This window comes from Schistocerca nitens, chromosome 2 (assembly GCF_023898315.1).
Source record: "Schistocerca nitens isolate TAMUIC-IGC-003100 chromosome 2, iqSchNite1.1, whole genome shotgun sequence".
Taxonomy (NCBI): Eukaryota; Metazoa; Arthropoda; class Insecta; order Orthoptera; family Acrididae; genus Schistocerca; species Schistocerca nitens.
In genome coordinates, this window is record NC_064615.1 from 1022235532 (window position 1) to 1022523889 (window position 288358).

The 288358-nt window shown below is 43.9% G+C and overlaps 2 pseudogenes; one reads left to right on the forward strand and one right to left on the reverse strand.

Moving 5' to 3' along the window:
- Positions 1-79665: 79665 nt before the first annotated feature.
- Positions 79666-79783, forward strand: LOC126238054 (5S ribosomal RNA; annotated as a pseudogene).
- A 164850-nt stretch (positions 79784-244633) lies between these two features.
- Positions 244634-244751, reverse strand: LOC126237906 (5S ribosomal RNA; annotated as a pseudogene).
- Positions 244752-288358: the final 43607 nt, after the last annotated feature.

Consider the following 288358-nt stretch of genomic DNA (forward strand, 5'->3'; position numbering starts at 1 on the left):
ATACATTTCCCTTGTCTGCATTGTTGTCTTTACTGTAATATTTTTTCTGCTTGAGCGTTGTAATGTTTAGATATAATTTATTGCTTTTGCTTCTGCTGTTTGCCAGGCATAGTGTTATTGAATTTGACTTTGTATTATTCTGTTAAGCCAGTTTTACTAATGATTTCTTTTTATTGTTTGCTGCTCATTGCCTTATATTAGTTGTAATATTGCTGCTTGCTTTGACAATTTCCATTTTTTTCATTGCTATTTGTATTAATTGTTTTGTGCTGCTGCATTGCCTCGTCCCTTAGTTTAGCATCTGAGCTCAGTAGATTTAAGTTAGCTTAAGAGGGGGTAGACTATATAAGAGAAATGCACTGAGAGGCTATCCAAAAGAAGTACAGAAAGCAGGTATAGGTAGGATTTTCTTGGAAATAAATAATGAGGTAAGAAATATGTGAAATAAATACAGAAAGCATGCTTGGATAGGATTTTTTTGGTGGAAGCAAAGGTTGAAATAAGACGAAAGATCTACAGAATGAAGTTTTGCGTTGGACTGCAGTACCAAATGATACACTGAAAACGAACCCTGTCCTTTCCATTGTGTTATCCCACTATGTGTTTGTGTACCCTTGTGTATTTGTTTTCTTCCTGTCTTTGTGTAGTTTCATAGAATTTTTTCTTCTTCTAATACTCAGCTACATGAACTATGATGAGGAATACTGTTATCCTCAAATATAATTTGCATTGATAATATGTTATTTGCTTTGTAAAGATGTTTAGATATTTATTCTGTTTTGTTTTAATGCTCATGTGTGAAGTTGATGTTTCAATAATTATTCTGATCTTTTATGTATGTACTCATGTCATAATTCCTGTAACACTGACGTATATGTCTATTTCTATTCTTTTGTAAAGCCCCTATTACCACAAATGTTATCTGTATTGTTATGTTCTTTACTGATGTGTTTTGTACCTTTGTTATTGTGTTCTTATGTTATAAAATTGTAATTGACACCAGTTCATCAAATTAAGCAACTTGTAAGTTACATTTCACTGCACACATTTCTGTTGGCCATAGTATATGGACAATATGTGATAAGTAGGGACTGATAGTGTTTGCACGTGTGTTAATAATTCAGCAAGGGACTGGATAACAGCATTGCTGGTTCTGATGACTATTCCAAAAACTTTGTGAGTGCACAAGTGGTGGTTATGGACTTGCTACATTATCCGCAAGACTCTTCGATGGTGATTGTGCACCTGCACAGTCGCAGCAGATGGCTGCTGGCCATCTCTACAAGGACTACATTGGGTCTGCATCTTTGATGACCCACCAGTACCATTATCTCTACAAGGACTACAGTGGGTCTGCGTCTTTGCTGACTCACCAGGACCATTATTTCTGCAAGGACTGCAGTGGGTCTGCGCCTCTGGTGGCCCACCGATACCGTAATCTCTACCAGGACTGCAGTGGGTCTGTTCTGTGATGACCTACCTACCACTAGTCTTCAAAACTTCGACTGACTCCGCTGTGGGTTTACTCTGTTGTGGCCCATTACTTGTCTGCATTTCAAGAGTCAGCAATGTCTTTCCGTTCGAAGGACACGACTTCTTCAAGACTGCATGGAAATCCACTACGTCTGTGTGCATTGTCTTTTACTGCTCAGACTTTGAGAAAAACACGGCAATTTTAGTGTGATCAACGATCAGGACTGTCTTTATGGACTGTGAGAAAATTTTTGCTTTTGACCAACATTGTATCAATAAGTGTGTGCATTTGATTTCTTTGTTATTGTAATTATGAAAAAATTTTTCAAATCTGTATTGGGCACTGCCCAACCCAATTTGTAAAATTTTTTGTGGGGAGCATGGGGGCTATGTAAGTAGGCTGTTTAGGTTTTTTTATTGATAACGCCACCTCAGTATGAAAATCACCGCCTGTGCCGTGTGCAGTCTGTGGCTGCTTTGCATTGTTGTAATACTCAACCATTGTAGTGTTAGGCAGCTGGCTGTGAACAGCGCGTAGCGCTGGGCAGTTGGAGGTGAGCCGCCAGCAGTGGTGGATGTGGGGAGAGAGATGGCGGAGTTTTGTAATTTGTCATGATATCAAGGTAAATACATTGTTTGTTCTCTATTAATATCTTTCATTTGCTAACTATCCCTATCAGTAGTTAGTGCCTTCCATAGTTTGAATCTTTTATTTAGCTGGCAGTAGTGGCGCTCGCTGTATTGCAGTAGCTTGAGCAGCGAAGATTTTTGGTGAGGTAAGTGATTTGTGAGACGTATAGTTTAATGTTAGTCAGGGCCATTCTCTTGTAGAGAATTTTGAAAGTCAGATTGCGTTGCGCTAACAAAATATTGTGTGTTGAAAGTCAGATTGCGTTGCGCTAAAAAATATTGTGTGTCAGGTTAAGCACAGTCATCGTGTATAATTGTTCATAAGGGGACGTTACAATATAACCTTCTGGATGAAAACCAATCTGGTTTTCGGAAAAATCGCAGCACGACAACTGCTCTTATAAAAGCGTATGGTGAACTAAAACAAGTTATGGCGAAGCAAGAGGCGACTATTATGTGCTTTTTGGAGTTTATCTACTTGCTAAACACAAAAGTCAAGCTTTTCTTCTAGTGCTATACAGTCATTCCACTCATACCTTACATGTTTAATGATCGGAACAAAGAGACCACAATGAAAGAATGTAATGTCAGGGGTCCCATAAGGATCAGTACTAGACACATTGTTTTTCTTATTTTATGTTAATGATTGTGTTTGGACTCTGCTACTCACTCCAACTGCCATCTAGTGGCAGCTTCAAACTGGGCAGGTCAGACTGTCCAGTATAGTCTGCTCACTGTCGGAAGAATTTGCAACCTATGTGCGGAAGTGGACCTACCAGGTCCTTTGTGCGCGCAGGTAGGATTAGCCGTTGTAACGGCCGAGCAGGTAGCTGCGAGACCCCGTAGCGGACGGGCGTGTATGTCTTCCAGCTAAGCCAGGAGCCGCAGTTGGCGCGCTGCCTGTGCAATTTGTAACGTTTAATGTAATAAACAATTATACCAGACAACTTGTTCTGTCTAGTTATTGCGAGTGGAAACAAGGGGAGGACAGTAAGTCCTCTCGTACTATACATTCACACTTGAATGTGCCACCACGGGAAGAAGAGCCCGCGCGCACATTTTTTGGTCCTCCGGGCCGGATACAGTGACCACGCGGAATTTACGTTCGCGCGGATTTATTTTCCGGTATTTGTGAACTTCTAAAAAACCACGTGTGAGCTGCGCACGTGATCGATTTCGTTGTCGCCTGCTATCGAGTGTCCCAAGGCCTGTTCGGGACTTCGACAATAACAGCCTTAACAACGACGATCGGGGACATATTTGTGAACATTTAATGTGTCTCTAATTCAAACGCGGGAGGCACAGAAACGCGTCGGTGCAGCATCGTCGGTGACGTCACCTCCTGCTCCCGCCGAAACTTCGCGCCGTCGGAGACTGCAACGCCTGCCACGCTAGCTGCCAGTGTCCGTGACGCCGCTGCTGTTCCAGTCCGTACTGCCGCTGAAGCCTGGTAAGTGCAACTGTTGGCTTCCTGCTATCATCTTCCTGGTCCTAAAATGGAGCCCTCAGAGAAAACAAAAATAGTCAAGCAGAGAGGTGTAGCAAAGGCCGCTCTCGCGCGCTTAGCGAACTTTGTGCAGTCTGCAGACAGTGCCAGCATCGAAATGTTGGAATCAAAATTAAATCGTTTGACTCGGATTCGGACTGATTTTGAGTCGTCTCAAACACGGCTGGAAATTGAAGACGAATCAGCAGATCACAGTAAGGACAGGGCAGAATTCGAGGATTTGTGGGACTTTGTTGAATCCACTCTCAAGGGTTCAATGAAGAGGTACACCCAGCTTCCGCAGCCTTTGGGCTCGAATCCATCAGGCAGTGTCAGTTCTTTGAAACTACCCGCTATTAACTTGCCAATTTTTGAAGGTGACTACCTTAAGTGGTCATCATACAGGGATACGTTTTTGAGCCTCATTATGAATAACAATTCAATTGATGACGTTCAAAAACTTCACTACCTTAATTCGTCCTTGCGAGGTGAAGCTAAAGACCTTTTGAAACATATACCTGTCACAGCAGGAAATCTAGCGATAGCCTGGGGACTTATTACGCAGAGGTATAATAACCCAAAAATAATTGCAGCCAGACATGCTAAGGCTTTGTTGGCCTTGCCTACAGTCGGCCATGGCGCAGCGAGCGATTATAGGCAAATAATTAATCACGTATGCAGCCATTTGAAGGCCTTAGAAGCTCTCAAACCTGATGTTCCACTTCATGAAGTTATTCTTTCGGAAGAGATTCTGTCCAGTATGCGACCCACAGATCGTCATGAGTGGGAGGTAAAGATGTCTGGGTCGACATTCACCCCATTAAATCAACTAATAGATTTTTTGCAAACAAAATGTCAGGCCCTTGAGTTGATCAGGTTCAGGGATAACACCTCAATGGATTTGCAAGGAAATGTTAATAATTTAAATCAAACGAGACATGTGAGGAGGGCTCATCTCGCTAATGCTGATGCTGAGGAATCATGTAATTTTTGTAGTGAACCTCATACTATCACTAAATGCAAAGGGTTTCAAGCACTAAATGTCGATGAGCGGCGGGCATATGTCACAAAAAATAAGCTTTGTTTTTTGTGCATCCGCTCTGGTCATTTCTCGACTAAATGCAGGATTTCTCCTTGTAAGACCTGTAAAGGAAGGCACAACATACTGCTCCACAAGCCTGCTGAACCAAGGAATGGGCAGAATAGTGAACCAGGAGGCCATTCCCTGGCCCATCAAACTACGAACGGGAAGGCAAACACCCATTGTAATGTTTTGTTGGCAACAGCTGTTGTCAACATTAAAGACAGCATGGGTAGACAGCAGGTTTGCAGAGTTCTGCTAGATAGTGCAAGTCAGCTATCCTTTATATCTAAGGGCATGGCAGAGAAATTAAAACTGAAACGAAGTAAACATTCGTTTCCTGTGAAGAGTATAAACAATGCCTTTGCAGCCTCAGTGTCTTACACTTGTGATGTTGAACTGTCGTCTAGGGTCAACGACTTTCATATCAGATCCACTTGTGCTATCGTAGATCATGTCACCAGTGACCTACCAGCGAGCAAGATAGACACAAGGTCCTGGAGTGTCCCCTGTAATCTTCCGCTCGCTGATCCAGAATTCAACAAACCTGCCGCAGTAAATTTAATTCTTGGTGCTGAGGTTTTCTTTGACGTTGTTTGTAAGGAAAGGCTAGTGAAACCAGGTCATCCCTCACTGGTCGAAACAAAATTTGGCTGGATTTTGTCTGGTAGGATGCCTTCAGTTTCATGCAACATGCCTCGTTCTACAGTGACCTCGTGCTTTGTTAGAGGTGACAATTTAGATGCCAAACTGCAAAGATTTTGGGAGTTAGAGGAACTGTCTACGAAAACGATTAGTAAGCAGGATAAAATATGTGAGGCTCACTTTCAGCGCCACACCGCACGAGATGAAGAAGGGAGATTTGTGGTTCGACTACCGGTGAAACCTGACTGTAAATCATTAGGCGAATCACGACAACAAGCATCTCGGAGATTGGCGCATCCTGAGAGGAGGTTTAAAAGGCAACCGAATCTGCAGAAGGAATACGCTGCATTCATGCATCAATATGGTAATGAGATCGCTTTGCTGATGGACAGTTCCCCTATTCCACATAATAGCAAATTAAGGGATTTGCACCCGTTTGTTGATGCCGAAGGTATTTTACGAGTGGGAGGGAGATTAATGAATGCTAGTGTACCATATGATGAGCGCCATCCTATTATCTTACCGCCTATGCATCATTTGACAAAACTCTCATAATACGTGAACATGAAAATCTGTTGCATGCTGGGTCACAAATTTTGTTGGATATGTTGCGTAGGAGGTTCTGGATCCCCAATGGGCGTAACACAGTCAAGGGAGTTATCAGAAAATGTATAAAATGCTTTAGGCTTAAGTCCAAGACAGCAGTTCAACTCATGGATCAGCTACCTGCAGCTAGAGTAAACCAGTCTCATGCATTCCAGCACTGTGGAGTAGATTATCCAGGCCCTATTGCTGTAAGGCATGGTGGAAGACGAAGTAAGGTTACCACCAAGGCTTATATTGCTTTATTCATTTGCATGGCAACCAAGGCCATCCACTTAGAATTAGTTAGTGACTTGGTAACAAGTTCATTTTTGGCTGCCCTCAGGAGATTCATTGCAAGAAGAGGGAAACCTTCTCACATGTACAGTGACAATGGTACCACATTTGTAGGTGCAGACAATGAGCTTAAACGTTTTCTCTCCAACGATGTTACTGTTGAAGGTGTGGTGAATTATTCGACCTCAGAGGGAATCAGTTGGAGGTTCACTCCACCTCGTGCCCCTCACTTTGGTGGACTCTGGGAGGCAGGAATCAAGTGCATGAAGGCGCATCTCAAACGCGTCGTCGGCAATGCAGTGTTGACATTTGAAGAACTGACTACTGTGTTGATTCAGATAGAAGCATGCTTGAATTCAAGGCCATTGTGTCCTCTCTCTGATGAGCTAGATTCTCCTGCTGCTCTCACTCCTGGTCATTTCCTAATCGGACAGCCCCTTTGTGCTCATCCTGAACCCTCTGTCCTTGAGGTTCCCGCCAACAGGTTGCACAGATGGCAACTTGTGCAGCAGTTGCATCAGTCCTTTTGGAAGAGGTGGTCCACAGAATACATACATGATCTGCAGCAACGGAAAAAATGGACATCGGAAGGTGCATGGCAATCGCAGATCGGCGATCATGTGTTGGTCAAGGAGGATAATTTGCCTCCTTTGGTGTGGAGGCTGGGTGTCATTGACCAGCTGTTTCCTGGTCCTGATAAGTGTGTGCGTGTGGTAATGGTAAAACCTGCTAATGGGCATATTAAGAGGCCTATAGCAAAATTGTGTCCCCTACCTAAACAGTGAATAAGTTAAGTGTTCCCTCAGATCTGTGTAGTGATATATGATACAGAGCCACTGCCAAATTGTCATTTACTGGAACAACCTCATAATTCATAAAATCAGCTTGGGAGGCTGTGGATGTTTCTTGTGGACTAACTGCTGTTAGTATTGATTTCATGTTTTTATGCAGTATAATATTAATATTCTATTGTTTTGTGTCCTGCATGTTAGTACCCATCGTGTTCCACATGCAGCATGACAGTGGTGTTTAGGTGATGTGGACATCCTAAATGTTAGTGTATTCATGTTTTATGTTCATTGATCTTGTACCTAGTTATATATTTTATTGTTTACTTGTTTTGGTTTTGTTGTTTCTTAAAATTTTGGTATTTGTAAAATGAGAAAACTCATTTTAGAGTGGGAGTATGTTTGGACTCTGCTACTCACTCCAACTGCCATCTAGTGGCAGCTTCAAACTGGGCAGGTCAGACTGTCCAGTATAGTCTGCTCCCTGTCGGAAGAATTTGCAACCTATGTGCGGAAGTGGACCTCCCAGGTCCTTTGTGCGCGCAGGTAGGATTAGCCGTTGTAACGGCCGAGCAGGTAGCTGCGAGACCCCGTAGCGGACGGGCGTGTATGTCTTCCAGCTAAGCCAGGAGCCGCAGTTGGCGCGCTGCCTGTGCAATTTCTAACGTTTAATGTAATAAACAATTATACCAGACAACTTGTTCTGTCTAGTTATTGTGAGTGGAAACAAGGGGAGGACAGTAAGTCCTCTCGTACTATACATTCACACTTGAATGTGCCACCACGGGAAGAAGAGCCCGCGTGCACAGATTGTCATACCCTGTGTTCGCTGTATCGTCTTCTCAAACATTGTACTTCTACTTATTTATCTTCAACCCTTACACTACTATCTGAACAACACAGCAGAAATACCAGTCCTTAATAAAGTAATATCCTCTGTGTACCACTACACGTCACTACAATGTTCTCTAAATCATTTTCTGTATCGGGAACCAGACTCTGGAACAATAGTCCTCATAATTTTGAAGAAACTAAAGTCTTTCAAACTTCAATAGGCAGCTATGGCCCATCTTTTGTCACAATAGCTATTTCTTCTTGCAGCTCACTCTCATCAACCCTCCCTCCCCTATCACTTTTCCCTCCTCTTGTCTTCAGAGTTATCCACTGAAACTCTTTTCTTTCCTAGTAGCCGTTATCACTTTAATTTCAGTCCTCTCCTCCTTCATTATCCCTTCTACTTCTAATACCAAAGAAGGCTTTTATAATGCTAATCTAATCAATATCATTCTTATATCTCTATTATTTTATTATTATTATTAGCGTTACTATTATTATTACAAGTTATTGCTTTGGTTAATAATGCAAGTTATTATTATTTGAGTTTGTTATGTAATAACTAATTTATTTCATTCTTAATTCCTCCATTATTTTGGCATCATTATTAGTGTTACTTTTATTACTGTCAGTTACAGTTTATATAAATAAGACAAGTTATTATTATTGTGATTGTTATGTAATATATTGCTATACGTGCTGTACCTGGTCAGATGTAACAGAGGGGTTTCAGGCCCTAATCTGGTCAGGCTAAATAAGCAACCGCCGTTTTTACGAAAGCGTTGTTAAGGATTTAATCGCATCTAAATATTTGTGACAAGCAAAAATATAAACGTATTGATCTTATCTTCCTCCCTTGTTTTACACTTTGAAACCACGACATATTCGGAAAAACGGTCAAATATTTTGACAAGAAAGTGTATACACTCCTGGAAATTGAAATAAGAACACCGTGAATTCATTGTCCCAGGAAGGGGAAACTTTATTGACACATTCCTGGGGTCAGATACATCACATGATCACACTGACAGAACCACAGGCACATAGACACAGGCAACAGAGCATGCACAATGTCGGCACTAGTACAGTGTATATCCACCTTTCGCAGCAATGCAGGCTGCTATTCTCCCATGGAGACGATCGTAGAGATGCTGGATGTAGTCCTGTGGAACGGCTTGCCATGCTATTTCCACCTGGCGCCTCAGTTGGACCAGCGTTCGTGCTGGACGTGCAGACCGCGTGAGACGACGCTTCATCCAGTCCCAAACATGCTCAATGGGGGACAGATCCAGAGACCTTGCTGGCCAGGGTAGTTGACTTACACCTTCTAGAGCACGTTGGGTGGCACTGGATACATGCGGACGTGCATTGTCCTATTGGAACAGCAAGTTCCCTTGCCGGTCTAGGAATGGTAGAACGATGGGTTCGATGACGGTTTGGATGTACCGTGCACTATTCAGTGTCCCCTCGACGATCACCAGTGGTGTACGGCCAGTGTAGGAGATCGCTCCCCACACCATGATGCCGGGTGTTGGCCCTGTGTGCCTCGGTCGTATGCAGTCCTGATTGTGGCGCTCACCTGCACGGCGCCAAACACGCATACGACCATCATTGGCACCAAGGCAGAAGCGACTCTCATCGCTGAAGACGACACGTCTCCATTCGTCCCTCCATTCACGCCTGTCGCGACACCACTGGAGGCGGGCTGCACGATGTTGGGGCGTGAGCGGAAGACGGCCTAACGGTGTGCGGGACCGTAGCCCAGCTTCATGGAGACGGTTGCGAATGGTCCTCGCCGATACCCCAGGAGCAACAGTGTCCCTAATTTGCTGGGAAGTGGCGGTGCGGTCCCCTACGGCACTGCGTACGATCCTGCGGTCTTGGCGTGCATCCGTGCGTCGCTGCGGTCCGGTCCCAGGTCGACGGGCACGTGCACCTTCCGCCGACCACTGGCGACAACATCGATGTACTGTGGAGACCTCACGCCCCACGTGTTGAGCAATTCGGCGGTACGTCCACCCGGCCTCCCGCATGCCCACTATACGCCCTCGCTCAAAGTCCGTCAACTGCACATACGGTTCACGTCCACGCTGTCGCGGCATGCTACCAGTGTTAAAGACTGCGATGGAGCTCCGTATGCCACGGCAAACTGGCTGACACTGACGGCGGCGGTGCACAAATGCTGCGCAGCTAGCGCCATTCGACGGTCAACACCGCGGTTCCTGGTGTGTCCGCTGTGCCGTGCGTGTGATCATTGCTTGTACAGCCCTCTCGCAGTGTCCGGAGCAAGTATGGTGGGTCTGACACACCGGTGTCAATGTGTTCTTTTTTCCATTTCCAGGAGTGTAGATGCCATTGCTGGTTGTATCACTCGTAGCAATTTTATCTTCCGTTTCTTAGTCAGACTGAAATCACAAAATCGAAGAAACCCATTCCAAAGACAACACACTCTTCAATTTAAATATTGCAAAATATACTTCTATTACGTTGTAAGATAGGCCTTATTTACAGGTAAGAGAACATTTTACTTTATTTCAAGTTCTGCTATTTCTCATAGGTGAATGTATCAGCGTAGCATTACGGACAGAGTAAGGAGAGAGCAGTAGGTTCCCACAAGGCAGAGGCGGTTGGCCATCTGGCGCTTTCAGAGCCGGTGGGATGAGGCGACACCCCCGGGATAACAAGGCCGTCCAGCAGTGTTAGTGACGTCACACTAAGCGGCCCATAGCCGACGCAGCAGTCCACGGACACCTCCGTACAGACGCGCCTGATGCTAACGATTTTCTGTCCGTCATACAGAAAGAAGCGAACTATAATTCGAACCAAAGACCAAATTATATATATTCTTGTAAACAGCATAAAGGTTCATAACGAAATACCGATTACATATACGGACAGGAATAGGTTCTAGAACTCCACTGAAAAGTGTTTATCTTCAGTACCAGAATGAACATCAAATTGTCAGGTTTTCTAAATAGAAAAGCACTTTGTTAGTAACAGACAGCAATAATGACACTTGCAGTTGGTGATTTTTACGTGGAAAAGCTGTAGAGAGATTGAAAATGGTAAGTAAAGAGAGCCTCAGCCTTTTGCTCACATTCTTACATGTAATGCACTTGGTTGTTTTTCATTTCCTTACCTTTCATAACATTTTTAATATTGTTTCAAGAAGTGTATCTTCAATAGCAGAGTGAACTTCAAATTGTCAGGCTTTTCTTAAAGGAAAGAGCAGTCCCTTAGTATCACAGTGCAAGACAGAATCTTGTGTTCAGTGATGTCTATGTTAAAAGGAGAATATTTGATATCTATCTTTTGTTTCCATTCTTTATTACTGGGGATATACTTGTAAAAATTCTTGAAAAGAGCTGTCACCATGAACATATGAGTAAATTCACAACAGTCGTGTGTTTTATGAGATAAAGCGAACTCTTGTTACCTTATTGTAAACGAAAGTTGTGAGGGTTTTGCTATGTATGACAGTGTTTAAGATAATTTACTTTCAGTGTAATAGCTTGAAAATGTTAAGTCCTGCTGTCAGTTGGCATTTGTCACCACCTGTATGCGAGTTTTAAAGCTAAATAGTGTTCTGACAATTATAAAATAGTGGCAAAGTTCCTCAATCGATTAAACTTATTCCTGCCCGTATATGTAATCGGTGTTTCGTTATGAACCTTTATGCTGTTTACAAGAATATATATAATTTGGTCTTTGGTTCGAATTATAGTTCGCTCCTTTCTGTATGACGGACAGAAGATCGTTAGCATGAGGCGCGTCTGTACGGAGGTGTCCGTGGACTGCTGCGACGGCTATGGGCCGCTTAGTGTGACGTCACTAACACTGCTGGACGGCCTTGTTATCCCGGGGGTGTCGGATGAGGTGACGATGCAAAAATCGCTCGTAACGTCAGCAAAGGAATACGTAGGGAAAGGACATTTATTCTGGCGCGAATCAAGTAATTTTTATCAATAAAAATGTGCCAACAAAAGCTGCCTTTTGCGACTTAGACGTTAGGAAGAGTGTACAGGTCATAAACACTATCTTTCAGTAATTTTACAATGCCAGGAAACGTTCATATTAATAAATAAATGAATTACTTTGACATAACGGAAGATGTGCGCTCTTATACGAACTATACCAATTGTACTCGTCAGTCGGATGCCTTTCGATCTGATCATGCGCTAGACCAGGGCTTCACAACATACGTGCTCGCGGAGCAAGCTGTGAGCAGCAAGGAGCGAGCACGGAGCAGCGCGAGCACGCTACCCCCACTACCGGACCAGAGCGGAGGGTGGGGAGAGTCACGTGGGGCACACAACAGCTGCCGCCAGTCAATGTAAATCCGCGGCCACCTGCAGGGATATCACTCACGAATTATTACTGCGACAAATGAGACAAATAAAGGAGAATGTACACGTGCCACATAATTTTATTAGCTTAGTGTATACCTCTGCATTCGTATTAATTTGTGAACTGTTACACAATAAAAGGTATCACTGAAGTGTGGGATTCTCGGTTATCTTGTACTTTTTGCCCTTTACAATTGCGTCTACGTTCGGAGTAATTGTTATTGTGCATTGTAGGCGCAGCGTGCAGTTTAAATTCCGATCAGGCAATGCGTTTCTCAGGTGCGTCTTGTTACATTTCATTGCAGAGAACAGTTGTTCACAAACATACGTGAAACCGAACATTGATATTATTGTAGCCGCCAGTTTGTGCAAACGAGGAAATCTATCCTGAGGGAAGTGTCTGTAGAATTCCAAATTTTTTTCTTGTTCTGAAATTTATCTCTGTATTCTCTGTCACACTTCAGGTCAATAATTTCTAGTTGCAGCTCAGGACGAATCTCTTCAATATTCGCTGAATATGGAGAGGAGAACAGATCAAAATCACTGTCTAGTGCTGTCGGATCTTGAAAGCGTTGATCAAATTCTTCCTTAAGGGCAACTAAACTGTTTTAATAACGTTCGCAGTCTTTGTGAACATCTTGCATGGATGGTAATTTAGGAAAATGAGCTAGATTTCCTGTTTCCAGCTGACTCACCCAAAGTGTCAATTTCATTTTAAAAGCTTGTATTCGATCTATGAAATGAGTAATTAGCAGATCTTTACCTTGTAGTAAAATGTTCAAAGCATTCAGATGGCTAGTTAAATCTGCTAAGAACGGGAGATCACATTCAAATGTGCGCGCGCATTTCCCCTCCCTCCCCTCCCTCCCTACTCCGCGACCTTGCACCTGCTCGCGAGCATGTGCCTGAGCAGACGCGAGTACTCGCGCTCAAAACTGGCCAGTTGTTAAGCCCTGCGCTAGACCATGCGCTTGTACCGTTAATAGTTAGCTTATAATCAGAGTGCACAAGTCCATTCTACGGCGTTGCTTAAATAAATGCACCATAATGGGAATCCGTGTAGAAACGATTTGCACAAAAAGCTTCTCCCCACTTCGTTACGTAGAACATACTAGTACTACACTGTCAAAATTCGATGGCGCTGCTACTGTTATGCAAGGAGACGTAAAACTACGAGAGCATCTCCACATAACAGGTAGGAAGAATTCTATGCGGGGGACTCACTAATTCAGTTCAAGAACGGACTGCCTTAATTATCACAAAACTCGGGTGGGAAAGCGTGGCCAGTTGTCCTGTGGGCCCCTTATGCCACCATGACTCACAGGCCAAACTGAGACATTTATGGAAGTTTAGTACGAATAAGGGGTTCTTGCAACATGAATAAGAAAGATCCTTAATGTGATACAAAGATGGAAAAAATATTACTATGCACCAAGATGTTAACCTGCTTCCTTCACCGCAATAATTGCACGTCTCTAACCATAGCAATCGATTAGAACTCTGAGGTCTCATAAAGGCTTTTCCGCCAATAGGTCATTAACTGACAGCATAATTATTACAAATGTCACCGAAAGTGAACTGATTGTGATAAATCTTCAGTGCGCCACTGCCTTGAATCGCCATACCGCCATGGCACACCAGGTGTAATACAGAAACAACGAAATACGATGAATCCAATATGACATCTCAAAAGTAGTGAACGAGGGACATCACGTGACCGATTTCAGCCAAACTTCAGCTGCACACTGTCGTTCGCCCTCAGTTTAGTCACCCGTTCCAACTTCAAGTGTCCATCTAGAAGTTTCACACGGGACTCAGACGCCAGTCATCGTGCTCAGCGCGATACTCTGCTGCGATCATTCCTCCTATAATCCGTTCATCATAAGAATAAACCATATGTAAACATTGCACTTTGTATTCTTCCGCGTTTGCTGGAATCGCATTCGATTTCCGTTTCACGTGGGACTGCAGCCAAGCTGTCTCGATTACTGTCAAGTACGATAATAAGGGTACGTTTTGTGCTGTGCATTACGCGTACAACGACTGGGCGGTGCCGGCCGAAGTGGCCGCGCGGTTCTGGCGCTGCAGTCTGGAACCGCGAGACCGCCACGGTCGCAGGTTCGAATCCTGCCTCGGGCATGGATGTGTATGATGTCCTTAGGTTAGTTAGGTTTAACTAGTTCTAAGTTCTAGGGGACTAATGACCTCAGCAGTTGAGTCCCATAGTGCTCAGAGCCATTTGAACCAATCGACTGGGCGGTAATATGGGACAACAGCTTTACCGGCGCATTTAACTTTGACAGCACTGACCGGTCAGCTGGTACAGCTAGCCTACAGTGACGTGGCCAGCTGCAGTTCACACGTAAAAAGAGACGAGCACAGGAGCAATACAGCTTTGAATCTCTTTAAAGCAGAATGAAATAATGCACTGCAAATCTCCCACAATACGCTCCTTAGACACGTTATCGTTTTTAGCTAACGCGCTATTGAAATTAAAAACAAGAATGATGAAAATTCCTGATTTAACCACAGAGTAATTTTTTTTGCGTAAGCTGTGTGTAACGTAAGAGAGTGGCCCTACAACAGTGCAGTAGTCAAAACTACTGCTGTGTTGTACTGCTAATTATTTCGTTAATCTATTACGAATGATGAAGCTTCGAGGGAGCCATTTTCATCAGATATTTAAGCATGTATGATGTATATGTCTCAATTTTGCTGTCATAGCGATACAGTACCAAGTACATAGTAGCATAGTGGATGGTCTATGGGAGGAAGAAGATGTCCATACATTCGTTTGACAAGCTGTAACTTCCACCATATTGTGTCATACGTAACTGCTAGTATTTGAAGAAAAAAAATTTTTTTGTAACTTACGCAATCAGACTTAGAAATGGTGTAATAAAAATTAAATATAATTCAGTTTCATGATAAACACAATTGAACTATGTGGCGAAATAAATAAATAACATTTTACATTTTAAATTCCACGTCATTGTTGATTTAATCAGAGTTCTCACCTTAGACGTAGAATTAGTCCTTCTGCCACAATATTAATTCATTAGTCGCCATCGATGTTCTTCTCTTTGTTGACCGTGTGTACCATCATGAGTCGGCATCGGTTCACTTCACGAAGACGGTGGAAACCAAGGAATATAATGCTACGTCGCTATAAATAATTTTCGTAACACTTCGATACTTTTCACTACTTTTTATTCACAACACAATAAGACTTGCTGTGCTCGTCGCACAAACCATAATTACTAACTATATGGCTGCCTTTCCGCACAGTCCAAAAATCACGTCCATCCTCCACAAGTCAACAATCGAAAGTGTCCCTTAGCTCCTTGGAGTATCAAACAAAAGAGAATCCAATGTGAACTTTACAAAGATTATAATATACATGCCTCTCAATTTATCTTTGGCGCAGCCTTTAAGATATTGTATGTCTCTGCATAGGAATGTGTCATTATAACTAGTGGCTTTTACCCTCAGAAAATATCATTTTACCTCTCAGGGGGTAATTACCACCAGGTTGGGGACCACTGCCTTATGGGATCTATTTGTTGTCCTTCTCTCTGTCCGTCCGTTTTCTCTCTGGAACGGGGAGGCGTATTAAGTTCAAAATTACGTCAGATACTACGATCAACGGTCCCTTGGCAATAAAAAGGTTAAGCTTCTATGCCATTGCAGTCGAAAGATACTGCCATTTATGTTATATATTTTGACAATCGCAAACTCCCTCGTCAAAACCTGTAGGGTACTCGCCGTTGATCTAGAATCATGAACTTTGGAACAATAAGAGATTTCACAGTACAAGTGAAGGAAAAATTCGGAAACTGTTAAATTGTGATTATATCACATAATTAATCCCCTTTTGCCATTCGAACTGCATTAATCGTCCGTCAAAAGCATAGTAGGAAATTATTATGCGACCTAAAAATGTAAGTGATGTCATGTTTTAGCAAGTAAATAATAAATATTTTATTAAATGTTTTCTCTCTACATATGTAAACTGAAGTCCCTCGCCCGTTTCTTTTTGTATGTTTGGGCTAGTCTCAGGAACTACTGTAAATATTTTAATAGGATCTTCGAGTTCCTGGCACCGATATCTTGCCAATATCGATATCTATAACAGGCAAAAATCGTCGAGATTCTCGATTCCAGGGACAGATGAACTATCTATGTACATAATTAAGTTTGTATATATTTTCGTCAATAAGACATACAAAACTTTAATACACTACTGGCCATTAAAATTGCTACACCACGAAGATGACGTGCTACAGACGCGAAATTTAACCGACAGGAAGAAGGTGCTGTGATATGCAAATGATTAGCTTTTCAGAGCATTCACACAAGGTTGGCGCCGGTGGCGACACCTACAACGTGCTGACATGAGGAAAGTTTCCCACCGATTTCTCATACACAAACAGCAGTTGACCGGTGTTGCCCGGTGAACCGTTGCTGTGATGCCTCGTGTAAGGAGGAGAAATGCGTACCATCACGTTTCCGACTTTGATAAAGGTCGTATTATAGTCCATCGCGATTGCGGTTTATTGTATCGCGACATTGCTGCTCGCGTTGGTCGAGATCCAATGACTGTTAGCAGAATATGTAATCGGTGGGTTCAGGAGGGTAAAACGGAACGCCGTGCTGGATCCCAACGGCCTCGTATCACTAGCAGTCGAGATGACAGGTACCTTATCCGCATGGCTGTAACGGATCGTGCAGCCACGTCTCGATCCCTGAGTAAACTGATGGGGACGTTTGCAAGACACCAAACATCTGCACGAACAGTTCGAAGACGTTTGCAGCAGCATGGACTATCAGCTCGGAGACCATGGCTGCGGTTACCCTTGACGCTGCACCACAGACAAGAGCGCCTGCGATGGTGTACTCAACGACGAACCTGGATGCACGAATGGCAAAACGTCATTTTTCCGGATGAATCCAGGTTCTGTTTACAGCATCATGATGTTCGCATCATCACGGTGAACGCACATTGTGCATGGGGGCTTAATTAAATAAAATGGAAATAATTTTTAAGTTTTTGGTAGCTGTCTGTCCGGTTACGAAGTCTCGTAACCGGTTGGCCCTGACTAGCATTAGTACGCAATCTGACTGCATAGAATAACAACAAAGAATGAAAGAAAACTTCCGTTAACACAATTAATTAATTAAGTCCCCAGCAACTATAAAACCTACGAAACAACAAAACACAAGTGTAACTGTTCTGTGTGTGGAAGTGTGATTCAACGTACACATCTGGCACGGTTCTTCCTCAAAAAGACAAGATATTTTAAATACCATTTACACTGAATTAATTAAATAAAACTGAAATACTATACTTGCACATAGAAACCAGAATTACACTCTAATACATGAACACAAGCCAGATGCTTTGTTGACTGAACCTGTGACCAAGAGGCATTATTGTTTAAGACATTTGAAATAAAAATAAAAAAAAATATTACCTTCATATGTATTGACGAAACATACACTCTGATCATTACAACATCCGCAATCGAACAGCATCGGCTGTCTAGCCCATCAGAACAACTGCATACAACATGCTCACAACTAGTCACGGCTACATCGAAACTCCTACTGCCCACTTCTCAATAAGCACTCTCCACCACGACTTCTCGACAAGAACTCTCCACTACCACATCTCAACAAGCACTGCCAGTAGAGGCGGCTGAATAATACTCTTTGGCGCAATCTCTGGCGCTGTGACTCAGTGTAGCCACCTTTCAATTGGAAGCGTGTATTCGTAATCGCCATACTGGCGTATTACCCGGCGTCATGGTATGGGGTGCCATTGGTTACACGTCTCGGTCATTTCTTGTTCGCATTGACGGCAATTTGAACAGTGGACGTTACATTTCAGATGTGTTACGACCCATGGCTCTACCCTTCATTCGATCCCTGCGAAACTCTACATTCAGCAGGATAATGCACGACCGCATATTGCAGGTCCTGTACCGGCCTTTCTGGATACAGAAAATGTTCGACTGCTGCCCTGGCCAGCACATTCTCCAGATCTCTCACCAATGATGGCGGAGCAACTGGCTCGTCACAATACGCCAGTCACTACTCTTGATGAACTGTGGTATCTTGTTGAAACTGCATGGGCGGCTGTACGTGTACACGCCATACATGCTCTGTTTGACTCAATGCCCAGGCGTACCCAGGCCGTTATTACGGCCAGAGGTGGTTGTTTTGGGTACTGATTTCTCAGGATCTATGCACCGAAATTGCGTGAAAATGTAATCACATGTCGTCCGCAGCTCGCGGTCTCGCGGTAGCGTTCTCGCTTCCCGAGCACGGGGTCCCGGGTTCGATTCCCGGTGAGGTCAGGGATTTTCTCTGCCTCGTGATGACTGGGTGTTGTGTGTCGTCCTTAGGTTAGTTAGGTTTAAGTAGTTCTAAGTTCTAGGGGACTGATGACCATAGCTGTTAAGTCCCATAGTGCTCAGAGCCATTTTTTGTAATCACGTCAGTTCTAGTATAATACATTTGTCCAGTGAATACCCGTTTATCATCTGCATTTCTTCTTGGTGTAGCAATTTTAGTGGCTAGTAGTGTATATTGCTGAAAGCTTGGTATTGTCTTATGTATGGGACCCTTCAATGTCGTGGCATATCAGTATATGTAAATAATTCAGGAACTATAACTGTGTGATGATGGCTATTAACCGAAACCATTGGTGTCAATCTAGCAATACAGTACCCGTGTCTATCGTAAGTCCGTAATCGTTACGAAGTGACTGTTGGGCCTGCCTTCCCAAACCAGGCAGCAGAGGTGTAATACAGGGCCGTGCCGAGCCGGTGGCGAGATAGGCTTCCGCCAAGGGCGCAGACACAGGTAGGGGCGCAAAAACAGACCAGAAAAAGAAGTATGATTTATGATTAAACAAGGAGATGAACGTGCATTCCTCTTCCTACCCTTGTCTATGAGGAGACGTCTTTACCTCGACCCGCAACTGTAAACGCGCCCTCTTGTCACAGTACCGTTCCTACAGTGTCATTTCGACCAAGTAGCATAATAAAGAACGGACTTCTACACAACAGACGTATCTACCGCTAACATAGTTTATGTGGCAACACTGCGCTTGGTTCACGCAGCTGCCGCCTACACAGGTCGCTCAACAATGGAGTTAATGCTGGGGATGGCGGTTTTCGGTTATACCGTTATTTTTTCATCTCCATTTTAATCTGACTGTTAAACAGATCAAAATAATCGGTTTCTGGGATCACCGATTTTCAATTTTTTATTGCCATGTCCCCAGCAATTAACGTAGACATCGAAGAAGGTTTTAAAAAATGTAAAACTGGCTTAGGCTTCTGCGTTATATGTTTCAAGATATGTAGAATCAAAATATCTAATCTGCATCTACAGGGTGTTTCAAAAATGACCGGTATATTTGAAACGGCAATAAAAACTAAACGAGCAGCGATAGAAATACACCGTTTGTTGCAATATGCTTGGGACAACAGTACATTTTCAGGCGGACAAACTTTCGAAATTACAGTAGTTACAATTTTCAACAACAGATGGCGCTGCAAGTGATGTGAAAGATATAGAAGACAACGCAGTCTGTGGGTGCGCCATTCTGTACGTCGTCTTTCTGCTGTAAGCGTGTGCTGTTCACAACGTGCAAGTGTGCTGTAGACAACATGGTTTATTCCTTAGAACAGAGGATTTTTCTGGTGTTGGAATTCCACCGCCTAGAACACAGTGTTGTTGCAACAAGACGAAGTTTTCAACGGAGGTTTAATGTAACCAAAGGACTGAAAAGCGATACAATAAAGGATCTGTTTGAAAAATTTCAACGGACTGGGAACGTGACGGATGAACGTGCTGGAAAGGTAGGGCGACCGCGTACGGCAACCACAGAGGGCAACGCGCAGCTAGTGCAGCAGGTGATCCAACAGCGGCCTCGGGATTCCGTTCGCCGTGTTGCAGCTGCGGTCCAAATGACGCCAACGTCCACGTATCGTCTCATGCGCCAGAGGTTACACCTCTATCCATACAAAATTCAAACGCGGCAACCCCTCAGCGCCGCTACCATTGCTGCACGAGAGACATTCGCTAACGATATAGTGCACAGGATTGATGACGGCGATATGCATGTGGGCAGCATTTGGTTTACTGACGAAGCTTATTTTTACCTGGACGGCTTCGTCAATAAACAGAACTGGCGCATATGGGGAACCGAAAAGCCCCATGTTGCAGTCCCATCGTCCCTGCATCCTCAAAAAGTACTGGTCTGGGCCGCCATGTCTTCCAAAGGAATCATTGGCCCATTTTTCAGATCCGAAACGATTATTGCATCACGCTATCTGGACATTCTTCGTGAATTTGTGGCGGTACAAACTGCCTTAGACGACACTGCTAACACCTCGTGGTTTATGCAAGATGGTACCCGGCCACATCGCACGGCCGACGTCTTTAATTTCCTGAATGAATATTTCGATGATTGTGTGATTGCTTTGGGCTATCCGAAACATACAGGAGGCGGCGTGGATTGGCCTTCCTATTCGCCAGACATGAACCCCTGTGACTTCTTTCTGTGGGGACACTTGAAAGACCAGGTGTACCGCCAGAATCCAGAAACAATTGAACAGCTGAAGCAGTACATCTCATCTGCATGTGAAGCCATTCCGCCAGACACGTTGTCAAAGGTTTCGGGTAATTTCATTCAGAGACTACGCCATATTATTGCTACGCATGGTGGATATGTGGAAAATATCGTACTATAGAGTTTCCCAGACCGCAGCGCCATCTGTTGTTGAAAATTGTAACTACTGTAATTTCGAAAGTTTGTCTGCCTGAAAATGTACTGTTGTCCCAAGCATATTGCAACAAACGGTGTATTTCTATCGCTGCTCGTTTAGTTTTTATTGCCGTTTCAAATATACCGGTCATTTTTGAAACACCCTGTAAATCTCCATGGATACTCTGCAAATCACATTTAAGTGCCTGGCAGAGGATTCATCGAACCACCTTCACAATTCTCTATTAATGTAATCTCGTATAGCGCGCAGAAAGAACGGACACACATCTTTCCGTGCGAGCTCTGATTTCCTTTATTTTATCGTGGTGATCGTTTTTCCCTATGTAGGTCGGTGTCAACAAAATATTTTCGCATTCGGAGGATAAAGTTGGTGATTGGAATTTCGTGAGAAGATTCCCTCTCAACGAAAAACGCCTTTCTTTTAATGATGTCCAGCCCAAATCCTATTTTATTTCTGTGACACTCTCTCCCATATTTCGCGATAAAACAAAACGTGCTGCCCTTCTTTGAATTTCTTGGATGTGCTCCGTCAGTCCTATCTGGTAAGGATCCCACACCGCGCAGCAACATTCTAAAAGAGGATGGACAAGCGTAGTGTAGACAGCCTCCTTAGTAGATCTGTTACATTTTCTAAGTGTCCTTCCAATAAAACGCAGTCTTTGCTTAGCCTTCCCCACAACATTTTCTATGTGTTCCTTCCAATTTAAATTGTACGTAATTGTAATACCTAGGAATTTAGTTGAATTTACGGCTTTTAGATTAGACTGATTTATCGTGTAACCGAAGTTTAACGAATTCCTTTTAGCACTCATGTGGATGACCTCACGCTTTCGCAGCATTCAGATATCTTTTCTAAATCGTTTTGCAATTTATTTTGATATCTGATGACTGTATTAGTCGATAAACGACAGCGTCATCTTAAGACGGCTTCTCAGATTGTCTGCCAAATCGTTTATATAGGTAACGAACAGCAAAGGGCATATGACACAACCTTAGGGAACACCAGAAATCACTTCTGTTTTACTCGATGACTTTCCGTCAGTTACTGCAAACTGTGACCTTTCTGACAGGAAATCACAAATCCAGTCACATAACTGAGACGATATTCCATAAGCACGCAATTTCACTACAAGCCGCTTGTGTGGTACAGTGTAAAAAGCCTTCCGGAAATCCAGGAATACGGAATCGATCTGAAATCCCTTGTCAATAGCACTCAGCACTTCATGTGAATAAAGAGCTAGTTGTGTTTCACAGGAACGATGTTTTCTAAACCCATGATGACTGTCTGTCAATAGATCGCTTTCTTCGAGGTAATTCATAATGTTTGAACACAATATATGTTCCAAAATCATGCTGCATATCAACGTTAACGATATGGGCCAGTACTTTAGCGGATTACTCCTACTACATTTCTTGAATATTGGTGTGACCTGTGCAACTTTCCAGTCTTTGGGTACGGATCTTTCGTCGAGCGAACGGTTGTATGTGATTGTTAAGTATGGAGCTAATGTAACAGCATACTCCGAAAAGAACCTAATTTGTATACAGTCTGGACCAAAAGACTTGTTTTTATTACGTGATTTGAGTTGCTTCACTACTCCGAGGATATTTACTTCTACGTTACTCATGTTGGCAGATGTTCTCGATTCGATTTCTGGAATATTTACTTCGTCTTCTTTTGTGAAGGCATTTCGAAAGGCTGAGTTTAGTACCTCTGCTTTGGCAGCACTGTTGTCGATAGTAACTCCATTGCTATCGCGCAGAGCAGAGAAGGCATTGATTGTTTCTTGCCGCTAGCATACTTCACATACGACCAGAATCTCTTTGGATTTTCTGCCAGGTTTCGAGACAGTTTCGTTGTTGAAACTGATATAAGCATCTCGCATAGAAGTCCGCGCTTAATTTCGATCTTCTGTAAAAGATCGCAAATCTTGGGGATTTTGCGTCTGTTTAAATTTGGCATGTTTGTTTCGTTGTTTCTGCAACAGTGTTCTGACCCGTTTTGTCTACCAAGGAGGATTAGCTCCGTCGTTAATTTATTTGGTATAAGTCTCTTAATTGCTGCCGATACTATTTCTTTGAATTCAAGCCACATGTGGTCTACACTTATATTATTGATTTGGAATGAGTGGAGATTGTCTCTCAGAAAGGCGTCAAGTGAATTTTTATCTGCTTTTTTGAATAGGTATATTTTTCGCTTATTTTTGAAGGATTTGGGGTTTACAATATTCAATATCGCTACGACAACCCTGTGTTCACTAATCCCTGTATCGGTTTTGATGCTCGTTATTAACTAGGATTATTTGTTGCTAGCCGGCTGCTGTGGCCGAGCGGTTCTAGGCGCTTCAGTCAGGGAACGTGCGACCGCTACGGTCGCAGGTTCGAATCCTGCCTCGGGCATGGATGTGTGTGATGTCCTTAGGTTAGTTAGGTTTAAGTAGTTCTAAGTTCTAGGGGACTGATGACCTCAGATGTTAAGTCCCATAGTTCTCAGAGCCATTTGAACCATTTTTTGTTGTTGCTAAGAGGTCAAGTGTGTTTTCACATAGACAAATAAAAGAAAAGTTAGTTTGTCCTCCGTTCGCCTCTTTTCTCGGCAAATAATGAGAGACTGGATACTACAATAAATTGACAAGTATTCTCTTACAGATTATAAGTTTTTAGATCTCCGTTGGAAAATCATGTTGCAATCGAGGATTATGCCACTGTTTGGTGATTACGAATACTCAGTGATCAGGGGTGAAAACTGAGGCTGGCGAACGCTATATTTCTTGTTCAGTTGCCCCTTTCCAAGGACTACAAGCAGATAAAGGAATATACTAGTAATGGAGATACAGACAGTAGATCAATTACTTTCTATTTTGATTACTTACAGTAAATGAATTGGTAAGTTTTTAATTTATTACTATCGTAACTTCCTTTCTCCTTTATTTTTTTCATATAAATGACAGACAAATAATAAGCTTTTGTATGCAAATAGTTGTGTTCTGTCTCTTTCATCACTACGAACGAAAAACCCATTTTTTCCTCAAATGTATGTCTACCTTTTAGAGGGAATTTTATACAAATGATTTTTTACTGACAAAACCAAAAATTCTCTGTCAGGCATTCAGCTGAACAATTTAGATTTTAGGTAAAATATAACATTTACCAGAAATAATTAGACGGCAATAATTAAAATTTCAAGAGTGAATTAATCCATTGAGCAATACTTATAGTCCAATCTGTTCATAAATACTCATTCTATAATGTATTGGCCTGCAAGTTGGCTCCTTTCATCAGAAACAACATCATACAAAGATGATACCAATCTATCAGAAGTCGCACAACTACCTGCGCATTCGTTTTTAAAAGGAATTTCTAATTAGAAGTTAAAAATTTAAGCACCGGTATTACGGCAATTGATATATCAGTTTATACGTAGTTCTTGGTAAACAATAAAAATACCTGTTATTACCGAGACCAAACAAATACCAAAAAATTTCGGTTATTGGGAACTAAAATACTGGTATTGGTTTTAACCGGTCGGTTTTTCTCATCCATAGTTTCTGCTGGTACTTCAAGATATCGTAGGATTTCGAAGGTTGGCGAGCGAGTGCAGAAGCAAATCTGATATTTGACCAAAGGCTTCAGATTTTTAAGGATTTCTACCAGTTGAGGACTGCAGCGAGACTCAGCTAAAGTGCTTCAAATTATTTGATGCAGCAATTAGCAGACTGGAAAACAGATCCCGCTGTTTCATCTGATTTTAAAATAAAGTATTAGTGATGTGCTGCTTGATATAACAATAATGAACATCTAGGGCGTAACTTTACAAAGTCATATGAAGCGGAAGACGCGCTGTGGCGCTCCTTTTGCTTATTTTAGCCAGTTGCTGGGTGATAAAAAAGTCAGTATAAATTTGAAAACTTAATAAACCACGGAATAATGTAGATACAGAGGTAAAAATTGTCACACATGCTTGGAATGACATGTGGCTTTATTACAACAAAAACTAAACAAAGTTCACAAAATGTTCGACAGATGGCGCTGGACAGCAAAACAACAGTGACTGCGCATGACAATCGTGTATAAAAGGAGCTGTAATGAGAGAATCACATCATCTTCGGCGGTACACCGAAAGGTTGCCGCCCTTCGATAGTGCGATTTCAGCGCTCATCGAAGTGCTAGTTGTTACAGGTGCCAGCCAGCCAGCCAGCCAGCCAGCCCAGCCGCGGTCCAGCAGCAGCAGCAGCAGCAGCAGCAGCAGTTCTCGGTCCCGGTCAGTCAGCCAGCCAGCCAGCCAGCCAGCCAGCCCTCCTGTGGCAGCAGCAGCAGCAGCAGCAGCAGCAGCAGTAGCGGTCCAGCCAGCGGCAGCGGTCCAGCCAGCAGCAGCAGCAGCAGCAGCAGCCGCCGCCGCCGCCGCCCCGGCCCCGTCCGTGGCAGCAGCGTTCCTGCCGTCGCCGTCGCCGTCGCCGTCGCCGTCGCCGTCGCCGTCGCCGTCGCCGTCGCCGTCGCCGTTTCCCAGTTTGTGTCCTGTCCTTTTTCGTGCTGTACGTTTTCTTCCTGTCGTCATGTCCGCCCCCACCACCACCGTCACTACTACCACCACCGTCATTGTCTATACATCCCCCTCCGCCGCCTCCACCACTATAACTTGGTGTGGCCAGTCACACCCCCCTCCTTCCATCCCACCTCTCCTCACCCTCCCTTCGCCCTCGCTCTTTGTCGCCCCCTCTCCCGCTTCTTCCTCTCGTTCTGATCCTTTCCCCCCACTCCCCCAGCCTGTCACTGCAGCTCCGGCTAGGGTGGTGGCCCGTCGGGCCACTACCCACGCCCAGCTCTCCCCATCGCCTTCGCCATCGCCGCCACCGCCGTCATCATCGTCGCCGTCACCATCACCGTCACCCTCGCCTGCACCGTCACCGTCACCATCTCCGGCGCCGACTGCTGCGTCCACACCGGGACCTGTCCCTTCCCACCACCTCCCCATCGCTCCCGTCCCTCATATCACCACCCGCCCTTCTGCCGCCATCAAACGCCCTAGTGGCACCCCCACTTCCTCCGCCCCCAAAAAGGCCCCACCCTGACCTCCATCCCCACCCCAGGGTGCCATGGATGTCTCCCCACCAGACCCCGCTCCCCCCTCCTCCTCCTCCTCCTCCTCCTCCTCCCCACCCGGTTTATACAAATATCTCCTGTCCCGTCCCGATCCTTCCTTTCTCGAGGCCCGGAATCTCTCCCTCCTCCTCCGCCAACATTTCCCTGGTGCCCCCATCTCTCTCCTTACCCCCAGCCCAACCCTCCATACTGACATCCTCTCCCGCCTCCCCATCACCCGTTTTGGTCCTCACGCCTCCCTTACCCCTGCTCCTTCTCCATCTCCTACCCGCCAACCCCAACCCCCGCGTCGCCCGCCGACCCTCACCGCCGTGATCACTCGGCTCAGCCCGTCGATCACGGATGAGGAGGTGTTGGCGGAGCTCAAGGCCCATCCCACGCTGGAGGTGCGGGCGGTCCGCCGCATTTTCAACGCGGCCGGCCCCACCCGACTTATGCGGGTTTTCTCTGAGGACGCCCCCTCCATTGACCGTCTCCTGAACGAGGGTGCCCTCCTCTTCAATCAGCAGTACAAGGTCGACCCCTCCCGTTCCCCTCCTCAATCCCTGCGCTGCCAGAGATGTCTGCGCTATAATGTGCATCCAACAGCTGAATGCCGCGAGGCCCCCACCTGCCCACATTGTCGGCAAGCGCACTTCCTCCGGCAGTGCCCTAACCTCCAATCCCCTCCCTCCTGCAATACCTGCAACCTCCCCCATCCCACCTACTCCCAAAAATGTAAAGCCCGACCCCCTCCCACCACTCCTGAACTCACCGTCCCTGTCCGTCTCCTGGACGCCCCCACCCCTCCTGGCAATTCCCTTCGTCCCCCCCCACTGCTGAGGACATCATCAGGTTCCTCACCATCGTCCTCCAGAATGTTCATCCCTTTCAGCGCCCCCACACCCTACAACAGATCTCCCTCGCCGCCCGTTCCGTATTCCACCTTAAAATGTTCGCCACCTATTCCAATAACCAGGCCCATTTCACCTTCTCCCGCCTTGACACCCTCGTCTAAATCCTTGTCATGGCGCGACAGCATCGTATCCTTTTCAACAACATCCGCTCCCTTCCCGCCAACAAGAACCTCTTTCTCCACACCCTTGCCTCCCACCGCGTGGACGCCTTCCTCCTTAATGAAACCTTCCTCCAACCCCACCACACCGTCCACACTTCGCCCTACCTCCTCCACCGCTCCGACAATCCCCTCCTAATTGCGCGTGGCGGAGTTGCCATTGGGCACCATCGCCAGATCCCCGTTCGGCTCCAACCTCTCCTTCCCGACCCCACCGAACACCTGATCCTTAGTCTCTTCTTCCCTGGCCTTACCGTTACCTGCGCCACCATCTATGTCCGCCCTAACGCCCCTATTCCCTTCGACTTCCTCTCCCACATTGACCGTACCTTCTCCTCCTACGTGATCGCCGCCGACCTCAACATCCATAGCCGTTCCGCCGCCCAGTTACGGCGGTGGCATCGGTTCCTCTCCTCCCTTCAAGGCGACCTCATTCCCATCCCCCAGCACACCCGTCCTGAATCCAACTCCACTCCTGATGTTATCCTCTCCTCCCCCAACCTCCTTGGCCGCATAACGGTGGATGTCCTGGAGCCTATTGGTAGCGACCATCTCCCTGTCCTCCTCACCGTTTCAGACGGTCGTCGCCCTCGCCCCGACCCTCGTACTGACCCTCCCCCTAAGTATGTCCACGACTATTCCCGCGCCGACTGGAATGCCTACCGGGATACCCTTTCCACCCAGGTCGATAGCCACCCTCTCACCTACCACCACCCGGATGATGTCACCCAAGCCGCCTCCTTTCTCCAGCAGACCTTGTCTGAGGCCGTGGAGGCCCACGTCCCTACTGTCGCCATCCACCCCCACCGTCCTACCTTACCCCCACAGGCCGTTCTCCTCCTCCGAGTATCCCGTCGTCTCTACCGTGCCTTCCTCCGCGTGCGTGACCCGGACACACTACGACGCCACCGGCAACTCCAGCGACACATTCGTAATTTGCTCGCGGCTAAGAAACGCCGGGACTGGCGGCAGACATGCACCCATTTAAATGCTACCCTACCAATCAACTCGTCCAAGTTCTGGTTGGCCTTCCGTCGCCTTACCGGAACTAAACCCTCCCCCTATTATCCTCTTCTCCATGATGATCACTCTTTTCCTGACTCCCTTAGTAAGGCCAATCACTTTGCCTCCTACCTCTCCGATGTCTTTTCCATCCCCGATGATCCCCAGTTCGATTACTCCCTCTTCCCGGATATCCGCGATCGAACTGACACCTCTTCCCCTCCCCTCGCTCCTGGTTTCCACTACTTGGACAACATTGCACGCACGGAACTCAATGCCCCTATCACTACACAGGATCTCATTGCTACACTCCGCACAAAACGCAACACCGCTCCTGGTCACGATCGTGTCACCTACCGTCACCTTCGTGAAGCTCCTGTCTCTTTCCTCTCCACCCTGGCCAGGCTCTACAATGTAGTCCTGTCCACCGGTTACTACCCCGACCTGTGGAAAACCTCCCGTATCCTCATGTTCCTTAAACCCGGCAAACCACCATCCGCCGTCTCCTCCTACCGCCCCATCAGCCTTACCTCGGTCTTCAGCAAGGTCCTGGAATCTATCCTCACCCACCGCATCCACCAGCATCTCCGCCAGCACCGCCTTCTTCCCGTTACCCAGTGTGGCTTTCGGCCGTCCTTCTCTTCCAACGACCTTCTCCTCCACCTCACTCATCTCCTTTCCAAACAGCTTAATTCCCGTCGCTCCGCAATCTTCCTCTCCCTGGACCTCGAACGTGCCTATGACCGCGTATGGCATTCCGGTCTCCTCTTCAAGCTCCAAACCTTCGCCCTTCCCATTAACTACGTCCGTCTGATCGGCTCCTTTCTCTCCCGCCGTCCTTCCTATGTCACCATCCATAACGCAGATTCCAACACCTTTTTCCCCTCTGCCGGTGTGCCCCAAGGCTCCGTCCTCTCCCCCCTTCTGTACCTTTTGTACACGGCGGACATGCCGCCGCCGCCAGCCCCCGTCCACCTTCTCCAGTTTGCCGATGACACCGCCTTCCTTGCCCTTGCCCCCACCCTGCAGCTCTCCCAACACCTTCTCCAATCCCATCTTGACCGGTTCACCTCTTGGTGCAACCAGTGGTTGCTCAAGGTCAATCCCTCCAAAACCCAGGCGATCATTGTAGGCAAAACCACCCCTTCCTTCCACCTCCTTGATTTCTACATCACCATCTATGGCCGTCCTATCGCCCTCACTCCCACCCTTAAGTACCTTGGCGTCACCCTCGACCATCGCCTCTCCTGGACTCCCCACCTCCGGACAATCCAAGCCAAGGCACGCTCCCGACTCAGTCTCCTCAAGCTCCTCTCCGGCCGTACGTGGGGTCTGGACCCCTCCACCATCCTCCACACCTATAAATCCCTCATCCGCCCTATCCTTTGTTATGCCCATCCGGCTTGGATCTCCGCCCCCCCCTCCCTTTTATAAATCCCTCCAAATCCTTGAACGCCATGCTCTCCGCCTCGCCTATCGCATCCGTCTCCCCTCCCCCATGCGGATGCTGTATGATCTCATCCCCTTCCCCCACCTCCTCCTTTTCCTTGAAAGGATGCGGATCCTGTACACCTCCCGTAAACTCGACCCTCCTCACCTGCTCGTCTCCCCGATCCTCTCCCACCCCCGCCCGCTGCCGCGCCTGTATTCCCACGTCCCGCCTGGTCTCCATCTGTCCACCCTCCTTACCCTCTCCCAAGGTGGCTTCCGCCAGCTCCCCCTCCCTGATGATGCCCTCCTCCCCTCCATCTACCCCTCCTACCAACTTTGATCCTCCCGCCCTCCTCCTGTGCTTGCTCCTCTGGGCACCCTCCCTCCCTTCTCTCCCTTTTTCCCTCCCTCCTCCTTTTCTCTCCCCTCCTCCCCGGGCCTCCCCTCCCCTGTCCCTCTCCTCCTGCCCCCGTCTCCTCCGCCATTGGCATCCTTTTTCTCCCCTCTCCCCCACCTCACCCCTGTTCCCCTCTTGGCAGGTCCCCGGACTCGCACACGCTAAGTGGACATTCGCGCGCCGGAGATCCCCGCCGTCAGTGTTTCGTGTGTGCCGTCATGTTTAGTGTTCCGTGTTCACCGTCGCACTCCCTCGTTCACCAGTGCCATCGTCATCTTCAGTGTTTGTGCGTCGTCTCATCTGTTAGCAGTGTGGATTATCGACGAGTGTGAACGGCTCCGTGTTTGTCTCTCTGTGTCTCCTGTTTTATTGCCCACCTTTTGTAACTTTTATGTTTTCTCCTGTTTCTACTGCTTGTATATTCTATGGCTGAAGAGCAGCGTAGTGTGCTGCTGACAGCCTGCCTGTTGTACAGGCTTTAAAATAACAATAAAGTAAAAAAAAAAAAAAAGAGAATCACATTCGAGGGTTGGATTCCCTCACTTCCTCATCGAGGACTCGCACTGCCTGGGCTACTCTCAGGGTGTATCTTCGACGTGGAAGAGCCCCAACCGTGCCTGTCGCGTTGTTGCCCGTTTGCACGCCGTCGCTGCTGCCCGCCGCCGTCTGTTCGCCGCCGCCCGGTGCTTGCCGCCGCCGCAGCCGCCGCCTGGTCGCCGTCTCTCGGTGCTCGCCGCTTCTTCTGCCGCCGCCGCCGCCTGGTCGCAGCTTCTTCTGCAGCCGCCGCCGCCACCACCGCCGCTGTCGCCGTCTCTTGGTGCTCGCCGCTTCTTCTGCCGCCGCCTCTCGGTGCTCGCCGCTTCTGCCGCCGCCGCTGCCGCCTTCTCTCGGTGTTCGCTGCCGCCTGAAATCATGGACGCCCCAACTACCACCGTCATCTACACCTCCCCTTCACTGCCCCCACTGTAACGTCATGGAGTGCTTCCTCTGGGATTCACCCGTCTCATGCACCTCCCCTACTCACAGTCTCCTCCCCATCTATCTCCTCTCCATCGCTGTATCCCCACCTGTACGTCACTCCTGCTCCTACCCCTGCTCCTGCCCCTGATGCTGCTCCCGCTCCTGCCTCTGCCCCTGCTCCCACCCCCCCTCCCGCTCCTGTCGCCCGCCGAGACGACTTTCCCCCTCTCCCCCTTGCGACTACCACTGCTTCCCCTGGCAGAGTCTCCGCCTGCCGCGCCACAGTCGCCGCCACAGAGCGCCCTACCCTCTCATCCGGTGCTACTGCCTCACAGGAGGGCCCTGCCTCCCACCACCTCCCCATCCATCCAGTCCCTCATCCCTCCTCCCAGGCAACACCCGCCAAAAAATCTTCCAAACGGCCCAGTGGCGACCTCTCCTCTACTCCCTCATCCAAAAAGCCACTGCCCACCCCGCCTCCCACTGACCCCGCTATGGATACCACCCCACCTCCCTCCTCTCCAGCCCCCTCCCTGTATACCTTTGTCCTAGCCAACCCTGATCCGAAATTCCTGGATGCCCGCACCCTCGCCCTTGAAATCCGGAAGTACATCCCCAGTGCACCCATCACCCAACTTATCCCTCGCAGAGACTGTTCTCAGCAAGTCTCCCTCAAAGTCCTTCCGTACTGATCTCCTCCGGCGCCTTCCCCGCATCACCTTTGGGCCCCACGCATCCCTCACCCCATTCCTTACATCCTCCTCTACTCGTCAGCCCCAACCGCCTCATCATCCGCCGACCCTCACTGCCGTCATCACAAAACTCAGCCTTGTGGTCACGGAGGCTGAGGTGTTGGCGGAACTGAATGCCCACCCCTCCCTGGAAGTCCGCTCTGCCCGCCGTATTTACAACTCCTCTGGCCCTACTTTCCTCATGCGTATATTTACAGAGTCCGCCTCCTCCATCGACCACCTCCTCACGCAGGGAGCCCTGATTTTCAACTGCCGCCACCCTGTTGACCCGTCCCGTTCCCCTCCTCAATCCTACCGCTGCCAGCGTTGTCTTCTGTACAATGACCACCTCACCCAAAGCTGCAAGAACCCACCCACCTGCCCCCATTGTAAAGCCTCCCACTTCCTCAAACAGTGTCCCAACCTCGCCTCCCCCCCATCCTGCAACACCTGCAATGAACCTCACCCCACCTATTCCTCCAAATGCAAAGCCAAGCCCCCTCCCACCAACCCTGAACTCACTGTCCCCGTTCGCCCCATTGACCCACCCATCCACCCTAAGAATTCCCTCCGCCCTCCCCCTACAGCAGAAGACATCATCCGGTTCCTCACCGTCGTCCTGCAGAACATCCACCCCTTCCAGCGCCCCCACACACTCCAGCAGATTTCCCTTGCCACCCGCTCAGTTTTCCACTTAAACACCTACGCCACATACTCCCACAACCAGGCCCACTTTACCTTCACCCGCCTAGACACCCTCGTTTAAGCCCCTCTCTCCCCTTCCCGCACCCTTCCCACCCCCAACCTCATGGCGCGTCAACAGTATCGTCTCCTCTACCTCAACATTCGCTCCCTCCCTGCAAACAAATACCTCTTCATGCATACCCTCTCCCAGCATAAGGTTGACTCCTTCATCCTTAATGAAACCTTCCTCCAACCTCACCATGTAGTCCGCATCTCCCCTTATCTCCTTCACCGCACTAACAATCCCCTTCCCCTAGCTCGAGGTGGGGTCGCTATAGGCCACCTCAGGCATCTCCCTGTCCGGCCACAACCCCTCCTCAATGACCCGACCGAACACCTTCTCCTCAGCCTATTTTTTCCCTCCCTCACCGTCACCTCTGCCAGTATCTATATCCGCCCCGCAGCTCCTCTCCCCTTTGACATCATTTCCCATGTTGACCGTACCTTCTCCACCTATGTGATCGCCGCTGACCTCAACATCCACAGCCGTGACCCTGCCACCCTTCGGCGGTGGCATCAGTTCCTTGCCACCCTCCATGGTGACCTTGTTCCTCTCCCACAGCACACCCATCCTGAAAGTAACTCCACCCCTGATGTTATCCTCGCTTCCCCCAACCTCCTTGGTCGCATTGCCGTTGATGTCCTCGATCCCGTCGGTAGTGACCATCTCCCTGTCCTTCTCACCATCTCCTCTACCCGTCCCGCCACTGCAGCCACCCGCCCAGCTGCCCCTCCAAAGTCTGTCCATGACTACCACCGTGCTAATTGGGATGCCTACCGGGAATCCATTGCCTTACAGGTCGAAAGCCACCCCCTCACTTTCCACCACCCTGATGACATCACCCATGCCTCTTCCTTCCTTCAGATGACCATCACTGATGCTGTGGAGGCTCATGTCCTTACAAAACTCGTCCACCCTCACCGCCCTATGCTTCCTCCACAGGCCGTCCTTGTTCTGCGTGAATCCCACAGGCTCTACCGCTCCTTCCTCCGCACTCGTGACCGGGATACTCTCACCCGCCACCGGCAATTGCAGCGACATATCCGACCTCCTTACAGCAAAGAAACGCCGGGACTGGCGTCAGACATGCACACGCCTCAACTCCACCCTCCCTGTCAACTCCTCCATGTACTGGTCAGCCTTCCACCGTCTTACTGGTAGCCTTCCTACCCCACGTTACCCCATCCTCCATGACGATCGACCCTTTCCTGACAACCTCAGTAAGGCTAACCATTTTGCTTCCCACCTATCCGAGGTCTTCTCCATTCCTGACGATCCCCATTTTGATTACTCCCTCTTCCCCACCATCCTTGACCGCACTGACACCTCTGTCCCCTCGCTCGCTGCTAGCTTCCAGTACTTGGATTGGTTAACCCCCTCAGACATCAACACTCCCATCACCACGCAAGACATCACACTCGTCCTCTACTCCAAACGCAACACCGCCCCTGGTCATGATGGTGTCACCTACCGTCACCTCAAGGAATCCCCTCCATCCTTCCTGTCTGTCCTTGCTACCCTGTACAATGTCCTCCTCTCCACTGGATTTTACCCTGACTTGTGGAAGACTTCCCGTGTCCTGCTGTTCCCTAAGCCTAACAAACCCCCCTCCGCTACCTCTTCCTATCGTCCCATCTGCCTCACTTCCGTGTTCAGTAAGGTCTTTGAGGCCATCCTCTCTCGCCGTATTCACCGCCACCTTAACCAGCACCGCCTCCTTCCTATTACCCAATGTGGCTTCCGGCCTTCCTTCTCTGCCGACGACCAGCTCCTTAACCTTACCAATCTTCTTTCCCTCCAACTTAACTCCCGTCGCTTTGCTATCTTTGTTTCCCTTGATCTCCAGAACACCTATGACCGCGTCTGGCATCCCGGGCTCCTCTTCAAACTCCAGACCTATGCTCTCCCAATCAACTTCGTCCGTCTCGTTGCTTCCTTCCTCTCCCATCGTCCCTCCTATGTGACTATCCACAATTCCAACTCCCGTACTTTCTACCCCTCTGCCGGCGTGCCCCAAGGTTCTGTCCTTTCCCCTCTCCTCTATCTCCTGTACACTGCTGATATGCCCAAACTTCCCCCTCCTGTTCATCTTCTCCAGTTCGCTGATGACACTGCCTTCCTAGCCCTTTATCCTACCCTTCAACAGTCCCAACGTACTCTCCAAACCCACCTTGACCAATTCACCGCTTGGTGCAACCAGTGGTTCCTCCGTGTTAATCCCTCCAACACCCAGGCGATCATCATAGGCCGCACTACCCGCTCCTTCCGCCTCCATGATTTCTACCTCACCATTTATGGCCGTCCTATCCACCTCACTCCTACCCTCAAATACCTTGGCCTCACACTCGACCGCCACCTCACCTGGACTCCCCATCTCCTTACCATCCAAAACAAAGCTCACCACCGCCTCCGCCTCCGCCTCCTGAAACTCCTGTCCGGCCGGACGTGGGGTCTGCATCCTTCCACCATCCTTCACACCTACAAATCCATGATCCGCCCCATCCTTTGTTATGCCAGCATCGCTTGGATTTCCGCTCCTCCCCGGTTCTATAAAGCCCTCCAAATCCTCGAACGCCATGCACTCCGCCTCGCCTTCTGCATCCGCCTTCCGTCCCCCACGCGCATCCTCTACGACCTCATCCCCTTCTCCTTTTCCTTGAACACATCCGCACACTATATATTGTCCGCCGCCTTGATCCCCCTCACCCCCTGGTGTCTCCCTTCCTCTCCACTCCCAACCAGTTGCCGCGCCTTTACCGTTGTGTCCCTCCCTCTCTCCATCTCCGCACCCTCCATCTCCTTTCCCAACACAACTCCCACCACCTACCCCTCCCGGATGATGAGCTTCGCCCTGCCATCTACCCTTCCTACCAACTCTAACCCCCTCTTCCTGCCTCCTCCTCAGGGCTCCCTCTCCTCCCCCTCCCTCCTCCTGAGCGGCTTTCCCCTCCTACTCCCCCTCCATCTCTTGTGCCTCCTTTCAGTGTCTCTGCGCTCCCTCCTGCCCTGTCTTCCCTTTTCCTCTCCCGCCCCACGTGTCTCCTGCCTCTTCGTGAACCCACGGTTGCCCCTCCTCTCTTCATCCCGCCGCTTTCTCAGCTGCCCCATGCTCTCCCCTCCTTTTCCATCCTGTCTGACCTTTCCCTCGGCATGTCCCACCTGGTAGTTTTACTTTTCGTCGTGTGTGCTCGAAGTGGGTTTTAAGTGTGTTGTTTCGGAGTGTTTTTAATACTGTGGCCAACTTTTAACCTGTGCATTCACATTCAGTGTCTTCTCTGTGTTTCAAGAATCGCCAACTGTGTTTTTTAACTTTCTGGTGACTTTTTTTTTTAACTGTCCCCCATGAACGTCTACATGTCCATGTCTTTTTACCTCCATTTTCTCCCCTTACTCTGTTTTATGTTCCCCTTTTTTATCTCCTTGTGTATGTATCATTTTATTCTTGTTTTAGTTGTCGTGTCTCTCGGCTGAAGAGCGGCGGATTGTGCCGCTGACAGCCCTCCCCTGCCCATATGGGGCAGGGGAATGAAATCACAATAAAGGAAAACAAAAAGAGAGAGAATCAGATGCGCCAGCAGTCGCAGCATGTTGACGTTACGTGAAAAGGCGCTTTTAGTGAAGCTGTATTATCAGAATGGGGAATGTGCTAGTTGAGCGTTACGTTCCTATCGCCATAGGAAGGGGATTCGAACGGGTAAAGGTCCGTTGACAAATGCAGCTGTGGCGAGAATGATTTCGAAGTTCTAAGCCACGGGTTGTTTGGACGATAGACCCCGTAGTGGCCGACCGAGCACAAGGCGTAATGCTGCTGAGACAGTTCAGGAAGAAATGGAGACTGTAGCGGGTTCGTCTATGCAGGGGGAAGTCAGCGCTCGTGCAGTCGCACGTCGCACACGCATTCCATACACTACTGTTTGGTTGGCACTGAGGCGTACCCTCCTATGCTATCCATACAAAATCCATCGGCATCATGAACTGTTACCTGGCGATTTAGTGAAGCGGAGGCCATTTGCGGTGTGGGCGTTTCAAAAGATGGCGGAAGATGACGATTGGTTGAGTAACGTGTTGTGGACCGACGAAGCTCATTTCACGCTCCGAGGGTCTGTCAACGCCCACAACTGCAGAATCCTAGAACTGTCGTGGAAACTCCATTTCACGACGAGAAAGTCACGGTATGGGTTGGATTTTCCACATCTACCGTTATCGGGGCTTTTTTCTTCGGGAAAATGCGTGATTCTGGTTTTGTAACTGCTACCGTGACGGGTGAGAGGAACGCCGATATGTTGCAGAATCGCATCATCCTCAGCCTGGCTGATCAACACCTGCTGGAACGTACGATGTTTATGCAGGATGGCGCTCCACACCATATTGCTAGACGCGTGGAAAGATCTCTTGCGCGCGTCGTTTGGTGATGATCGTGTGCTCAGCCGCCACTTTCATCATGCTTGGCCTCCAGGTCCCCAGACCTCAGTCCGTGCGATTATTGGCTTTGGGATTACCTGAAGTCACAAGCGTACCATGATCGACCGACATCTCTAGGGATGCTGAAAGACAACATCCGACGCCAATGCCTCACCATAACCCCGGACATGCTTTACAGTGTTGTTCACAACATCGACTACAACTATTATTGAGGAATGATGGTGGACATATTGAGCATTTCCAGTAAAGAACATCATCTTTGCTTTGTCTTACTTTGTTATGCTAATTATTGCTATTCTGATCAGATGAAGCGCCATTTGTCGGACATTTTTTGAACTTTTGTATTGTTTTGGTTCTAATAACACCCCATGTCATTCCAAGCATGTGTGTCAATTTGTACCTCTCTATCTACATTATTCTGTGATTTATTCAGTTTTGAAATTTATACTGACTTTTTGATCAGCCCGTATTTTAATCTGTTGTTTGCAACTACATATGTTAAACAAAAGGTGTAAAGTGTTTAAGGGAGCGTCAAAGTGACTTCGATAACACTGTCATTTGTCAAAGAAATGTAACCGTAATCGAAAGAAATTAGGTTGAAGTTCATTATTGTGCCGACATTGTTTTTCATGCAATCAATACATAACGATGATTCATGGTTAATTTATCTCTCTCTCTCCTTGACACTTCGACGTGATACATGTAATTTTCAGTCTGGAACTGCGCGACCGCTACGGTCGCAGGTTCGAATCCTGCCTTGGGCATGGATGTGTGTGATGTCCTTAGGTTAGTTAGGTTTAGGTAGTTCTAAGTTCTAGGGGATTGATGACCTCAGATGTTAATTCTCATAGTGCTCAGAGCCATTTGAACCATTTGATACATGTAATTGTTCTGTAAGTGTGAGCTGCGTTATTTCGATATCACCATAACAGGGATCTCGTTTTTCGTTCAAATAGTCTGATCACCGCTAGCTATCTTTCAAATTGAAGTCGTCTGTAACCAATAGTTTTGGCCTTATTAATTACACAAGCTGGCTGTTTCTGTGGAAATGTGAACCGCCACTCGTAATTTTCGACCCATCACAATTTCAGTATCAGCAAATAAGAACCTGTTTTATTTATTATTAGCTTTCGCAGTCCATTGTTTATATAAGCTACAATCCAAAATTTCTTTACGCATTTCGATGCGATCTTGACGCAACCACACAGAACAGATGCTGTTCAGTAACCTTCTTTTGGTCCGACCTCAAACAATAGCAGAAGATAATGCTTTCAGGAAGTCGATTATGGGTATATGTTCCATAAATAGGGTTGGCAAATCTAGCTGGGACCTCTCGGGACATTCCGAAGTACGTAGAAATGGATCAAAACATTTGTTTCTTGTGAATGAAACAGCTTCAAATCTCACAAAACGCTGCCTGATTCTTACGTCATTTCTTGGCAAAAGACCACTCTTTTGTGTAACCATCCGAAAAGTGACACTTTCTCTTTCCATCCTTAATCGTTTTCGTAAGCTTTAAGATAAAATTATTAGACCATAAACAGTCGACAATAACACTTTAGTCATCGAAGTACATGTCACTATACGCTTCACGCCGCTTCTGCCCTCCGTAAACACTTCAGATATTAGTGACCAGCACTCTTTGTGCGTATTACGTTTAGAAAGACTCGTCGTATCAGATCGCTTTTCAGATGGGAACTGCTCGATTCTTCTGCGTGGTGCTGCTTAAATAGCTCCAGCCCCGTACTAATGGAGAAGTCTGATATTTTTTCGAATGATTGCGCCATCTGTGAGAAGTCGTTGTCAACACAGACTTGTTGACATAAAAAAAAAACTGGGGCTGCATTTACATGTTGCGCTAACGGATGAAATACTCCAGCACTTGAGCCAGTCTCGTAACAGTATTTTGCAAAATCGAGACAAAATGGGGTCCTTTCGGGATGTCGGGATAAGAAGGTCCATAGAGGTGACTGTCCCAATATATCGTGACGAATGGCAACCCAACCTATAGAGGAAGCTTTACTTAAAAGACAGAATTGTATTTTCACATCGACTACCTAAAGAGGTAAAGATCCTATTAAATAACAGTGTTAGTTTTTAACAATTAAACGTTATAAATTACTTGATATCAGTTTTCCCTATTTTCGTATTTCACTCATGTCAGCTACGTGTTAGGTAGGGGCAATATACGAGAACAGCGTGTAAAGTCGGTTGTAGGGAAGAAAATTCATCGACTGCGTTCTGTTGGGGGAAGTGGCTCTTCTATAAAGCAAGCCGCCTATGAAATACTACCGTGACCCACTCTAGAGCATTGCTCGAGTTGTTGGGATCGCACCAGGTCGAATTAAAGACGACATCGAAGCAATTCAGAGGCGTGTTGCTAGATTTGTTACCGGTGATTCGATCAATACGAGAGTATTGCGTCGTCTGTGAACTGAAATGGGAATCCTTGGGGGGGGAAGGCGTTCTTTTCACGAAACATTACTGAGCAAATTTAGAGAACCATTCTACTCTTGACAACGTACATTTCGCGTAAAGACAGAGAAGGCGAGATAAGACAAATGAGGGCTCGTTAGGCGGAGTATAGATAGTGGTTTTTTTCCCTTCTCTATTAGCGTGTGGAACAGGACTGGAAATGTAATACGAGGTGCATTCAAGTTCTAAGGCCTCCGATTTTTTTTTGTAATTAACTACTCACCCGAAATCGATGAAACTGGCGTTACTTCTTGACGTAATCGCCCTGCAGACGTACACGTTTTTCACAACGCTGACGCCATGATTCCATGGCAGCGGCGAAGGCTTCTTTAGGAGTCTGTTTTGACCACTGGAAAATCGCTGAGGCAATAGCAGCACTGATGGTGAATGTGCGGCCACGGAGAGTGTCTTTCATTGTTGGAAAAAGCCAAAAGTCACTAGGAGCCAGGTCAGGTGAGTAGGGAGCATGAGGAATCACTTCAAAGTTGTTATCACGAAGAAACTGTTGCGTAACGTTAGCTCGATGTGCGGGTGCGTTGTCTTGGTCAAACAGCACACGCGCAGCCCTTCCCGGACGTTTTTGTTGCAGTGCAGGAAGGAATTTGTTCTTCAAAACATTTTCGTAGGATGCATCTGTTACCGTAGTGCCATTTGGAACACAATGGGTAAGGATTACGCCCTCGCTGTCCCAGAACATGGACACCAACATTTTTTCAGCACTGGCGGTTACCCGAAATTTTTTTGGTGGCGGTGAATCTGTGTGCTTCCATTGAGCTGACTGACGCTTTGTTTCTGGATTGAAAAAGGGCATCCACGTCTCATCCATTGTCACAACCGACGAAAAGAAAGTCTGATTCATGCTGTCGTTGTGCGTCAACATTGCTTGGCAACATACCACACGGGCAGCCATGTGGTCGTCCGTCAGCATTCGTGGCACCCACCTGGATGACACTTTTCGCATTTTCAGGTCGTCATGCAGGACTGTGTGTCAGAACCTACAGAAATGCCAACTCTGGAGGCGATCTGTTCAACAGTCATTTGGCGATCCCCCAAAACAATTCTCTCCACTTTCTCGATCATGTTGTCAGACCGGCTTGTGCGAGCCCGAGGTTGTTTCGGTTTGTTGTCACACGAGTTTCTGCCTTCATTAAACTGTCGCACCCACGAACGCACTTTCGACACATCCATAACTCCATCACCACATGTCTCCTTCAACTGTCGATGAATTTCAATTGGTTTCACAGCACGCAAATTCAGAAAACGAATGATTGCACGCTGTTCAAGTAAGGAAAACGTCGCCATTTTAAGTATTTAAAACAGTTCTCATTCTCGCCGCTGGTGGTAAAATTCCATCTGCCGTTCGGTGCTGCCATCTCTGGGACGTATTGACAATGAATGCGGCCTCATTTTAATACAATGCGCATGTTCCTATCTGTTTCCAGTCCGGAGAAAAAAAAATCGGAGGCCTTAGAACTTGAATGCACCTCGTAGTACAAGGTACCCTCGGTCATGCTCCATACGATGGCTTCTGGTGTTTGGCAGTAGATATAGATGTAACTGTAAACTCAAAGCCCAACCTGGTTATACCCGCCGTTGCTGCCAGACGTGACAGCTTAGTGTAATAAATTTCGCACGCTATATAACTCCATGTCACCTACAAATTTCATGGGTGATAAATTTCATGGGTGATAAATATCATGGGATATCTTGTACTACCGCTTCGGACCTCGTTTTGCCCGGCGTAATGCAGCAAGTCTCTGTGGCGTGGACTGAACAAGTCGTTGGAAGTCCCCTGCAGAAATCTGGTTGGCCAAATCATTCTCTCGACTTCTCCATAATGTTCTTCAAACTAATCACGAACAATCGTTCCCCAGTGACACGGCGCATTGTCCTCCATAAAAAATCCATCGTTGTCTTCGATGAATTCCATGATTGGCTGCAAATGGTCTCCAAGTATAATATAAACATTTCTAGTGGAAAATGGAAATGAGAGTTTGCCGTCATCGGCCGGGGGGCCCTTTGCGGGACAGGTCCGGCCGCCTTGGTGCAGGTCTTATTACAGTCGACGCCACATTGGGCGACCTGCGCGCTGGATGGGGATGAAATGGTGATGAAGACAGCGCAACACCCAGTCCCTGAGCGGAGAAAACCCCCCGACCCTGCCGGGAATCGAACCCAGGCCCGTAAGACGGCAATCCGTCACGCTGACCACTCAGCTATCGGGACGGACAAACATTTCCACTGAATGATCAGTTCAGTTGGACCAGAGGAATCAGTCCATTGCATGCAAACACAGCCCACAATATTGTGGAGCCACCACCAGCTTGCACAGTGACAACTTGGGTCCATGGCTTCGTGGGGTCTGCCACACTCGAACCATACTACCAGCTCTTAACAACTGAAAGCCGGACCCAAACCGATACGGTCACAAGTGCAGGAGAGGAGCTGCAGGCGATGTAGAGCTTTTAGCAAGGGCGAACGTGTTGGTCGTCTGCTGCTACAGCCTATTAACGCCGGACTTCCCAGCATTGTCCTAACTCATACGTCCCACATTGCTTTCTATGGTCACTTCACTCAGTATTGCTTGTCTGTTAGCAAGGACAACTCTCTGTAAACGCCGCTGCTCTCGGTTGTTATCGGCCACTGCATTGTTCGCTGTGAGAGACAATGCCTGAAATTTCATATTCTCGGCACACTTTTGACAGTGTGGATCTCGGAATGTTGAATTCCCTAACGATTTCTGAGTTGGAATGTGCCATGAGTCTAGCTTCAACTACCGTTCCGCGTTCAATGTCTGTTAGTTCCCTTCATGTGACCATAATCACGTGGGGAACCTTTTCACATGAATCACCTCACTACAAATGACAGCTCTGCCAACTAATTGACCTCTTATACTTCGGGTACGCGATACTACCGCAATTTGTGTATGTGCGTATCGCTATCCCATGATTTTTGTCAAAAAATGGTTCAAATAGCTCTAAGCACCATGGGACTTAACATCTGAGGTCATCAGTCCCGTAGACGTAGAACTACTTAAACCTAACTACTCTAGGGACATCACACACATCCATGCCCGAGGCAGGATTCGAACCTGCGACCATAGCAGCAGCGCGGTTCCGGACTGAAGCGCCTAGAATCGCTCTGCCACAGCGGCCGGCGATTTTTGTCACCTCAATGTATGTTTCCTACTAAAGTGCGCGTCATTTACGACGGCGGCCGAGTTTAGGTTCGTTCTGCGCATCTGACGTCACAAAACACAGTCAGCCAATGAACAGAGAACGACGTTACCGAAGCTTGACTGCAGTGCAGAGCACAGACGAGTGTCTTCAGTTTTAGAAACGTTCAGTCATAAATAAAGTAATTGAACAAAAGCAAAGTCTTGATAGCAGACTTTCTACAAAAGAAAGTTTGGAAAAAGCATTCTTTATACCAATTGCTTCATATTCTATTAATTAATTAAACCAAACAAGCAATAAGCCTCCTAATTCAGGCGATAGCAAGGAAATTCATTCTCACTAACCGCTTTTTCGCAATAAAGAAAAGCGGTAATTGTTTATTTCCTATTGTACTTCGAAGAAACGTGAGTAATTCATAGTCATACCAACAGTGTTTGTCGGTATTTTGCGTGATTCTGTAAACTCCTCCATGAATTGAATTAAGTGGCGAGCTGCGGTAGTGAAATGGGTAAGGTGTTTGAATTATAAGTAAAGGGTTCTGAGTTCAAACCTTGTTTGGTGCTTCACATTTTCTTTATTTAAAAACAATATCGAAGTGTCTTACTTCATGAATTTTATTCGTTTGAATGTAATTTTTTGAAATTTCTAGTGGCAACCAAAATCGACCATACGGAAAATATACGCTGTGGACTTTTATCTCTGCAAACTCTTCAAAATTTCGTGCAATGGTTTACTACATTTAATGCTGCACAATAACTGCGTTGAACATCGAAACAAAATTAAGTCATTTATGGGGGGGAAGGTATCAGTCAAGAAGATGTGTAAAAATCAAATTTTTGGGCCAAATAGTTTTTGTGAAATCGAATGATAAGTGTGTCAAAGCAGTCGGAACACAGGCGAGCAGTGCAGTGATGACAAAATCGCGCAAAGCGCGGAATGCGGGCAGCACGTCTCTGTAGCAGCGAAAGGGTTAACGCGGCCGTGGCGGCTTTACTTCATAAACTGCGCGCTCCCCCCTAAACGTAAGTTTGCGAACTATAGTAAACTATACTATACTGCACTATGGCGCTGCTTCTCTTGGCGCATGCAACTGGCAACGCAGCAATCTCCCGCGTCTGGGCGGGCATGCGCGAGCCGCCAAGATAAAATGGCTCTGAGCACTCTGGGACTTAACATCTGTGATCATTAGTCCCCTAGACTTAGAACTACTTAAACCTAAGGACATCACACACATCCATGTCTGAGGCAGGATTCGAACCTGCGACCGTAGTAGTCGCGCGGTTCCGGATTGAAGCGCCTAGAGCCGCTCGGCCACCGCGGCCGGCTAAGATAAAAGAATTGAACTATAGACAGTATAGGTACAGTGAGGAAAACATGGTTAATTACTATCCTTCCTGGTGTGAAATTATTGTTAACCGCGTAAAATTCCCGCTTGTCACGTACTCAGTAACTCCAAGAATACATTCAGCAGTCTGGCATCATAACTTGTTATAACCCGCTACAGAACAAGTGGATGTAGCGGCCTGTTAGACCCTGTTTCTGATATTCAAAGGAAGCAACATTTATGCGTACCGCCGTCTTTCCTGTTTAAGAGCGGCGCCGGGAGGGGAATGAGTCCTTTTGCTCGTGTCTGTCATGTTTTTATTTTCCCCGCTTTTCATTCCATTTAAAGCAGATGCCGTTTGCTCTCTTTGTCGGCCAGGGTTATTTAATTCTAGTTGCTGCAGGCGGCAATTCACGGGCCCTTTTAAGCCATTTAAAGATTACCCGAAGCTATTAAGGGAAATCTGTGACCAAACCGCTTGGCCTCGCGGGTGCAGTTTGTGTAAACAATATCTTCCCATTGACTCTCCACCCTCCCGTCCCCCTACTCCTTTCTGTATTTTAGAAGGCTCAGTAAATTAATCTTGCCACAAATTTGTACGTACAGACGTTTCTTCATGTCTGCTATTCATTAACGAATATTTCTAACAGCATTTATCACAAGATGCATCTGACGTATAAATGAACGACGGAAAGTAAATTGAAAACTGATGGAGCCGTGACTTTTGATGGGCAGGATTTCTTTTCGACTTTGTGAATAGTTGCATCATTTAGGGGCCATTGCATTGCTCTAAAAATTAGAAGAAAATTAAGCCGTGCCAAACGAGGCTACACAAATGTGTTCTTATTGTTTAAAACCTTATTTTTATCAAGTGTAAGTGAAAAATTAAATTTCTTTGTGCAGCTGATTTATGATCTAACTACGTGACGTAAATCTGTTTATGACATATCTCAATAATTTGTTTCGAAAAAAGTGAGCTGTGAGATCAGTTGCAGCTCCATTTATCTTACGCATAAGTAGAACGAAGACCGAGCTCATGCGGTACATCTTCAACCTTGTGTCATAAAAAGAAAGATATAAACATGATAATTTCAGACTTTCAAGAGGTATAAATTTTAAGCGTCTGTGGTCAATAATATCGAATCAAACATAACTCAGGCAATAACATCTGACTGGAAGAAGTGATGTATGTTTTCGAGACTTTCTGTGCAATATAAAAATGCACATTAAGAGCAAAGACAAAATTAATAAATCGCTATAAGACCTGAGCTATTGTATGGCAGTAGGTCGGCGCATTAAAAAACACTCGTGAAACGAAACTCCAAACAACAGAAAGGCGCATGTAGCGATGGGTGTGATGAGTCATACTGAAACGCGAAGCGCGCAATGAATTCATAAGAGGTAGTTCTAAAGTCGTCTCCATAAACGAGAAGCTCTTAGCATCCAGGCTGAGGTGGTAGGGTCATATAATACGAAGACCTGAAAACCACGTCGTGAAAAAGTGTCTTTCTGTGGCTACAAGGAGGAGAGGGAGAGGCTATCCACAGAGAAACGAAGAAGCTGAGCTTTAGCGAATATGATGCCTACTAAGGGGATAGATGGCGCCACTCGGTTAGGAAAGCCGACCCCGAATAACGGGAAAAGACGAGGACAACGCGTCACGTTTACAGCCGGATGAGGAATTAATAGCGGGACTTAAATTTCACTTCTGAACCAAGTAAAAAAAAGAGTGTCGTAACTTGTAACACCATATTTCCTCCACGCTTGGCTGCAGCTACTACTTGGCAAATATTGTCGAGCGTGCGAATTGATACGCCGGTACAGAATGTCCTTAATTAAAGTTCCAGTTTGAAAATGCTGTAGAGAGAGAATCACTGCTCAGAATGACGTCAGATTTAAAAAGAATATTATTGACGCAGGGGGAAACGCCATGAAACAAAAGAATTTAAAGAAAATTTTACCAGTAGATGGCATTATGTGCGTCTTTAATTAGGAGCTGCTACAAATGACAGGTGAATCGCAGTACTAGGGCTGTGGTTTGAGTTGCACGTTACACCATACGTGTGAATTGATAGGTGTCAGGTATAATTTTGGTATCTGAATCTATAGTGAGCGAGCAGCGGCGTTGTAAAGCTGTATCGCAGAAGTTACGTTATTATCTTTGGTGTGCATGGAGGCACAGGGGGCAGATAATGTTAATCTGTGTTGGAGTGAGGGAACAATTGTAATATTATGTATCAAATGTACAGTCTCAATATATCAATGTGTTTAATGAACATGATTATATCAATATAGTAACGGAAGCTGAATTGTGAAGGAGGAAGTTTAATGGAACTAAGTGTATACCAGAAGTGGAATGTCAGGGGTAAATATTATACTGATCTTTCTTTTTTTAAATTATTGCTGCGCCATCGGACTAACTTTGTTATTGTACTGAGAGTTGCTAGATTTGGAAGATAGGAAAGTGTATTGTTTGGATGTTAAGATGTCCATTAATTTTAAAATCACCCATGAGCGCTTTCTCACGTTATACAGAAAACTTAGTGTTGTCTTTTATACCGATATTGAATTTTTCACCTACCTTTCTCTTACAATTTTTAATTGATCATGGTTTTCTCAAAAGTAGAAAAGGAACGAAGTGTGTTCGGAAAATACTTCGATTTGCAACTAACAGAATTAATTTCCCCTCTGAGTGTCTGTGTTTGTAGATACAGTTATTTGCAACTTTAGCATAGCGGCGCACAAAAGACAGAGCATTACTGCAACGCATTATCCAGATTTGCGCAGAACAGTGGTAAGGACTAAATGTTTTAATTTTTTTATTCAATCAAGGCCAACTTATGTCATTCAGAGACAGCTAGATTTTCTGTGTTCTGTATCACTTTTAGTTCTGGGATCTGTCATCAGTTTTGCAAAATTAATTATCGTAGGTTTTATGTCCTACCCCCACGAACGATGGACCTTGCCGTTGGTGGAGAGGCTTGCGTGCCTCAGCGATACAGATGGCCGTACCGTAGGTGCAACCACAACGGAGGGGTATCTGTTGAGTGGCCAGACAAACCTGTGGTTCCTGAAGAGGCGCAGCAGCCTTTTCAGTAGTTGCAGGGGCAACAGTCTGGATGATTGACTGATCTGGCCTTGCAACATTAACTAAAACGGCCTTGCTGTGCTGGTACTGCGAACGGCTGAAAGCAAGGGGAAACTACAGCCGTAATTTTTCCCGAGGACATGCAGCTTTACTGTATGGATAAATGATGATGGCGTCCTCTTGAGTAAAATATTCCGGAGATAAAATAGTCCCCCATTCTGATCTCCGGGCGGGGACTACTCAGGAGGACGTCGTTATCAGGAGAAAGAAAACTGGCGTTCTACGGATCGGAGCGTGGAATGTTGGATCCCTTAATCGGGCAGGTAGGTTAGAAAATTTAAAAAGGGAAATGGATAGGTTGAAGTTAGATACAGCGGGAATTAGTGAAGTTCGGTGGCAGGAGGAACAAGACTTTTAGTCAGGTGAATACAGGGTTATAAATACAAAATCAAGTAGGGGTAATGCAGGAGTAGGTTTAATAATGAATAAAAAAATAGGAGTGCGGGTAAGCTACTACAAACAGGATAGTGAACGTATTATAGTGGCCAAGATAGACACGAAGCCCACGCCTACTACAGTTGTAAAAGTTTGTATGCCAACTAGCTGTGCAGATGACGAAGAAATTTATGAAATGTATGATGAGATAAAAGAAATTATTCAGGTATTGAAGGGAGACGAAAATTTAATAGTCATGGGTGACTGGAATTCGGTAGTAGGAAAAGGGAGAGAAGGAAACGTAGTAGGTGAATATGGATTGGGGCTAAGAAATGAAAGAGGAAGCCGCCTGGTAGAATTTTGCACAGAGCACAACTTAATCATAGCTAACACTTGGTTCAAGAATCATAAAAGAAGGTTGTATACATGGAAGAAGCCTGACAGGTTTCAGATAGATTATATAATGGTAAGACAGAGATTTAGTAACTAGGTTTTAAATTGTAAGACATTTCCAGGGGCAGATGTGGACTCTGACCACAATCTATTGGTTATGAACTGTAGATTAAAACTGAAGAAACTGCATAAAGGTGGGAATTTAAGGAGATGGGACATGGATAAACTGACTAAACCAGAGGTTGTAGAGAGTTTCAGGGAGAGCATAAGGGAACAATTGACAGTAATGGGGGAAAGAAATACAGTAGAAGAAGAATGGGTAGCTCTGAGGGATGAAGTAGTGAAGGCAGCAGAGGATCAAGTAGGTAAAAAGTCGAGGGCAAGTAGAAGTCCTTGGGTAACAGAAGAAATGTTGAATTTAATTGATGAAAGGAGAAAATATAGAAACGCAGTAAATGAAGCAGGCAAAAAGGAATACAAACGTCTCAAAAATGAGATCGAAAGGAAGTGCAAAATGGTTAAGCAGCGATGGCTAGAGGACAAATGCTAGGATGTAGACGCTTATCGCACTAGGGGTAAGATAGATACTGCCTACAGGAAAATTAAAGAGACCTTTGGAGAAAAGAGAGCCACTTGTATGAATATCAAGAGCTCAGATGGAAACCCAGTTCTAAGCAAAGAAGGGAAAGCAGAAAGGCGGAAGGAGTATATAGAGGTTCTATACAAGGGCGATGTACTTGAGGACAATATTATGGAAATGGAAGAGGATGTAGATGAAGATGAAATGGGAGATAAGATACTGCATGAAGAGTTTGACAGAGCACTGAAAGACCTGAGTCGAAACAAGGCCCCGGGAGTAGACAACATTCCATTAGAACTACTGATAGCCTTGGGAGAGCCGGTCATGACAAAACTCTACCATCTGGTGAGCAAGATGTATGAGACAGCTGAAATTCCCTCAGACTTCAAGAAGAATATAATAATTCCAATCCCAAAGAAAGCAGGTGTCGACAGATGTGAAAATTACCGAACTATCAGTTTAATATGTCACAGCTGCAAAATACTAACGCGAATTCTTTACAAACGAATGGAAAAAAATGGTAGAAGCCGACCTTGGCGAAGATCAGTTTGGATTCCGCAGAAATGTTGGAACACGTGAGGCAATACGGACCCTACGACCTATCCTAGAAAATAGATTAAGGAAAGGCAAACTTACATATCTAGCATTTGTAGACTTAGAGAAAGCTTCTGACAATGTTGACTGGAATACTCTTTCAAATTCTAAAGGTGGCAGGGGTAAAATACAGGGAGCGAAAGGCTATTTACAATTTGTACAGAAACTAGATGGCAGTTATAAGACTCGAGGGGCATGAAAGGGAAGCAGTGGTTGGGAAGGGAGTGAGACAGGGTTGTAGCCAATCCCCGATGTTATTCAATCTGTATATTGAGTAAGCAGTAAAGGAAACAAAAGAAAAATTCGGAGTAGGTATTAAAATTCATGGAGAAGAAGCAAAAACTTTGAGGTTCGCCGATGACATTGTAATTCTGTCAGAGACAGCAAAGGACTTGGAAGAGCTGTTGAACGGAATGGACAGTGTCTTGAAAGGAGCATGTAAGATGAACATCAACAAAAGCAAAACGAGGATAATGGAATGTAGTCGAATTAGATCGGGTGACGCTGAGGGAATTAGATTAGGAAATGAGACACTTAAAGCAGTAAAGGAGGTTTGCTACTTGGGGAGCAAAATAACTGATGATGGTCGAAGTAGAGAGGATATAAAATGTAGACTGGCAATGGCAAGGAAAGCGTTTCTGAAGATGAGAAATTCGTTAACGTCGAGTATAGATTTAAATGTCAGGAAGTCGTTTCTGAAAGTATTTGTATGGAGTGTAGCCATGTATGGAAGTGAAACATGGACGATAAATAGTTTGGACAAGAAGAGAATAGAAGCTTTCGAAATGTGGTGCTACAGAAGAATGTTGAAGATTAGATGGGTAGATCACATAACTAATGAGGAGGTATTGAGTAGAATTGGGGAGAAGAGGAGCTTGTGGCACAACTTGACTAGAAGAAGGGACCGGTTGGTAGAACATGTTCTGAGGCATCAAGGGATCACAAGTTTAGCGTTGGAGGGTAGCGTGGAGGGTAAAAATCGTAAAGGTAGACTAAGAGATGAATACACTAAGCAGATTCAGAAGGATGTAGGTTGCAGTAAGTACTGGGAGATGAAGAAGCTTGCACAGGATAGAGTAGCATGGAGAGCTGCATCAAACCAGTCTCAGGACTGAAGACAACAAGAACAACAGGTTTTATGTCAAAGTTCATTATTCAGAACTTTCACCATGACTGCTCAAGGTCGGCAGTGAACAGTTGTGGCACTGTTAGTTAGGTAAGTCCATCCACCATGGCAAGGTCGTACCACATCGGACGGAAAAATTCGGCATTTAATTGGGCCCAAAAATAGACAAAATGACATGTGTTTTTAATTGTCCAAAAACTGCACAACATGCAAAATGAAATCTGTTTCTAACTGTGGAGAGACTGGGGTTTAACATGTTCAATACGCTGTCCACCATTTTCTGCCACAAGTTGAAACAGAGAAACAGCACGTTACACAACAGGTCGGAGTGTCTCGGGGGACACGTTCAGAATGCGTTGCGCAATGCGTGCCTTCAGTTCAACTGGGTTCGTAACTGAAGCACTGAACTCAGCATCTTTCAGATAACGACTACAGCCAGAAGTCACACGGGTTAAGATCAAGTGATTTGGACGGCCATGCTGTGTGGAAATGATGCTGGTAAGTCTAATATTCCCTGAAATGCCTCTTCAGTAGCCGCTATGCAATGTGCGGACAAGCGCCATATTGCAAAAATGGTCGTACCCACACATCCACGCTGTTGAGTGGCTGGAATGACGTTGGTGCGCAAAAGACTCTCATAGCGTTTACTAGAGACAGTATATGCACCAGGGCTCGCGGAACACATCCCCTCGAAAAATACGGTCCTATGATAAACGATGCTGCGGTCAACCTGGACCACACAGTGATACCTTGATGTGAGTGTGAATTTTCTGTTAGCCATATTCTGACATTCTGACACATGGCTGGAGATGGAAATGGGCTTCGTCTGTCCACAGTACGTTGCATGGCTGTTCATTGTCCACATCCATGGGAGCAAGAAATCCAGAGCGAGCGTTTATCTTGCTGGCATGTCAGCAGGAAGCAACTCTTGGAAGTGGGTGATTTTGTATGGATAGCAGTGGAGGATGTTTCGTAGGGGAAACGTTCGAGCAGTTCCGTCACTGTATGTTTGCACACCACCGCTCGACCCCTCCTGTAAAACTGTGGCCACATCTTCGACAAACGTCAGATCATCTGCTTTCCTACATCTGCCACATTGCTCTTTAAAAGAACCTTTATTTTCGAATTCTTGCATGATTTTCTCCAGACCATTTACAGACGTCGGAACAGTGCTGAAATGCCTGGGCTAGCAGGACAGAGCAGATTAGATTGTGGAAAGGGGGCCAAAATAAGTTGCTGTCAGTTGCACTCAACATACAAACGTTATTCATCAACACACAATATTACAACAAGGATGAAAAACACTCAAAACTTTAAACGACCTCCTTTGATTAACTTTAGATCAGTTGAAGGCCACACTCAAAATCCAAGGGACCCTCCCCATCGCACCCCCCTCAGATTTAGTTATAAGTTGGCACAGTGGATAGGCCTTGAAAAACTGAACACAGATCAATCTAGAAAACAGGAAGAAGTTGTGTGGAACTATGAAAAAAAAATAGTAAAATGTACAAACTGAGTAGTCCATGCGATGATAGGCAACATCAAGGACAATAGGTCAAGGAGCGCCGTGGTCCCGTGGTTAGCCAGAGCAGCTACGGAACGAGAGGTCCTAGGTTCAAGTCTTCCCTCGAGTGAAAAGTTTAATTTTTTATATAATCAACTTCGCTCTCCAAAATTCAAGGACATGTTCAGATTTGCTTGGACATATGCACGATTTGACGGTCTACGCACGGAAAAATTTGAAAACGTTAAAAAGATATGTTTTGACAGAGCTCAGGGAAAACTGGGCGACTGTGAAACTATTGCATTCATTTGGTGCAGTTTATGTGACAAACTCTTATGTTTTCATCAATCCACAAGAAAACCTAAATCGGGCAAGGTAGAAGAATCTTTTTACCCATTCGCTAAGTTAGGTGGGTCGACAACATATTCCTGTCATGTGACGCACATGCCGTCACCAGTGTCCAATAGAATATAACAGACGTGTATTCCTGTGGAGGAATCGGTTGACCTATGACCTTGCGATCAAATGTTTTCGGTTCCCATTGGAGAGGCGCCTCCTTTCGTCTACTAATCGCACGGTTTTGTGGTGCGGTCGCAAAACACAGACACTAAACTTCTCACAGTGAACAGAGACGTCAATGAACGATCGGACAGATCATAACTTTGCGAAAATAAAGAAAGTAAAATTTTCAGTTGAGGGAAGACTTAAACCAAGGACCTCTAGTTCCGCAGCAACTGACGCTAACCACAGGACCACGGCGCTCCTGAGTTCACATTCTCTTTGATGTTGCCTATCTTGCGCATGGACTACTTAGTTTGTATCTTTTACTAACTTTTTTCATAGTTTCACACAACTTCTTCCTGCTTTCTCGATTGATCTGTGTTCAGTTTTTCAAGGCCTACCCACTGTGCCAACTTATAACTAAATCTGAGGGGGGTGCGATGGGGAGGTTCCCTTGTAAGCAAGAAACTGAAATACCGGTTTCTTCTGGAGGTTTCACTGAAGAATATTTTCTAAATCTTCAATCTAAACAGGCTGAAGGCCTTAGCAGTTTAATTTTAAAGGAACTTGGCTCGATGCCGCATATTAAGCAATAAGAAGAGTTTCAATAAAAAGGTAGAAGGCCTTATGTTAAAACATTTCATTCAAAATCCGGCTGAAGGCCCCACACAAAAGCATAACAATCTTATGCCTTAAGGGCAAGACAAGAACATTAATTTAAGAGATGGTAAAACTCGGCTGAAGGCCACACGTCAACAAATAATTTAACGGCTTAAGCTCTAGAAAGAAGAGTTTCAATTTTAAAAGGCAGAAGGCGTTATCTTAAAACATCTCGTGTAAAATTCGGCTGAAGGCCCCATATAAAAGAATAACAATCTCATGCCTTAAGAGCAAGATAAGAACATTAATTTAAGAGATATTGATACTCGGCTGAAGGCCACACATCAACCAAATAACTCAAACCCAAACAGGGAAATTACTGTAACACACAAGGAATGGCGTCAGAAGTTTCCAAGGGTCGGCCTGGGATTGTAACACTGAAGCCTGTTTAGGTGAGACAGGCAGCCTGTCCATCGACTTCTTAATCTGAAGGCAACCCAACCGACAGACAGCCGACCGACCAATCAACAAAATCAGTTCCGCTCCACGCAACCAGCAAAACGACCACATGATTTCAGTACAACGACACACAGAATATTGGCGCCCACAACGACCAACAACACCTCAGCTGTCGAACTACAAGTCGCGCAGGACAGCAACAACACGACGAGGAAAATACACTGCCGAAAATTACGTCAACGACCAGGGCAAGTAACCGGAACGTCAATGGCCACAAGGCCGCTGGTCAACTTCAATAACAGGGAATAAATTAAGTTAAACTCCACAGGAATATGGCTGGAATATTAGCCGACTTGAATACACTGACGTTGTTGCTCCTGGAAATGTCCCAAAAGTGACAACCAGGATCAAACGAAGAATTGTAAATAGTTGAGGCTCGATAGTAGGTTAAGTTAGGACTCAACTTTCATGTCCAAGCTCTGTGGGCGACGAACTTCGTAGCACTCGCAAGCAGCACCTCACACTCCAACCGCGCGTGCACACCGCCAGCGACCCCGGCCAGAGCTCGGGCGACGGAGAGTTCCTTGCTGCTCCACGCCAACCGACCGACTGGTCACACAGCGCCCAGCCGGAAACTACAGGGTGATCCAAAAAGAATACCACAACTTTAGGAATTTAAAACTCTGCAACGACAAAAGGCAGAGCTAAGCACTATCTGTCGGCGAATTAAGGGAGCTATAAAGTTTCATTTAGTTGTACATTTGTTCGCTTGAGGCGCTGTTGACTAGGCGTCAGCGTCAGTTGATGCTAAGATGGCTTTTTGTGTTATTGAGTACGGCAGAAGTGAATCGACGACAGTTGTTCAGCGTGCATTTCGAACGAAGTATGGTGTTAAACCTCCTGATAGGTGGTGTATTAAACGTTGGTATAAACAGTTTACAGAGAATGGGTGTTTGTGCAAAGGGAAAAGTTCTGGACGGCCGAGAACGAGTGATGAAAATGTAGCACGCATCCAGCAAGCATTTGTTCGCAGCCCAGGAAAATCGACTCGCAGAGCTAGCAGAGAGCTGCAAATTCCACAGTCAACTGTATGGAGAGTCCTACGAAAAAGGTTAGTTATGAAACCTTATCGTCTGAAATTGGTTCAAGCACTGTCTGCAGCTGATAAGATTAAAAGAATCGATTTCTGTGATTTTATCCTTGCTCAAATGGAAACAGATGAATCTTTCGTTTCAAAGATTGTGTTTAGTGATGAAGCAACTTTCCACACTAACGGGAAAGTCAACCGTCACAATGTCTGTATATGGGGCACTGAGAATCCGCGGGAAACAACTCAGTATGAACGTGACTCGCCTAAGGTGAACGTTTTCTGTGCCAATTTCAGCCAATAAAGTTTTTGGTCCCTTTTTCTTCGAAGGTGCTACTGTAAATGGACTACAGTATCTGGAGATGTTAGAGAACTGGCTGTTCCCTCAGCTCGAACGTCAACTACCCGAGGCGATGGATCGGCCGCCAGGCAGCCCGTGACAGAGCACTTCATCACTGGCCTCCAGGAAGCCCTGATCTTACCCCCTGCGATTTTTTCTTATGGGGTATGTTAAGGATATGGTGTTTCGGCCACCTCTCCCAGCCACCATTGATGATTTGAAACGAGAAATAACAGCAGCTATCCAAACTGTTACGCCTGATATGCTACAGAGAGTGTGGGACGAGTTGGAGTATCGGGTTGATATTGCTCGTGTGTCTGGAGGGGGCCATATTGAACATCTCTGAACTTGTTTTTGAGTGAAAAAAAACCTTTTTAAATACTCTTTGTAATGATGTATAACAGAAGGTTATATTATGTTTCTTTCATTAAATACACATTTTTAAAGTTGTGGTATTCTTTTTGAATCACCCTGTATATCCGCCACACCACAGATAGTGCAGCAGTACTAGTATCGATACACACTGCTGCTGCCACTCACCGAGAGGACAGCGACATTATCGCGATAACCGCAGGAGAAATAAAACCACAGGACTGCAACCAAGGTTTAACCCAAGACAAGCATGACTCGAGCCAGCCACGGCCCAAGTGCCTTTTTTCACACCCTTGTGTGTCCGGAACTTCTGCGGGGCTGCTTGCGCACAGTCACCTTTCATATAACAGAGCTTAACCAGCAATGCGCGATCCTTCGTGGAAACAATCATGTTGGGCGTCTCGGATGCAAACTGAGGAACAGCTGTGTGCCGCACGTCTGTTGCTGAGCATATTCTGACGCTTACAGCCCCATCTATTCGTCAAATTTTCGTTAATTGTTTTTTTTGTTTCATGACGTATCCCGCTGTGTCAATAATATTCTGGTCAAATTTGACGCCATTCTGAGCAGAAGCTCCTTTTCTACATTATTTCGAAACTGGAACTTCAGTTATGGACACCCTGTGCATTTACTTGTACTTATCTACTGCCTATTGTCAACACAAACCAGGAAGGCTATTACATGGCTGCTTGTTCCAACATGCTTGAGCAGCCGCCTTTTTGTTGGGCTATGAACCGAAACAATATGATCCTGTGCTAAACGGCGCGGTGATCGACGTTTCGAACCCAATAGAGGAGCTATTCTGCGTGACATGGATTTGACAAATCTTTGGTAGTTTTCGAGAGGTGCATGGTACAAATAAAAAAATATAAAAAAGCTTTTATCGATGCTTTACAAACTTGCAGGTCTATTTTGACGACGATGGGACAGGTAGTCGGCAGTGATCTGATAGTAGGAAGCGTCCTTGCATTTTCTTCAAGTTTTTCAGAGAATCCACCGAAAATTTAAATCAAGGTGGCTGGATCAAGAGGAAACCTCCATCGTCCAGAACAGAAGACCCAGCTGTTAAAAGCAGTGCAACACCCTGCAGTTTATCCTTAGTGTACAGCACTGAGTCCTGATTGGCTAAGACGTTACTTAATAATGTAAAAGGCCAATGGCTACACTGCTCATTCATTTCTCACGTTTTGCACGGACTGTACAAACACTACACTACACACACACACACACACACACACACACACACACACACTCACTACTTCATAATGTAACAATACAAACACTATGATCTGATCACCAGGACCATAGGGAAGATATTTGGTTTCCATTTTGTGTACCGCAACTTCCCTTTGGTAGCCAGAAAATCGACTCAGCATCCCTCTATAATGAGCGAGACGTTGAGCGACAGAGAATGCGAAAAATACAGGGTCCAGTCATTAATGTGACCAACGCCTATGTTCGACGTCACAGATGGCAGGTGGCAGCACTAACAGCAGAGGGTATATAAAACGTGTCAGGAGGAAGCGGAGAACAGTGCAGTCGTTGTCGTAGTGTGGAAACTGAGCGATTTATCTGACATTCAGAAGGGTATGATCTTTGTCTTTCGGGCCAAGGGTGGAAGCATTCCCGAAAGGGCAACATTTTAAACTGTCTCGTGCCGACGTGGTTAAAGTAACCTGTGTACAGCTCTCCGTAACTGGTGCTGAGGCGACTGTGGTTCACCATGGGGCATAAATAACAGGTGTGAATGACACTTGCGGCCCCTCCGCGGGTGTGCCCTAGGGCTCTGTCTTGTCCCCTCTCCTCTACCTCCTGTACACACACGGCAGATATGTCCCAACCCCCCCCCCCCCCCCCCTCTACCAGTACACCTACCTCAGTGTGCCGATGATACTGCCTTCCTTGCCCTCGCTCCTACCCTTCAACGGTCGTAACGCCTTCTCCAGAATCGCCTTGACCTTTTTGCCACATGATGCAACCAGTTGCTCCTGAAAATCAATCCTTCCAAGACCCAGGCAATCGTCGTAGATCGTACCACTTGCTCCTTCCGGCTCCTTGATTTCTTCCTTACCATCAGCGCCCATCCTGTCCGCCTCCCCCCACCCTCACCTACCTTGGCCTCACAATTGACCGTCACCTCACCTGGATCCCTCATCTCCTCTCTATCCAATCCAAAGCCCACAACTGTCTCAGACTCCTCAAACTCCTCTCTGGCCAGACATGGGGGTTGAACCCCTCTACCATCCTCCACACCTACAAATCCTTAATCCATCCCATCCTCTGTTATGCCAGTCCCACCTGGATATCGCCCCCCGCCCCTCGAGCGCCATGCACTCCGTCTTGCCTTCCGTACACGCCTCCCGTCCCCCACGCAGATTCTCTATGACCTGATTCCTTTCCCCCATCTGCTCCTTTTCCTCAAACATATCCGTGTCCTCTACACCTCCCGCTGCCTTGATCCCCCTCATCCTGGTTGCTTCTCTCCTCTCCAACCCCTGCCCTCTGCTGCTCCTTCACCATTGTGTCCCCTCTACCCTTCACCTCTACACTCTTCATCTCAAGTGGCTTCAGCCGACTCCCCCTCCTGGATGATGCCCTCTCTTCCTCCATTGATCCCTCCTATCAACTCTGATCCTCACCTCCCCCTCCCATCCTCTGTCCTTTCCCCGGGCTCCCTCTTCCCCGTCTTCCATCCTGTTCTTTCACCACCTACCCTCTCTCTGCCTCCCTTCTCTCCCCCGAGTCATTTTTGCTCTCCCCTCCCCTGCCTTTCCCACTCCTTCTTACATCCACCCAGCCCCCTCCTTTTCTATGTCCCTCCCTCCATCAGCTCCCCCTGTTTTTCTTTTCTCTCCTCCCCTCCACTTTTTGCCCCTCTTAGTTCTGGGTGCCCACCCCCCCCCCCCCCAATCTGCCACCGTGTCACCTGTATAGTGCTGCTATACGTTAGTGTTCAGTGTTGTGCGTTCCCTGTCAGTGTTGTGAGCACCCACCATACTGTCGCTAGTTATGTTTTTTATCTCGTGCGAACAGAAACCAGACTGTCGCCGTGTTTTTTAATTGTGCCTGTCTCCTTCTTGTGTATCTTCATCTGCATCGTCACCGCAGTGTTTTTATATTTTAAATTCCACAACTTTCCGCCATTTTACGGTTTTTTACAATGTCATGGTTTTATCGCCTGTTTTTCTTGTTTGTTTGTATTCTCATTATGTCTTTTAACTTTTCTGTAGGCTGTAGAGCAGCATATTCGCTGCTGCCAGCCCCCCCCCCCCCTCGGGGGAGGGGGGGGGGGGAATTGAAATCCAATAAAGGAAAAAAAAGACACTTGCAGAGATGTGTACAGGCGAACAGACGTGCAACTGTTGAGTGACACCGTTCAGATGAACCAACGGTCTTCCAACTGTGTCTCCTCAACGATGTCCAGCGAACACTGCTGCTCTGTGTCTCTGCAGCAGGCGCTAGTTTCTTGCACTCGTGCTGACTACTGTTCATCGGCGACGAAGGCTGAAATTTGCACGCCCTTACCGCAACTGGACGCTCAATATGTGTCTCAAAGTGGCCTTTTCAGATGAATCACGTTTCATGCTCCATCAGATAGAAGGTCTTTGGCGTGTACGGTGTGAAACGTCTGAAATCAAACACCCTGCAACCAGGAGGGAGCGTTATAGTTTGGGGAACGTCTCCATGGCCTTCCCTGCATGATCTCGTCATTCTGGTTGGGCACAATGGATCAACACAAGTATGCATCCATCCTTGGGGACCATGTGCGCCCCTATATGCAACCTGTTTCTTCTTCAGCACGATGCCATCTACCAGCAGGACAGAACACTTTGTCAGACAGCTTGCAGTGTACATGTGTGTCTCGAAGAGCACCAGGATGAGTTTACCATAGTCTCCTGGCCACGAAACTCCCAGGATTGAAGCCCAATCTAGAATCTGGGGGACCACCTCGATGTCGTTGTTCATGGCATCTATCCTGAACCGAGAAACCTAGCGCAGGTGTCCGCAGCTCTGAAGTCGGCATGGCTCGACATTCTTGTAAATACCTCCCAGAACCACTTTGACCCTTCTTCTGCACGTCAGCACTGAAAAAGGTAATCACTATTCAAGCTCGTAACAGCAGAACAGACACGGAAAGTATTTCATGCACCTTGAGATTGGGAACCAAACTTGCATATCCTGCCCTTAGTGTGGATGACATAAGTTAGGTTGCCGATCTTAGAGCGCATTAGACATCTTTCTGGGCCATTTTTATCTTGTCTGTTCTATTCCATAGCTCTGGGAGTTGGGTTTTCCAGAAAAGAAATAAAGAAAAATATGTAGTGTGAAAGTTTTATGCAAAATGAAAATGGTTTCGTTATTATGATTGTCATTATACTTATTTACTTGTTTTACATTTATTTCCAATCCTCTGCTCTGTGTTATCCAAGTGCCTGTACAGACTTTTTAACTGCCTTTTTAAATATGTTCGTTTCAGTAATCTCTTTCACCACCGCCTCGCACAATAAGCAGGTTTGCGGAGCTTATGCACAGGGTGCGCAGAAACAGTCTGAAAATCTTGTAGGTATGTTGTGCTGAGAAATAACTGTCAACAAAAATTATATTCATTGCACCGTTTCCGAGTTGACGTTATCCCATCAGGCCGTTGCGCGCACTTACTGAAGCGGCCAGTCAGATACAATTAGTGTCTGTTATTCTGATAGGGCACGAGACTGCTCAACCTTTGCCGCGTGTTCGATCGTTAATTCCGTCCCATGTCCAATTTTTGTATCGCTCTCTTGTTCGGTTTTATGAAACCAAACGAAGAACACGTGTGGCGACACCGTCTCTGGCGGGCCACTTGAACTTTCGTGTGCAACAGCTAGCTTCACTGCTAACCAAGTTCGAATTGTTTTTATGAACTATTTCTCAGCACAGCCTAGGCTTTTTAGATGCTTTCTGACGACTGTGTATACACTGATAAGCCAAACCATTACGACCACTGCCCACCGCGACTTCGAATGCCGGCTGTTAGCTTTGCGGGCACGAGACACGGTAACAAAAGTAAAGCGCGGCCGACACGGACGGGGGATCGCCCTAGCGAAGATATGGGCTACAAATGAAGAAATCCGTTGAGATAATCGACTTTGACAAGGGGCAGATTATTATTACGAAGAGCCTGTGGAGCCGCGCGGGATTAGCCGAGCAGTCTAAGGCGCTGCAGTCATGGACTGTGCGGCTGGTCCTGGCAGAGGTTCGAGTCCTCCCTCGGGCATGGGTGTGTGTGTTTGTCCTTAGGATAATTTAGGTTAAGTAGTGTGTAAGCATAGGGACTGATGACCTTAGCAGTTAAGTCCCATAAGATTTCACACACATTTGAACACTTTTTTTTTTTTTTTTTTGAGCCTGCGGACGAGTATCTCGAAAACGCTGAAACTGGTGGAATCTTCACGTGGTACTGCCGTGAGCATCTATGGAAATAGGTGGGACAGTAAAACTACCACTAGGTTGGCGTCCATGACTCTTCACAGTACGTGGGCTTCAGAGGCTGGTCTTCTCTGTAAAGTATGATAGATCGTGATCTGTTGCATCTCTGCTGAAAGACGACAATGCAGGTGCACGGACAAGTGTTTCTGAGCAAACCGTTCACCGTACATTGTTGAACATGAGCTCTGCAGCAGACCACCCCTACATGTTCAAATGTTGACCCAACAACATCGTCAATTACGATTGCAGTTGGCACGGTACCATTGGGATTCAACCGTTGATCCGTGGAAACGTATCGGCTATTCGGTTGAATCACATTTTTGCTGCACTAGGTCGGTGGTCGTCTCCACAAACGCCATCATGGAGGTGAATGGCAGCTCGAAATGTGCAGCGCACCATGGATGCAGGCTAGTGAGAGCAGTATTATGTGAGACATTCTTCTGTGCTTGCATTGGACATGTGCTGTTAATTGAAGACAAGCTGACAGCTGTGAACCACCTGCATCCCTTCACACTTGGTGTCTTCCCGGACGGCAATGTTTTTCAGCAGTACAATTGTTGGTGTCTCTGAGTCAGAGCTGTGCTACAGTGTTTGAGGAGCACTATGGTGAATGAGCCGTGGCTGGCTCGCGTCATGCCTTGTTTTTTATCGTTGGTGGCAGTCTAGTGGTGTCTTATTTCTTCTTTGGTTATCGCCATAACGTTGCTGTCTTCTCTCCGTGAGTGGCAGCAGCAGCGTGCATCGATACTAGTACTGCTGTACTATCTTTGGTGTGGCGGATATACACTCCTGGAAATGGAAAAAAGAACACATTGACACCGGTGTGTCAGACCCACCATACTTGCTCCGGACACTGCGAGAGGGCTGTACAAGCAATGATCACACGCACGGCACAGCGGACACACCAGGACCCGCGGTGTTGGCCGTCGAATGGCGCTAGCTGCGCAGCATTTGTGCACCGCCGCCGTCAGTGTCAGCCAATTTGCCGTGGCATACGGAGCTCCAACGCAGTCTTTAACACTGGTAGCATGCCGCGACAGCGTGGACGTGAACCGTATGTGCAGTTGACAGACTTTGAGCGAGGGCGTATAGTGGGCATGCGGGAGGCCGGGTGGACGTACCGCCGAATTGCTCAACACGTGGGGCGTGAGGTCTCCACAGTACATCGATGTTGTCGCCAGTGGTCGGCGGAAGGTGCACGTGCCCGTCGACCTGGGGCCGGACCGCAGCGACGCACGGATGCACGCCAAGACCGTAGGATCCTACGCAGTGCCGTAGGGGACCGCACCGCCACTTCCCAGCAAATTAGGGACACTGTTGCTCCTGGGGTATCGGCGAGGACCATTCGCAACCGTCTCCATGAAGCTGGGCTACGGTCCCGCACACCGTTAGGCCGTCTTCCGCTCACGCCCCAACATCGTGCAGCCCGCCTCCAGTGGTGTCGCGACAGGCGTGAATGGAGGGACGAATGGAGACGTGTCGTCTTCAGCGATGAGAGTCGCTTCTGCCTTGGTGCCAATGATGGTCGTATGCGTGTTTGGCGCCGTGCAGGTGAGCGCCACAATCAGGACTGCATACGACCGAGGCACACAGGGCCAACACCCGGCATCATGGTGTGGGGAGCGATCTCCTACACTGGCCGTACACCACTGGTGATCGTCGAGGGGACACTGAATAGTGCACGGTACATCCAAACCGTCATCGAACCCATCGTTCTACCATTCCTAGACCGGCAAGGGAACTTGCTGTTCCAACAGGACAATGCACGTCCGCATGTATCCCGTGCCACCCAACGTGCTCTAGAAGGTGTAAGTCAACTACCCTGGCCAGCAAGATCTCCGGATCTGTCCCCCATTGAGCATGTTTGGGACTGGATGAAGCGTCGTCTCACGCGGTCTGCACGTCCAGCACGAACGCTGGTCCAACTGAGGCGCCAGGTGGAAATGGCATGGCAAGCCGTTCCACAGGACTACATCCAGCATCTCTACGATCGTCTCCATGGGAGAATAGCAGCCTGCATTGCTGCGAAAGGTGGATATACACTGTACTAGTGCCGACATTGTGCATGCTCTGTTGCCTGTGTCTATGTGCCTGTGGTTCTGTCAGTGTGATCATGTGATGTATCTGACCCCAGGAATGTGTCAATAAAGTTTCCCCTTCCTGGGACAATGAATTCACGGTGTTCTTATTTCAATTTCCAGGAGTGTATTTTCTGGGTGTGCTGTGTGTGGCAGTCGGTCGGTTGGGGCAGAGCAGCGAGGAAGTCTCCATGGCGCGTGGTCAGGCCGGAGCCACTGGTGGGATGCACGCACAGTTCGAGTTGTGAGGCGCTTCTTGCGACGGTTACAAAGTTCGTCACCCACCGATCCTGGACACTAAAGTTGAGTGCTCACTTAACCTACTATCAAGCCTCAACTGCTATCACATCTCTTCGTTTGATCCTGGTTGTCACTTTCTGGGAGATTCCCGCGAGCAACAACGTGTGTGTATTGAAGTCGACTGGAATTACAGCTGTCTTCCTGTGCGGTGTTTAACTTAATTTAATTCATTTCTTCATTAATGAAGTGTACCAGTGGTATCCTCTTCCCTGTGGCCGCTGACGTTCCAGTGACCTGCCCTCGTCGTTGATGTAGTTTTCGGCAGTGTATTTTCCTCGCTGTGTTGATGCTGTCCAGCACAGCGTGTAGTTCGACAAATGAGTTGTTGTTGGTAGTTTTGGGCGTTTATTCTGACTTGGCTGGATTGGGTACCAGTATCCAGAACGTTGTGCTATTGACATCCTGTTGCCGTTTTGCTGGTCGGGTGGAGCAGAACTGATCTTGTTGGTTGGTTCGTCGGCAGGCTTCCGGTTGGGTTGCCTTCCAATTAAGAGGTTGTCAGTCTCGCCTAAACGTGCGTTAATGTTACCTTCACAGGCCGATCTCGGAACCTTCTGAGCGCCGCTCCTTGTGTTTTACATAGTGATTTCCCTTTTAGTCTTAAGTACTCTTTGTGGCCTTCAGTCGAGTTTTAGCTTATTAAAAATGCAAGGCTTTTCTTCTTAGGCGTTAAGCCGTAAAAAAGATGTTTCTTGTTTGGTATGTGGCCTTCAGCCGAGTTGCAGCCTTTTCAAATCAAAAGTTGAAAAATTTTGTCTAGGCCAAGAGCCATACGAAATATTTTCTAATTTGTATGTGGCCTTTCAGCCGAGTTTTCTAGCTTAAATTAAAAATTGGAAATTTCTTTGTCTGGGCTTTAAGCCGTGAGATTGTTTGGGTTTCGTATGTGGCCTCCAGCCGAGTTTTATTTGAAGCATTTTAGAATAACGCCTTTAGCCTATTTTAGTTGAAATTTAGAAGCTCTTTCCTTAAGGCCTTAAGACGTAAAATTGTCTTCTGCATGGTGTGTGGCCTTCAGCCGAGTTTTAATTTGTCTTAAATTAAAAATTCGAAATCCTTGTCTTGCTCTGAAGTCACAAGATTGTTATTCTTTAGTATGAGGCCTTCAGCCGAGTTTTACACGAAATATTTTAAGATAAGGCCTTCAGCCTTTTCAAATTGAAAGCTCTTCTTCCTAGGCCTTAAGACGTTAAATTGTTTTGTTGGTATGCGGCCTCCAGCCGAGTTTTCAGCCTATTTAGATTAAACATGGAAAATCTTTTTCTTGGCCTTAAGCTGTAACACTGTTTTTGATTAATGTGAGGCCTTCAGCCGAGTTCTATGAGAAAAATTTAAGCTTAGGCTTTCAGCCTATTTTTTTCTAAAGAAGTGAAACCTCCAGAAGAACTCCTGTACCTCAATTCCTTGCATAGGCCTTGGATTTTCGATGTGGCCTTCAGCTGATCTAAATTAAATCAAATGAGGTCTTTCGTTAAAACCTTGAGTTTTTGATTCTTGCTTGTGTGATTGTGTGTTTTAAGAAATAAAGTTTATGTGTTGAGTGCAACTGACAGTAGCTTATTTTGGTCCCTTTCCACAAAAATAACCTCATCCGTTCTGTCCTGCTAGCCCAGGGATTTCATTGAACTCACGTTGATGTCTCCGCAGCCAAATTCGTCAAATGTGTGTCCCATGAATCCCATCTCGGTCACCATCGGGCGCCATCACCGCGTAGTCAAATCAGCGATCCCTTATTTACGCTAATTACGTGTTTGAGTGGACATGTCATGCCACTTACTTCCACAAACGTACTAAGAAACTATCAGATCCCTGATGCGCAGAATCAGTTATGTATTTCGTTCCAAACATGGACAAACAAGTTGTTGTATTGTACAGGGTGATTCAAAAAGAATACCACAACTTTAGGAATTTAAAACTCTGCAACGACAAAAGGCGGAGCTAAGCACTAGCTGTCGGCGAATTAAGGGAGCTATAAAGTTTCATTTAGTTGTACATTTGTTCGCTTGAGGCGCTGTTGACTAGGCGTCAGCGTCAGTTGATGCTAAGATGGCGACCGCTCAACAGAAAGCTTTTTGTGTTATTGAGTACGGCAGAAGTGAATCGACGACAGTTGTTCAGCGTGCATTTCGAACGAAGTATGGTGTTAAACCTCCTGATAGGTGGTGTATTAAACGTTGGTATAAACAGTTTACAGAGAATGGGTGTTTGTGCAAAGGGAAAAGTTCTGGACGGCCGAGAACGAGTGATGAAAATGTAGCACGCATCCAACAAGCATTTGTTCGCAGCCCAGGAAAATCGACTCGCAGAGCTAGCAGAGAGCTGCAAATTCCACAATCAACTGTATGGAGAGTCCTACGAAAAAGGTTAGTTATGAAACCTGAACGTCAACTACCCGAGGCGATGGATCGGCCGCCAGGCAGCCTGTGACAGAGCATTTCATCACTGGCCTCCAAGAAGCCCTGATCTTACCCCCTGCAATTTTTTCTTATGGGGGTATGTTAAGGATATGGTGTTTCGGCCACCTCTCCCAGCCACCATTGATGATTTGAAACGAGAAATAACAGCAGCTATCCAAACTGTTACGCCTGATATGCTACAGAGAGTGTGGAACGAGTTGGAGTATCGGGTTGATATTGCTCGTGTGTCTGGAGGGGGCCATATTGAACATCTCTGAACTTGTTTTTGAGTGAAAAAAAACCTTTTTAAATACTCTTTGTAATGATGTATAACAGAAGGTTATATTATGTTTCTTTCATTAAATACACATTTTTAAAGTTGTGGTATTCTTTTTGAATCACCCTGTATATTAACCGAGGGCCTAGAAACGACGGAGAGGCTCCGTCCCCGCCGCAGCCGCAGTGGTCCACAACCCCACGACGACTACCGCAGTCCACTTTACCCCTCCGCCGCCCCACACCGAACCTAGGGTTATTGTGCGGTTCGGCTCCCGGTGGACCCCCCAGGGAACGTCTCACGCCAGACGAGTGTAACCCCTATGTTTGCGTGGTAGAGTAATGGTGGTGTACACGTGCGTGGAGAACTTGTTTGCGCAGGAATCGCCGACATGGTGTAACTGAGGCGGGATAAGGGGAACCAGCCCGCATTCGCCGAGGCGGATGGAAAACCGCCTAAAAACCATCCACAGACTGGCCGGTTCACCGGACCTCGACACAGATCCGCCGGGCGGATTCGTGCCAGAGACCAGGCGCTCCTTCCCGGTTATTACGCAGGTGGTCATAATGTTTTGGCACATCAGTGTATCCAGGTGTGTGTGTGTGTGTGTGTGTGTGTGTGTGTGTGTGTGTGTGTGTACTCACCATAAGTCATAACTTTAAAAACACTGTATCAGTTCATAAAGGGCTTCATGTTTATTTTTGTTTTTATTTTACGGCTGTCGGCGTCCCTGGCTGGCGGTGGCGATGTAGCAGGAAGGTAGGCAGGTGGTATTGGCGTCGCCGTAGCTGCAGGGATCAGACAGCCGGGCAGGCCTGGCTCGCATTGTGTGTGGACAGAGGGGCCACAATGGCGGGCGCCGGTATTGGCCGCGTCTGCTTGTGACGTGGCACCAGCGGTTAAAGAGAACCTAGCCGCTGGCCGCGCACGCCTGTCAGCCGCACAGACACAGAAGCGATCAGGCCGCGCCGTCACGCACTGTGAGGCTAAGCGGCCGGAAATACGGATGCCTGCGGAGAGCGTTTATCGCTACGCAGGCTGACAGGCAGTTTTATTTGACAGTGCGAATATGAATTTTTATTTGTTCTTCTGTTACAGACGATTAAGGCAGGACTATTAAAATCTCGTGAAATGAGATGAATTCCCTCCAAAAGCCAAGCAAGCTACAATAAAATTACATGCCGAGCCACCCGCTGTCCCCGCCTACTTACTGTTTACGACCGTCCAAGCGAATTGACGAACATACGAGTGTTGTCGAATAAGTAATGGAACATATCCTTGGTCAGTTTTGGTTGGAAAGCTCTGGAATTTATTTTGGGACGTAGTGGAATATTCGCGCTTCAGTCTCTATAGTTTCAGCACGTTTCGATAGGTGGCCGCGCTACTCGTGACTTCAAAACGGCGTCCGTAAAAGGCAGTTTCTCGCCCCGCTAGCACTGTGGAAAATTTGAGGCGGGGAGCGGAAAAGTAGCCCGGCCATATGCTCACTTCGGAACGGCGCATATGAGCAGTGGTAGCATTGCCCATACGATAAATTTTGCCTTACTGTATCCTAAATTTTATTGCCTTTGGGTAGTGTTCCGTTTTTCGCCATTTAAGCGCTCCAGAATTCTTCGTTAGTACATTATACTTTTCTGTTATATATATCTGTATAGTTTTGTTTTTCTTCTGCCAAGAAAAATGCATACTTCAGTAACTGATGAGCCATTGGCCGCTGGAATTGCTTCATATGCCTCCGCGATGTTTTCAGACCGCAGGAAGGGACAGAGGGTATTGAATAAGGAAACAAGGAATATTATAAACTCATGTGATTAAGAAGCAAGGTAGGAAAGTAAAACAAGGTTATCTTCTCGCTGCCTAGTATGCTGGCGTATCTGTACAATCTGTTACAAAAATTTAGAAAGGGATAATCTCCACAGGTGTGATCCCTTTGTGCTCCTGGTAAAAAGCGTCCAAGATCTGAAGTATAGAAGTTTCACTGTGATTACTCTGATATGGATGTAATAATGTAATACGACACACTGTACTACATGCATGTGAACATCACATTTCCACTGCAAGCCAGAAACAGTCGAAAAGCAGTCGCAAATAACAATGTTTTAATTGGTTCGCCGTGATGCGAAAAAGCATTTCAATTGTTGCTAGCACAGTATCAAATGGTTCAAATGGCTCTGAGCACTATGGGACTCAACTGCTGTGGTCATAAGTCCCCTAGAACTTAGAACTACTTAAACCTAACTAACCTAAGGACAGCACACAACACCCAGCCATCACGAGGCAGAGAAAATCCCTGACCCCGCCGGGAATCGAACCCGGGAACCCGGGCGTGGGAAGCGAGAACGCTACCGCACGACCACGAGATGCGGGCACAGTATCAGCATTAATAAACTAATTATACAACAGGCTACACAAATTAAGAAAATGGTCGGTATTATTACGAAAGTAGGAATATCCTAAAAGAGTGTCATGATTAGAAATATTTAATACTGCTGACAAAGGCAGATCTACTTTCATGAGAATGTTTTTCGAACTCCAGCTCACAAGGCACACATGGCTAGCTTGTGCATTCCTGTCGCGCTCATTAACGTCCGCTGCTAACAATACACTGACATTGTGTTGAACGACAGATCAATTGTTAATTTTTCTCAATAACAACTATTTTATTCGCGATCACACATTGTCAATTTGGCAAGCCGTAGGTGAGTAACCAGTATCTGGCATGTGCCTATCATTCCGCCTGAAGGAACTCTCGTCATTTTAATACTGCTCAGATCAAGAGAACGACTAAAATACTTTGGTAGGTTTCCATTCCGATCGCTTAGTGTTAAAAATACGGTGGGTTACGGGGATTCCACCAAAATTCCAACAGAATTGGCAATCTATTCTTGTGTGATTTGTTAACCTTCTCTCATTCGAAGAAGCATCACGGTTTGTGAGTAACGGCCACATTTCTCTTGGTGACTGGTTTCATTGTACTTCCTTTGTCACCGTGTAATTTGCCAAACTCATCTCACAGCAGCTTTGCGACAGAATTCTGAAACACGGAGTGCCTCATTAAACAAGTAACTGGAAATCACAGAGCTCAATAGCTTACCAAAAATCTCATAGTGTCGGTTTGCAGTGACATAAAAGAAAAAAATTCACGTTTATTTTCATACTAGGAAGCTCTTGTTTCGCTAGCTGTCGATAACTCTTAAAAATTACAGTCACTGGTGTGAAATAAATAAAAAGGGAAGTATAAGTACTGATATATCGCCATAGATAACAAAGTTCCGTATGTTTAAGAATTGACAAAACACTCTCCTCCTTGCGTGCTATCATTCGCCAAACTTTCGTTTCGATGTCTCGAGCGGTTTAGAAGATATGAGAGAAGTTGCGAGTATTTCATTCTATTCTCGCGGCCGAGAGATCGGAAGTGAGCGCGCTACATAGGATCCATTTTCTCGAGATCGGAGGCAGGTAGAGACCTCCTCCCAAGTCCAAACAAAAATTTAACATGTTAGCTAAATTTCATTTGCAGCAATATATGGTGTAGTACGCACCAAACGCAATATCACAGCGACCCCTAATTTTCGTTGCAAAATTTTTGAGTTTTGCGTAGTGTCTTACTAAAATGTGTACATCACAATAAGAATGGTCATTAGCGAGATGATGGGCACTTCGCCACGAAGCTGACATATAACGCTACAAGTAAGGCAAAAATCAAATACACTCCTGGAAATTGAAATAAGAACACCGTGAATTCATTGTCCCAGGAAGGGGAAACTTTATTGACACATTCCTGGGGTCAGATACATCACATGATCACACTGACACGTCCACGCTGTCGCGGCATGCTACCAGTGTTAAAGACTGCGATGGAGCTCCGTATGCCACGGCAAACTGGCTGACACTGACGGCGGCGGTGCACAAATGCTGCGCAGCTAGCGCCATTCGACGGCCAACACCGCGGTTCCTGGTGTGTCCGCTGTGCCGTGCGTGTGATCATTGCTTGTACAGCCCTCTCGCAGTGTCCGGAGCAAGTATGGTGGGTCTGACACACCGGTGTCAATGTGTTCTTTTTTCCATTTCCAGGAGTGTATTTTCAGTGAATAGTTTCTGTAAAATCGTTTGAGAAAGATAACAGGTTGCGCGCGCTTCGGTTCTGTCAGCGCAGAGCGTCGCCAGTTGGCGCGTGCGAAGTATGGTGTACGCGTCGCAATATGCGCTGCACCCGCGCGACTCGTGCTGCACGTGCGTGTCGCGCTGTAGTCTCGTGTCACGCCACACGTGCTATATAACGGAGGTGCGTTCCAAACACAGGTCTGTTATTCAATATCTTTTGGCAGACAACCAGAGCATCGCAGATATTCATAGGCGCATGCGGAATATCTACGGAGACATGGCAGTGAACAAAAGCGCGGTGAGTTGTTGTGCGAGGTATCTGTCATCATCGAAACAACGAAGCGTAAACCTGTCCGATCTCCCGCGTACGGGCCGGCCGCACACACTCTTAGGAAACTGAAGAAACGAATTGCCACAAAACTGTAAACGAACTTCTCCTTATCCATGACAACGCAAGACCTCATGCAAGATTGCACATCCAAGAGGAAAAAATTTGGAAATTTTTGGTAAGTTAATATGGGACCAAACTATACACTACTTAATCTAACTTAAACTAACTTACGCTAAGAACATTGCACACTCCCATGTACCAGGGAGGACTCGAACCTCCGACGAGGGAAATCGCGCGAACCGTGGCACGACGCCTAAGACCGCGCAGCTATCCCACGCGGCACCCAAGTGGAGCTCACAAAACTTCCTATTACTGTCTCGCACCTTCCGACTTGCGCCTTTTTGGCCCAGTGAAGGATGCACTTCGCGGCAGTAGTGGGTGGATGATGGGGAAGTTATTGTTGCAGCAAGACGTTGGGCCAACATCGACCAGCACGGTGGTGCTGTTCGGGTGTACAGAACCTTCCAGTAAGGTGGCGTAAGGCCATCTCATTGAACGGAGATTACGCTGAAAAACAGTGTTTTGAAGCGCAAAGAGTGTTGAATAATACGCGCTACTGGAATCCTGAATAAAACAAAACCTGCAAGATCCCCTCGCTTCTAAACTGATACTGTTATTATTCAGCTTAGCCGCGAGTCCGTAGACGGTGGTATATGTGACGTACAGTATAACTGGTCAGCATTTCCACCCGGAATTTGCGAATGTAAGTCGCACCTTCCTTGATCCGCCTTGGTGGGTCGTGTCGTCGGCTTTCCTCCTACCTGTGCGCGGTGCAGCTCTCGTAAATGTCGTCCCGTGCAGATTCTTCATTGGCGCATTGGATGTCTCTGTCAGTGGAAGTTAATTATCTGAAATTGCTGTAGATCAACTTTGGGATATCTATTTACTCGAAATTAACATTCAGAATGCCGTAATATCACTTTTATTCCTATTAGATCAATAATGAAACACTCATGTCACCAACTACTCGTAACCGAGAGCATGGCTACCATCGAACAAGACAGGAAGAGCTCTTAACACCGACTGCTGACTTTGGCGCGCAGTCCGTATCTCTTACTAGTTTCGTCACAGTTCGTGGATTTCCGATCAAGTTCGTACTTACTAAGATATGCATTTGTTAATGAACGGATGTGAATTTTAACGAGGCAAAATTATGATAAATAGTTTTAAACATCCAGAGGCTCCTCCTAGTATTCATGTTGTCATAAATGACTTTAATTATTAAATATAAATAAACAAAATCGGTGACTTTGGCGCCAAGGTGGCGGTACTTCCCGTCATGTATATTTCCCAGGCTGACGCTTGTTGCTATGGTCCAGCGCCGAGCCCAGCCCACTACGCGCGACATATGGTCGCTTCGTCACCTAGCCATCCAGCGTGGGGAATGCTCTCCGACTCATGGCCGGCTACGGCCTACAGCACTTACTAACTATCGTGAATACATCAATAAGAGACAATAATTTATTAAAACTGGTAAAAATATCTTCCTCACGTAAGAGGCACCTCACAACCTGCTTTCAGAAAAAGTGTTCCATTACTTATCGAACTCCTCTCGCACTAAAATATATCGCACGATTCAATTGCCGTAAACTAACATGGAAACTGCATCTGCTAACCATCCAAAAGAAAGCCCAGAATACACTAAAAGTAGTGGAAGTCCTAACTGGTCGAACACGAGGATTGCATCCTTCCACCAACACCCACCCCTACAAAGTCTTGATTTAAACTACAGTATCTTGACCACAACAACAACAACAACAACAACATCTTCTCCTACTCAAATGTCGCCTTGATATCCGTCCAACCAAAGTTCTCTCAATCTGTCCAAATTCTTGAGCGCCATATAGTTCGTCTTGCTTTCCGAATCCGCTCACTTTCCTCTACAAGAACCCTTTACCAGCCCACCATCTTACACACGTCGCTTCGAAAACCTCCGTTTGTTCTGCACTTGCCATAAACTCCACTCCAACAACCCCACTGTTTACCCCCTCCCCCCTCGCTCACCAATTGCAAATCCTGGTGTACTGTCGCTCGTATCCCAGTATCCCACCTACTTTACATTACACATTGTCCAAAGCCTCTCCCGACTCAATTTTAATAGACTTCCCCTCCATAATAACGAAATCCGCTCTGACATTAATCCCTTCTATGAGATTTAACCCGCTCCTTCCAATCTCTTTCGGTTTCAGGGTTCACCTCAGTCCCCATTCCTCCTTTTTCTCTTCTTGACCTTCACCTGACCTTCACCCTAGCTATATGTAAACCGAATGACGTATTTTACTACCAGTCTTCCTCCCACATTGTACCCATCCCACCAACCCTGACCATCTGAATAGTGTATCTGCATAAAAATTTAACTACACAGAAGGATCAATTCTCCTCCCCTCCTCATTATTCCTACTAAACACAGGTCCCTCTCGTCAATAGGTACTGAATTGTAATGCAGTGCAGTATTTATTTTAACCTACTCACAACTCATTATCACTTTTTTAAATGTCATGCGACGTTTTCCTATGTTTTACCTTAAATATCATTAATGGAAAGCGTCTCTTAAAGAATTTTAAAAATATTTGTGTGTAGTTCATCCTTCTAAAATTTTTGTTCCACCATTGCGTCTGTTAACACTCTTTTGGCTGAACATGGACTACGTCGCGCTGTCAGCCCACTCTCGGAATGAAATTACAACAAAGGAAAAACGGAAGATTGTTTAGTTGTGCTCACATTAACGTTCGAAGTGCGAAATAGATACGTCCTTTCGTACAGACTATTCACGTAATAACGGGAACACCTGAGAGAGTATAATTGGGCGCTGCTAGTAAAACGACACTGGACCATCACAAACCTGATTTCTACATCTACATCCATACTCCGCAAGCCACCTGACGGTGTGTGGCGGAGGGTACCTTGAGTACCTCTATCGGTTCCTTCTATTCCAGTCTCGTATTGTTCGTGGAAAGAAGGATTGTCGGTATGCCTCTGTGTGGGCTCTAATCTCTCTGATTTTATCCTAATGGTCTATTCGCGAGATATAAGTAGGAGGGAGCAATATACTGCTTGACTCCTCGGTGAAGGTATGTTCTCGAAACTTCAACAAAATCCCGTACCGAGCTACTGAGCGTCTCTCCTGCAGAGTCTTCCACTGGAGTTTATCTATCATCTCCGTAACGCTTTCGCGATTACTAAATGATCCTGTAACGAAGCGCGCTGCTCTCCGTTGGATCTTCTCCATCTCTTCTATCAACCCTATCTGGTATGGATCCCACACTGGTGAGCAGTATTCGACCAGTGGGCGAACAAGTGTACTGAAACCTTCTTCCTTTGTTTTCGGATTGCATTTCCTTAGGATTCTTCCAATGAATCTCAGCCTGGCATCTGCTTTGGCGACGATCAACTTTATATGATCATTCCATTTGAAATCACTCCTAAAGCGTACTCCCAGATAATTTATGGAATTAACTGCTTCCAGTTGCTGACCTGCTATATTGTAGCTAAATGATAAGGGATCTTTCTTTCTATGTATTCGCAGCACATTACACTTGTCTACATTGAGATTCAATTGCCATTCCCTGCACCATGCGTCAATTCGCTGCAGATCCTCCTGCATGTCAGTACAATTTTCCATTGTTACAACCTCTCGATATACCACAGCATCATTCGCAAAAAGCTTCAGTGAACTTCCGATGTTATTCACAAGGTCATTTATGTATATTGTGAATAGCAACGTTCCTACGACACTCCCGTGTGGCACAATTGAGATCACTCTTATTTCGGAAGACATCTCGCCATTGAGAATGACATGCTGCGTTCTGTTATCTAGGAACTCTTCAATCCAATCACACAATTGGTCTGATAGTCCATATGCTCTTACTTTGTTCATTAAACGACTGTGGGGAACTGTATCGAACGCCTTGCGGAAGTCAAGAAACACGGCATCTACCTGGGAACCCGTGTCAATGGGCCTCTGAGTCTCGTGGACGAATAGCTTGAGCTGGGTTTCACGCGATCGTCTTTTTCGAAACCCATGCTGATTCCTACAGAGTAGATTTCTAGTCTCCAAAAAAGTCATTATACTTGAACATAATGCGTGAAGCTGTGATCCCCTGTGAAGCGCTATACGTGAGGTGTGCTCTTTGTGAACGACGTTGTTTGGACAGACACGGATTCTAGTCCATACTACAAAGTATTGATGCTCAATAACTAAACAGGCTCTGTGAATTAGAATGTATATGAATAACTTTAATCGAGATTCAGGCTAAACACAAATCTCTGTAAAGGGGCACTTGGTATCGAGATTGTGCTTGGGAGTACTGTACCATAAGTCGTGTTGAGCACGAGGACTCTACGGATGATATTACATCGTTGGCGCCAGTGTAACGTCTGATCGTAGTCATATAGCAGAAATAGCTATGGAAACAGCGTAACTTGCTCCACATGTCGTCAGCATGAAACAAGATGTGTCGCATAAATTGAGAATAACATTTTTTGTTTACTTTTTGCGCTAAGAACGAAACAATATTAGACTTATTTCCCATGTTTTTGGCTAAATTTTACAAAGGGCCGTACATGATCTACCATTGTTTTCGATGTAGCACCGTTTCCGGACGGCCTTTCCTTCACATTCTGCTTTTGATGCACATTGACGTTTCGTCCAAGGTCTGTGGGTTGCGTCTTCGAGCACTAATCAGAATTTTCTGGGTCCCAGTCTTTCCATCCACCGCTTGACCGAGCGTGGTGGCGCAGTGGTTAGCACACTGGACTCGCATTCAGGAGGACGACGCTTCAATCCCGCGTCCGGCCATCTTGATTTAGGTTTTCCGTGATTTTCCTAGATCGCTCCAGGCAAATGCCGGGATGGTTCCTTTGAAAGGGCACGGCCGACATCCTTCCCCTTCCTTCCCTAATCCAATGAGACTGATGACCTCGCAGTTTGGTCTCTTCTCCCAGGCAACCTAACCCAGCCACCCACCGCTTACACTTCGACTAAAAATAATCAGCACTTGGGTCGAAAACTTCGGATATAAGAAGTCACGTATGTTCTTCCAGTACACTTCGCCAAAGAGAGCGGAGGAGTGAACTTACTTTCTGGGCACTCTTTCGTCTCAGGAAAGCACCGCTAAACAGCGGAAGAATCAACGATAACCAGCGTTATGAGTGTGCAGGAAACAACTGAAACCACTTTATAAAGACACACAGAGCGTATTTACAGGACATATGGCCTGTAACCGAATAAGTGCCATTATGATCTCTCTATTGGCAAAAGATTTCATGTTAGTCCCTCATTCAGATATGTCCGAGGGGCTGCGAAAAAGGTGGTAATCGTGAGAAAAAGATGGAATAATCAACGAAAGCATAACATTCTGCGAATAGGAGCGTAGACTGTCAGAAGTCAATTTAGATGCAGTGGGGGTCAGTGAAGTAAAACAGAAAGAAAATAAGGATTTATGATCAAACGCATATAGGGTAATATCAAAGCATGACGAAACAGTTTAACGGGAGTAGGATTCTTTATGAATGAATGAATGAAGGTAGGGCAGAGTGTGAGCTACTGTCAACAGATCAGTGATCAGAAACGACGGCATACCGACACCAGCGATAAAAGTTCAGGTAAACATGCTGACATCACAAGCAGAAGACGAAGATGTAGTAAAATATGTGACGGTATTGTTCGGGTAATTTAGTATGTAAAGGAGGACTGGGACGCGGGATGGAACAGTAGACGGACTTATGGGAGAATATTGGTTGGTTCAAATGGCTCTGAGCACTATGGGACTTAACATCTGAGGTCATCAGTCCCCTAGAACTTAGAACTACTTAAACCTAACTAACCTAAGGACATCAGACACATCCATGTCCGAGGCATGATTCGAACCTGCGACCGTAGCAGTCGCGCGGTTCCGGACTGAAGCGCCTAGAACCGCTCGGCCACCGCGGCCGGCAGGATATTGGTTGCTTAGTAGGTATGAGAGAAGAGAAAGGCTAATTGACGTATGCAATTCATTTAAGCTGTTAATAGCCAATCACTGCTGAAAACTCACAAGAGGAGAAGGTTTGTTTGGATAATTCGTGGAAACACAGTAATATTCCAGACGGATTAGACCATCTTGGTCTGATAGGGATTTCGTAATCAGTTATTGGATTGTACGTCGGTTCTCTAAATTTTCTCGAAAAGAACATCACCTTGCTTTCAGATATTCGCATTTGACCTTCCGAAGCATCTCTGTAAGACCTACATGCTTTTCGTACCTACCGGTAACAAATCTTCTTTCAATCAGACGTGGTACGGATCCCAAACACTCGAGCAGTACTCAAAAATAGGTCGCACCAGCGTCCTATATGCGGCCTTATTCATAGGTGAACCACCCTTTGCTAAAATTCTTCCAGTAAAGCCTTCTCTACCACTGTGCTCAAATGCTTGTTCCATTTCATGTCGCTTTGTAACGTTAAACCCAGATATTTAAACGATTTGACTGTGTCAAGCAGGACACTAGTAATACAGTATCCGAACACGGTTTGTTCTTCCCACTCATCCGCATTAGCTTACATTTTTCCAGATTTAGAGCTAGCTGCCATTCATCACACCAACTAGAAATTTTCTCGAAGTCGTCTTGTATCTTCCTACAGTCACTCAACTTCGACAACTTACCGTGCATAACAGCATCATCAGCAAACAACCTCAGATTGCTGCCCACCCTGTCCGCCAAATCATTTCTGCATGCAGAGAACAACAGCGATCGGGCCCTGTCACACTTCCCTAGGGCAATCTTGACGATACACTTGTCTCTGTTGAACACTCGTCACCGGGGACAACATACTGGTTTCTATTACACTACTGGCCATTAAAATTCCTACACCAAGCAGAAATCCAGATGATAAACGGGTATTCATTGGACAAATATATAATACTAGAACTGACATGTGATTACATTTTCACGCAATTTGGGTGCCTAGATCCTGAGAAATCAGTACCCAGAACAACCACCTCTGGCCCTAATAACGGCCTTGATACGCCTGGCCATTGAGTCAAACAGAGCTTCTATGGCGTGTACAGGTACAGCTGCCCATGCAGCTTCAACACGATACCACAGTTCATCAAGAGTAGTGACTGGCGTATTGTGACGAGCCAGTTGCTCGGCCAGCATTGACCTGAAGTTTTCACTTGGTGAGAGATCTGGAGAATGTGCTGGCCAGGGCAGCAGTCGAACATTTTCTGTATCCAGAAAGGCCGGTACAGGACCTGCAACATGCGGTCGTGCATTATCCTGCTGAAATGTAGGGTTTCGTAGGGATCGAATGAAAGGTAGAGCCACGGGTCTAAACACATCTGAAATGTAACGTCCACTGTTCAAAGTGTCGTCAATGCGAACAAGAGGTGACCGAGACGTGTAACCAATGACACCCCATACCATCACGCCGGGTGATATGCCAGTACGGCGATGACGAATACACGCTTCCAATGTGCGTTCACCGCGATGTTGTCAAACACGGATGCGACCATCATGATGCTGTAAACAGAACCTGAATTCATCCGAAAAAATGACGTTTTGCCATTCGTGCACACAGGTTCGTAGTCGAGTACACCATCGCAGGCGCTTCTGTCTGTGATGCAACGTCAAGGGTAACCGTAGCCATGGTCTCCGAACTGATAGTCCATGCTGCTGCAAACGTCGTCGAACTGTTCGTGCAGTTGGTTGTTGTCTTGCAAACGTCCACATCTGTTGACTCAGGGATCGAGACGTGGCTGCACGATCCGTTACAGCCATTCGGATAAGATGCCTGCAATCTCGACTACTGGTGATACGAGGCCGTTTGGCTCCAGCAAGGCGTTCCGTATTACCCTCCTGAACCAACCGATTCCATATTCTGCTAACAGTCATTGGATCTCGACCAACGCGGGCAGCAATGTCGCTATACGATAAACCGCAATCGCGATAGGCTACAATCCGACCTTTATCAAAGTCGGAAACGTTATGCTACGCATTTCTCCTCCTTACACGAGGCATCACAATAACGTTTCTCCAGGCAACGACGGGTAACTGGTGTTTGTGTATGACAAATGGGTTGGAAATTTTCCTCATGTCAGCACGTTGTAGGTGTCGCCACCGGCGCCAACCTTGTGTGAATGCTCTGAAAAGATAATCATTTGCATATCATAGCATCTTCTTCCTGTCGGTTAAATTCCGCGTCTGTAGCACGTCATCTTCGTGGTGTAGCAATTTTAATGGCCAGTAGTGTACTTTCATATGTTTTCTACCACCGTAAATAATTCACGTTTACTCTACTGGAACAGCGGTGCGTAAGCGCGCTGCACGAGCAATGGACATGATCCCTGACTCTGTGTTTAATGTAATCTGTGCGGTTTCTTGCCAGTCATTTGTGCACCGCTGGGCCATTCGTATTAGAGGCATGAAAGCGAGCAGTTGCGTTTCAGAGAAGATCTTATATTTATGAATTTGTGAGAACTACCTGGAATACTTTATTATGAAGATGAAAACTTATTTATAAAGCTGTTTCTTGACTGAATTGATGGAGAAGATTTCTGGATGAATATTTCAAGGTAACCCATGTACGTGCAAAAATGAAATGCTTGATTGTCAGAACTTGAAGGACATCTTTGTGCCTTAACAATTGAAGACATAAAGTCTGTAAATAAGTCCGCGATCATATTATGGCAAATTATTTGTAAAGGTCCGTCTTGATCGCACCAATTTTTACAGTTCACAGTTACCGGTTTCGGATACTGCCATCTTCAGATCGTAAAATATTCTGATGTAGGTATCAACATCAAAAAATATATATATGTAGGCACATAGGACTAGTTACGTACCTAATAATATTCATGATTTGTATTAATTTGATCTCTTTGTTTTTAATTATGTCAGAAACATCGCAATTTTCAATGTCAATAAAATTCACCGACAATTTAGCGCCAAGTACGAATTGTATGAAGACTGGAATTCTCGATATACAGTGATTTGTGGCGCTATACAAGTTCGTTTATGTGGATAGAAGCGTACGTGGCCTGAAGATGGCAAAATGAAATGTGGAAACTGGTTGCTTTCAGAATAGAATAAAATAAAATATCTTAAAGTATACGGTGAATTTTATTGACACTGAAAATTACTTACTAGCCGATGTCCCCTGGCCATGGTGGACCAACAGAGAACTAGGCAATTGGTAATTTTTGTAATGAGAGAATTTTGCCTAATTGTTAGTCTTCCTAGGTTGACTAGTCTTTTTTGACAATAATTCGAGTTTAATTTTTCGGAAACAATTTCCTTTAAAGTGAAACCCTCCTCTATCATTCTTAACAAAGTTTTGAATGTTTTGTCGTGAGTGCATTGCACCTTACTCCACACGCGGACACAGATTGTTACTCACAAGCGAAGACAAATTTAGAGAAGATTATTTGTCTTTAGATGCTGCATTTGGTGATTTCACTTTGCTTTCGAGAACGTCGGTACACCAGACACTAAACTATATACTGAACATAAGTCACTTTCATTTCAGGGCAGATCTCACTTTCCGTCCTTGAAAATAAACAGTACGTAGTCAGAATAATCAGGTGTTGTACTAAGTAAGAAGATTAATTTAGAGTGGGCAGAGAAGGTTATCAGTATTGAGTTTCACTTAAATAGTTTCACTGAATGTACAATTAGTTTTATTTGCGATTTAATTAGATTCATTTTCATTATTTCAAATTCGGCATTTCACTAACATTAAAGTTTTGTTTCACGAACTGTTCAGTTGTGCAACACAGGACCAACCAACATTCAGTTTTGCTCAGCAATTCATGCTGCCAACTGCCTTGCCGCAGTGGTAACACCGGTTCCCGCCCGATCACCGAAGTTAAGCGCTGTCGGGCTGGGCTAGAACTTGGATGGATGACCATCCGGTCTGCCGAGAGCTGCTGGCAGGCGGGGTGCACTCAGCCCTTGTAAGTCAAACTGAGGAGCTACTTGATTAAGAAGTAGCGGCTCCGGTCTCGTAAACTGGCGTACGCCCGGTGGGCGGTGTGCTGACCACGTGCCCCTCCATATTCGCATCCAGTGTCACCTGTGGGGTGAGGATGACACGGCGGTCGGTCGGTCCCGCTGGGCGTTCCAAGGCCTGTTCGGACGAAGTTTAGTTTAGTTGAATAAGATATTAAAGCATACTTTACACGAGTAGAAAGTTATTGGAGAAAGAATATTCAATATTTCACCCATAGATAAATTACTTAGAAAGCTTACAAAAGAAACAAGTACTGTGTCTTGCAGTGTAAACATTGTCTTTGGAACAACCTTACTGCCCGGTCTCTAAACTAAGGGTGTCCCAGGTACATTAATGTTTACATTTTTGTCATGGCACATATTAATTAGATGATTTGAAGAAGGATAAGTATTCCAGTTGTGGAAACACCATTGAATTAGTTTTTATGATGCGAAGATCGTCTGAATTTGACCGAAATCTGTAGTCAAAAATGAAATACTAACATACGATACAGTTCCTGACATTTGTGGAAGCTGTTCAACAACGCCTACACAAAACACTGTCGAAATATGTTTCATGTGCAATAGTTAATTTCCCCGCACTGTGTACAGCTTATCTGCTAGGGGAAGCGGTAGATAGATGATCTTTACGAGCCAGTACCGGTATGGCGCATGCTCTGTACGGGGGCGCTTCGAGCACAGACTGTTGATTTTCCGTAAAATAAACTCTTTCAGAATTACACCACGCGTTTTCCGCGGAAAAGCTGAATACCCCACGAACGATGAGCCCAGGACCTTTTTTTTTTCCTTTTTTCTGAGCACCAGAAAAAGCAGTTTCGTTCGTCATGTTTGTTCTAGCTGATTCACAATAAACTGCAGAAGCCCTCTGGGATGAATTCCCATCTATATTGTTCATAAAATATTCAACAACAGCAGAGTTTGTTTTAGCCTGGAATAATGAAATGCTAGCAAGTTATAAAATGCTTCCTAACCCGGCGGCGGTTCGTTGAGGATTAGCGAGTAGCTTTCGGTCGCAGAATACGGTAAATGTAAATTAAGGGCTATATTATGCTGCGGTGCGCGTTGCTCGATCCGTTGAAAAAGAGGTATCGAAGTGGAGAAGGGAAGTCAAGGAGTGGGAGAAAGATAAATGCAGCGTGTTTCAGAAACATTACTCCGACTTCAAAGGATTATTTTTTCTGAATGAAAGAAGGTAGAAGTGGGGATAAATTTTAAATTACGCATCGAAACTAAAATTTCACCGTGGTGCCATTTTTATAAAGTATGTACAACTGAGGAGACGACTTTCACTGTAGCGGTGGTGTACTTGTATGTAGTCCCAGAGCGTGAGTGGAGTTTTTTTTTTTTTTTTTTTTTTTTTTTAACCAAGAGATGGAATAGTGATACTCCAAGCTGCGCAAGCGGATTTACGGGCTTGGCAGTATTTCTTCCTTTCTGCAGAGTTGTTTTAGCAGTCCGTCGCATGATTAATTCCTCCCAATTAGGACATACAGCGATTATCCAATCTCCTTGCGTAGAAGTGGAGCACTCTTCCCAGATTTATCGCAGAGTGAAAGAGATGTAAGGAGAGCAGTGTCACGCACGGTACACAATATTCCGGTGGCGTCAGCGTTATGACGCGGGAAATGTGGACAAGAAGACTGTCGTGGCCTTTCAAATATCTCAGAGGGAGCTCCTGGTACATCATCCTTACAGCTCCGACATCACTCCACGTGACTCGCATAACTTCGGCCCCTTAAAACAATCCCTGAAAGATCAAACGTTAAACAGTGAGGAACGAGTGCTGGACACCGTAGAAAACTGGATCCGTTAGTAACCCAAGAGTTTCTATACTGAATACCTCATACGCAATGGGATCGGTGTATGAATATCGATGGCAGTTACGTATACTGAGGTGCCAAAAGTAGCGGATAGCACTATGCCCATATACAAATGGCGGAAGTGTTGCGTACACAAGGTATAAAAGGCCAGTGCATTGGTGGAGCTGTCATTTAATCTCAGGTAAATTATGCGAAAAGGTTTCCGACGTGATTATAGCCACACGCCGGGAAATAACAGACTTTGAATACGGAATCGTAGTTGGAGCTAGACACATGGGACATTCCACTCCAGAAATCGTTAGGGAATTCAATATTCCGAGATGCACCGTGTCAAGCGTGCGTCTATAATACCAAAATTTAAGCATTACCTCTCACCATGGACCCCGCAGTGGCCAACGGCCTTCACTTAACGACCGAGAGCAGCAGCGTTTGCGTTGAGGTGTCAGTGCTAACAGACAAGCAACGCTGCGTGAAATAACCGCAGAATTCTGTGTGGGACGTACGACGAACGTATCCGTTAAGACAATGGGCCGAGACCGATGCGAAAGCCTTTGCTAACAGCACGACGTCACCTGCAGTGCCTGTCCTGTGCTCGTAACCATATCATCTGGACCCTAGAAGACTGGAAAATTTGATCTGGTCAGATGAGTCCCGATTTCAGTTGGTAAGAGCGTATGATAGGGTTCGAGTGCGGTGCAGGCCCCTCAAAGCCGGGGACCCAAGCTGTCAACACGCTATCGTGTAAGCTGATGATGGCCCCATAATGGCATGGACTGTCTTTACAAGGAATGGGTCAAATGGTTCAAACGGCTCTGAGCACTATGGGACTTAACTTGTGAGGTCATCAGTCCCCTAGAACTACTTAAACCTAACTAACCTAAGGACATCACACACATTGATGCCCGAGGCAGGATTCGAACCTGCGATCGTAGCGGTCGCGCGGTTCCGGACTGTAGCGCCTAGAATCACTTAGCCACCCAAGCCGGCTTACAAGGAATGGACTCGGTCCAATTGAAACCATGATTGATGGGAAATGGTTATATTGGACTACTTGGAGACCAATTGCAGCCATTCATGGACTTCTTGTTCCCAACCAAAGATGGAATTTTTATGGATGTCACCGGGTTGTTCGCGATTGGTTTGAAGGACATTCTGGACAATTTGGGTGAATGATTTGGCCACCCTGTTCTCCCAACATGAATCCCACGATCCTTTCGAACATTTATGGAACATTATTCAGCACCGGCAACACTTTCACATCTACATGTTTGAATGTTTTACAGTGTATAGATACATCCTTTAAGAACAATATTTTCATTTCTCTACATAGTTTCCATCCTTCTCAATTGCCTTACGCCATCTTGGAACCAGCGCCTGTATACCCACACGGTAAAATTCTGGACCAACCTGTTGGATCCACTGTTTGGCAGCGGGCACAAGGGACTCATCATCTTCAAACCTTGTTCCACGAAGAGAGTCTTTCAGTTTCCCAAACAGATGATGGTCACATGGAGCCAGGTCAGGACTGTAAGGCGGGTGTTTCAGTGTTGTCCATCCGAGTTTTGTGATCGCTTCCATGGTTTTTTGACTGACATGAGGCCGTGCATTGTCGTGCAACAGCAAAACATCCTGCTTTTGCCGACGTGGTCGAACACGACTCAGTCGAGCTTGAAGTTTCTTCAGTGTCGTCACATGTATCAGAATTTATGGTGGTTCCTCTTGGCATGATGTCCACAAGCAAGAGTCTTTCGGAATCGAAAAACATCGTAGCCATAACTTTTCCAGCAGAAGGTGTGGTTTAACTTTTTTTTTTCTCTTGGGTGAATTTGCATGATGCCACTCCATTGATTGCCTCTTCGTCTCTGGTGAAAAATGATGAAGCCATGTTTCATCACCTGTCAAAATTCATCCAAGAAATTCACCTCCACCATTCTCATACTGTTCCAAAAGTTCGCTGCATACCGTTTTTCTTGTTTCTTTGTGAGCCACTGTCAACATCCTGGGAACCCACCTGGCACAAACCTTTTTTAACACCAACACTTTCAGTATTCTGTAAACACTTCCTTCCCCTATCCCAACGTAGCGTGACAATTCGTTCACTGTGATGCGTCTGTCAGCAGTCACCAATTCGTTAACTCTCTGCACATTGTCTGGAGTTGTGCAGTACAAGGCCTGCCGCTGTGAGGACAATCCTCAATATTGCCGTACCCACTTTCATCATGTAACCTGCTTGCCCACCATCTAACTGTACTTCGATCGACAGCAGCATCTCCATACACCTTTTTCAACCTCTTGTGGATTTCTCCCACTGTCTTGCTTTCACAGCATAGGAATTCTATGACAGCACATTGCTTCTGACAAACGTCAAGTGTAGCAGCCATCTTGAAGACATGCTGTGACGGAGCCACTTACTGGAACAGGTTGAACTAAGTTTGAAAACAAGTGGGAAGGATGTATCTTTCACACATGCAGAATGAAAACTGTACTTTTACAAAAATAAAGTAAACTGTTGGAGATGGCATGCAGAACTCTTCACCCATCACAAGAAACCATTGCTCAACTTTACAGTTCATGTTGTGTATCGATACAAGTAGAAATGTGTGAACTAGCTGTGCCAAATCTAGGCACAGAACAACGATTTTGCTTGAGTATTTTCATATACAGTGCTATATGTAAGACCTTATAAATAAACAAAAAAAGTGTAATAAATGTTTGTAATTGTTTCTATAAGTCCTCTGTATGCCAGTGTAAGCAGGTATTCGATACCATGACCAAGTGGACGAAGCATCCCGCTCCAAAGGGACTCACAGTAGCTGACTTGTCCTGCAATGGAACTGGAAGCTGAGAGAAAAAGAAGAATGATTTTAATTGAGTCAGCTGTGGGTTCTTGGTGAAACATTGTAAATTGACGAAACAGACACTGTTTTTTGCCTTGTTTCACAAATTATACAGGGTGATTCAAAAAGAATACCACAACTTTAAAAATGTGTATTTAATGAAAGAAACATAATATAACCTTCTGTTATACATCATTACAAAGAGTATTTAAAAAGGTTTTTTTTCACTCAAACACAAGTTCAGAGATGTTCAATATGGCCCCCTCCAGACACTCGAGCAATATCAACCCAATACTCCAACTCGTTCCACACTCTCTGTAGCATATCAGGCGTAACAGTTTGCATAGCTGCTGTTATTTCTCATTTCAAATCATCAATGGTGGCTGGGAGAGGTGGCCGAAACACCATATCCTTAACATACCCCCATAAGAAAAAATCGCAGGGGGTAAGATCAGGGCTTCTTGGAGGCTAGTGATGAAGTGCTCTGTCACGGGCTGCCTGGCGGCCGATCCATCGCCTCGGGTAGTTGACGTTCAGGTAGTTACGGACAGATAAGTGCCAATGTGGTGGCGCTCCATCCTGCTGAAATATGAATTGTTGTGCTTCTTGTTCGAGCTGAGGGAACAGCCAATTCTCTAACATCTCCAGATACTGTAGTCCAGTTACAGTAGCACCTTCGAAGAAAAAGGGACCAAAAACTTTATTGGCTGAAATGGCACAGAAAACGTTCACCTTAGGCGAGTCACGTTCATACTGAGTTGTTTCCCGCGGATTCTCAGTGGCCCATATACAGACATTGTGACGGTTGACTTTCCCGTTAGTGTGGAAAGTTGCTTCATCACTAAACACAATCTTTGAAACGAAAGATTCATCTGTTTCCATTTGAGCAAGGATAAAATCACAGAAATCGATTCTTTTAATCTTATCAGCTGCAGACAGTGCTTGAACCAATTTCAGACGATAAGGTTTCATAACTAACCTTTTTCGTAGGACTCTCCATACAGTTGATTGTGGAATTTGCAGCTCTCTGCTAGCTCTGCGAGTCGATTTTCCTGGGCTGCGAACAAATGCTTGCTGGATGCGTGCTACATTTTCATCACTCGTTCTCGGCCGTCCAGAACTTTTCCCTTTGCACAAACACCCATTCTCTGTAAACTGTTTATACCAACGTTTAATACACCACCTATCAGGAGGTTTAACACCATACTTCGTTCGAAATGCACGCTGAACAACTGTCGTCGATTCACTTCTGCCGTACTCAATAACACAAAAAGCTTTCTGTTGAGCGGTCGCCATCTTAGCATCAACTGACGCTGACGCCTAGTCAACAGCGCCTCAAGCGAACAAATGTACAACTAAATGAAACTTTATAGCTCCCTTAATTCGCCGACAGATAGTGCTTAGCTCTGCCTTTTGTCGTTGCAGGGTTTTAAATTCCTAAAGTTGTGGTATTCTTTTTGAATCACCCTGTATTATTAATGTTACTGCACAACCTAGGTTTCAGTTATAGGCCCGTTTTCAAGTACATTATTTATTCCCAAAGATGATAATGCGCAGATAAACATGATGACAAGACAAAGATAATCATCTCAACTTCTTAAGGTATCAGTCTATAGCTTATTATAAGATTATGTCAATGACCATTTTTTAACAAATTACATATTTAATTACACAATTCATCAATTACCCTAACAGGACTAAAGTTATGCATCAGCTAAGAACTCATTGTCTACAGATGGACTGGGGCCCCCAAATTTTGCTTCTATCTGGGGGTACTGATCTCATCCAAAAGAGGTGAATAATTGAATTGCGTTTGCTCGTTTAATAATAGGTGTGGGGATGTACACGTCTGTCATTTAATTAGCATTCCATGGTTGAGTTTAGCCTCCTTTTCCTCTGTGTAAAACTTGTGTGTCTACTATGTATTTCTGGTTATTCTTCAGGCAATATTCTGCAAAGGGTGAATCAGGCTTCTTAATCTCCATCTTCTGTTATGCTCTTTAAGTTTGGTGCAGATTGTCTGCCCTGTCTATCCAATGCAGTAAGACACACTCAAGGCATGTGTTTTTATAGACCCCACTTTTTATTGATGGCTATTTGTTTGTCTTTTGCATTCAACAAGCAACTACCTACTGCCTGAGGGACATAGAAAAACACAGAGAAACCCTTTACCTTCAAAATGTTACTTATACTATTTGATGTTTTCCCTATAAGAGGTAATCTGCACCATTTCTTATCCAATTTGTTTTTTTCAGTAGGGACAGTAGGGGCCTGGCTTGCTTCTTCATCTTCTTACCTAAAATTTTATTAATGATGTTGGGGTTAAATTCATCATTTGTGGCTATTGTTTTTATTGTGTTAAGTTTTCGGTCAGAGTCTTCTTGGGACATAGGGATGGAAAGGAGACGGTGGATCATGACCATCTCTTTTAGATGACATCACAACACCAGGATAGAAGCAAAACTTTGGGTCCCAGTCCATCAGTAGACAAAAAGTCTCTGAACAGTTACACGAGTGTCGAGGGTCGTCGGAACTCATCTAGCAGTGTCCATCCATCGGCTGGAGTCTGAAGATGACTCTTTCATAGAGTCGAAACCGCTTACTCACTCCAATAAAAAATATTTTAACAAGATTGCGATCAAGACTGTTTTAAATTTTAATTTTAACAAATTTCAAGGTCACTGACTATGTTTTCAAAAATTTCAAAAAAATGAAATGTATGATTAACCATCAGTGAGTTAAACAGAACATACGGTGTCAACGTGCATGAAACATACATCTTTTCTTTCTGGCATATAAAAGTAAAAGAAATATTCAAATCTTGCTGAAATTAGGGGATGCATGAAGAAAGGTTTGCCTTTGGAAAGACACACCATAGCTGAGATGGTACAATATGCACACATCAAGGTACAACCAAATTTTCTATGTACTTGATTACTGTCATTAAATACCTGTATTATCATGCATCATGATCTTTTGATATAGCAGATTCTGTGGGTTTGATTTGTTGTAATTACAAGCCTTAAATGTCGTGGTGCGATAGGCGGTTGGTCTTTCTGCCTTCAAACAATGTGTGCACAGTTTCCAGTACATCTCCTGGAACACATGAAATCATCAGAATAAAAATAAAATGGTAGTATTACAATGAATTCAGCATTTATAGATAAAACAATTATTGCTCAATAGATCAAATGTTAGTTAGACAGAACAACAGATATCTCTTAATGCCTCAGAGCCAGAAACAGAAGTCAGTAGCCAGAAGAGGAAGTCCTTGGTTTCTAAAGCATTGTTTGTTTTACAAAAAAAAATGAATGTAAAACCGAGGTTGCTCATTATGCCTTATGCAGACTGTCTGTGAGTTTTAAATGACATCAATTAGTCTTTGATATAACAAACATGTTATGGCATAAAAGTTCTTACAGGATGATAGTTTCTTGCTAAAAGTAATATAAATATACATCTTTTATTAGATGTGGTTCAATATGTGAGTTAAGCACCCTATATGCTTAATGGAGCATCCAGTACAGGTTCTCAATAAGGAATTTCAAAGACTACCAGTTTCATCGTGTCTAATATTTTTGAAAGCTTCGAATCCCAGAAAGTGTTCTCCAAAGGAGATATTACATATGATTAACACACATAGGCAAAACAACACCTAGGATGGATGAATAAAAGGCTCAAACAGTAGAAAATACTAGAATATTACTAGACCCATGTTAGCTGGTGCACGTAGTGTGAGAGAAGGAATTGACATTCAGTGTGACTGAACATATTATCTCTGAAACACACATACTGTGATGATCCGAACAATAACATAGATTGACTATGTCTACTCGCAGCATCAGCTGCCACAGGGAATACAGCTCTCGTGAATGAAATCATATGAATCATTTTAGGGCTTTGAGAAGTTCATCGAGTAATTACGAAAACAATTCACCATCGACTCCACAAACCTGTGCGCAGAACATTCCCATACAGGCATTTTAGAATATGAGGTTTAGATGATTTATGGCAGGCTGATCTCGTAGATATGAAACAATATTCATGAGTGAACACAGGCTTCAAATATATTTTAGTGATGAATGATACATATTCAGCTGGACCCTGTCTGTGAAAATAAAGAAACTGCATGGGTGCTTGAATAACTGCTGCAAATGGTGATGAGTTGGTGTTATGACAACCCTAAAACTGACCATGGAGGTGAATGTTACAATAGTCATTTCAAGTTGGTAATGGAACGATACGGAATAAACCACTATTCGACATTCTCCCATATGAAAGCAAGTGCTGTGAAACATTTGAACAGGATAATACAAAGTTGTACGTGGATGAGATTTTATCTTTTAGGATCATCCAAATGGCTAGACATTTTACTAAAAATTATTGGGAAGTATAATCGCACCAATCGAACTATTAAAACGAGGCGAACTGATGTTCACAACAGTGAGCCTCAATATACGGCATACACTTGTATTAAGAAGGTGGAGCAATGCAAGCAGAAGTTCAGTGTAGGTGATGTGGTACATACTTAAAAAAACTGCTTTTGAGAAGTTTCTATGCAGAGGTATTTACAGGTTCTAATGTGCAACACGTAAACCTGAGAACATGTATCCTAAAGGAGAGCAATGGTAAGAAGCTAATGGAAGTTTCTACACAAAGGAGTTACTAAAAATCTTTCAACCAGACTGTTTCTTATAGACCATGTTCTGAGATGTCGAGGAAATAGGGGTTTAGTTAAGTGGCTCAGCTTCCCATCAAAGCACAACAGTTGGGTGAATGTTCACAATTTGGTATTTAACAAGACATGCAAACCTCAAATTGTGCAGTAGCTTGAGATGAGTACTAGGAAGTGCATGAGAGGCGTTGGTGGCATTGTCCATAAGTTACCAGTTGAATTACACATTTCTGGATACAATTATTGTGCACATGGATCAAAGCTGAAAAAACGTCTGGTTCATGGTGATATTGGGATTAATACATTAGATGAGACCTGCAAGGAGCACAATTTAGCAAACACTGCAAATCAAGGTTTGATAGGATTTCGAATTTCAGTTCAGATTTTAACTGATAAAGCCAAGTAAATATCCAGAATGAGATTTTCACTCTGCAGCGGAGTGTGCGCTGATATGAAACTTCCTGGCAGATTAAAACTGTGTGCCCGACCGAGACTCGAACTCGGGACCTTTGCCTTTCGTGGGCAAGTGCTCTACCATCTGAGCTACCGAAGCACGACTCACGCACGGTACTCACAGCTTTACTTCTGCCAGTATCTCGTCTCTACCTTCCAAACTTTACAGAAGCTCTCCTGCGAACCTTGCAGAACTAGCACTCCTGAAAGAAAGGATATTGCAGAGACATGGCTTAGCCACAGCCTGGGGGATGTTTCCAGAATGAGATTTTCACTCTGCAGCGGAGTGTGCTCTGATATGAAACTTCCTGGCAGATTCAGGAGTGCTAGTTCTGCAAGGTTCGCTGGAGAGCTTCTGTAAAGTTTGGAAGGTAGGAGACGAGATACTGGCAGAAGTAAAGCTGTGAGTACCGGGCGTGAGTCGTGCTTCGGTAGCTCAGATGGTAGAGCACTTGCCCACGAAAGGCAAAGGTCCCGAGTTCGAGTCTCGGCCGGGCACACAGTTTTAATCTGCCAGGAAGTTCCAAGTAAATATGTTAAAGAAAGGGCATAGGTGTAGGTTAACGTACTGCTGCATTTGAAGTTTATAAAGCAATGAGTGCCAAACTTAAATTGCTTGCCAGGATGAGTTTCCAACAAATTATGAATGCAGCTCATCTTTCATTAAAGCAGCAGAGGAAAAAGCTTGTAGGACATTTAAAAAAATTGCATCCATTCAGCAGTGACAGTGCCTAAAAGTGCCTTGAAGGAAAAGGCATAAGAAGACATTAAAATGCCTCGGGCTCTGCCAATACCTAAAACAAATGGGGTGTCAGCAATTGGCTCATTAACAGGAGGGGCAGTTGCCATAGATCGCACAATGAAGAATGCACAAAGCGCAGAAGAGCAAGTACAGGAGGCTAAAGGGGATAGTAGGATTTGGTATATTGCTATATTTAAAACTACTGAGGAAAGGGCTTGGGTTATCCATTAAAAATGCTCATTGTAATCCTACTAGATAATTACAAACACAGATCTAGTTAAATTCGGTAGAAAGCTGAAAAATTCTGAGCTACTTTGGAGTGGTTATGAAGAGTATGTTGCTAAAGACGATGTGCAAATCCGGAGATTGTGGGATTGTAAATTAAGATTGAAAGTGTTGTTAATAAAAATTCTCTATTTAAACTAGACTAAACCACATGTGACTGCTTTAGTCTTTAATAAAACTTGCATCTGACTGCGTATTTAACTGAACTGTACTTTATCTGACTGCATGAAAATATTGTTGGAAAATTAATACTCAAAATACACATCTGAATGCATGAAAGTTTAGTGGTAAAAATGAATGGAAGTCACCAACCTGCATCTGACTGCGTCTGTGGACTTAGCTCGTGCACTCCTTCCCGTTTAGCCGATAATAAAACATATATTCAACTCAGCCGTAGTGCAATGGCATGAAATTGTCATTCTAGATAACTTTAGTCATTTTGGCCCTGTTTGTTACTTAATAAAAATTCTGTCCTGATCTGAATAATTTGCCAACTGTGCAGTGGCATATAGATTATTTTACTCTGATAAATGAAATTATTAGCTTTACTCATGGGAACTTTACTTTAATGTACCTTATGGTTAAATGCAAGCGCAGGATGCGGAGAACGACATAAGGTGTGAGATGAAACTCTAATTTTATCTAAAAATATTTATTGTTCAAACTTTTAAGGCACATGTGAAAAACTAAAAGAAACTTCTATAGCATGGATTTACGAGAAAGTTTCACAAAACACTTATTACATCAACAATGGGATTTCTATCTAGCTTTAAGACGTTATTTAACCAAAGAAAACCGATTTTATTAATTATTCTTTCTAATTTCCCCAGGTATGTGCCGAGTTTCGCTAAATATATACACTCCTGGAAATTGAAATAAGAACACCGTGAATTCATTGTCCCAGGAAGGGGAAACTTTATTGACACATTCCTGGGGTCAGATACATCACATGATCACACTGACAGAACCACAGGCACATAGACACAGGCAACAGAGCATGCACAATGTCGGCACTAGTACAGTGTATATCCACCTTTCGCAGCAATGCAGGCTGCTATTCTCCCATGGAGACGATCGTAGAGATGCTGGATGTAGTCCTGTGGAACGGCTTGCCATGCCATTTCCACCTGGCGCCTCAGTTGGACCAGCGTTCGTGCTGGACGTGCAGACCGCGTGAGACGACGCTTCATCCAGTCCCAAACATGCTCAATGGGGGACAGATCCGGAGATCTTGCTGGCCAGGGTAGTTGACTTACACCTTCTAGAGCACGTTGGGTGGCACGGGATACATGCGGACGTGCATTGTCCTGTTGGAACAGCAAGTTCCCTTGCCGGTCTAGGAATGGTAGAACGATGGGTTCGATGACGGTTTGGATGTACCGTGCACTATTCAGTGTCCCCTCGACGATCACCAGTGGTGTACGGCCGGTGTAGGAGATCGCTCCACACACCATGATGCCGGGTGTTGGCCCTGTGTGCCTCGGTCGTATGCAGTCCTGATTGTGGCGCTCACCTGCACGGCGCCAAACACGCATACGACCATCATTGGCACCAAGGCAGAAGCGACTCTCATCGCTGAAGACGACACGTCTCCATTCGTCCCTCCATTCACGCCTGTCGCGACACCACTGGAGGTGGGCTGCACGATGTTGGGGCGTGAGCGGAAGACGGCCTAACGGTGTGCGGGACCGTAGCCCAGCTTCATGGAGACGGTTGCGAATGGTCCTCGCCGATACCCCAGGAGCAACAGTGTCCCTAATTTGCTGGGAAGTGGCGGTGCGGTCCCCTACGGCACTGCGTAGGATCCTACGGTCTTGGCGTGCATCCGTGCGTCGCTGCGGTCCGGTCCCAGGTCGACGGGCACGTGCACCTTCCGCCGACCACTGGCGACAACATCGATGTACTGTGGAGACCTCACGCCCCACGTGTTGAGCAATTCGGCGGTACGTCCACCCGGCCTCCCGCATGCCCACTATACGCCCTCGCTCAAAGTCCGTCAGCTGCACATACGGTTCACGTCCACGCTGTCGCGGCATGCTACCAGTATTAAAGACTGCGATGGAGCTCCGTATGCCACGGCAAACTGCCTGAACTGACGGCGGCGGTGCACAAATGCTGCGCAGCTAGCGCCATTCGACGGCCAACACCGCGGTTCCTGGTGTGTCCGCTGTGCCGTGCGTGTGATCATTGCTTGTACAGCCCTCTCGCAGTGTCCGGAGCAAGTATGGTGGGTCTGACACACCGGTGTCAATGTGTTCTTTTTTCCATTTCCAGGAGTGTAGCTTATTATGTGCGTAGCGCCAATTCTTACTTTGATGCTGTCACGACCCGGCTGCCTCCTGCAGGCATCTAGCTCCGATTCGAAACACGTCTGTTGTCTCTGCGCGTCTCCTCACCACTATTCTAACTTTTACCGCGTGCACCTAGCTCTGTTAGCTGTCAAAGATCTTACTACTCGAAGATGTACTACTCGCCCAACCTTGCGGTTGGGAACTATCGACATTTTTCACTGGCTCTATCCTGATCGAATCTCAGCACATACCTTTCAAGATGTTGCAGGAAGATATGGGAATCACTAAGTTATGTTTTAAAAAAGACCAGAATATCATCTGCAGCGTCGATTCATTTAGCAACTTAAGACCATCGCAAGAATTGCGCCATTAATTTACCAGCAAGCTCTACAATTTTTGATGCTTTGCAAGACTTCGAGTCACATCTCTGTGGACTCTCTGCCTTTCTGGTGATTGCATAAAAACGAGGTGGGTGTACATCACTGTGTCATTGAGACTTAGATGTGATGTCATATGCTCTAACTTTAAAAGAGCGATGATCAGTAGTAGAGTGAACTACTTTCCCTCAATATATGTAAGCATGGGGGGGTGGGGGCTGGAGAATTGCATTAATCGCTTTGCAAACATACAATAATATACCTAATGTCACGAGGCGAACTATAAACTGCACCTAAGAAGTGGAATGTTGTTGAATTATCCCATTACTCATCCGATATTGATTATTTGAATGTTTATATAAAACGAATTTTACAAGGCTTTGAGTTACGTTGGAACATTAACATGTTTAAAACAGAGCTACAACAATGGAAGAGACAGTAGACCTAGTCACAAACATTTAATAGAATCACTATTGGATTTCTCGAGCAGCTAAGCACCTGTACCTAGCAGGAGCTCTACAACTGTTATGGATCATCAGGTATTGCCGTGTAGCTGCATTTGACTACTCTGTGGTTGCTGGCGCTTTTGGAGAGAAGATTTAACAAGCTGTCATTGACAACTCTAATGCAGGCTATCGACATCCTGTCATTATCCTCGGTGCCTGTTAAGTCCTTTGGAATGGGAGCTCCCTGATATCGTCAACGACGGGAGGGGGTATCCCGCCATTTGGTGCAAGGCAGTTCTACAGGGTGGTCCATCTGAAGTTTCGGATGAGATTATCTCGAAAACTATACATCAGGTAAAAATAGTGGGTAAGACAAGTTCGTAAGCGCAAACGCTAAAAGTAGGATACAGTATATTTTGTACAAAAATAGCTTAATTTCGCATAACGAAAGAATTGGTGCACATTTTGTATCGATTTGATGCGTCCTTCTCGGATCATTCTAAATAAATTGGAGTTCTTCAACAATTTTAATTTTTCTCGGTTTCAGCGCCATCTATCAATGGTTTAAGAAAATGCTTCAGACAAAACTTGATTACTTTTTTATGGAGAATCCGAATCTGCAATAAAAAAATGGGGGTTTCCATTTAATATTTAAAAGTTGCCCCCCGCCCCACCCAAGGGAGGGGGGACTGAGGGTCAAGTGTAATATCATTTAATGTTCCCCTTTGAGCTTATGAACTTGTCTTACCCACTATTTTTACCCGATGTACAGTTTTCGAGATAATCTCATCCGAAACTTCAGATGGACCACCCTCTATACTGTGAGCTCACACTCCTTGCAGAAAAGTCAGTGATGCTGAGGAAAAGAACGGTGTCAGAATTTGGGGGAAAAATGCGTGATGCAGCAGGATGGACCATTACTCTGGAAAGCAGGAAAGACGTTCTTTAAGGCACTCAGGCGTGTACTCCGATGTGTACTTACAACTGTTTGACCCCATTAATGAAGGGTCCAGTTTATCCATCCTCCGAAAGATATTGCTGCTGAAAAAGAATATATTAATGTTCAGGACAATAACTGAGGGATAAATATTGCTTTGCTTGGTCATGATTAACTGAACCATGTATATCTTACAAGTACATGCAAAGCATCAAGTATCAGTGAGCATCATAACTTCAATGGTATCTCATCCCTGTCAGTATCTGTTGTTGTTGTTGTCCTCAGTCCTGAGACTGGTTTGATGCAGCTCTCCATGCTATTCTATCCTGTGCAAGCTTCTTCATCTCCCAGTACCTACTGCAGCCTACATCCTTCTGAATCTGCTTAGTGTATTCATTTCTTGGTTTCCCTCTACGATTTTTACCCTCCACGCTGCCCTCCAATACTAAATTGGTGATTCCTTGATGTCTCAGAACATCTCCTACCAACCGATCCCTTCTTCTAGTCAAGTTGTGCCACAAACTCCTCTTCTCCCTAGTTCTATTCAATACCTCCTCATTAGTTATGTGATCTACCCATCTAATCTTCAGCATTCTTCTGTAGCACCACATTTCGAATGCTTTTATTCTCTTCTTGTCCAAACTATTTATCGTCCATGTTTCATTTTCATACATGGCTACACTCTATACAAATACTTTCAGAAACGACTTCCTGACATTTAAATCTACGTATACTCGATGTTAACAAATTTTTCTTTTTCAGAAACGCTTTCCTTGACATTGCCAGTCTTCATTTTATATCCTCTCTACTTCGACCATCATCAGTTATTTTTCTCCCTAAATAGCAAAACTCGTTTACTACTTTAAGTGTCTCATTTCTTAATCTAAGTCCGTCAACATTACCTGACTTAATTCGACTACATTCCATTATCCCCGTTTTGCTTTTGTTGGTGTTCGTCTTATACCCTCCTTTCAAGACACTGTCCATTCCGTTCAACTGCTCTTCCAAGTCCTTTACTGTCTCTGACAGAATTACAATGTCATCGGCGAACCTCAAAGTTTTTATTTTCTTCTCCATGGATTTTAATACCTACTCCAAACTTTTCTTTTGTTTCCTTTACTGCTTGCTCAGTATACAGACTGAGTAGCATTGGGGAGAGGCTGCAACCCTGTCTCACTCCCTTCCCAACCACTGCTTCCCTTTCATGTCCCTCGACTCTTATAACTGCCATCTGTTTTCTGTACAAATTGTAAATAGCCCTTTGCTCCCTGTATTTTACCCCTGCCACCTTCAGAATTTGAAAGAGAGTATATCAGTCAACATTGTCAAATGCTTTCTCTAAGTCTACAAATGCTAGAAACGTAGGTTTGCCTTTCCTTAATCTTTCTTCTAAGATAAGTTGTAGGGTCAGTATTACCTCACGTGTTCCAACATTTCTACGGAATCCAAACTGATCTTCCGCGAGGTCGGCTTCTACCAGTTTTTCCATTCGTCTGTAAAGAATTCGCGTTAGTATTTTGCATCCGTGACTTATTAAACTGATAGTTGGGTAATTTTCACATCTGTCAACACCTACTTTCTTTGGGATCTAGGATGTATAAAAATTCGAGGGACAGAACCCTTATTATTTAGTTCACCGTTGTAGCCTGGATGTAGATAAAAGGAACCCAGAAGAATGTATCAAAGTGTGCACTGTGCGGAAAGAAGTAAAACATAAAGTAGTGGGACTCCTCTACGTCTACTTCGGAGACGGTTAGCACCCGAAACACACAAATTTGTCATCTGGATCGAAAGAAAATCCCTCCTACTTTCCGCTAAAGCTACTATCTCGTCTTTGTGTTACATTGGTGATCATGTTGTGCGAGATTCTAATATTCTTGTATGGGTTTTGTTTGATGATGAAAGCATCATCACTCGGAACACGCTACATGTATAATAATTTGATTGGCAATATTGAACACTGTGGTCGAAGCTGACAGATGTCTTTCGGCGATTTCAATGTCGAGGCATCTTCAATTTTTCTGCGTTTTTTTTTTTTGAAAAGACATATATTTCTAATAGACAGACGTGATGCACGATGCACGCTTCATAGAGGTGAACCTCACTTAATGCGTGGATGGTACAAATATTCATGTACCCTTTTAGCTTTTATTTTGAATTCTGTAGTTATCACAGAAGTTGAAATGTGGCTGATTTTATTCCTGGAGAATTTGGTGGTGGCGGTTGCGGCTGATCCGCCCCCTCATCCACCGCCTTCTCCCCTTCTGCCGTCGCCTCATCAGAGCCAGAAAGGCTTTCCTTGTCGCGCTCTCTCTGCTAACCAGGCCAAAGAGATTCCGCCTTCTCCGCCTACTTTTCTCGATTTATCTCTTGATGCATCAACTTGAGACAGATCTTCCATGAACTGCACTTGGAGTCATACATAGACAGGAGTGATTCAAAAAAATATTCCATATTTTGAGGGGTGTTTGTATGCACCAAAACAATACAAAATGTCCAGTAAACATCGTCTATTAAGTGCATAGCTTATGAACTATGAGCACTTATTCATGTGCACTACTGCGAAACACATCTCCTCCAATGCAGTCTCTTTGCTATTACGAACGACCTACAGAAAAAGAGCGAACAAATGAGGACACATTTTTCTGTTGTTGTCCTTGGGTACAGCATGCAGCAAACATCTGTTAGTCTTCTTACTATAAACCTTATTCACACTTTTCGGTAAGAGGAGTGCATACTTTAGTTCTAATGGAACCAATTTGTGTTTGGATAACTCTGCGACATTTTGTCTTTGCACTTACCAGCATTATGGAAGTCTGTTATTCTACACGGGAAATGGCAGATTTAATCTTCTGGCAGATTTAATCTTCTGGCAGATTTAATCTTCTGGCAGATTTAATCTTCTGTATGGCAAAGGGAAGCAACTGTCGAGCACGCGCCCCATATGCTGAAAAATGTCCTGAACGCAGGGTACCATCTGCTCAGTTATTCAGCCATCTTTTCCACTGACACCGTAGCTCCAACAACGGCTACTCGAAGGAGACCTCGCATCATTCTCACTTCTGTTATGGGGAAACGAGTACTGCAACAAGTGGACGAAGATCCTAGAAATAGTGTACGTAGAATTTCAGCACATGTCTCTAGTCTGGAAGATTCTGCACGAACAGTTGCTATACCGAAATCATGTACAGCGTGTCCTAGCCCCTCAGCCACAAGATTAGCCAACAGCCTGCCAAAATGCAACTCTGCTAATGGGTGTTACAAACATACATGAGGTGGGGATCCATTTCCCACAACGAAGATAGGGTTAACGAAAGAGGCTGGTTTGAAACGAGATGGAGTTGTCAATTTTTATAACCGACATGCGTGGGCTGATGGAAATCTACATGCTGTTTTCTTTTTTAATTTATTAGCTTTCGGAACATGCCCATATAGCCATCTCAACGCAGGAAATGTTATATTACAATTTGTTTTCATAGTTAATGTTGGACATTAGTTTAAGTCGTACACTGGTACGAAGTTACATTGCCTTAGCAAAGGATTGATTCGATATAAAACAAGTTTTACAGACAGAGCATAGTAAAACGAGTATACATACTGGTAGTGTGCTATAAAAATCTAACAGGTAACTCAATAAGAAACGATAAATCGCTGTTAGTACACATTTGGGATATTCCCAATTCAGTCCACGTTAATGACTATCTATCTAAATTAATAATAAAATGCTCTTTCGCTCAAAAGCTGTGGATAGAGAAATGAATATCTGTGCAGGTCTATAAGTACCATCTAGACAGAACAGGAGAACACGTTGCAAGAATTTGATTTGAGTGTCACAGCCACACACATAGATACACTCGCACTCCGATACATACATGTAGGAGGTGTATAGTGATATACATTTAGAGACTAAGAGTTCCATATTCTGATGAGTTGCACTTGGGAATAAAGTCAGTTAATTGAGTTTTTGGTCTTCCCCTGGCGTTCTAAGTGTCATGGGCTTTAGCTTAGCAGCACAGGGAGCTGTAGCTGGATGTTGGCACTGTTGACGAACTCGTACAGTAGCTTATTCGTTGCTATTTCGTTATATGCTAACAAGGGTTGGAGGTTACTTGGATTCTGATGACCAACAGCCCGAAGGTTACTTGCAAGTATATTTATGTGATACGCGTTCCGACGACGTTGTAGGACTGAATGGTTTGTATCATCCTCCTCTACAATCATATAGAGAGTTGGCGTTTAGGTTGAGCCGACAGAGGTGTTTCTTGATCCTCCAGTGATTAAATTTCAGCCATGGTGTAGCTGCCTCGAAACTAATTGATGTTTGTGACTTATTATAACAAGCACTATTGGAATCATGGGATGAATTACTGCGAAGTGACTGTAAGTGTCTTCGACCATTCTTCTTGCCAGTCGAAGGACAAACGCTGTCTGAGCAAGGGCATCGTATCTGTAGGAGGGAGTATATCATATTTAATATCTCCATGCAGAATCCCTGTTTTGCCTACGACATCTTGCTCATTTCCAGGTATCCCGGAGTGCCCTTTTATCCATACCATCGCAATGTTGCGGCAGTTCCTCTGCACCCGGAACACGACATCATCAACTGCTGCAATTATGGGGTTGCTATAACTATTACGATTGTTTCTAATCAGTTGTAGAGCTGACAAAATATCAGATATTAAGACTGTTTTGTCTGCTGTCATCGTCTGTGTGAATATCAGTGCTTGTAAAGTGGGAATCTGCTCGACTGTCACAATAGTGGAGTGTGAATACAGCTTGCATAGGCCTTGTCCTTTATTTCGAGGTACCCAATAAGCACTGCCAGCGCCTTCACTAGACTTTTATACACCATGCACGTATCATGACAGTAAGACAGGAATTTCATTGCCATTGCGTTGCACTGACGCAAAAAAATTGCAGAATCAAAAAGGAGATGTGCAACATAAACGTAATTTGGTAGAATTATTTCTACATCTGTAATATGGTGTTTATTCTGATTTCGCCCCTCTGAGAGGATACAAATCACATTTTCTTTAAATACACTCTGTAACGGTCGTGAGCGTGAGTTACCTTTGAGATTGGGAGTGGTGAGCTGATGTTAGTCTAGAATGCCTTTAAGGCGACGAAGACGCCATTATCAACACCTCACTGAATTTGAACGACGTAGTGTAATAGGACTACGAGAAGCTGGATGTTACTTCTGCGATACTGCAGAAAGACCTGGCAAGAATATAGCCACTGTACATGCTTGCCTGCGGCGGTGGTCACGGAAATGTACGGCCGCAAGAAGATCTGGCTGCGGAATGCTGTGTGGCACTACCTCAAGGAAATAATTTCTTTTTCGTCGTTATCGCTGTGGCTCCTTGTACTGCATCTGCAGCAGCATTCTGAGCAGCGGTTGGCACCACAGTGCACAACGAACTGTTACAAATCAGTTTCTTCAAGGACAGCTCCGAGTCAGACGCCCTTTAGCGTGCATTCCACTGACCACAAACCACCGATGTTTGCCTCTTCAGTGGTGTCAAGCTAGGGTGGACGTCTATTGCGTTTTCTGATGAAAGCTGGTTCTGCCTCAGTGCCAGAGATGGCCGTGTGTTGATTAGAAAGAGGCCAGGTGAGGTACTGCAACCCATCTGTCTGCGTGGTAAACACACCCGAATCTAGACCTGGATGGATGGATGGATGGAGAGGGGTTGTATGGCCGCACGATGCCAAGGTCTTCAGTACCCGCTCAGTAACAGATTGAGACAGGTGTCAAGAAAATACTCAGAACAGTAAGATAAAACAGAACGTAAAACACATTTAACAAGGTTGGAAAAATATGTGCCTACCCACACCGAAACGTGGGACGAAGCACGCCGTCAGCAGTAAAACATGGACAACGCAAGAAGAAAGTGGTAGAGGGAGCCAAAAGAATAAAGCAGATGGAAGTGGTTGGCTGAGCTCAAGAAAAAAAGGGAGGAAGCAGCCACTTTGCAATACACTAAAACCTCCAGCCTAAAGGTTTAGGCCTGAGTCCACACACATCACAAAACTTTAAAACCCTAGACACACACGTCTCATCATTAGCTAAAACACAGGGCAGATACCCATCAACTTGTGCTTCTGCCCTTGCATCACGGTATAAAATGCAGTCTGTTAAAATGTGCCGGACAGAGATGTGCACACCACAAGCATAACAAATTGGGGGATCCTCCCGCCGTAATAGAAAGCTATGTGTGAGAGGACAGTGCCCAATCCGAAGACGCGTGAAGGTCACTTCCTCCCGCCTGAGCAATCGGGAGTAGGAACGCCATGGCCGAGTTGTTGACTTCACCAACCGCAATTTATTGACCGTCACCGCCAGCCATCTTCCTCCCACATCTCCATGCACTTCCTGTGGAGTGCAGCAATGACACACTGCAAGGGAATAGGACACTGGACCACATCCTGCTCTCTGCCGGCCTCCTTGGCAGCTCGATTGGCCTGTTCATTGCTCCATATTCCTGCATGACCAGGCACCCAGCAGAAGAACACCTCCTTACCCCGCCGTTGGAGCAAGTACAGTTGGCCATATATCAGCTGGACCATCTCCTCAGTTGGGTACAGATTCTGCAGAGTTATGGTCTGGGGTGCGATTTCGTATGACAGCAGGACTACTTTCGTGGCTATCCCACACACCCTAGCTGCAAAATTGTACGCCAGTCTGGTGATTCGACCTGTTGTGCTACCATTCACGAACAGCATTCCAGGGGATGTTTTCCAATAGGATAACGCTCGCCCACGTACCGCTATTGCAACCCAGCAACAGAGTGTCGACTTGCTGCCTTGGCCTGCTCGATCATCAAATCTATCTCCATCCGAGTGTGTGTGTGACATCATCGGACGACAGTTCAAGTGTCATTCACAAAAAGCATTGAACTGTGTATAGACCGACCAAGTGCAACAGATATGGAACTCCACCGCCAAAAATTGACATCCGTCAAGCTTTAAACACAACAAATGCACGTTTGCATGCTTCCATTCAACATTCTGTCTGTTACACGAGCTATTAATGTACCAGAGTTTCATATTTGCAATGGACTATCTTGCACTTACATTAGCCTGTGATCTTGCAATGTTAATTTCTTCTTGTTGTTGTTGTGGTCTTCAGTCCTGAGACTGGTTTGATGCAGCTCTCCATGCTACTCTATCCTGTGCAAGCTTCTTCATCTCCCAGTACCTCCTGCAGCCTACATCCTTCTGAATCTGCTTAGTGTACTCATCTCTTGGTCTCCCTCTACGATTTTTACCCTCCACGCTGCCCTCCAGTACTAAATTGGTGATCCCTTGATGCCTCAGAACATGTCCTACCAACCGATCCCGTCTTCTAGTCAAGTTGTGCCACAAACTCCTCTTCTCCCCAGTTCTATTCAATACCTCCTCATTAGTTATGTGATCTACCCATCTGATATTCAGCATTCTTCTGTAGCACCACATTTCGAAAGCTTCTATTCTCTTCTTGTCTAAACTATTTATCGTCCACGTTTCACTTCCATACATGGCTACACTCCATACAAATACTTTCAGAAACGACTTCCTGACACTTAAATCAATACTCGATGTTAACATATTTCTCTTCTTCAGAAACGCTTTCCTTGCCATTCCTTAAATACGTTATTTAGACAAATGTATTCCCGAAATTTCATTACTCTGCATTAATCTGTTTTTGGTGTTATAATTTTCTTCCCGTCAGTGTAGCTGGTTTTGAAACGTTAAACTGATCCTGTCATCAGTCTGCAGAATCGATGTTTTGTATGGCCTGTTATAAGAGGACTTTTCCACACCTTGTTCCTTATGCCACATATTCATCTGCGACGGATGGAAGATGCTTATTTATCCAGTATCTTCCGCACACACAATAGGATGTTAATTCCCGGATATTTTCGCCAAGGAGTCAATATTCGTCGAATTAGAGCCGCAGGAGGAATTTCTTTCAGAGGAATAATCGTCGCAGCTTTAACGGTGGTTCGTCCACTTCAACAAGTAATGCGTTGGTTGGTGTTGACGCAGTAAGGTATACGCAAGGCTTTGTGCTACATAGTGTCAAGTCTTTCGAGCGTGATGTCTGAGGTTGATGTCCGTGTAATCAAAGTGTTTTAGTAGAGACCGGCACAAAGTCATCGCTGTACGCCGATTAGAGCCCCACCATATTCCAGTCGTAGGCCTGATGAGATTACATACTGCTTCACATCTAGTAACTGTATGTCGGGTACGATGATCACATCTTAGCTTATCATCCATTATCAAGCCGAGTTATTGAGTTGATTTTGCAACTGGAAAATTATGTTATACCAGTTGAATTTTATTGGGAAGTGGAATCCTGTGGCGGGTACAGTAGACTTACTATCAGAGATTTCGAGGCAACTTTCTGTGCACCATTCATGGTGACGTATGAAAGTGGTGAGCATTTTCAGATGACAGGAATTAAGAGTAATATCTTCGCAATATACGTCGTTTGCGTATTGTAAAATGTGAATATCATTGGCAAAGAGGTCTGTAGTATAGAGGGTGGGTAATAATGGAGCCAAGAATGATCGCTGCAGGAGTCCTCTGCTAGTTTCTCTGGGACCCAGAGCAATTACATGTTGCAAAATGATTGTCTTCTTATTTCTCAGAAAGCTGTAAATGTTACGCCCTAGTTGTTTTGGGTTCTGAAGTTTTTCCGTTTTTTCCGTGAGACGACATTTTCGTATGCTTTCGTCAGGATGTACTAGTATTTGCTACCTTTTGTCAGTTTCTGATGTGTCTCCTGCTATTGGCTATCAGCGAAAGAAGTTCTTCAAATTGCCAATTTCTTTAAAAGTAAAATTTTAATATTGAGTGTTTAAAAAAATTTGTTGGTAAGCTTGTTCCAGTTAATCTATACATATATAAAAGAAAGTCGTGTTAGTTACACTATTTATAACTCAAGAACGGCTGCACCGATTTGGCTGCAAATTGGTGGAGAGGTAGCTTAGAACCAGGAGACGGACATAGGATACTTTTTATCCCGTTCGACCGCTATAAAACGTGGTATAACAAAAACGCATCTGGCATGGAATAACAAAACGCAAATGACAGCTAAACGTCTATGGTTAAGTATCAGTATATATCATTAATTAAAAATTTAAAGAAATAATTCGTGTTTTCTATGAATCATCATTAACAATGCCGCGACCAAGACGATCGAATATTTCCGACAAAGCCGTAATGCAAGAAGGATACAAAGCATTGCTAATGAAAGGACTGAAGAAGAACAACAAACTGCCCGTGAAGAGCGCCGCGTTAGTATGGCTCGACTTCGTGCTCCTCAATCACAAGAGCAATGTGAGGCAGCCCGTGGAACGGCTCGGTTGGCAATGCGAAATCGTCGAGCGAACAACAGAGATCAACATGTAGATAATTTTCGACGCACAAGAAGAGATTTATCACGTGATGATTTGAATCGAGCAGCGTTTAGATATGATTACAGCACTGATTACTGCTTGCATTCTTGCGTTTGCACTGGGCCGATGGACGTTGTTTACCAGTATTGTGGCGCATTGAAGTTTTTCGGAGACACGCACGGATTGTGCTGCATTAGCGGGAAAGTGAAATTGTCATTATTGACTCCGCCACCTGAACCACTGCATTCATTGCTTTGTGGCGAAACACCCGAATCACGTCATTTGCTTGCCTCAATCGAATCTATGGCGCTATGTGAAGACACTTCAGCTGACAACAAACATGAGAGTTGCATTGCTTAATGATACATCTGCGGAAGATTTCTCTGAGCAATTGCTGACTATCGGTAATGGTCGAGTACCTGTCGAAGAATCGAGCGAATTGATTTCATTTTCTCATAATTTCTGTTACTTTGTCTCATCGAAAGACGAACTGATCAACAAAGTACTCCCAAACATCATTACTGACTACAAAAGTAATTAATGGCGAACAATTTTAGCTGCTACGAATAAAGATGTAGATGACCTAAACTACATAATTCAGCATGAGATCATTGGTAAAATGCATTCATTCAAATCTACTGACTGTGTAACAAATGAAGATGAAGCCACCAACTATCCAATTGAATTTTTTAAACTCCTTGGATGTGCCTCGCTTACCATCGCACAGTTTACGCCTAAAAGTTGGCTCCGTAGTAATCATGCTTCGAAACATAAACCAACCAAAACCGTGCAACGGTACGTGTTTGGTGGTAAGTAAATTGATGAACAATGTTATTTGCGTGACGATACTCAAAGGGAAATTCGAAGGTGAGGAAGTTCTCATTCCGAGGATCCCGATGATGCCAACCGATATGCCGTTTGAGTTTAAAAGACTTCAATTTCCGATCCGTCTTGCATTCGCCATGACCATTAACAAATCACAAGGCCAGTCCTTGAAAGTTTCTGGTTCAAAACTGGAATATCCATGTTTTTCACCTGGTCAATTATATGTGGCATGTTCACAGGTCGGAAGACCATCTGCGTTGTTTGTTCTTGTCGTGTATCACAAGGTACTTAATTGAAAAGTGGAAGCTATCACCAAAAAACATAAAAAATAAAGAATCATTAAAATACTTAATTTTTTTATTGGTATTTACTAATAAAAATTGAACTTAACATCCAATCTGATTATTTATTGGCTTTAAGGCGGAACAGAGTTCGCCGGGTCAGCTAGTTATTTTTAAGGCCTCTTTGGATTTTCTCTAATTGATTGCTTGTTTATTTTTGAGAGGGGCGCTTATTTCCTGAAGTAATACTGAATGCTTAAGAAATTGTGGAAGTAAATGTTTTTCATGTTAGTGCCCCATAAAGGCAAATATTTCGTAAGTGTTATACTATTTATTAGTTTTAGCCTCTTTGGCGACACGTTGTGCCATAATTATAAGAGTATTTATTTGTCTTGTTTCTTCACAGTTTTCTGGAACAATATTTTGTGGCTTTAAATTTTTGCCTTGTTGTGAGATGTGGGTCAGTTAACAATTTTAGTGGACCCTTTCCGTTTTGTTATTATTCAGGTGCTCTTTTTATTTGCTGACACTTGTTATTTATGTCATACAGACATGTTTGTATTTTTATCAAACGGTGAATGTTCTTCCATTTGGATACTTTCCTACAAATCCTAAGGGCGCCAAGGCCTGTATCAGTACTGATAATGGAATTTCAAGTTCCATGGAGTGTCTATACGTTTTCGAAGCTACTGATTCGTGATTAACCATGCTAAGGACTTATAATACACCAGTAATTGTTCACTGTCTTACATATGATGCCATTTTTCACTTAGCACAGTGCTGGTGATGCCTGCAGCGTGTTTTTTTTTTAACGTAACACTGGTAGATACATGTAATACACCATGTCATGTCACTTGGATCCTTTTTTCTTGTTTCCCCGTCATTTGTACACATCCTCTAATTTCATAGTGTCTGACTCACCGTGGTCATCCAAGTTTGATAATTACGTTGTAGAAGGTCATAACTCATACTAATTAAGATAGGTGGAAAAACATCTGGTGGCGTTCTTGTGTCATACATTATACAAATAAAGATAAGTGTGACATAAATATAGCCATAAATTATAGCGGCGAGCTAACTGAGTCATAAATTAGATACTAAATATATGTGGAAAATCCGGAAACCATGCAGGCTGCACCAATACGCCCAGTCAGTAGGACAATGCTCAATTTCCCAATTTCAATTTTTCGCCCTTTATACATAAGGCAATTGTTCTAGAGGCTTTCATGTATAACTAAAATTTCTAAGAAAAGTATGCTTGTTTTATTTTTATTTCAAAACAGTGCTTAAAAACCACGGCTTCTATGGTCGGCTTGGGTGAGTTCTTGTTATCTTGATCTGTCGATACCTAAATGCCGGCCGGAGTGGCCGAGCGGTTCTAGGCGCTACAGTCTGGAACCGCGCGACCGCTACGGTCGCAGGTTCGATCCTGCCTCGGGCATGGATGTTTGTGATGTCCTTAGGTTAGTTAGGTTTAAGTAGTTCTAAGTTCTAGGGGACTGATGACCTCAGAAGTTAAGTCCCATAGTGCTCAGAGCCATTTTTGATACCTAATTTTTTTCACAACTTCTTCTGTACATTCCTTACTGTCGGTCAGAGGTTTGTGTCAGCTGACAACCTAAGCTATAGTATCTGTCTCTTTCACACGTTTGTTTTTTAATCTTCCCATTGTATTTCCGACATTGTATATTTAATCTTCTGCCTGTGTACTTCATAATTATCCTCGACTCAAAACCGAAGTGTTAAGAACATTATTTCACAAAAAATGAACAATCGCTCGATACGAAAGCAGTTTATTTGCTTAGGTCGCAGCTCTTTGGTCTTGTATTGATACCATCACAATAATTTTAAGTCTCAAATTTTTGAATTACAAAACACTAATTACAGAATTTAATTAATAATATCAGACAGTAGTAAAAGTTGACTATTTCGAAATGAAAGTGAGGATGTGTTTATACGCTCTTAGACAGAAAGAGAAATATGTTCATTTCCCATTCGAATAAATAAAATATTATGGATTTGGTACTTCTTCTGATGTTACGATACAATACAATACTAAGGTTGTTCCATTTTTTTCAGCCTCAATCAATAAAGCAAGCGTGTCGATTGCTTTCAGGAATTGTTTCTTTCTTAGGGACCACTACTTTGCTTAAATGTTCAGTGAAATACAGCAGAAAGGCAGAGCAGTTTGTTTAAAAATGTTAGAGAAGGGAATCGTGAAGTTTCTGCATTCTTCCCACGTTAAATAATGGAATTTCGCATCAGCAAACGACTTTCTCAAATACGGTTGCGATGCGTACGTACCAATGGGATAAAAATGCGTAATGTATTGAACATTGCAAGAATGAAAGTTTCGTTTTGTAGCGGAGTGTGTGTTGTCAGGTAGAGCTCTGACAGATTAAAACTGTCTGCTACACAGGGACTCAGAGGCAGATCTTTGGCTTTGATGGGGAAAGCTGGGCCATCGGAACATGCCTCACGGCTATGCTCGTAACTTCAGTCAGTTGCTAAAGCTTTGTTTGCTGAATGCAGGTACGTAATTATTCCACAAATGTTTACGTGCTTTCTCTGACGACTGTTTATGATGCCTGGCGTCGAATACCGAGTCATTAATTGGTTACCTGATGACGTAACCTTTCTGCCATCCACCCTCTCTCATTCACATATCAGTATTTTGCTTGTGCACGTGCATTTACTGAGCACAAAGTGTGTAAAAAAAAAAAAAAAAAAAAAAAAAAAAAAAAAAAAAAAAAAAGAACGACGACTGTAACAGTTCCCACATGAGTAGTGTAACTTCCCAACAGAAAAATTTCGTAAGCTACCCATAATAACGTGAATAACCTCCCAATAAAAAAAATGTGACTCACTTATAAGCTTTCAGTAATTGACTGAATTTAAACTGGTAAATTTTTGACGTCAGCAGTGCTGCGTCATGGCCTGAAAGACCATACTGAATAAATTGAAAATTCTTACCTCAATAAGGTCGCCGGATAAAGCGTATACATCTGCTCCTGTAAGAAATTTTTCTGGCACAGCCCAGTCCAATGCTGGCTGATAGATTTGTCATGCATAAAAAGAAACAACTGATTTTTCTTTACAAGAATTAGGATGACCATCGATTGGAGAAATTAGTAAATTCTTTATATTGAATTGTTAAGGCTTTCGTGGCCACTTGTTGACAAACTGCCTATTGGCTTCTGTCTCGGGTTCTTCTGCCGACGTTCATCTAATGATTTTTCTGACGTTTCGCCAGCACGAGTGGCTGGCATTGTCAAAGCTTCACCCTCCATTGCAGGTGGTGAACTGGAGGCGAGCTCGCGGCCGCAGACTATATGTACCTGGCGCGCCAACGTCCGAGGGCTTCTCCGCGGTCATTTCCGGTGCGGTTCTCCTCTTGCTACCTGCGACTGTAGTTCGCTGCAGTACGGGAAGCCAGGATCCGTTTACCTTAAGGCTTTCCTCTTTCGCCGACACGGAAGTTCTGGCTGTAGAGAAGCACTATCTCACGCGCTTGTTCAGAGAAGCTGTAGAAATCCAAAAACACGCAAACAGTTTCAACAAGAAAGAGGAAAGCCTTAAGGTAATCGGATCCTGGCTTCCCGTACTGCAGCGAACGACCGTCGCAGGTAGCAAGAGGAGAACCGCACCGGAAATGACCGCGGAGAAGCCCTCGGACGTTGGCGCGCCACGTACATATAGTCTGCGGCCGCGAGCTCGGCTCCAGTTCACCACCGGCAATGGAGGGTGAAGCTGTGACAATGCCAGCCACTCGTGCTGGCGAAACGTCAGAAAAATCATTAGATGAACGTCGGCCGAAGAACCCGAGACAGAAGCCAATAGGCAGTTTGTCTTTATATTGAGATGAATGATTGTCAAAAGTTAATTGTTAATTTAAAAACGCTTACATGGGACTTGATATAACAATAGTACATACGCGCGAGGCTGCTTTTACCTTATACTACATCGCTCAGGCACCGCCATCGCTCTCCACACGACCGGCCCAGCCAACTTCATACACACGACTGCTCGCTACTACTACTACAACTGCTACACAGTTCCTACTGCTTACAACACTGCTCTCTGGTCTGAGATTCTCTTATAGCTTACATATCGCAGGCAGCGCGTGAGCAATCCATCGAAATTGCATCTGCTCGAGTGCGCTAGCAATAAATTCCTTAATCATGGACCTCTTACAGTAGTTAATACTCTTAAATTTTTATACACAATAATAAGATGGAACAAAAAACACAAAAATCTTTGGTTTGTAAAAACTATAGATAATACCATTTCTGATCACTATCAAAATAGCAATTCATCTGCACATCTTGTGATATAACTTGTAGCATCGTCGTCTTAGTTTCAATAATTTGCGTCTAGATTCTATGTTACTACTGTTACGAATACAGAGTCCGCCGGAAAAATGTATATACACTTTAAGGAACGAAAAGTATTACTTATTGTTTATTTTACATTTAATAATTGATCACACATGTTGTACAACTTTCAATTTAGCACATGGGTACTTCAAATGTTCACCGTTGGGGGCTGTACACACAACATAACGACGAGCAATCGCTGCAACTACGTCAGTCAATGTTACAGCGGAGATCGCTGCACAAGTCGCTGTAATCTCCTGACGAAGTTCCTCCAGCATGCATGACTTAAGTCGATAGACGTTATCTTTCACAGATCCCTACAAGTAAAAGTCCATAGGTGTCAGGTCTGGCGACCGTGGAAGGAACTCAATGGGTCTCTTCGTCCAATCCAATGCCCTGGAAAATTGTCATCCAGGAAGGGTCGTACAGCTAGGTGGTAGTGCGATGGCGCCCCGTCCTGTTGGTAGAAAACTTCTTCATCAGCTCCATAAGGCGCACATATACCTGGAAAAATTGATGTGCATAACATTTCCAGGTTCACTTCTCCAGTGACTGTACCATCAAAGAAAAAGGGTCCTACTAAGCACATAGATGGTAGTACACACCACACATGAACCCCTGGCAGACTGACCGCTTTATTCACATAAAAATGCGGATTTTATTGTGCCCAGTACAAACTGTTATTCCGATTCGTGGTTCCATTAAAATAAATTGTGCCTCGTCACTCCACACTACCTTCGTCACAAATTGTTCGTCATCAGTTACCATTTGCTGATACCATTCGCAAAAGTACATTCGGCGCTCTGGATCGTCATCGTTAATCGCGTACAGTAATCGTGGAAAGCAAACTTTCCACTTTGCTGCTTTCAGAATTCTTCTTACACAAGTGTACCTTATTCACACTTTTCGGTAAGAGGAGTGCATACTTTAGTTCTAAAGGAACCAGTTTGTGTTTCGATAACTCTGCGATGAACTTTTACATTTTATCTTTCCACTTACCAGCATTCTGCACGGGAAATGGCAGATTTAATCTCCTGGCAGATTTAATCTTCTGTCTGGCACATTGTGTAGCACACTTCTGCGGAGAGTTAACAAACGTTTCCAAAACGAGAGCCGACGAAGCAGGACTTGCAGCTGTACGCTGTCTTCCTGATCTTCCTTTGTGAATAACACAAATCTGATTTGATCCATTATAAATCCTTCCATGCAATTCGAACTTGTCAATGATGCTTTTGATTGTTAGGCAGGTTGGCGGTTCTGTTTCAAACTCCCGCCTCCACTGACGTTGCACTTCAACGGCATTATCAAACTTGGAAATTCACTTCACAATACATTTTCGTTGCCCGAATGTCAAGCGTCCTTCAACCATCTGGTTTTCTCAGTACCGAGAGAAAGAACTAACATCTGTTGAGCCAAAGACCACACTACAACACACGCGTAAATCAAATCGAACGACTACATCGAAATCTCGATAGAGTGTACACATTTTTCTGATGGACTCTGTATACTGAATACATCAATTCTACATGTTCCGTAGACGAAAATCTGAATTCTGAGCTCTCATGCTTTAAGAATCCAATCCTATTGGGACATCTGCCCCGCAACTATACAGTTTGTTTGTATGGCTACTCTCTCATCGCCACTGTTCTGGAAACTTCTGTAACATAGTCCATTACATGCAACTTCTAGATGCGAAATTGTACATCTTACAGCAGATATACTAAAGCAAATATGTAGAGAACGCAGGCTTAAAATATCATGATGTAAGATGAATGTTTTTATCTTTTAAGGCAAATATCAAATACGCTGGAAGATACTAATGACCAACGAAATACACTGCTTGGCAAAAAAAGTAAAGCACGCAGAAAGGGAGGAGGAAACGAAATAAGACTTCAAGGTCGAAGATATGAAAGTTATTAAAAAAAAGAAAAAGAACTGGCTTGGAAGGTCCACCGGTACAGAGGGGCGTGTGGTCAACACGGCGCTCTCCCGGCCATTGTCAGTTCTCGTGGCCGGTACCGCTACTTCTCAACCCAGTAACTCCTCAATTGCTGGGCTGTGTGCATCCCGCTTGCCAAAGGCACTCAGCAGACCCGGACCCTGGACGGTGACCCATTCAAGTGTTAGCCAAGAGCGAGAGCGCTTAACTTGGGTGATCTTACGGGAACCAGCGTTACCACTGTGGCAAGGACGTTAGCGAGACATTGTTACAGTGATTACAAAACCAAGGCAAATTTGGAAAGAAATTGGGTGTAAAACTTTTATCCATTCAGGATTTGGAACACTGCGACTCTCTTGTTAAAGGTTTCAGGAATTACTGCAACCAGTCGCCGTTTTTTCTTCAATTTTTATTTATTGATGGCCGGTTTCGAATCGCGTGGCGATTCATCATCAGACGATACGATTTAGTTTGGAGTATTGTGGGGGTCGTGCATTTGTGGCAAATACAGTGACGAAAAAGTGAGCACTGTATGAGGGAAGAATATTAAGATTGTAAGAGTAATTTGACGGTATTACTCACTGTTTTTACTCTTGTTGCAAGCACTGCTCTGGAACACATAATGTATGCTTTCCAGTATCGTTAAATATCAAGTGAAATAGGTACTTTCCCATCGATGGCGACTCCCACATACTTCACAAAATATAAACAAACCAAAGAGTGTGGCTGTTGTTGTCTCGAAAGAGTTTTGAGGGGGCAGAGATTTTCTTTGCTCATTTTTCGTTTTGTGTGGCATTCGTAATAGAATATATATTTATTACATTACTTTCTTTATAAAAATTAGTAATATATTTTTACATTGCAAAATTTTTAATTTTTTATGCTATTTACAAGATCTACAGCAAAGTTTTTAGGACAATATTTCTGGTAGTGAAGTTATATGTGGCATGTTTCTCATTGCGCAATAAAGAGGATAGTACACATATGGGAAGGGGGGTAGAAGGAAGGAGGAATAGGGGGAGGGGGAAGGGGAGGGAGGTAGGGGGACGGGGAGGAAGAGAGAGAGAGAGAGATAGAGAGAGAGAGAGAGTGAGAGAGAGACAGACAGGGGGGGAGATTGTGTGTGTGTGTGCGTGTGTGTGTGTGTGTGTGTGTAAAAATGGGGTAGGGAGGATGATTTTTAGGTGTGGTATGACCGAGGTGGGGAATGGGTATGGGAGTGGATGAGTTCAGAGTTCAGTATTTATTAGTTTTTCAAATGTAAGGACTCTTTCAATCTTTTTGTGTTATTTATTTAGCGTATGGCTAGAGATACAACATCTATCATGCTTAAAATTTACACTAGAAGTCTAGATTACGAATGTAGTCTATAGTTTGTGGAGTCGCGAGAGCAAAGACACTAGCACTGCCATTATACTTTCTTGTCCTACATTCGGTGGTGATGTGTTGGATCGTTTGTTGTGTAGCACCACAGACACACTGAGTCGTTGAAGTTATGTTCCACTTGAAGTGGGAGGCTGCACAATTCCCATGGTTGGTTCGGATTCTGTTTAGTGTTGACCATTGTCTGCGAGGGAGGTTTAAACCAGGTGGCGGCGTCTTCTTCACAGGAGGCATTGTTGGACAGCATTTGTCATTAAGTCTCTTCTGCCACTCAATGGCAGTTTGGTAGTTGCTGTTCCTCAAGTTCATGTCATCTCTTGTTGGTAGTTTTCTCGAACGCAGGCGACTAGCATTTGCGCTGATGATGTCAGAATGTATCGGTAGTTCTGGATTGTCCATTATTTTGTTGAATTCTCTTAAGAGAATGTCTTTACGTCTGAGACCTGGTGGGGGCATATGACCTAGTACCGGTAGCCAGTGTATGGGAGTGGATTTGATTGTGCCAGTGATAAGACGCATTGTGGTACTTAGTTGGGAATCTATGACGTTTGTAGGAGCACTATTGAGCCACACAGCAGCACAGTATTCAACAGTCAAGTACACCAACCCTAGAGCTGAGCATCGCAGAGTTGCGGTTGTAGATCCCCAAGTTGTTCCACATAGTCTATGAATTATGTTGTTACGAGTTGTTATTTTCACAGCAATATCTACATCTACATCTACAGGGATACTGTGCAAATCACGTTTAAGTGCCTGGCAGAGGGTTCATCGAACCACCTTCACAATTCTCTATTGTTCAAATCTCGTATAGCGCGCGGAAAGAATGAACACCTATATCTGTCCGTACGAGCTCTGATTTTCTTTATTTTATCGTGGTGATAGTTCCTCCCTATGTAGGTCGTCGTCAACAAAATATTTTCGCATTCGGACGAGAAAGTTGGTGATTGGAATTTCGTGAGAAGATTCCGTCGCAACGGAAAACGCCTTTCTCTTAATGATGTCCAGCCCAAATCCTGTATCATTTCTGTGACACTGTCTCCCATATTTCGCGATAATACAAAAGGTGTTAAACTTCTCTGAACTTTTTCGATGTACTCAGTCAGTCCTATCTGGTAAGGATCCCACACAGCGCAGCAGTATTCTAAAAGAGGATGGACAAGCGTAGTGTAGACAGTCTCCTTAGTAGATCTGTTACATTTCTTAAGTGTCCTGCCAATAAAACGCAGCCTTTTGTTAGCCTTCCCCCCAACATTTTTTATGTGTTACTTCCAATTTAAGTTATCCGTAATTGTAGTACCTAGGTATTTAGTTGAATTTACGGCTTTTAGATTAGACTGATTTATCGTGTAACCGAAGTTTAACGAATTACTTTTAGCACTCATGTGGATGACCTCACACTTTCGCACCATTCAGATATCTTTTCTAAATCGTTTCGCAGTTTATTTTGATCTTCTGATGACTTTAATAGTCGATAAACTATAGCGTCATCTGCAAACAACCTAAGACGGCTGCTCAGATTGTCTCCCAAATCGTTTATATAGATAACGAACAGCAAAGGGCATATGACACCACCTTAGGGAACGCCATAAATCACTTCTGTTTTATTCGATGACTTTCCGTCAAGTACTACGAACTGTGACCGTTCTGACAGGAAATCACAAATCCAGTCACATAACTGAACGATATTCCAAAAAGCAAAAAATTTCACTACGAGCAGCTTGTGTGGTACAGTGTCAAAAGCCTTCCGGAAAAACATGTTGACTGTGTCTCAAGAGACCGTTTTCTTCGAGGTAATTCATAATGTTCGAACACAATATATGTTCCAAAATCCTGCAGCATATCGACGTTAACGATATGGACCTGTAATTTAGTGGATTACTCCTTCTACCTTTTCTGAATATTGGTGTGACCTGTGCAACTTTCCAGTCTTTGGGTACGAATCTTTCGTCGAGCGAATGGTTGTATATGATTGTTAATGCATCAGCATACTCCGAAATTAACCTAATTAGTATACAGTCTGGACCAAAAGACTTGTATTTATTAAGTGATTTAAGTTGCTTCACTACTCCGAGGATATTTACTTCTACGTTACTGATCTTGGCAGCTGTTCTCGATTCGAATTCTGGAATATACTTCGTCTTCTTTTGTGAAAGCATTTCGGAAGGCTGTGTTTAGTAACTCTACTTTGGCGGCACTGTCGAAGACTATCGTGCAGAGAAGGCATTAATTGTTTATTGCCGCTAACATACGTCACATACGACCCGAATCTCTTTGGATTTTCTTCCAGGTTTCGAGACAAAGTTTCGTTGTGGAAACTGTTATAAGCATCTCGCATTGAAGTCTGCGATAAATTTCGAGCTTCTGTAAAAGATCGCCAATCTTGGGGATTTTGCTTCTGTTTAAATTTGGCATTTTTGTCGTTGTTGCCCGCATCTCGTGGTCATGCGGTAGCGTTCTCGCTTCCCACGCCCGGGTTCCCGGGTTCGATTCCCGGCGGGGTCAGGGATTTTCTCTGCCTCGTGATGGCTGGGTGTTGTGTGCTGTCCTTAGGTTAGTTAGGTTGAAGTAGTTCTAAGTTCTAGGGGACTGATGACCATAGATGTTAAGTCCCATAGTGCTCAGAGCCATTTGAACCATTTGAACCATTTTGTCGTTGTTTCTGCAACAGTGTTCTAACCCGTTTTGTGTACGAAGGAGGATCAGCTCCGTCGTTTGTTAATTTATTTGGTATAAATCTCTCAATTGCTGCTGATACTATTTCTTTGAATGTAAGCCACATCTGGCCTACACTTATTAAGCTGGAAATGAAGTTTGAAAGACAGCATTCTATCCAATGTGACCCCTAGGTATTTAGGGTATCTGTTGTGTCTCAATTGCTGGTTGTCCATGCACTCCTATTATGCATTTTGTTGTTTAGATGAAAGTAACAAACTTCAGTTTTGCTGGTGTTTCTTTTGAGTACTCAGTTTTTGACGTACTGAGTCAGCTTTTTGAGGTCTTCTGTCAGGATCTCTTCCGTTTGTTCAATGGTTTGTTTTCCGATAGCAATTGCCCAGTCATCTGAATATCCGAATTTCCTTGAAAGCGTCTCTGGCATGTCTTAAATGTACAGACTAAACAACAAGGGAGCAAGAACCGACCCTTAAGGCAGCCCCCTGTTCAACGATTTTTTATTGCTTACATCTTTCCCCTTATACACACGGAATTATCTTTGGCTCAACATGGTGTTCAAAAGTCGTGCAGTTCTTCTACATAGGGGATAAATGAAAGGAGCTTGTAGAGTACTCCGTATTTCCATACTGTATCATAGGCCGCTGTTAAATCTATGAATGCCACTGAAGTCTTGAGTTTTAGTTGATAGCCTGCTTCTATGTAAGTTGTAAGAGACATAACTTGATCTGTTGTATTCCTGTGGGTCTAAAGCCCACCTGTTCCACTGGAATTATGTTGAGTATAACAGGACCAATTATGTTCAGCAAAAGTCTTTCCAGGAGTTTATGTGCAATGCTGTGCAAGGCAATAGGGCGATAGCTCTCTGGCATTTACTTGGTTTATTTTTCTTCAATATAGCAATAATCTTTGTCTGTTTGAAGAGTTTTGGTATCTGGCCTTTTTCAAGAATATCAGTGTAGTATTTGGCTAGCCAGGCACGAGCTTGTTTTCCACAGTGAGTGAAGAACATTGCGCGTAGGCCGTCCTCACCAGGGGCTTCATCTAATTTAGTGTCACTGACGGCGGTGTTTATTTCTTCCACCATGAACGGTTTGCGTTGTGTCATCGGGGGGCTACGTTTAAGGAGTTTCATTTCTTTCTTTATATCCTTAGTAACATTTTTGGTCCTTTTGCTTTTGGAAATCATAACTATATGCGAGACAATCTTGTTTGGATGGATTTCTGACATTGTCCGTGGAACTATTTTTCCATCCCCAAGTTTCCTTAGAAGAGACCAAGCTTCTCAGCTTGATTTTGTTTCCTCAAGTGAGCTAACTTTATCTTCCCATTTTTTCCTCCAGGCTGCATTTAGGCTGTGTAAAAGCTGATCTACAATTTCATGGTCACTGCTCTCAGTAAACTGTTGGTAAAGGTTTTCGCTTTCTTCATTCCATCCAGGAATATTTTCTTTGCGATACCCTCTACGGACATGTTTCTTTGCTGCAGATATCATAGCTCCTATAAATCGTTCATAAGCTTCATATGTAGGTGGTATTCGACGTAACAATTATAAAGTTCTTCTGAGAAGCCAGGCCAATTGGCCTTATTGAAATTCCAGCGTGGTCGAGGGGTGGATGTGATCAGGGGGATTTGGATGCCGATTTGTATATCACAGGTCTGTGCTGGCTATGAGGGAAGTCATTAAGCACCTTTCGAGTAGTTGGTAGAGGTTTGTTTCCTTCATCTCTAGACACAAAGCATAGATGATGACAGTACCCTGTTTTCCAGGCTGCTGACTTGAACGTGCTTCGGTGTTTGGCATCAAAGACGTGGATGATGTTGTTTCTGTCTATCAATTCCATTACTGCTATACCATTTTCATCATTAGTTTTGTATTTCCATTTCTGGTGGTGACTGTTGAAATATCCAATGTAGACTGCTGGGTGTGGTCGGATGTCTACAACATGATTGGGCCACTTGGAGTTCGGAGGCTTGTAGATGTATGAAACCTCAATGTCGCCTTCTCTAATGACAATGAAATGGATGTCCTCCTCAGTGCTAGTAGACAGAAGAAGGGCATTATTGAACCGTGATTTATGTTCAAAGAATATTCTTAAGAATTTATTTTATTTACTACTGATTCATCAAGAACATTAACACATTTTATCACACTATGTAAGCATGGAAGTAGTAGCCAGGGAGTAACTGATGAAATCATACCCAAATTCCTTTTAACAAATGGGAATTTTATTCACTTTAATAGTGCCTAAAAGCATTTTTTAAAAGAAACAGATTTAAAATTATAATCAGAAAGCACCCTCTAAATATCAAAGTTACAATTTATTCAGAGCCAGAAAGAAACAAGTTTTGACTGTATGAACAGAGAACCTTGCCACTACCTTTTGACACGGCCGTAGTTACGACCGCTCACAACAGCCTCTGAAAGACTACACTGGTGCAAATCTGCAACACACCAGATAACTTCAAACTAAGAGTTTTAACAATTTACACAAGCACACAAACTATGCACCCCCGTAGGAGGGATGGAAATGGTACAAAAAACTAACAATTAAAATATTAAACATGCCACCGAAGGTGCAACTTGATTTTAACTTCTAAGAAAAGTCTTGCGGTGAAAGGGTGGCAACTTTATATACTAAAATGATCGTTTAAATAAAAGCCCATGAAATACAATCTTATATAAAATTCTTCAAGGTTGGCCAAACAATGGTTAAGATGCTCTACAGTACACAGATTCCGCCTCTCAAGATCATAGGCAATAATATCAAAGTTTCCAAAGATCAAAACGTATTTCAGGTATTAGGCCGTTACACTCCAAGCAATAAATTCGTTAACACACCAAATCCGACAAACATGACAGAGGCAGCTACTAACGTACGGTAGATTGATAGGGAGATTACCGAACAACCAGAATCGCAGTTTGCTCTAACCCGCCCCTACTCCACAAGGGAAAAACGGAACACCCAATTTATAAAGAATCACCTTCCCGCGGGTGGGCAAACGGAGAAGAATGGTGGGACGACCCCAAAGCAAAACGGCTGGTGACCTCACCAAGAAAACAAGTAGAATTTAACAAGAGTAAATCAAACAGAATATCACCAATCACTTAACTTCTAATAAACTGCGATTTCTCGAGAAGACCTGGCATAGCACCCCCAGATCGCTCTCCCGAACCGTCCGCTGCCAGCCGCTTCAACGGACGCAGGAAGGCGCACCGATCTCCCGTGTCACGGCGTCGCAGCTCGCACCGGCCAGACTGATGTCGTGGGTTGACTCCTGTTGCTCTCGTGTCGGCCGCGAAGCCGCTACCCTCGCTATACGCCGCGGCCCACTGGGCTCACGTGGAGACCTCACATGCGGCGACGCTCAAGACGGACAAGTCATCTTGTGTCTCAGTGCGCGACCGACCAACCGATCGATCCAACCGCCAATGACCATTCCCTGAGCAAACTCGAGCAGACTGGCGGCCTAACGCGCAAACTCAGATGCAGAAACTAAGCCCCGACCGGGCGACCACTCGCTGAGTTCTCTTACTGGCGGAGTGGAAAGACTTTTATTTTGCCGGCTTTGAAGGTTGATCCGAACGATAGACATACTAGCACTCCGAACGACAGACAGACACTAGCTGCGTAACAAATGCGGACGAGAGACAGACTAGCAAGCTGGGGACGAGAGACTGACCCAGACTGACCAACTGGCGAGCTCATAGCGCCCCTTAAATGCACTTTGAACAGGCGACCTTTCCCTTTTTCCACCAGAGGCAGACACCAAAGCTGCGATTGCCACAGCGGCGCCACCGCCAGAAACGGAGGGCGACTGCTTTACACTACGCGCTGCGGTGCGCTCTTCAAAACAGCAACTTTTACCACGGCTCAATTATGTATAGTATTGGCACGTATGTAGCGTTACCATAGGCATGATAATACGTTGCTTCTAGAAGATCGTATCCCGGTATTTTTCCTCTGGTTCGTAGCTGCTGTTCGTCACTAGTGTTGAAACGTCCCCTTTGAACAATTATACATGACTGTGCTTAAACTGACACACAATATTTTTAGCCCAACGCAATCTGACTTTCAATAATCCCTACAAAAGAATGGCCCTGACTAACATTAAACTATACCGTTCACAAATCACTTACCTCACAAAAATCTTCGTTGCTCGAACTACTGCAATACACCGAGCGCCACTACTGCCAGCTGAATAAAAGATTCAAACTACTGAAGGCACTAACTACTGATAGGCATAGTTAGCAAATGAAAGATTTTTATAGAGAACAAACAATGTATTTACCTTAATAGTCATCAAAAGTCATAATATATGTAAGAGTTCATAACATCCATTCTTACAAATATCAAAACTCCGCCATTTCTCTCCCCACATCCACCACTGCTGGCGGCTCACCTCCAACTGCGCAACGCTACGCGCTGTTCACATCCAGCTGCCGCTGCCCAACACTACAATGGCAGACAATGCAAACTAGCCACAGACTGCACACAGCACAGCCAGTGATTTTCATACAGAGCGCTATGTGACGTTGCCAATAAGAAAACATAAACAGCCTACTTACATAGCCCCCATGCTCCCCACAAAAAATTTTACAAATTGTTTTGGGCAGTGGCCAATAACGATTTGATAAAATTTTTCATAATTACAATAACAAAGATATCAAATGCACACACTTATTGATACAATTTTGGTCAAAAGCTAAAATTTTCTCACAGTCCATAAAGACAGTCCTGATCGTTCATCACAGTAAAATAGCAGTGTTTTTCTCAAAGTCTGAGCAGTGGAAAAAATTGCACATGGAAGTAGTGGATTTCCATGCAGTCTTGAAGAAGTAGTGTTGTCCTTCCAACGAAAAGACAGTGCTGACTCTTGACATGCAGACATGTAATGGGCCACAACAGAGCAACCCACAGCAGAGTCAGTCGAAGTTTTGAAGAATATTGGTAGGTAGGTCATCACAGAGTAGACCCACTGTAGTCCTGCTAGAGATTGTGGTATTGGTGGGCCACCAGAGGTGCAGACCCACTGCAGTCATTGTAGAAATAATGGTACTGGTGAGTCAGCAAAGATGCAGTCCCACTGTAGTCCTTGTAGAAATAATGGTATTGGTGGGTCATCAAAGATGCAGACCCACTATAGTCCTTGTAGAGATGGCCAGCAGCCATCTGTTGCGACTGTGCAGGTGCACAATCACCATTGAAGAGTCTTGCGGATAATATAGCAAGTCCATAACCACCACTTGTGCACTCACAATGTTTGTGGAATCGTCCTTAGAACCAGCAATGCTGTTATCCAGTCCCTTGTTTAATTATTAACACACGTGCAAACACTAACAGTCCCTACTTCTCACATATTGTCCATATACTATGACCAACAGAAACGTGTGCAGTGAAATGTAACTTACAAGTTACGTAATTTGATGAACTGGTGTCAATTACAATTTTAGAACATAAGAATACAATTACAAAGGTACAAAATACATCATTAAAGAACATAACAATACAGATAACATTTGTAATACAGGCTTTACAAAAGAATCGAAATAACAGATACATCAGTGTCACGGGAATTATGACATAAGTACATACATAAAAGATCAGAATAACTTTCGAAACATCAACTTCACACACGTGCATTAAAACAAAACAGAATAAATAATGTCTAAGCATATTTACAAGGTAAATAACATATTATTAATGCCAATTATATTTGAGGATAACAGTATTCCTCATCATAGTGAATGTAGCTTAGTATTAGAAGAAAAAAAAATTCTATGAAAATACACAGAGACAGGAAGAAAACAAATACACAAGGGTGCACAAACCCATAGTGGGATAACACAAAAGGAAAGGACAGGGTTTGTTTTCAGTGTAACATTTGGTACTGCAGTCCAACCCAAAACTTCATTCCATAGATCTTTCGTCTTATTTCAACATTTGTTTCCACCAAAAAAATCCTATTCAAGCATGCTTTCTGTATTTATATGTTCACATATTTCTTACCTCTTTATTTATTTACCATTATCTTAATTCATCATTTATTTCCAAGAAAATCCTACCTAAACCTGTTGTCCCTAAACCCTACTTTTTTTGGTTCATATCCTCTTTCAAAATACTTTTTTTTGGCCAAACCATTTTCTTACAGCTTCTCAATACATTTCTTCCAATTCATCACAACTCGTTCTCTCATATAGCCTACCCCATCTTAAGCTAACTTAAATCTACTGAGCTCAGATGCTAAACTAAGGAACGAGGCAATGCAGCAGCACAAAACAATTAACACAAACAGCAATGACAAAAAAATTCAAATTGGCAAAGTAAGCAACAATATTACAACTAATGTAAGGCAATGAGCAGCAAACAAGAAAAATAAATCAGTAGTAAACTGGCTTAGCAGAGTAACACAAAGTCAAATTCAGTAACACTATGCATGGCAAACAGCAGCAGCAAATGAAATAACTTATATCTAAACATGACATAGCTCAAGCAAAAAAAAAAATAGTACACTAAAGACAACAATGCAGATAAAGGAAATGTATAATCACATCTTAATGTCTATGTAATTAAAGTGGTGCACCACAACTTAATCTACCATAAAAATTACCAAGTACTTGAAAAAAAATTATATATGCAGTTACTGTTATTAGTCCCTTCTTATTGTTCTTTCCATTCCAAGAGCTCCTTTTTCGAAGAATGTGGATCATAAAGCAATTATTTAATAGATCTGTTGACAGAAAGTGTTCACATTAGCAAATGCATTTAATTTTATTTTATGAAACCAATGCTGCAAGACAGCTGGAAACCAGATATCAAATGAAATAAGCAATTACGCAAACCAAAGCATAAAAATATCATTCAATAGTCATGTGATATTTCATAAGTTAGTAGAAATTCTCTCAACTCTCGTAGAAAGACGCTTGTCATAATCAGGTGTGCAGATTTAAAAATATTTCTCGTCATTTCATTAGGCATTTCAGTAAATATCATAAATTAAGAGCCCCACAGTGTTATCATATGTTTTCAAGTTTGGGTGTGTCGTATTTGCGATGCTTTCTACAAAGAAATGTCAATAGCGAGGATAATGGCCTCCCCTTTTTTTTACCTGTGCCTCTGAAAAGGCACACACTAATGGCTTTTTCTCCAGGCGTCTGACACAGCTGGCCGCTCAAGACGCATTACGTCAAGGTCACTTGGCTTTCCTACCGAAATATTTATGACACCAGTTTGCACTACAGTGACAGTCTCATATAAAAAAAATTCACTGGTCGAAAATTTGCGTTGTAAATGTGTAGAATCAAAATCCTATGAATATAACAGTGTTCAAAAAGTTTTCGTCAGCATTGTGATACATTCGCGCATTTACACACATTTCATAACTCTTAAAGTATGATTCTTGGTTTCCAACATCCTTTTCCACAAATCAGAGTCCCTAACCACTACTCATTATTCATATATGTATTCGTCGACACTTCTTCAATATTTCATCAAAATAAATACATAGCATTATCAAATTCCTCATTTACCGTAGCATCATCTTATTGATCATAAACATACCTCAACAGCATAATACACATTGTCATCGTAATAATAAGATTATAAAAACTCAGCCAAATCTCAAAAACGTCGTAGCTTTCAGCTATAATGTCAAAACCTAAATAAAAAACCTCTGCTCATTTCAACAGTGTCATCTACCTCCAACATAGTTTAAAAATCATGATCCCATATCAAATAAATTATTCAGAGCTCTCATAGTATCACAATGGTTCCGAAAAAATACGAACAGTTCACAAAGTACAGACAAAATACAATTTCATAAGTGTGAAGTTACCCAACTGTGTAATTGCATAAACATGTGTCACTGATGTAGTAAAATAAATGTTCGTCTCTCTCAGTTAGATAATCAGATAGCTGTGTAATTCTGTGTCAGAGAAACATGGTACCGATGTGTAAAGTTGTATAAGCAAATACCATATTAACTAGGGCTCCTTGTGTTTGCCAAACACATGGTACACAAAGTAAGTGTGTACCCCCCTGAGGATTAATGTAATTATACCCTCAGGTGCTACAGATTACAGCAATGGAATGAAATGTATCACGGAAAACCTTTGTAATTCAAAAATCTTGAAAAATAAGTGGTTCAAGTACAAAATTAATCACTCAAATGCGTGTCCTGTAGCGCTAAATGTGCGTCTTGTTGCAACATAATCTCTGTGGAAGTGTCGTAGTTATCGTCCTCCAAAAGCTAAGTTCTGCAGAAGTCAATGTACTTACCTCATCATAAACGAAGGTGAAATGCTTTGCGTATGGATACCATAGTTATTACGTACCTTACTGTGATCAAGAAAGTACTATAATGTAACGTATTGTTGTGCTACGAAAAAGGCTGTCTCATTGTAGCTATACCACAAAAGTTACTACTAAAACATGTTTTACTTTCCAGAATAATACAGAAAAACTGTGCAGATATAAAACAGAAACACTGCAAAAGCAACATTGTAAATTGTCACTCATTAGTAGCGTCGTGATATAATCGTGTAGCTGTCAAATAAACTAACCACTGTGTCATCTGGTATCTCACAGAAAGTACTTTAAAACCAGAATGTATTTTCAAGTAAACCAAAATGTTGCATTAAAATCTCATTAGCAGTACCAGTATATATCCTAAGTATGTAAGCCTGATAGTCGTTACGTAATCGTGCAACTAACAAGCAAGAATGTACAAATACAACACTGTGTCGTCTGTTCACTATAACAATGCATTCGTAATCTCTGTTTAAAAATGTTCACTAGGTTCTAAACTGGATATTTAACTTCAAACATTGTTGCATGTTAACAGTTTCTTAAGTCTGACAAAGGATACTAGAAATGTGAAGTGAAAAGTTTTATGGCAAAGACAAAGTTAAAAAGCAGATTATCTTTCAATAAACGGTTTTACATGTGAAATGTGGTGTAAACCTTTACTCTTCCTAGTACATAGAGTTTCAACTTCAAAGTAATTATCACGTTGTATATGTCGGTAAGGAATGCTAAAATTTTTCTCAAGGTTAGCATGTATGCTATTTTTCCCTGAGCCAGCCGGCGCAGGTGGCTGCCTGCTGTGCGAGTCATTGTCTGTTTCTTTGTTGGCGCGCGTCGTTATTGGGATTTGGAGACCTAACTTCTACAAATTCACCTTGTCGAGAGGGCCCTGCCCTCTTTGAATCCCGCCTGTTCTGATGGAATTCAGGTCTGTCGTTTTGTCGGTAGTTTACATAGTTTCTTGTTTGTCGGTCATGTGATGGAGGATTTCTAGCGGAATCGTAACTGTGCGCTGAACTGTTGCGTCTGAAGTCATTCTGTCTCCCTTGATAATACACTCCTGGAAATGGAAAAAAGAACACATTGACACCGGTGTGTCAGACCCACCATACTTGCTCCGGACACTGCGAGAGGGCTGTACAAGCAATGATCACACGCACGGCACAGCGGACACACCAGGACCCGCGGTGTTGGCCGTCGAATGGCGCTAGCTGCGCAGCATTTGTGCACCGCCGCCGTCAGTGTCAGCCGGTTTGCCGTGGCATACGGAGCTCCATCGCAGTCTTTAACACTGGTAGCATGCCGCGACAGCGTGGACGTGAACCGTATGTGCAGTTGACGGACTTTGAGCGAGGGCGTATAGTGGGCATGCGGGAGGCCGGGTGGACGTACCGCCGAATTGCTCAACACGTGGGGTGTGAGGTCTCCACAGTACATCGATGTTGTCGCCAGTGGTCGGCGGAAGGTGCACGTGCCTGTCGACCTAGGACCGGACCGCAGTGACGCACGGATGCACGCCAAACCCGTAGGATCCTACGCAGTGCCGTAGGGGACCGCACCGCCACTTCCCAGCAAATTAGGGACACTGTTGCTCCTGGGGTATCGGCGAGGACCATTCGCAACCGTCTCCATGAAGCTGGGCTACGGTCCCGCACATTGTTAGGCCATCTTCCGCTCACGCCCCAACATCGTGCAGCCCACCTCCAGTGGTGTCGCGACAGGCGTGAATGGAGGGACGAATGGAGACGTGTCGTCTTCAGCGATGAGAGTCGCTTCTGCCTTGGTGCCAATGATGGTCGTATGCGTGTTTGGCGCCGTGCAGGTGAGCGCCACAATCAGGACTGCATACGACCGAGGCACACAGGGCCAACACCCGGCATCATGGTGTGGGGAGCGATCTCCTACACTGGCCGTACACCACTGGTGATCGTCGAGGGGACACTGAATAGTGCACGGTACATCCAAACCGTCATCGAACCCATCGTTCTACCATTTCTAGACCGGCAAGGGAACTTGCTGTTCCAACAGGACAATGCACGTCCGCATGTTTCCCGTGCCACCCACCGTGCTCTAGAAGGTGTAAGTCAACTACCCTGGCCAGCAAGATCTCCGGATCTGTCCCCCATTGAGCATGTTTGGGACTGGATGAAGCGTCGCCTCACGCGGTCTGCACGTCCAGCACGAACGCTGGTCCAACTGAGGCGCCAGGTGGAAATGGCATGGCAAGCCGTTCCACAGGACTACATCCAGCATCTCTACGATCGTCTCCATGGGAGAATAGCAGCCTGCATTGCTGCGAAAGATGGATACACACTGTACTAGTGCCGACATTGTGCATGCTCTGTGCCTGTGTCTATGTGCCTGTGATTCTGTCAGTGTGATCATGTGCTGTATCTGACCCCAGGAATGTGTCAATAAAGTTTCCGCTTCCTGGGACAATGAATTCACGGTGTTCTTATTTCAATTTCCAGGAGTGTAATTGTTTTTGTTCCCATATTGTCTGTTTCTATGGTAATCTCTGTCATATTCATTACTACGGAAATGCGATCTTTCTCTGTAACTATTATTACTCTGCCAGTGGTTGTCATACGGGTGGTGTCTGTTTTGGTTACGATTTGTGTTGTGAGAATAGCCTTGTCGTGTCCAGTTATTATTTCTTTCATCGCGGAATTGTGACGGATGTGACCTGTAATTGTTGTGTTCCTGTTTTCGCGTTCCGCGATTGTCAGTGTCAATTTCTAATTCTTGTAAGAGTCCCTGAAAAGCTTCAATGTCGTCTTTGCAACGTCCTGCCAAAATAATTTGTCGTAAATGTTCAGGCAATTTGATTAAGCAAATGCGGATGAGTTCTGAGGGGCTGTATGGGTTTGACAGGTACTGATTCTTGTGCAACATGTCTTCAAAATATTTCACAAGACTGGAAAATTCAGATTGTTCGAAATGTTTCATCATTATGATGCTATGTTCTACTCGGTCTTGTGTAGCTTGAGACCAATATGCTGAGAGGAAGGCATGATAAAAATCTCCTTCACTGTGATAACCGTGAATGACCGATCGCATTCTTACAGCTGGTTCATTCTTCAAGTAGCCACACATAAATTCTAACCTGTGCTCCAATGACCAGTTGGGAGGAAAACAATGAGAGAATTGATGGAGCCACGCTTGTGGATGAATGTCGTTGGCAGAATTCTTAAACGTTTTGAATTTACGTGTAGTAATGAACAGCTTATAGTGAAAATCATCATGTCGGCGAGTCGCATGTCGGTCATTGTTACGTCGTTTCTATTGTTCAAATCTCGTATAGCGCGCGGAAAGAACACCGTACGAGCTCTGATTTCCCTTATTTTATCGTGGTGATCGTTCCTCCCTATGTAGGTCGTTGTCAACAAAATATTTTCGCATTCGGAGGAGAAAGTTGCTGATTGGAATTTCGTGAGAAGATTCCGTCGCAACGAAAAACGCCTTTCTTTTAATGATGTCCAGCCCAAATCCGGTATCATTTCTGTGACACTGTCTCCCATATTTCGCGATAATACAAAAGGTGTTGAACTACTTTGAACTTTTTCGATGTACTCAGTCAGTTCCTATCTGGTAAGGATCCCACACAGCGCAGCAGTATTCTAAAAGAGGACGGACAAGCGTAGTGTAGACAATCTCCTTAGTAGATCTGTTACATTTCCTAAGTGTCCTGCCAATAAAACGCAGCCTTTTGTTAGCCTTCCCCACAACATTTTTTATGTGTTCCTTCCAATTTAAGTTATCCGTAATTGTAGTACCTAGGCATTTAGTTGAATTTACGGCTTTTAGATTAGACTGATTCATCGTGTAACCGAAGTTCAACGAATTACTTTTAGCACTCATGTGGATGACCTCACACTTTCGCACCATTCAGATATCTTTTCTAAATCGTTTTGCAGTTTATTTTGATCTTCTGATGACTTTAATAGTCGATAAACTATAGCGTCATCTGCAAACAACCTAAGACGGCTGCTCAGATTGTCTCCCAAATCGTTTGTATAGATAACGAACAGCGAAGGGCATATGACACCACCTTAGGGAACGCCATAAATCACTTCTGTTTTACTCGATGACTTTCCGTCAAGTACTACGAACTGTGACCGTTCTGACAGGAAATCACAAATCCAGTCACATAACTGAGCGATATTCCAAAAGCACAAAATTTCACTACGAGCCGCTTGTGTGGTACACTGTCAAAAGCCTTCCGGAAATACATGTTGACTGTGTATCAAGAGACCGTTTTTGAAGACATGTTGCTCAAGAATCAGTACCTGTCAAACCCATACAGCCCCTCAGAACTCATCCGCATTTGCTTAATCAAATTGCCTGAACATTTACGACAAATTATTTTGGCAGGACGTTGCAAAGACGACATTGAAGCTTTTCAGGGACTCTTACAAGAATTAGAAATTGACACTGACAATCGCGGAACGCGAAAACAGGAACACAACAATTACAGGTCACATCTGTCACAATTCCGCGATGAAAGAAATAATAACTGGACACGATAAGGCTGTTCTCACAACACAAATCGTGACCAAAACAGACACCACCCGTATGACAACCTCTGGCAGAGTAATAATAGTTACAGAGAAAGATCGCATTTCCGTAGTAATGAATATGACAGAGATTACCATAGAAACAGACAATATGGGAACAAAAACAATTACACTCCTGGAAATTGAAATAAGAACACCGTGAATTCATTGTCCCAGGAAGGGGAAACTTTACTGACACATTCCTGGGGTCAGATACATCACATGATCACACTGACAGAACCACAGGCACATAGACACAGGCAACAGAGCATGCACAATGTCGGCACTAGTACAGTGTGTATCCACCTTTCGCAGCAATGCAGGCTGCTATTCTCCCATGGAGACGATCGTAGAGATGCTGGATGTAGTCCTGTGGAACGGCTTGCCATGCCATTTCCACCTGGCGCCTCAGTTGGACCAGCGTTCGTGCTGGACGTGCAGACCGCGTGAGACGACGCTTCATCCACTCCCAAACATGCTCAATGTGGGACAGATCCGGAGATCTTGCTGGCCAGGGTAGTTGACTTACACCTTCTAGAGCACGTTGGGTGGCACGGGATACATGCGGACGCGCATTGTCCTGTTGGAACAGCAAGTTCCCTTGCCGGTCTAGGAATGGTAGAACGATGGGTTCGATGACGGTTTGGATGTACCGTGCACTATTCAGCGTCCCCTCGACGATCACCAGTGGTGTACGGCCAGTGTAGGAGATCGCTCCCCACACCATGATGCCGGGTGTTGGCCCTGTGTGCCTCGGTCGTATGCAGTCCTGATTGTGGCGCTCACCTGCACGGCGCCAAACACGCATACGACCATCATTGGCACCAAGGCAGAAGCGACTCTCATCGCTGAAGACGACACGTCTCCATTCGTCCCTCCATTCACGCCTGTCGCGACACCACTGGAGGCGGGCTGCACGATGTTGGGGCGTGAGCGGAAGACGGCCTAACGGTGTGCGGGACCGTAGCCCAGCTTCATGGAGACGGTTGCGAATGGTCCTCGCCGATACCCCAGGAGCAACAGTGTCCCTAATTTGCTGGGAAGTGGCGGTGCGGTCCCCTACGGCACTGCGTAGGATCCTACGGTCTTGGCGTGCATCCGTGCGTCGCTGCGGTCCGGTCCCAGGTCGACGGGCACATGCACTTTCCGCCGACCACTGGCGACAACATCGATGTACTGTGGAGACCTCACGCCCCACGTGTTGAGCAATTCGGCGGTACGTCCACCCGGCCTCCCGCATGCCCACTATACGCCCTCGCTCAAAGTCCGTCAACTGCACATACGGTTCACGTCCACGCTGTCGCGGCATGCTACCAGTGTTAAAGACTGCGATGGAGCTCCGTATGCCACGGCAAACTGGCTGACACTGACGGCGGCGGTGCACAAATGCTGCGCAGCTAGCGCCATTCGACGGCCAACACCGCGGTTCCTGGTGTGTCCGCTGTGCCGTGCGTGTGATCATTGCTTGTACAGCCCTCTCGCAGTGTCCGGAGCAAGTATGGTGGGTCTGACACACCGGTGTCAATGTGTTCTTTTTTCCATTTCCAGGAGTGTATTTTAATATACTGATCTCTTACCTTGAAAGTAAATTGTTTTGAAACGAAGAGATAGCACATAAAATAGTTTTACACTGCATTAATCACAAATTTTCACGTATCGCATTTGTTCAGGAAGCTTTCTCGTCTGCAATCACACAGAATTGCATAGAGGTTAGAAAAAATCAGCCAATCAATTGCTAAACAAAGGTTTATGTAGCCCTTGATCTAGGTTTCGATATTTATGAAAATATCTTTTTCAGAAGGAGTGGGCCTTGTTAAATCAAATTTTTATAAATGTCGAAACCTAGATGAAGGGCTAAATAAGCCTTTTTTTAGCAACTGGTGGCCTGTTTTTTTTTTTTTTTTTTTTTTTTTTTTGTTTGTGAACCTCTTCAAATTTCTACAGTTTCTGAATCGCAGTAATGTTAAAGATTTTGACACAGAATTGTATTCAACGCTTCTCTCACTGAACTTTATTTCGTGATTCTCATCTCGAAAAACGTGTTCTGCCACTGCCGATTTTTCGGTATGTCTCAGACGATATGGATAGGCTAGTAAGGAGAGTATTCGAACAATCCACCAAAGAAGAGAGGAAGCCGGAAGTACTGAGTAACATCGCTCGCTATCTGAAAAATTTTTTCCCGTTCGTTAATAAAATTACGGATCGCATCGGGAAAGTTTTGGACAAGTGTGCAGTCGAAATGATCTTTAAACTCACCAAGAAGACTAATGAATATTTAAGAACGGCAAAGGATGCATGGCACCCCGTAGCAAAACCTAGGGTATATAAGATTCGGTGCAGTTGCGGACAAGTGCATACTTTAATCATGGAAAGAAGTGTTAACACTCGCATAGCCAAACACAGAAGGAACTGCCGTCTAGGACATATCGAAAACTCAGCCGTAGGAGAAGATGTTTTCCGAGATGGGAATTACGAAACAAAAATCATAAAATTCAGTGAGACGATCGTTTTAACAAGGACATCGCTTTATCATGCAGGCGTGTTAGAGAAGCGATAAGGGTACATAAGAACCATAATAATTATAATAGAAGAGAGGAAGGTTTGAAGCCAGGTGAAATGTGGATGTCAACTTCGTGCCAACAGAATGACAATCGATTATTTTTTAATCTAGAACGATGACACTATCCAGGTACAGTCACACAGTCAGCACCATGTGACGTATGATGGTGCGCTGTATAAATGCGAGAGCCCCTGAAGCCTTTTAATCTCGGAGGATGTCTCCCGCAGTTGGAGTCGAAACGTCAGGAAACATCGACCCCAGCCTCCCAGTCCGAAAGTTTTAACAGAAGAAGGCGCCGGCCGCGAAAGCCTCTACGGGGAGGACGCGTCACTTTTGGTTCGACGACGGGAGTAACTGTGCAAGAAGAAAGCTCAACAAGTGTGTACGCTCACTTTCCTGTTACGCTGCCCGGATGCTGCAAGAGTTCCGTTATTTCTGAAGCTGAGGAGAATGTTTCACTCGGCACAAGCTCACTGTATTTAATCCGCATGGAACTAGCGATGCTATGGGAGTGGATCCACCAGACGTGGCGACAACTGGTGGTGACTGGCAGAAAGCTGTTATATCTCCATTTATATGTCGGTAATGTAATTCATTGTGGTGACTGGAGTAAGGTGGAGGGGCTAACTTTCACGTCTAAGACAACTCTATGCAGAAATGTCAACTAACCGGCAGAAGAGGAAGTTTGAGGGCTTACAGAGAGGCAGGTGTGAAACATCAGTCGCTGGCTATTCTCTAACGGTTATTAACTTGTCTGGGAGAGAATTAACCAAAGAAGAAAGTTCAGTCCTAATGGAAGAAGGTAATTTTGCAGTGACGCCATAAAGGTTCCCACAGAGGACATCATAACAATTGTGGAGGCAGGAATATGTCTGTTATTACCACAGCCTGCTGATGAAATTAGGACCGAAACTGCCTGAATATTACGTAAAGCGAAGGCGCCTAACAATAATTTCTCTCAGGTGGAAAGGAAGGCGTCGAGGGAAATCAATTCGGATAAGAGCATCGTTGTACTTACAGCTGATAAAGGTAATGCCACAGTTCTGATGAAGATCAAAGATAACCACAAGATGAGTAGTGACCTTTTGGAACCCACTACTTATAAAAAATGTCAGAAGGATCCTACAACGAAAGTTTTGAGAACCACCAATCACCTCTTAAAATAGTCTTCTTTCCCTTCGGGCGATAAAAAACAACTCTGCAGAACAAAAGCCCAGCCACCCAGACTATATGGCCTACTGAAAGTGCGTAAGCCAAGTGCCCTTCTGAGACCGATTGTGAGGGCCATAGGATCTCTTTCCCATGAGGTGCCCCGATATCACGCCTCCTTGGTGTGGGCGTATATTGGTAGAACTGACAGTTACGTGAAAAACTCAGTACATTGCATTGAAAACATGAAGGAGATTAACGTCCCCCCAAGGGATATTCTTGTCACCTTTGATGCAGTGTTTCTGTTTACTGTGGTTCCTATAAACGAGCTATTTCATGCATAGCAGATATTTTTCCGAGTGACATAGTGGCTTTATTTAGACCCCGCATACCACAACTTATTTCCAGGACAGCAATGAATTTTACGAACAAATTGACGGAGTGGCTATGGGCAGCCCTCTTATTCCAGCTGCTGCAAATTTATTCATGGAGTATTTCGAACAGTCAGAGTTGCAGACGGTCAGTAAAAGACCAGCTAATTGGTATCGCTGTACCTTTATAGTGTGGACTCACGATTAAGAAGACGTGAATGTCTTCTTGGAGTATCTTAAAGGTGTTAACCCAGAGTTTACGATGGAAAAAGAAAGCAATGGTGAACTTAATTCTCTGGATGTATCTCTAATCAAACTGATTGAATTCATAGACTGGAGCCACCAGTGATTAGCCCTTTAAATATAACACACACAATAACAAAGCGTAAATTCTTAAGAAAAATAGAATGTTTATCTATGTATGCCTCAGTGTAGAACAAAAATCACTCGTAGGCACGGCTACTGAAATTATATCTCCGCTGAACTTAAAGCTCAGATTCGCATATCGCAATTCCACAAAATAATTAATTATCAAAAGGTACTACCGATCCCTTGTGAAGCGGACTTTAAGCAAGACACAATTTTACAGCACTAAACAAACTTATTTTAGAGAAAAATAGAAAAAAAGTCCTTCAAAAAGCAACCTTAGATTTTCTACTCTGCAGCCCGATGGGCCCAGTAGAATCAGTACCCTCTGGTTCCTCTACTTAAAATAGCCTGATTTATAACTAAAAAAATTATTTTTTGTAGAAAGTACTTTCTCATTATCATTGTGTCGTTACACTACGGCACCCTTGAGAGAGCGTAGGGCCCACTGATTGCGCCCGACGGCCGCCGCACCTGAGGCACACTCGGAAACGACACAGACGAAAAAATTGCACTCTACAACATACTGAAAAACCAATAAAATTTATAGCCAAGCTTTGTGACTATTCCGAGCGGTTCTAGGCGCTACAGTTTGGAAGCGCGCGACCGCTACGGTCGCAGGTTCGAATCCTTCCTCGGGCATGGATGTGTGTGATGTCCTTAGATTAGTTAGGTTTAAGTATTTCTAAGTTCTAGGGGACTGATGACCTCAGAAGTTAAGTCCCATAGTGCTTAGAGCCATTTGAACCTTTTTTTTTTTGTGACTATTGTGAAGCCGAGACCCTTTGATGCAGCACTAATTTAAGGCAGCGAACACTGAATTACTCGAACAGAGGAACCACTTACTTTTGTAAATACCAACACAACTCTTATTGTGGTTCATACAAAACAACTTTCAGACAGTGAGATGAGCATTAATTGTCATTAATCGCTTTCTTCCTTTCCTTTCTATGTAACCACAGTGCAAACTGACAGAATATTAGTATTTCATTACACAACGTAAGTTACAGCAGCAATGGTCGATTAAGAGGCTTAACTAACCTTTTTTTGTGACATCAGTCTTCTGACTGGGTTGATGCGGCCCCACACGAATTCGTTTCCTGTGTCAACCTTTTCATCTCAGAGTAGCGCTTGCAACCTACGTCCTCAATTATTTGCTGGATATATTCCTACCTCTGTCTTCCTCTACAGTTTTTGCTCTCTGTATCTCCCTCTAGTACTATGAAAGTCTTTCCTTCATGTCTTAACAGATGTCCTATCACCCTGTCCTTCTCCTTATCAGTGTTTTCCACGTATTCCTTTCCTCTCCGATTCCGCGCAGATCCTCCTCATTTCTAACCGTATCAGGCCACCTAATTTTCAGCATTCTTCTGTAGCACCACAACTCAAATGCTTAGATTCTTTTCTGTTCCATTTTACCCGCAGTCCATGTTCCACTACCATACAATGTTGTGCTCCAAACGTATATTCTTAGAAATTTCTTCTTCAAATTAATGGCTACGTTTAATACTACTAGACTTCTCTTGGCCAGGAATGCCCTTTTTGACGTTGCTAGTTTGTTTTTGATATCCTCCTTACTGCGTCCGTCATCGGTTATTTTACTTCCTAAGTAGAAGAATTCTTTAACTTTACCTACTTCGTGACCATCAGTCCTTATGTTAAGTTTCTCGCTGTTCTCAATTCTGCCACCTCTCATTACTTTAGTCTTTCTTCGATTTACTCCCAATCCATATAGTGCACTCATTAGAGCGTTCATTCCATTCAGCAGGTCATGTAATTCCTCTCCAATTTCGCTCATGATAGCAATGTCATCAGCGAATCGTATCACTGATATCCTTTCACGTAGAATTTAATCCCACTTCTGAACCTTACTTTTATTTCCATCATTGCTTCTTCGATATACAGATGGAACAGTAGGGGCAGAAGTCTACATCCCTGTCTTACACCCTTTTTAATCCGAGTACTTCGTTCTTGGTCGTCGACTCGTCTTATTCCCTTTTCGCTCTTTTACATATTGTATATTAGCGTCTCTCCCTAAAGCTTACCATCCTCAATTTTCTTTTCGTTTCTTCTGTATATTATTCTCGTAAGCAGCGTGGATGCATAAGCTGTTAAGCTGATTGAGCGATAATTCTCGCACTTGTCAGCTCTTGCATCTTCGGGATAGTGTGGATGATATTTTTCCAAAAATCAGATTGCTTTCCGCCAGACTCATACAATAGTCCTTTTGTTGCTACTTTCTCCTATGATTTTAGAAATTCTGATGGAATGTTATCTATCTCTTCTGCCTTATTTGATCCTAATTCCTCGAAAGCCCTAATTCTAATTCAAATACTAGATTCCCTATTTCTTCAAAATTGACTCTTGTTTCTTCTTCTATCACATCAGACAAATCTTCCCCCTCATAGAGGCCTTCAATGTTCTCTTTCCACCTATCCGCTTTCTCCTCTGCATTTAACAGTGGAATTCCTGATACACTTTTAATGTTACCACCCTTGCTTTTAATTTCACTGAAGATTGTTTTGGCTGTCCTGTATGCTGAGTCTGTCCTTCCAACAATCATTTCTTTTTCGATTTCTTCACGTTTTTCATGCAGCCTCTTAGTCTTAGTTTCCCTGCACTTCCTATTTATTTCATTCCTCAGCGACTTGCATTTCTGTATTCCTGAGTTTCCCCGAACATTTTTCTACTTCCTTCTTTCATCGATAAGCTGAAGTATTTCTTCTGTTACCCATGGTTTCTTCTCAATTACCTTCTTTGTACCTAAGATTTTCTTTCCAGCTTCTGTGGTTGCCCTATTTAGAGATGTCTATTCCTCTTCAACTGTACTGCCTACTGTGCTATTCGTTATTGTTGTATCTATTGCCTTAGAGAACTTCAAGCGTATCTCATCATTCTTTAGTACTTCCGCATCCCATTTGTTTGCGTATTGATCCTTTTTGGCTAATGTCTTAAACTCCAGCCTACTCTTCATTACTACTGTATTGTGATCTGAATCTGTACCTGCTCCTGAGTACGGCTTACAAACCAGTATCTGATTTCGGAATCTCTGTCTGACCACGATGTAATCTAACTGAAACGTTCCCGTGTCACCCGGCCTTTCCCAAGTATACTTCCTCCTTTTGTGATTCTTGTGTATCCGCTATTACTAGCTGAAATTTATTGCAGAACTCGATTAGTCCTTTTCCTCTCTTATTCCTTGTCCCAGCCCATATTCCTCTGTAACCTTTTCTTCTGCTCCTTCCCGTACAACTACATTCCAGCCACCCATGACTATTAGATTTTCATCTCCCTTTACATACTGTATTACCCTTTCAAAATGCTCATATACTTTTCTCTATCGCTTCATCTTCAGCTTGCAACGTCAGCATGTATACCTGAAATATCGTTGTCGGTGTTGATTTGCTGTCGATTCTGATGAGAACTACACTATCCCTGAAGTGTTCACACTAACACACTCTCTGCCCTATCTTCCTATTCATAACGAATCCTGCTCCCGTTATACAATTTTCTGCTGCTGTTGATATTACCCTATACTCGTCTGACCAGAAATCCTTGTCTTCTTTCCATTTCATTTCACTGACCCATACTATACCTTGATTGAGCCTTTGCATTTCCCTTTTAAGATTTTCTAGTTTGCCTACCTCGTGCAAGCTTCTGACATTCCACGCCCCGACTCGTAGAACATTATCCTTTCGTTGATTATTCAATCTTTTTCCCATGGTCACTTCCCCCTTGGCAATCTCCTCCCAGAGACCCGAATGGGGGACTATTCCAGAATCTTTGGCAATGGAGAGATCATCATGACACTTTCTCAATTGCTGGCCGGAGTGGTCGAGCGGTTCTAGGCGCTACAGTCTGGAACCGCGCGACTGCTACGGTCACAGGTTCGAATCCTGCCTCGGGCATGGATGTGTGTGATGTCCTTAGGTTAGTTAGGTTTAAGTAGTTCTAAGTTCTAGGGGACTGATGACCTCAGAAGTTAATACATTGTTCAAATGGCTCTGAGCACTATGGGACTTAACTTCTAAGTCCCATAGTGCTCAGAGCCATTTGAACAATGTATTTAGAATTAGATAGATGCAAATATTTCTGCTGTATGCCGTTTATGCCGTTCGACTACGCGCTCTGCCTCTTTGCAGCTGACAACTGACAGTCACTTTACACAGAAACTCGGATTTCAAACGACAATCGGCCATTATTAATTTATTTCCAGTGCTATCACAAAAAAAATGGCTCTGAGCACTATGGGACTCAACTGCTGTGGTCATAAGTCCCCTAGAACTTAGAACTACTTAAACCTAACTAACCTAAGGACAGCACACAACACCCAGCCATCACAAGGCAGAGAAAATCCCTGACCCCGCCGGGAATCGAACCCGGGAACCTGGGCGTGGGAAGCGAGAACGCTACCGCACAGTACCATCACAGAACGTATTGTTTACATATTCAGTATTCTGTATTAAAACAGTAGTGTTGGTAAAGCGTTGTTTTTTGGGGAAGCTACAGTTCGCGTAGTTAAAAATGGACCGTTGGTTAAAAAGTGGTTCGTTAAAAAGAGAAAGGCTTACAGGTGAAGAGGAAGATAATGCATTTGTTATACTAAACACCCAGATTTGAAGACAAAGATCTTGAGCAAGAATCAAAAATTTAACAATAACAATGATGGCTAAATTGAAAAAGTTTTAAGCTCAATATTTTTTCAATAATGAATGTCAACGTTTTTTCTAAGAACACAAAAATAGAGAACGTACAAAAAGACTCTTAATTTGGCTTTTTTAGTTACTTGATACTATGATATGACAAGGTACCAATCACGCTCGACAGGGGGTCCTCGAGAAAATTTTGTTGGGAACCCCTGTCCTAGACAAGAAAGATGTGTCTTTAAAACTTTGGTGGACAGAGTCAACAAAATCTGCGAGCGGTTTACTTGCACAATGAAGAAAATCACTTACGGTCGCGCTCCGAGAAAAATGTATATGCTAGTAAGGAGACTGATCGAGCACTCCATCAAAGAAGAGAAGCCGGAAGCGCTGAGCAACAACAACCGGCATCTGGGAAAGTTTTTCCCGTTCATTAATAAAATTACGGATCGCATGGAGAAAGTTTTGGCCAATCTGAATATGTAAGCTTATAGCAGATGTGATTTAAACTCAAAGAAATATTATCGACTGCTATTGACAGACATGTGCCAAATAAATTATTAAGAGGTGGTACTGACATCCCATGGTACACAGGTCAGAACACGTTGCCAAATTTAAAACAACGTAAGACCCTCTAGATTGACGAAGATTTAGAGATGCTCGGAATGTAGCTCGAACTCCAGTGCGAGATGATTTTAATACTTTCCAGTCTGTCTCGAAATCTGACAGAAAATCCAAAGAGATTCTGGTCGTACATAATGTACACAGAGAAAACAATCAATTCCTTCTCTGCGCAGTAAGAATGGTCATGTTACTGACGAATGTGCCTCTGAAGCAGAGTTACTAGCTGCAGTTTTCCACAATTTGAACCAAGAACAATTGCCAACGAGAGTAACTTTGGAGTAGATAAATGGTAATTAATTGAAACCATCAGCTGCCGACAGGTGTTGATATACCTCGATGGCGACAGCCGAATATGTGTGCTCAGACCGGGACTCGAACCCGGGATCTCCTGCTTACATGGCAGACGCTCTGTCCATCTGATCCATCGAAGACACAGATTAATATTGCGACTGCAGGTACTTATCACATGAATGCTTCCCGAGAGACCCACATTCTGAGCGAATGCGCACAGGTTGCCCGAACTCTTACCGGAATCGTCACCTTAGTTAGCGCGAGTGATGAGTGGATGGGAAAATATCTAATAGGAACATTTCATATGTAGATTTTGGACAGCTGGGAATGTGGGTCTCACAGGAAGCGTGCAAGGGATAAATCCCTGCAGTCTCCCTATGCATGTGTGTCCTCGGTGGCTCAGATGGATAGAGCGTCTGCAGAAGATCCCGGGTTCGAGTCCCGGTCGGGGCACACATTTTCAGCTGTCCCCATCGAGGTGTATCAACAACACCTGTCGGCAGCTGATGGTTTCAATTAATTATCATTTATTCTACAGAAGCTGCACGGTTCATTCGAGAACAGTTACTATCTTCATATTTGGAGTAGATATCCTCGGCGTAGCGAAGCAGCTTAAATCACTTACAGTAAAGGCAAAGCCTCCGGACCTAACTGTATACTAGCCAGGTTCTTCTCAGAGTATGCTGATATAATACCTCCATATTTAACAATCGTATATGATCGATGGCCCCTTAAAAGATCTGTACATAAAGACTGGAAAGTTGCACAATCCCCAAGAAAGAATACAGGAGTCACCCGCAAAATTACAGACCCTTATTGCTAACATCCATTTGCAGTAGGATTTTGGAACATACAGGGTGAGTCAGGAGGGAAGGTACATGCTTTAGCGGGTGATAATACTGGTGATTCTGAACAAAAAACTTCTAGTAAACATATGCCCTTTTCTTAACCGTCTCCGGCTAAACCAGTGAAAGCAGCTAGGAACGGGAAAGGTGCAGTTGACAGTAAATTAACATACTGTTATGTTATGGCTTGTTTAATTGTGTACGTTTCCTCGCAGAAGATGTTCAAACAGTCCACCGTCAACTTCATGTTGCTGCTCTTGTAGACAGGTTTTTGTGTCGCCGATCGGGGCTCAGTTTTGCATTCCTTTACCTGGGAACAAGCATGTAAAATACAAGCGAGAAGTTCCTCTCTTGTGTCCATTCTGCTCTTGTAGACGTCGCTCTTCAGCCAACCGCACAAACAGTAAGCCAATGGGATAAGATCGGGTGACCTCGGTAGCCAAGCAATGACTGCACGGCGATCGATCCAACGACCAGGATAAGTTGTGTTGAGATACTGTGTCACTGGCCGTACGGAAAGTGTACGAGCTCCGTCATGCTGAAAGTACATACGTGCTCATGTTGCCAAAGAGATGTCCTCCAAGTATTCTGGTAACACATTTTGAAGAAACTCTAGATACCGTGTCCCAGTAGGTTATCTAAAATACAAGCGACCGATGAGTTGGTTATCAATAATACCGCACCACATTTTGACTGAGAAACGTCGTTGAAAATTCGTTTCCACAGTAGCGTGCACATTTTCATTTGCCCATATATGAGAGTTACGCGTGTTGTTGATTCCGTTGCGGGTAAATGTTGGGGTTGCGTTCCACTGCTTGAAGAATGTCCTCAACTCCATTAAGAGTCTGTTGTACGGGACGTTCAGTGACAACATTTACGCTGGGAAGCGTAGCACGCTCATTGGCAATGATCCATTAACAGAATCCTTTCCGGGTGGCAGCATTTCCTTCATGCAGGTGTTTTACACTCTGCCGATGAAAGGGATACAGACCCTACTCGTGTGCTGTGTGTATCACTTGTGTTTGTGAAATACCAAGTTGGGCAGCAATTCTTCTAGAGCTAGTAGTGGGGTTGCGTTCCACTGCTTGAAGAATGTCCTCAACTCCATTAAGAGTCTGTTGTACGGGACGTTCAGAGACAACATTTATGCTGGGAAGCGTAGCACGCTCATTGGCAATGATCCATTAACAGAATCCTTTCCGGGTGGCATCGTTTCCTTCATGCAGGTGTTTTACACTCTGCCGATGAAAGGGATACTACTCGTGTGCTGTGCGTATCACATGTTTTTGTGAAATACCAAGTTGGGCAGCAATTCTTCTAGAGCTAGTAGTGGGGTTGCGTTCCACTGCTTGAAGAATGTCCTCAACTCCATTAAGAGTCTGTTGTACGGGACGTTCAGAGACAAAATTTACGCTGGGAAGCGTAGCACGCTCACGCAATCCGTGAAACACCCCGGTAAACACCCTGCTATCTGGCACTCTGCGATTCGGAAGTCGTTGTTGGTATTCTCGCACAGCAGCTCTGGAATTCCCATTGGACAAACCATAGACAAACACCACGTCAACTTACTCTGCGTGTGTGAAGATCCGTGTTATTTTCACTACACAAAACTATTCGTTGTTCACGTAACAACACTGTAGTACTTGCACTACGACAAGCACTGGCGGACAGAGACTTGAGGTAAACAACTGCACCATGCGCAAGTGAACTGCCTACTGCCACGATTAGTAAGGACGACGCTACACGTTTCCCGTTCCTATTTGTTTTCATTGGTTTACCCAGAAACGGTTAAGAAAAGAGCATATGTTTATTAGAAGTTTTTTGTTCAGAAAAAATTGGATAATTATGGTAAGGTCTTATGAGACCAAATTGCTGAGGTCATCGGTCCCTAAGCTTACAGGCTATTTAATCTAACTTAAACTACCTTACGCTAAGGACGACACACACACCCCACACACACCCATGCCCGAGGGAGGACTGGCTGGAACCTCCGACGGGGGTGGGGTGGGGGGGGTGGGAGAGGGGGCCGTAACAAGAAGCAAGAAGCCTCCGACCTCCGACTGCGCGGTTACCCCGCGCAGCTCTTTGTTCAGAATCACCACTAGTACCACCCCTCAAAGCACGTACCTTCCTTCCTGACTCACCCTGTATATTGTATTGGAACATTATGAGTTGCCTCGAAGGAAACGAATTATTGACAAACAGCCAAAACGGATTCAGAAAATATCGCTCTTGTGAAATACAACTAGCTCTTTATTGTCACGAATCAATGAGTGCTGTTGACAGGGGATGCCAAATTGATTCCACATTTTTAGATTTCCAGAGGGGTTTTGACGCCGTACCTCAAAAGCGACCTCTAATCAAACTGCGTGCCTATGGACTATCGTCTCAGTTGTGCGACTGGATTCGTGATTTGCTGTCAGAAATGTCACAGTTCACAGTAATTGACGGAAAGTCATCGAGTAAGACAAAAGTAGTATCTGGCGTTACTCAAGGAAGTGTTATAGATCTTCTGTTGTTCCTGATATACATAAACGATTTAGGAGACAATCTGAGTAACGCTCTTAACGGTTTAGACAAGATATCTGTATGGTGCGAAAAGTGGCGATTGACTCTAAGTAATGAAAAGTGTGAAGGCATTCACATGAGTACAAAAAGGAACAGCTAAATTTCGGTTGCACGATAAATCACACAAATGTAAACGTTAAACTCAAGTAAATACTTACGGATTACAATTACGAAGTACTTAAGTTCGATCATATAGATAATGTTGTGGGTAAAGCAAGCCAAAGACTACGATTTAATGCAGAATACTGAGAAACTGCAACAGGTCTCGGAAAGAAAGTGCCTACACTACGCTTGTACGTCCTCTTCTGGAGGTGTGGGATCCGCATCAGATAGGATCGACGGAAGACATGGAAACAGTCCACAGAAGCGTATCTCGTTTTGTACAAGGTCCGGCAGAAAAACCTCCCCTTTAAGGAAAGCTAATAAAAACAAAACCAAATAAGGTAGAACAATTTTATTTATACTAAATAAAAGTACATATTATGCCATTTTAGAAAATACTCTTATGGTCTTACTTTTTAAATAAAACATCCCTTAAATGGCTTCCTGCACTGTCGACACACTGATTGAGTCTTTCCCTGAAGTTATTCATTACTCTTTGAGTCATTTCAGGTGGAATAGCTTCAACCTCTTGTGTAATTGCTTCTTTCAGGGCTCGTAAAGATTGTGGACGTTGTTCATAAACTTTTGCTTTTAAATAGCCCCAAAGAAAGAAATCACAGGGCGTTAAGTCCGGCGATCGTGGGGGCCAGCCAATGTCTCCACGCAACGAGATCACATGTCCAGGAAACATTTCCTTCACCAATGCCAGTGACTGCCGCGCTGTGTGGGCTGTAGCACCATCTTGCTGGAACCACACGTTCTCTATTTCACCAAAAAGCTCCCTTAGTTGCGGTTGGAGAAAGTCGCGGAACATGGCACAATAGCGTTCACTGTTGACGGTTAAATTCCTGTCATTTTCTTCGAAAAAGTAAGGACCGATCACTCCGGAATTGTAAACAGCACACCATACTGTTACTTTACGGCTATGAAGTGGTCGTTGATGAAGTTCTTGGGGATTGTGTTCACACCAGTACCTGCAATTTTGGCTGTTCACTGTTCCGGCAAGGTGAAAGTGTGCTTCATCAGAAAAAATCACAATATCGTTGGGACGAATGTTCCGAAGAAGGTCTTGGCACAAACTTACACGGACACCACAGTCTCGTTCACTCAGTTCCTGCGTAGTTACAATTTTGTAAGGATGCATTTTAAGATCTCGATGCAAGATTCTTCTCACACTTCGATCAGATATCCGTAATGCTGCCGCATGCTTTTTAGCGGATCGTCGAGGAGATTGTTGAACTGAAGCTCTAACTGCATCAACATTTCCGGGGCCTGTTGCAGTCCGTGGTCGTCCAGGTGGTTTCCTTTTTAATGCGGAACCTGTCTCACGAAAGTTAGCAACCCAAGAATAAATTGTTTTCTTATCGGGAACAGGGTCCCGTCGTCCGAGCGCAAAGCGAACGCGAAAAGTACGTTGAGTATTAATAGGCGATTCGCCATTTTGAATAAAATCTTCCACTACGAAGGCACGATGTTCACCAGACCACGCCATGGCGTACACTGAAAACGGCACGTAGGCAGCTACTTAACGACGCGCCCTCCACCACTCTGCTCCTTCTACTGTCCGCTGCACGTTACTTTGTAATCGGGGAGTTTTTTATGCCGGACCCTGTACTATCACGAAATAGGGGAGAGAGCGCCACGGATATGATACGTGAATTGGGGCGTCAGTCATGAAAACAAAGGCGTTTTTCATTGCGGTAGCGTCTTCTCATAAAATTTCAATCACTAACTTTCTCCTTATGGTGTGAAAATATATTGTTAACTCTCACCTACATAGGGAGAATAATAATAAAATAATAGAAATCAGAGGTCGTACAGAAAGATTTAATGGTCGTTTTTCCCTCGCGCTGATCGAGAATGGAACGGTAAAACGGTAAAGAAATAGCTTGAAGGTGGTTCGATGAAGCCTCTGCCATGGATTTAATTGCGAATTACAGAGTAACCATGTAGAAATAGACGTAGAAGTGCGCCGTGTAAACGATATTTAGACCCACCAAGGACGTTAATGAATATTTAAGAACGGCAAAAGATGCACGGCACTCCCTAGCAACACCTGGGGTATATCAGATTCCGTGCAGTTGCGGACAAGTGTACATTGGAACCATGGAAAGAAGTGTCAACACTCGTGCAGCCGAACACAAAAAGAACTGTCGTCTCGGACATACCAAAAAAATCGACCGTAGCAGAGCATGTTTTTCTAGATGGGAACAACGAAATAAAATTCACTGAAACGAGCGATTCAGCAATGACATCGTATCATGCACGCATATATAGAGAAGCACCATGATAAATATAGTAGCAAAGAAGAAAGTTTGAAGTTAGATGAAATGTGGATGTAGACTTTGTTCAAATGTGTGTGGAATCTTATGGGACTTAACTGCTAAGGTCATCAGTCCCTAAGCTTACAAACTACTTAACCTAAACTACCCTAAGGACGAACACACACACCCACGCCCGAGGGAGGATTCGAACCTCCGCCGGGACCAGCCGTCAACAGAATGACAGTAGATTATTTTTAATCGAGAATGATGACGCCATCCAGAGATAGTCATACAGTCGGCATCACGTGACGTACGGTGGTGCCCCCTATGCGCTGTATAAATGCGGGAGCCCGCGAGCCTTAGTGGCAGTAGCCGTTTAACCTCGGAAGGTGTCTCCCGAAATTAACGTCAGAAAGCAATTTTATACACCGACCACGGCCTCTCAGACCGGAAGTGTTGACTAAAGATGTATTCACAATGTCGACCAGTCAAGAGCTATGCCCCAGTTCCGGACCTTAGCGACAGTAATAAACATCATCGTTCGGGACCAAAGAGTAGTAATGTTTCAGATGAATTTGTAGTGTTGTTAATGTTAAACATTGTACTTCAAGAGAACAATTTGTGATTGTATCGATCAAGTGATGCATTCACAGTCAACGGCAGCTGTAAATGTTCTACGCTCTCCTGTGGCAAAGAACTGTAGCAAAGTTAAGTAAATCTTTTGTTCATTTATGTAATAATGTGAAGTAATATTGCGTATGTTCTACTTTGATGAGACTTCTCCCAGAGTATTCAAAGCCACCACAGTTGAGACCAGCAGTTTCGTTCAGTGGCAACAGATATATTGTGGTCTTAAATTGGATAGTAAGAGAACAACGATTCAATAATGACAGCACTTAAAGGGGGTAGGACGTCAAACGGGCCCACTTGGAACGGGAGAGGCACCACAGGACATTTTAATTTCTATTGTCTATACTTTTACAAAAAAATGCATAAGACCTTGTCAGCATGACCAGGAAGGATTGAGGACTCACACTCATAGCAGTGGAAGTTCAAAAATGTTGCAAAATACCTTTATTTTACATGTGAAATTTCATCATTTTTTCACTTACTACTGGCTGCATTTGTTGCTATAGGTACACTGTTCTTCCTAAGAAAGAAAGATTCTTCGATGAATTTTGCACAGCATACCAGCAGTACTTACAGGTGTATGAAACTATAGAATTTTCCAAATCTATTAAAAACTGTGTGTAAAAATTGAGATAATTAACTATAAAATTTGAGTTTTTTCTAAACATGAAGTTTAAAATGTAACAGTTCATTCATTTTTTTGTAAATTAAATAAACTCTAGAGTTTCATAGACATGTAACTATTGTTTGCATGCTGTGCAAAATTCATCGAAGAATCTCTCTTTCTTAGGAAGAAAAGTGTACCTATAGCAACAAATGCATCCAGTAGTAAGTCAAAAAATGACGAAATTTCACATGTAAAAAATGTATTTTGTTACGTTTTTGAGTTTCCACTGCTATGAGTATGAATCCTGAATCCTCCCTGATCATGCTTTCAAAGTTTTTTGAATTTATTTGTAAAAGTATAGACAGTGGAAATTAAAATGTCCTGTGGTGCCTCTCCTGCTCCAAGTCGGCCCGTTTGACGTCCTACCCCCCTTAAGGGTGGTAAAGAATACATAATTAATCACAAACGCAAGAACGACTGAGGCAGAAAATGCCCAGATAAATGAATGATGTAGATTGAATAATGTAGATTCATTGATTTCAGGAAAGATACGATTATAAAGCGAGAAGGAAAGAGATAGAAAGAGTAGGAGAAAGAGAAAGAGAGAGGGATAGAGAGAGAGAAAGAGCGAGATTGACAGGTGATGTGGTTCTGTGGCGGTAGTGCTGTTTTGGGATTACCTGAGCGATTGATCTCTATGATAGGCTGTGGTCGTTCTTTTGTGCTTCCATAGTTAAATTAACGGATATGGTATCAAGTATAAAATAAAAATAATGAAATGTTTTCCCAATTAGTTGCTATGCTTATTCCTCTGAGGCTTTAGTACTTAGTTAACACTTTAACTGAGGTGGTGCCCTGAGGCCTCAATGTAGACTGTATCGATCGCAAAAGCAGGTGTTCTCTCCTCTGAGTCGAACTGCATTTTGTGGATTCTATTTAAAGATTCCTAACTAGAAAACAAAAGTACGCCAAGTGAAGTTGAAGTATTCTTTATGTCCAACATAACTCGATTTTTTTTCGGGAAGTTCTGAAAGGACAGGTCTGTGATGTTAGATAACGAGGCCTTGGTGACTTTTGATTGTCAATCTCAACTTGCAAGGGGGTCAGTGTGCATGGAAGTGGGCTCTCACTCACAAGGCGATCACAAATCACCATCTTAGTGATGAGTGGTAAAAAAAAATGTTAAAATGTAATGCCAGTATCGTTTTGTTATTGTCATTTGTCGATGGTCACAGGAACGTGTATAAAAGTAATATTCAAATTTAAGCTCTTAATAACTTATCACCATCATCATCTTCCGTCCTTTAGCGTCTGTCTCGTCTAGTACGGATTCCGCGTTCTCATGAGCTGAAAAATTATTTTATTATTTAACATTAAACTTGGATCCCTTTCAGAAGTCACAGCCATCAAGTTAACATTGGAGGAGGAAGACGTGTGCGTCCGCTATGTCTGAATCGCGTAAACTTAGTTCTGTGTATGCACAGAATTTGCCTAATCCAGCATGGAAAACCACCTAAAAACCACACTCAGCTGGTGTAATTTGCCACGCGGATCCGATCTGAACATGTCGCATCTCACTGGCTTGGAAACTACCGCGCTGCGCATTACACTACACAAGCATTTCATGCACTCAGTAACTAATAACTTTTTAACATAAATTTTTAGCTTAGTACACTACTTTTTTACTTAATTCTTAAATATAAACATATGGCAGTTCCATGTGAGTGTAGCATCACAGTCTGAAAGCATTCCAGTGCCAAAATGCGTACTTCCACAGAGAAACTGGTAACTTGTCACAACTGATATTTTCATCGTAATTGATATTTTGCAATGTACATTACTGGCAATTAAAATTGCTACACCAAGAGGAAATGCAGATGATAAACGCGTATTCATTGGACAAATATATTATACTAGAACTGGCATGTGATTACATTTTCAAGCAATTTGGGTGCATAGATTTTGAGAAATCAGTACCAAGAACAACCACCTCTGGCCGTAATAACGGCCTTGATACGCCTGGGTATTGAGTCAAACAGAGATTGGATGGCGTGTGCAGCTTCAACACCATACCACAGTTCATCAAGAGTAGTGACTGGCGTATTGTGACGAGCCAGTTGCTCGGCCACCATTGGCCAGACGTTTTCAGTTGGTGAGAGATCTGGAGAATGTGCTGGCCAAGGCAGCAGTCGAACATTTTCTGTATCCAGAAAGGCCCGTACACGACCTGCAACATGCGGTCGTGCATTATCCTACTGAAATGAAGGGTTTCGCAGGGATCGAATGAAGGGTAGAGCCACGGGTCGTAACACATCTGAAATGTAACGTCCACTGTTCAAAGTGCCGTCAAAGCGAACAAGAGGTGACCGAGACGTGTAACCAATGGCACCCCATACCATCACGCCGGATGATACGCCAGTATGGCGATGACGAATACACGCTTCCAATGTGCGTTCACCGCGATGACGCCAAACACCGATGCGCCCATCATGACGCTGTAAACAGAACCTGGATTCATCCGAAAAAATGACGTTTCCTCATTCGTGCACCATCGCAGGCGCCCCTGTCTGTGATGCAGCATCAAGGGTAACCGCAGCCATGGTCTCCGAGCTGATAGTCCATGCTGCTGCAAACGTCGTCGAACTGTTCGTGCAGATGGTTGTTGTCTTGCAAATGTCACCATCTGTTGACTCAGGGATCGAGACGTGGCTGCACGATCCGTTACACCCATGCGGATAAGATGCCTGTCATCTCGACTGGTAGTGATACGAGGTCGTTGGGATCCAGCACGACGTTCCGTATTACCCTCCTGAACCCACCGATTCCATATTCTGCTAACAGTCGTTGGATCTCGACCAACGCGAGCAGCAATGTCGCGATACGATAAACCGCAATCACGATAGGCCACAATCCGACCTTTATCAAAGTCGGAAACGTGATGGTACGCATTTCTCCTCCTTACACGAGGCATCACAACAACGTTTCACCAGGCAACGCTGGTCAACTGCTGTTTGCGTATGAGAAGTCGGTTGGAAACTTTCCTCGTGTCAGCAAGTTGAAGGTGTCGCCATCGGCCACAGCCTTGTGTAAATGATCTGGAAAGCTAACAATTTGCATATCACAGCATCTTCTTCCTGTCGGTTAAATTTCGCGTCTGTAGCACGTCATCTTCGTGGTGTAGCAATTTTAATGGCCAGTAGTGTATTTTAAGTACTGCGGCGGTGAATGCATATGAAGCGAGTTTCAGTTGGAAGTCAGTTACAATGTAAGTGGCGGAAGCACATTGAGAGCGAAGAACGCCTCGAGCTTTCCGGATTGCCGCGCGGTGTAACAAGCGCGGTGCGAGCAAGGTTCCGAGAAGTTGTCAGCCCTAGTAGAACGACGAAGGTCTCGGGCGGTATACTGTACAAGGCGTGGCGTCGCTGGGGGACATTCATTCATCTACTAAGGCTGCCGTCACACTGCCACCGGCATCGGTGGATTCCGCCGAAGAACGACATCGGCCGAGGATGACCGATTTTTCCAAACCTGCCGGCCGTTACGTGAGAGGTCACAATTTTACCGATCTCATCGCTCAAACTACAGCCGTTTGATGACAACGGTGAAATTCGTTCGGGTGAATCGGTCGATGTTCTCACACATAAAATATAGAGTGTGAGAAAGCGACAATATTAGTCCAAGAAAGAACAAACCCTCTTATGGGTCCTCGTCCTCCATCGGCTCCTTTTCCCCCTCCCCCCACTTCGTTTTTCCTCTCCTTTCCCCCCCCCCCCCTTTCATTCCCATCATCTGCCCAGGTTCTCCCGTCTGCCCTCGGCTGTGGTATGTCAAATTGGTGCCAACTTTTTAGTGCAGTTTTGAAGTGAATGTTCAATGTTGTTCGTCTTTCCAAAGTGTTGCCAACAGAAATCATGCTGTCGCTGGGTGTGAATTTTATATCTCTTACGAACAGAAACCCGACTGTCGCCGTGTTTTTTAATTGTCTATTATTTTACCTGTCTGCTTCATATGTATTTTATTAGCATCATCAACCCTTTGTTTTATGTGTTAAGTTCCACGATTTTCCGCCATTTTACCATTTAAGTCACCGATTTTATCGCCTGCTTTTATTATTTATTATCTTCATCTTTTTCAAACAAATTCTGTAGGCTGAAGAGCGGCGTACTAAGCTGCTGCCAGCCCGCCCCCTTCGGGGGGAATTGAAACTCAATAAAGAAAACAAAAAAAAGAAAGAACAAGTTTGTGGCATCCTGAGGATGAAAAATGTCATAATCGGGATATAGCTAGGAATCTATCAATTGAAACCGCAGCTTTATTGGAAACCATTAAATACTTATCGAAAATTTTAGTCGAAAATTATAACCTCCAAAAAAACTGTGCAAACGAGAAGGTGGCGTATCTTTTTGGGTTGTGGTTAGTGGCCGTTAGGTGTCTGCAAATTATTATTACTACTATGTACTTGCTGTTTGTGCAAGTAGGTTGATGATTCTATTATTTGAGATGGTGCGCAAACGTGGTGTACGTTTTCACTTTTCAGTGTTTTAGATGGTCAGAGTACCTCGTTCTAAAATCCATGTTTCTCTTTCACATGTGTGCTGAATCACAGTCACTGAAAGTTAATTGACATATTTCTGTTTTTCTGACTGTGCAGAGTGTTTGTAATATTGCTTTTCCATTTCATCACGACTCAAATCGAGTATGCAATGGAACGTTCCTTTCTTTATCTCATACATTCGTAAAAGTGAGACAGGGTTGTAGCCTCTCACCGATGTTATTCAATCTGTATACTGAGCAAACAGTAAAGGAAACAAAAGAAAAATTGGAGTAGGTATTAAAATCCACGGAGAAGAAATAAAACCTTCGAGGTTCGCCGATGACATTGTAATTCTGTCAGAGACAACAAAGGACTTGGAAGAGCAGTTCAACGGAATGGACAGTGTCTTGAAAGGAGGATATAAGATGAACATCAACAAAAGCAAAACGAGGATAATGGAATGTAGTCGAAATAAGTCAGGTGATGCTAAGGGAATTAGATTAGGAAATGAGACGCTTAAAGTAGTAAAGGAGTTGTGCTATTTGGGGAGCAAAATAACTGATTATGGTCGAAGTAGAGAGGATATAAAATGTCGACTGGCAATGGCAAGGAAAGCGTTTCTGAAGAAGAGAAATTTGTTAACATCGAATATAGATTTAAGTGTCACGAAGTCGTTTCTGAAAGTATTTGTGTGGAGTGTAGCCATGTATGGAAGTGAAACATGAACGATAAATAGTTTGGATAAGAAGAGAATAGAAACTTTCGAAATGTGGTGCTACAGAAGAATGCTGAAGATTAGATGGGTAGATCACGTAACTAATGAGGAGGTATTGAATAGAACTGGGGAGAAGAGGAGTTTGTGGGACAACTTGTCTAGAAGAAGGGATCGGTTGGTAGGACATGTTCTGAGGCGTCAAGGGATCACCAATTTAGTATTGGAGGGCAGCGTGGAGGGTAAAAATCGTAGAGGGAGACCAAGAGATGAATACACTAAGTAGATTCAGAAGGATGTAGGTTGCAGTAGGTACTGGGAGACGAAGAAGCTTGCACAGGATAGAGTAGCATGGAGAGTTGCATCAAACCAGTCTCAGGACTGAAGACAACATATTCATAAAACTTGTGTGGTTGGTACAGTAACTATAGAAAGAGTGTACATAATCGCGACGTTCTCTTCAAGACAGTTACAGCTCATTCACATCCACTTGGACCTTTGTTAATAGTGAAAGCGGCAATGCAGCAATTGTCCTCAAGCACAGAGGTGTCGTGGCATTGATTCCGCTCAAGTAGATCCAAAGAGATTCTAAGCCCTTTGACAGAAAAGAGTCTGACCTAACATAAGCTCCTTCATTCCGTCAAAAACTGACGAAAGGCATCGGACGCACCGTGAGCGAGCTGTAGGCTAACGTTATCTGGTGACCTTCACACAATGACATATGGGGACCGTTGGCGGTGAAACTGTGAACGCAGCCTAAGCAGGAAGTTCAGCACCTTCACTGCACACCAACAATGGTGATGTGCGCCACTGAAGCAGAGTTACTAAATACAGTTTTCCAGAATTCCTTCACAAAAAAAAAAAAAAAAAAAAAAAAAAAAAAAAAAAAAACGAAATAAATATTCCAGAAGTAAAGCATATATAGTCGTAAAGGAAGGCGGCAATTAAAGCACAAAAGGTGTTACAGGTATGGCGAAGTGTAAAATTGACACACAAGAGACGAACGGTTGTTAAATAAAAAATAATCCGTCAATTTTAAAATTAATGTATGTTTATTGACATTACATCAGAGCTGATTTCTCGCCATTTCATGTAGGCCAGACTTATTTGAGATAAAGTGGCGTCAAGGCGATGTCTGTCATTTCTGAAGCACGATTCAGATCTCTTCTTCAAATCCCCCATCAAGTAGATCAGTATCTCTGAAGGGCAGTAATTTTTTGAATGATTGCGATCTTCATTTAGTCCAGATTTCGCGGTTTGTGGTTACAGACACTGCTCCTGAGGTACCCCAGCAGAAGAAAGTCACACGTGAATAAGGCTGGCGATCTGGGAGGCCAGGGCACATTGCCAAAACGTAAGATAATCTGTCCAGGAAACATGCGTCGAAGAACAGCGTGTGATATAGCGCCACCCTGCTGTAATCAAAAGCCTTTAAAGGGATTCTTTAATTCTGGTTTCGAGAACGTCTAAGCATATTAATGTTTTAGCCTAATTAACAGCGAATGTGGCCCCATTTTCTTCGAAAAAATGTGCTCCAGTTACATTAAAAGAGCATAACGGGCTTTGACTTTTTCAGAGTGTAAAGGGCGCTGGTGAATAAGGTGTGGTTGTTATGGAGCGCAGTAACGCAGGTTTTACTTGTTAACGCAGGTTTTACTTCCGTTTAAATGTAATCGAGCTTCATCTCTCATCAATAAAATTACATTGTCACTCAAAATCACTTACATTCTGCACAATAAGAAGTTTGTCCAGATGGAATTTTAACGTATGTAAAATTCCTCAATTGATTCTCGATTGATTGCTAGCTCACTAGCATGACGTCTAACTGATCGTCCTGGGTTTCTGGCTATCACTTCCCTTACCCCTGCGCCGGCCGGAGTGGCCGAGCGGTTCTAGGCGCTACAGTCTGGAACCGCGCGACCGCTACGGTCGCAGGTTCGAATCCTGCCTCGGGCATGGATGTGTGTTGTCCTTAGGTTAGTTAGGTTTAAGTAGTTCTAAGTTCTAGGGGACGGATGACCTCAGAAGTTAAGACCCATAGTGCTCAGAGCCATTTGAACATTTTTTCCCTTACCCTTGCAACTTTTTCTGGCGTCGATACTCTTCATCTCGGGCCTGTACGCATCTTATCCATTATGTCCCAATTTGATTTGAAGTGCACCTTATCCATTACGTTCCCATTTGAATTGAAGTGTTCTACCCATATAAGGATTATGTTACGACCAAGAACAACTCCGTGTCGACTGAAACTAAATTATACATGAATCATTCGCTGTGTAGCTCTAACAGTCTCGCCGCATCTACCGAAACTGTCACAGACCAACAAACGATGTTGCAAGTTCCAGTGCCATTGTAAGTGAAAAGGCGTCTTGTGTGGAGAAGCTATCCTCGCCACGATCTTCTCCCACCTCTCAGTAACACGCAATTCAAAACCGTCCGTTTTCCGTGTGCCAGCCTGTATAACGATTAAGAATAACAGTTTCAAGCAATCGGTTGACAGATGTATTTTGGGTACGGGGAGTTAAACGAAAGTACTCGGAAATGCCTTACAGAGAACTTGAGAAGATCAGTCTTCGAAACTGTGAAATGCCTCTGTCGCGGTCCGACTTCAGTTCTGGACAAGGTGGTGCAGTGGTAACGCAGTGAACCTACTGGCATTCTGGTGGGTGATGGTTCAAACCTCCACCAGTCCATCCAGATTTAGATTTTCTTCAGTTTGCGTAAATTTTTAAGGCAAATGGTAGGATGGTTCCTATGAAGAAGGACAAGGCGAATCTCCTACCTCACTCTTTTTCACACCGCTGCTCCTTCACTAGTACCATTGTCGTTGACGAGACGTTTTAGCTTTCTTGGTCAGGAAGGACAGCACATAACAAAATGTACTTCTCCTGCACATATATTAGAGTAGAAAGAATAAATCACTAAATCTGTAAGTGATTTCAGGCTGCACAGGGTGTGAAACTCTGCCATCTCTGGCAGCTCCAATGGTTGCACTCTGGCTGGACATCGAATCCTGCTGATCTTGGGTGACAGATACGGCTACATCACTCCATGCTGCTTCCACTCTATACCCGGGTTTGTCAGTAGTGGTAGCTGACGAGAGGTGATGTGCCAATCTCTCTGTACTCGTATATCCAATGGCTGAGAGACCCGGAGAATAATGGGAAAAAGTTCGTTCTGACCCCATCTGCATTTTTGCCAGATGTATCTAAGATGGCGACGATGACGTCATCCAAGATGGCCTTGTGCAGACTTGGCAACAGTGCATGACGCCACTCTAGATGGCCGCCATGACGTCATCCAAGATGGTGGATTTTCATGGGAAGTTTGAATTTTGGCAGGAAGATTGGTCAATTGGGCTACCTCCACTAACCTATCCCCCTCCCCCAGAAAATGGCGGAAAGTTCAAATAATATCAGGACAATTCAACACACTTAAGAAAATGGCGGGAATGAAAGGGCATTTCCACTAACCTAAGTCACCCGACTACCACCTCGTCCTAGGAAATGGTGGGAAGAGGACTCGACCTGTGCTGGACATGTCTTTATTATTTTGCATACACCAGTTTTTATTTAAACAATTATAGGCACTATCACCATCCAGTGTAGCCGCCATGGGGTCCAAACTCCAACTGATCTAGTACAAAGTACCACACCCAGCAAGTGCTCTCATCCGTGACGTAATCAAAGATGGCTGCCTTGACGTCAGCTGATGACGCAAGTATCGTTATCCAAGATGGCAGGAAACAATGTGTTCGCCATGAGGTCTGGACCTAGTACACAGTCCACCACCAGAGAGCGATGTCGTCCGTTCCGTTCCGTGACGTAATCCAAGATGGTGGGAGAAAATGGCAGGAACCAATAAGAGCCCTTAATCCAGTCATGTGTTAGATTTCAGCCAGTAGGATGGCAGTATCTGGTGGCATCATTGGAGGGGTATAGGGGAGACTCAGCAGCTCTTGGACCTCAATCTTGCTCAGTTAGTCAGCAGCAACAGCAGAAGAAGAAGAAGAAGAAGAACCATGAAGCGTCAATAGCAGTTGCAATCCGACACCACTCTGCGGAACAGGAGGAAACAGAAAAGTAAGTATCCCATATCACATCTTTCTCTGTGGTTAGCATTATTATTATTATTATTATTGTTATTCATTTGTTCCTCATATTGGTCCATGTTAAATGCTTCCTCGTCTTTGTTCGGCAGTAGCCCTCGATGCGTTCAAACTAGCAGTGTCGAGTGCCAACATGTCAATCTCTGCCACGTCCGGACCTGTCGCAACCTCGGCTGCCATCTTGTGGAGACCTGCAGCTGCCTCTAGACCTACGACAGCAACAACCTCCAGCACATCTGAACCTGTAGCGACCACGTGGGATCCTGTAGCGCACATAGCCCACTTGCTGGAGCAGTACAAGGAGCTGCTATTGTCCGTCCCACTCATCGATTTGTGTGATGAGGACACGCAAGCTGCTTCCCACACATCGAACGCTGCTGCTAGTGGTCCTAAACAACATCAAGATGGAGGACACTACTGGTCGCCGACATAAGACCCATCCCAGCAGAATGCCCCTGTGATAGTGCAACCACAGAACGCAGATGCGGTGGATAAGAAGGCATCGAGTGTACCCAACTTTTCACTTCCACGTACAATTTAAGTCCCAGTGGAACGAAACGTGTAAATGTCGGTATAGAAGCACGTAATGTCTGGGGCTTGCATGCAAGAATGAAAATTGAAAATGTATCCAAGTGTGTTAAAGTGCCAATTCCCAAGTTCGACTGGGACGAAATATGTCGTGCAGAGCGCTACATCAATCAGCAGATGACTACAGAGTATTATCCAACTCGTTCTCCCCCAGAAATTTGCCTTACTGGTGTGACACTTTGTGTTACAACTGTGTATGATGACTGTGCATTATTTGTGAAATGGGGTGACAACTATGTTTATCTAAGGAAGGCCTCAGTTATGAAGTTATACGATCAGGACACTGCGCTACGTCTTGCATTGGATAGACTGAACCGTTGGTTGCCGAGTATGACTCTGCATACAGTGATGTTGTAAACTCCCTATGCGTGCATAGTGTACATGTTGATTATCTTAAGCAGCACCTTTGTTTGCTCATGAACGCTGAACCGAAAGAGAAACAGATTAAGTGTGTGTAGGAAAAACCAGAGTACTGTGAGGCATCTATTGGCTTGAGGGAGATATGCACTGAATTAATTGCATGTCAAAAAGCTTTATTTGGCAAATACTGTACAGGTGCAAAGAAGAAGATACATACAGATTGCAATGATTTTCCTGAAATACTACACCCTATGTATGATATTTAAATAAATAAATAATTTATCTATATATAATCTCAAACCGTGTTTGGGTTTTATTTCATAAATCTCATTATAGTCAAAGTATTACAATTATTAATATTTTTTTCAATGCTATATCAGTTATTCACATAATTATTGATGAAGTTACTCTTCATGTGTAAAATATATAGCTCTCTTCTCTGTGTAGTCAACATAGCCCAATCAGTTAAGTGATGGAACTATAGTGGCTACACATACTATTATTATCCTTTCCAATGTATATTTCTATATATGTCAACCATTTTTCGGCACCTGGCGTAGTTAGCATCATGGCAGGGTGGGTGAAATATCCTCATTACAAGGAGTTTGTTGTCGGTGACTGGTCCTGCGAAGATTCGAAAGAAGATCTGAAGAAGAACAAGAAGAATGGAATTCTCCTTCGTGATAATATACGGGCAATGGGCAATTATTGTAGGTCCATCCAATTGTGGGAAGACTAACGTCCTCATGACTCTGCTAACACATGTAAATGGAGTCCGATTTGATCATGTTTGTGTATCCTCAAAAACACTGTTTCAAGCCAAGTATCAGCTATTGCAAGAGATATTGCGCAGTGTAGATGGTGTTTCATACACGACATTCAGTGAAAGAAGAGATTTCCCTCCACCTGAAAAAGCAAAACCAAACAATGTCTTCATATTTGACAATGTTGCTGTGGAAAACCAAGCCCAAATTCGAAAATATTTCTGCTTCGGTCGTCATGTGGATGCCGATGTAATTTATCTAATCCAAACATATTCCAGAATTCCAAAACAGTTGGTTAGGAATAATGCAAACCAAATTATAGCCTTCAAACAAGACAATCTGAATTTAAAACACATTTACCAGGCACATGTCGGAACTGACATGTCGATCAATGATTTTGTAAAGATATGTGCTGATTGCTGGAATCAATCACAGGATGGGTTTCTCGTTGTTGATAAAACAAAAAACTGAGTGATGGTAGGTACAGGCAAAACTTTCGAGAGTTTTTGCATATATAGGTTACTACATCAGTCTACGCTACACCATGGACAAATTCACGCCTATGTCTGCCTCTCAACCCGGGAGGATGGGTGTACACAGACAGAACATTCGCCTGTCCATGGATGCGAAAACTCAGGCTATTGTGCATAAAGTTGCAGGTATGCACGGGGGACTAGAGTCGCGCAACATAACTCCGAAGATAAAGACTGGAAATTATTTATCTACAACCCCGAAACTTCAGCGCTTATCCCGTCTGCGAAGACATTACGTGAGGACTCGAAACAAATAGAGGAAACTGATATTTTCACTCTCGAATACCGATGTCTGTGATGTAACAGATTCCAAATCATCCCTATAATTTACAAAGTCAACTAATGTGTTTCTCATGTCTAGAGAACCAGCAAACGTGTCTTTCACCTCCTAGATGCACACACCACAATCCATGTTTCCTCAGCTAAATAAAGACGTGAAATGTGCAGAAGCAGTCAACCAAACAATTTACATGGGAGGCAATAAAGGTCCGGCGCAAACACACGCCCCTATTCAATCTTCTCAAATTTCTACACGATCACGAAAGCTACCCAACACATACTACGTATTAGTTCGCTATTCTGCCGTCTAGAAGACGACAAAGTTAACTCAGTTACATTCCTGCATTCCAACAGGCCTTTGCATTCGGACGGCTCCTGCCGTTAACGGGAAACGTGAATTATTCCTGCACAGGACACCGGCATTGCAGGCCAAGCACGCATAGACAAAATGATCCTACGCAGTTATTCACATATATATTTTATCCCTGTACTTACAACTAAATGTTACCATTGTGGTCTCAGTTGAATGACACTCGACAACGAGCGAAGTATCAGAAAAACAACCTGCTGACGGCTGTGGCCTGGAAATAGAAATATCGGTACCCATTATTATGACTTGACATACTCTTCCCTTGCTATCACAGTACTCCACGTCAAATCCTTACCTTCCTTACGGCTGGGCATAGTCATTTCCTTTGCACATGTTGGAATACAAACACATACTTTATAAGCCTGATGTTCAAATGCGAACCTATGACGCACCCCCTACTACTAACAAGCGAACCTCCCCATTGCACCCCCCTCAGATTTAGTTATAAGTTGGCACAGTGGATAGGCCTTGAAAAACTGAACACACAACAATCGAGAAAACAGGAAGAATTTGTGTGCAACTATGAAAAAATAAGCAAAATATACAAACTGAGTTGGCCATGTGCAACATAGGCAACATCAAGGAGACCGTATGCGCAGTAGCGCCGTGGTCCGGTGGTTAGCGTGAGCAGCTACGGAACGAGAGGTCCTTGGTTCAAGTCTTCCCACGAGTGAAAACTTTACTTTCTTTATTTTTGCATAGTTATTATCTGTCCGTTCGTTCATTGACGTCTCTGTTCACTGTAATAAGTTTAGTGCCTGTGTTTTGCGACCGCACCGCAAAACCGTGCGATTGGTAGACGAAAGGACGTGCCTCGCCAATGGGAACCGAAAACATTTGATCGCAAGGTCATAGGTCAACTGATTCCTCCACAGGGAAAAACGTCTGATATATTCTATACGACACTGGTGACGGCATGTGCGTCACATGACAGGAATGTGTTGTCGATCCACCTAACTTGTACACTTGGCGAATGGGTAAAAGGATTCTTCTACCTTGCCCGATTTAGGTTTTTTTGTGGATGTGATAATCACTCCCAAAAAACTGATGAAAACATAATAGTTTGTCACATAAACTGAAAATAAAAAATTAAACTTTTCACTCGAGGGAAGACTTGAACCAAGGACCTCTCCTTCCGCAGCTGCTCACACTAACCACGGGACCACGACGCACCTGTGCTTGTATTATCCTTGATGTTGCGTATCTTCCACATGGACTACTCAGTTTATATATTTTGCTCATTTTTTCATACTTCAACACAACTTCTCCCTGTTTTCTCGATTGATGTGTGTTCAGTGTTTCAAGGCCTATCCACTGTGCCAACTTATAACTAAATCTGAGGGGGGGTGCGATGGGGAGGTTCCCTTGTAAGTATAATACTTCGTCAATAACTGATTGCTGGCGATACGAAATAATACTGAGAGAAAACCAATCATGGGTGGACACGTCTCATAAGTTTTTCTTTCCAGTGCTACCACCGTGTCCTGGAAAGAGAGTTTAATCGTCTTACAAACCGCCAGATGTTAAAAAACACGATCCCAGCAAGTACTGTATGTTACTGTCGCAAGCAGTCTTGGCTCTACAGGTGCACACAAGTATCCACGTTAAAAGCTATACCCGCTTTACAAATTGGTGTGGTTATTTTGTCCAAACAAATACCGTGTTGGTGATCGCTGGAGTATATAGTATCAGACCAATAGTACGCTTACACGTCGTCGATGGTGCAACCTCGTAATAAAATTACCTAATTTAGAAAGTTATCAGCTAAGGAATGTGGTATGAAGCCGGTATTTGCGAATCCTTCACGCCACTGCAGCTAGATATTTCTACAGTATTTGTAACGCATTCTGTCTCGATCCCATGTCAGAGTTTCGGTACTATATCCATGGGCTATAGGCGATGGTTGGTTGAGAAACATCACAAACAGTAGATGGTGTGCTGATTGAGGTCGTTAGAAATGAAGAGTAACTTTTCAGACCGCTATCCACTAGAAATGCTGTCTGGGATTTGGAATCAAGTCTATCCATTCAACCACATACCTGCATTCGATCCTATGGAGAAGTCATTTAATGATTACAGCCGCAAGTGAATCATATTTCTGGCACTCTCATATCTCGAAACGAGTCACCTTTCTCGAACCTGTGTGCTACAGTAAAATTCCAACGTCCCTATGCATCCTGCGTCTGTTGGCATTTCTGCAGCTTTGCACATGTGATCATTCCAATTTAAGTTGGAACTGGGTAGAAGTGGGAGAAAGCCATATCCACCACCTCAGGTCAACCCACGAAGAAACAGAGTGACCTGAGTTAGTGCAAAAGGACCGTATTTTGACCATTTGGTGGAAATTGTCACATTGTGGCGCGTCTCCAAACTAGATACAGATACTACAGATCCACGTCCATTCACATCTGTATCCCCAACATGCTATCTTTGTTATTCTGCACCATCCATCAGAGAAAAATTATGAACTATTAAAGCTGAACTAACTTCATCTGATAGAGAACTAGATAAGATTTTTAACACATCTCTCACCTTCCATATATATAAAACAAATACCGCATGCATGCAGGCATCGAGCACATGTGACGATCCTTTTAAATATACAGGTATTGATCACTGCACAGACCAGTCTAAAGTTCCATCACCTGTACTCTAGGAAGATGATTGTATCCCACGGACTATACTGTAAGTCGCAAGAGACGCCCTCCCGTGGCCCTGTCTCGTTCTTTGAAACATTATTTTCTAACATGGTTTATACACCGCCAAACATTCATTTTCAGTATTAATGCACATCAGAAAATAGTGTGCAATATTATTGGCCGTCTAGGGGGCGCTTAGACTATGTTCAGTAAGACAAATGACTGTCAAGCTGAGCACAATCTGTGACCTCTGGTCATGTGGGATACCTTACGTTCAGGTAAAGGGCGGAGTGGAAACGGGTAAAAAAGGGCCGCTGGCGCATTCTCTTGGCAGCACTCGTGGGGATGGTTGGGCTATGGACGCTGCCTGTGATAGGTTCGACGCCACAGCCAGTGTCGGAGTACCCAGGGTAACACGTTGCTTCTGAGAGAAAATTCCTTTGGCCATTACCTGTCTCCTCTTCATTTAATTATTTCAGTCATTTCCATAATGTAGTCATAAAATGAGTGATTAAAAGAGATTGAGTGGGGTTCCTTCAGAGCCCACTTGGACCTTAGCAACTAATGAGTTTTAATATTACCTTGCTCATTATTTCATAAATATTTTGCCTTGCAATATTCTGTGCATTTCCGTACCTGTGATCTTACGTAAATTGATGTAGAGTTCCTTGGCATGTTGTTCCATCACCTGGAAACCGTAAAAACCGTAGCAAAATGTTACAATAACCACAGGTGACCTGTGTCAATAACGAACAGAACTATGCATGTTTATGTGTGTACATATGCTGTAAATAATGGAATATTATTTTTGAACGGGAAAAACTCTCCATTTTTACCGGTTTTTAACATAAAAATATTAATAATAAATATATTTCTGTGTAACAAATACTAAGAATAAGAAAAACTATGAGTATATCATGTCACGGAATTTCTATATAGTTGTGGGATAAACACTTGGATGAATAAAATGATAACTCTGGTGTCAGCTCTCGAACCTACTAGATGCTTTTGTATGAGGTTCCTTGTGAATTTCACGATTTTGCTAAGTCTACCTAAGTTCTTTTTGGAATATATGTATGAAAAGTATTTGTCTTTGTAGTCTCATTCATACCTGTTTCTCTAAGTGAATATCGTTAAGTGGAAATAATTAATTATCGCTAGAATTCAAGTTTTATCATTGACCAACAGTCATTCTTTTGTCGTAATGGCGCATCAGCCATTACGTGAAGTACAGGGTGTACATAAAGTCAGGGAACACTTTCAATTATTTATTGCACAAGAACCAAACATTGTACAGATATCGTACATTGTTGTCGTGTGAAATACTGGGACAATAATGGCGTGTGAAAAACGTAATACTAGGCTCCAAAGTAAACTGAGAAATGACAGTAAAAACGAAAGCAGTGTGTTAGCGCCACCGAGTAATGAATTAACTGATGTTCAAAGTAGTAATTTGGTAATTGTGCATAGGGAAATGGAGCGGGCGGCAAACAATGGCGTGGACAGTGAAACAATTAGTGAAGAGGGAAGCATTATCGATCGATCGGTCGGCAACAGCTCGCCTCAGGAATCGGGAATGACAGGACACAATTTTACAAATATTGTAGACTCAGGTTTTGGGTTCTCACCGTTTTCTCAAATGAGTCAAGACACATTTTCCACTTGTCAAAATGTGAATGTTGGCGGTGCAAATTCACTGCCGAAAAGCACTGAGGAACATGTTTCAGACACCAGTGCATTGTTATTACAATTAATGCAACAAATGGGACAAAAGCTTGAAAAATTAGACACAATGGAACAAAATCAGAGACAAACACAGCAAAAGCTTCAAAAATCAGACAACAATGCAAACTAGCCACAGACCGCACACAGCACAGCCAGTGATTTTCATACAGAGCACTACGTAACGTTGCCAATAAGAAAACATAAACAGCCTACTTACAACCTAAGGACATCACGCACATCCATGCCCGAGGCAGGATTCGAACCTGCGACCGTAGCAGTCGCGCGGTTCCGGACTGCGCGCCTAGAACCGCGAGACCACCGCGGCCGGCAATTGAGTCCATACTTACAATATTTTAATAAGCAACAAATTTTAAAAATAGGGAAGTACATCCTGCCCACCATGTTTATTATTGGCTATAACAAAAACGGAATATTGTTTATCGAACAGTCCTTGTAGATGTTGGTTTAGAAACAAGCTCGAGCCTCATCGCTCGATGACGATTCAGACCTCTGTCCAGCCACGCAGATTTAGGTGTTCTGTGCTTTCCCTAAATCGCTTAATGCAAATGCCGGGATGGTCACTTTGAAGCGCGCATGGGAAATTTCCTACCCTCTTCTCCCCCAGACCGCGCTATTGCTCTATCTCTAATAACTTAGTCGTCGACGTTAAACCCTAAACTTTCACAAACACAAAGAATGGCAGCATGAGTGCTAACAGGTCGGTTTGACCCACTGGAGGGCGTCTCAGAAATGCTGAACTAACAGAACTTGCTTATAGATAGACAGCAACGACGGCGTGGAAATCTACTTACAGCTTTTTAGGAAACCATGCAGATAAGGTTAGCCCTACCACAGCGTTTACAAAAGCATTTCCGCAGTCATTCTTCCAGCGCTCGCAGTACATATGGAATGGGACGTCACGCTAATAGACTGGCGGAAATAGAATGTGTTGAAAGGAACCCTCTATGTGACAGTAACAGCGTATAGTTAAATTTTTATGTGATATTTTAGTACCCGTATCTACATTAACACAAATGCGAGCAGAGAAAGGACTTTCCATGTATTGTAATAATACACTCCTGGAAATGGAAAAAAGAACACATTGACACCGGTGTGTCAGACTCACCATACTTGCTCCGGACACTGCGAGAGGGCTGTACAAGCAATGATCACACGCACGGCACAGCGGACACACCAGGAACCGCGGTGTTGGCCGTCGAATGGCGCTAGCTGCGCAGCATTTGTGCACCGCCGCCGTCAGTGTCAGCCAGTTTGCCGTGGCATACGGAGCTCCATCGCATGCCGCGACAGCGTGGACGTGAACCGTATGTGCAGTTGACGGACTTTGAGCGAGGGCGTATAGTGGGCATGCGGGAGGCCGGGTGGACGTACCGCCGAATTGCTCAACACGTGGGGCGTGAGGTCTCCACAGTACATCGATGTTGTCGCCAGTGGTCGGCGGAAGGTGCACGTGCCCGTCGACCTGGGACCGGACCGCAGCGACGCACGGATGCACGCCAAGACCGTAGGATCCTACGCAGTGCCGTAGGGGACCGCACCGCCACTTCCCAGCAAATTAGGGACACTGTTGCTCCTGGGGTATCGGCGAGGACCATTCTCAACCGTCTCCATGAAGCTGGGCTACGGTCCCGCACACCGTTAGGCCGTCTTCCGCTCACGCCCCAACATCGTGCAGCCCGCCTCCAGTGGTGTCGCGACAGGCGTGAATGGAGGGACGAATGGAGACGTGTCGTCTTCAGCGATGAGAGTCGCTTCCGCCTTGGTGCCAATGATGGTCGTATGCGTGTTTGGCGCCGTGCAGGTGAGCGCCACAATCAGGACTGCATACGACCGAGGCACACAGGGCCAACACCCGGCATCATGGTGTGGGGAGCGATCTCCTACACTGGCCGTACACCACTGGTGATCGTCGAGGGGACACTGAATAGTGCACGGTACATCCAAACCGTCATCGAACCCATCGTTCTACCATTCCTAGACCGGCAAGGGAACTTGCTGTTCCAACAGGACAATGCACGTCCGCATGTATCCCGTGCCACCCAACGTGCTCTAGAAGGTGTAAGTCAACTACCCTGGCCAGCAAGATCTCCGGATCTGTCCCCCATTGAGCATGTTTGGGACTGGATGAAGCGTCGTCTCACGCGGTCTGCACGTCCAGCACGAACGCTGGTCCAACTGAGGCGCCAGGTGGAAATGACATGGCAAGCCGTTCCACAGGACTACATCCAGCATCTCTACGATCGTCTCCATGGGAGAATAGCAGCCTGCATTGCTGCGAAAGGTGGATATACACTGTACTGGTGCCGACATTGTGCATGCTCTGTTGCCTGTGTCTATGTGCCTGTGGTTCTGTCAGTGTGATCATGTGATGTATCTGACCCCAGGAATGTGTCAATAAAGTTTGCCCTTCCTGGGACAATGAATTCACGGTGTTCTTATTTCAATTTCCAGGAGTGTATATTCCTCGCGCGAACTCCGACTTTCGAATCAGTCAAAGACGTCACTTTAAGTGGTTAGTGAAACTGCACAATAATATTTTGCAATATTATAGACGTTATCTCTAGACTGCTCAATAATGTTGTCAGTAATGTTCAAATAACTTACGGGAATGCAGCCGGCGATGTCGTCGACAACCGCTAATATTTCGACAGAAGCACACCCTGCCCGTTTGAGGGCAAAACTGCAACAAGTAAGCCCTGTGCAAAGCGATTTAAAAGCTCGGTTTTTTTAGAAACTCCGGAAAGATAACACTCACACGAATTGTGAGCACTAACACAATCACAAACTAAAAATGACCGACGTCAGAAGTATCGATACTGAAGTTAATGATCAATTGATGAGGTAGCAGAAACTCTGTCCCTCTGTTTTTTGACAATGGAGAGAGTAGGATTCCATGAAGAATTTAAACAAAACCACCGTCTCTCTTGATAAGGTTACTTGCAAATTTAATTTCAAAAGCTTCCTTCTTAACAGTATCCCAATAGCTGGAAATGTATGCCAGAATCTCCGTATTGTTATATTTCATAGAATGACCCGCGCAAAGACAATCTTCTGCAATGACGGATTTGCTCGGCTGTTGCATGCTCAGTGCACCGGTCCTCCACAGCCCTGGTAGTCTGACCAATATATGACATACCACAACTACAGTGAATACGGTAGGGTGGCCTTACGCAAACCTAGATCATACTTTACGGAACATAAAAAGACCCTGCTGTTAGATGGTGCTTAAAAAACACATGCCGCATAATATTTCCGCAAAATACGATCAATCCTGTTCGAAATGCTCGCTGAATAAGGCAAAAATGCTATAGACTTTGGAGTCATCTCGGTATTGTCATCACTCACCGGTGCACAGTTGGTCGATAGTGCAACGCATCGTTTGACCTGCCTTTCACTGTAACTATTCTGACCAAAAGTTAATTCGAGGTGGGCTAAGCTCTCATAGTTCGAGATGACATGCATCCTGTGAATTAAGGTACAAAGTACCACTCCACGTTGAGCTGGATGGTGACAACTATCAGCCTGCAGATACGTCAGTGCGTAGGCTTCCTATAAACTTGTCCCAACGTACCATAACGTACCGTCCATCTTCCTCCTGATAAACTCGTCGAGGAAAGGAAGGCAGCCATCCTTTTCCACCTCCAACGTGAAACAAATATTGGAGTGGATTGAATTCAGGTGTTCTCGAAATTCGTTCAAATTGTCACTGGCATGAGGCCAAACAACTAATGTATCGTCTAGATGTCAGATTTGAAAGCCGTCGAGTACAAGGCACGTTCCTCGAAATCTTTCATAAACAAATTAGCAATAACAGGTGACAACGGACTTTCCCTTGCCAGTCCGCCTGTCTGTTCCTTGTACTGGTCATTGAATAATGTAATCTTATAACTAGAGACGGTGATTTTTGTTTAAACTCCGCATGGCTTCCTGCTCTCCCCCTTGTTAAAAAAACAGCGGAACAGAGTTTACACTACCTCACCTGTTGATTATTAATTCCATTAACGTCTGACGTCGGTCATCTTTAGTTTGTGATGGTGTTAGTGTTTACATTGTGTGCGAGCGTTGTCTACCAGAATTTTCTCTGAAAACCGAGGTTTTAAATTCCCTTGCACAGCTCTTACTTGCTGCAGTTTTGCCTTGAAAATAGCAGGGTGTGCTCCTGCGGAAACATAAGCTGTTGTTGACGATGTCAAGCTACTGCATTCCCGTAAGTTATTTGAACATTGTATACGCCGGGAGAAACTAATGTCTCACATTGTCAGTTATACGAGTATTATGCAATAATTACCGTGGTTCCAAATGTTGGACGACGAAGAGGCAGCTGCTTTGATAATTGCTCTGCTTTCTAGCAATGAGAAAAGCAGGTGGACGAAAAATTGGTTCAAGGATCGTCAATAGATCGCTTACGGAAACGTTTTGAGAGAATTGAGGATGTGCGAAAACGAAAAGATTATCATACTTGTTTGCGTGTTGACGGTCCAATATCTGATACGTTACTGGAAATGGTTCTCACCGTACATAGCGGCTTGAGCCCCCCTCACAGAAAAATTTCTGCAGGTATTCCCTTCATCATAAAACAATATCAGTATAAAAGGCCAGTGTTTAACAAAGAATTTACATAACACTGAGAATAAAAGTGCAGTTACTTAGGTGATTGTATTGTGTCTCAATGCAACAATATTTATTTATCGGGCATTAACTAATACAATTTTAAACAAACGTCGCGTCAGAAAACAATATCACATAAGAAAACTGTCCCCTCCACATTTATCCAGATCACAATTGCCCCACTAGCGTCGACTTCATAGTTTTGGGACTCGTTAGTGAAAAAAGGGGTTGATATTCGCTAGGCGAAGAACTGAATTAAGAGAGATAGTATTTCAGCTCGGGGTAAGTAAATGGAATCTGGTTCTTTCTTTAATAAATGTAAGACTCGCGACATTACAGGCCACTTCCCAGAATGTATCGAGTGCATGGTCACAGATTCGGTTCATGCATATATGTGCTTCTTTGCCACCAATATATGGCTCTGGCGCTTGTGTATGTGTGACGAGCGTCAGTCTTTCGGCTCAGTGTGAAGATGGCCAAACGATGTACGGGCGAAATATTAGAAGAAGAAGTGTAACTTATGCAAAGTTCAATGAAGCAGTCATTGGGCAGCGAAAATAGGGAGATGCACATGCTACGCAAAAGCTGAAAAATTAAGACATATTCTACCCCTCACCATGTTGGATTCAGGTAAATTTAGCAAAGGAATTGTCATTAAAAACATTTTAATTTGGCGTTAAGGTGCTATACTTCCGCTAAAATCTGCTGAGCTGTCATGCTGCTTTCTGTCAGTGTCCATATGAAATGCAGCCTCTAGTTACCTCTTTATGGCGTAAGACTCAGCTACTGTCTTAAACTACGAACTGGTCACGAGAGCTAAAAACTCGTTGCACTGATTAAATGCAGCTCCCTACACGATTTTTAACGGTAGAAAGAGTACGCTTCCTTTTCTGTCAAATAAATAATGAAGTGACATATGTAACTGTAATGACATAAGATCCTTATGCAAACGGCAAACTGGCATTACGATTAATCAGTCGAAAATCTTCATGTGCATCCATACTATGCAAACCACTGTGAAATGCAGGGGCAAGGAGTACTTCGCTTCGCACCACGTATACCGACAGAAATGGAATATCTTACACTGTAAAGCAGCAACTTGTCTACCAATTTTGTGGAGGTGTTCATCACACAATGTGTATCAAATGATTAAACTTTCATTCAGCCTTAGTAGGAAGAATGATCCCCTCTGGCAAATAATACTCTCTCGTATTCTCTGCGACATGAAAGCAAACAGCCATCCCAATGAATTGCTTTCTATGCCTGAAATAAAAGCTGTAGCACTTCTTGAGGTTTCAAACATACTACGTGAGCGACAAATTTGTGGACGCCTTGAGGTCAGTCTTGGTTCCCTGTATTCACATGGCATTTGTGGTGTGAACAGCGAGGTGGGGTCGTTCATTTCCCTGCTGGAATATGCCACTTCGTCTCCTGAACATAAAGAATATGACAATAAGGTGTACCGCTCTTACCACATTCTGGCGAGCATTCAGGCTCCATCCAATAGCCCCATGAAGACGTTCGACACATAACGCCCTCGAGAATTGCTGCTTCCTGTGACCAGGGCAACTCGCGATATCAATCGAGCTTCCCGATGGTGCGTGGTGTCACTCAGCTTCTGATGTCCGCTCGGATTTCAGCTGTTGTCATTCGTCTTTTCGCTGGAGCCCGTCAGTCAATGCTACTACCTTGCCGTGGTACAGTCGTTCTGGAAGGATCAGCGCCTACTGTACTTGCCACACTTGTTATCCTGAGACCACCTCGCGACCATTCGTTCTGCAGTCATTGCACTACTTTCTATGCAATTTTTTCGGTTTGGTATTCCGAGATCCGATATGTGCGTGACTGTATATATCTAAAGGTCTGACAAATTCCATTAAGCTGCGCCTGCCTTCTCCTTTGGAATCACAACCTGAGAAGTCTCAGTAGCGTTCACACATCCGATTTCTACCCAATATTCACACCATTTTTTATATGTGGAAATGTATTTTTTTCTACATTGAAAATTGGCTCTCACACCGATACAGATTCAATCAAATTTTAAACAACGCGCACGAAAAGTGACCGCAATAACAGCAACTCTACTCACACATAGGAACATTATATCGTCTCTCCCTCTCTCTCTCTCTCTTTGTTTTTGTAAAATGTATCGGTTTGTTACGTTTGGAACCGTAGATGAAAATATTTAATAGTCGTGACGTCGCACAGATTTCGCACACTCGTAGTAACGGCTAGAATATACGCTAAAGTCATCAGTGATGCTGCGAAGGCAAACAATCCTGAGTAAAAGTACTAGGTTCGGTTGCAACAATTTACTTATGCTGTCAACACACACGGCTAGCTCAAAAATACGCGACGTTTGTTCAGAATTGTATTAGTTAATGCCCGATAAATGACTATCGTTGCATTGAGACACAATACAATCACCTACGTAACTGCGCTGTTATTCTCAATGTTATGTAAATTCTTTGTTAAATACTGGCCTTTTATAGTGTTAATTATGATCTGAATAATATTTAGGCAGTGGAATCAAGATTTTTACCAGTCAGCGATTTACTCATAAGCAAGCCTGAGCCTCGGTTTAGTATTTGTTATCTTTATGTTCGTCCTGTATATTTAATGGAAACATTCCAGCAAAAAAATATTTCTTTTTCTGATAGCAAAAATATTTAAAGTATTTTTCCCTGTTATCTCGTGGGTGAAGCCTGTAAATCATGTGATTAATTATATTTCACGTAATGGCTGATGCGCCATTACGACAAAAGAATGGCTGAGGGCCAATGATAAAACTTGAATTCTAGCGATAATTAATTATTTCCACTTCATTATATTCACATGGATAGAGAGGTAAGAAATGTGATTACAAGGACAAATACTTTTCATACATATATTCCGAAAAACGTACTTACAATTAACGAAATCGTGCGTTCACAAGGAGCCTCGTACGAAAGCATCTAGTAGGTTCGAGAGCTGACACCGGAGTTATCATTTTATTCATCCAAGTCTTTATCATTCATTTATACAGAAATTCCATGACATGATATACTCATAGTTTTTCTTATTCTTAGTATTTGCTACACAGACATATATTTATTATTAATATTTTTATGTTAAAAGTCGGTAAAGATGGAGAGTTTTTCTCGTTGAAAAAAAAAAAAAATGTTGAAATGTGTGTGAAATCTTGTGGACGTAACTGCTAAGGTCATCAGTCCCTAAGCTTACACACTACTTAACCTAAATTAGCCTAAGGACAAACACACACACCCATGCTCGAGGGAGGACCCGAACCTCCGCCGGGACCAGCCGCACAGTCCATGACTGCAGCGCCTTAAACCGCTCGGCTAATCCCGCGCGGCTTTTCTCGTTGAAAAATAAAGTCGGAATTAGCGCGAGGAATAAATGATTACAATACATGGAAAGTCCTTTCTCTGCTCGCACTTGTGTTAATTAGATACGGGTACTAAAATATCACATAAAAATTTAATTATACGCTGTTACTGTCACATAGCGGGTTCCTTTCAACACATTCTATTTCCACCAGTCTATTAGCGTGACGTCCCATTCCATATGTACTGCGAGCGCTGGAAGAATGACTGCTGAAATGCTTTTGTAAACGCTGTGGTAGGGCTAACCTTATCTCCATGGTTCCTAAAAATCTGTAAGTAGATTTCCACGCGGTCGTTTCTGTCTATCTATAAACAAGTTGAGTTAGTTCAGCATTTCTGAGACGCCCTCCAGTGGGTCAAACCGACCTGTGAGCACTCATGCAGCTATTCTTCGTGTGTGTGAAAGTTTAGGGTTTAACGTCGACGACTAAATTATTAGAGATAGAGCAATAGCTCGGTCTGGGGGAGAAGAGGGTAGGAAATTTCCCATGCGCGCTTCAAAGTGACCATCCCGGCATTTGCATTAAGCGATTTAGGGAAAGCACAGAACACCTAAATCTGCGTGGCTGGACAGAGGTCTGAATCATCATCGAGCGATGAGGCGCCGTCGTTAGCACACTGGATTCATATTTCTGGAGGACGGTGGTTCAAATCCCCTTCCCGCCATCTAGAACGAGGTTTCTCGTGGCTTGCTTAAATCGCTTAAGGAAAAGGACAGGACGGTTCCTCCGAACAATTCATGGCTAATTTCCTTCTCATACCTTCCTCAGTCCGAGCTAGCAATCCGTGTCTAACGTGGTGGCAGCGTGATTCTAAGCCAGTATCTACAAGGATTGGTCGATAAACACTATTCCATTTTCTTTATAGCCAATAATAAACATGGTGGGTAGAAAGTACCTCCCTATTTTTAAAATTTATTCCTTATCAAAATATTGTAGGTATAGACTCAATTTTTTGTACAGTTGTACATATGTACCATTATTACGACTCAGTGTGTGCTCCTGTACTTTTTAGACACTGTTTTAAACGAATTACTGAGCAGGAACACCACTTATGACCTCAGGGATCTTATTCTCAATTACCCCAAGATTTTGTGGTTTGCTGCGCTATAGTTCTTCCTTAGCCAACAAACATAAAGAGAAATCGCATGGAGTGAGGTCTAGACTTCGCGCTGGCCATTCTGTATCACCTTGACGATGTATCCAGCGTCCTACAAGCGTTCATCAAGCCACTGTCTTACAGGCAAGGCATAATGAGGGGGAGCTCCATCCTGCATTTGGAAATTGTAGGCCATACAAAATTTTCTAACATTTCCAAGTTCTTGCAGCATTCGTAGTATCTCTCAACAGATAGGGTCCAGTAACGCAGGAACAAAAAAAAATGGTTCAAATGGCTCTGAGCACTATGGGACTAAACATCTGAGGTCATCAGTCCCCTAGAACTTAGAACTACAGGGTTATTACAAATGATTGAAGCGATTTCACAGCTCTACAATAACTTTATTATTTGAGATATTTTCACAATGCTTTGCACACACATACAAAAACTCAAAAAGTTTTTTTAGGCATTCACAAAAGTTCGATATGTGCCCCTTTAGTGATTCGGCAGACATCAAGCCGATAATCAAGTTCCTCCCACACTCGGCGCAGCATGTCCCCATCAATGAGTTCGAAAGCATTGTTGATGCGAGCTCGCAGTTCTGGCACGTTTCTTGGTACAGGAAGTTTAAACACTGAATCTTTCACGTCACTATGCGTGAAACTTGCCCGCACGCATTCAACCGTTTCTTCGCTCACTGCAGGCCGACCCGTTGATTTCCTCTTACAGAGGCATCCAGAAGCTTTAAACTGCGCATACCATCGCCGAATGGAGTTAGCAGTTGGTGGATCTTTGTTGAACTTCGTCCTGAAGTGTCGTTGCACTGTTATGACTGACTGATGTGAGTGCATTTCAAGCACGACATACGCTTTCTCGGCTCCTTTCGCCATTTTGTCTCACTGCGCTCTCGAGCGCTCTGGCGGCAGAAACCCGAAGTGCGGCTTCAGCCGAACAAAACTTTATGAGTTTTTCTACGTATCTGTAGTGTGTCGTGACCATATGCCAATGAATGGAGCTACAGTGAATTTATGAAATCGCTTCAATCATTTGTAATAGCCCTGTACTTAAACCTAACTAACCTGATGACATCACACACATCCATGCCCGAGGCAGGATTCGAAACTGCGTCCGTAGCGGTTGCTCCCTTCCAGACTGAAGCGCCTAGAACCGCTCGGCCACCCCGGCCGGCCGCAGGAACAAGTTGATCCACACCACACTACCACTTTCAGTTTACGCTGCATTTTTCAACGATCTTTTGGGGTCACCTTTTGCCCAACAATGGCTACTACTGCGATTAGCGAACCTCCTTACACGAAACACAGCGTCATCACTCGTCAGAATATTTTTGAAACATGTGCGCATGATCTCCATGCAATAAGGGGAATGCTTCATAAAATTCAACACGTAGTCACTAATTTTCTGTGACAATTTTTAATTGTTTTTTCAGCTAGAAGTGCTTGCTTGCCATATTAACCTCTCCACCACCTTTGAACGTGAATTACACACTGCCACATCTTAAATCTTGCTATTACTTGGCCTCTATGTTCAATGCTCCATCTTCCCGACATCTCTACGGGTTCAAAGGAACATCAAAAGCTCCACAGGATCTGAAAAAAATGAAAAAGTCTGCAAAAGAGGAAAAATTTCATCGTTATCTACCCACCACATGAACAGAAATTCAGAATTTAAATAAAGAGTACTTTCCACCCTCCCTGTATACAGGGCGATTCTTATTAACGTTTAAAAATCCCCGAAGCGACTTAAATGTAGATACAAGTAATTTTATATAAGACACATCGGGCGGCAAATGTAGGAAAATATGGCAAAATTGGATGACAAATGTTGAACATATGAGGGTCACCAGATCACGTGCCTCGCCACACCTGGTAATCCCAACCGAAGTCAAGTATTCGGTCTGGTTCACACTTGAGCGCGTGGGATCAGGGCTCGAGTCTTGCATCTGGCAGGCAGTATTGTTTTTTTCATTGTGTTAGACATTTATGCATTTACATTGAGGTAATATTCTTCTTTATTTACTGGTCTCTTTGTCTCCACTGGTTTATTACAAAGTACAGTACATCAAAAACCCGTCATATTGCGTCACAAGCAAATGTTTATAAGCCTCCGAATTGCATCGTTACCAATAGACGACCTTCGTCTTCTTGTCAACAAACAAAGAGAAACATAAAATAAGGACAGCTATTGCTTGGTTACAGCTAGGACAATAATTTTATAACTTCTACGTTTACAACAGATCACATTTACAAATAATGTTTGAAGAGTAGCCTAGCAGATCGATGTGTAGCACTATCCCTTACCGGCAAGAGTAGCATCGTCAAGCCCAGTCGCCGCAAATGCGGCGAGGTACGTCACCTGGTGACGTCACACGTTCAGCGTTTGTCGTCTACTTTTGAGGTACTTCCCGACATTTACGAACCCATGTCTTACACTGAATTACTTGTCTTAACATTATCTACGTTGCTCTGGGGTGTTTTTAAACGTTAATAGGGATCACCCTATCAAAGAAGTCGTTGTTCTAGGTGCTTCAAATTCGATATTTCTTCTGCGTGTGTGAGAAGTATCGAATAATTCCGTTAGATGGGAGAGCCGCAGCGAACCATCACAGTATTGTTGACGATAGAAGGTGCTATAATTCAAGTATTGGTTGCGTAAAAAGAAACTGTGGAGCACATCCATAAACGTTGTTGTGGTAATGATTCTGTTTGATAGGTGTACTGGTGGACGATGGACAAAGAGAGAGAAAGCGTCAGAAACTGCAAAAATGATTCAAATAGCTCTAAACACTATGGGACTTAACATCTGAGGTCATCAGTCCCCTAGACTAAGAACTACTTAAACCTAACTAACCTAAGAACATCACACACATATATGCCCGAGGCAGGATTCGATCCTGCGATCGTAGCAGCAGCGCGGCTCCGTACAGAAGCGCCGAGAACCGCTCGGCCACAGCGGCCGGCTCAGGAGCTGCAGAAAACAACTCCGTGATCGGCCACATTTGGGGATGTCCTGTCACAGCCACTGCCAACATGGCACATCACGAGGGTGCACTCTACAATTGGCTGCACAGCTCTCAAAGGGGGAGGGGGGGGGGGAGTGTGTTGCAATTGTGTGTATGCAATGACCTAGGCTTTTGGATGCTTAAAAGTGTGCTCAAAATGGGTTCCACAAATGCTCGCAACAGTCCACAAGATTCACAGAACATTTCATCAGAAATGTTGGAGCCAATGGGGAGACCTTTCTCACTGCTCGTTACAGGCGACGAAATATGGGTGCATCGCTAGCTCAATCACCAACAAAGAAGAAATTCAAAGCAGCTCTACCTGCTGGCAAAGTCATGTGACAAACTTATTGTATCATCGTCGTGGATATGTTGCCAAAAGAGTCAGCCGTTGATTGTTAAGGCGTATGTGGAGACTTGAGAACTGTTTCCAAAGGGTTCGGCCTGGTAAGAATCAAAAAGAAACATTGCTCTAACGAGACAATGCTCTTCCACACGCAAGTCTCAGAAGCTGGGAACTCATCGTCAAACTAGGAGCGACATCATAGCGCAGGTCTGGCGCCCTCGGATTCCCCTCTGTTCGTGCCACTTGGAAGAGCCGGTCGCAGTGGTCGAGCGGTTCTAGGCGCTTCAGTCCGGAACCACGCTCCTGCTACGGTCGCAGGTTCGAATCCTGCCTCGGGCGTGGATGTATGTGAGGTTCGTTAGATTTAAGTAGTTCTAAGTCTAGGGAACTGATGACCTCAGATGTTAAGTCCCATGGTGCTTAGAGCCATTTGAACCACTTGGAAGATGTACATGAGGACAAGGGCTTTTACGAACAGGGAACACATGCTCTTACACATTGGAAGCGTAAGGCCATAGAACGTGAGGGAGTCTACGTAGAAAAATAGTACTTGTAAAAGAAATTTTGACCTCCACTTTCGCCAAATTCTTACTCATAAGAATAAATACACTGTGCAACAGGATTAAAGGACCAGTTTTTCGAAACCTTATAACTGAATCCCATTGCGACGCGTAAGTGTCATTTGGCACAAAGGTGTGTCCCCTCTTCCTCTGTAACGTTCTAAAAGCGTGGCGCACTGCGCCACATAACCAAAGCCTTGCAGACAAACAAAAATTGCACGAAGCGAAATGTAGTGTGAGGAGGGCTATGCGAGAGGCGTTTAAGGAATTCGAAAGTAAAGTTCTATGTACTGACTTGGCAGAAAATCATAAGAAATTTTGGTCTTATGTCAAAGCGGTAGGTGGATCAAAACAAAATGTCTAGACACTCTGTGACCAAAATGGTGCTGAAACAGAGGATGAAGACTAAAGACCGAAATATTAAATGTCTTTTTCCAAAGCTGTTTCACAGAGGAAGACTGCACTGTAGTTCCTTCTCTAGACTGTCGCACAGATGAAAAAATGGTAGATATCGAAATAGATACAGAGGGATAGAAAAACTATTAAAATCGCTCAAAAGAGGAAAGGCCGCTGGACCTGATGGGATACCAGTTCGATTTTACATAGAGTACGCGAAGGAACTTGCCCCCCTTCTTGCAGCGGTGTACCGTAGGTCTCTCGAAGAGCGTAGCGTTCAAAGGATTGGAAAAGGGCACAGGTCATCGCCGAATTCAAGAAAGGATGTCGAACAGATGTGCAGAACTATAGACCTATATCTCTAACGTCGATCAGTTGTAGAATTTATCGTCGGTAAAGCAGATGCCAGACTGAGATTCACTGGAAGAATCCTAAGGAAATGCAATCCGAATACAAAGGAAGTAGGTTACAGTACACTTTTTGTTCGCCCTCTGCTTGAATACTGCTCACCGATGTGGGATCCGTACCAGATTAAAAAAATGGTTGAAATTGCTCTGACAATGAGCACTAAGGGACTAACATCTGAGGTCATCGGTCCCCTAGAACTTAGAACTACTTAAACCTAACTAACCTAAGGACATCACACACATCCGTGCCTGAGGCAGGATTCGAACCTGCGACCGTAGCGGTCATCACAGCCTCTCTAACACACATTTCACCCCTTCTTTTAACAGCATTGAAATCACGTGGTTTTTGTTACGGAGGGGCAGAGGAAAACATTTCAGACACACCACCCCGCCACTGAGAATCGACACGAAGAGGCCTCAGGGTGAAGCATTAAGAGCGTCAAGGAAACGATACATGTCCCTGGGGCGTTGATTCCCTCACATTTCACTGTCGAAAACTGTAGTTCGCAGAGCGATGACCAGGATGAAGACTTTGTTGGCAGTTTTTGGCACTGCTGACTCCCTCGAACGTTTCAATCATTCCCTACGGAGATTCCGGAGCAGCATCCCTATAGAGATCGCACCCCTTTGAAGTGCAGAACGACCGCAGTTTCTTTTTTCTCTCGTGTACAGGCTGGAACCAGTATGAACCATTCAAGACTATTCAACCAAATTTGAACATGATCCGAGGCTGCAAATGGTGCTTACGTCTTTTCAGTTCTCCTATTTGCGCCATCCTGTGGTGCGTTCATGGGGGCGTGCATCATTAATTGTTGTTGTTATTGTGGTCTTCAGCTCTGAGACTGGTTTGATGCAGCTCTCCATGCTACTCTATCCTGTGCAAGCTTCTTCATCTCCCAGTACTTACTTCAACTTACATCCTTGTGAATCTGTTTAGTGTATTCATCTCTTGGTCTCCCTCTACGATTTTTACCCTCCACGCTGCCCTCCAACGCTAAATTTGTGATCCCTTGATGCCTCAGAACATGTCCTACCAACCGATCCCTTCTTCTAGTCAAGTTGTGCCACAAACTCCTCTTCTCCCCAATTCTATTCAATACCTCCTCATTAGTTACGTGACCTACCATCTAATCTTCAGCATTCTTCTGTAGCACCACATTTCGAAAGCTCCTATTCTCTTCTTGTCCAAACTGTTTATCGTCCATACAAATAATTTCAGAAACTACTTTCTGACTCTTAAATCTATACTCGATATTAACAAACTTCTCTTCTTCAGAAACGCTTTCCTTTCCACTGCCAGTGTACATTTTATATCCTCTCTACTTCGACCATCATCAGTTATTTTGCTCCCCAAATAGCAAAACTCCTTTACTACTTTAAGTGTCTCATTTCCTAATCTAATTCCCTCAGCATTACCCGACTTAATTCGACTACATTCCATTATCCTCTTTTTGATTTTGTTGATGTTCATCTTATATCCTCCTTTCAAGACACTGTCCATTCCGTTCAACTGCTCTTCCAAGTCCTTTGCTGTCTCTGACAGAATTACAATGTCATCGGCGAACCTCCATGGATTTTAATACCTACTCCGAATTTTTCTTTTGTTTCCTGCATCATTAATATGTGCGTGAATAAAACGGCAAAGGATCCCTCTAAGAACCTCTAGTTCGGCAACACCCTCAGTGCCACCCATAGCGCAGTTCTGGCGCCCTCGGATTCCCCTCTGTTCGTGCCACTTGGAAGAGCCGGTCGAGCACGTTACAAACGCGCCTGTCAGAAACTTAGACTCCAATTCAGCCTCGCATCTGCTCTACCGCTCTGTTGATGTTGCACTCCCCCGTGATCACGCAAAAGAAGAGGGCTGAATGGGCATAATCACCCTTTGCTGCCTCGGATCATATTCAAACTTCGTCGAATGGTTTTGAGAAGCCTCTAGTGGTTCCATACTGTACGCGAGAACAAAAATTGCGTTCGCGCTGAGCTCCAATCGGGTGCGTGACATTCAGTGGGAAAGCTTCCCCAGCGTGTCCTTGGAGAAGGGTTGAATCGTCTGAGGCAGTCAGCAGTGCGTTCCTGATGCTCATCGCACTGTGAACCGTGATGATAGCGAAATGTGAGGGAATCCCTGCCTGCCCCAGGGAAAGGGGTCGTTCAATCCACGCTTTTTATGCCACCCCAAGAGGCCTTTTGAAAATGGTTCAAATGGCTCTGAGCTCTATGGGACTGAACATCTAAGGTCGTCAGTCCCCTAGAACTTAGAACTTCTTAAACCTAACTAACGTAAGGACATCACACACATCCATGCCCGAGGCGGGATTCGAACCTGCGACCGTAGCGGTCGCGCAGTTCCGGACTGAAGCGCCTAGAACCGCTCGGCCACAACGGCCGGCGAGGCCTTTTCGTGTCGATTCTTATCGGCGATGTGTCTGAAACGCTTTCCTCTGCCATCCACAAGAAAACCGCGCGATTTCAATGGTGGGTGTCACGGTTGTGATCATCATCGGAAAGGCGTCAAAAAATAAATAAATCAGATCCCCACAACACACTATGTGTTCACTGCAAAAAAAATTAAACTTCTTGCGAGCAGATATTGAAGGCCCAATATTACCGACCGGCCTTCGTGTCATCCTCAGTCGACAGGCGTCACTGGATGCGGATATGGACGGGCATGTGGTCAGCACACCGCTCTCCCGGCCGTTGTGAGTTTTCGTGGCCAGAGCCGCTACGTCTCAGTCAAGTAGCTCCTCAATTGGCTTCACAAGGGCTGAGTGCATCCCGCTTGCCAACAGCGCTGGGCAGACCGGTTACCCATCGAAGTGCTGGCAAAGCCCGACATCGCTTAACTTTGGTGATCTGACGGGAACCGGTATTACCACTGCGGCAAGGCTGTTGACTAGAAGCGACAAAAGAAGGAGTGACATGTGGGTAAGAGCCCTCCGCTGCTCGACTCACTGTATGTCGCATCGTCGCTGTCGCTCGTCTGGCTCGCCATGTCCTTAGGCGGATATGGTGGAAGAAGCAAGACTGCTGTCGTTGCCAACCTCCTGCTCACGTTAGCTGGGGACGGCCGCGGCAACAAGAAGAACAGGACGAGGAAGAAGCAGTGCTACCGGTGCCAAAAGATGGGGTTCCTAGCCACACAGTTGTGTGCCTGAAGTGTGCGCAAGCGCACGACACACGCGACTGTAACAAACTGAGAGGAGTCTCTGCTACTTGCGCAAACTGCGGAGGCATGCACGCTGCTGACTCGCGCAATTGCAGCTACGTGCAGACCTGGATGCAGCAGAAGAGGGGCACCAAACGAGAAGAGGTGGCCCATGAAGACAAGACAGCTGTCTCGCCCCTCTTTTCTGAACCGTGGATTTACTCTTTCAAAGAATATTCGTAAGAATTTATTCTACTTACTAGCGATTCATCAAGAACATTAACACATTTAATCACACTATGTGAGCGTGGAAGTAGTTGCTTTTAACAAATGGAAATTTTATTCCTAAAAACGCTTTTTTTTAAAGAAACAGATTTAAAATTATAAGCAAAAAGCACCCTCTAAATATCAAGTTACAATTTATTCCGATACAGAAAGAAACAAATTTTTGAGTGTATGAGCTTTCGGGCTGAGAACCTTGCCGCTCCCTTTTGACACGGCCATAGTCACGACCGCTCCTCTGCTCTTCAAATCGCTACCCTCACTCGCGTTTCGTCCACTATCTATCACCTGATGGACCGTGTTAATGCGTAGCCTTACCCAGACGCACGGACAACATCACAGCCCAGCATCCTGTGATCCACTTACTAGATAAGTAACATGTTTACGGAGGTGACAGTAGAACTTTTGATTTGGTCACCACGTTGGTGCGGGCGTGGAGGGGCCCCATCTCTGTTTTTTTTTTTACGACCGCTCACAACCACCTCTGAAAGACTACACGGGTGCAAATCTGCAGCACACTAGATTACTTTAAACTAAGAGTTTTAACAATTCACACAAGCACATAAACTATGCACCCCGTAGGAGGGATGGAAATGGTACAAAACACTAAAATTAAAATATTAACTTGCCACCGAAGGTGAAACTTGATTTTAACTGCTAAGAATTATGGTGGTACGGTGCCAACTTTATATACTAAAATGACCATTTAAATAAAAGCCCATGAAATGCAATCTCATATAAAATTATACAATACAATATAAATCCGACAAACATGACAGAGGCAGCTAGGAACGACAGACGTACTAGCTACTCCGTCCGACACTCTGACCGATTTTCAACCGTCAGATCCAACTGCAAGAACAACAGAGAATATCAGCCGATGTCGAGTAAACCAAGATACCTACACCTTCTAACTCGGGCTCACCAAGATCAAGGCATCAAACACCACTCAAGACAAGTTTAAAAGAATACAGAAAACACGTCACAACTGTCAAACCACTACGGAAGAAGGCTGCGGGTTCTAGACAACAACACACACCGCTTGTTATCACACGCGTGAACGGCTGAGGAAACAACAATCCACAAATAACGAACAAATCGTAACAGTCGAGATTTGAAAGAAGTAACGAATTACTCAAGTTGAGAATCCTGATACGGAGGAAGGCGAAAAGTCGCTCACACAGCTAGCGCCTCCAAATGCAACAGCCGCCAAAAGCCCCGGCCTGGCTTCGCGCTGTGGAGACTACGTCGCTGCTCAGTTCCAACGAACCAGCAAGGTCCAACCACATCCCGACTCGGAAAATGGTGTTCATCCTGAGGATCCAAGACGTCGTCGACTAAGACGACCGGCCGAGCAAACGACCAACGGCAGCCCGCTTTCGCCGACAGCGGTCCCGGCGAATACTAACACCATACGGAGCCGACCGTTGCTGGCTGCCAACTCTTCCCAGACTGATACTGGTGTCCGTGCTCAGCAGACCACATGTCGCCATCCGAGGACCAGCCGACCGATCGACCAACGGCCTTCCGTCTGCGTCGACCACGGTCCCGACGCGTACTTGCACCGTGCGAACCTGCCTGCTGCTGACTGCCAACTCGTCCAACAGCGGAGTAACGACGAACCCGACTCAGGCCACAACTCAACAGCGACTGAGACTTAGAGCCGACTTACTAACATGCGAGTGTCTGCCTTCCGACTGACTCTGTCGACTCACTGCACCGACTCCCAGATTGGCGAGCTCACAGCGCCCCTTAAATGCACGTGAAAAGGCAACCTTCCCCCCTACCCACCAGAGGGAGACACCAAAGCTGCGACTGCCACAGCGGCGCCACCGTCAGAAACGGAGGGCGACTGCTTCACACTAAACGCTGCGGCGCGCTCTTCCAAACAGCAATTTTTACCACGGCTCATTTTCAAATAGGGGAAGCGGGCAGCGTCACCGAGAAGAAGAAGAGGATGGTGGCCTCTGCAAAATGTTGCGGAAAGCAACCGACGAAGCAACCGCCATACTCTGTCTTCGCGGAAGAGAGGGCAGCTCTGAAAGCTGAGTTGGAAGAAATACGTCGCCTACCCGCAGAACTACGCGATGAGATGCGAGCTGCCAAAACGACGCCCGCCCTTCCGGAGGTAGTCGATGCGGCGACGCAGACCGAAGACCCTCCGGCCCCTGCTGAGGTGCCGGGGCTCTCGGAGGACGTCACGAAAATGAGGCCGCCTGCTGCCACAACTGCAAGTGAGGTTGATGACCAGCCGGCGCATGACGCTCCACTGGAAGAGACGCAAGAACCGGCATCCACCGACCAGGAGGATGGATCACAGGCAGTGCCGCCTCCATCTGAGCCATGGCCGCTACCGGACAAGGAAACCGTCGGGCAAGTGCTGGAGGTGATAAAACATTACCATTTCGCCCCTATTCCTATCCTTACACCCCATCAAATATCCCCAAACCTTCCCTTCCCGACAAGCCATATGTATTCGGCTGCTAAATCGCCGATTTGTCCGCCATCATCCCTAAGGAGGACCTATGCCTGATAAACAGGCATCCTGTTATCACAGAATGCGACTGGCGTTATAACATCGATATAACGTCGAGAATCAAACAGAAGTTCGCTAGCCTCCTAACACTCCCAGTATTTCATTCCCGTCTGCTCAGACTAGTCCATTGCCCCCAATAGTCCTAGAAACAAATTCAACCCAGTACCAGATAATAATTCCAATCCCAAAGAAAGCAGGTGTTGACAGATGTGAAAATTAACGAACTATAAGTTTAATAAGCCACGGCTGCAAATTACTAACACGAATTCTTTACAGACGAATGGAAAAACTGGTAGAAGCCGACCTCGGGCAAGATCAGTGTGGATTCCGTAGAAATGTTGGAACACGTGAGGCAATACTGACCCTACGACCTATCTTAGAAAATAGATTAAGGAAAGGCAAACCCACGTTTCTAGCATTTGTAAATTTAGAGAACGCTTTTGACAATGTTGACTGGAATACTCTCTTTCAAAGTGTGTAGGTGGCAGGGGTAAAATACAGGGAGCGAAAGGCTATTTACAATTTGTACAGAAACCAGATGGCAGCTATAAGAGTCGAGGGGCATGAAAGGGAAGCAGTGGTTGGGAAGGGAGTGAGACAGGGTTGTAGCCTATACCCGATGTTATTCAATCTGTATATTGAGCAAGCAATAAAGGAAACAAAAGAAAACTTCGGAGAAGGAATTAAAATCCATGGAGAAGAAATAAAAACTTTGAGGTTCGCCGATGACATTGTAATTCTGTCAGAGACAGCGAAGGACCTGGAAAATCAGTTGAACGGAATGGACAGTTTCTTGAAAAGAGGCTATAAGATGAACATCAACAAAAGCAAAACGAGGATAATGGAATGTAGTCGAATTAAATCGGGTGGTGCTGAGAGAATTAGTTGGGAAATGAGAAGCTTAAAGTAGTACATGAGTTTTGCTATTTGGGGAGCAAAATAACTGATGATGGTCGAGGTAGAGAGGAAAAGGTAGACTGGCAATGGCAAGGAAGCTTTTCTGAAGAAGAGAAATTTGTTAAAATCGAGTGTAGATTTAAGTGTCAGGAAGTCGTTTCTGAAAGTATTTGTATGGAGTGTAGCCATGTATGGAAGTGAAACATGGACGATAAATAGTTTAGACAAGAAGAGAATAGAAGCTTTCGAAATATGGTGCTACAGAAGAATGCTGAAGATTAGATGGGCACATCACATAACTAGTGAGGAGGTATTGAATAGAATTGGGGAGAAGAGAAATTTGTGGCACAACTTGACTAGAAGAAGGGATTGGTTGGTACGACACGTTCTGAGGCATCAAGGGATCACCAGTTTAGTACTGGAGGGTAGCGTGGAGGGTAAAAATCGTAGATGGAGACCAAGAGATGAATACACTAAACAGATTCAGAAGAATGTGTGTTGCAGTAGGTACTAGGAGATGAAGAAGCTTGCACAGGATAGAGTAGCGTGGAGAGCTGCATCAAACCAGTCTCTGGACTGAAGACCACAACAACAACAACAACCAGTGGAGTAAATGTCCAAGGACAACAAACTCTAGAATATAGACAATCTCTGGGGAGGTTGCCATCACCAGAGCAGAGAGAGGGTAAGAGGGCTGTGTTGGATATGTCCACTGTTGCCGTGGACAGAGTTATGATGAAATTTGATGGCAACGTAACATCAATGACGCATCTTACAGCTCACATGAACATCTAAGCTCTCGCCTTTTTTTGCATGTATCTATATCGTGCTGTTTCAGGCGATATCGAGTCCGGGGGTGACGTCGCAGTGCGTCATGCTTTCGCACCATTATTGCGGAAGATGGTACACTCGTTTGAGCCACATCTCAAGGTTTTGCGTCGGAATAGGAGACAATTACGGGGTTAGAAAGAGAGGTCTGTTATTTCGTTGCACAGTGTATGTTCCGCGAAAAAAAGTGGAGTATTACTTACTGAATGACGCTCGTACGCTCCTCCCTAGAACTGCCGCCGTTCGTAATGCGGTACCCGTGTCTTAATCACTGCGCCTCCGCCCTTGATAGGATGAGATCGAACCAATCGGAAGACTGTAAGTAGGCTGTTTAGGTTGGTAACGTCACGTAGCGCTCTGTATGAAAATCACTGGCTGTGCTGTGTGCAGTCCGTGCCGGTTGGCAGTGTTGTAATATTCGCTATTGTAGTGTTGGGCAGTTGGAGGTGAGCCTCCAGCAATGGTGGATGTGGGGAGTGAGATGGCGGAGTTTTGAGAGCGGATGATCTGGACAGAGACAGTAAATTTGTAAGACTGGATGTCACGAACTGATATATATATTATGACTTTTGAACACTATTAATGTAAATACATTGTTTGTTCTCTATCAAAATCTTTAATTTGCTAACTATGCCTATAAGTAGTTAGTGCCTTCAGTAGTTAGAATCTTTTATTTAGCTGGTGGTATTGGCGCTCGCTGTATTGCAGTAGTTAGAGTAACGAAGATTTTTGTGAAGTAAGAATTCATGAAAGGTATAGGTTATTGTTAGTCAGGGCCATTCTTTTGTAGGGATTACTGAAAGTCAGATTGCGTTGCGCTAAAAATATTGTGTGTCACTTTACTGAATGTCTGAGTACGTTCAGTTTTGCTCAGCTGTTTGAAAATCAAATAACATAACATGTTTATCAGCACAGTAATTCATTAATTTTTCTAAGTGGATGTTACATCAAGCAGAAAAAATATTACAGTAAAAATGGCCATGTTTAATACCTATGTCACATCTTAACACTAGAGTGATGCATCACGAGAACTTACTCTAGCAGACAAGTTACCAAATCGTAAAAAAATTATTTCTGCAATTCCTCTGAAGGGAAATATTTATTTATGTTCCCTCCTTTTCTTGGAAGTAGATCATAAAATTATTATTTACAGAATCTGTAGGCATAAAATAACTGTATTAGTACATCTATTAAATTTTATTTTAATCAATGCTGCAGTGCAGCTAGAAACTAAATATTAAACAAAATGAGCAATCTCTCAACTAGAAAGACAATAGATGTAAAATGTTTCTCATCATTTCATTAGGCATTTTAGTAAATATCATAAATTAAGAGCTCCACAGTGTAATCATGTTTTCAAGTTTGAGCGTGTCGTATTTGCGATGCTTTCTACAAAGAACTGTCAATAGAGGCATCTCTCTCCCCACATCCACCACTGCTGGCGGCTCACCTCCAACTGCGCAATGCTACGCGCTGTTAACAGCCAACTGCCCAACACTACAATAGCGAATATTACAACAATGCCAACCAGCCACGGACTGCACACAGCACAGCCAGTGATTTTCATACAGAGCGCTACGTGGCGTTACCAACCTAAACAGCCTACTTACAGATTAGATTAGATTAGATTAATACTAGTTCCATGGATCATGAATACGATATTTCGTAATGATGTGGAACGAGTCAAATTTTCCAATATGTGACATAATTAAGTTAATTTAACAACATACTTAAGTTAAAATAACAACTTTTTTATTTTTTGTGTTTTTTTAATATGTTGTTGTTGTGGTCTTCAGTCCTGAGACTGGTTTGATGCAGCTTTCCATGCTACTCTATCCTGTGCAAGCTTCTTCATCTCCCAGTACCTACTGCAACCTACATCCTTCTGAATCTGCTTAGTGTATTGATCTCTTGGTCTCCCTCTACGATTTTTACCCTCCACGCTGCCCTCCAATGCTAAATTTGTGATCCCTTGATGCCTCAAAACATGCCCTACCAACCGATCCCTTCTTTTAGTCAAGTTGTGCCACAAACTTCTCCTCTCCCCAATCCTATTCAATACCTCCTCATTAGTTACGTGATCTACCCACCTTATCTTCAGCATTCTTCTGTAGCACCACATTTCGAAAGCTTCTGTTCTCTTCTTGTCCAAACTAGTTATCGTCCATGTCTCACTTCCATACATGGCTACACTCCATACAAATACTTTCAGAAACGACTTCCTGACACCTAAATCTATACTCGATGTTAACAAATTTCTCTTCTTGAGAAACGCTTTCCTTGCCATTGCCAGTCTACATTTTATATCCTCTCTACTTCGACCATCATCGGTTATTTTACTCCCTAAATAGCAAAACTCCTTTACTACTTTAAGTGTCTCATTTCCTAATCTAATTCCCTCAGCATCACCCGATTTAATTTGACTACATTCCATTATTCTCGTTTTGCTTTTGTTGATGTTCATCTTATATCCTCCTTTCAAGACACTGTCCATTCCGTTCAACTGCTCTTCCAAGTCCTTTGCTGTCTCTGACAGAATTACAATGTCATCGGCGAACCTCAAAGTTTTTACTTCTTCTCCATGAATTTTAATACCTACTCCGAATTTTTCTTTTGTTTCCTTTACTGCTTGCTCAATATACAGATTGAATAACATCGGGGAGAGGCTACAACCCTGTCTCACTCCTTTCCCAACCACTGCTTCCCTTTCATGCCCCTCGACTCTTATAACTGCCATCTGGTTTCTGTACAAATTGTAAATAGCCTTTCGCTCCCTGTATTTTACCCCTGCCACCTTCAGAATTTGAAAGAGAGTATTCCAGTCAACATTGTCAAAAGCTTTCTCTAAGTCTACAAATGCTAGAAACGTAGGTTTGCCTTTTCTTAATCTTTCTTCCAAGATAAGTCGTAAGGTCAGTATTGCCTCACGTGTTCCAACATTTCTACGGAATCCGAACTGATCTTCCCCGAGGTCGGCTTCTACCAGTTTTTCCATTCGTCTGTAAAGAATTCGCGTTAGTATTTTGCAGCTGTGACTTATTAAACTGATAGTTCGGTAATTTTCACATCTGTCAACACCTGCTTTCTTTGGGATTGGAATTATTATATTCTTCTTGAAGTCTGAGGGTATTTCGCCTGTCTCATACATCGTGCTCACTAGATGGTAGAGTTTTGTCATGACTGGCTCTCCCGAGGCCATCAGTAGTTCTAGTGGAATGTTGTCTACTCCCGGGGCCTTGTTTCGACTCAGGTCTTTCAGTGCTCTGTCAAACTCTTCACGCAGTATCTTATCTCCCACTTCGTCTTCATCTACATCCTCTTCCATTTCCATAATATTGTCCTCGAGTACATCTCCCTTGTATAAACCCTCTATATTCTCCTTCCACCTTTCTGCCTTCCCTTCTTTGCTTAGAACTGGGTTTCCATCTGAGCTCTTGATATTCATACAAGTGGTTCTCTTCTCTCCAAAGGTGTCTTTAATTTTCCTGTAGGCAGTATCTATCTTACCCCTAGTGAAGTCTCTACATCCTTACATTTGTCCTCTAGCCATCCCTGCTTAGCCATTTTGCACTTCCTGTCGATTTCATTTTTGAGACGTTTGTATTCCTTTTTGCCTGCTTCATTTACTGCATTTTTATATTTTCTCCTTTCATCAATTAAATTCAATATTTCTTCTGTTACCCAAGGATTTCTATTAGCCCTCGTCTTTTTACCTACTTGATCGTCTGCTGCCTTCACCACTTCATCCCTCAGAGCTACCCATTCTTCTTCTACTGTATTTCTTTCCCCCATTCCTGTCAATTGTCCCCTTATGCTCTCCCTGAAACTCTCTACAACCTCTGGTTCTTTCAGTTTATCCAGGTCCCATCTCCTTAAATTCCCACCTTTTTGCAGTTTCTTCAGTTTCAATCTGCAGTTCATAACCAATAGATTGTGGTCAGAATCCACATCTGCCCCAGGAAATGTCTTACAATTTAAAACCTGGTTCCTAAATCTCTGTCTTACCATTATATAATCTATCTGAAACCTGTCAGTATCTCCTGGCTTCTTCCATGTATACAGCCTCCTTTCATGATTCTTGAACCAAGTGTTAGCTATGATTAAGTTGTGCTCTGTGCAAAATTCTACCAGGCGGCTTCCTCTTTCATTCCTTCCCCCCAATCCATATTCACCTACTATGTTTCCTTCTCTCCCTTTTCCTACTGACGAATTCCAGTCACCCATGACTATTAAATTTTCGTCTCCTTTCACTACCTGAATAATTTCTTTTATCTCGTCATACATTTCATCTATTTCTTCTTCATCTGCAGAGCTAGTTGGCATATAAACTTGTACTACTGTAGTAGGCATGGGCTTTGTGTCTATCTTGGCCACAATAATGCGTTCACTATGCTGTTTGTAGTAGCTAACCCGCACTCCTATTTTTTTATTCATTATTAAACCTACTCCTGCATTACCCCTATTTGATTTTGTATTTATAACCCTGTAATCACCTGACCAAAAGTCTTGTTCCTCCTGCCACCGAACTTCACTAATTCCCACTATATCTAACTTTAACCTATCCATTTCTCTTTTCAAATTTTCTAACCTACCTGCCCGATTAAGTGATCTGACATTCCACGCTCCGATCCGTAGAACGCCAGTTTTCTTTCTCCTGATAACGACGTCCTCTTGGGTAGTCCCCGCCCGGAGATCCGAATGGGGGACTATTTTACCTCCGGAATATTTTACCCAAGAGGACGCCATCATCATTTAATCATACAGTAGAGCTGCATGTCCTCGGGAAAAATTACGGCTGTAGTTTCCCCTTGCTTTCAGCCGTTCGCAGTACCAGCACAGCAAGGCCGTTTTGGTTAATGTTACAAGGCCAGATCAGTCAATCATCCAGACTGTTGCCCCTGCAACTACTGAAAAGGCTGCTGCCCCTCTTCAGGAACCACATGTTTGTCTGGCCTCTCAACAGATACCCCTCCGTTGTGGTTGCACCTACGGTACGGTCATCTGTATCGCTGAGGCACGCAAGCCTCCCCACCAACGGCAAGGTCCATGGTTCATATATTTTTTTAAATTTATATCTAAAAATTCCTCTATGGAGTAGAAGGAGTTGTCATTCAGAAATTCTTTTAATTTCTTCTTAAATACTTTTGGTTATCTGCCAGACTTTTGATACTATTTGGTAAGTGACCAAAGACTTTAGTGGCAGTATAATTCACCCCTTTCTCTGCCAAAGTTATATTTAATCTCGAATACTGAAGATCATCCTTTCTCCTAGTATTGTAGTTATGCAGACTGCTATTACTTTTGAATTGGGTTTGGTTGTTAATAACAAATTTCATAAGAGAGTATATATACTGAGAAGCTACTGTGAATATCCCTAGATCCTTAAATAAATGTCTGCAGGATGATCTTGGGTGGACTCCAGCTATTATTCTGATTACACGCTTTTGTGCAATAAATACTTTATTCCTCAGTGATGAATTACCCCAAAATATGATACCATATGAAAGCAATGAGTGAAAATAGGCGTAGTAAGCTAATTTACTAAGATGTTTATCACCAAAATTTGCAATGACCCTTATTGCATAAGTAGCTGAACTCAAACGTTTCAGCAGATCATCAATGTGTTTCTTCCAATTTAATCTCTCATCAATGGACACACCTAAAAATTTGGAATATTCTATCTTAGCTATATGCTTCTGATTAAGGTCTATGTTTATTAATGGCATCATACCATTTACTGTACGGAACTGTATGTACTGTGTCTTATCAAAATTCAGTGAGAGTCCGTTTACAAGGAACCACTTAGTAATTTTCTGAAAGACAGTATTGACAATTTCATCAGTTAATTCTTGTTCGTCAGGTGTGATTACTATACCTGTATCATCAGCAAAGAGAACTAACTTTGCCTCTTCATGAATATAGAGTGGCAAGTCATTAATATATATTAAGAACAACAAAGGACCCAAGACTGACCCTTGTGGAACCCCATTCTTGATAGTTCCCCAGTTTGAGGAATGTGCTGATCTTTGCATATTATGAGAACTGCTTATTTCAACTTTCTGCACTCGTCCAGTTAGGTACGAATTGAACCATTTGTGCACTGTCCCACTAATGCCACAATATTTGAGCTTGTCTAGCAGAATTTCATGATTTACACAATCAAAAGCCTTTGAGAGATCACAAAAAATCCCAATGGGTGGTGTTCGGTTATTCAGATCATTCAAAATTTGATTGGTGAAGGCATATATGGCATTACAAGACTTACCACGGGAATAAAACAAAAACAAAGCCGTGGCGCTACAGCGTTCACTTTTCAGAGCATTTTCCCAGAGGCGGCCGGCTGTGTGTCCCGGTTCTCGCGGCCGTTGCCCATCTGGGCGGACACTTTGCCGCAGCAGACAGTCAGTGACTCGCCGGCTGACCCGTTGGGCCGTAAATCATGCCCCGCCGTAACCCGGGCACTTGGCCCCACTCGCTGGACGGCGCGACGCGCAGCGTCCATTACCCGGAGCTGACACCGCGGGCCCTGCGCCGGTGCTGCGAAATTGCTTGAGATTCCTTGCTTGATGGCACATGTCAGCAGCTACCTTCCTAAGGCTGTCATGTGTTATTTTACGTCAAATTTACTTGATCAAGTCTAGCGCCACGCCTTAGACTTGATCAGAGAAAGCGATCTTCTGTTTGCTGCAAGCGGCTGGGATGTACAAACGCAATGCGAAACGTCCATTGTATTGTGTGTATGGAATGGAGATGCACATTCAGAATGCAATGGAGGTTGTGTTTCAGAGCTTATTCCGGCGCTGAATACGGGAAGGCGCTTTACAATTGTGCCGGCCGGAGTGGCCGAGCGGTTCTAGGCGCTACAGTCCGGAACCGCGCGACCGCTATGGTTGCAGGTTCGAATCCTGCCTCGGGCATGGATGTGTGTGATGTCCTTAGGTTAGTTAGGTTTAAGTAGTTCTAAGTTCTAGGGGACTGATGACCACAGCAGTTGAGTCCCATAGTGTTCAGAGCCATTTGAACCATTTTACAATTGTAAGGTGGGGGTTTTGTTTTTGCTTGCTTATTCTTGAACTGAGAACAACTGTGTGAGGTGAAATGACAAGTTTAATGTCGCAATATTTCTCACCAAATTACAGCTTTTCACACAGTTTTCAACACGCTAACATGAAAACGCGCAATGGATAACGCATCTTGCGAACATCAAAAAGTGAAATAAGTTTATACACAACAATGTTAAATATTAACTCTCTGAAAGAGCATTAATCTTAAGCACAATATTATTAAAGTTTAATTGGAAGTTTCTTTACATTAATCCTAAGCACAATAACATGAAAGTTGAATTGGACGTTTCTTTACAAAATTGCTCCTACACATACGTTATGATGTTGGTCAGTACAACGAAAATCGTCAGATTCCGGTTCAAAGTGCGGTACTATTTAGGATAACAATCAAGTCTACGGTGGATGGTTAGTTATGTGGCAAATTTGAGTGCAAGATTACCCAAGGCCGCTCGATTTTACACTGGACGCAAGCTGGTGAACCAACAAAGTTCACGCCTCTGCATGCGGTATTTACCTTAAGCTGCGACGTGCAAGGCCGCTCTCTCCCACTGAAATTTCCACAAAACTAATTAGGCCTATGCTGAACTGTCCAGCAGAAACTTTCCCTATGTTTCCCGTTACGCGAGAAAACATGTACTCAGCCCTAGTCTTATTGTGTGGCGATATACACGCACAAGGTTGGAGCAGCGCGCATATTATAGTGCCCTCTCAGTTCTCACAAGAACAATTAACTAATTTGGCTGGTTCGTTTCTCCACAGTTTTAGGTAAACGTTGCTACAGCTAATTTTAGCTGGAGTGCAGCCGCTGTGAACGCAGTGTCCACACCAATTTCTTCCCTGCGTCGTATGGAGCGTTAAGAGCTGCGTTCTGTACTTGACGCCAGTTCAGAGAAGAGTCCCTCACAACTCTCTTGTCCTACTCGTGGCAGAACTGCCTCCCTCCATTTGGGTTCCTTTTTCACGTCACGGCTTTTTCGACCTATAGGAGCGTTCCTCTCATTTTGTAGGAACACCCTCTACCAATCGCAACGTCCCTTCTATCAAACTGGGTCGAAGCTTCAGTAGTTTTCTCCTTCCTAGTGTGTTTCCGTCAATCGGACGTTTTGTGCCCATTCTAGACTCCTAAAGTACATTGACCTTTCCATGCGTCACTTCCTTTTGTTCGCCTCTCGTTGGAATTTCGAAACGCAGTTTTCTAAAGCCTCTTCTCTGCCCTTGTACCATGCCCTCGCTACAGGCGGCCGTCCAGCTTGAATCACCTGGCCTGGGGTCGCTGTCCTCCTTTCTGCCACCCCTTTACGTGGTTGCCGGCGTAACTCCCACAGCGCGGCTTCACTACGCCATTGTGGAGCTGGCTTTTCAAAACTAAAAGCGACTCGATTCATGTTCCCAGCTCTACCTTCTGTTCAAAGACATGTATTGTATAGGAATGGTGTGTTAATATCCGTCAATTGACTGTCATTCCTTTTTGCATTACATATTGATAGGAAAGTGTTCTCATAACTGTCGATTTACGTTAGGTGTCATCTTCATCTTCTCATTGCGATTTGTAACGGTCTCATGTATGGTGCGAATCTGACCATTTATTCTGCTACCTTACAAAATCTGCAATGAGGTAAACTGTATTTCCTTTTTTTTTTTTTTTTTCAGGGAGATGAGAATCTATTCATTTTCTTCAGAGTGAATTAGAATAGTCTCCACTGACAGATTTGTATAAGATGACCAGGAAAGAAGTACGGCAAGGTCGTTGTTACCACTGATGTTTATTTGTTCACTGAAAAGGGAATTATAGAACTAGTGTCATTTGTCAAGGACAGAAAATTAGCACAACACGAAACACTGATGATCCAGCAATGGAAGCTGAAACGGAATAGGAACTAAGTTTTGTGTTAAATGTAGTGGAACGTGTGCTAGTTGTAGGTTAAAGTATAAACACAGGGGAAGAAGAAAGCTCCGCAGGCAGACATGCTAGAGGACTAAGTGCATCATCCGGAAAAGAGAAACTTGATAGATACACGCTGGACACAGAAACAGAGACAAGGCCAAAAGATCTTTTATAAGAACAAGTAGCAGCTAACTTGCAAGAATGTGAAAATCGTGCCTAATTTTGAAAGTAATAAAATAACTGAAAGCCATGAAGAAAATTCCCGCAGCCGACAGACTACAATAAACGAAAGCATCAGAAAGTACTTGGCAAGCTAGCTGATATACTCATCAGTTTCTTTTTAAGTTAAAACTCGTCAGGTCACAAATTATTTCCCTCGTTAAAGGATTTTCGATGATTCTATTACGATTCGGCAACTGTAAACTGCCTCGTTTACTGCTAATTTCTGAGTTGCTACCATGTGGTTATTGTGTTACTACATTCCAGTCATTCTTGTTATTACCATTTTTGCACTATGTCAAGGATCTTTGTCAAATAAATGTGAGGAATATTTGATCAAACTTCTTTGTCAAGGAAATTTGATAGTGTAATATCCATATAAATAGGGGGCTGGGGCTGATCCAAATGTTGTGTGGATGTGGGGGGGGGATATATGATGCCGTTATGTAGACAGGAGTGACACCACCAGCAGTCGACCAATGGTGTAAACGCCCAGAAGATGGCCCCTACGTCGGGTTGAAACCGGTTGGTGGTATTATAACAATAATAAATGCGATTAAGACTGTTCTTGAATCATTGAAGACAGAGGAATCGCTATAGAAGGGATAGACAATCCAGTATTAGAATTAGAATTTAAAAGACAAGACCTTGTAACGACAACTGTACATATAATAATTTTTATCTTTATGAATTTCGATAAATTAGTGTGAACAAAGTGTGATTTAATTTCTTTCTCTTTTCGTGTCGTGTTGAAGAAATAGTGAGCAACTTTTGAAATGAATATTATTATTTATGTTGGATTTCAAATAATGTGATAATCAAAAGAAAGTGTACTATTGTTAAAACTATTGTAAGACGTGTAAATTGTAATTTAAACACTTGGTCCATACGTAGGTAATGCATTAGGATATGTGTAGTAGAAAACCTGTGGTGAATACCCTACCTGTAGGGGAGCGGGAAAAGGTGGAGGCAGGCGAGCGCGGGAAAACGCACACTGGGCGCGGTTCGGCACAACGGGCTCAAGTAGTCAGTCGGAGGCGAGCAACAGTAAGAGTCGGAGTGGTGAATTGGTCAGAGGAACACGTACTGTACCGAGGCGGCTACCCAGGAAAAGTGGATTCCATTGAGCCTCGGATGCACCGATTCCGACGACTACTTGGCATGGCTATATTCTGAGGCACAAAGTTGGAAAGATTACGACGCTAAGAAGAAGGAAAGTGCCTATGTAGTGTGAGCCTTAGCCGTGCTTGTAAGTGTGCCGTGCTGCCCGCTATCTCGCTGCCCGCCAACCGCCGCACCGACTTGCACAGGTCAAACATTTATTTCATCTTTAGAAGTGTATCTGTGTGGACCAGTGTCGAAACTGTTTCTAAAGGTTCAATAATAACGTGACTTTTACCTGAATTGCTTTAGCCATGACTTATCCTGATCACTGACCTAGACAGGATCCTTACCTCGTATTGTGCAACCCGAGTATCCTGAACTGAAAGATTAAAATTAGTGTTAATAAGAATTATCAGTAGATCAATCTATGCTATAAAGAAGATTAGAAGTTCTGTGAGTTATTGCAAATGTTGGTAAAGAACAAGAGTATGACTAACTTGGAAGAGAGTTTTTTTGAATTGAGTTAGCGATGTTATTTAATTAATCTGAGACAGAAATAATGACAGTTAAATTATTCAAAAGTAAGACAAAAGAGTAGTTATCCATAGATTGACAATTTTGAGTGTTAATTTGCCTTTTAAGACTTAACAGTTTCAGTATAACGACCATAACAGTTTCAGGGCCCCCCCTCTTCTCTTGTCCATTCTTTCAAATCTTGAAATATGCTGATCAGATTTGACCAGTAAAGTTAAGTTCTATATTAATCCTAAGTGTATTAGTGTTGTTTTCCAATTTTAATAGTGACATGGTATGTGTGCTTTCAAAACTGCTTATTCTAGGAAAATCTATGCCCAATTTCAGTCTGATCAATATACAAAATGCAGTTCGTAGTAATCATTACAGTGTGGTGTTGTGTGAATTTAGCTCGTCCAAATTAGTACAAAAAGAGAAAGCTTTAGTTCAGTGGATTTTTCTGGTTCCAAACTTTGCCATATAACGCATCATTACTACGGGTTACTATGCTTGTACATGCACCCACTTGTACAAGGAAAAACTCACTCACTGCCTAAGTAGGCTGGCGACCGAATTATTAATTATAGGTAGCATCTACGGTGTATACATCTTGTCCATGCGAACGAGCAATTATACTTTACATTTGCTTGATGCATCACTGTAGTTATTGACTGATTATAAGTCCGATCTTGCTTCTATTGGGTACACGCGGTCAATTTATGTACTAAAATCCTTGTTTATAAGGTGAAGCCCGTGAACTTATTACAGTACAGGCTTTATACAGCTAACGTACGTCCGATTAAGGGCGGTAGCGTTACACGTGGCTTCCCGGTGACAGGACATCCAGTTATTGTCGGTTACAAATTAATGTAAATACCGAACAGTGGATGTTCAGTGACACGGATTGTAATAATAGTCAGTAAAATAAATCTGCAGTGGGAGTCAAGTATAATAGTGTGGTGTAGTTGGCATTCAATATGGACAGGAACGTAGGCAGGGTAGATGCGCCAAGCGAAATGGAGAATGCGGCTGGCAGTAGCCGGAGTTTACGCGGCCAGATAACAGATGGCGTTAGCGGAAGACAATTGGCGTACATACAGTACCATGAACACGTCAACGAACAGATTGAAGTGTCGAGATCGTCCCGAACACAGCAAGGGAAAAAACAGGAAGTAGAGGGTGACTTGGTAGATGATAGTGGGTACGTGAACGAATCCACTGACATGTTTGATTCACCACAGATAAAGAAAGAACCGAAGGAAACTTCTGAAATAGAATCGGAACACATCGATCCTGTAGAACAAAACAGTATAAAAATTTTAAGTATGAACGACTTATTTGAACAATTAACCAAACAAATTGCAGGACAGAGTGAGCAGCTCAAAATACAGAATGAGCAGCTTAAAACGCATGTTGACGAGCAACTCAAAATACAGGGAAATCAGCTCAAAACACAGAACGAGCAACTTAAAACACAGGTGGATCAAATTAAAGCACAGGTCGAAGGACAGGGAATTAAAATTAGTAAACAAATAGAACAAGTAGAACAGAAAGTGGGTAATTTAAGTTCTGTGGTAAATACTCTGAAATTTGAAATTGATACCATTAACAAGAATATGGATACTATGCAGGAGGAAATTGGAAACATTAATAGTAGATTCGATGTTGAAATTCTCAGCAACCAAGAGAAAGTAGAACCTCTGGTTGAAACTAAGGTAGACGAAAAAGTTTTCGGTCTTAAAACTGAGATCGTAAACGAATGTCAACACGGAATATCACGGTTGGAAAAGGTAGTTTTAGAAGCTGAAAGGGATTTAGATAAAAAAGTAACCGGATGTGTTCAAAACTGTGAACAAAATACTACGAAAATTCAAGGCACAATTTTCGATCTGGAGAGCAAAATTAAAGATAGGCCTGGTGTTGTCTGTAATGGCACACCAATTACGAAGCTGTTAGAAGGCGAGGAACGCTTCGATCCAGCCAAGAAACATAACGGGCGGCATCCGTTAGATTTTATCAAAAACTGCGAGAGGGTATTTCCTGAGCACTTGTCTGATCAGGAAAGGATAAATGTAGTAATTAGCGCCTTAGCAGGTGATGCTAAGCGCTGGGGAATAAATTTAAATACCGAACGAATGACGTTCGAAGAATTTAGGCAAAGATTTACGGAAGAATATTGGTCTGAACAAAAGCAGGACCATTTGTGGCGGGAGTTCATCATGGCCAAACAGCATGATAACAGGGGCAGGAATTCCTTGAAAGATTTCTGCGAGCATTGGTACCGGAAATTGACTCACTTAAGAGGTAGGAGATCAGATTCAGAAATTATCTGGGAGTTATATAAAAAGCTCCCAGAAGATTCAAAGAGGTATGTAGGAAGCAATCATCGCAGCTTCCAAGCATTTCTCGAAAGAGTCGAAGACGAAGATCATTGGCGCGAAAGTTGGGCCAATTATCAAAATTTTGGTCATCGTAATAATCGTAATAATGACGAACGAAATGACGGCGATGGATTTCGCGTCAATATAATACAGAGAGGAAGAGGCAGAGGAAGAGGTAGAGGAAATAATTCAGGTCGCGGTAGAGGGTATACCGCGCAAAATAATAACGACGCGGGAAACTAATTTCCGCGAACGTTGCGGGCCAAACGGAAGCGGACAATACATACCGGCCCCGATTTGAGAAAAGATACCGGACCGACCGTAACGTAATGAGACAGGCTAGGGACAGGCACGGAACGCCGCGACGTGTTGTGGCGAAACAAGCGTCAGCTGCGAGCCAGAATGAGTCATTTCTGCCGCACAGAACGCTACATGTTAACAGGCGAGTGGAGCATCAGAGGGCAACGACCCAGCCTAGCAGAACATCTGTTAGGAAAGAAGACGCTGGAAATACGGCAGCAGTAGATACGAACATAGCCGTCAGGGCTAATGAAAGTTTTACGAGTGATAATTCCGTGGCAAAGGATACGATAAAGGAAACTGTGAATACACAGAGAGGTGCGATTAGCAGTGTTTGCAATGAGAGAAAAGGCGATGATGAATTAGCAGGAGTAACTGATTGGCATGTGCAGATCGACGATCTGTACAAGGGCCTAAAGCAATGTGAGTGGGAGGATTTTAAGAAGGAGTATGAGGCAAAGAAATTAGTTAGTGGAAAAGGAGATAGTAGGGACGTCGATAAGGTGACGTGGCCCGAATTGGAAGAGGAGAGAATATATAGCGCCGCGCAAAGTACGCATGCCGCCAATAGGACGCAGATTAAGGGTAGGAAGGATTTGGAGGATGAAATCCTCAGCATGGACAAAGAAATAACTTCTGCTAACAGTCCGCCAATAGTACAAGCTGCTACCGAGAGGCACCGTGGAGAAGGGGCAGATGATTACCTGAAAGTAATCAAAGTCCACGAGGATTACACCGAATATGAAGTCACAGTGGATGTGAATAAAGCTGAGGATGAGGCCGTATTGCCAAAAGAGGAGATTGAGTTAAAATCCAAGCCTGACGACAATACAGAGGAGGAACTTAGTGCCTGTCTCAGAAAAGCTTTTATGTTAGAACCTGAAAGCGATCCGGAATGGTCGGATTCCGACGATAGTGCGGATGATGGAAGATACGCAAATACAGACGAAAATGAATGTACTAACTCTCCCTATTGTGCAAAAGTAGAGTACTTAAGTGAATTTGATGGTGAGGAAGAGAGTAATGATGACTCTAGTGACGATGAATTTGCAGGTGTAAACGAAAGTGAATATACTTTTACTGAAAGAGGGTATGAGAAAATCAGTGAAAATAAAGGGGATGCAGTTAATGGCGATATTGTATCTAACGATGACAACGTATCAAAACAAAATCCAGACGTTGAAACAGAACAAAGAAAGAAAGAACCACCAGACGACTCAAGGTTTATTTCGCAAAGAGTTCAGGTAATTAATAACTTTGAACTTCCGGAACCCAAGAAACCGCCAGATATATGTGAAGTGAATGTTAAAAGCATATCTTGGGACGATGTTATTGTCGACCCGGATTTGCTCCAGGAAGACCACGGTAATGAAAAACATTCGACGGTTAAACAAACTATAATACCGGTTGAAATTTATAACGTGAAATTGCAAGTACTTCTTGATACTGGGTCTCAGATAAGTGCAATTTCTCAGTCATTTTTCGAACACATTTGTGATAAGCCCGGGCTAGTAATTATGTCAGTGACAGGTGTAAAAATTGTTGGTGCAACTGGTAAGGCTAGTAAGCCGGTAAAGAACCAGATTTTGGTTGAATTTAGTATAAAAGGACAAAAATTTGAACACGATTTTTTGGTTGTGCCAGACTTGAGTGCTGAAATGATTTTGGGGATAGATTGGTTGGATAAAGAAAAGGTTATTATTGATTGTAGCCAGGGAGTGATCAAAATTAATAGTACATTTGGCAATTTGGAATTAAATTTTGAGGAAAGTGGGAAAGTGTTTGATTCAGAAATCGATTCTTTGTTGTTGGAGATAGACCAAGGGAATGATGGGTTGACAAACAAGTACGAGGTGTACCATGTCCAGAGATTATTAAATGAGGGTGACAAGCAGGGGCATGAATTTAAGGGAATGGTGGAAAATTTAGAGGGAATATCTCCCGAACAGAAAGCAGAATTGCTTGAAATTTTAGATAGTAACAGCCCCGTATTTTCGGACAAACCTGGACTAGTTAAGAACTTTGAATACCAGATTGAGACCATAGAGCATAAACCTTTCTTCGTAAGACCATTTTCGATACCCATATCAAAGAGGCAGGCTGTTCAAGTGGAAATAGATAAAATGATAGAGTGGGGGGTAATCGAACGAAGTAGCAGCGAGTATAATAGTCCCCTTATCATAGTGAACAAAATGGATGGGGGAGTGAGAGTAGTTATCGACGCCAGGACCTTGAACAAAATTGTAAAGAAGGAAATAGACAGACCTGAAAATCTGGACGAAATGCTCCAAAATTTTTATAACGTGAAGTATTTAACCAGTCTGGATATGACAGCCGGATACTGGCAAATCCCATTGAGTAAAGAATCCCGTAAATATACCGCTTTTCTATTCGCCGGGAAATGCTATCAGTATAAAGTAGTGCCATTTGGACTTAGCACATCTGTGGCAGTATTTATTAGGGCACTGGACTTTGTGTTAGGGAGAGAACTGAGTTCCCGGCTAACCATTTATGTAGACGATTTACTGATTGCTACAGAAGCATGGCAAGAGCATTGCGAGTTATTGCGGAAAGTTTTTGTTGCTCTACAAGCAGGGGGCATGACGCTTAAGTGGAAGAAATGTGAATTTGTGAAATCGGAAATAAAGTTTCTGGGGCACATTATTACTACAAACGGCATTGGAAAGGATCCGGAAAAGTTAAGTGCAATATCAGGATGTCCAGCTCCTAGAAATAGAAAACAGTTGAAAGCCTTTTTAGGTTTATGTGGATTCTATAGAAAGTTCGTCAAGGGGCAAGTTTTTAATAGTCCTCATTTGAATAATCTACTTAAGAAAAATAGTGCTTTTGTGTGGACTGAAGGGTGTATGAGGGATTTCGAAAAATTAAAAAACGAACTTTTGAATGACAATATTTTGCATCACCCCATACTCTCAGAACCTTTCCATATGAGTACTGACAGCAGTGCTTATGGAATTGGTATAGAAGTTTTCCAAGAAATCTGTAATGACAAAGAAAACGAACACAGGACTATCGCATTTGCAAGTAGAACTCTAACAAAATACGAGAGAAACTACACTGTTTCGGAAAAGGAAGCTTTAGCCATTATATGGGGGCTAAAGAAATTTGGAAATTATCTGTGGGGCCATAAGCTCATCATACATACTGATCACAAAGCTTTAACTTTTCTTAAAGATTGCCGTTTACTTAATGGTAGGCTAACTCGTTGGGCTTTTTACCTACAACAATTTGATTACGATATTTATTATGTTAAAGGTACTGAGAATTATGTGGCAGATGCTTTATCTCGATTGCCTAATGGTATGAGTGAAGTGCCAAATGAAAATGGTGAAGAGGGTACTTTTCAGATAAGGTATATGAAAGAGGTTTCAGGAAAGAGGAAAATTGAGCAGATATGTAAAAATATGAGATACCATCAGAATGAGGATTCAACCTGGAAATCAGTGAAGGTAAAATTTGACAGTGTGCAGTATCCTCAAATTAAGAAGTATTACAAAATCTTTAAAGGCATTTTATATAGGAGGAAAGATTTAGCCACTGAGGAATGGAGAGTATGTTGGCCACACCAGTTTGATACCGAGGTCATAGACTACTCTCATTTAGCATTGGGGCATAGTGGGCCAAAGAAGTGTTTGGATAAATTGAATAATGTAGTAGTGATTGTTGGTAGTGTTAGTAAGAAGGTAAAGGAACGAATTAAGTCGTGCGATGTCTGTCAAAAGGCCAAAGTGCCGAATAAAACTAATAGAGGTCCAATGCAAAGCACATTGCCTGAAGACACCCTAGACTTATTATCGGTAGATTTATATGGTCCCCTCCCAAAGACTTCGGGAAATTCTGCATATATTTTGGTGATTTTGGAAGTATTTTCAAAATTTGTGAAGTTATACCCCTTGAAAAAAGCGACAGCAAAAGCTGTATTTAGTAGGATGGTCGAATACTTCAGGACCATCGGGAAACCCAAAGCAGTACTATCTGACAATGGACCCCAGTTCATATCCAAAATTTGGAAAGAAGGAATGGAGAAAGTAGGGGTGGAGGTTAAATATATTGCTGCCTACCATCCTGCAAGCAACCCGGTTGAAAGGTACATGCGAGAAATCGGGAGATTGTGTAGAACATACTGCAGTCACAATCATAGAGCCTGGGGCAGATTTATATCGGAATTTGAGAATGTCATGAACACATTACATCATGAAACTACAGGATTTCCACCGGAAGAAATTTTGTTAGAAAAAAATAGTAAAAGTTTAATTGAAGAAAAACTAGAGTTTCCACCTTGTACAAGTTTGGGATTGGATCAAAAGAAAGAATTGGTGATAAAAAGGGCAAAGCAAAAAGCTGAATCTAGATCTAAAAGACACAATAAAAATTTAAAAGTTTCAAAATTTAAAATTGGAGATTATGTTCTTTTAAAAACCCACGAAAAGTCTAGTGAACTAAACCATGAGATTTCCAAATTTAAATATATTTATAATGGACCATATATAATACAGAATATTCCACACGACAATGCTTACTACCTGATCTACCCAAAATCCAAAAGACCTTTAGGTGTAAGAAATATTGTGGACCTGAAACTGTATGTTCCTAGAAATGAGTGATATAAGAATAATCAGAAAGAAACTGGCAGTAAATGTGCTGTATCTTATGCTGAACCCAAGTTATTCTAAATGTAACTGATCTTTGTAAATGTCTGTATACCCTTGAAAGTGTGCTAATGTAGTTATGTGAGTTTCAGATTACCAATTGTACTGTAACTATAAAAATGTATGGAGGAAAGGACTGAAATGAAAGGATAAATGCTATCAGCCTGATAAAAGATGGAACTGTCAAAAATGAAAATGGGCAGTGTATGAACCATAATATGAAGGACTGCCAAATACCAATGAGGGCAGATAAATAGTCGATGGAAAATTATAAATGTGATCCAGGAGATGTGACAATATGAAGTGAAAAGGACTGCCCAAATCCGCATAATAGGCAGCAAATATGTGTAGTTAATTTTCTGAATATATGTGTGTGTGTTTTGTAAGTAAGGAAATGGACTGCTATTCAAAGCAAGCAGCGACAAATTACATTATAGTGTGTACAAAATATGCAATTGTTTGTGTAGTTAAATGCATTATTCCAGAATTTTAAATTATTTCTTTGAAAAAAAAAATTATTAAATTACTATTTTAGTAATGTTATGATGGGAAGTTGGACTGTGCAAAAGGCACTTGAGTAAATGACAAATAATTATTCTTGATGTGAAAAGAGTGTAAACCTATATACAGGAAGTAAAAGGGAATATGTAGTGTGAATCTTTTTGGACGTTTAAGTAAAGATTCAGAACCACTGTATAAGTGTAAGATTTAGTGTTCCCATAAAATTTGGACTTAAGCAAAATTTTCTGGAAACAGGGGCATGTGTAACGACAATATAATACATATAATAATTTTTTTTCTTTATGAATTTCGATAAATTAGTGTGAACAAAGTGTGATTTAATTTCTTTCTCTTTTCGTGTCGTGTTGAAGAAATAGTGAGCAACTTTTGAAATGAATATTATTATTTATGTTGGATTTCAAATAATGTGATAATCAAAAGAAAGTGTACTATTGTTAAAACTATTGTAAGATGTGTAAATTGTAATTTAAACACTTGGTCCATACGTAGGTAATGCAGTAGGATATGTGTAGTAGAAAACCTGTGGTGAATACCCTACCTGTAAGGGAGCGGGAAAAGGTGGAGGCAGGCGAGCGCGGGAAAACGCACACTGGGCGCGGTTCGGCACAACGGGCTCAAGTAGTCAGTCGGAGGCGAGCAACAGTAAGAGTCGGAGTGGTGAAATGGTCAGAGGAACACGTACTGTACCGAGGCGGCTACCCAGGAAAAGTGGATTCCATTGAGCCTCGGATGCACCGATTCCGACGACTACTTGGCATGGCTATATTCTGAGGCACAAAGTTGGAAAGATTACGACGCTAAGAAGAAGGAAAGTGCCTATGTAGTGTGAGCCTTAGCCGTGCTTGTAAGTGTGCCGTGCTGCCCGCTATCTCGCTGCCCGCCAACCGCCGCACCGACTTGCACAGGTCAAACATTTATTTCATCTTTAGAAGTGTATCTGTGTGGACCAGTGTCGAAACTGTTTCTAAAGGTTCAATAATAACGTGACTTTTACCTGAATTGCTTTAGCCATGACTTATCCTGATCACTGACCTAGACAGGATCCTTACCTCGTATTGTGCAACCCGAGTATCCTGAACTGAAAGATTAAAATTAGTGTTAATAAGAATTATCAGTAGATCAATCTATGCTATAAAGAAGATTAGAAGTTCTGTGAGTTATTGCAAATGTTGGTAAAGAACAAGAGTATGACTAACTTGGAAGAGAGTTTTTTTGAATTGAGTTAGCGATGTTATTTAATTAATCTGAGACAGAAATAATGACAGTTAAATTATTCAAAAGTAAGACAAAAGAGTAGTTATCCATAGATTGACAATTTTGAGTGTTAATTTGCCTTTTAAGACTTAACAGTTTCAGTATAACGACCATAACAGTTTCAGGGCCCCCCCCCTCTTCTCTTGTCCATTCTTTCAAATCTTGAAATATGCTGATCAGATTTGACCAGTAAAGTTAAGTTCTATATTAATCCTAAGTGTATTAGTGTTGTTTTCCAATTTTAATAGTGACATGGTATGTGTGCTTTCAAAACTGCTTATTCTAGGAAAATCTATGCCCAATTTCAGTCTGATCAATATACAAAATGCAGTTCGTAGTAATCATTACAGTGTGGTGTTGTGTGAATTTAGCTCGTCCAAATTAGTACAAAAAGAGAAAGCTTTAGTTCAGTGGATTTTTCTGGTTCCAAACTTTGCCATATAACGCATCATTACTACGGGTTACTATGCTTGTACATGCACCCACTTGTACAAGGAAAAACTCACTCACTGCCTAAGTAGGCTGGCGACCGAATTATTAATTATAGGTAGCATCTACGGTGTATACATCTTGTCCATGCGAACGAGCAATTATACTTTACATTTGCTTGATGCATCACTGTAGTTATTGACTGATTATAAGTCCGATCTTGCTTCTATTAGGTACACGCGGTCAATTTATGTACTAAAATCCTTGTTTATAAGGTGAAGCCCGTGAACTTATTACAGTACAGGCTTTATACAGCTAACGTACGTCCGATTAAGGGCGGTAGCGTTACAACCTGAGATCGAACAAAGCAGAATGGGTAGATAATATTCTATCAGAATTTCTAAAATCATTGGGGAAGTGGCAACAAAATGACTATTCGGGTTGGTGTGTACAATGTATGAGACTGGCGACAATCCATCTGACTTTCGGAAAAATATCGTCCACACAATTTCGAAGACTACAAGAGCTGACAAGTGCGAGAATTATCGCGCAATCAGCTTAACAGCTCCACGTTGCTAACAAGTATAATATTCAGAAGATTGGAAAACAAAATTGAGAATATGTTAGATGGGGATCAGTTTGGCTTTAGGAAAGGTAAAGGCACCAGAGAGACACACTGACATTGCGATTGATAATGGAAGCAAGACTAAAGAAAAACCAAAACACGTTCATAGCATTTGTCGACGTGGAAAAAGCGTTCGACAGTGTCAAATGGTTCAACATGTTCGAAATTCTGAGGGAAATAGAGGTAAGCAATAGGGAGAGACGGTTAGTATACAATATGTACAAGAGCCAAGAAGGAATAATAAGAGTAGACGACCAAGAACGAAGTGCTCGGATTAAAAATGGTTTAAACAGCGATGTAGGCTTTCACCCACACATCTAAGAAGCAATGATGAAAATGAAAGAAAGGTTCAAGAGTGACATTGAAACTCTAGGTGAAAAGATACCAATGATAAGTTTGCCCATCGCATTGCTATCCTACTTTAAAGTGAAGAAGAATTACAGGATCTGCTGAATAGAATCAATCGAAGAAAGACGAAAGTAATGATAAATAGCAGAAACGAAAACAGCTAGAAACTTAACATCAAGTATACGCATTTGAGGAATTGTACAGCACAATAACGCATAACGGTCGCAGTAAGGAGGGCATAGGAAATAGACTAGCACTGGCTAAAAGGGCACTCCTTGTCAAGAGAAGTCTACTATTCTCAAACATACGCCTTAATTTGAGGAATAAATTTCTGAGAATGCGCGTTTCGAGCACAATATTGTATGGCAGTGAAAACTGGACTGACGGAAAAACTGACGGAAAACCAGAAAAGAAGAGATGTGGTGCTACAGAAGAATGTTGAAAATTAGGTGGACTGATTAGGTAAGCAATGAGGAGATTCTCCGCAGAATCAGCGAGGAAAGCAGTATATGAAAAACACTGACAAGATAATGGGACAGGATGGTAGAACATCTGGTGATATGGTGGAATAACTTCCATGGTACTAGAGGGACCTGGAGAGGGTAAAAACCATTGAGTAAGACAGAGATTGGACGTAAGTTGCAAGTGCTACTCTGAGATGAAGAGGCGGACAGAGCAGAAATTCGTTTCGGGGCGCATCAAACCAGTCAGACTAAAAAAAAGAAGGATGTATATATGACCAATCTTGCATAATCAACTGGCACTTGATATCCGACCTTTGGTCCTCCAATGACCTCTTAGCCAGACACCCCCAAGAGGAACTGGCTTGAGGGGATCAACAATATTCGTTTTGCAGCAGGCGGGCGGCACGCAGATATAACGACCGTAGGCAGCATGCCTCGTTGATGACTGGTGTCTTGTTTTTGTAAAAAATTTTTGGACCTGCAGTAAGTGAACAGATAAAAATTTCTGCCAGACTCTTGCTGCGTTTTCTTGGACCGTGTCAGATTCTGAAGATGCCCACATGCTCACCGCAGTTTAGTCTTCTAGTTTAAAATTTAGCTATCGGTAAACTTCATAGGGTTCATATGAGTCTGATGATTGCGAGTCCAGCGAAGCTCAATAAAAAAATGAATTTAAGAAAAAGAGAAAAAGAATCAGGGTATTGCACTCTGACCGAATTTGCTTTTCCCCCCTAGGTTTGACTTCAAGGGGAGGAGGGGGGGGGGGAGACTGAGCATTATACGCTTTCGATATGTCATCGCTTAGCTTCACGTCATAGGGCCCCTGGACCGGTCTGCAGCATCGACTTAACGCCGTCCCGTATCAGCTCGACTTCGGCTGCTGCCGATCGATAGCGGGAGGATGACCATCCAGCGGCAGCAGTTGGTGATTACGTGGGACGCGGATACTGGAAGCAACTGCCGGAACTGAACAGAATTTTGAGCAAAAGCGTTTATTGCCAATCTGTCACTTTACACGCCTGAGAAGCACGATTCGCGAATCTGATGGAAGACGGGCGTGATATTATGTCAGCAGTTCGGTACCTACGGAAATTGCTGGCAAAATGGAATTGGAATGTTTAATCCATACGGACTTCCTTAGTGAGCATGTTAACATGTTAGACAGTATGAGAATCTGTTTGGAGTTATCCGCAGTGCCGTTGGATTCTTAAGCTGTGTATTTATGCTTCTGTGAATCCCCTGCGTTGCTAAGATGTGTTTATCAGTAGTTACGTTCGTAAAATTTGTTATGCTTCACGCTTATGGGTGTCGATAGCCTTTGTGCCGTGTGGAGAATTCAAGAATATAATGAGTTGTGACTGTAATGTGTACTCAGCATAAAATCAGGTTCAGCTTTCCTGTGTTAACTGAAGTTGTTTAGGCGCTCCTGTTCAGATTAAACTTACATACTATTATATGAATTTTAAAAAGGCAAAATATGTACATTGATGAGAGTTACCGTCTGTTTATGTTACTAATACTGGTTATTTGATTCGAGCCGATTTGTAAATTAGGAGTATTATTTGGTTGCCTTGGGTACGAAGGGTTAAATATATTACTGTTAGTTGAAGCCAGCTGGGCGTTGTTTCTGAAACCAATTTGTACATCTTTTATAGTTGCCTGTTTGTCTTATAATGTTCTTTAATAGTAGGTCATTGCCTACATTGAGCTGATAACTAAATGACCCAATGTCCACGCGCATTAGTTTATTGTTATGCAATAACTGGAAAAGGGTATGTTTTTCTCTCTTTTTTAGTTAATACCATGTAAATCTATGTTGAAGCAGAACCGCCAGAGCTGGGCGTTGTTTCTGAAACCAATTTGTACATCTTTTATCGTTGCCTGTTTGTCTTATAATGTTCTTTAATAGTAGGTGTGGTGTCACCGCCAGACACCACACTTGCTAGGTGGTAGCTTAAATCGGCCGCGGTCCATTAGTACATGTCGGACCCGCGTGTCGCCACTGTCAGGATAGCAGATCGAGCGCCACCACACGGCAGGTCTCGAGAGACGTACTAGCACTCGCCCCAGTTGTACGACGACGTTGCTAGCGACTACACTGACGAAGCCTTTCTCTCATTTGCCGAGAGACAGTTAGAATAGCCTCAGCTAAGTCCATGGCTACGACCTAGCAAGGCGCCATTTGTACCATTGCATGTATCTCAAGATAGTCTCACTTGTATCATCAAGAATGCTGTATACCAAAGGACGATATAAAAGTTAAGTGTTCTAGTAGCTACGTTCTTTATCACATTCATTACGAATCCTGTTTCAGACCTCACTCCATCCTTCGTGAGTTAGCGCGTGCATCTTGGCCGCCTCCTTCAATTAGTGTACGTAGTGTTGGCAAGTCTGCCGACACTACAACATTGGCAACGAGTCTAAAAAGGGACTTTAGCGTTCGTATTGTATTAATTTGCTTGTGTCATGGCTTCGCCACATTCTCCAGATGTACTGTCCGAATTTTATCGCTTGCAGAATCAGCAGACGCAGGCCTAATTGGTTGCCCTTGGACAGCTCGTCCAGGGTCAACGTGCACTGCAAAACGATGCGGCCGCCGCCGCTTCATCGCTACCGCAGCCACACCATGCTGTTGCACCTCAATTTAGGCCCTGCGAGGCGGCCAACGAGACATGGCCGGAATGGTCCCGACAATTTGGATTTCATCTCGCCGCCTACAGAATTCAAGGTAATGAGCTGCAGCCGTTTTTGCTTTCGTGTGTAGGTGTGTCCACCTACCGTGTGATAGTGAAATTGTTTCCCCGGCGCGACGTAGCAACTCTGTCATACGAAGAAATTTTGTCTGCTTTAGATGCCTATTTCAAAGAAACAGTAAATGTCGTTGCAAAAAGGTCTACGTTCTTTTGTACAAAACGGACGGCCGGTCAGACTAATAGGGAGTGGGTTGCAACTTTGCAAGGACTTACTAGGGAGTGTGCATTTGAATGTGACTGTGGACTCCCTTATTCAGATACTATGGTGCGTGATGCAATAGCACAGAACGTTTCTGATGTTCGCATAAGGGAACAGATTTTGAAACTAGTAAATCCCTCCCTTCAGCAAGTGATAGACATATTAGATAGGCAAGACACACTTGACTTTGCTCAGGAATCATTTGAAACTTCGCCAGCAGTGTGTCACATTAACCGGCCCGCCGGGCGCGCAGCACGGGACGCTAAACAGCCCTTGCGCACGTCCGCGCAGCTGCGGCCTAGCTCTCAAACTCGTGTGCCGCGCAAGCAAGCACATGCAGTGAAATCATGCCCGCAGTGTGCAACTAGACATTCGCATGAGAATTGCCCGTCACGCCAAGCTATTTGCTTTTACTGTCATAAGAAAGGACATGTTCAAAGTGTTTGCCAGAAACAGCTCAGATCAGACAATCACAACCATTCCAGGCCCTTTGCTTCGCGCCGGAATCGAACCAAGGACACTCAGGCTCGTGGACCTTCGCCCATGGACATTCATGTAGTTAATTCCACTCCGCCCAGTGTTCCTCTCGCTAACAGTGACTGTGTTCGTCCCACAAAAAGGGTGCGCGACGTCGACGGAAGTCCCGTCCCGTCGCACGTGATTCTGTACCAGTGTCTGTTCAAGTTGCACATAACAGTCGCTCTTGTCGTCAGCAGGACAATAAACTTTTTGTAGATTTGGACTTTGCCGGACAAGTGATACCATTCCAGCTCGATACCGGAGCTGCAGTTTTATTGCTCAATCACGCCACGTACAAACAACTGGGCGCACCTCCGTTGCGTGCCGCAAATGTTCAGCTCACGAGTTATTCAGGACAGATTCTCCCTGTGTTAGGACAGTGCAGTCTTCTTGCAACATACAAGGGACAAACAAAACTTGTGTCATTTTACGTTCTTCGTTCTTCTACTGCAGTGAACTTGTTTGGTTTAGATTTATTTCAATTGTTTAACTTGTCTATCGTCAATCAGGTTCTATCAGTGAATCAGACTGTGCCTTCCGCCAGTGTTTCTAGTCTGTGTGAAGAATTTGCAGACATTTTTGCACCGGGCCTTGGTTGCGCTAAGAACTATCAAGCACATTTGGAACTGACAGTAAACGCGCAACCGCAATTTTTCCGAGCGCGCAATGTTCCACACGCATTGCGTGATGCAGTCGCAAGAGCATTCGATTCTTCCGAACTTGCTTGCATGTTCATTGACTCGGACACCGATGACGTGGTCGAATCGTTTCCGATTGATTTTCGTCGTGTAGCTGCAGCAACAGCTTCTGACCCTGTCCTTGCTACTGTTTTGCGTTTTGTTGCTACGCAATGGCCCTTGTCAAAGTCACGGATCGAGGATCCGTTGGTTCGCCGATTTTTTGCTCACAAGGAGAGACTTTTTGTAAGACGTGGTGTTTTGTTGTTGCGTTCTGATAATGATCAGTCTAGGGTCGTGGTCCCACGATCGTTACAGTCCTCTGTCTTAAAGCTTCTCCACCAAGGACATTGGGGTATAGTGCGTACGAAACAACTTGCTCGTCAGCACTGTACTTGGTTCGGAATCGATGCTGCGATTACGAATATGTGCTCTTCTTGCATGGCGTGTGCCGAACAACAGTCCGCACCGCCGCGGAAATTCTTTGCATGGCCGAAAGCCACTTCCCCTTGGCAACGCTTGCACATAGATTTTGCCGGTCCATTCTGGAATGCTCGATGGTTGGTTGTGGTCGATTCTTTCAGTAATTTTCCTTTTGTTGTCCGGATGTCTTCCACGACATCTTCTGCCACCATACAAGCGTTGTCCGCTATCTTTTGCATTGAAGGTCTTCCACAGACTATTGTTTCCGACAATGGCCCACAATTCATGTCCGCAGAATTTCAGTCATTCTGCAAGGCCAATGGTATTCAACATCTGACATCCGCGCCGATTTCGCCTCAGTCAAATGGTGCCGCTGAACGATTGGTCCGGACTTTCAAGTCACAGATGTTGAAATTGAAAGAGTCGCATTCTCGGGAGGACGCGTTATTGCTCTTTTTGTCTTCGTATCGCTCTCAGCCCCGCGATGGTCGCTCGCCGGCTGAGTTGCTCCACGGTCGTCCTCATCGAACCTTGATGTCTTTGCTGCATCCGCCGCATCAGGTTCCTGTGCAGCAGCAGACCCCTGCTTTTGCTCCTGGCGACGTTGTCTTCTATCGCAACTATCGAGGTTCACGGCGTTGGCTCGCAGGGCGCATTCTTCGCTGCCTCGGCCGCGCGATGTATTTGGTTTTGGGGGCCTCTGGTGAGGTGCGTCGGCATCTCAATCAGCTGCGCCTCTGTCGTCGCACGGGTTCTGCCGCTCCCCATCTGCTTTCAGCGACGGTGCCGTCCGGTCAGCGCCCTGGGGACCCATCTACTGGCTCGCCTCATCCCCAGGTGTTGCCGACGATGCCTTCCATTTTGCCTCATGGCGTCGCGCCGCTGCCGCAGCCGCCGCGGCCGCCACGGCCGCCGCAGCCGCCGCCGGCGTCGCCCGCAGTGGACGCTTCGCTGCAGCCGCCAAGCGCCTCCCTGGGTCACGCGCCGCCGTCCGCTTCCCGTGACCAGCTGTCCTCCGCCATGGAACTCTTGCCCACTCCGGCCCAGATGTCGTCATCGCGCGTCGGATTCCCCGACGCAATGGAAGTCGACCCTTCGGCCCCTCCTGTCTCATTACGGGCGCATACACTGCATGTTGACGTGCACCCTGGACTAGGTTTTCAGGCGCTTCCTAGCTCCCCTCGGACCGAATGGCAGGGTGCGGGTGGCACAGCCTCGCCTGTTGTTAGGCTCCCCACCCCATCGCATACGTCAACATGGGGTCCTCCCCACGGCAGGCGGAAGCCTTATCACACGACCGTTCGCCGATTTGCGGGGGAGGAATGTGGTGTCACCGCCAGACACCTCACTTGCTAGGTGGTAGCTTAAATCGGCTGCGGTCCATTAGTACATGTCGGACCCGCGTGTCGCCACTGTCAGGATAGCAGATCGAGCGCCACCACACGGCAGGTCTCGAGAGACGTACTAGCACTCGCCCCAGTTGTACGACGACGTTGCTAGCGACTACACTGACGAAGCCTTTCTCTCATTTGCCGAGAGACAGTTAGAATAGCCTTCAGCTAAGTCCATGGCTACGACCTAGCAAGGCGCCATTTGTACCATTGCATGTATCTCAAGATGGTCTCACTTGTATCATCAAGAATGCTGTATACCAAAGGACGATATAAAAGTTAAGTGTTCTAGTAGCTACGTTCTTTATCACATTCATTACGAATCCTGTTTCAGACCTCACTCCATCCTTCGTGAGTTAGCGCGTGCATCTTGGCCGCCTCCTTCAATTAGTGTACGTAGTGTTGGCAAGTCTGCCGACACTACAACAGTAGGTCATTGCCTACATTGAGCTGATAACTAAATGACCCAATGTCCACGCGCATTAGTTTATTGTTATGCAATAACTGCAAAAGGAAATGTTTTTCTCTCTTTTTTAGTTAATACCATGTAAATCTATGTTGAAGCAGAACCGCCAGAGGGAGATGAAGCTTAAAAGCTCGCCGTCTTCTGTTAAATTGTTCAATTTCTAATTCTAAGATTTTATTGTTCGTTTGTTTGCATTTGGTGAATCTTAAAAGTGTGCTGTCCTCAATGAAAGGTTTCATTTCCTAATTCAAACACTGTACTGTTCATTTGTTTGCATTTGTTGAAGTTTCTCAGAATTAGTAAAGATGTGATAAATAAATACATGAATACGACGGCGTGCTGAAAAGTGATATCTCAGAATTTTTTATGTGAAATACTTTTTAAATAAAACAAATATTATTAACATCTTTATTGTTGGCGTCTAGATATATGCAGCCATTTACCACTAGAAGTCTGCGAATTGTAGCGAGTAAAGTGGCGGTGTGTACCGTAACTATGTCGTCGCGTGAGAAACAGCTTGCTGTAATCGATTTCGAATTCGAAGAGTTCGTTCACATATGCCACATCCTGTCCTTCAACGGGACACTGTGAGACCACGCACTTGTGCTGAGAGACCTGCAACAATCCGTCGCTTTCGGTTCACTGTCATCGATCGTCCTCCATACTGTGGCGACCTGGCCCATCCGATTTTCATCTTTTTTCCCAAAACTTAAAGAACACCTTTGAGGACTTCACCTCAATAGTGATGAAGCGGAACAAGCAGAGGTGACGATGACGATGTGGCACCATCAACAGTCAAACATTTTATAGTGACGGTATCAACCGTATATCTGTAGAAGTACTTCTACGGGTCTCACTCCGTTTACCGCCACCACCAGCCATACTGACGATGTAAACATGAAGATAGCCCGAGGAGAGCGCCGAAACCGGTTGCGCTTATGCACGCAGTTATTCGGCTTGGCATTGATTGATAGAGTTATGGGATGTCTCCCGAGGGATATCGTGCAAATTCTATCCAAATGGCGAGTTAGAACGTCAAAATTTCGAACTGGTTGGAGGTACCTGCCCATAATTCTCCAAATGTTCTAAATTGGAGGGGAGATACGGTGCCCTTGCTGGTGAAGATAGGGTTTGGCAAACACGAAGACAAGTAGAAACTCTCGCAATATGTGGAAGTCCAAGTTGGCTTGACATGGAGGGCAACAAAACCGAACACAGAGTATCGTCCACGCACAATTGTGGTGTAAGGATGAAACAGATGACGACCAAAGGGGTCCTGCTGTGAAAATAAATGGCATCCCAGACCACCACTCCTGGTTGTCGGGCCATATGACGGGCGACAGTCAGGTTGGGATCCCACCACTCTCTGGGGCGTCTCCAGCCACTTCTCTGGTCATCGGGGCTCTGTTCGAAGCGGGACTCTTCACTGAAGGCAGTTCTACTCCAGTCGGAGAGATTCCAGGCAGAAGACGAATCTGGAGACTCCCCAGACAGCCGTGGGTCAACAATCTGGATCTCGGGCGCCATATGGCTGAACAAGCGGAGTGACGGTCTGGGGTGCCATCCTTTTTAATAGCAAGCCTCCTTTGTTTATCATTCGCGGACTCACAGCATGGGCAGGGCTCTTCAATCATTTCGGGGTTTTGACGATCTAGCACGCCAATTGTACAGAATTCGGCACGATAACCCAACTATCAGTCAGTACCAAGCCGAATAACTGCTTGCACAAGGGGCAGACGTGGACCAATGCGTTATTGACTTGCTCAGTTTGTGAAGCTCTTCCCCCTGAAAAATTGCCCTTTTTCCGAAACTGTGATCACCTGTACATGTACATCGCATCTACAGGTTTCCGTCCCATTCGTATAATTGCTTCGTGGTACATTGTTTTTGATATTAGAGTGCATTTTAATTTACTTTGTAAAACAGCGTAGTGCTCATAAACATGCAAATACATTTCAAATTTTACGCAAGTATACTCAGTTTCTTCAGGAGATGACTGCGCGAAAACTACATCACATTCAGATAAATAATATCAGTGGATAGGGTGGTGTGTGGCCCCTAAGGACAAACCGAAATCACAATCGAAAGCAGTTTTAGCTGCCACACACTTCTTTATTACAAACACATTGCTCATAATTCATTCACATTAACCTTAATTACAACCAAGCTTGTCTCATAGAACACAAAAATCTTTTAAGATATTTACTATCAAAAAAAGTTTTGATCACAATTTATTTATTACAATGACCGGTTTCGACCACTACTGTGGTCATCTTCAGACCACTGAGTAAGGACTGATTCTCCAGCAGATGAGGTCCTTACTCATTGGTATGAAGATGACCACAGTAGTGATCAAAACCAGTCACCGTAATAAATAAATTGTGATCAAGACTGTACTCGATAATAAATGATTTTAACACTTTGATCACTGTTCACTCCCAAAATGTATTCAAAAGTAATTAATTTTAAGATATCTTCCACATATCGTTTTCTTTCAACCACTTACATTAATGTAATCCATGTCCATGGACCCATCATTAATTCAATATGACTGACAAATAAATCACACCTACTTCATCACTTACATGGAAAACCTTTTATCTATCTTTTCATCACATCCAAGTTCGACGTTCAACAAACAATGTTTTAAGACTTCTTTGGCTAACTTTTCATAATTTAAAGACAAAATTCATAAAAGTATCCTTCGTAAAATATGACTGACTTAGCTAGCTCAGATAAAAGTTCTGAGTTCAACAAACACCAATATTTTTAAGGTTTACTCGGTCAACTTTTCATTAAATGAAACACTTTTCATAAAACCGTTATTAAGATAAATATGGCTGACATAACCAACCCAGTGTTCAACAGACAGTAATGTTTTAAAGCTTCCTTGGCCAACTTTTCCTAATTCAAATACAAAATTCATAAAAGCATGCTCGTAAAATAGGACTAATACAACTATCCCAGATAAAAGTTCTGAGTTCAACAAACACCAAAATTTTAAGGTTTACTCGGCCAACTTTTCATTAACTAATACAATGTTCATAAAATCCTGATTCATAAAATAAGACTAATATGACTAACTCACATCAGAGTTCTGAGAAGCCCCAAAATATTTATAGTTTACTCGGCCAACTTCTGATTAATTAGAACAATACTACTTGCATATACCAGGTTCGTATGATTTCATTACCTGACTATAACGAGAAGAAAAATTTAACACAGGACGCTTCCACTCTACATTAGAATTAGTGATGGACGCGGGCACACGAAAAGATTTTAACCAATACAAGAAATGCACAGGACAGGAAATGAAATAAAAAGGTACTCATCTCTGCACTGCGATTGAGCTTCAGAAACCATAACAATCCACCGAAAGTATGGAATTACAGGACAGTAACAACATAACCCGAGACGTGGGGAGGGGGGGGGGGTCAGGGCCTAAAATATCACTCTGCCACCGTGGTAGTTCGATCCCAATTTGCTCACGTCAACCAATGCCAATTATCTGCAACATAAATCACATCAGCGGCAGCCAGTATTCTGAGGCACGAAATACACAATCTTAACTGCACAACTAGTTTTCAGTATCTTTCAATGACATACTCCACAAATGAAAGCCAATAGAATTAACCTCCGTGACTTACTTGGGCAGTCACGGCTCTTAAAATTTGGTTAGCCAATCCCTTAAAACCACCACTAAAATAATGGCATAAAACTTAGAATAGTAAGAATAATCTCGGCGCACATTTAAAGGCCAGACTAAAATAATGACATAATAGGCAGAATGGGAAAAGTTTTTCAACGTAGCTTGGAACGCCAAAAACAGACTTACGCACCACTTACAAGGGAACCTCCCCATCGCACCCCCCTCAGATTTAGTTATAAGTTGGCACAGTGGATAGGCCTTGAAAAACTGAACACAGATCAATTGAGAAAACAGGAAGAAGTTGTGTGGAACTGTGAAAAAATAAGCAAAATATACAAACTGAGTAGTTCATTGGAAGATAGGCAACATCAAGGACACTGGAAACGCAGGAGCGCCGTGGTCTCGTGGTAACGTGAGCAGCTGCGGAACGTAAGGTCCTTGGTTCAAATCTTCCATCGAGTGAAAAGTTTAATTTTTCATTTTCAGTTTATGTGACAAACTCTTATGTTTTCATCACTTTTTTGGGAGTTATTATCACGTTCACAAGAAAACCTAAATCGGGCAAGGTAGAAGAATCTTTTTACCCATTCGCCAAGTGTACAAGTTAGGTGGGTAGACAACATATTCCTGTCATGTGACGCACATGCCGTCACCAGTGTCGTACAGAATATATCAGATGTGTTTTCCTGTGGAGGAATCGGTTGACCTATGACCTTGCGATCAAATGTTTTCGGTTCCGATTGGAGAGGCACGTCCTTTCGTCTACTAATCGCACGGTTTTGCGATGCGGTCGCAAAACACAGACACTAAACTTATTACAGTGAACAGAGACGTCAATGAACGAACGGACAGATAATAACTATGCAAAAATAAAGAAAGTAAAATTTTCACTCGAGGGAAGACTTGAACCAAGGTACTCTCCTTCTGCAGCTGCTCACGCTACCACAGGACCACGGCGCTCCTGAGTTCTGGGTCTCCATGATGTTGCCTATGTGGCCCATGGATACTCAGTTTGTATATTTTGCTTATTTATTCCCAGTTCCATACAACTTCTTCCTGTTTTCTCAATTGATCTGTGTTCAGTTTATCAAGGCCTATCCACTGTGCCAACTTATAACTACATCTAAGGGGGGTGCGATGGGGAGGTTCCCTTGTTAGTTACACTTCTAGCTATGTCTTTAGCCATGCTTCGCATCTGTTTGGTGGGCGTCGTTACACTTCCTTAATTGCCGTCAAGGTAACAAGTGACGACACCAAATTCAGTGATAAGCAACTAGAACAATTCCAAATAGTATTTAGTACACTGGAATATTTAGTTCAAAAATGGTTCAAATGGCTCTGAGCACTATGGGACTCAACATCTTAGGTCATAAGTCCCCTAGAACTTAGAACTACTTAAACCTAACTAACCTAAGGACATCACACACACCCATGCCCGAGGCAGGATTCGAACCTGCGACCGTAGCAGTCCCGCGGTTCCGGACTGCAGCGCCAGAACCGCTAGACCACCGTGGCCGGCGGAATATTTAGTTAACATGAATACCACCCACCGAAGGAACTCGACGACTCCAGTTCATTCGGCCTGTGTAAGTTGTAACCAACTCGACGGAACTTGTCCTTCCAACCTCGAGGAAATCCCAGTCACCAGGGGCAGAAGATTTGCATTGTAGAGGTTAAACTCGCAATAGCGGCTGGCCACGCTCCTTCGTCGTGCCGCCTCGGCGTCTCGCCGTGCTGCATACAAACACAGTCCCACGTCACTCCTCCTCACACTGCGGATACCCGCCTACCAGCCACCAGCAGAGCGCGCACACTCCTGTTAAAATCCTCCGCCGTCAAAGTCGATTCAACGATCGAAAGACAGTCGATGGAAATTTTTCACCAGCAACGCACCAGCTCACAGGGTATTTCTCCAAATTTCTGTTTGAAATAAATATTGTGGCATAATTGTAGAGTGCAATGCTAGGGAGGCAGGTGTATCATAACATGCACAAAAATCATCCGCTCTGTATTGCCATTCTGATTATTTCAGCCTGCAGATAGGCAACCCAGTGAACAGATTTTCAAAGTGGACTGCTGCCATTGCTTCCTCCTGGGCAGCAGTTAAGAGCAACGTCTTTAATGACTTCCACTGCCCACTTATATTAACGTTTTCCGTGTCACAAATGCTCCCCATACACAACACCTGTAATGGGAGCTAAAAACTTGGGACAGATGTTCTATCCACTGTACTTTTAGTTTTTGCGCTCTTTTCTTTTTAAATTCTGTAGGTACCTATGAATAATCCTACAATATGTGTTATATTCCTATCAAAACATTATGAGAGACGTACGGTCTGTTTTAGACTGTTCGTAATATACTAAAAGAAAACAACAACTAAATAAATTAGATTTTCCGTTGTACTATAACCAGAACTCAGATATTGCCTGTTTGACTGCTGACTCACTACTTTCTTCTTACTTTTACAGCCGTACACCCTCATGAACACGCACTCTACAAATTAAATGCCAACAATTACAGAAGGAAAACTCAGGCATATAACCACACACCCACCAGGAAGAAACAATTAAAATTTAGGGTGTAATCCTAAATTGGTAGTACCAAAATAAGAGTGGAGAGATAGATATAAATCTCCGGATAAGTGCAATGGTTTTCGTGAGGTGTTCTTTGCGTATGAATGAAATTCCAGTAACTGATTACCTATTCTGTATGGCCCCAACGGAATTTCCCTTGTCACGTTCCAACTCGCTGGGAATTCGACGATACGAATTGGCAAAAGTACCGCAGTCTGTTCTGCGCACCTCTGTTATGAAATGACACTTGACACAAAAGGACAGTAAATGCCTGTAAATGATATACACAGAGGGAGAGTTTCAGTACACTGTTCGTATTTGTGCCCTAGCAAGAAGTCAGCGTTCTGATGCTTTCTGTATCCCTGTAGGTGGCTTCAAAAAATGTTTCAAACGGCTCTGAGCACTATGGGATTTAACCTCTGAGGTCATCAGTCCCCTAGAACTTAGAACTACTTAAACCTAACTAACCTAAGGACATCACACACGTCCATTCCCGAGGCAGGATTTGAACCTGTGACCGTAGCAGTCGCCTGGTTCCAGACTGTCGCGTCTAGAACCGCTCGGCCACGCCGGCCGGCGTAGGTAGCTTCAAATCAGAGTTTTTCAAAGCCAGCACACAAAGTCATGGTGTCATGCGAGAGGACGCTGCTATGAAATGAAAAGTAAGTTTCATATTAATGGCCAGTTTCAACTTATACGTTATTATCATGAGCAAATGCGCTCATGCTTAACTGGATGACATTACACTCAATATACGGCTCTCATTCCTAGGAATGTGTCTACGTAGTACCACCACAAGTTTAAGCACACTAAATAACCAAGAACCACACTCTCAAGCATATTGTTTCTTATAAAAATGTGTACCCACACTACGAAAGACTGTCTGTGTTCTGCGTGTTTATAAACAGTTTTCTGTGTTAAGCAAACTGCCCATTCCACTCGTTACGCTCATGTGGACGAACCAATAACGCAGTTTACCCCTGACGATAGAGTAAATCATCTAATCCGTTTGTAATGGGAAAATACATTACAGGCGCTGCGGGCAACAGAGTTTTACTATTCAAATAATTTACGTTTCTGTTGTTTCGGAATACTGTCTACCATTCTTTGCATGTGTTTGTTATTCTAACAACAACTCTCTCCGGAAAAAAGGGCGTAATCTCTGGGACCAGTGCGCTGTCACGCCCCGACGTGCGTATTCTCGTCCGCTCATTAGAAAACACCTCTTGTCCTGGAAGCAAAATTAAAATTTTCTTTTGTAGTGATACAGCGAGCGCTGTATCACTCAGAACTTTGTCGCCTACGCGATGTACCTACTGCAAAATTATGATACATTTAATGATTTTATTATAATAATAATTTAGTTTAACGAAAATTACTAATCATTGTTTTTTCCTGGTTACATGTACATCGCGGAAATGTGGCGAGCTGTGAAGGGAAGACTTCGCGCGTCACGATTTAACACATCGCCAGATCCAATATCTACCTGGTCGACAGCATACCACCGCAATGGGAATCCTGACTCTTTATTACACTCTTGCGGCGATTATCAACTGTTTCTGAGTATTCAGTGTAACGCATGTCTGTAAAAATGTGTTCAGTCTCTTCTTGGCCACTGTAGAATCAAGTTCATTTTTATTGCAATGATTCAGACTTTTTATTACATAGCCAAACGTTGTATACACTACTGAACATTAAAATTGCTACACCAAGGAGAAATGCAGATGATAAACGGGTATTCATTGGACAAATATATTATACTAGAAGTGACATGTGATTACATTTTTACGCAATTTGGGTGCATAGATCCTGAGAAATCATTACCCAGAACAACCACCTCTGGCCGTAATAACGGCCTTGATACGCCTGGGCATTGAGTCAAACAGAGCTTGGATGTCGTGTACAGGTACAGCTACCCATGCAGCTTCAACACGATACCACAGTTCATCAAGAGTAGTGACTGGCGTACTGTGACGAGCGAGTTTCTCGGCCACCATGGACCAGACGTTTTCAATTGGTCAGAGATCTGCAGAATGTGCTGGCCAGGGCAGCAGTCAAACATTTTCTGTATCCAGAAAGGACTGTACAGGACCTGCAACATGCGGTCGTGCATTATCCTGCTTAAATGTAGGGTTTCCCAGGGATCAAATAGAGGGTAGAGCCACGGGTCGTAACACATCTGAAATGTAACGTCCACTGTTCAAAGTGAAGTCAGAGCGAACAAGAGGTGACTGAGACGTGTAACCAGTGACACCGCATCACATCATGCCGGGTGATACGCCAGTATGGCGATGACGAATACACGCTTCCAATGTGCGTCCACCGCAATGTCGCCAAACACGGATGCGACCATCATGATGCTGTAAACAGAACCTGGATTCATCCGAAAAAATGACGTTTTGCCATTCGTGCACCCAGGTTCATCGTTGAGTACACCATCGCAGGCGCTCCTGTCTGTGATGCAGCGCCAAGGGTAACCGCAGCCATGGTCTCCTGATACTCCATGCTGCTGCAAACGTCGTGCAGATGGTTGTTGTCTTGAAAACGTCCCCATCTGTTGTCTCAGGGATCGAGACGTGGCTGCACGATCCGTTACAGCCACGCGGATAAGATGCCTGTCATCTCGATTGCTAGTGATACGAGGCCGTTGGGATCCAGCAGGGCGTTGCGTATTACCCTCCTGAACTCAACCGATTCCATATTCTGCTAACAGTCATTGGATCTCGACCAACGCGAACAGCAATGTCGCGATACGATAAACCGCAATCGCGATAGGCTACAATCCGACCTTTATCGGAATCGGAAAGGTGATGATACGCATTTATCCTCCTTACACGAGGCACCACAATAACGTTTTACCAGGCAACACTGGTCAACTGCTGTTTGTGTATGAGAGATCGTTTGGAAACTTTCGTCATGTCAGCACGTTGTAGGTGTCGTCACCGGCGCCAACCTTGTGTGAATGCTCAGAAAAGCTAATCATTGGCATATCACAGCATCTTGTTCCTGTCGGTCTAATTTCGCGTCTGTAGCACGTCATCTTCGTGGTGTAGCAATTTTAATGGCCAGTAGTGTAACTTCCAGGCATGGGAGCGGCCGGTGCATTTACGGCAAAATAGCACACTGGAAATGTCCGAAATGGACGATCGGCAGAGTGCAGGTGTCGGACTGAAATTCCGCTTTTGTGCGCTATGTTTGGCGCTCGCGCGGGAAAATGAGATCGCCGGAGGCAATCAGCGGTTATGGGGGTCCAGGCCGGCGAATCGATAGAACAGGTGTGATGCCGGCCGGCTACGACCGAAGAGCGTCGCTGCGCGCAGAATCACACTCCGTGTCTGGCCTAATGTCCTCGGTTGAGCGACGGGTCCAGTGTTTACGACTATAATGGCCATATTTATCGTCTATCTGTAGACACGTTGCTGTCATTACCACGGCGTCTGTTAGATTACCGCTAAGCGGGTTACTTGTGCGTCGGGAATCTGCTTGAAACGTTTAGTCTGCAGCTTTTAGCGCAGTAACGTAGTTTCTTCCATCAGAGTGCTTTAAAGCCAACAAACCGTTCGTGGGACGAGTACTCTTTCAGAGCTTATGGGCCGGTTATAAGATCAGAGAGTGCCGTAATTCTGAGTTACAGATTCTGGGCTCGCACTCCGATCCAACGAGTTGCAGATACAGAATCGTTTCCGCTTTTCGCATGTGTGTTGGATGCATTCAGTTCTGTCGTGCCCCCTCTATCATTCCCTCAAGTACTATGAAAGTTATACCTTGATATATTAACCCGTGTCCTGTCATCCTGTCTCTTCTTGTTGTCAGTGCTTTCCATATGTTTCTTTCTTCGCCGATTTTGCGAAAGACCTCCTCATTCGTTACCGTATCAGTCAACCTAATTTTCAACATTCTTCTGTAGTACCACATATCAAATGCTTAGATTCTCTTCTGTTCCGGCATTTAATAGTTAGTGATTCACTACCATTCAGTGCTGTGCTCCAAACGTACATTCCCAGTAATGTCTTCCTCAAACTCAGGCTGAAGTTTGATCCTACTAGGCTTCTCTTGGACAGAGATGCCCTCGTTGCCTGTGCTAGTGTTCTTTCTATGTCCTCCCTTCATTCGTTAAGTGTTATTTTGCTTACAAGGTATTCGAATTCCTTCACTTGCACTCCCTCGTAGTCCTCAGTTTATCGCTAATCTCAATCCTGCTTTTCCTCATTACTTCCGTCTTTCTTCAGTTTACTCCAAATCCATAGCATCTGCTCATTAGAGTGTTTATTCTGTTCAACTGATGCTGAAATTCTTCGTCGTTTTCTTTGTCAAACAGCTCCTTGAGCGCGATGTCGCAAAAGGTTCAAATGGCTCTAAGCACTATGGGACTTAACACCTAAGGTCATCAGTCCCCTAGACTTAGAACTACTTAAACCTAACTAACCTAAGGACATCACACACATCCATGCCCGAGGCAGGATTGGAACCTGCGACCGTAGCAGCCACGCGGTTCCGACTGAAGCGCCTAGAACCGCTCGGCCACAGCGGCCGGCGTCGCAAAAGGCCAATGATGTTTACGGCATTCGTATTGTCTACCGTGCAACCGTAACATTGGCTGCTAGTGGCAACAGGTGGTGGGGCTGGAGGTATCCAAAAGTGAGCACAGCATGAGGTTACGGAGCGCAGCTTAGTCGAAGAGTAACTGACAACAGTGCTACATTGCTACACGTGCAGATATAAAGCAGAGTAATGTCAACGAGAAACAAAGCAAAATTTGCCAAAGTTGACATTTCATCAGGAAGGAACCCAATAAATTTCACAGAGTGAGAAAGAAGTGGCAAACGAAATATTAGCTTTTCTGCAGGGTGAGTCAGAGGAATGTGTGGCATCGCTTGAGTATACAGGCAATGCATGTGACATGTACAATGATGACAATACGTGCTTAACAAGTGAAAGTGATACTGAAACAGGTGTCGGGTCACGTACTTCATCATCCGTGTGAGACAGGGACCCACAAATCACGTCTCCAGAGAAACGTAATAAAGGACAAGGTACTAAACATAATTACGTACATGGTACATCATCCGTAGCATAGTAAAGAAAACAGTTATGAACAGATTTCGAATAAGTTCGCAGCAATGTGACCGTGTAGTGTATAAGAAAAACTGGGTTATTCCAGGCAGTACAAGGCGCGCTTGTTACAAAAACTGGTTTTTGCCCATTTCAAGGATGTTCGATACAATTTACACCATGTCCATGATAGTGACCTACTACGTCACGCATATCAAATTGCGCGTGACATAGGTTACAGTCATCTCAAGGGAACCTGTTCACGGTTGCATGACTTCAGACAGTGGAAGACGTAAGATAACGAAATTTCAAACAGAGGGTCGACTCGGCGATGCACAGCAAACTGTGGAACCGTCACGAAAATTTGTGGACGAGATAAACAAACTTATCCTATCGTTTAACAAGAAGTTTTGTTTTCAACTCCGAGCAATCGCGATTTGGAGAGAAAATACATATGAGAAGAACCCTGAAAATTCGAAGTACCTAGAGAGTTGTATGAAGATCAACTAACAACAATGCCCTAACGCATTTGTATGCAATTATGGCCGACTGTTAATCTGGATCGTAAATTGGCTGGAAAGATATTTACTGTCCTGCGAGAAGCTGGAAGTGCTTTGTCTCCTCAGATTCCTTCATGTGTGCGTGATCTTGTAAGGTCAGGAGGGAACATTTATGTCAAAGCAAGCAAGAGGGCGAAAATGGGCATAAGAGAACTACAACCGTGGTATGAACACTGCTTTTGGAAAATAGCTGGTCACAATACCTTGCTTTTGCTTGATTCTGTAAAAATCATACTTCTGTAAGACGTGGGACTTCGCGGTTCATAACACTTAGAACCACTGCACAAATTCAGCCTCTGCATGTTTGATTTTCCGTGCCTATAAAACATGTTATCGCACTATCTTCAACTACGCCTTAAAGGACAGCCAGTTTCAGGATGTTTTACATTTGGTTACATGCCATCAGATCCCATGTTTTCATCACACTGTCACATCAATATGATTCTATATCCATTCTTCAAGGGTGGATAACTAGTTGCAGGTTCTGCACCATCCTTGGGGTGCTTTCGAGCTTGATGGTGCGAACCTTTGTGATCACTGTGACGCGACGTTTTTCCTTCGGTGTTCATGGTGCAATTTAATGGTTTGTGTTGAACATTTCTAGAACGTCGGCGATGTCCATTATGTGAAGAGTGAAACATGCATCCCGTAGAAGTTTGATCTCTGCACCTTCCGGACACCCTCCTGATGCACATCAGCAGCTGATATTAACGTAACACTTTCAAACGAGCCTTAGTAAGGATTGAACATGCAACCTCGCACTCATGCGGTTTCTTGTGAGTATAGCAATATCGTCAGCGAATATTATCATTGATGTTCTTTCAACCTGAATTTTAACCTCAGCGTTGAAAATTTCTTTTATTTTAGTCATTCCTTCTTCGAGGTATTGATTCAGTAGTAGGGAGTATAGACTGCATTCCATGTTACACACTTTTTGACTGTATGACATCGTGTTTGGTCTTCCATTCTTATCATACCATCTAGGTACTTGTGTATGTTGTATGTCTCTCGTGTTCCGTATAGCTTACACCTAATTTTCTGTTAACTTCCTACACCTTGCACCATTTTACTTTCTGGAACACTTTCTCCTTCCCGACAGATTCTACGAACTGGTTTTGATTTTTTATAAAGTCTTACTTCCATTAACAAGCGCAACGGCAGAACAGCCTCTCCGATACCTTTATCTTTCCTAACGCCAAACTGATCATCATGTAACTGAATCTCAGTTTTTGCGTAAAAAGTAGGTATAGGTAAATGACACGCACGTCCGGACGTACCCGAGATATCTTCGTACGTTGTTGAGCAGTGCACAAACAACCATATGACATCTGAAACACATTACGCGATTCTGATCGATGTATGAGAAACTACGAAGTATCCACATCAACAGGCTGTAGCTATGCTTAAAATTCGACACCTTCGTTGAAACTTAGAAGTAGATATCATCGGAGTAGTGAAGTAACTTACTTAACAAAGACAATCTTCCTGGTCAAGACTGTATACGAATTAGGCTCCTTTCAGAGTATGCTGGTGCAACAGTTCAATACTAAACAATCATAAACAGCCACTCCCTCGACCAAAGATCCTTGCCCAGATACTGGAAAGTTGCGCAGGTGAAGAAAGTCAGTAGCAGTATTCCACTAAACTACAGGTTCATATCATTAACATGCACCAGGATTTTGAAACATATATTGTGTTCGAACATTATGAATTACCTCAAAGAGAACGTTCTATTGACACACAGTCAGCACGGATTTAGAAAATATCGTTCTATAGTGCAGGAGTAGGTTCAGTAATGAATAGGAAAATAGGAATGCGGGTAAGCTACTACAAACAGCATGGTGAACGCAATATTGTTGCCAAGATAGATACGAAGCCTACGCCTACCACAGTAGTACAAGTTTATATGCCAACTAGCTCTGCAGATGACGAAGAAATTGAAGAAATGTATGATGAAATAAGAGAAATTATTCAGATAGTGAAGGGAGACGAAAATTTAATAGTCATGGGAGACTGGAACTCGGCAGTAGGAAAATGGAGAGAAGGAACCGTAGTCGCAGAGCACAACTTAATCATAGCTAACATTTGGTTCAAGAATCATAAAAGAAGGTTGCATACATGGAAGAAGCCTGGAGATACTGACAGGTTTCAGATAGATTATATAATGGTAAGACAGAGATTTATATAATGGTAAGATAGAGGTTTTAAATTGTAAGACATTTCCAGGGGCAGATTTGGACTCTGACCACAATCTACTGGTTATGATTAAAACAGATGAAACTACAAAAAGGTGAGAATTTAAGGAGATGGGACCTGGATAAACTGACTAAACCAGAGGTTGTACAGAGTTTCAGGGAGAGCATAAGGGAACAATTGACAGGAATGGGGGAAAGAAATACAGTAGAAGAAGAATGGGTAGCTCTGAGGGATGAAGTAGTGAAGGCAGCAGAGGATCAAGTAGGTAAAAAGAGGGGGCTAGTAGAAATCCTTGGGTAAAAGAAGAAATATTTAATTTAATTGATGAAAGGAGAAAATATAAACATGCAGTAAATGAAGCAGGCAAAAATGAGATCGACAGGAAGTGCAAAATGGCTAAGCAGGGATGGCTAGAGGACAAATGTAAGGATGTAGAGGCTTATCTCACTAGGGGTAAGATAGATACTGCCTACAGGAAAATTAAAGAGACCTTCGGAGAAAACAGAACCACTTGCATCAACATCACGAGCTCAGATGGAAAACCAGTTCTAAGCAAAGAAGGGAAAGCGGAAAGGTGGAAGGAGTATATAGAGGGTCTATACAAGGGCGATGTACTTGAGAACAATATTATGGAAATGGAAGAGGATGTAAATGAAGATGAAATGGGAGATATGATACTGCGTGAAAAGTTTGACAGAGCACTGAAAGACCTGAGTCGAAACAAGGACCCGAGAGTAGACAACATTCCATTAGAACTACTGACAGCCTTGGGAGAGCCAGTCCTGGCAAAGCTCTACCATCTGGTGAGCAAGATGTATGAGACAGGCGAAATACCCTCAGACTTCAAAAAGAATATAATAATTCCCATCCCAAAGAAAGTAGGTGTTGACAGATGTGAAAATTACCGTACTATCAGTTTAATAAATCACGGCTGCGAAATACTAATTCTTTACAGACTAATGGAAAAACTAGCAGAAGCCGACCTGGGGGAAGATCAATCTGGATTCCGTAGAAATATCGGAACACGTGAGGCAATACTGACCCTACGACTTATCTTAGAAGCTAGATTAAGGAAAGGAAAACCTACGTTTCTAGCATTTGTAGACTTAGAGAAAGCTTTTGACAATGTTGACTGGAATACTCTCTTTCAAATTCTGAAGGTGGCAGGGGTAAAATACAGGGAACGGAAGGCTATTTACAATTTGTACAGAAAGCAGATGTCAGTTATAAGAGTCAGGGACATGAAAGGGAAGCAGTGGTTGGGAAGGGAGTGAGGCGGGGTTGTAGCCTCTCCACGATATTATTCAATCTGTATGTTGATCAAGCAGTGAAGGAAACAAAAGAAAAATTCGGAGTAGGTATTAAAATCCATGGAGAAGAAATAAAAACTTTGAGGTTCGCCGATAACATTGTAATTCTGTCAGAGACAGCAAAGGACTTGGAAGAGCAGTTTAACGGAATGGATAGTGTCTTGAAAGGAGGGTATAAGATGAACATCAACAAAAGCAAAACGAGGTTAATGGAATGTAGTCGAATTAAGTCAGGTGATGATTAGGAAGTGAGACACTTAAAGTAGTAAAGGAGTTTTGCTATTTGGGAAGCAAAATAACTGATGATGGTTGAAGTAGAGAGGATACAAAATGTAGACTGGCAGTGGCAAGGAAAGAGTTTCTGAAGAAGAGAAATTTGTTAACATCGAGTATAGATTAAAGTGTCAGGAAGTCGTTTCTGAAAGTATTTGTATGGAGTGTAGCCATGTATGGAAGTGAAACATGGACGATGAATAGTTTGAACAAGAAGAGAATAGAAGTTTTCGAAATGTGGTGCTACAGAATAATGCTGAAGATTAGATGGGTGGATCACGTAACTAATGAGGAAGTTTAGAATAGGATTGGGGAGAAGAGAAGTTTGTGGGACAACTTGACTAGAAGAAGGGATCGGTTGGTAAGACATGTTCTGAGGCATCAAGGGATGACCAATTCAGTATTGGAGGGCAGCGTGGAGGGTAAAAATCGTAGAGGGAGACCAAGAGATGAAAACACTAAGCAGATTCAGAAGGATGTTGGTTGCAGTAGGTACTGGGAGATGAAGAAGCTTGCACAGGATAGAGTAGCATGGAGAGCTGCATCAAACCGTCTCAGGACTGAAGACCACAACAACAACAGAGTGCTATTGACAAGGGATTTCAAACTGATTCCGTATTTCTAGATTTCGAGAAGGCTTTTGACACTGTACCACACAAGCGGCTTGTAGTGAAAGTGTGTGCTTACGGAATATCGTCTCAGTTATGTGACTGGATTCGTGATTTCCTGTCAGATAGATCACAGTTCGCAGTAATTGACGGAAGGTCATCGAGTGAAACAGAAGTGATTTCTGGCGTTTATCCTCTAATTAAGTCATCAGAGGATCAAAAGAAATAGCAGATATCTGTATGGTGCGAAAATTGGCAATTGACCCTAATCAATGAAAAGTGTGAGGTCATTCACGTGAATACTAAAAGGAATCCATTAAACTTCGGTTACACGATAAATGAGTCAAATTTATTGGCCGTAAATTCAGCTGAATACCTAGGAATTACAATTACGAACGACTTAAATGGGAAATACTGCGTAAAAGATGTTGTGGGGAAGGCAAACCGAAGAATGCGTTTAATTGCAGAGCACATAGAAAATATAACAGAGCTACTAAAGAGACCCCCTACACTACGCTTGTCCATCCTCTTTCGGAGTACTGCTGAGTGGTATGGGATCCTCACCAGACAGGATTAACGGAGTACATCGAGAATGTCCATAGACGAACAGCACGTTTTGTTTTACCGAGAAATAGGAGAGAGGGTGTCACGAACATGACACAGAATTTAGTATGGAGATCATTAAAACATAAGCGTTTTCCGTTGCTGCGGAGTCTTCTCACGAAATTTCAATCAACAATTTTCTCCTCAGAATACGAAAATAGTTTGTTGACGCCGACCTACATATGGAGAAACGATTATCATTATAGAATAAGGGAAAACAGAGCTTCGCAAGGAAAGGTATAGGTGTTCGTTTTTACCGCGCTGTCCGGGAGTGTAGTAACAGAGAATTATTTTGAGGATGGTTAAAAAAAAAATGGTTCAGATGTCTCTGAGCACTTTGGGGCTTAACATCTGAGGTCATCAGTCCCCTAGAACTTAGAACTACTTAAACCTAACTAATCTAAGGACATCACACATCCATGCCCGAGGCAGGATTCGAACCTGCGACCGTAGCGGCCGCTCGGTTCCAGACTGTAGCGTTTAGAACTGCACGGCCACTCCGGCTGGCTGGAAACATCAAAAACACAACAAATTATCATTATAACACGTTGTATGAAACCCGTTGGCATTCAAAACAGCTTCCAGTCATCTCGTTATGGATAAATACAGGTCCTGTGTGATTTTCAAGTGTATCTTACGCCATTCTTCCTGCAAAATAGTGACGAGATCAGGTTACGATGATGGAGATGGATAGCGGTCACGCCCACTTCTCTTCAATGTAGACGTGGTGGCTGTGGTGGGCAGGTGAGATGTGACGGTTTGTCCTCGTGCTCACGACATCAATCCTCGTTTTGTGTTATCGCGCAATAGGGGTGAGTCACTGATATGATACGCGAGTTTGGGTGGCAGTCACTGAAACAAAGGCGGTTTTCTTTGCGGCGAGATCTATTTACGAAATTTTAATCACCAACTTTCTCTTCCGAATGCGAAAATATTTTGTTGGCACCCACCTACGTAGGGAGAAATGATCATCATAATAGAATAAGAGAAATCAGAGCTCGAACGGAAAGATTTAGGTGTTCCTTTTTCCCAAGCGCCATTCCAGAGTGGAATGGTAGAGAAGTAGTACGAAAATGGTTCGATGAACCCTCTGCCAGGTACTTAAGTGTGAATTGCAGAGCAACCATGTAGATGTAGGACGATGTGAGTTGTGTCACCAGGGGCCGTGCCATGTTGGAACACAGCATTGCCACTGGGGAACAAACATTGACCCGTGGGATGGAGCTGACCAGCCAAGATAATCACATATTCCTTGGCAGTAATGCTACCTTGCACAGTAAACCACTATCCCATGACATGACTGCGCAGATCATCACCGAACCCACTCCACGTTTCACTCTTGGGGTCGTTAACCCGGCCAGAAGTTGGAAACAGTGTGAAAGGAGATTCATCCGACTTCCGCAGTACGGGCATTTGCAACCCTGATGACTAGTTTTGGAAATCCAGCTCGCTCTCCAATTACCTTCTCATGGTGACCCGTTTGTATTGTTTTGGTGCCGACAGGCTTCTCCAGTGCAGAAATCAGTTCTGCAGTGATTTTTGTAGCTGTCGTCGTTGTCTTATTTTTCGAACAGTCTTCTTCAAAGTCTGCCTCTTCAGTCGTCTGACAGGACCGCTCAACACATATTTTCATTCCCCTTGTGACTTAGCGGATAATGTCTCTCCGCTTTCCCTATACGTGGTATAAATCTTCTGTAGGGTGCCCCTTGCAACACCCAACACTTACGCTTCCTTGGTAACGGAAGCACCCACCATTCGAGGACCGACATTTTGTCGACGTCCCAATTCACTGAGCTCCGACATAACGCCCTCACAACCAGACAGAACCTTGTTCTTACAACAAATGGTTCAAATGGCTCTGAGCACTATGGGACTTAAAATCTGAGGTCATCAGTCCCCTAGAACTTAGAATTACTTAAACCTAACTAACCTAAGGATATCACACACATCCATGCCCGAAGTAGGATTCGAACCTGCGACTGTAGCGGTCACATAATCCCAGAACCGCTCGGCCACACCGGCCGGCGTTCTTACAACAATTGACACTTGCAATATAATGAGAAAATTGCACATATGCTGTCCGCGATCAAATACAGTACCGCTGCCTGCATGTTTGACTAGGATATACATTTATCTTCAAGCGTGTATTTGTCGCGATATTTTCATATTTTAGTTTAGTCTCTGTACGTTACATATAGGAAGCGTAAAGTAAGTAAAGAAGTGTTCAAGTTACTAGACTGAAGGACATATTTTTAATATTCCAAAATTCGTTGGTAGAGAAACAGGAGAGAAAAGTGTAACACCTAATTGCTTTTGCTTGTTACTTCATTCTTGATGCGTGCTATGAAATTTCCCTTTAAAGCAAATCACAGATCATTGTAATTTCCGCAGCTGGCAACATTTACCATTTTCCGTCCAAATTGTATTTGTGTTGACTTTGAAACTGTGTTTATAGTATTGTTTTATGTTTCTGTGGCCAACTCCAACTTGGTTTTTATTATAGAAATTTCTTGCTACATTGATAAGATATTATATAGCCTGTGGACTTCAATGTCTTTCGTATAGGAATAAATCTTGAAGTTGCCAAAGAAAGTGAGGTTATGGGAAAGACAAAACACGTTTCACATAGGAAAACTTTTGCTGTGGTAGTACCTTTCCGCTGAAAGCCGTTGTACACAGGAGAAAACTGTACGAGAATATCAGAGAAAACTGTCAGCAGAATCAACCGTTGAGGGCCAATCAATCTTTCAGGGCTAATCTTTCAGGAGCCAAACAGAGTAGGAAAACGTGGAAGAGAGAAAAAAGAAAAAACACCGCAAACTTGGTGTTACTAACTTGAGCCACAGCTGAAAGGATTGACTGTTGAAGTTTCTCCTGTGACAGTGAGGAGTAGGGTTATTGAATGTGGTTTAAAAGCATGCCGACAGGGGAAAAAGCAGAAAATAACAGACGCAATGAAAACCAAGACTGCAATGGGCGTAACAACTTCTGAAGCGGACAAGCGAGGACTTGCTAAAAGTATGTACAATGATATGGTAAATTATGTGAGAGTTGAATGTAAAATTAAGAGTTTGTGCTCCAATTTTTAATGTTTTATTGGCATTAAAAAATACAAAATTCAGTTTCGGGATTGCTGAGGTCACCTGGGCTACTATTCACATTTTTTATAATTTGGAATTTTGTGGATATCCCTTCGGTATGCATCAGAGGTGTATCTGTATTTACCTTGATGGAAGAAAGCAGCCAGTATGTTCGTTGGAGACCAGGAGAAACATTCCAGGCCTAGTGCGTGCAGCAATGTGTGAAGCATCCAACTCTCGTCATGATGGGTGTGTGATGTCAGATTACACACTGTTGAACGATCAATGAGATACGAACAGTGTAAAGAAAGCCTTGAAAACGAAATTTACCCTAAATAAATGGTGGGTTCCTAATAAAAATATCTTTTTTTGCATGATGAGGCACCTTGCCACAAAGCCAAAAGTGTCTCCAAGTATTTGGAAGAAAAACAACTGAAAGCGTTTACCTGGACAGGGAATAGCCCTGACAAGATTCCTATTGAAAATGTGTGGACTGTTATAGAGCGGAGGATAAGGTTATTTACAATAACTAAGACCTTATCTTCAAACTATAGGAAATTTGGAACCGCAGCAATGACAGTGAGCTGTCATGTGAAAAGTTCTAACAAGGGAACCTCCCCATCGCACCCCCCTCAGATTTAGTTATAAGTTGGCACAGTGGATAGGGCTTGAAAAACTGAACACAGATCGACCGAGAAAACAGGAAGAAGTTGTGTGGAACTATGAAAAAATAAGCAAAATATACAAACTGAGTAGTCCATGTGCAATAAAGGCAACCACAAGGACGGTCTGAACTCGGGAGCTCCGTGGTCCCGTGGCTAGCGTGAGGAGCTGCGGAATAAGAGGTCCTTGGTTCAAGTCCTCCCTTGGGTGAAAAGTTTACTTTCTTTATTTTCGCAAAGTTATGATCTGTCCGTTCGTTCATTGACGTCTCTGTTCACTGTAATAAGTTTAGTGTCTGTGTTTTGCGACCACACCGCAAAACCGTGCGATTAGTAGACGAAAGGACGTGCCTCTCCAATTCGAACCGAAAACATTTGATCGCAAGGTCATAGATCAACCGATTCCTCCACAGAAAAACACGTCTGATATATCCTATACGACACTGGTGACGGCATGTGCGTCACATGAGAGGAATACGTTGTCGACCCACCTAACTTGTACACTTGGCGAATGGGTAAAAAGATTCTTCTACCTTGCCCGATTTAGGTTTTCTTGTGGATGTGATGATCATTCCCAAAAAAGTGATGAAAACATAAGAGTTTGTGACATAAACTGCAACAAATGAATGCAACAGTTTCACAGTCGCACAGTTTTCCCTGTGCTCTATCAAAACATATGTTTTTAACGTTTTCAAATTTTTCCGTGTGTAGACCGTCAAATCCTGCATATGTCCAAGCAAATCTGAACATGTCTTGGAATTTTGGAGAGCGAAGTTGATTATGTGTGAGTGCCTGAACTTTGATAATTGACACGGACGAACAGATAATAATTGTCTGAAAATAAAAAAATTAAACTTTTCACTCGAGGGAAGACTTTAACCAAGGACATCTCGTTCCGAAGCTGCTCACGCTAACCACGGGACCACGGCGCATCTGAGCTCACACTATCCTTGTAGTTGCCTGTCTTGCCCATGGACTACTCAGTTCGTATATTTTGCTTATTTTTTTCCATAGTTACTCACAACTTCTTCCTGTTTTCTCGATTGATCTGTGTTCAGTTTTTCAAGGCCTCCACTGTGCCAACTTATAACTAAATCTGAGGGGGGTGCGATGGGGAGGTTCCCTTGTAAGTAGAATAGAAATGTTGAGCAAGAAGGAGGTGAACCGTGCCGGCCCCGGCTTATGTGTTGGTTTAAACCTTGACTGTTAGTCTGCGTTTGGTTTGCCGCAGTTATTGCGGTTATGCCGTGGTTCTTCCTCTTTGTATGTGCGACAGTAGCGGTGTGTATCGATGTTTGCACCTTGTACTATCTTTGGAATAGTGCTTATAGTTTCCGGCTAGCCGGTGTGCGGAAGTCGGTTGGTTGGCGTGGATCAGTGAGGAAGTCTCCGCGCGGCGCAGTGGACCGGGCCCGCTGCCGGACTCTACGCAGTGTCGGAGTGTGTGGGAGCTGTTCTGATTGCTAGGAGGTTCATGGCTCACCGACCCAGGACATCATAGTTGAGTGGTGATTTAATTACCAAAGCGAGTCCGTTCACATTATGTCGTTGGTTTTCATGGTTGGCTGTTGGGGGTATTCCCGTCAGCAACAGCGAGTGTTCGAGTTGACGAAAATTTAGCCACCATCCGATGGAGTTTAACTGTATTTTGGTTATCTGAAGTCCAAGTGCACCAGCGGAATTTTCTGCCTTGTGGCCGTTAGCGTTCCGTTACCTACCCTGGCCGCTGACGTAAAATTCAGGCAGTGTCCTTTCCTCACCGTGTTGTCGCTGTCCAACACCTGTGTGTAGTTTTGACAGCTTATGCATACTTGATTGTGGGCGATTACGCCTTTTACGTTTTGGCATTGGAGTTCCTTGTGTACTGGTCGGGTGGAAAGCAAGTCGTCTTGTCGGTGGGTCCGTTGACTGTCTCTTGGTTGGGTTGCCGGCGGATCGGATATACACTCCTGGAAATTGAAATAAGAACACCGTGAATTCATTGTCCCAGGAAGGGGAAACTTTATTGACTCATTCCTGGGGTCAGATACATCACATGATCACACTGACAGAACCACAGGCACATAGACACAGGCAACAGAGCATGCACAATGTCGGCACTAGTACAGTGTATATCCACCTTTCGCAGCAATGCAGGCTGCTATTCTCCCGTGGAGACGACCGTAGAGATGCTGGATGTAGTCCTGTGGAACGGCTTGCCATGCCATTTCCACCTGGCCCCTCAGTTGGACCAGCGTTCGTGCTGGACGTGCAGACCGCGTGAGACGACGCTTCATCCAGTCCCAAACATGCTCAATGGGGGACAGATCCGGAGATCTTGCTGGCCAGGGTAGTTGACTTACACCTTCTAGAGCACGTTGGGTGGCACGGGATACATGCGGACGTGCATTGTCCTGTTGGAACAGCAAGTTACCTTGCCGGTCTAGGAATGGTAGAACGATGGGTTCGATGACGGTTTGGATGTACCGTGCACTATTCAGTGTCCCCTCGACGATCACCAGTGGTGTACGGCCATTGTAGGAGATCGCTCCCCACACCATGATGCCGGGTGTTGGCCCTGTGTGCCTCGGTCGTATGCAGTCCTGATTGTGGCGCTCACCTGCACGGCGCCAAACACGCATACGACCATCATTGGCACCAAGGCAGAAGCGACTCTCATCGCTGAAGACGACACGTCTCCATTCGTCCCTCCATTCACGCCTGTCGCGACACCACTGGAGGCGGGCTGCACGATGTTGGGGCGTGAGCGGAAGACGGCCTACCGGTGTGCGGGACCGTAGCCCAGCTTCATGGAGACGTTTGCGAATGGTCCTCGCCGATACCCCAGGAGCAACAGTGTCCCTAATTTGCTGGGAAGTGGCGGTGCGGTCCCCTACGGCACTGTGTAGGATCCTACGGTCTTGGCGTGCATCCGTGCGTCGCTGCGGTCCGGTCCCAGGTCGACGGGCACGTGCACCTTCCGCCGACCACTGGCGACAACATCGATGTACTGTGGAGACCTCACGCCCCACGTGTTGAGCAATTCGGCGGTACGTCCACCCGGCCTCCCGCATGCCCACTATACGCCCTCGCTCAAAGTCCGTCAACTGCACATACGGTTCACGTCCACGCTGTCGCGGCATGCTACCAGTGTTAAAGACTGCGATGGAGCTCCGTATGCCACGGCAAACTGGCTGACACTGACGGCGGCGGTGCACAAATGCTGCGCAGCTAGCGCCATTCGACGGCCAACACCGCGGTTCCTGGTGTGTCCGCTGTGCCGTGCGTGTGATCATTGCTTGTACAGCCCTCTCGCAGTGTCCGGAGCAAGTATGGTGGGTCTGACACATCGGTGTCAATGTGTTCTTTTTTCCATTTCCAGGAGTGTAGTTGGGCCGACTACCCGTCTCCCCTAAGCGAACGTTAATATTTCAACTGCAGACCGACCTCCGGAAACTTCTGAGCGCCGCTGGCTGTACTGCCTTTTCTTATTGGTGTTTGATTGTGCATTTTAATGGCTCATAGCCGTTGGTTTGAATTTGTATGCTTTTAGTTGGGTTTTAAATAATGGTCCTTCAGCCGTTTTAAAATTGGAAGTTCCTTATTTGTCAAGTCTTGCATTGTTTGGGCCTTCAGTCTCATTAAAAAAGTTTTTTTTTTTGGATAAGGCTTTGGGCCTTCTGCCATTTGAAAATTAATTGTAGCTGTGTTTTTAAATCATGGGCCTTCAGCCGTTTTAAAATTAAAATTCCTTACTTGTCACATTCTTTACAGCGAATCTGTATATTGAGCAAGCAGTAAAGGAAACAAAAGAAACATTTGGAGTAGGTATTAAAATCCATCGAGAAGAAATAAAAACTTTTAGGTTCGCCGATGACATTGTAATTCTGTTAGACACAGCAAAGGACTTGGAAGAGCAGTTGAACGGAATCGACAGTGTCTTGAAAGAAGGATGAAAGACGAACATCAACAAAAGAAAAACGAGGATAATGGAATGTAGTCGAATTAAGTCGGGTGATGCTGAGGGAATTAGATTAGGAAATGAGACCTTCTTCTTCTATTTTTCTTCTAAGATAAGGCGTAAGGTCAGTATTGCCTCACGTGTTCCAACATTTCTACGGAATCCAAACTGATCTTCCCCGAGGTCGGCTTCTACCAGCTTTTCCATTCGTCTGTAAAGAATTCGCGGTGGAATTAAAGTAGTAAAGGAGTTTTGCTATTTGGGGAGAAAATAACTGATGATGGTCGAAGTACCGACGATATAAAATGTAGACTGGCAATGCTAAGGAAAGCGTTTCTGAAGAAGAGGAATTTGTTAACATCGAGTATAGATTTAAGTGTCAGGAAGTCGTTTCTGAAAGTATTTGTATGCGGTGTAGCTATGTATGGAAGTGAAACATGGAAGATAAATAGTTTGGACAAGAAGAGAATACAAGCTTTCGAATTGTGGTGCTACAGAAGATGGGTAGATCACGTAACTAATGAGGAGGTATTGAATAGAATAGGGGAGAGGAGGAGTTTGTGGCACAACTTGACAAGAAGAAGGGGCCGGTGGGTAAGACACGTTCTGAGGCATCAAGGGATCACAAATTTAGCATTGGAGGGCAGCGTGGAGGGTAAAAATCGGAGACCAAGAGATGAATACACTAAGCAGATTCAGAAGGATGTAAATTGCAGTAAGTACTGGGAGATGAAGAAGCTTGCACAGGATAGAGTAGCATGGAGAGCTGCATCAAACCAGTCTCAGGACTGAAGACCACAACGACAACAACAACTTGTCAAATCTTAAATTGTTTGGGGCCTTCAGCCTCATTTGAAATATTATTTAGGGATTGACCTTGCGCTTTCTACCTTTTGAAAATTTATTGTAGTTGTGTTTTAAATCATGGGCCTTCAGCCGTTTTAAAAATTAAAGAGGTTGTGCCCTTAAGCCATAAGATTGTGTGACATATTCAGTCGATACTTAGGGTCGGAAATTTGCGCTGTAATGTTTGGGCAACTAAATAAAGTTATATGTGTTCGAGTGTAAGTGACAGCCGCTCATTTTTGGCTCCTTTCCACAATTGAGCCTACCTGTTCTGTCCTGAAGATTTAACCAGGCGTTTCAGGAGGCATTTACTCAAAATATTGCATGTACGAATGTAACCTGAATGTGGATGAAAATGTGTAATAAATGTAAAGTTTTGGCAAAAAAAAAGTCTTTAGTCTAATAATTTGAACACGTCTGTAACTTGCAGGAACGGTCAACTTATCAGTCAATCCCACCATGCCTTATAACTGGGTTGTATCTAATTCAGTGAGACATTCTTCTCTACGTCTGGAAATCTGGAGGAATGCGTGGTGTGCGCGCCTGCCTTGCCCTAGGGATGGCAATGAATTCGTCGCTGAACGCGGCGCGCGTGCCTCTGCCTTGCCGGTGATTGCAGCGCGGCTAAACGGCGCGCCAGGGCCTGGGCTAATGGGCAGCCCGGTGCCTCGCGTTCCGCCGGATCCTCTGCGTGCCGAGCACCGCCACCCCCGCGACCGACAGCCGGCGGGCCGCCGTCAATACGGGCCGCCATTAAAGGCGACGCGTCGGGAGGCGGCGCTGCCGCTGCCCGCCCCCGTAACAATGTTATCCAGCCGGGATCCGGCGCCCCCGCGACCCAGGCGGGCCCAGCCCGGGGGCAAGGAACCGCAGCCACCGGCCCAGCGGCCGCATCGATCGCACACCTGAGGCGCTGCCGACCTACTTGCCTCGCCCGGCCCCGCTCCACGGACACCCAGCGCAGACGGAGAGAACACGCTGCCGGCATCTACATCTACATCTACATGATTACTCTGTAATTCAGACTGAAGTGCTTGGCAGAGGGTTCATCGAACCACAATCATACTATCTCTGTACCATTCCACTCCCGAACAGCGCGCGGGAAAAAAGAACACCTAAACCTTTCTGTTCGAGCTCTGATTTCTCTTATTTTATTTTGATGATCATTCCTACCTATGTAGGCTGGGCTCAACAAAATATTTTCGCATTCGGAAGAGAAATTTGGTGACTGAAATTTCGTAAATAGATCTCGCCGCGACGAAAAACGTGTTTGCTTTAACCCTTTGTTTCCTGACATAAGAAAAAATTTACTTTTTAAATTTTTCTTTGCAGAATTTATGCTATTATGGCCTCAAATGATGGTAGGATTTTTTGTAAAATTTTATTTTATTTTTCACAACTTTTTTCTCTCCTGGTACTCAGAAGTACCGTCAGACTCCATGGACAGAATCACAACATGCGCAGAAAAATGCTCCAATTTTTATAACTTGTACTTTATTCCACATAAATATTACTTATTTTTACATTAGAAAATTAATTAACAGAAATATGATATTTCTGATTTTTTTTTAAATTTCGCATAAATTTATTCTAGAGTTACTTCACAATACATAGTAACTTAGCTATACATTTTTGACAGTATATACATATCACATATTTAATGATACCTCATGAAATTGTAGGAAACAGTTCTTTTTCTCATTGCAGCACATATACACTTTACGTGTACTACATTGTGAATGTGGTCTCGACTGAATTTTATTTTTCACACACATTTCGCATCGTCCTCTTTTACAACTGAACACTACAAAATGGTTTCCTCGGTTGTCAAGACGTACATCCTTCGGAACAGAAAAGTTATCCTTCCTTCTCTTTGGGAGAGTTATTTCATCTTTACCAGAGTTTCTCTTTTTGAGATTTGGCACTTGCTGTTCATTCATTAGCCCTAGTGCCACAGCACACCTGAATTCCAGCAGTGGCAGTGCCCCATGTAGATCACTGAAAATGACGTAAGCATTGACAAAAGCAATTTGTATTGCTCCCCAGAAGAGATGGTGCCACCATTTCTTTGATCGCTTGTCAAGACCATAAGTTGAACGTAATCTGTCTGCATGAACCACACCACCCATGTTTTTATTGTAATCACATACAATAACTGGACATGGTATAGTCATACTAGTTCCATCTTTCTGTTTTCTTGCCACTACGCTCTGTTCAGTGCCATGGAAGTTTGACGCAAAATACACTAATTTATTTTCCTACTGTTAGGTCTAAAGATGACTCTCTGTGATTTGATTTAGACATTTTTCTTTAGGTAAATTCCCTAGCAAACCTTTCCTGTTTGTTCTAATTGTTCCACAGGCTAATGTATTTACCGATTTCTGTGTCAGAAAAAGTGGACAGAACAACTAGTGAGAGGTAACGCACTGTTGCTACAATAAAGTGTTCGCACAACCTGACGGTACTAACAAGTCCGCTTTATATTTTCCACTTTATCTCATTCACTTGTAACGTAATGCTTCAAACTATTATAAAAAAACAAAGAAGGTAAGTACGTACAATGGAAAACTCAACGGAAGTTTCAATAAATTGCGCACAAATTCAGGCAACACCATGGAAACAAGCACATACAATCTTCTGTTATCACAACAGCGCGCGAAAACCAATTTCAAGCTCTGACCGCCAGAGAGGTCTATGTATTGCACAATAACATCTATGAAACAGTAGAGCAGAGTTACTGTTACGTACCGACAGGCTCTCAGGTAACGAAACTGCACCACGAGAAAATAATGAGATTCAAAACTTACTGGTACCTTTAAGTACCGTCAGACAACAAAGGGTTAATGACTTCCATCCCAATTCCCGTATCATATCTGCCACACTCTCTCCCCTACTACGTGATAATACAAAACGAGCTGCCCTTTTTTGCACCCTTTCGATGTCTTCCGTCAATCCCACCTGGTAAGGATCCAACACCGCGCAGCAATATTCTAACAGAGGACGAACGAGTGTAGTGTAAGCTGTCTCTTTAGTGGACTTGCATTTTCTAAGTGTCCTGCCAATGAAACGCAACCTTTGGCTCGCCTTCCCCACAATATTATGTATGTGGTCTTTCCAACTGAAGTTGTTCGTAATTTTAACACCCAGGTACTTAGTTGAATTGACAGCCTTGAGAAATGCACTATTTATCGAGTAATCGAATTCCAACGGATTTCTTTTGGAACTCATGTGGATCACCTCACACTTTTCGTTATTTAGCGTCAACTGCCACCTGCCACACCATACAGCAATCTTTTCTAAATCGCTTTGCAACTGATACTGGTCTTCGGATGACCTTACTAGATGGTAAATTACAGCATCATCTGCCAACAACCTAAGAGAACTGCTCAGATTGTCACCCAGGTCATTTATATAGATCAGGAACAGCAGAGGTCCCAGGACGCCTCCCTGTGGAACACCTGATATCACTTCAGTTTTACTCGATGATTTGCCGTCTATTACTACGAACTGCGACCTTCCTGACAGGAAATCACGAATCCAGTCACACAACTGAGACGATACCCCAAAGGCCCGCAGTTTCATTAGAAGTCGCTTGTGAGGAACGGTGTCAAAAGCTTTCCGGAAATCTAGAAATACTGAATCAACTTGAGATCCCCTGTCGATAGCGGCCATTACTTCGTGCGAATAAAGAGCTAGCCGCGTTGCACAAGAACGATGTTTTCTGAAACCATGCTGATTACGTATCAATAGATCGTTCCCTTCGAGGTGATTTATAATGTTTGAATACAGTATATGCTCCAAAACCCTACTGCAAACCGACGTCAATGATATAGGTCTGTAGTTCGATGGATTACTCCTAATACCCTTCTTAAACACTGGTGCGACCTGCGCAATTTTCCAATCGGTAGGTACAGATCTATCGGTGAGCGAGCGGTTGTATATGATTGCTAAGTAGGGAGCTATTGTATCAGCGTAATCTGAAAGGAACCTAATCGGTATACAATCTGGACCTGAAGACTTGCCCATATCAAGCGATTTGAGTTGCTTCGCAACCCCTAAGGTATCTACTTTAAGAAACTCATGCTAGCAGCTGTTCGTGTTTCAAATTCTGGAATATTCCATTCGTCTTCCCTGGTGAAGGAATTTCGTAAAACTGCGTTCAATAACTCCGCTTTAAAGGCACAGTCGTCGGTAACAGTACCATCGGCACTGCGCAGAGAAGGTATTGACTGCGTCTTGCCGCTTGTGTACTTTACATACGACCAGAATTTCTTCGGATTTTCTACCAAATTTCGAGACAATGTTTCGTTGTGGAACCTATTAAAGGCATCTCGCATTGAAGTCCGTGCCAAATTTCGTGCGTCTGTAAATTTTAGCCAATCTTCGGGATTTCGCGTTCTTCTGAGCTTCGCATGCTTTTTCCGTTGCCTCTGCAACAGCGTTCGGACCTGTTTTGTGTACCATGGGGGATCAGTTCCATCTCTTACCAGTTTGAGGTATGAATCTCTAAATTGCTGTTGCTACTACACTCCTGGAAATGGAAAAAAGAACACAATGACACCGGTGTGTCAGACCCACCATACTTGCTCCGGACACTGCGAGAGGGCTGTACAAGCAATGATCACACGCACGGCACAGCGGACACACCAGGAACCGCGGTGTTGGCCGTCGAATGGCGCTAGCTGCGCAGCATTTGTGCAGCGCCGCCGTCAGTGTCAGCCAGTTTGCCGTGGCATACGGAGCTCCATCGCAGTCTTTAACACTGGTAGCATGCCGCGACAGCGTGGACGTGAACCGTATGTGCAGTTGACGGACTTTGAGCGAGGGCGTATAGTGGGCATGCGGGAGGCCGGGTGGACGTACCGCCGAATTGCTCAACACGTGGGGCGTGAGGTCTCCACAGTACATCGATGTTGTCGCCAGTGGTCGGCGGAAGGTGCACGTGCCCGTCGACCTGGGACCGGACCGCAGCGACGCACGGATGCACGCCAAGACCGTAGGATCCTACGCAGTGCCGTAGGGGACCGCACCGCCACTTCCCAGCAAATTAGGGACACTGTTGCTCCTGGGGTATCGGCGAGGACCATTCGCAACCGTCTCCATGAAGCTGGGCTACGGTCCCGCACACCGTTAGGCCGTCTTCCGCTCACGCCCCAACATCGTGCAGCCCGCCTCCAGTGGTGTCGCGACAGGCGTGAATGGAGGGACGAATGGAGACGTGTCGTCTTCAGCGATGAGAGTCGCTTCTGCCTTGGTGCCAATGATGGTCGTATGCGTGTTTGGCGCCGTGCAGGTGAGCGCCACAATCAGGACTGCATACGACCGAGGCACACAGGGCCAACACCCGGCATCATGGTGTGGGAAGCGATCTCCTACACTGGCCGTACACCACTGGTGATCGTCGAGGGGACACTGAATAGTGTACGGTACATCCAAACCGTCATCGAACCCATCGTTCTACCATTCCTAGACCGGCAAGGGAACTTGCTGTTCCAACAGGACAATGCACGTCCTAATGTATCCCGTGCCACCCAACGTTCTTATTTCAATTTCCAGGAGTGTATATCTTTGAATTTGAGCCACATCTCGTTTACATTTGCATAGTCAGTTAGGAAGGCTTCTAGTGACACTTTATCCGCTTTTTAAAATAAAATTATTTTGCGTTTGTTTCTGGTGGATTTGGAAGAAACGGTATTGAGCCTAGCTACAACGACCTACAATCCCTGTATCAGTCATGATGATCTCTATTAGCTCTGGATTGTTTGTGGCTAAGAGGTCAAGTGTGTTTTCGCAATCATTTACAATTCGCGTGGGTTCGTGGACTAACTGCTCGAAATAATTTTCGGAGAAAGTATTTAGGACAATCTCGGAAGATGTTTTCTGCCTACCACCGGTTTTGAACAAGTATTTTTGCCAACATATCGAGGGAAGGTTGAAGTCCCCACCAACTATAACCGTATGAGTGGGGTATGAGACAGGTGCCTTCCACTGCCCAATAGCTAATCGCAAAGGAGCAATCACTAATACAACTGAGGAACTGATAGATGGCGATCACTTTGGGTTTAGGAAAGGTAAAGCCACCAGAAAGCGGGTTCTGACCTTAGACTTGACAATGGCAGCAAAGGTTAAGAAAAATCAAGACACGTTGACAGGATTTGCCGATTTAGAAAAAGAGTTCGACAATGTAAGAAGAAGCAGTTTTGAGGAAAATAAAGCTACAAGAAAATGCAGGTAATGTACAATATTAGCCAAACTGACAACGTTTCGCAATTGCTAATTATGTATGGTAATTGGATGTACGTCCTAATCATTTCCTCATCTCTCTGTCCATCTCCTCCTCCCCCACCTCTCTGTTTTCTCCTTCCGTCCTCTCTCCATCTCCCCTCTCCCTTCTCTCTGCCCATCTGCTTCTTCCCCCTCTCTATGTCCATTCCCTCCAACCTGTCTCTATCCATCAACTCCTGGCTCTCTCCTCCCCATCTCTCCAGCTCCTCCAATTTCTCTGCCAATCTCCTCCTTCTCTCTTTCTCTCTCTCTCTCTCTCTCTCTCTCTCTATCTCTCTCCCCAATCTCCTCCTCTCCCCTATCTAATCTCCTCTGTCCTCTCTATGACCATTTGCCGCCCCCATCTCGGTCCACCTCCTCTTTCCAAGGGTAACAGCAACCCTGCAGTGGTGCATCGGAATCTACTACTGAACCCCCAGGAAAGGTTCAAAACTGTGGTGTGCATACTGTAAGACCTCCAGTGCACACGTCATCAGATTATTTGACTTGTCGCTCTAACCAAGTAGGCGAGTGTCAGCAATATGTCTCGTGGTCTTATCGTGGCGTGTTTATCTTCTGCCGTTAGGTCAGAGATAGAAATGCCACTTGAACGCTTAGAGTAGCAGATTGACGGTGACCAACTTTAAACAGAACTTGATTAATTTGCACAAATGTTTATTAAAATAATAAGCATAAAATTTACTTAACTTGATTCTGGATGCTATTTACAATTGACAATCTGAAGTAATCTTATTCTCACATATATCTCTGATACTTGACAAAAGTGTCTATACATTTATCTTCATGGCTATGTACAGGAATATGGCACCGCAAACGAAACTTTTAGTGGAAATTCAAGTCACTTAAAATGAATGGGTGTACCGGTTTGAATCACTGATATACAAGGTATGAGAGAGAGCTTACCAGCTGTTGGATCTGTGAAGATAGTAGCTTCAATAACAGCATTTCCCATAAATATGCGTAAATGTGTTGTTAAGCAGCATATACTCCGTATTCAGGCCACAATTGGCCCATCGAGACCATCCGACCGCCGTGTTATCCTCAGTTGAGGATGCAGGTAGGAGGGGCATGTGGTGAGCACACCGCTCTCGCGGTCGTTAGGATGGTTTTCTTTGGCCGGAGCCGCTACTATTCGGTCGAGTAGCACCTCGATTGGCATCACGAGGCTGAGTGCACCCCGAAAAATGGCAACAGCGCATGGTGGCCCGGATGGTCACCCATCCAACTGCCGGCCACGCCCGACAGCGCTTAACTTCGGTGATCTCACGGGAACCGGTCTATCCACTGCGGCAAGGCCGTTGCCTGTTCAGCAGCCTAGGTCGCATAAAGTCATACAACACGCGGAGAATGACTTTATTGGTCTCAAAGTACGCTTAAGACGTTTCGGAATTATTTCAACCTTCAGAAATCCAAGTGCAGAGGTAGCACAAGAACAAGAGCGTCACCAGTTGTGAATGCAACATCCGATACGGAGCTGGTAACGCTCTACTTCTTGTGCTACCTCTGCACTTGGGATTTCTGAAGATGGAAACAATTCCATTTCTGAATATGGAAATAATTCCGAAACGCTTCATGCATACCTTCTGTATGACTTCTTGTGCGACCTTGTAAACTTAAGTATCGATCTACGAATATTTACTAGAATGGTCTCTAGACTCCTACGTGACTTTGTCACACCTTTATTAGTACTTCGTTTACCCCGTATTAGTATCTTAATTATAAGCTGATAAGCCATAGATACAATTTTTTGTTTTCTGCTAAAACTGGTTGCGAGAAAGAAAACAAAACTGTTCATTGTCATCTATACAATTTTTGTTTAAAATTATATACAAGAAGAAAGAATATAAGAGATGTGTTGTCAAATGGTTTAAAGGCCTTATGATATCCTAGTTAAAAGTGACTGCGGGAAAAAAGACGAAACTGCATTTTTCTTTTTGTCAGTCTGTTATAACAAAACCATTGTATGTATGTCGCCTATATCCGTCTGAATGTTTATTACATCATAGTGCACAAATTTAAAGTAAATCGGCCAATAACGTTTCGAGATTTTTTGATCAACGTTTAACAACACACACACATACATAGATCCTGTACCCATCCGAATTTTTCATAGAATAACGTATGGGATTTTTGGTAACAACGGTTTTTCTTTATATACTAGTACAGTTATACAAGAACCAAGAGGGAAGATGAAGCACGAAGTGCTCGGATTAAAAGGGAGTGTAAGACTGGGACGCCCCTGCTGTTCATACATGAAAGAAGCGATGAAGGATATAAAAGAAAGGTTTAGAAGTTGTATTAAAATTCAGCGTGAAAGGATGTCAATGATAACATTCGCTGACAACATTGCTACCTTCAGTGAGGCAGACAGCAGGACCTGTTGAATGGAATGAACAATATAATGGCTCTGAGCACTATGGGACTTAACATCTATGGTCATCAGTCCCCTAGAACTACTTAAACCTAACTAACCTAAGGATATCACACAACACCCAGTCATCACGAGGTAGAGAAAATCCCTGACCCCGCCGGGAATCGAACCCGGGAACCCGGGCGCGGGAAGCGAGAACGCTACCGCACGACCACGAGCTGCTGACTGAGCAATATAATGAGGGTACACTATGGACTGAGAGTAAACCGAAGAAAGATGAAAGTAACATCAAAACTGAGGTTCACGAAGTAGATGAAGTAAAGGAATTCTACTGCCTTCGAAACAAACTAACTCAAGGGCGGTGCAAGGACTTAAAAAACAGAGTGGTACCACTCTCCTCACTGATTAGCTGCCTTTCTACAGTCATAGCTCTTCCACGTTGCATTTTCAAACTTGACATCTGCGCCTTGTACTTCTGGTACCATTATCATCCACTCCCTCCCCCTTCTCGATCTCTGTTACACTCTCGAATAATGCGTGGGAAGACCATCAATAAACCTCCCTATGAGTTAATTTATCTGATTTTCTCATTGTGATCATTTCACTAGACATGTATGGGATAACGTGATCCCTTCCCGACTGTTTTTCAAAGGTATGATCTCCAAATTCGAATAGTAAAACTCTCTGCTCAGTTCGATTATCTCTGGCCTTGCATATCATTGACAGTGACCGCTAAAGACTTGCCACCTATATCTCCCAAAGGTGTTTAATAAAAATACGTAGAAGACCTACTGTTCAATCGAGAATTTCGAGTACAGCATGAAATACCCCTGAATGGAATGGACGATTGTGAAATGCTGTTTTGACCCAGGCAACTACTTAAGAACCAGACTCACCTTTAAAATCGAAGCTACAAATTAGAATGCCCAAATTTAAAGGACAACGCAAAGTATTACAGGCGCTAGCTATAGATCCTAAAGTGGAGGTTTGCACAGATAAATTATTTAGTATGAATGGTAAGTGTTTAACAGAAACAATCTGTCGATTAACACAGTAATTTATTCAATAAAAACGTAATTATCCACCGAGATCATATTTGGAATGTGAAATTCTTTACAAATTCTCTACACAGACTCACCCTTAAGGACACATTGATTTGCACATTACTCGAACCAACAAAAAAAAAAATGCTCCTCTGTTGCTAACGGTGATATGAAATTTACTCACGAATCTTGTTAGCTCCAAATGAAGAACAGTGACATTGTCCAGGTGGTGACTGAAGAACTGATCCAGTCACCACAGAAATACTCGACCTGAGACAGTTGATCGTACTGATTTCCGCTATTTTGGAACAAGAAAATGCCTTATCAGATCTGTGCTGGTAGTTATGCTCACTGTAATTATTGTATGTAAGCCATACAAGTACAAATAACAAGAACAAATAAAAAAGGCAGTACACCCAAGGGCGCTCAGATATTCGATGATCGGCCTGGAATTCTAACACTAACGCTCGCTTAGGTGAGGCAGGCAGCCGGGTCAACCATTCATGATCCGACGACAACCCAACCGACCGACAGTCAACGGACCCACCGACAAGATCCATTTCACCCGACCAGGGCACAAGAGGGAATTCAACGGAACTGTCAAACTACACACTGTGCTGGACGGCAACAACACGATGAGGAAACTACACTGCCTGAAATTTACGCCAACGACCAGGGCAGGTAACCGGAACGTTAACGGCCACAAGGCAGAAGATTCCGCTGGTGCACTTGAATTCAAATAACCAAATACAGTGAAACTCCACCGGAGGGTGGCTGGAATTTTCCAACTTGAAAATCACGTTGTTGCTCGCGGTAATATCCTAACAGCCGACAACCGAACTCCAAAATGGTTCAAATGGCTCTGAGCACTATGGGACTCAACTGCTGTGGTCATCAGTCCCCTAGAACTTACAAGGGAACCTCCCCATCGCACCCCCCTCAGATTTAGTTATGAGTTGGCACAGTGGATAGGCCTTGAAAAACTGAACACAGATCAATCGAGAAAACAGGAAGAAGTTGTGTGGAACTATGAAAAAATAAGCAAAATATACAAACTGAGTAGTCCATGTGGAAGGTAGACAACATGAAGGAAAGTATGAGCTTAGGAGCGCCGTGGTCCCGTGGTTACCGTGAGCAGCTGCGGAACGAGAGGTCCTTGGTTCAAGTCGTCCCTCGAGTGAAAAGTTTAATTTTTTATTTTCAGACAATTATCAAAGTTCACGCACTCACACATGATCAACTTCGCTCTCCAAAATTCCAGGACATATTCAGATTTGCTTGGACATATGCAGGACTTGACGGTCTACACACGTAAAAACATGAAAACGTTGAAAACATATGTTTTGACAGAGCACAGGGAAAACTGTGCGACTGTGAAACTGTTGCATTCATTTGCTGCAGTTTATGTGACCAACTCTTATGTTTTCGTCACTTTTTTGGGAGTGATTATCACATCCACAAGAAAACCCAAATCGGGCAAGGCAGAAGAATCTTTTTACCCATTCGCCAAGTGTACAAGTTAGGTGGGTCGACAACATATTCCTGTCATGTGGTGCACATGCCGTCACCAGTATCGTATAGAATATATCAGAAATGTTTTCCTGTGGAGGAATCGGTTGACCTATGACCTTGCGATCAAATGTTCTCGGTTTCCATTGGAGAGGACGTCCTTTCGTCTACTAATCGCACGCCGGCCGCGGTGGTCTAGCGGTTCTGGCGCTGCAGTCCGGAACCGCGGGACTGCTACGGTCGCAGGTTCGAATCCTGCCTCGGGCATGGGTGTGTGTTATGTCCTTAGGTTAGTTAGGTTTAAGTAGTTCTAAGTTCTAGGGGACTTATGACCTAAGATGTTGAGTCCCATAGTGCTCAGAGCCATTTGAACCATTTTTTTACTAATCGCACGGTTTTGCGGTGCGGTCGCAAAACACAGACAGTAAACTTATTACAGTGAACAGAGACATCAATGAACGAACGGACAGATCATAACTTTGCGAAAATAAAGTAAAAATTTTCACTCGAGGGAAGACTTGAACCAAAGACCTCTCGTTCCGCAGCTGCTCACGCTAACCACGGGACCACAGCGCTACTAAGCCCATACTATCCTTGATATTGCCTATCATACACGTGGACTACTCAGTTTGTATATTTTGTTTATTTTTTTCATAGTTCCACACAACTTCTTCCTGTTTTCTCGATTGATCTGTGTTCAGTTTTTCAAGGCCTAACCACTGTGCCAACTTATAACTAAACCTGAGGGGGGTGCGATGGGGAGGTTCCCTTGTTAGAACTACTTAAACCTAACTAACCTAAGGACATCACACACATCCATGCCCGAGGCAGGATTCGAACCTGCGACCGTAGCAGTCGCACGGTTCCTGACTGCGCGCCTAGAACCGCGAGACCAGCGCGGCCGGCCCGAACTCAAAATGACACAATGTGAACAGTCTTGAGTTGCTGGTAGATTGAATCAAAACTCAACTTTCGCGACCGGGGTCGGTGAGCCACGGACCTCATAGCAATGGGAACAGCCCCACACACTCCATCACCGCATAGAGACGGCCAGCGGCCCCGGCCAAACTACGTCCTGCGGAGAATTCCCCGCTGCTCCACGCCAACCGACCAACTGCAGACCCGGAAATGGTTAAAGGGCCAAATATACGTCGGCCGATGAGACGACCAACCGAACGAGCAACCAAGGGTCATCCCGCTCCAGCCTCCCTTCGTCGGACATGTGTGTCGCCAGCGGTCGGCGAGCACTGGCTGTCGGTGCCTCGCCGGCGCTCCGTCCCCGACTCACTGCTGCTGCGTCCCGACTGCACTGCTGGTCCGCCTCCAGCTCACTGGTCAGACACACGACGACCCGGAAATACTATCGGTCGCTCCAGAGATGGTAAGACAGTGCACTTATCTACATGCGCTGCTGCTGCCGCTCATGGACAAGCAGGGCAGGAAGTTAGTGACGCCAGTAAATGTAATAAGAAAACGAGGCGGCAGTACAGTAATAGAAGATGACAAACAATAAATGGCATGAACACGAGCAGTGCGCGGCTCAGATGTGTTGTTTTTTCAATGTTTCCATGTTTTTTTTTCGACCCCTGCAATGTCTGTGTACAGTAATTCTATCACACTTACAACTACCTCTGTCTCTCTCTTTATCTCCTTGTCTTTGCTGTTCTCTCTCTCTTTTTCTCTCTCTGTCTCTCGAGTAGCCAGCTTAAAATTTATAGTCATGACTTGTTCAAAGAACCGCGCTTTTTATCAATTAATACGCTGTAAATACACACAATGCTATTTGTTTTGAATGTTCGTTAAAATACTGTACAGTTCATCACGTTTTAGGGTAACCACTCAGCTTTATATTTCAATGCATACATACGGCAGAAGCCCACTTAAGAAAAGTACCAGTTCCGAAATAAGTATACACTAAGCCCATATTAATAAACACCACAGAATAAGTAAAATAAGAAAAGAACCCCATCGTTACGCATCTGAAGGCCTGAAGAAAACGTTATGTACCAAACTACCGAAAACTAGCTACATTATCATACCCCACACGTATGTGAGTAACAACAAGGCTGCGCCATCTGATTCCTGTGATCATTCTAACTTAGTTATTAATAACATGAACGATTCACACTTCGCGTACATGCAGTTCTTACCCCTCATTCACTCAAATAATACAACAAATGATAATTACAGGTATAAAAAAGTGACTGTCTCAGACTGAAACTATTACGAAAATTGTAGCACATGACAAGTTGTAGCTTTGAGACACACGTCACTATTGAATCGTCTTTAATGAACGTGCTGGAAATTGGGACAATACACAGCTTCTTTCAATTTACTGCATCTATCTTCTACAAACGGTAGTTGACTCAACTCCTTCAGGTACGTCGAAACTGTGGTGTCACCGCCAGACACCACACTTGCTAGGTGGTAGCCTTTAAATCGGCCGCGGTCCGGTAGTATACGTCGGACCCGCGTGTCGCCACTGTCAGTGATTGCAGACCGAGCGCCGCCACACGGCAGGTTTAGAGAGTCTTCTTAGCACTCGCCCCAGTTGTACAGCAGACTTTGCTAGCGATGGTTCACTGACAAATTACGCTCTCATTTGCCGAGACGATAGTTAGCATAGCCTTCAGCTACGTCATTTGCTACGACCTAGCAAGGCGCCATTATCATTTGCTATTTATCTTGTGATGCATGTACCGTCAGACCGATGTTCACCAATTATGGATTAAAGTATCCCAGAAGCTACGTACTTTTCTTGCTAGTATAATTACTTTACCTGTTCCAGACCTCACGCCAGCCTGCGTGAGCTTAAACGCGTGCCTTTCGGCTTCCTCTCCTAGTGGCTTGGCTGTCTTGCCAAGTCACAACAGAAACCTCGATGTATTGCTAAGCAAGTATATCCATCGGAATGAAGACCAGAACGTGCTTGCTCTAGCTGTGGACTATGGGTCGCGCCTGTAAGTTAGACAGTTAACAGAGATGAGCTGTCGCGCGGGTTGCGTACTTTGAAGTCAAACGTTTTGGCGATATACGTAGAAACCGTGTGAGACCCTGTAATTTTACTGGAGTACTACCGCAGTTACTAATCTCACGAAAGAAGTTCGACAGAGTACTGAATGATCTGAGCTCAAACAAGTTAATGTCAGTCGGCGGTTGTAGTGAATCATCCGCTTCTAACATTACCTTTTTCTAAATAGAGATAACAGACACCATTTATAATCTCGAATCTCGCATAGGTTTAAATTATTCATTAAAATAATTCATATGATTTTGTATACGATGTATTATATTTCAGACTAAAATGAATAAAAAGAAAATAATGTGTTACAATCGATATGTACTAGCAGTTAAAATTACTCTACTTTAAAAAATATTTGAAATGACAAAATTTGCGGCACACTTAAAATTCGTATTATTAATTGTACAATCTAACACTAATTATTAAATTCATTTCTGGATTAATTTATAAAATAATGATATATTTTGGCGATGATTCATCTTTTGTTTTGTAAACTCATTTGCTTTGTAAACTCTTTGGAAATTCTGAGTACTGCAGAAACGTAGGAAGTGGTGGGCATGCCTCTGATGGAAACGTACGTATTTTGCCAAACTTGTCAACAACAATGTAATTGTTGGTTTTTTGAAAGTGGAAATTGTAAATTCAGTGTGATTTAGAAGAATGTGATAAAATAAAAGAATATTCATAGCAAAAGGCAACTCTTCAAACGTTATTTTGTCATCACGAACCTAAGAAATCGAAATTTTCAGCTGCAAGAAAGTACTCCTAGACAAGACTTTGAGCCATCTACAACAACAACGACGTAATAAAGATAAGCAAAAAGTTCTTCTTTTCTAATCTTACTCATCTCGTAATTTTCAAAAATTTTTGCAAGGAATGAGAACTTCAATGGTGATGTGTGTGAGGCTAAGATTACACATGGTATACTTTCGCAGTTCGTGAAATATGTGGAAGGGTTACGGAACTAGATGGGTATTTGAGCTAGTGTTAAAAAGTGTACGGCCGGGCAGACTTCTGGGAACGATGAATGTGAAAGTACCGGACGATTAGGCTGAGACGTTAGTCTTGTAAACTGCTGACCGGATGACCACACAGAAGAACAGAACTGAGATTTGTTGAAGTACTAGAACAAACATTATGTGGGCTTCAAAAAGAAAATGTACAAGGAGAAAGCTGAAACATCAGGGTACTTTCCTAGCGTTTGTGAGCATGCAGAGAGCTTTTAACAAAGTAAGGTGCAACAAGACGTTCACAGAACTCAATCAGGAGTAACAAAACTACAACTTCTTCTTAATAAGAACGCAAGGTATGGTTGCAGTTTATCACCACACATCACATTGTTAACGATCGCAACCAGTTTTTCGGTCTGAGATATAGTCTCGCTCGGCTTTCATAGTGTCATCTGTTGACACTGCACAAGAGGAGTGAGAGATTCTCTGCTGGCAGAGACGGCAAAGAAGGCCTCACAGTCATCGCTGTAGTGATGTGAATCATACGTCACAAGCGTGAAGATGATGGGGTTGACGGACGAGAAACTACATGTCTTAAAACGAGTCTCTCTCTCTCTCTCTCTCTCTCTCTCTCTCTCTCTCTCACGCACACACGCACACACACACACACACACACATACACATACACAGAGCATCAATATAATAAATGAAATTCTATATAATTCGCCACTATTGGCACCATCATTATGTTCACAGCCTTTAGTTCTCAATACGCAGATATTGTGTGCCATCGTTTACTGCAAGTGTGTGTAATGTAAATGCGATTAAAAAAGCAGTGAATGATATATAAGTTGATATTTTAGCTTACTTGTGCACTCAGACACTCATGTACGTGTAACATGTTGGGGCCACATTAGAAAACAATAAAAAGAAAATAAACTTGTAAATCAATAGCTCTCCCAGTTATTGATTAAGGTGACATTATTCTTTAAGGACTTTTATATAAGAATTCACAGCGGATGGAACTGGCGATGAATGCTTGTGTGCGATACATTTGAGACGTCGGCCTTTTTTTTATCGTATCGCGTCTGCCTAGGAGCAGCTACCGTGATTACGTGCAGATAAGCTTAGAGAATATCAGATCCTCTCTTTGCTCTACCGTCTACTAAATCATTGCTATTTATATTCAACGCTAACGCTAGTATATGCACAGCGTAGCGGAAGTCCTCAGCAAAGGAAAACTCTCACACACCCATCTTACCGGAACCGTTTTCCGTGCTAAAAACCCCGCTTTGAAACGATCTCAATGTAAAATCTCATTACGCTCCCTTCCAGCGTCAAAAGACAGTTAATGGTCAATCTTCTTTCGCAGTAACTATGTCTTCCACATATTTGTCTACAGCTCTCTCTAGTTAATCTCCCTGCCCTACACTCCCTCACCTCCCACCTCCCTCCACCTTGTGCAAAGATCTCTCCTTTGAAGCCATAAATTGCACTTCCTTGACATTTACCGTCACTGTCATTTCAATCTTGTCCTCTGTCATTATCCTTCGTGTTTCTGACACTATTTAATGTATTAATATTTTTGTTATTCTCACTGTTATTTGGAAGATAAAGATAAAGTCGGCGGCACACAGCCTGTTACCGCCTGACTGCAGCTGGGTAGAATACAGCCTTTCTCCGTCACGGCGCTAGCAGAGGAGGCTTGCGGCCGCTTCGTTCCCGCACCTTTGCCCTCCCTCCTCCCGACCCCTTGTCATCTCGTTCATCTACATCTACATCTACATCCACATCCATACTCCGCAAGCCACCTGACGGTGTGTGGCGGAGGGTACCTTGAGTACCTCTATCGGTTCTCCCTTCTATTCCAGTCTCGTATTGTTCGTGAAAAGAAAGATTGTCGGTATGCCTCTGTGTGGGCTCTAATCTCTGATTTGATCCTCATGGTCTCTTCGCGAGATATACGAAGAAGGGAGCAATATACTGCTTGACTCCTCGCTGAAGGTATGTTCTCGAAACTTTAACTGAAGCCCGTACCGAGCTACTGAGCGTCTCTCCTGCAGAGTCTTCCACTGGAGTTTATTTATCATCTCCGAAATGCTTTCACGATTACTAAATGATCCTGTAAAGAAGCGCGCTGCTCTCCGTTGGATCTTCTCTATCTCTTCTGTCAACCCTATCTGGTACGGATCCCATACTGCTGAGCAGTATTCAAGCAGTTGGCGAACAAGCGTACTGTAACCTACTTCCTTTGTTTTCGGATTGCGTTTCCTTAGGATTCTTCCAATGAATCTCAGTCTGGCATCTGCTTTACCGACGATCAAATTTATATGATCATTCCATTTTAAATCACTCCTAATGCCTACTCCCAGATTATTTTTGGAATTAACTGCTTCCAGTTGCTGACCTGCTATATTGCAGCTAAATGATAAGGGATCTTTCTTTCTATGTATTCGCAGAACATTGCATTTGTCTACATTGAGATTCAATTGCCATTCCCTGAACCATGCGTCAATTCGCTGCAGGTCCTCCTGCAATTCAGTACAATTTTCCATTGTTACAACTTCTCGATATGCTACAGCATCATCCGCGAAAAGCCTCAGTGAACTTCCGATGTTATCCACAACCCCATTTATGTATATTGTGAATAGCAACAGTCCTACGACACTCACCTGCGGCACACCTGAAATCAGTCTTACTTCGGAAGACTTCTCTCAGAGAATGACATGCTGCTTTCTGTTATCTAGGAACTCTTCAATCCAATCACACAATTGGTCTGAGTCCATATGCTCTTACTTTGTTCATTAAACGACTGTGGGGAACTGTTTATTAATAAACAAACCTCTTACTTTGTTACAAGCCATCATCGCTGAGATGTTGACAGACTAAGACCTCCAAGAAAAATTATCCACCAGATGGCGATAGCAGTCACTTGTCTTCTCCGAGCTGGCCGTTGTGACCGAGCGGTTCTAGGCGCTTCAGTCCGGAACCGCGCGGCTGGTACGGTTGCAGGTTCGAATCCTGCATCGAGCATGGATGTGTGTGAAGTCCTTAGGTTAGTTAGGTTTAAGGAGTTGTAAGTTCTAGGGGACTGATGACCTCAGATGTTAACTCCCATAGTGCTTGGACCCATTTTTTTGTCTTGTCCGTATAAGAGTTCGCACCAACTCTGCTGCCCGAACACAAAATAGCACTGTCTGCTTCACCGTCTACGAATGAAATTAGCTTTTCCACTAACACTTTTGTCTGAAGATACTAGTATAAGTAAACATAATACAGTTTCATGAAGCTGAGTCAAATGAAAAGCATAAAAAAGCTATAAACATTCGATTTCCCGTGTCAATGTTCTGTCAGTTTTAAAGAGCGCCTTTTTGGTGCAAACAGATTGAAGACAAGTGAAACACTGAAAATATAACAGTTCAGAATGCCGAACAGCGTTCTATCAAACTTTTTCTAACCTGTGAAGCTACGAAATGCATTGCAGTCCGCCGGCAAACGAAAATCCAGTATGAGGAGGAGGCATGTTCATCATTGCAGGAAGTATACAACTGAAGTAGAGAGCTCAGAAACGGTGTGACTCGTCCGACGCCCAGAGTCTATTGCAACAGTTGAAGCTATTGCGATGGACGATCGGCGTATGACGATGGATGAAAGATCTGCAAATTTCAAAACTAAAAATGGCTCAGCATATCCTATTTTTCACGACGTGTTTATGTTTCGCGAAGTTACAAGGTGGGTGCCACGTTATCCCGCTGAACTGAAACAGCAACACGTTGACGACTGTGAAGAATTTTTGCAGCTCTTTGAAGCAGAAGGAGATGTCTTCCTTGAGAAAATCGTTACAGTTATAACGTCTGGGTCTCCTACCACCAACACGAAACCAAGACATCAAGCAAGCAATGGAGCCATTCCTTATCAGCAAAACTCAGGAAGTTTGAGACGGAGCAATACGCATGGAAGATTATACTGGCTCTCATTTGGGATGGAAGAGGTGTTATATGAGAACCTTCCACGCTTAGGGGAAACCTCATCTCCAGTGTGTCATCTTCTTCGGCCTGCAATCAGACCATATCGATGTGGCTGTGTGCGCGCAAGTGTAGTTTTGGAACTTGTCACCCCTCGAACTCATACTGACCGCACAACAGTTGTAACCATCACTGACCTTGACTCTGATATTTTTCCGAACCCACGATACTTACCAGAGGTCACCGCAAAGTGACTACCAAATGTTCGTATTATTCAAAGAGGCAATGGGATGTAATATCTCTTTATATTCGATGAATTGTTATGATACAATTCTACCCTTGAATGACGTTTACTAATTTTCTATCTTCATACTCGCAGAATCCATGCGCAAAGTAGTTTCATACAATAGCTATGCCATGAGCGCATAATTATTCTTTGTAGTACTCTCTCTGGTCGTTGTTAGAAAAAAAGCTTCCGAGATTGTCTTCGTGCCGATTAGTCTGAGCTTGGTTTGAAGAATTGTAATCTGAATATTGAGATTTATGACAAAACATAACTGAGACGAAATTGCACGATTAAAAGGGAAATACACATATATATTGCTCCTTCATACAAAAGGTGTGTATTCGACTTTTGAGAATTAATGATATTCATCGATGTATTGCGTAGTTGTTAATCAGAAGGGAACTTCCGAAAGACTGGATACGAACCTGCATTTAATAATCCAAGAGCTCCATCACTTCTTCGGAAGGTTAAACTTCATCAAAGCCAAATATCCACTTGATCTGAGGTTTCCCGACTGATTATACAACGCTCCCAAAATTACGAGGCATTTTATTTGTACAGATTAGCAGACTGCCGCAAAGCACGAGCCTCCAGAGAAGAAGAATCATCGCCTGATTTCATTCTAACAAGTAAAATTTCTGAATCATTTTGAATGACTGAGCTATGACTGTATTTCATATCATGAATGATTGATTGCTCGAACGAATTGAGAACTACATAATTACATAGATAGGAGGAAAAATTACAGGGAGTAAAGACATTTCCTTCACATGACATTGTGCACAGATGATGTGCGAGTGGCTGCACACACAACCACGATATTACATTTTCGCAAGAATGTGTGCACTTTCTGTGCACTGGAAGAAGAGCTTTGAAAGCCAGGAAGACTACGCCAAAAAATGATACGCTTGGGTTCGACGTTTATTCAGTCTATCACACGTAAAAAAATTGTTTGACTCACATTCGTAAATGTTGTCACTTGCTGAATGGCATTTCCTTTAGTATAGTACCACTATCTGTAATTATTTAACTGAACTGGAGTTGTGAGAAGGAAGCTAATTCTTTAACAAAAATGAGAATTTTCAGATAATTCCTTGCTGTATGCGATTCACTTGCGTTGTAAACAATGTTTCGGGCATTATAATCTTTATCTGATAAATTTTCATGAGAGAATTAAGCTCTTAATATGGTTTTATTAATTAGTTGCGTATTAACTAAACATCTCCTTTTGGTTGCATTGGATTCGCTGCACCATTTTAATTTGACACACTGCCTTGTGTACAGTAGCGTAACCGCACTGATATTAATAGCAACGATTTAATATATGAAAATCACTACATACCAGTTGTGATGAATTATTTTAATGAAACGGTCCCCAAGCAAAACATATTGCGTCAATATCAACTACGTGTACTCCTCTTTTCCAATAAATAATAATATTGTTTTGCGTGTACACGGAGCTGACGACCGGAGGTGCGTATAGAATTCACCTACAGATACAGAGATGAGCAAATGTGTTTAGCGTGTCTGCCATCAAGCAGACAAAACTACAAGAAAATTTAAGGTACTGTCAGAATTGTATGTTGAGTACATTTTAAATTTAAATGAAATATTTTTAGTTAAGTTATGAGACGAAGGTATTTCAGCCTACAGCTGTCAGTCAGTTACCGACATTGTTTGTGCTACTGACGTTTTATGCATGAAGCTCAGAACAACATTGAAACTGTATCTCAAATCATTGCATACGTCAGCGTTTTGCGCCAGCAGAGATTGTAGTGATTCGTTTTGTGTAACACAACATGTAGTACTGTATTCTCGTTCTTTCACGCGTCTGCTGTGGCTTTCGCTGTGTTATTCAGTGGTTTGGTATTTAACTAATTTGTAAATGAAAGTGATAATGTTAATTCATTACAGTGAGCAATTACAAAATAATTTTTTTTTCTCCCGGCTAAAGATTTGGTCAAGTTGCTAAAGAAATCCGAGTTAACGTTGTGTTTAAGTGTTGTCTGTAAGTTGTGTAAGTGTCACTAAATCACAATTCATACAACAGATTCTATACAACTATTGATTACGATGGAAACAGTTATCTTCAGCAAAATGATCATTAAAACCACCTAATATCAGCCGCGCACATCACTGACGTATGTTACCTGAAACAATATTCTTCGCAACTCGTGCGTAATTAATTTCGGCTCCATACATCAGCAAGAAAAGTTTGTTATATGGATCGTGCTAAGAGCACTATCTTTAAAGATCCAATCTGATTCGAATTATTTTCATTAAAATGAGTTCGGTAGCACCGGTGCATATTTATTTTTACACATTTTTATTACACTACTGGTCATTAAAATTACTACACCAATAAGAAGTGCAGATGATAAACGGGTATTCATTGGACAAATATATTATACTAGAACTGACATGTGATCACATTTTCACGCAATTTGCGTGCATAGATCCTGAAAAATCAGTACCCACAACAACCAACTCTGGCCGTAATAACGGCCTTGATACGCCTGGCCATTGAGTCAAACAGAGCTTGGATGGCGTGTACAGGTACAGCTGCCCATCCAGCTTCAACACGATACCACAGTTCATCATGAGTAGTGACTGGCGTATTGTGACGAGCCAGTTGCTCGGCCACCATTGACCAAACGTTTTCAATTGGTGAGAGATCTGGAGAATGTGCTGGTCAGGGCAGCAGTCGAACATTTTCTGTATCCAGAAAGGCCCGTACAGGACCTGCAACATGCGGTCGTGCATTATCCTGCTGAAATGTAGGGTTTCGCAGGGATCGAATGAAGGGTAGAGCCACGGGTCGTAACACATCTGGAATGTAACGTCTACTGTTCAAAGTGCCGTCGATGCGAACAAGAGGTGACCGAGACGTGTAACCAATGGCACCCCAGACCATCACGCTGAATGTGCGTACACCACGATGTCACCAAACACGGATGCGACCATCATGATGCTGTAAACAGAACCTGGATTCATCCGAAAAAATTACGATTTGCCATTCGTGGACCCAGGTTCGTCGTTGAGTACACCATCGCAGGCGCTCATGTCTGTGATGCAGCGTCAAGGGTAACCGCAGCCATGGTCTCCAAGCCCATGCTGCTGCAAACGTCGTCGAACTATTCGTGCAGATAGTTATTGTCTTAGAACGTCCCGATCTGTTGACTCAGGGATCGAGACGTGGTTGCACGATCCGTTGCAGCCATGCGGATAAGATGCCTGTCGTCTCAACTGCTATGCCGTTGGGCTCCAGCACGGCGTTCCATATTACCCTCCTGAACCCAACGGTTCCATGTTCTGCTAACAGTCATTTGATCTCGACCAACTTGAGCAGAAATGTCGCGATACGATAAACCGCAATCGCGATAGGCTATAATCCGACCTTTATCAAAGTCGGAAACGTGGTGGTACGCATTTCTCCTCCTTACACCAGGCATCACAACAACGTTTCAGCAGGCAACGTCGGTCTACTGCTGTTTGTGTATGAGAAATCGGTTGGAAACTTTTCTCATGTAAGCACGTTGTAGGTGTCGCCACCGACGCCAACCTTCTGTGAATGCTCTGAAAAGCTAATCATTTTCATATCACAGCATCTTCTTCCTGTCGGTTAAATTTCGCGTCTGTAGCACGTCATCTTCGTGGTGTAGCAATTTTAATGGCCAGTAGTGTATCTTCGGCGTTTATGTCTGCAGAGTTGCATAATTTGAATTTGCCGCTGAGATAATTGTTAAGATGGTGACAGACAATTGACAGAGACTTTCTATTGTTAGAGCAAATTTCCTTTTAACAGTATAAGTATTTGAATTAATGCTTATTAAACTTTACTTTTATATTGTGCACTATTTAGACTAATTTTCATCACGCAAACCTTTGATACTTTCGTAAGAAACACAGATAAAAATGCGATACAAATCGCCATCATCAATGGCTGCGCTCCTTGCAGCGGAAATAAATAATTAACACAGATAATGCTTATTGGGAGAGGAATTAAAGTTACAAATAATTATTCACATGTATTTATAATAATAAAGAACTCTATTCTCAAGTAATAATTAACAAATAATTACAATTTCTTAACAGACCTCAGTTTCTAACATTCTGCGTGGTGTCTGTTTGTTCTAAGTCGTGTCTCCCTACCACTTTCACGCAACGACGCTCTGAGCGTGTTTTTTAGGGAATTGACTAGTTTGAACCTGGGACCTGTTGCTGGTAAGGAGACGTCAGACCACACATGACATGTAGAGTTCAGAAGAGTTCAGTGAGACTAGCGATGATATAACCAAATACTTAATTATTTCAGCGTCAGCTCCACTGCACTCTCTATAAAAGAATCTTAATACTAACTAAATTTAGTGGAAGGGGTTCAAGGCTTTCCTATTTTTTAGTTAGCTGGTAAAATAACGTCGAAAAAGCAGTTAAGTTTACAATTGGAAATTTTATTCTACTCACAAAACATTGTTTATAAATTGCACTATTGATAAAAGGAAATGTTTTAATAAAGGATGGTAAAAACCAACTGCGTTCAACAAAAATGTGAACGAATATTCCCTGAATGGGTTTCCAAGTTCTACACTCCTGGAAATTGAAATAAGAACAGCGTGAATTCATTGTCCCAGGAAGGGGAAACTTTATTGACACATTCCTGGGGTCAGATACATCACATGATCACACTGACAGAACCACAGGCACATAGGCACAGGCAACAGAGCATGCACAATGTCGGCACTAGTACAGTGTATATCCACCTTTCGCAGCAATGCAGGCTGCTATTCTCCCATGGAGACGATCGTAGAGATGCTGGATGTAGTCCTGTGGAACGGCTTGCCATGCCATTTCCACCTGGCGCTTCAGTTGGACCAGCGTTCGTGCTGGACGTGCAGACCGCGTGAGACGACGCTTCATCCAGTCCCAAACATGCTCAATGGGGGACAGATCCGGAGATCTTGCTGGCCAGGGTAGTTGACTTACACCTTCTAGAGCACGTTGGGTGGCACGGGATACATGCGGACGTGCATTGTCCTGTTGGAACAGCAAGTTCCCTTGCCGGTCTAGGAATGGTAGAACGATGGGTTCGATGACGGGTTGGATGTACCGTGCACTATTCAGTGTCCCCTCGACGATCACCAGTGGTGTACGGCCAGTGTAGGAGATCGCTCCCCACACCATGATGCCGGGTGTTGGCCCTGTGTGCCTCGGTCGTATGCAGTCCTGATTGTGGCGCTCACCTGCACGGCGCCAAACACGCATACGACCATCATTGGCACCAAGGCAGAAGCGACTCTCATCGCTGAAGACGACACGTCTCCATTCGTCCCTCCATTCACGCCTGTCGCGACACAACTGGAGGCGGGCTGCACGATGTTGGGGCGTGAGCGGAAGACGGCCTAACGGTGTGCGGGACCGTAGCCCAGCTTCATGGAGACGGTTGCGAATGGTCCTCGCCGATACCCCAGGAGCAACAGTGTCCTTAATTTGCTGGGAAGTGGCGGTGCGGTCCCCTACGGCACTGCGTAGGATCCTACGGTCTTGGCGTGCATCCGTGCGTCGCTGCGGTCCGGTCCCAGGTCGACGGGCACGTGCACCTTCCGCCGACCACTGGCGACAACATCGATGTACTGTGGAGACCTCACGCCCCACGTGTTGAGCAATTCGGCGGTACGTCCACCCGGCCTCCCGCATGCCCACTATACGCCCTCGCTCAAAGTCCGTCAACTGCAAATACGGTTCACGTCCACGCTGTCGCGGCATGCTACCAGTGTTAAAGACTGCGATGGAGCTCCGTATGCCACGGCAAACTGGCTGACACTGACGGCGGCGGTGCACAAATGCTGCGCAGCTAGCGCCATTCGACGGCCAACACCGCGGTTCCTGGTGTGTCCGCTGTGCCGTGCGTGTGATCATTGCTTGTACAGCCCTCTCGCAGTGTCCGGAGCAAGTATGGTGGGTCTGACACGCCGGTGTCAATGTGTTCTTTTTTCCATTTCCAGGAGTGTACAATGAATCGGAGGATGACCTATGCCGTATCACATCTATAATCTAGGTTTAAATTAAGTTTCACAAAAGAGAAAACTATCAAAATGGTCTACAGTGACTCTCAATTATCTTTAATTACTTATCTAACTTGTCGTAAATTACAGTGGCTGATGTGGCTTCTTAATAACTATATAACAGAAAAATCATCGCGTTTCAGATTTTTACTTCAAGTGGCAAATGTGAACATCATCTTTGGTGTGACGTCATACGCGCGTGACTGCGTGTGAGATCGCTCTCTAAGTTTTCATCTATTTGTAGGTTGCAGATATATATTTTAACGGTTCTTGTGATAATATTTACTATATAAGTGACTTATTAGTGGTTTCTTCATTCACCTCTGCCTTTTTTGTGTTGTGACCTGATATTTGTGAGTGTTTCGTATCGAGCAACTTAACCTCTTACCCGTGTTTACATTCCGCGCTGACCAGTTGCAGCTGTAGCGGCGCATCGAAAGCTAAGTACTAATTAATTGTTTGTGTATAGTAGTTTATTTAGGAACTTTAGTAGTCTTCAACCGGTGTTCTTGGTGTTTTCCGGTGAAATAACTTCAGAAGAAATTTTTGCGAACTGCTTTCAGTTTCTTTACTGTCATTAGACGTTTGATTTTCTTTCTGTGTTAGTATTTTGTTATATTCTCATTTGATGTTGATTAATACTGTCAGTAATAGTAGTTACTTTCCTTGGGAGCAAGTTTGTGATTATTGTAGTCAGTTTTTAACATCTTCTTATTGTAGTAGCGGAACTTAGATAAAGTTGTTTTCTTGTTTCAATAACTGTAAATTTTTATCATGAGTGAGAAGTGTGGGCTTTGCCGTAGGTTCGTGAGTAGTGGATTGCGGTGTGAGATTTGTTCGAAGTATTTTCACTGGGGGAATGCACTGGGGAAGCCAGTGGGCATTCTGGTGAGATCCTCTCCTGGAACTGCAGGTTATGTAGCAAGAGTAAGTTGATAGAGGAGCAGGAGCGTAAGATCTGTGCCCATCAGGTGCAGTTGAAAAACGCACAGGAGGAGCTAGATAGGATGAGGAGGGAAAAGGGGGTTGGGGAATGGGAGCTGGCTGTTGGCAAGAGATCTGCTAGTAGAAGGAGGTTTTCAGATAGTTTTACTACTGGTGTTTGTAATAGATTTGACCAACTGTCAGAGTCTAGTGGAGAGGAATCTCTAGTAGCTGTAGATGTACGAAGTATGCAGCAGACCTCAGCAGTTATGGTGGCTTGGACAGTTGCAAAGTCTAAGAGAAAGAAGAAGGTTCTGCTGTTAGGTAGTTCTCATGGTAGAGGTGTAGGCCAGCAGTTGCAGGAAGTTTTGGGGAGTGAGGACCAGGTCACCAGCATTGTGAAGCCTAATGCAGGATTGGCTCAGGTGACTTTTAACATAGGGGGGTTATGTAGGGATTTTACAAAAGAGGATCAGGTAGTGATTGTGGGTGGGGCTGGTAATAGTATTGATAGGGATGGGGAGTATAACATAGATGGTGACCTGGAAAAGATAGCCACTCAGACTGGCAACACGAATGTGCATTTCATGGAACTGTTTCAGCATCACGATCGGCCTCATCTTAATACAGCCGTCAGGCGTAATAACATGAGACTTTGGGGTGCGCTAATGACAGAAGGCATGAGTCACATTTCAGTGGTGTCGGTGGAGTCTATCAGCAGGACGGGTTTCACTAGACATGGCCTGCACCTCAACAGGTATGGAAAGGGGAGGTTGGCAAAGCTTATAGGTGACAGCATAGGTGGGGGTGGGGGGATCACTCATGGGAAAATTCCGGTAGTTGTGGGTGTTAGAGCTGTACCTTTTTTAGATTGAAGTCAGCTGACAGGTATTCCTGCTTAAGGGAAGTCTCTCTAACAAAGAAACCACTTTTGACAAAGCTTAGGTATCCGATTAATGAGGGAATTAGTATATGTCATCAAAACATACAAGGCATTAGAGATAAAGTTAGTGAACTACTTATAGATGTTGACTCTGAAATTATTGGTATATCTGAACACTTCTTAAATAAGGAGATAATTCAGAGGCTTCCTTTACCAGGATACAGGTTGGCTGGCAGCTTTTCTAGGAGCTCTTTGCGGGTATGTGAAAAACGGTATCCCATTTGAGTCAATTGATGTTTCAAAGTACTGCACTGAAAAGGTGTTTGAATGTTGTACAGGTGTGGTTAAATTTAGTGGAGCTAAACTTCTTAATGTTGTTATTTATAGATCCCCAGACTCCGATTTCACAACATTTTTGCTAAAGCTAGAGGAGGTTCTTGGTTCACTTTATAGGAAATACAAAAAGTTAGTTATATGTGGTGACTTCAATATAAATTGTATAAGTGATTGTGCAAGGAAAAGGATGCTGGTAGACCTCCTTAATTCATATAATCTTATGCAAACCGTATTCTTTCCAACGAGAGTGCAAGGGAACAGTAGAATAACCATAGACAATATTTTTGTTCATTCGTCATTACTAGAAGGGCATTCTGTTAGCAAAATGGTGAATGGCCTTTCAGATCATAATGCACAAATTTTAAGTCTAAAAGATTTTTGTGCTGCAACACATGTTAAATATAGTTACCAACTTTTTAGGAAAGCTGATCCAGTTGCTGTAGAGACTTTTGTAAACTTTATCAAGGAACAAGAGTGGCAAGATGTTTATAGTGCTGATACAGTAGACGATAAATATAATGCTTTCCTCAATACTTTTCTCGTGCTCTTTGAAAGTTGCTTTCCGTTAGAACGTTCAAAACAGGGTACTAGCACAAACAGGCAGCCTGGGTGGCTGACTAAAGGTATAAGAATATCTTGTAGAACAAAGTGGCAATTATATCAAAACGTTAGAAACAGTCACAATCTAATTGCAGTAGCCCATTACAAACAGTATTGTAAGGTGCTTAAAAAAGTTATTAGGAAGGCAAAAAGTATGTGGTATGCAGATAGAATAGCTAAGTCTCAGGATAAAATTAAAACCATATGGTCAGTTGTAAAGGAAGTGGCTGGTCTGCAGAGACAGGTCGAGGATATAGAATCATTGCGTAGTGGGAATGTCCGTGTTACTGATAAGTCGCATATATGTACAGTATTTAATAATCACTTTCTGAATATAGCAGGTGAACTAAATAGAAACCTAGTCCCATCAGGGAATCATATAGCGCTCGTAGAAAAAAGTGTTCCGAGACTGTTACCTGAAATGCTCGTACATGATACTGACAAGAGGGAGACTGAGTTAATAATTAAATCACTAAAGACCAAGAACTCTCATGGATATGACGGGGTATCTAGCAGAATACTGAAGTATTGTTCCATGTATGTTAGCCCAGTACTTAGCCATATCTGTAACTTTTCCTTTAGGAGTGGTCGGTTTCCTGACCGATTAAAGTACTCGGTAGTGAAGCCACTTTATAAAAAGGGAGACAGGGATAATGTTGATAATTATAGACCTATTTCTACGCCATCGGTGTTTGCTAAAGTTATCGAGATGGTTGTATATACAAGGTTACTGGAGCATTTAAATTCACATAATTTGCTGTCAAATGTACAGTTTGGTTTTAGGAATGACTTAACAACTGAAAATGCTATAGTCTCTTTTCTCTGTGAGGTTTCGGACGGATTAAATAAAAGGTTGCGAACGTTAGGTGTTTTCTTTGATTTAACGAAGGCTTTTGACTGCGTTGACCACAAAATATTACTGCAGAAGTTGGAACATTTTGGAGTAAGGGGAGTAGCTTACAATTGGTTCGCCTCTTACTTTAAGAACAGAAAGCAGAAGGTAATTCTCCGCAATATTGAGAGTGGGGCCACTGCTGTTTCTTATTTATATAAATGATATGCCTTCTAGTATTACAGGTGATTCAAAAATATTTCTGTTAGCTGATGACACCAGCTTGGTAGTGAAGGATCTTGTGTGTAATATTGAAACATTATCAAATAATGTAGTTCATGAAATAAGTTCGTGGCTTGTGGAAAATAATTTGATGCTAAATCACAGTAAGACTCAGTTTTTACAGTTTCTAACTCACAATTCAAGAAGAATTGATATTTTAATCAGACAGAATGGGCATGTTATAAGCGAGACGGAACAGTTCAAGTTCCTAGGCGTCCGGATAGATAGTAAGCTGTTGTGGAAAGCCCATGCTCAGGATCTTGTTCAGAAACTAAATGCCGCTTTATTTACCATTAGAACAGTATCTGAAATAAGGGACATTTCAACACGAAAAGTAGTTTACTTCGCATATTTTCATACGCTTATGTCATATGGTATTATTTTTTGGGATAATTCTTCTGATTCAAAAAGGGTGTTTTTGGCTCAAAAACGGGCTGTTAGAGCTATGTGTGGTGTGTAAGTTCGAGAACCTCTTGTCGACCCCTATTCAATAGTCTGGGAATTCTGACATTGCCCTCAAAGTATATATTTTCTTTAATGTCGTTTGCTGTTAGCAATATTAGCTTATTCCCAAGAGTTAGCAGCTTTCACTCAGTTAATACTAGACAGAAATCGAATCTGCATGTGGAATGCACTTCCTTGACTCTTGTGCAGAAAGGAGTGCAGTATTCTGCTGCATTCATTTTCAATAAGCTACCACAAGAACTCAAAAATATTAGCAGTAGCCCAAACGCTTTTATGTCTAAACTAAAGAGTTTCCTCATGGCTCACTCTTTCTATTCTGTCGAGGAGCTCCTGGAAGAGCTAAAAAATTAAGCAAATTCCAGTGTTACATTCTTGATTTTCTTTATTTAAACTAACGACGTGTCACCTGAATGTGTTTCTTATATTTCATTTTATCTGTTTCTACAATCGTGTTATAATTTCATGTATTGACTCGCTCCATGACCATGGAGACTTCTCCTTAATGTGGTCCCACGGAACAATAAATAAATAAATAAATAAATAAATAAATAAATAAATAAAATCATGAGCTTTAATTAACGATCGACACTAGTATTACGCAAAAAAAGGGGGTGTAACAGATGAGACTTCTGCAGTTCTGAGTGAAGCTTTATGCGCTGTTATGCGGCATCGCGTGCGTTCATTACCTCGTCAGTGTTCGTCAGGGGGCGGCGGCCAGCACAGCTCCGCTCACCTCGCCGTCTCGGAAGCAACTCTCTCCTAACTTCTCCTGACTACAATTTACCGAAGTTGGTTTAAAAAAACTGTCTGACTGTGTTTTCATCTGACCAATCAGGGTCTCAATGTTAACCTTAAGCTCCGCCTACAAAAATTCTGTCTATCCAATGAGAAACGTTATACTTTTCGTGGTGGGGCAATGTTTTTAAAGTTTGCAACGTAACAGAGATGCGAAAAAGTCTCACGCTAAAACTTGCAGCTGGTGTGGTCCTTTTAGTGTTACCATAAGATCTATACTGTTCTTCTGGAGGGCTCTATCTTTTAACATGGGCTGGGGGGTGGTCCTGACGTAACAGAGACGCAAAAAAGTCTCACGCTAAAACCTGCGGGTCGTGTGGCCCTTTTTGTGTTATCGTAAGATCTATACTGTTCTTCTGGAGGGCTCTAGCTTTTAACATGGGCTGGGGGTGGTCCTAGCGGTTAGCTGGAGATGTGGGTGTCCGTCCCTTATCGTAGGGCCTTCCAGCTTAACACGGTTCTGCTCTCGGCTTCTGTTCTCGTTTCTCCCCTAGGAACTGCGTCTGTCTCACAGTGGGAAGGTATGACATGCATTTAGGCATTCTTGTGTTAGTCTGTGGTATACCATTTGCTCACTCGTTACTCGTATTACTTTGGTTAATTTAATGTCACGATTTATTCGGAGCTATGTGACATACTACTGGATTTGCTTATCATGTCAGGGTTTTCATGGAAGGTGTTGGATTTGCCTGACACCTTAGAAGTTTGATATGCGTCTTGCGTCCGCAACCTACAAAATCCAAACAAAAAAGGTAAAAACAAAGGAAGACGAACGCAGATCATACAAGGAATTTACAATTATCATTGTCTTTGTGTGATACACATCGATATGTCCAATTACATCATAAAATATTATATAAATAATTAATATTTGTCATCGTTATGTTTTATTTCACTGTTTTTCTGCATGTCGGATAGATAATGTTTATAACTGTTAGAGGCATAATTTCCTCTCGTGGCACTGTAGGTAAAATTTATCTCGTGGATGTTACACTGCGTTTTGAGCCAACAGAAACTGTATTGGTTTCTTTTGTTTAACACGTTGGACCCAGTATGTAGCGATGTTGTCTTGTAACACCTGTCTTTGGACGCTATTACGTATTGATTGATTTTGTTGGGCTTACCTTATTGAGTTAATTCATGTTGGTTACATATGTTAAATGTGAGATTGTAGCGCTTTCATGCGGCTTTTCAAATACTTGTCGTAGTAAAGGGATTAGGTGCGCCAACTGCAAGAATGTAAAAGGAGTGCATCGCAGTCACTTAATTTGCATAAATGTTCTGCCTAGTACCATCGACAGGTGACATAATTTACTATCTATAAAGCAGAACAGTAGCATTGTAGTTATTTGATCAAACTAAGAAAACAATAACATGTTGGTTATATTAATGAAAATCTCAGGGTTGTTTTTGCTTTTTTTAGTTACTGTTGCTCTGAGATAAACAGATCACCGGCAGCAGACTACGATGGCACTGCTTAAATACCATGCCGTTTTAATGTGACAATCTGTCTATGTCCGTGCTACACGTTGAGAAAAAGCAACCTCTGATGTGTTGGTAGCCTTGAGTCTTGCGGTGACAGAAAGGACGGATAGGGTAAGTTGGCTATGAGCTGTGGCTGCCACTGACAACCTGTGAAAACGCGCGACTCTACATCTACCTGTTCATCACTCTCCGAGAGCCACCTAGTGGTGTGTGGCGGAGGGTACTTCTGATACCACTAACTGGTTGCCCCTTCCCTGTTCCACTCACGAATGGGGCTTGGAAAGAATAACCGTCAGTCAGCCTCTGTTTTAGCTCTAATTCCTTGAATTTTTTCGTCGTGGTCATTTCACTAGATGCATGTCGGAGGAACTACTATGTTGTCCAAAGTACTCACTCCGAATTTCAGCAGAAAACCTCTAAGTGATGAACAACGCCTCTCTTGTAACGTCTGCCACTAGACTTTGTTGAGCATCTCTGTAACGCTCTTTAGCCGATTAAACGACCCCGTGACGAATCGCGCCGCTCTATACTGGATCTCGTCTATCCATTCCATCACTCCTATCTGGCAAGGGCCCCTGATTTACGAACAATATTCAAGAATCGATCGAAGAAACGCCTCGTAAAACACTATCTTAGTGGATGAGTTAAATTTCCTTATGGTCTTTCCTTTTATCTCACAAGGGGACCCTCCATACTGTAAATCACGGATTTCGATGCGCTTCAAATATGTTGTAGAGGCACTTACCCTGAGTGCCTGGCTAGCCGGTTTTTTAGCGACGGGCCTTGGTTTTTGAGAAAATCGATTTTGAAGTTCATTGCTCGATTTGTACACCCGTAACATTACATAAACTCCGAGCAAGGCAGCGGAGCGTAGCGGTAAAGTTTCACGGTTACCGCGCTCGAGGTACCGTGTTCGAATCCTGCTTGTGTACTTCTTTTTCTTCAAAATCTACCGAATTTTTCAATTTTATTTCAAAGAATATCAAAAAACAGTGTAAGGTGTGCGAAATTATAAACATATATTCAATTATTAGTTTTTTCAAATATTCATTCCGTTTGTGGTTAGCAGATGGAGTTCCAAATGTTCGTACAACGGTCGCTTCTTGTATTACCTGAAATCTATCTCCGCCCATTATCGTCCCCTTGTAATCTCCCCACGGAAAATTACCCTCTACCACGCAATAATTAATAATTATCAATCAAATCATCCACATTTATTCACTTTTGGAAAGTATCTGATCGGATTTTCTAGTAATATATGCGCCGACAGCTCGTCGACGCCAAGGTATTTTTCTAGTACGTTTATTCTTTGGAAGAACAGAGATACATATATGTATTCTCCAGGGTTGTTAGGGACGGATAACAGGGACAGCTTCGGAAGTATCTGTTGGAAGATTGTCGGGCTGCTAAAAGAGACATATTTGCTCTTCTTCTCGCTAAAGCGAGCTATTAACGTTTGTGCCACTAGCGGGTTATTTGAAGAGAGAGAAAAACTGTAAACGTAAATTAAGTAAGACTTGGAATCAACAGAAAACGTAACATGTAATGGAGATGGATTGAATATAAAATTTTCCTCAGAAATAAGGTTTGTGACCCTTTTATTCTAGTGTGAATGACGAATGAGTTCTCTGTCTGAATCATTGATGATTGTCTTGGCCCTGTAATTAGTGGGGAAGTTTCAGTTGTGACGAAGAGAGCCTGCAATCACCGATATTTTATAAAATCGTCCAAAAAGGCTTCGGATACATATGAAATCCTAAATCTGTCGTAAAATGAACGAATTGTTCAAACGATCGATTTTCCCAACTGAATGCAGCGCTTAACAATAATAATAGATATAAAGATCTTTTACAGCAAGCCAGCCGCTGAATATTAAGACGAAGGGCTCCACCAGAGATTCTATTGGGCTGAGTTCACGTAATGAAATATTATATTTAAAACTGTATATAGATAAAGGACAGAGAGAGAGAGAGAGAGAGAGAGCGCGCGAATGAAATTAGAGAAAATACGCAGAATCCTCCATTAGTATAATTGTTTGCCTGTCTTATCACGGATCAGCCTAAAGATAAAACAGGAGGCCCTTACTTTACTGTACAGGTTTATGTGTGAGAGACATTACACCAAGTTAGCGGCAAGCTGCATTCACATACTTTCATCATTTACAGTATAATCCATTATACCCTCTTCCGTGAATACCGTTACCCAGCTCCCAGTTGCGCACAATGAGAATGCGAGTTGCATTCCTTTACGTTCGTATCTAACTACAGCGTCAGTTCCTCGCAAAGCGTACTTAGTGCCGTGTGTTGGATAAATGCTGTGAAATGGAAGGACCCAGTGTTTCTGCAGTAGTGCAGCCAGAAGAAGATTCACAAGTAGAGGAGTTGAACGAAGAATCAAACGGCGAAATCACAAATGCCATTAAATACGCCGAAAATCTACTCCGCGAGCAGGATTCGAACACGGTACCTCCAGCGCGGTATCCCTGAACCTTCACCGCTGGGCTACGCTCACTTGCTCGGAATATATGTAACGTTACGGGTATACAAAGCGCACAATGAACTTCAAAATCGATTTTCTCAAAAACCAAGGCCCGTCGCCCGTAGCCAGGTACTTAGGGTAACTGGCTCTACAATATATTTGAAGCGCATCATTATCCGTGATTTACAGTATGGAGGGTCCCCTTGTCAGTCTGGCATCTGCTTTTCCTGCTATTTGTTTAATGCGATTATTTCACGTGAGGTCACTCTGGATAGTTACTTCTAGACATTTAACGGTAGATACTGTTTCTGTCAATTTGTCATAAGAGTGTCGTTATACAGCACTGGATTTCTTTTCCTATGTGCGTGAAACATGTCACATTCATTTGCGTTCAATGTCAACTAACACAGCATGCACCATTCATCAATCCTCTCTCAGTCAGCCTGAAAATCAATGCTGCCTTCTGGCGTTGCCACTTTCTTATAGACAACCAAATCATCTGCAGTAGTCTTAAAGAACTTCCGATACTTTCTGCTAGAACATTTGTGTACAGTATGTAACTGATATAAGTGCAGATATTTCTATTGGTGACTGAGGATGGTGTACTAACAACTTTATATCAGTATTTACATAATTTGTGGGCTAATAATTCTATACTGACAGAGGTAATTCACTTAGTGGTGCAGGTACGACTGTGTAGAGAACATCAAGCCATAAAGTTTGTGACGTGTTTGTGGCAAGACTGTTTGTCGCAGAGAAAAAAGCCAACACATTGATATGTGTATATATTAAGGTACCACATGTGCAAGTATCTCCACTTAAACATCTAACTACATGTATATGGTAAACAGTAACGCTCTTGTCACATTTCCTTGGAATACTCCGGAAATTACATTTACTTCTGTCAATTTTGTTCCCTTAAGAAGGACGTGTTGAGTTCTGCCTGCAACGACGTCTTGAATCCAGTGGCAAATCTGGTCCGGTACTCGGTAAGCCAGTATCTTTTCACTCAAAGGCAGTGCTGGAAGGTGTCAAATGCCGTCCTCAAGTCGAGGAACAGGTCATGAAACTGAGCGCCGTTGTCAACAGCGCTATGGGTTTCACGGAGGAGCAGAGCGAACTGTTGCGCAAGATCTCTGTCTGCGGCGTCCATGTTGACCTTTGTGGAGAGTATTTTCGTTCCCAAAAAAGTCATATAATTGTTAAGCGTAAAACATGTTCCATAATATTACACCAGACTGACGTCAACGACATAGGCCTAGAATTATTTGAATCTTGGTATGGAGCAAGAATTTAGGATGAGCGGTAAGCGTCTAGGACATGAACATATTTGACAAAACTAAACAGTTCTCTATTGATCATGGAGAATATTTAATACACGCAGCACAGTGAATCAACGAACAAAGGGGGCAACATATTATTACCAAATTTAGCATTCCATAACCGGAATAATGCTTCAGATTTAATTTTACAATGATGTAGTTTCGACTCACAGGCAACGAATTCTCAGACTGATCCTTTGGACAGTTAGGGCACGACTAAAACAGAGAGAGAATGCATTGTAAAAGATGCTAAACATAAAACTTAAGGCCAGCCAGAATCAACCACAAATAACATACGTAAAGAAATTCTAAGGTTACAGTTAACAACTGAGCAACAAGGCCGTAAATAATAAAACCTTTAAGTTTGGCTCTATGAAATAAAAAAATCCTTAAAAGGAGGGCATTTTAATAAAAACCAAGCAATTAGAAAAATTTAAGATTTGGTATCTTAACTGCAGGTAACGAACTCTTTAAGAAATTTAAATAAGTAAGCTAAACATTACAGCAAACTCTGTTGTTGTACCACAAGAGACAAATGATTTGCAGCAAACAGTTTACGTACTTGTGATAATGCACAACAAATCACAGTGGGGTTAACAAGAAATTTGAATTCCACAACTTACAGTTCGCGGTACGATTAGTGTTCAACAACTTAGAAGTTAAACGGAGAGCAAATGGCCATCAGAAACTGACAATTAAAATCACAACAGCACATACAAGTGGAATTCAAGGTCAACCCTTATGGCAATAACACGCGGAGAAAATGGCCCAGAAAAACAGCTCCGCGGAGTGGCCGAGCGGTTCTAAGCGCTACAGTCTGGAGCCGTGCGACCGCTACAGTCGCAGGTTCGAATCCTGCCTCGGGCGTGGATGTGTGTGATGTCCTTAGGTTAGTTAGGTTTAAGTAGTTCTAAGATCTAGGGGACTGATGACCTCAGAAGTTAAGTCCCATAGTGCTCAGAGCCATTTTTTTCAAGGGAACAGCTCAGGCATCGACCACACGTGATGCTCACGTTTCGCAAGCAGCGCCGTGCCAAAGTCAACCGTTTCCACAAATGATCCCCTCATCTGCTGTCACCACACTGCAGAGTGTACCAGGTCACATCTCGTTCCATAATAACGAAGTACGTTCGAGGTCCAACAAATGACTCATCTCTAACAAGACACCATCGCGTCACGTAAATCACAAGTGATGCCAGGCACGAGGATACACAGGCTGCACATAGCTGAGTGTGAGTCAGATGACGATGATGACGACGATTTAACGTGGGGAGCGCTCCACATCGCGATCAGCATCCGGACGAAACGTCACCATGTCAATCTCCTCGGTGGGGACGAAGGCTGTCTCCACATGCGCAGCAGTTGACAATGCATTAAAGTCTACATTCTTTCCCCGCCAATTTAGGGATGAGGCCTGCTGGTTCACAACTTTTCACCACTCCTGTAACACTGGAATCAGTATCGACAGGGATGGTGACAGATCTCCTTCGAGACTGAGGGCTGCCCTAATACCATTATATAGGACACACGTTGGCAAAATATGCTGAACTGAAAGCGGCACACCTTAAACCCCACAGAGGAGGCGTAAGGCCTGTGTTAAAGGCCTATGTCCGATGCGCAGCCTGGTAAGCAGAACCTCCTTCCAGCACCGAGGCTGACATGAAGTCCGCCAAGCCTTTGTGGTCGATTTGAGCGACAGCAGTTTGTTGTTTGTCACCTGCAACCCTATCACTGAACTGCTCACAGTAACACACTCTGGTTACCTTGTCAACCTTCATTATGAATAACTTCTTGCGGAAGCGCCAGACTGTGGCTGTGTTCTTTGATTTGGAGAAGGCTTACGACACCTGTTGGAGGGCGGGCATTCTCCGCAACATGCATACATGGGGCCTTCGCGGTCGCCTCCCTCTTTTTCTTCGTGCATTTTTAATGGATCGACAGTTCAGGGTACGTGTGGGTTCTGTCCTGTCCGACGCCTTTCGCCAGGAGAATGGGGTGCCACAGGGCTCAGTTTTGAGCGTCGCTCTCTTCGCCACAGCGATCAATCCAATAATGGATTGCCTCCCAACTGATGTCTCAGGCTCCCTTTTCGTGGACGATTTTACCATCCATCGCAGCGCGCGGCGTACATGTTTCCTGGAGCGCTGTCTTCAGCTTTGTCTTGACCGTCTTTACCCCTGGAGTGTCGCCAATGGCTTCCGTTTTTCTGCGGAGAAGACGGTCTGTATTAACTTCTGGCGCTACAAAGAGTTTCTCCCACCGTCCTTACATCTCGGTCCCGTTGCTCTCGCATGTGTGGAGACAACAAAATGTTTGTCTTACATTTGACAGGAAACTTAGCTGGTCTCCTCATGTGTCATATTTGGCTGCCCGTTGCACCCGTTCTCTAAATGTCCTCCGTGTTCTCAGCGGTATGTCATGGGGAGCGGATCGAACCGTCCTATTTCGCCTATATCGGTCGATCGTCCGCTCAAAGCTGGGTTATGGGAGCTTTGTACACTCCTCTGCACGGCCGCCTCAACTCTATACAACATCGGGGGTTACGTCTTGCGATCGGAGCGTTCTATACTAGTCCCGTCGAGGGTCTTCATGCTGAAGCCGGTGAATTGCCACTAACCTACCGGCGCGATATACTGCTTTGTCGGTATGCCTGTCGGCTATTGTCAATGCCCGACCACCCGTCTTATTGTTCCTTTTTTGACGACTGTCTCGACAGTCAGTACGGCTTGTATGTATCTGCCCTGCTACCCCCTGGAGTTCGCTTTCGTCGCCTCCTTCAGCACCTTGATTTTTCACTCCCTGCAACCTTTAGAGTGGGCGAGAGTCAAACGCCACCTTGGCTCCAGGCTCAGGTTCGCGTTCACCTTGACCTCAGCTCGCTCCCAAAGGAGGTTACCCCAGCTTCGGTATACCGCTCTCGGTTTGTCGAACTTCGTTCGAAGTTCATTAATACGATCTTCACTTATACAGATGGCCCTAAGACCAATGACGGTGTCGGGTGTTCTTTTATTGTCGGGGCACACAGTTTCAAATACCGTCTCCATGGCCATTGTTCGGTCTTCACAGCTGAGCTATTTGCCCTCTATCAGGCTGTTCTTTACATCTGCCGCCACCGACATTCTGCTTATGTCATCTGCTCCGATTCCCTGAGCGCCATCCAGAGCCTCAGTGATCCGTATCCGGTTCACCCTTTCGTGCACCGGATCCAACGCTCTCTTCAGCAGCTGGTGGACGACGGTTCTCCGGTTAGCTTTATGTGGATTCCTGGCCATGTCGGTATCCCTGGGAACGAAGCTGCAGATGCCGCGGCCAAGGCTGCGGTCCTCCAGCCTCGGACAGCTTCTTGTTGTGTGCCTCCATCTGATCTTAGCAGGGTCATTTGCTAGCGCATTTTATCGCTGTGGCATGCCGATTGGTCTACACTTACTGAAAACAAGCTTCGGGCCTTGAAACCTGTCCCCACGGCTTGGACGACCTCTTCACGCCCTTCTCGGCGGGAGGAGGTCGTTTTGGCCCGGTTACGGATTGGACACTGCCGGTTCAGCCATCGCCAAATGCTGACGGCTGCGCCGGTGCCGTTCTGCCCTTGTGGGCAATTGCTGACAGTACGCCACATTTTAACGTCCTGTCCGAATTTTAATACACTGCGCGTTGATCTTGGCCTGCCAAGTACTCTGGATGACATTTTAGCGGATGACCCAGGAGCAGCTGCTCGCGTTCTTCGTTTTATCCACTTGACACACCTGTCTAAGGACATTTGATTATGCTGTTTTCTTTTAATCCTTGCCTGCTAATATGCCTTTTATAGTGTTGTACTTTTTAGTTGCTGTTTTAACCTTGTGCCTTGCAGTGCATTCATAACTTAGTCTGGGCGCTAATGACCACTGTAGCTGTGCACCCTAAAACCACAAAAAAAAAAAAAACACTCTCTGCCCTACGTTCCTATTCACAACGAATCCTACTTCCGTTACACCATTTTCTGCTGCTGTTGATATTACTCTATACTCACCTGACCAGAAATCCTTTTCTTCTTTCCATTTCACTTCACTGATCCCTACTATATGTAGACTGAGCCTTTGCATTCCCCTTTTCAGATTTTCTAGTTTCCCTACCGCGTTCAAGCTTCTGACATTTCACACCCCCGATTTGTAGAACGTTATCCTTTCGTTGATTATTCAATCTTTTTCTTATGGTCACTGCCGCCTTGGCAGTCCCCTCCCGGAGAGCCGAATGGGTGACTGTTCCGGTATCTTTTCCCAATGGAGAGATCATCATAACACTTTTCAATCACAGACCACATGTTCTGTGGATACACGTTTCGTGTCTTCAGTTCTTTCCATTGCCTTCTGCATCCCCTTGCCGTAGGGGCAGTTTTCCACCTCTAGGACAAGAGAGGACCCTGAACCTCTGCCACACCTCCGGCCTCTTTGACAAGGCCGTTGACAGAACGAGGGAGACTTCTTAAGCCGGAAGTCTTTTGCCGCCAATGTTGATTATTACTCAAAATTTAAGCAGTGACGCCATTCGAACCTGGGACCGAGATTGTTTTTGATTACCAATCAAAGACGCTACACCTTTTTTTTCATCTCATTTTGTTCGTTTTAGTTCGTTGCATCTGCTCGGGTCGGACGTCGCAAGACACCCGTTTCAGTTCGTCGTTGATCCATTAACTCAATTGTTTTATTACAGCGGGCATCTAACCCTCAGACCAAAGACGCTGAACTACCGTGCCGGCAATACCAAGACCACAGATGACTATGAACTACGAAACTGAACAAATTTGAAAAAGGTGCGCAGTGAAGGAGATAGAAGAAGCAGAGAATTGAGAACAGTTCAAAACGCAGCCTAACGACTGAATGACACAGGGAAAAGGAGTACAATAGAAGATAAATGGGCAGCTTTCAGAGATGAAAAATTAGAGGCAACAGAGAATGAAATAAGTAAAAAGACAAGGCCCAGCAATTCTTGGATAAACTACGAGATATTGAACCCAATTAATGAGAAAATATAAAAATGCAGCAAATGAAGCAGGCAAAACAGAATTCAGATATCTGAAAAATGAGATTGACAAAAAGTCCAAAATGACGAAGCTAAATCGCCCAGACGAGAAATGCAAGACTGAAGAATCGTGCATGTCTAGGGGAGAGAAGGATTCGACCTCTACCAAAACTGAATAAACCATTGGAAAAGAGAGAATGTCGTTTATTAATATCAGCATCTTAGATAGTGGAAGGAATGTTTATATAGAGGTACGAAAGGGAAACAGACTTGAAGACAAAATCGAAAGACGTGCGTCTGTTTCGAACCACTTTCATATTGTTATCATTTTTAATCTTGCTAAGGCAAGCTCATGTTGCCCTTAATTTTCTATGTTAATGTCACATTGATTCTTGAGAGAAGATGGGAGTAAGCCAGTTTGTTTTAATTTTCTTTAATTTCAACACTCTCTCCTGCAGCCATAATGGTTCCCTTTCCCGCCTTGAGCGTTTAGCTTAAAAGCATGGGCGAGCGGTTTGAATGTACTGCAGGGGCCGTAGAAGTGCCTTTACTTATTGTAATCCCGCTTTCGTGAATTTTTGCCACAATGAGATATCCCTGAATGAACTTCTGCGAATCGCTTGTCATCCTGCTTCGTTTCGGCTGTCTGGTAAAACGGCACTAATTTTCGCCGATTTTCTGCACATCTTTATTGGCTAACGTAGCGGGTTCCACCGTCTTCTCCTACAAAATTTGGTCTCCGCTCTGAACAAGCGAGAGAGGCCTATATTGCGCAAAGTCGTGTTCCAGCCCTTGCACGAAAAGCATGTGTGAACTCCTAGTAGACACGAAATTACTGAGTCACGATGCGTTTAATGAGCTAGTAAGTCAGCAAATGCTAAAGAATCAGCGTTTTCTTTTTCGCCTCTAAATTCTTTTCGTGTTTTGCGTTTATTGCGTGTGAAGTTCACAAGTGAAGTTGACTGAATTTTGGGCCGTGGTGGATTTTATGTTAGAGCTTTGTCTGTTATTCAGGTATCCACGTTATAAAACACCTTTCGCGTTTAGTGTGATTATTTTCACCCCCATCGATTTCACACCCTTGTGCGTGATCTTGCGCCACTCGAATCAACTGTTAAATATTCGTGCTCGCGATAATATATTGATTTTAAATAATCCAAGAATCGTCTGATGAATTTTTTCTAAATGTACGTAATATTTCGTCATCCGCCATGTAGTGAGTTATTCGTCAGTCTGGCTCCTATCAATGTGGTACGCACGCTAATAATTCCCATCTCTTTGCAATCCTTACCGTGATTTTCATTTCGTAACGGTCAGTCTCCTTGATATTCTTTTCTATTCCCGCCTAATCATTTTAATGCCTTCCCTGATTTCTTATTGAGAGGCACTATCGCCGAGTTGTGTGTCAACCTATTTATATCACGGAAAATTTTAAGAGAATAGAATTAAATTTCATAAAATGGCTTATTCATGTAAAGCTCTTTCGTAGTAGCCGCGCGGGGTATTCGCACGGTCTCGGGCGCCTTGTCACGGTCCGCGCGGCTGCCCCCGTCCGAGGTTCGAGTCCTCCCTCCTTAGCGTAAGTTAGTTTAAGTTAGATTAAGTAGTGTATAAGCCTAGCGACCCATGACCTCAGCAGTTTGGTACCATAGGATCTTACAAAAAAAAGAAAAAAAATCTTACGTAATAAATTTCATGTTTGTCCTCTTTTAGTGATAATCCACGCCAAGAAAAAGTTTAATTGAAACGGACTTGCAAAGAATTTCATAACGAAAAAGAATAATAATAAAAGTTGCGTTCAGTTTTCGTATGCTAGGCCGTATCTTGTGTTTCCATTGCGTTGCTGCTTTTCCGGATTAGATTCAAGTGCTAAGGCTTAATTTTTCTTTGATCCGTCACTACCCTTCCACATACGATGGACAACATGAAGATGCATTATATGTCATTAGTCTATTCAAAGAAAGTGACGTGTCTCATCATTGGACACTAAATGAAAATCCAGTAGATGTGGCGAAAGAAGATGCTTTAAGGGGAAGGTTATAGTGAAGTACTTTCCTAGATCTTTTCCCGTAAATTCCACACCCCTTTGATCGAGGACTATGTCAAGGAAACTCAACCTGTCCGATACGTCTCATAATTCTATTTCTCACAACTAGCCACCTCTTTCAATAATGTAGAAGGGAATGCAAGGAGGTGAGATCGGAGATATGACCACTAAAAATGTGATAGAACACTGAAAGACATAAATCAAAAGCGCCTCTGGCGTAGATGCCAAATGCACTGAGTTATTGAGAGCACTGGGGGAGCCAGCCTCGTTGGTGGCGGACATCTAATATTTTTAGCCTTTATTGTCTATATTTTTCCATTCCTAAATACAAACATTATTGTGATTCTTCAGTTTCTTCTGGTGTTTTAGTTGACAGAACAATCCACGGGCCTTCTGCCGGCCCGTAGTGTCCAACGGGCACAATATTTCAGAGATAAGACATGTCGCCATGTCGCCATCGTCAGGTATGCTGACAAACTTCGCTCCTGGTGGAACACAGCCGACTTCTAACCTCTTCCCCCCTCTCCCGCCATGCCCGTCAGACCGCTCTGTACGCGGCCCGCGCCTAAGGACGTGCATTGGCGACCAAAGAGATTATCGAGTCAAAGATGACCTTGCTTTACAGATGGCCGTGGTGTACCAGATTCCATTGCGGCAAGACATAAATTGGAAAAACAGTATGCGCCGCTGATGTTGGATGCCGAGAACAACATCGGCACACTCGACTAATGTAACGTAACAAGTCAGCGGCCGTAGATCACTGTTTATCTGAACAATTGCGATGGAATGCCAACACGTCAGTATTTTATCACAGAGTCACAACACTGGGCCAGCATCATCACAGAGACAATGGAAATGTGCACCAGAAATAACCTCCTTGGCCGGCCGCGGTGGTCAAGCGGTTCTAGGCGCTCAGTTCGGAACCGCGCGACTGCTACGGTCGCAGGTTCGAATCCTGCCTCGGGCATGGATGTGTGTGATGTCCTTAGGTTAGTTAGGTTTAAGTAGTTCTAAGTTCTCGGGGACTGATGACCACAGATGTTAAGTCCCATAGTGCTCAGAGCCCTTTGAACCATTTTTTGAATAACCTCCTTGACCACGACATTATTGTACTACATACAAAGCATTAGTGCACAAACACCTACAGCAGAGTATATGTGTGCCCGCACTCATTAATTTCTTCTCTTCTAATCTTGTACGATGATTTTCCAATCGTTGTTGAAGGTTCTGGCCACAGCTCATTTTCAAAAAACACAGTAAACATATGATTATGGTCTGACGTTCCTACTATTTCCTTAGTTTCTTCATGCCCATCCCTTGACATTTTGTTTCACTCATCCCCAGTATCATTAATTTCCTTCTTTTCATAAGGTCCACTAGTTCTTCACATTTTCCTGTGAGGCTGAGTAAGTTGATGGTCCCAATTCATGTAAGTCTGATGTCTTCATTTCTGAACCGATCTTCTCTGGTGCAGCTTTTTAGACTACAGAAAAATCTCATTCCCGCAGCCTGGTGTCATCTAGCCCTACTCCAGACCCTAACACGTCTATTGTCCCGTCGCAAACCAGTTCTCGTCAGCAAACATGACATTACTCCATTCTGCAATGTTGATGAACGAGAGTTCAGGTTCTTCGATTGCATTGGTTCCGCTGGTTCAGTGTAAAACTTCTCATTAGTCTTCTGGAATGAAAACCTCCCTGATGCAATCTTCTACGCACTGTTTGGTCTGAGATACGAATCACTGTTGCCCGAGAGATTTCCAATATTTCTAGCAGTTGATGTTGGGCGCCTGCCAACCGACAGTCGGAGGAAACTGCATCGGTATTGCCAAATGAGGATGACCACTGCGAGGTCTGTCGTTCACATTTCCCGTCCCTCTCTGTACTATCTCCACACCTTAGACACACCACTTTGAGTGACATGTAACCGATCGGCAGCATCTTGCTCTGTATGACTTTCCAAATGTAAAGCCATTATCCTCACTTTGGTTCAAATGGCTCTAAGCACTATGGGACTTAACATCTGGGGTCATCAGTCCCCTCGACTTAGAACTACTCAAACCTACCGACATCACACACATCCATGCCCGAGGCAAGATTCGAACCTGCGACCGCAGCAGCAGTGCGGTTCCGGACGGAAGCGCCTAGAACCGCTTAGCCATAGCTGCCGGCTAACCTCACTTTATCAAGGTGTTGTACGCCTCTTCGTGACATGTTACTGTGGCGCTGAACACAAACGGAATGAAGCTTTGGTTGATAATGGAGCCCCTGCAGTGTGCCACTGTGCAGCGGTATCTCTGCATGACTGGGAAACGGCTACAAAGCATGCGAGTAATAAAAACCGTCTAGTATATGGGCTCTAACTGGACAACGCATGAGGTGCCTATGTCAATGAGACCTCTAGTATCGTAGACTACATTTTACTCGAGTATTCCAAACTTTTGTTGAGCAGTTGAGCAGTTGAGTTAAAACTTCATGAAGGCAACGCTCACATCTCAAAAAGCCACGATAGCAGTCACGCAGTAGCGTTGCTGGGATCATTAGTTGAATGTACGTGATGGATGCGTAAAGCTGCGCACAAATCGTGCAAGGATGGAATTACGTTCTTTCCCTCCCACTCCCACCATATCTATTTGAAACATTAACGCAGAATACGGTATCAGCGATCATAAAGCGGTTACAGCATCGATGATTTCAGCTGTAAATAGAAATACAGGGTGATTCAAAAAGAATACCACAACTTTAGGAATTTAAAACTCTGCAACGACAAAAGGCAGAGCTAAGCACTATCTGTCGGCGAAGTAAGGGAGCTATAAAGTTTCATTTAGTTGTACATTTGTTCGCTTGAGGCGCTGTTGACTAGGTGTCAGCGTCAGTTGATGCTAAGATGGCGACCGCTCAACAGAAAGCTTTTTGTGTTATTGAGTACGGCAGAAGTGAATCGACGACAGTTGTTCAGCGTGAATTTGAACGAAGTATGGTGTTAAACCTCCTGATAGGTGGTGTATTAAACGTTGGTATAAACAGTTTACAGAGAATGGGTGTTTGAGCAAAGGGAAAAGTTCTGGACGGCCGAGAACGAGTGATGAAAATGTAGCACGCATCCAGCAAGCATTTGTTCGCAGCCCAGGAAAATCGACTCGCAGAGCTAGCAGAGAGCTGCAAATTCCACAATCAACTGTATGGAGAGTCCTACGAAAAAGGTTAGTTATGAAACCTTATCGTCTGAAATTGGTTCAAGCACTGTCTGCAGCTGATAAGATTAAAAGAATCGATTTCTGTGATTTTATCCTTGCTCAAATGGAAACAGATGAATCTTTCGTTTCAAAGATTGTGTTTAGTGATGAAGCAACTTTCCACACTAACGGGAAAGTCAACCGTCACAATGTCTGTATATGGGGCACTGAGAATCCGCGGGAAACAACTCAGTATGAACGTGACTCGCCTAAGGTGAACGTTTTCTGTACCATTTCAGCCAATAAAGTTTTTGGTCTCTTTTTCTTCGAAGGTGCTACTGTAACTGGACTACAGTATCTGGAGATGTTAGAGAATTGGCTGTTCCCTCAGCTCGAACAAGAAGCACAACAATTCATATTTCAGCAGGATGGAGCGCCACCACATTGGCACTTATCTGTCCGTAACTACCTGAACGTCAACTACCCGAGGCGATGGATCGGCTGCCAGGCAGCCCGTGACAGAGCACTTCATCACTGGCCTCCAAGAAGCCCTGATCTTACCCCCTGCGATTTTTTGTTATGGGGGTATGTTAAGGATATGGTGTTTCGGCCACCTCTCCCAGCCACCATTGATGATTTGAAAAGAGAAATAACAGCAGCTATCCAAACTGTTACGCCTGATACGCTACAGAGAATGTGGAACGAGTTGGAGTATCGGGTTGATATTGCTCGTGTGTCTGGAGGGGGCCATATTGAACATCTCTGAACTTGTTTTTGAGTGAAAAAAAACCTTTTTAAATACTCTTTGTAATGATGTATAACAGAAGGTTATATTATGTTTCTTTCATTAAATACACATTTTTAAAGTTGTGGTATTCTTTTTGAATCACCCTGTATTAAAAAAGGTAGGAAGATTTTTGTGTTTAGCAAAAGTGACAAAAAGCAGATTTCAGAGTACTTGACGGTTCTACACAAAAGTTTTGTCTCAAGTACAGATAGTGTTGAGGATGAGTGGACAAAGTTCAAAACCATCGTACAATATGCATTAGATGAGTATCTGCCAAGCAAGATCGTAAGAGATGGAAAAGAGCCACCGTGGTACAACAACCGAGTTAGAGAACTGCTGCGGAAGCAAAGGGAACTTCACAGAAAACATAAATATAGCCAAAGCCTGAAACGTCCCCTTAGAAAAATTATAAATGACTGTGCTTAAACTGACACACAATAGTTTTAGCGCAACGCAATCTGACTTTCAATAATCCCTACAAAAGAATGGCCCTGACTAACATTAACCTATACCTTTCACAAATCACTTACCTCATAAAAATCTTCGTTACTCGAACTACTGCAATACAGCGAGCGCCACTACTGCCAGCTAAATAAAAGATTCAAACTACTGAAGGCACTAACTACTGATAGGCATAGTTAGCAAATGAAAGATTTTGATACAGAGCAAACAATGTATTTACCTTAATAGTGTTCAAAAGTTATAATATATATATACCAGTTCATGACATCCAGTCTTACAAATTTACTCTTTCTGGCGCACACACGTCCAGATCGTCCGCTCTTAAAATTCTGCCATCTCTCTCCCCACATCCACCATCCACCACTGTTGGCGGCTCACCTCCAACTGCGCAACGCTACGCGCTGTTAACAGCCAACTGCCCAACACTGCAATAGCAAATTCCAACAATGCAAACCAGCCACAGGCTGCACACAGCACAGTCAGTGATTTTCATATAGAGCGCTACATGGCGTTACCAACATAAAAACCTAAACAGCCTACTTACAAGCCTCGCAGACAAACAAAAATTACGCAAAGCGAAATGTAGTGTGAGGAGGGCTATGCGAGAGGCGTTCAATGAATTCGAAAGTAAAGTTCTATGTACTGACGTGGCCGAAAATCCTAAGAAATTTTGGTCTGATGTCAAAGCGGTAGGTGGATCAAAACAAAATGTCCAGACACTCTGTGACCAAAATGGTACTGAAACAGAGGATTACAGACTAAAGGCCGAAATACTAAATGTCTTTTCCCAAGGATGTTTCACAGAGGAAGACTGCATTGTAGTTCCTTCTCTAGATTGTCGCACAGATGACAAAATGGTAGATATCGAAATAGACGACAGAAGGATAGAGAAACAATTAAAATCACTCAAAAGAGGAAAGGCCTCTGGACCTGATGGGATACCAGTTAGATTTTACACAGAGTACGCGAAGGAACCTGCCCCCCTTCTTGCAGCGGTGTACCGTATGTCTCTAGAAGAGCGTAGCATTCCAAAGGATTTTCAAGAACGAACGTCGAACAAATGTGCAGAACTATAGACGTATATCTCTAACGTCGATCAGTTGTGTAATTTTGGAACACGTATTACGTTTTCTGGAGACTAGAAATCTACTCCGTAGGAATCAGCATGGGTTTCGAAAAAGACGATCGTGTGAAACCCAGCTCGCGCTATTCGTCCACGAGACTCAGAGGGCCATAGACACGGGTTCCCAGGTAGATACCGTGTTTCTTGACTTCCGCAAGGCGTTCGATACAGTTCCCCACAGTCGTTTAACGAACAAAGTAAGAACATATGGACTATCAAACCAATTGTGTGATTGGATTGAAGATTTCCTGGACAACAGAAGACAGCATGTCGTTCTCAATGGAGAGAAGTCTTCCGAAGTAAGAGTGATTTTAGGTGTGCCGCAGGGGAGTGTCGTAGGACCGTTGCTATTCACAATATACATAAATGACCCTGTGGATAACATCGGAAGTTTACTGAGGCATTTTGCGGATGATGCTGTCGTATATCGAGAGGTTGTAACAATGGAAAATTGTACTGAAATGCAGGAGGATCTGCAGCGAATTGACGTATGGTGCAGGGAATGACAATTGAATCTCATTGTAGACAAGTGCAATGTGCTGCGAATACATAGAAAGAAAGATCCCTTATCTTTTAGCTATAATATAGCAGGTCAGCAACTGGAAGCAGTTAATTCCATAAATTATCTGGGAGTAGGCATTAGGAGTGATTTAAAATGGAATGATCATATAAAGTTGATAGTCGGTAAAGCAAATGTCAGACTGAGATTCATTGGAAGAATCCTAAGGAAATGCAATCCGAAAACAAAGGAAGTAGGTTACAGTACACTTGTTCGCCCACTGCTTGAATACTGCTCACTAGTGTGGGATCTGTACCAGATAGGGTTGATAGAAGAGATAGAGAACATCCAACGGAGAGCAGCGCGCTTCGTTACAGGATCATTTAGAAATCGCGAAAGCGTTACGGAGATGCTAGATAAACTCCAGTGGAAGACTCTGCAGGAGAGACGCTCAGTAGCTCGGTACGGGCTTTTGTTGAAGTTTCTAGAACATACCTCCAAAAAAATGGTTCAAATGGCTCTGAGCACTATGGGACTTAACATCTCAGGTCATCAGTCCCCTAGAACGTAGAACTACTTAAACCTAACTAACCCAAGGACATCACACACATCCATGCCCGAGGCAGGATTCGAACCTGCGACCGTAGCGGCCGCGCGGTTCCAGACTGAAGCGCCTAGAACCGCTCGGCCACCAGAGGCCGGCAACATACCTCCACCGAGGAGTCAAGCAGTATATTGCTCCCTCCTACGTATATCTCGCGAAAAGACCATGAGGATAAAATCAGAGAGATTAGAGCCCACACAGAGGCATACCGACAATCTTTCTTTCCACGAACAATACGAGACTGGAACAGAAGGGAGAACCGATAGAGCTACTCAAGGTACCCTCCGCCATACACCGTCAGGTGGCTTATGGAGTATGGATGTAGTTGTAGATATCCCTAAATTGAGCAGCTAAATTAACACGTAGAACTGTAGCCGACTTCCGTGACTGTTTCCAGGTTAGAGGACTTGTACAGAAGCGTGTGGGAGGGAAAGTAACGGGCCACCAGACCAGCTCTTTCTACCCGCGTAGCGTGTAGTGAGAGTAACGCGCATGTGTAGCCAGCCAGCCAACCAACTGGCAGTGCACTCGGCACCTCGGGCGTGTGCACGCACGACGCGCGTGTGTGCGTGTGTGTACGAGCTGACAATGCGAAAACGCACGCACATCGATTTCCGATGCACAGTGCCTGCCTGGAGCCCACCTGTCGCGCCCGTAGTGCAGGGGTCAGTCCGGGGTTCGTAGGCGGCGGAAATGCCACGCGCCGCGCAGAGCGGCTAGCGGTCGCATCGTGCTCACATTCCACTCATAATAATCTGAGCAGGCACAGACAAAGCTGAAGGCTCACTTTACACTGGTCTCCTGTAGCCTGCAGGGTGATTGCTGGGTCCATGTTGCGCAAATAGTGAGGTGCAAAAAATAATTTCGCATCTACATGTACACATACATCCACATCTATACTCTGCAAACACCATACCAATAGGAGATTTGTGACAGCATTATCTACATTTACATCGATACTCCGCAAGCCACCGTATGGCGCGTGGCGGAGGGTATCCCGTACCACTACTTCTCGTTTCCTTTCCTGATCTAGTTGCAAAAAGAGCGAGGGAAAAACAACTGTCCGTATGACTCCGTTTGAGCCCTAGTTTCTCGTGTCTTATCTTCGTGGTCCTTATCCGCATTTTATGTTGGCGGTAGTAGAATAGTTCGGCAGTCAGCTTCGAATTCCGGTTCTCTAAATTTTCGTAATAGTGTTTCTCGAAAAGAATATCTCCTTCCTCCCAGGGGTTCCCATTTGAGTCCCCGAAGCATCTCCGTAATACTTATGTATTGATGGAACCTACCGGTAACAAATCTAACAGCCCGTCTTTGAATTGCTTCGATGTCTTCCTTCAATCCTACTTGGCACGGATCCCAAACACTCGAGGAGTACTCAAGAATAGGTCGCAGCAGCATTCTATATGCTGTCTGTGTGCTTCCGTATGAGTCATAATTTCTCGTATCTTATCTTCGTGGTCCTTATGCGGCCGGCCGCGGCGGCCGAGCGGTTCTAGGCGCTTCAGTCTGGAACCGCGCGACTGCTACGGTCGCAGGTTCGAATTCTGCCTCGGGCATGGATGTGTGTGATGTCCTTAGGTTAGTTAGGTTTAAATAGTTCTAAGT